Source organism: Patagioenas fasciata, chromosome 5 (genome assembly GCF_037038585.1).
Source record: "Patagioenas fasciata isolate bPatFas1 chromosome 5, bPatFas1.hap1, whole genome shotgun sequence".
Classification (NCBI taxonomy): Eukaryota; Metazoa; Chordata; class Aves; order Columbiformes; family Columbidae; genus Patagioenas; species Patagioenas fasciata.
This window is the reverse complement of record NC_092524.1, coordinates 41,112,202-41,400,559: the sequence shown is the minus strand read 5'-3', so window position 1 is coordinate 41,400,559 and position 288,358 is coordinate 41,112,202. Positions and strand designations below refer to the sequence as shown.

The 288,358-nt window shown below is 36.4% G+C and overlaps 1 protein-coding gene and 1 long non-coding RNA gene across 8 annotated transcripts; one reads left to right on the top strand and one right to left on the bottom strand.

Annotated features, from left to right (window-relative positions):
* Window positions 1-44,917: 44,917 nt before the first annotated feature.
* On the bottom strand, window positions 44,918-66,028 carry LOC139828107 (uncharacterized). Of its 4 annotated transcripts, none has more exons than XR_011739378.1 (3): window positions 60,552-66,028; window positions 58,656-58,788; window positions 44,918-58,116 (listed from the first exon to the last, which is right to left on the bottom strand). It is a non-coding gene; the product is annotated as an uncharacterized lncRNA (long non-coding RNA). The 4 variants fall into 4 exon arrangements; XR_011739379.1 differs by having other exon boundaries at window positions 44,918-56,548; window positions 57,523-58,788; window positions 60,552-66,018; XR_011739380.1 differs by having other exon boundaries at window positions 44,918-57,594; window positions 57,961-58,788; window positions 60,552-66,018.
* A 126-nt stretch (window positions 66,029-66,154) lies between these two features.
* Window positions 66,155-200,559, top strand: PRKD1 (protein kinase D1). Of its 4 annotated transcripts, XM_065839737.2 has the most exons (20): window positions 66,558-66,629; window positions 81,517-81,654; window positions 137,028-137,166; window positions 157,136-157,267; window positions 157,997-158,157; window positions 160,941-160,964; window positions 171,131-171,341; window positions 173,002-173,079; window positions 176,446-176,650; window positions 178,898-179,021; window positions 179,786-179,863; window positions 181,080-181,359; window positions 183,706-183,758; window positions 185,398-185,470; window positions 186,458-186,564; window positions 186,923-187,084; window positions 188,604-188,702; window positions 189,847-190,114; window positions 198,658-198,743; window positions 199,538-200,559. In XM_065839737.2, exons 3-20 carry the CDS (start codon window positions 137,052-137,054, stop codon window positions 199,754-199,756), a joined length of 2,475 nt encoding a protein of 824 aa, XP_065695809.1. In that variant the 5' UTR covers window positions 66,558-66,629; window positions 81,517-81,654; window positions 137,028-137,051; the 3' UTR covers window positions 199,757-200,559. The 4 variants fall into 4 exon arrangements, with proteins under 4 accessions (XP_065695807.1, XP_065695808.1, XP_065695811.1 ...); XM_065839735.2 differs by lacking the exon at window positions 81,517-81,654 and having other exon boundaries at window positions 66,155-66,629; XM_065839736.2 differs by lacking the exons at window positions 81,517-81,654; window positions 160,941-160,964 and having other exon boundaries at window positions 66,155-66,629.
* Window positions 200,560-288,358: the final 87,799 nt, after the last annotated feature.

The following is a 288,358-nucleotide window of genomic DNA, read 5'->3' as shown; positions in this document are numbered from 1 at the left end:
TAAATAACCTTTTTGTTATTTTTCTGCAGTGACACCAAAGACCTCAAAGACAACAAGTATAGCCTTCATCCACTGACACTTCTGCGTTTAAAACCTTTTTTTGGGGGTGAGTCGGGGGAAGAAAAAGCTTCCAAGCGTCAACGTTTTGGTGTCCCCTCCATCATTAGAGACTGCAAGGCTACAATTCAAACCGAAGGGGACTGTGGTTCCAGCTCCCACTAGATGTCACTGCAGGACATCAAGTCAAGCCGGCGCCGCCGCGGGACCCTGGAACTCTGGCAGCCAGACCCGGTACTTGTGGGTTTGTGTTGGCATCCACTGTGACTGTTTGCACATTTGAAAAAAATAATGTAACAATAACTTCAGCTTAAATAATAAGGTTCTTAACAAAGACAGTATCAGGCTGCTTTCTGCTTATCAGTTGAGAAGAATGCGCACTGCCTAGAAGTAACTTGTTTATCTTTCAGAGCATCAGGCCAGGCGCCACAATATTTAATATAACATAGAAATCTACATACCTTTTTATTTAGAAGTAGTAAATTAATGCTGAACATGATATAAGTTCACACAAATTGCTTTTTGAAATATCAGCAGAAGTGTGAGTAACCAGGGTAGAGGAAATATGAGTTTTTTGCTATATGAAGCAGCCTCACTTTTAAAGATTAATTTAATTCAGAATTAATAAATGGGAAACTAAAACTATTGAAAAGTACTTTAATTTGTATGTGATATTCAGCTTCCAAACTGGACATTCAAATGGCACAACTTCTCTCAGTGGTCTGCAAAGACGATCAAAATAGTTTTGTGTTCATATATTGTTCATGAATGTATTTAACCAGCTGTAAAGTTCTTTCAGAAGTTATTCAAATTATTATTTGGGTAGCACTCTGCACTTCTATTACAAATACAACATGTATTCAACAATGTTTCCATAAAACCTGTTAAATTAAGAATTGTTCACGTTCACACAATTATTTCTGTTGCAATCTTTCACCAAGCTATGGTACTTTTGTGAAATGTGTGTATGTGCGGGAAAGGGCTGTACAGAAGGAGTAAACACTCCATATATGTAAAGAAAGGAACCAAACAGAAGCCAGCAGTGTTGCATGAGAGAAAGAGAATAATTGAAGATTTTTTCTGTCTGAATATTTTGTGAATACTTAGACCCTACTAACACATTTACATGCCCAAAACCACAGCTGGAGCAAAAGTAACCAGTAATTCTACAAGGCAGGTGTACCCATGAGAGCAGAAAGGGGATACGTAAAATGTACTAGCAGCGTCAGCAGCAAATATATGTATATGAAGGAAGGATACAGTGGAGTAATTGAAAGAGCAAGCTATTTAGTATTATTATATGTATCCCTGAAAAAGTGTAACTGAGACCTGTATATCTTGGAGGAATCATAGAATCACAGAATCACTGAGGTTGGAAAAGACCCTTGAGATCATTGAGTCCAACTGTTAACCTAACACTACCAAATCCACCACTAAACCATGTCACTAAGCAACCATGTCTAAAAGTCATTTAAACACCTCTAGGGATGGTAACTCAACTGCTTCCCAGGGTAGCCTATTCCAGTGCTTGACAACCCTTTTGGTGAACATTTTTTTTCTCATATCCAACCTGAACCTCCTGTGGCATGACTTGAGGCTGTTTCCTCTTGTCCTACCCCTTATTACTTGGGAGAAGAGATCAACACCCTCCATGCTACAACCTCCTTTCAGGTAGTTGTAGACAGTGATAAAGTCTCCCTTCATCCTCCTTTTCTACAGGCTAAACAGCCTCAGCTCCCTCAGCTGCTCCTCATGAGACTTATGCTCTAGACCTTTCACCAGCTTTGTTGCCCTTCTCTGTACTCTCTCCAGCACCTCACCCCCAGTGAGAGGCCCAAAACTGAACACATTATTTGAGGTGTGGCCTCACCAGTGCCAACTACAGGGGGATGATCCCTTCCCTAGTCTTTCTGGCCACACTATTTTTACTACTGTCATTCTTGGACACCTGGACATACTGCTGGCCCATGTTCAGTCTGCTGCTGACCAATGCCCCCAGGTCCTTTTCAACAAGGCAGCTTTCCAGTCACTCTTCCCCAAGCCTGTAGCATTGCACAGGGTTGTTGTGACCCAAGTGCAGGACCTGGCACTTGGCCTTGTTGAACCTCATGTAATTGGCCTAGACCCACTGCTCCAGTGCATCCAGATCCCTCTGTATGGCCTTCCTACTCTCCAGCAGATCAATACTCCTACCCAACTTGGTGTCATCTGCAAACTTACTGAGGGTGCGAACATAAAAGTCTAGTTGAATTTAGTTCTTTTTATGATGCAAAGAGACACGTGGACAAATTACAGTTTGTAAGTATGTGAGACATAGCTGTATAAGTTCAAAAATAAATTGTAGAGTATAAAAAAACCTGATTCCTACATAATGACTCTTATGTATGCAGAAGACAGAGAGGGATCTTTGAGGTAAATAAGGCCTCTTACAGAGGTTAAATTATGTAGAAATTCAGGTGATAATTTGATAGAAATTAATATTTTTCTGTAAGAAAACCAGGCAAAGACTCAAAAAAATTCTGATTGTTTCTGGCACTGTTCTGCTTTGTCAGTCTTGACAAATCACATATCTCTGTGTACTTCAGTTTTTCACGGCTGAAACATTACCTATGGTTCTTTTGACTAAAAATGTTTAAGATCTGGTATGATGGGTGGATTTCTGTGACAGCACTTTACTGAAATTGTAGGAAGTGGATTTCTTATTGTTATGCAAAATAATTTTAAAATGAATATTGATTCCAATTACTATCGTGTTCGTTGTCATGTGCTTGGGGCTACATCACAGTAATAAGAAACTTTCAGTCAGCGGAGTGCAATTTCTTTAATATTACTTTTTTAGATATTTTAGATATTTATTTTAATGGAAATACATAAAATTAAATAAAATTTAAGTATTATCAGTCAGACTTGTTTTGGAGATAAGTAGCAGATATGGTGATATGCCCATTCACATCATTCACTGGTAATTACACATAAAGGATTGTGAACAACCATTTAGAAGGTAAGATGACACCATGGGTACATGGACAGGCCTATTGGCTACTTGTCATTCAGCTTTCTTTTTTAACAGGTCATTAGACAAAACAGTTGTGAAGGAAACTGATAAAGTGTGCTTCAGTATAAATCACAGAACAATGCCCTTTGAGCTAGCAGTGAGGTGAAGTAATAGCTGTGAGATATGAACTGCCCATTTTCATTTAGTAAAGAAAATAAACCCCATAATTACTAGAGATGACATTGACTCTCAGAGATGGGCCACCAGCTGACAGATTCCAATTAGACTGAAATTACTTATAACCAAAAAGTGGTCCAAAGTAAACTGAAATTCCTGAGTTCCAATATAATGAGAGTAGAGGAAACAGTGATACATTAAAAAGCCCTTACCAATCATTAAAACCAAATCATTTCACAAAACAAGGCGATCCATCTTTCCTGCACAGGTAGCTGAGTTCCAGTATGGCATTCTCTCATGCACTAAGCAGTTTCAGTATAACTATTTCTGCCTCTGAGTGCTTGGCCATACAAGCTCAGTGCGGGAAGTACTAGTGTTGGCGTTCATTCACTATTTTAGCTGTTTCTTAATATCTCAGAATCAAGAGTCAGAGTAATCCTGTAGGTTACATCCAATGAACTGTTCTTCACTTTTGTTATAAATAAGAAAATGAAGACTATGTACACATCTGAGTAGAGAACACATTTGGCAATTTAGGTAATTCCTTTCTGTTTTGTTACTAGTATTTATGTTTACAAATTTCCAGGTGAATGAAACATTGCATGCTGCAGATGAAAGCAGACCCTTCTTGAACCTATGAATGTTGGAAGCCTGGTAAAATAATATGGTTTCTTCTGGCAGTACTGTTGAACAGATCACCCTTCTCTATCAACACTGCAGGCTGGAATATTGAAATTCCCAACAAAACCCAAGAAAAATCTGAAGTATCAGAAACTATGGAGATTTCTTTGCTTGTTCTTTGTTTTTTGTAATTGTGAGTGAGACTCAGTATCCTAAGTTTCCACATGTTGCTTCATTATAGAAGCAGAAAGAAGAAGTTGGAGTGGGTCAGTGGAGTTAAGAGTTGAGAGGCCTTGAAACAGAAGACATAGGTAGAGTCCCTCAGGGAAGCTTTAGGAAGGTGGGGAGAGAAACCGCACCAAGGTGTTGCTTTGCTTATATCCCTATTTTGTACTTCCTAACAGCTGAGCATATATGTAAAGCTTACATTTTTCATTTAATGTGTCATTTACCTTTAAAATGACACCATGAAATATTACAAGAAATAATATTAAATATAATGTCTGCTTTCTAACACTATGCTAGAGAGGCTAGAATTAGAGATACCCTCTGCATTCTGTTGAGTTCCACCCAGCTTGAAAAGCACAAGTGTTCCCAAGGTTAGGTCCAGTTAAAAGGAATGTGAGCAACATTCCCTGGGAGACTTGTCCAATATGTAATTACCATAACAAAAGGTTAAATCAATGAGAAAATGACTGTATTACTATTCTGTATGGGAATGCCAGAATTTTTCCCCTTCTTTAGACAGGGCCTAATTAACAATGTTAGAATTTGTAAGTAATACAAGTTGCTGTGACTTAAAATTTTATTTCTCTCTTCAGATATCAAAACAACGTAATAACAGGGGAGAATTTTGAAGTTATTTGAAGAATTTAAGAGCATACTTACCCCTTTTTAGTAGAAAGGATGAAGGCATCTTTAAAAATTGCCAGAATGGGACAGGGCTCACTTAGAAAAAAAGCTGTTTAATCAAACAAAGGAAAAACTTCCTGCAGCATTGCACTTGTTCTCTAAAAGATACCCTCAAACGACGAGTCAATTTATTAATACTTTTTTCGAGACCTGACTGGTGACACTGTGTCCACACTACAGTATTATCCACCTTTTCTCAAATGTTGGTGACCTGAAGTATGTCAACATTGAGGAGAGGTATGTTTCACTGCTCACAAACAAGATGGAAAGGTATTTTGTATTATAGTTAAAAATGAGCTACACTTAAGCTAATTCAAAAACCATATTGTTCTATTGGCTTAACCATGTCATTGTTTAAGTATGAATCCCCTTTCCTATAAATGCTTGGTTAGCATAAGAATGTTCAAAGTAACTTAGGTAAAATGTTACGAGAAACACCATGGGTGTGTGTTATCATCCATTTTGCACAGTGATTATTTCCTCACACCACTTACCTTTTGCTGACTTTTAAAGGAATCAGAAAACATCCATATCAATGATCTGCAGTCAGCAGTTACTGAATGTCTTTCTTCTGATAATTTTGCTTTCTTGGAAAGCCAACTTTGTGCTCAAATAATACTCATATAATGCTCAAATAACAGTCTATACTCTCTGCTGATTGGGCCTATGTCATTTAAGTGAAAGACCTGCAAAACATGGAATGGTACAAAACAGAGTATCAGAAAGAAATCTTAAAGACAGAGACATTCATGTTCTGTGTCTTTTATTTTTATAGTTTCTCTCTTCAAAGATGCACAATATACTAAAGCATTATTTTATGAACTGTGTATAGTATAGTGATGTGGAATTAGGCTTCTAGAAAGGACTAAAGAAAAGAAGTAAAAGTTGCAGTTAGGATCAGCCTAATATCAAGAAAGGAATAAGACAAGAATATATCTGTCAAGAGGACCCTTGGTCAGAAGCTGAGTGGGAACTGAGGATGAGATGACAGGAGACCAAAGGCACCAGTACAAGAGGCACTCAAATCAGAGCTATTCCTGACCCTGTAAGTGCATGTTGAGCAACTGAAGGGGCTTACTTGTACTCTTAATGGATGGCCCATTACCAGTTAGACTTACAGTCAGTTGCAGTTAAATTGCTCTTAAATTTAACTGCTGAAGACATTAAGTGTAATCATTTTCCCAGTCAGCCTTCTCTAGGTGACCGATTTATTCCTCACTTGGTCCTACGTAAATTTTCTTGAGGTTCTCGGGGTATTTCACATAGACTGTAGCCTTTGCAGATAACTAAATAGTAAGAATTTGCCAAGATTTTCTCACAGTCTATGCAACGCAATCTTTCTACTGACAGGTGGTGGTGGTGCATGTAAGTGATGCAGCCTTAAAGTAAATTGTCTGTATAAAGCTTAAACGGAGATATGAGAAATATTGGTTGTAACAGAGAGCAATTCACCTGTAGTTTGATGTGATCTTTCCTAAGAATAGCTTATGCATCCAAAGTATCGATGCTCCAGTCAGTGAGACACCTGGGCAGTTTAGTTCAGTGGGTACTTGCTGGGTTCACTAGGTACTCTCAACACCTCAGTCTATTATCTTTTAGCTGTAGCAAGACTCTCTCAACACATGAAGAACTTAGAGATCATAGAATAGGGATATTTCCTACTGAATGCAAAGGATTCTCTCATTGTCATTATTCACCTGCAACAGTGCTTGACAAGTGTTATGAAAGGGTGGACCCACCTAGGTGAACAAAGCAAAACTTTTAATATTTTATTTCACAAAACTTTATAAAGTGTTGATATTTTATTTCACAAAACTTTATAAAGTGTTTATTATAGCAGAGCCTGGAGTCCTGTTTGGAAAATGATTTGCCTTTCTGGCCTAGCTGTACTCTCAGTTTATTTTCATTCTCCCACTACTCTTCAAAGGGAAACGCTTTAGGTAGAAGAAATTCCACCTGGGAAAATTAATATCCTTTCTGTTCCTGGATGTTCACGCAAAATTTTCTGAGAAAGGTGTCTCCTAGGGTAAACTTCTGAGCAGTGGCAATCAATAACCATGGGTGGGTGGAGAAAAAAATAATTCTAGGATGTTCATGTTCTTTGTGTCTTGCTTTATGTTGTCTGATAATCCACTAAATTAATGTTATTTATGATATCCTGTGTTGTTATGCCTAAAAACAGTCTTAAAAACAGGATAGGATAGGATAGGATAGGATAGGATAGGATAGGATAGGATAGGATAGGATAGGATAGGATAGGATAACGTAGCGTAGCGTAGCGTAGCGTAGCATAGCATAGCATAGAATAGACTAGACTAGACTAGACTAGACTAGACTAGAATAGAATAGAATAGAAAGGAATAGAAAGGAATAGAAAGGAATAGGTGGGAAGGGACCTACAATGGTCTAGTTCAACTGGAACATAGCATGATGTTGTTGACTTGGATAATTATGTGACTCATATCAAATGAATTGTGAGTTTCTTGAGCTATTCACATACAAAAAACATACTAGTAACATCAAAACCATATTAATACTATGATGTTCACAGCAGATTACCATTTGTAGTACCTTGATTCACACAGGAGAAACGTGAGGAACATGTGCCATAAAAATCATGTAGCATGTATATAGAATTTTCCCATGTTACCCTAAGTGGTAATGTACCATTTTCACTCTTATCCAAAGCAGACTTAATGCTGCATCTACCTTACCTTTCCAGCACATCAGATAAACAAGGTATTTCATTATAGACTGACATCTATGCTAGCTTACTGATTTCAGTGTGAGCATGATCAGGAAAAAACAGATCTCAATTTACTTAAGACTGTCTACTCTCCTGACACACCTAAAATGCTTAAACAGCGTTTTGTAAAGATGTTAAGAAAATATTTGTAGCACTTCACACACATCGACAGATGAAAACAGTTCTTGTTACTTCTACAGCAACAACACAGTGCAGTGTTAATTAAAGCTTCATCTGATTTGTTTTTATGCTCAGTTGCAAAATCCTGCTGACGAGAAAGGGTCATTATAGGTGGGTTTGGTGTCCTGCAAGTTAACTCTTTCTGTCTCCCCTATTTGTTGCATTTGGGTCGTTTTTTCTGCTCTCAAGGAGTAAGAATTTTTACCACATTTCATGCGTGCAGTCCCTGATGAAATTGTTATCCATAAATTTGCACGGCATACACAAAATATCGAGCCATCAGTATTTTATATGACACACATGAGGAGGGTATAACAGTGGAGAAGAACTGTTGTTCATATGTCAGTGACGATAAAATATTAATTTCCCTAAAATCTAAAACACAGTATTGCTGATATGGTATACTGAATCCTTGTGTTATTACATAAATCACAATGAATGGAATCAAGGGAAGGACAAAGTCCAAACAATGACACTTATTCTATCATTATCAGATTAGCCGCAGGGATTTTTCTCTAATGTAAACAGGATTAAACAAGACAAATCAGATCAGGCAGTACATGTGCATATATGCAAGCAACATAAGAAAATCAACACAAGTCATTCCCTGAAACTGAAGACCAAAGTAATTTGATATGTCTAATGTATTACCTGTTTCTTTTTTTTTTTTTTAAATTATTTTTCAAGTGCTCCTCTGAATAGCTATACAGAATAGAATTCCTATATTTTCACGCAGATGACTAGATATTTTTCCCTCCCACTTATTACTTCAGAAACAATACCGCAAGCTAAGTTAATCAGATCACAATAACCATATGATATATTTTTCTACTGTATCTTTAAAAATATTCTAAACATGAAGTTCTTCTTTCCTGCTACTTCAGAGTCTTACTACCACAGAAACAGTGATAATTTCATCAGTAATTAAACAGCACCCAGGCGGCACATCCAGTGCATACAACTACATAAGACTGGATATGTGGCAGACCTGCCCATCCTTTTGACAAGTCATGAGATTTAAGAGAGGAGTTCTCTTCTCAGTTACGATCCAACCCTCCTGCTCTTCTGCTGAGGCTCTGAGATTGAGAGAAATGCCGTTCCTTAGGAAAAGTGGTAGGGACACACAGATCTGAATTTTGGCAGAGGTAATACATCGTCTTGAAAATCTGAACTCAATGAAATCGATCTTGCTTATGCATCTTTTGCATTCCACTTTGCACAGATTTATATAGGTATTTTTAATGGATATTTTTAAAGTTGCTTGTACTTCGTGCTTCTGTCTTAAAGTGCTTATGTGGTTGCTCCCTAAGTTAGTTGGCCCCTGCCACTTATGTGTTGGTGCATTTCAGTGTTTCTGCTTCTGTACAGCTTGCAAACATTTTGAGGAAAGCAATCCTGATGAGAGAAGCTATACAGTAGTAAATGTCAAGTATTTGCAAAGAACAGTTCAATATCTTGGGTCTCCGAGTTTAATTATATTTCAGAATTAGATGCTGGTTTATAAGCACTCTGAAAAAGAGCAGAATATGCCAATCTTAGTGTCTGACAGAATACTACTCTTCCCACTTATTGTGGCAAAATCCATTATCCTTTGGGCCATGTATTTTAAAGTATGTCTGGTTTTTGTTCATTGTGCTGTTTAGAAAGATCTTCAGTCTTCCTGATTTAACATTAAAGGCATATATTAGTCTCTCATTTGATGACTGTCACCTTGATAAACACTCTTCCAGGGTCTCATTTGGAGTCTAGTTAGCAAGGACAAGTGTCAGTCATACGTGGACAACTGACATTGAACAGCTTCAATATTTTCATGTTCAGTAATAAGCACTCTTCAGCACATAAATTCATCACGCATCAGGAAGCACACTTTTTGAAGTGCCTTGCCAATCTGCAGTCCACCTTGTCATTTTGCAACTAAACACCTAAGAACTTACACTGACCTAATGTGAACTTAACAGGTGACAGAGAATTCTTCACACAGACTGAAAAAAGCATCCTTGACAGAAATTAATAGCAAAGTGATATCTCTGGGAGACAGGAGTCCCTAAACATGTCCAGTAGTTCTTTTTTTCACTGCCACACTTCGGGATGCTGATTTTGTGCCACAGAAGAAACTTTGAGCTGAAGTCAACCTCCATACTCTTGCTACAATTTCATTTTCAGTTTTGGTCACTCAGAGTACGAACATTCAAATTCAATCAGATGGTTCCTTGCTCGTGGCATGCCAAATTCTTTTAGCCCTCCAAACCAGAAGAAAGTATCCATCTCATATGAATCATCTATCTAAACTAACCTACCTTTATTTCATGTGAGCAGAAATAAATACCTGATTTTCTCAACTAAGTTTTTTTTTCCCATTCCCCAGCAATATTGCTGCTGATAGGATGTAGCTTTGTTATTCTATAATGTTTTTATTTCTTTCAGAAGATAAAGACATCATACATATATTCTAGTGTGCTATCTTTACAGTGCATAAATTTTCTGTTGGAAGCTAATATAAATGCAAATGCCTATTTCACCTTCCTCTCAAACCTCACAATGCATCATAATATTTAGTTTGGGAGCAGGAGATGTTTTCCTTCATAAATTTCGGATTTCAAAATAAAACCACAGGTAGTGTTTTGATGTGGAAGGTAGTTCCAATTATCATTCCTTATCTCATTAATTGTTTCTTTTAAAGTACAAATATCCCAACAGGATGAAGAGCTAATTAGTTCTTTCTAGACTATGCAGTCCTGTTGGGAATAAAACATCATATTATCAGGACTAAAAATATCAATAGTGAATATGCTGCTTCTATAAGATCTCTTTGTTGGCAACTGCCAAAGTGTGGTATATAACACACAAGCCATTTTTCCCAATACAGAAATAATAGCTGGTCATGGTAAGGGTTATGTTAGTGACTACAACTACTGGTGGTGGCTCTTGTACACACACACACACACACACACACACAAAACTAAAAACCAAAACCACCCACAACAAACCAAACCAAACCAACAAACAAAAAAGAGCAATAAAGCTCTGCTCTAAAGTGTCTCCTTAATTTTAAGGCAATATTTATAATTGTAGAGTGAATTGTAGAAAATATTTGTTAATTTCAAAATATTTAGAAATATCACAGGCTTTCTTTCATAAATTTATCTGAAAATAATTTATACCTAGTGCAGTCTTCATTTTATAATCAGCAAGATTCGTTACTACATAACTAGAAAAAGGTGTACTTTAAATATAACAAGATAATTTCCTTATGTATCTAAACTGCTGTATTAGGAGTAAATCATTATATTAATTGGGAAGCTATCTGGTTATCTAGTATACTTCACTGATTTCTTTACAAATTGGGTAAAAGTTTTCCTAAGTTTCCTAACGACACTTCAAAGAAGACCACCTCAGTGAAAAAACTTTGCTGTCTTTGGGTCTTGGGGAAGTCACAGAAGCAACTCCGTACTGTAGCCTCTAGAACTAGAAGAGATAATGTCACTGAATGATACACGTACATAGGCAAAAACAATGGGTTGATTTTTTTCTAGAACGCTTATGGGGTTTCATATTAGATAAGTAGTTCAGAAAACTTATGAATAGTTTGTGTTAGGCCATACCCTTAGTGTCCCTGAAGCTTTCTATGAAATGACAAGTGGATTCTAGTGGACACTAGTAGTATTCCATGCCCTGTAACATGTGAGAGGAAAAAAGGCCACATACATTTGATCCAAATAACCAGGTTCAGTTACTGCATGAGCAAATCAACATGACATGGCAATGTCATTTAATTTTAAAAAGTCATTGTTTTGATGTTTAATTCAACCTACAATAATCTGATTTCCCTTCAGAGTGTAGAAAACCTGGAGATGACTTGGCTTCATCTGTTTTGGCACTTAAACTGTGTATCAGTTAATGACCTGAACTTTGAACATATGAGGCAGTTTTTATCATATGCTAACAAGCAGTCTCATAGTGTCTCCATGTCAACACTAGCTTCATGTTCTGCTTCCACAACCTTTCCAAGCATTTTAAAATGACGCCCTCTGTTCTTAACCCTTCTCCAGCTGAATATTTTCTCCCACTGAGACCTATAATAAAAACAAGAATGAATAATTAGTGGTTTTCATCATTGTTGACAAAGAGCTTAGAGTTGACAGTCTTAGAGTCGTAGAGGCTTCCAGTAGTAGCGTAAATCCATTCAGTTTCAGAAGCAATACCATTTGTAGGAACTGAAAAGTCACACCAATGCATTATCTCAAAGTCCTCATGTACTAAATTTATCGTGGACTTTGTGGTTCACATTTTTTTCTCATTTACACATTGCATCGTAACTGTAAAGTTCCTGTCTGCCCTTTTGCTCTGCACAGAAGCACAGCTGTGAGGATGTAACTGCATTCCAAGGCTAGTGAGCCTGAGCAGCACCCAAGACACTGAATTTGTGTCTGTCAAATACTGCCACAGCTACAGAACCAGTACTCCTGCAGGAAACAGTGTAAACCCCAAGACCAGACAGGAGCTTAAATGTGCTCCCTCACAAAATCTTGACATTGCTGACCTCTATTTTATAATTGTTGAAGTAGTTAGCATCACGCAGATAAAAAATGAGTAATACAAAGCTTTAGAGAGACACAAATTTCCAGTTTTTTTTTCAGTCCTTGTGCAAGTAGAGTAGGCCTCAGGCCTACCGGACCAGGTCACCTGTGCCACAGAGACATTTTAGAACTATTCTCACTTTTACTCATCTTATTCTTTCTAGTTTGGCTTTTAATTTGTTAACAAATACTTTCCTCTAAAGTTTTTTTCTCTGATACTGCTGATACTATGTATTAACAAGACTCTGCCTCATGGTTTCTAATAGTAGTAGGGCAATGCTATTGTGCAATATGTTTCCTAGTGCTTATTCAGTGCAGGGATGGGAACCCAACAGATGTATCCTCTCACCGTAATACGAGAATGATAATCCAAGAACATGATGAAATATACTTAAAGATATACTAATTCAGATGTTTTTTAAAATGAAAATGGAATTTCCAAACTAAGCATAAGATTCACCGGCTGAAAAGAACATTCATGAATTAATGACGATTTAGCAAAATAAATCAATGACTCTATGATCTGTAGCCACCTCAAAATTTTGTTTGAAGAATAGTGGCATTATATATTTTCTTGGAGTTACATAATTGAATGATGTTAATTTGTATAAATCATTTTTAGAGCCAATTGGGCAAGCATTGATTTTTGGAGAAAAACTGAAAGCAAAAAGGATTTAATTTCTAAGTTACTTTTAGGTGCTTGTGTTCTCTTCTAAGATATTCCATAAAATGGAGCAAATGAAACCTCAGTGGCTCCAACTCAGATTCACCTAGTTAATCTATACCATAAAGAAAAATGGAGGCATGATACGATGTATTAGAGCTTTCATAGAATGCGGAAGAAGCCTAGAGAATCAAAATACATTTTTTCCACATTTCCAGTATTTTGGGTATCAAGCATTTTCATTAAAAATCTCATGAAAGAAGTACTTTCCAGGTGTAAAATTTCATTTAGGTCAAACTGTTCTTTCTTTCTAAAAGTCTGAGAGGAAGATTTTCAATGAAATATTTCCGACAACTTCACTAATTAACTCATTTGTCCTGCTTTTTGATCATTAAGTCCCAGAAAACATCTTGGTCTGAAGTTGTTATATTTTTATGTCAATGACATTTTTAAAGTAGGCTAACTGAATGTATTGTATTTATCATGTTATCTTTTAAAAATGACTCAAACGCTTTTGGAAGAGAATTAGAACCTTTCAGAAATGCCAAGACTTAAACAGGTTGCTGTCTGTATTTGCTTGACCTCACCCACATTAGCATCACCGATTATTTTACTGAAGAAAAGGAACCAGAAAGATCAGACAGCACACTCCTTTCAATAAAAACAGAAATAATACACACACTCCTGAACCCTAGCATCCCTTGTTCTGATTTCTTATTTGATCCTTAAACAAAGAACTTAGTTTAGAAAAAAATCTGTTCTTAATTTTGGAATACTATAAAGTTTCTTAAATTCTATTTTCTGTTCCATTTTTCAGATAAGACTGAAATAAAAACCAAGGTTCCACCAGAACACTTTTTTTCCCAGTCAACATATAACCACCCCTTTTAAGAACCCACTGAAGAGTTTCCATCTGCATTGAGCACTGCACCTGAAGCCTGTGTTAGAGGTTTTACCCTGGCAACGTTTATATGCTGATTACTCTGATAAAACTTGAGAGTCATTTCCCCAGCAGCACCTGGAATAATTGCAGAGTGACTGGCAAATGAATCCTGAAGGTGCTGTTAAGTGTGCCAGTCACTGTGCAGCTAATAATTCTCCAGAATCAACATGAAACGTCAGCATATGACCTTTTGCTTCACTGTAGCCCTGTTTTTGTATCCCTCTTCCCCTGATCTGTTTGTTGCTGCATGTAACAATGACAACAAAAGGAAGCATCATCTACACTAGACTCTTTTCCATTAAAATTAACTATGTTCAATAAAACAAAGAATGTAGAATGTAGAGACTGCTAAATCTAAAGGGCTTTTTATCAAAATAGATTACTACTTGCTGGCTGAGGATGTTGCATTGACATGCACCAGTCATGCTTTATTTTTCTGCTGAACAACAGTTATTAAAAAGTGTAATGTACTTTTAAAAAACAGGTAAAAACTCATTGTATGAAATGGGGATCCTAAGTTATTAAAGAACAAAGTTTACATAATACATACACCATCGTTGCTTTTCTGATTAATTTTTTAAAATAGTGAGTATTACATTGCATCTGGATTTCTTCATCTGAGAAAGACAAATTCTTTCAAAGCTATCTTTACACCTCTTCATGACAATAACTTCCTCTTCAAAGAAAATCAGGCTACTTAGTCAGTTTAAGACGCTTGTAGTTTATGATACTTTCCTTTTAATAATGTCTAACAAGTCCAGGACAATCACATGATATGAAGAAGTCCTAATCAGAGCTGTTTCAGAATTTTTGTTTCTCATCAGAAAATTGTTTCCACTGAAAGCAAATCTTAAGATTTAAAAATATACTCTTCAAAATAGTGTACATGATTTCTTAAATGCATACTTTCTTTGGGAGGTTAAGTAAGAGATTTCCCACAAGGACTTCCATATCCAGACAGGTGCCCTAAATTCTGGGCCTCTGTTTCCTTTGCATTACACATCTTCCTCTCACATTAAATTTTTTGTGCTATTTCTGGAAGGGTTTGCTTTCATTCTGCTGTAGGAAGAAAACAGTTTCACAAGCCTCATAAGTATCTGAAAGGCAAAAGTCTGACTTTCTAATAGGTCCTCATTTAAAACAATATTACAAAAACTGCCAAGAAAATAATGTGGACAATGATTGCCACAGAAAGAAATTATGGCAACTGTTGATCCCTAATCTGTAAATCTTGCTGTATTTTAATGGGAATAAGAGCAGAGGGGTTGGGGATAAGGGTGACACAACCGATATTAGACACAGGGTACACTTGAATGCTGTCCAAGAGAACAGTTTCCACCTACTCTCCTATTTGTCATGGGCCCCTGTGTCTTCAGAATATGTATAACATACAATTCTATTGAAAGTGCAGGATAATCACATAAAATATCAATATAAAATATAATATAATATAATATATAAAATATAAATTATGTAGCATATTTTGTTTTTGTTTGGTTTGGTTTTTTTACTCTGTTTATCCTCTATTAAAATGATGCATAAGAGTGGTGTAGTTACCACAACCATAATTAAATGATCTTCCATTGACTAAGCTGATATCTGCCAACATGCAAAGATGAGAATCAATATTCTAATAAACTGGTAACCCTGGAAAACTCAGTATTCTGCATATTTCCACTACTTTACTTCAAAAACCTCCTGCCTCCTCCATTTTCCAAATGACCACTTCCCAATGCTCTTCTGTTTCCTCTTCACTCACCATAGGGTCCTTTGGAAGAATCCTGCCTCATGCCAGACTTGAAGTGTTCCTGATGCCCAACGTCCCCTCCTGAGAAGCAGCCACAGAAAGATAACAGTCACTGCTTGGCAGTCCCTACTTTCCAGGCAGGGAGAGGTGTTACTAATCATGTACTATAAAGGCACCTCAAGGAAGCACACCACAATCCTGGAGTTAGTTTTGAAAATACATAACTGTAATTGTCTATTTACTCACAGTAATCTGTGCTTTATTGTGATAATGCTCCTAGCTTCCTAAGCCTTGGCTGAGCAGGATTAAGCCCCATACTAAGAAGGAAGAGACATTGGTTTGTGCCAACTGAATTGAATTAATGGTGCTTGTGTTGTATGAGGTTCTATAGAGCTGTTCTTGTATATTTAAGGACAGATAATTTCACAACTTCATACGTTCTTATAGAAACATCTTGGAAGCTGTAACTACTGTTCTTTGTCCTGCTGTTATTGCATTATTTAAAACATCAAGTTTACAAAGTTCATGAAATATGCTGTAGTTTAGGAATTGCTTCTCTAGTGCATGCCTTTTCAACTTTCTGAGATACATCTTTCAGATCAACATTTATTTCCTCTTTGAAAGATTTGTCTCTTTGCAACATCAGAAGGTGTCCCATGTGAAAAATGGTTCTAATATGTATTGTGGCAAAAATCTAAACACCACAGGCAGCAAAAGGAAAGAAGTCTGAACTTCATTGATAGAAAATGGGGAGAGCTTATGGCTGGCCTTTCGACCAACATAAGCAGACTCGGTATAAATTCTACAGCAAGGAACTTCAGAATTTTTAAAATGAGATCCAGCCAGAAAAGAGGAAGATTAACCCAAACCAACAGCAGACAAGTATTCACAGCTTAGTTTATGTGTGAGTGTGGAGGTAAGAAAAGAGAAACTCATATCCTCTACCTAGCCCTCTGAGTCTAAAGCACACTTCCCTGTCTGAAAGCTCATTTGCAGGACATTTGGATGGGACATACAGGCCATATTCAGCACACAGGTTACTGCCTGAAAAACCTTGGAGTACAAAGTGCCGGTGGAAATACAACAGTAAGTTCATATTTCCTCCTTTACTAATATAGTGTATATACTACTAACAACTCTTATATGACTAATTTATCACCCTGCTTATGAATGCTATCAAATCCATAAAGCTTCCCTTTCATAATTAAATGTTTAAATCTAGTACCTAATTAAAGTATACTATTAGAAGAGCTGAGGATAATTAACAAGGTATGCATTTTCTTTCTTGGCTCATTAAGTACAATATTTCTGTATTCATGTAGCTGCCTGGTTTAAGAGGTTGTCACAAATAGGCTGAAGGTATTTATGAGAGCCAGTCATTCATAGAAGTTTTAGAAGCTCCTCCATCTTCCAAGAACAAGCTCCCAATTAACTGCTTCAACATGAAATTGTGAAATTCCCAACATGATAATACCAAGAAGCACAACATTTGGTGAAGATATTTTGATATGAACAGAGCTGATAGCTGTAATACAACAATAATTGCTGGCTCATTTATGGACTATTTAGCTCGTGCAGTGAACCAGATGAGAACAGCTAATGAGCACAGCTTCTTACTATAATTAGTAGAGCAGTAGTGGCTCACAGATGATTTACAGTTTGCAAAAGTCAGTGTATTTAACAAAAAGCTTGTGTTCTCTGTGAAGTTGTGTCCATATGATGACCTGAGGATACCACGTTTTACTTTTCAATAATCCTTAAGACTGATTTACAACAACGTCAGAATTGATGTAAGTCTAACAGAAATACAAGAGTGAAGATTTGTGCATGCTCTCTCTTAGTCTGCACCTTGGACTATCAGAACTTGTTTTGCCCGTTGACATATTTTCTTTCACTTCTGTTTTTGCAGAAAAAAAGTAAAAAACAAATGGTATAATTCTTGCCCTACAGGCAGAGTAAAGACCATTCTCTGTTGTGGTATACTACAGAAATATTATATGAGCTCTGCAGAGGTAGAATTCAAACTGTCACATGGGCTAAAAAAGGGACAGCAAAATAAGGAAGTAAAATGTTTGCAGAATAGAACCTGATCAAAATTCTCATTAATTCAATACCAAATTTATAACCCCCTAAATGAACAAATGGGTATTTCAAAGAAAGGTTTAATTCTCTTTCATTCCTCAGCTTATACTTCTGCCTAGATGGCTTATAGCCAAGACTGCAAACAGAAATGTCAGCCAAATATACCAGTGATATTTACTAAATCTATGCAGAAATATTTATGTTTTTATGTAATGTCCAGCTCAGTGTCGCAGATTCACAGAAATTAACCAGAACTGAGATTGATCTCAAGATTCTAGAATTTTATCTGCACCATTATTTTTGTTACTGGGAGTGATACAATTGTTCTAGAAGAATAACAATATAATATTACTGAACCTGTGAAACTCGGGTCCAGTGAAACCATAGCATAAACCTTTAGTTTAGATCTGCACACTTGAAATCATACTTCTAACAGTAACCAGAAACTTGGGAAATAAAAATAAATTGTTAAAATTGGGAAATGTAAAAATAAAGGTGGGAAATAAAAATAAATTATGAAGGTAACAATTATGAAGCACATACTTTAAAAAAATCATGCATAACAGTTTTCATTAAAGAATAATGTAGCTTCTGCATAAAATATATTTCTGCTTCAAAACATGATCAAGGCATTGAAGTTATTCAACAAATTCAGTTCACATTTACTGGTCAAGTTCAGAGGAAACAGAAGTAACATCACACTTATATTTGAAACATGAGAAAAAGCTTTCAAAACATTTCATTTTCAGAGCGTAATAAACACTACATGATACTTTTATTTTATTGATGGTGGTTTGCCATTTATTTAACTGTTCAATTATTAGATCTCTTACCTGCAATATGGAAAACCTCAGGCCCTCAATATGTTCTGTCTGCTATATTGTACTGTAAAGACATGTTCATCTCATTTGCTCATGCTGACCTATTTGTTCTATCCTGCGGGTACTACTTAATTATCTAATGAGTTAGAGAAAGGTAATTCAAATGAAGGTATTTGACATACTAGGAATGTACCAGGTTTGCTGCCTTGATTAATTATAATCAACAGCTCAAAAAGAGTGATGAAAAGAAACACTGTTAGTGGCCCTAAGTCAAATCTAGCTACTTATAGTACTGTTCTAATAAGTCAGTAAAATTGATTTGAACATTATGAGAGGAAAGCAGAATATACTTCTTCCAGACTTCTGCTTGAATGGGGGAGATTGAACAAGATGATCTCTAGAGGTCCCTTCCAACCTCAATCATCCTGTGATTCTGGTGTTACGTGTGTTTTTTGGTTTTGTTTTTCTTAATTTTGTTGCAAACCAAGAACAAGTATTTATTTCTAAAGGTCTGACACATAATATTGTATTTGCTGGCTGGACAATTAGAAGTCAATTAGCTATATAAGACAATGCACAAAAACCCCTAAGCCATATTAACTAGTGCAGAACCCTAAACAATAACAGAAATTCAATGTATTCAGGTTTTGTTCTTCACACTTCTGACCCAGACTTTTTCTCTATGTCTTTCATGTTTTCGTTGTATTGTATGCTAGTGAATAATTCTGAAGCATGATAAAATGTCATTAAAATACTTCAGCCCCAACTCTTCAGCAAAATCATACATAGGAAGTGCCAATATACACAAGGTTCACTCAGGGCAGGGAGCATTATCAGTGCCCAAGTATGCCACCACAAATCTACTTCAGGTCATTGCACTTGCCCATTTCTAGTTGGAAAGAGTTTTCAGAAAATTTAGCAACTACTTAATGCAGAGAAGTTTAATAGTTTGGCTACTGAAACAGCTAACCATAGGACCACAGAGGTTCTTCCTGCTTTTAAATATTTTTTGATCTTGCACCCATTTCACTTTCTTGCCACTATCCCTTCATCACCATGCTTTCTTCCTCATTTTTGTGTCTTTTAAAATGAGGAACAGCGTACTTGTCTTGGCCTATATAGTTCCCATTCCCATTTGGAAACTTGTGGCTGTATAATGAAAAAGGTTGTCACAGTCAAGCCTCAGAAGTCACACTTCTAGCTGCTGGAAACAACCATTTTAGTCCCAAACACTACTGAAAATTTGGGCTACAGAGCGTGACTAGTCTCTCATGTCTGACCTAGCATACTCAGATACATTGATTATGTGCTTAAAGGTAAACAAGAGAGAACAGTAATTTTGTATGAAAGCTGCACAACGGCAGCTTCCTGTTTACCAGTAAAACACCTAGATCTTTTCTGGGTTTGTTTGGTCAATTTTTCTTTTCCTGTCATGGCTTTAAATTTATCTTCAGGAGTGTCATGAAACTGTCAATTTAGAAAGTGAATACAAGAGTCCTCTTTGCACAGACAAACTTTAAGAACTTTTCTCTCCTGAATTTCTACTACTGAGATTTTTCACGAATTTAGCCACTGGCTGGATTTGAGTACATTTATACATGGTTATAGTCAAGATGGTTAAAGTCAAGTGCCTTTTACTACAGTAACTGTCACCACGAAACTACAAGTATATATAGCAAAACTGTGAAGAGCTAGAATTTCTCAGAAAATTATGTTTAAGAGATGAACAAAACCATCTTCTATAACTGTTGTTTTTTAAATCTTACCCAGAGTCATCAGCAAATTTAGAAAAAAAAAAAAGTTGCATTTCATTGGACAGGTAAAACCTATCACCTTTACATCCTATACTATTATACTATTGTATGTTCATTTTTTCAAGTATACACCTATTAAAAAGAAAAAGGCTTTAAGTTGATGCTGATAAGCTATGCCTTGAATTACTACTACTCTTATATATACAGTAGATGAACCTTTAAACTTAGTTCTACTCGGAGAAGAATCTGAATTACATTCTATAATATCACATTTAAGTAAGAAGTATAACATTTCATTATGTTAGTCCAAATCTATAGCAGTAGAATTACTTCAAAATAAAGTTTGATCTGTTACAATTGAAGTGTTGTTCCCTGAAACTTCCAATTTTTAAAATACAAAGATAAGTATCCCCTTTTGGAATTGCTCTCTGCTTTGCAGGGTTCTTTGATCCAGTTATACTGTCACAGACATCTCTACAAACATTTTGTTACCTATAAGTTCACACTTCTGTAACTGATAAACCACACCACAGTGATGAACTGCATAATGTTCAGGAAATCCCCTAAGCTGAAAGGATTGACAGCCTGGGAAAGTGTAAGCAGGGAATTAGGAATATACATGCTTGCTCTGCTCTTATTTTTACCCAAATATCCATTTATAGCCAGTGCTTTTTTTTCCCCTCCAGTTCAGTGAGCCTCCACCAGCACAGGACAGGTGACTTGGGTCTAAAGACTCCGGCTTTGCTTCTGGAGAAGAAAACTGTTTCAGACTTTTTCTAATGGTTGATATTGATTGATCACAGCTCTTGATGAAGTGACTAAGATCTGCCAGTCTGGCCTGGACTCAGCAGCAAGCTGGCTCTGCCTGGAGCCCCAGTTGCTGTGTGGGTCCAGGCAGAAGCAGCTAAGTAGAACTACATGAAACTTTGTTCTGAACCAGTATGAACAGACTTTCAGTATTGTTTGGAACTGTGTCAATTAGTTCTGTACACAGAATTTGGCATTACAAAAAAAAAAAAAAAAAAAATCTTCCTTTTGTCTCAAAAAGCACGTGGGGGATATAAAATAATCACCTAATACACCTTGGTGTATCTCTCAAATGGGAGGAAGTAAAAGGAAATTTGATTAGTAAGAAGATTCACATTCCACATAGAGTTTTCATTCCTAGTAGGAGGTAATTTTTAAAGGTATACTTTAGAATATTAAAAAGTAGTAGTCTTTCAAATAATTGTAGGATTGTTTTCCAATTCAACACTGAAATGTAACTGCATTGTCAAAAGAGTTCAACTTGCTAACATAAAAAATATCAGCTAATTTTGATACCTCTTCAAAGCGGGAATTCTTTCTGAACATTTAAGTGATGTATGTAATATCTTTGATATTATCAAACCACTAGATATAAAAAAGTAAGGCTATTATTGAATGTAATACTTATCTCTATTTAACTATATAGATGTAGATCACCAGTATGTCTACATTATTTGGAATAATTAAAAAAATATAAATAAAAATATTTATGTAACCTGTAGCTAGAGTTGTACAATAAGAATTTAATTATGAACATTGAACACAAAATTTTAAAGAATTAAACTTTTATAACTTTTATATAGTTGCTGAATATGAAGTGAAAACCAAATGAATTTAACACTTTGCATGTTTGCAATACTATATCTTCTCTTTAAACTACAAATTCATTATAAATAAATTTCTGCAAGGAACCAAGAAGAGATTAAAGCCAATAAAATGTTTTCTTTTCAGATTTTGGAGTCTGCATACAATTCAACTATGATAGGAGCTGTAGTTTTCAGATGTTCTTCAAGCAAAGATTGTCAGCACTGCAACAGGACAGTTTAAAAGATTCTACATACAGATATATCACTATCCACTCTTACAAGTCCAATGTTCATTCATCTAATAGAAGTAGGCAAGGAGAGTCCCTGCTTTCTAAAAAATTTACTTTTTGAGTGGAGGGAGGGTCTCTTGCACACGAGTTCCCAAAAACTCCTTGGTCTTTCTATCACATATCATTAAAAGCATACCTTAGAGTTAGATATGCAGATGTTCTTCTGCCAGCCTAATCTATTTGATCTTTTTTTTTTTTGAAAGAATAAATTTGTAGGATTCAAAAGTCAGGTATAACTTTAAAGAAAATGACACAGGCTAAGAGACAGCATGACGTACTGCTAGTGAAGGACCATGGTTCTCTAGCTATAGGATAGCAAAGCACATACATCTTCTACTAGAGCACTGTTACTGCTTTGCTATAGGTTTAGAATATATTATAATGCTTATAATACATCATTTTGTGAAAGATCATTTTCTGGACCTTAGAAAAAAGGTTAAATATATTATATGACTGTTACATTTCATATCTGCGTGCCATCTTTCTTGGTTCTGTCTGAGAAACAGTCATAATCAAGGAAGATTCTACTACCAATGGTATGTCCCTTTTGAACTTTCTTAGATCACTATTTTATGATTTTGACAATACTGCTGGTAATATCTTGCAATTGTTTCAGAAGAGAAATATAGGGATGAAGAAGATGAGGCTTAGAAAAGAAATCTGTTTTCTAAGATGTGTCAAAATGGGCACTTGTTCAGATGGAGGTGTTTTCCTCCTAGAGATGTGCTTGCTAACACCTGGATTTCAAATCTAGAGACATCCAAACCCTAAAATGAGTGGTTTTGGCATTTCTTACTTGAGTTGGAAACAAAACCTAAGAAAGAAGCTGTCAGAACTCTAAGAAGCAGCTTTCATGCCTGGAATTGCAGAATAATGTGCATCATGATTTTAGAAGTGTTGCACAGTCGGCATCTTGGAGTACACATGAGTACATTCAACTTAAAGTCACATATGCACAACAAAACAAATAATGAAGAATGAGATGCTGAAACTGAACTGTCACTGAGGTAGCAATTCTGTGTGTCTCATTTTTGCTTTAGAGACTCTTTCTTTCTAACCTCAGACACAAACAGAACAAACAATTAGTGCAATAATTGATGATCTGTGCCTTCAAAGCTTGTGGTGACCATGGTCATGCTTTGTAAGTCTAATAATGCAAACACCTCTTCCTTGTGATTAGCATGTTGCCTGTTCACTGATTGTGCTTGGGAGGTACATCTCTATCAGACAAAAGATTGTTAGCTGCTTTTTTTGGTTAGTGAACCTCTAATAAACTGTTCTTTTGTCCCTTGCTGGTCTGAGATTCTGACTGCATTTATTTGTGGAATTGGTGAAATGATTATACTTGTACTTTATTTTTGAGAACCTAACCTGCCTTCTAATGAGGTTGTGATATGTAAAATGAGATTGTGATATGTAAAACAATGCTGCAGCTACTAAAAAAACCCCTCTGATTTTGTATGTCTGGTTTTGCTTTCCTTGAGTTATTCAAACACTGATGTTTTCTGAGGCAGTTTTTAATCACGACTAGTCTAGTGAGCTTTTATTTCTCATTTTTAAAGCCCTAGTTTTTTACAAAACCAGCAAAAATCAAAGATCTGTAATCTTAGGTTGCAGCTTTCATCAGTAATTTCTAGGGTAGGATACAATAAAATTATATCATACAAGAAAAATTAAACTGATAAATAGCATGCTATTTTAGAAGCTTTGCAAGAGGGTATCTTTCATAGTACCTTAAATTCCTTGATTTATAGATTAGGGTTAGATAGGAATTATGTCTGGATAAAATTTTATGATGATATGAAACCATACTACAATTATTATAAATTACAGTTAATAGAAATGTAACAGATTGCATGCAGAGAACTATTCACTAGTGATACCAAGCCTCTTCAGTACATATGCCCTTCTCTAAGCTTGCTTGCCAATGCCTCATATACTTTTATATTTCAGTTAACAGGTAAAATAAACCTTAAATATAGTCTACATTTCCAAAGAAAACGTGGCTGTCCTTATGACCTTATTACAAACTTCTGGAACCTATAAAATAAAATAATGGTGATATCCACATAAACATGTTACACATGAACCAATTTGATCTCCTGAGTGTAAGTAAACTAAAAAAAAAAAAAAAGAAACCAAGAAAAAAAGAAGTGGACTTTTGCATTAATAGGGGAATCTTCCCACTGAACCCAAGTAAATGCTCAAAATTGCTTTATTTATTTGCAGGTATTTAATTTTTCATACTTATTTAGGTTTAGAAAGAGATCAAGAAGCCTAAAAGACAAAAGACTGAGATTCTGTAGCATCCTATTTTCAGTTCCACAAAATTTAATTCTGATAGAAAGTGTCACAGCTCTAAAATATCCTATGTTAATAGTGTTAACACAAGCAATTCAGATATTTAGAGTTCTCTTAGCATTTCTGTCAAAACAGAACATGTAGTGTTAATAAAGCACTCTGCAGCTACTGGGTAGTAAACACTGAGTAAATATATCCACAGTAGGTACAATGACATCAGATCTCTGACTGCTGGAGAGCAAGGCATTCCTACTGAAGGTTCGTTTTCTTCCCTCTGTCTTCTACACCTAAGAACTTTGTAATCCTTTATCTACATGCACACCATAAATTCCAGTTCTTATAACATTTAGTGTCTTCATTCAGCATCACTTTAAAAGATTATTCTAAAAGTATGCCCCTATGTATTTGAAGGAGCTCCTCCTAAAAATCATCAGATTACTGATCTATGAAATGTCAGCTAAACAGATAAGACTTACAGCCATGTGAAGTCAGGTCTGCCAAGAGATCCACCTGCAAAAACACAGATGTGTCATGAATGGGAAACACAGCATCAGAAATTATTTTTTAGAGTTACATGTGCCATGATTTGGATGGTCTTTTTGAGATGGTCTTTCTAGTGACAGGTAAAATCTTCTGCAGTATCATCTCAAAATAAAGGGAGAAGTTGAGGTGAAGTTTGGGAAACAGCAAACTAGATTTCTGTCCATAAGACTAAGTCTGAACTTAACTCCAAATGTTGTTTCTAGAATTTTTCTTTTGTGAACATTTATACAGGAAACAAGAACATTATGCAAGAAAAGATTTTCACTGCAATGCCTGTCATGCTAACCAAGCTTTCCTGAGTGTTTACAGTTGCTTCAGAGCTCAGTGTAGCACTTGAACTTTTAATCCTTTTATTCTTTTCAATGCTATTTGTTTATAGTGAAGGAATCTATTACCAACTTTACAGTATTTTGTGTTTTATTTTGTTGTTTTCACAAAAGTAAATATCTTCCCATATAAATTGATGCAGAAAAATTCCCATTGCTCAATTTACACAGAAAAGCAGATTATTTTTGCTCTTAAGCATTTCCATTTCAAGGCCAGTTGCTCTCATTTTTTATCTGCTTCACAGCCCTATTAAAAGTTAGCCTTTGTGATTCAGAACTGTTCATTAAGTTTAAATAGATTTAATACAGCCAAAAAAGCCCTAAAGATGTTCAGCTATAGATGGCCACTCAAACATTTCTCATATTCTGAAAATGAAAAGACAAGCAATATTTAATCTGTTAAAGATTCAAAAACTCTGTTCAGGATTCAAATGCAAATATGGCATATTATTGCACATAACTATGCATGACCATACTGGGTTAATATTTGCTGTGGTATGGAGGACAACTGGTGAAACAATAGTTTAACAAATGTGTCAGCTTAATGCAATGGGCAGAGGTCCTGTTCTTAACTGTGACTCATAACAGTATCAAATATGAAACACCCAGTCTGTACAGCTACAGAGAATTCGAAGTGTTTATTCATAACAGCATGTACTCGTTATCAATCTTGCAATGTGTTTTGTTTGGTCTCAAAGCTTTTGTTTTGACAGATGCACTTAGGTCTCATAATTTTGAAATCCTAGCTCATATTTTCTGACATGCCAACTATTCTTCCTATTGTGTATGCCTTGCAGAGGAGAAAAAGCAGGTGACACAAAAGGAAAATGAACAGAAGCAAAGATGTGATATTTTGAATTCAAAGAACTTAATATTAAGTGCAAAAGTTTGAACAAAAATTTCCTAATGCTACTTCAAGGCCAAAGTGAGATTCATACTTTTCCATTGAAAAGCTGGAAGTATCCTTGAAACCCATCAAAGCTATAGCCTCTCACACTGATTGAATTTGAACCTACTCTATTAACCTTTGACAAGAGCAAATATTCAATTGAATAGAGGTAGTTTTATTGTGCTTGGTGCATGGTTACAGAAGAGCACTCAAAAAAACCCCCAAACCATTCCCACCAGAAAACTCTAACTGCAGCATAATAACTTTTTGCTACAAAAATTCTAACACCCTAAGGTGTTCTAATTTTTCTCAAATTTAAGAATACAACATACCAGAATTATATTTTTTACAGCTTTGTGGAGATTTTCACTTCAAAAAATATTTTAGATAAAGTAAGCACAAAATAAAAACCTGGAGAGGTTGGTTGCAGAGTGACATGATTTACTAGACCTTGAGTCTTCTTATTCACAGACACACCAGATACTTTCAACATAAATCATAGCATTCCAATTATATAGCAAGACTTTGTACCACTCTTAGTACCCTGTTCTGAAAATCTACTGTAATTATTCTTCTGTAATGCATATGAAATACTAAAAGATGACATAATAGGTAGATGGTGAGCTGTCATCTGTTTTTCCTAATGGCCAAAAGTTACAAAGGCTTGTTTGCACCTCTTTAAATGACTTCCTGAGCCAGCACCCAACATTTAGTGATCCTATCCAGAGTCTAGCTGAGCAACTGGGGCTTTTTTAATGGAGCACTGTCTCTCAGCTGGCTTAAGGGAGAGTCATGGTGTGGCTGGAAAGAAATGTCTCAGACAACCTCAAAAGCTTCTAGATCTTGTCTTATTTGGTAGATTAAGATCTTATGGAATAACTGTAAATAAAAGAAAGAACAGCAAGAGGAAACTGGAATAAGGAAAGAAGACAAACCAGACAGGAATAATAAAGGAACTTGAACATTATTAGTCTTCATTCTGCAGGGAAAAAATATTAATGGGAATATGACTTGTAATTCTCATCCTGTAAGCTAACAAGTATCCTTACAAATGCCAGTCTGAGAAAGGATTTTGTTCTTCACAGACCTCCTATTCAGCCACTACATACACAAAAGTACAAGCAGGGCTATTGCATAAAAATATGTAAAAAATTAATATAAAATATGGTGGTTTTAATTAGAACAAGTTTCTAGGAAAAAAAACCCAAACACTACATTCACAGGGGAAGAAAAGATTTATTTCATCTAAAATTTTATTTCTTCTATTACTATTATTTAGTGAAATCCTTAAAAAAGGTTGATTTCACAGCAATAGATAATCTGGTCCATGTGACACCAGTCTCCTGCCTACAAGCCAAAGAATTTAAACTTAAACTGTAAGGAGAATTACAGTATAAATTATGTCAAGCAAGGGAAAGAAATGTATCTTTTCCTGAAGGACAGTCTTCGTGCTGAACACCGAATCCTGCCAGTGAACTTCCCTTTAAATCTTGCAGAACAGGAATGACTCATTTGCCCACTAGTACCCATTGTTATTTATCAGCTCCGCGTTTCTGCTGCAGAAGATGGAGATGCCCACCTGGCTGGGGCAACGGAGACAGAGGGAAGGTGAGATGGACTTGCAGGGATGGACTTGGCATGTTTGGCAAGGATCTACAGTTTTGTGATTTAAATGTCCTTTTCAAACAGTGGAGAGATACATATATGTATATATGTAAGTTGTTTAACAGGTTCCAGGACATGTTTATTGGCTGAGGTGAAGGAAAGGGAGAAGGGAAGACAAGTGAGGAAAGGGTTCATGATATTGTCTGATTTTTTTTTTTCCTTTCTGCAATAACCATTAGTATGTCTATGTCTCATTAGAGGCTTATCAGTCAGCTGATAAAATGCCTAGGCACTAGAGCCAATGCATAAAGTACATCTCAATACAAGTTACTAAGAAAAAGTTTTCAGTTAGAGTATATTAAATCAGGTTCGCAAGAAGAATCTAGAAAAAACCCAGAAAGTAATTGCGTACTCGTGTTGCTGCAGTACATTGGGTGGTGGCATCTTCAAGATGGCAACAAATTCATTAGAGTTTGGAAACAAAGGCATCAAATTTGAAGTAAAGACTCAGATTGCTAGGTCACACATTTAATATCATTCCATTTCTGCAAATTCTATTTTCTTGTGTGACATGTATTGTAAAGAGAAGCTGCAATGATATTCAATAAAACTAAATACCTTCCCCATTTTTGTAAAACTTTGCCCAATACAAAAGTACATTGAAAACTGACCACTTAACCACTGTGTTATTGAACCACTGTGTGTGCATGGTCTCCCTTGAAGATAAAACACTTGAAAATGGATGGACATCCGTATTTATGTTCTTATCTAGGTAAGATGGCATTGTTGCATTCATTTCATGCTATGGCCAAAGTTGAATTCAGGAACTCTAACAGTCATTTAGAGAGACAATAGGGAATGTCTCAGAAAAAGAGAAAATAACAGAAAATTAAAAATAAAAAGGAGACACTTCACCCTTGCTTCTTAACCTTTTTTCAGTGTTGTTTAAACAAGGTGGGTATGTGTTTCTCTCGAGCGAGTGGAATTCCAAGATGTGACCGGCCTGTCCAGATGCACAGGATAAAAGCATTTTATAAATACATCTGCTGCATCTTTCAGTATAGAAGCAAGTAGTAGTATTAGTATCCAAGTAATCATAATCAGAGCTCAAAGAATACCACATTAATTTGTATGGGGGAAACATAAGACCTCGCAATGCGATTGTTTCAGATAGGGTAGGACAAGAACATTATAATTTTCGAAGGGGACAGCTGAGTTTCCTGTCACCTGGGAGTGAATTCAGGTTTATTCTCAATTCTTTGTGAAATGCTTTCTATTATCAGCAACAAGTCTAGTGAGTAAGGAAGATATCAGACTGAGTTTTTGTTGTTACCTTCTTTCAGTATCTTTATGCCACATGCAAAATCCCTGTGAGAAAACAGTTCCTTTTAAGAATTGAGAGTTTCCTCTATTTTTTTTCCCCTGCCATTATATTTTCAGAATCCTTTCATGTTTGCTTCTGTCCCAATTCAGTCCTCCCCTCTATATTTTATTCAATGAAAAAGTCTTAATATTTCCCGAAACAGTTTCACCTCCTTTCCTTCTGCAGTATGAACACTAAAATAATCACTCCTAAGAGAATAAATATGGTTACTAACAGAATATCATCAGGCTTTAGAACTAAATATCACAATGAGATTAATGACAGATGAGAAATGCTCATACATTGTGGTCATGGCTTCAGCCTGTCTGCAAACACAGTTTGCATTACTTTGTGTTTTGTTTTGAAAAAACCTCAACAGCTTGGGTTTCTTTTTAAGGTTAAGGCTAAAACCTATGAAAACAGAATGTATCGTTGTGTCAATATTGAAGCAAAGCTAAGAAGCACCTATGTCCTAAGGCAGATTTCTGATTTTTCTCAGCTGAAAGCTCAAGACAGAGATGTAGGTATATGGTGGGAATTTTTGCTGTTATTTTGGTTTGTTTGGTTGGTTGGTTTGATGGTTTTGTTTGGTTGGTTTGTTCTTTGTGGTTTCGTTTGGTTTTGTTTTTTTCATAGTCAGTAATAATCCAAAATCCTTGGTTTACCACATTCATGTCAGATACACAACACTCCTGTTTTTCTGAAGCACAGGCATTTTCCATCAGAGGCACGCCTGTGCTCCCTCAAGATACTTAATCTGGAACTTCTAGGGAGAGAGGTGAGGTGTGGGCTTAGTGTCTTGGCGAGGAAGGCAGGTCCTCAGACGTGGCTTGGGCACTGCTGTACTCAAAGTCAGCCATATCACTTGGCCTGCTGTGCTCCCCAAAACTTGCATCAGGCCTCAAGAAAGCTTCTATAGTATGTATAGAGAAAGAATTACACTGCCTTCCATGCCACCTTTACATAGGTAACTTGTTTTTTCTGTACTCTTTGTAGATGTCTCTCCACACCTGCCTTTGTTGCCCTAGTCCTTCCCTTGTTCTGTCATCTGGTCCTACAGTGGTCAGACTGGTAATGCGAAATCCTGCTTTTTACTATAAGGCTAGTCCTAAAACTGTCAGATCTGAAGTCTCTTTGCTATCGGTAAATGGAGTTAGAACAAACACATATAGCAATTTTTGGTAGTGTTTGGTGACACGGGATATACTTGTTCGCACTGCTGTTCAGAAAGTGATTCGTGTGATATGCAGCAGATACCCCATACCCAACCCTGAGTAAACATCGCAAATGTCTAAGTGATTGCCAAGGCCCAGATAGATTTATACCTTTGCAGCCTTTGAGAAGAATTACTAAAGAGGTCCAAGATGACATAGCAGCTACTGGTAAGTGTGCACAGACTTAAGTTAGAAGGCAGTACATTGAGATCAGTGCTCATTTTTCTGCAGAGTTCTGCTGGACTGCAGGAAAAGAGAATTCTAGCGAGTACTGATGAGAAGAAGATGGAAAGAAGAAGCCAACTTGTCTCCTTTAGTAACCCCCTAAAAGTTCTTCTTTGCTGGGGCTGCTGGAGTTTTGTTCTTGTAACATTATACAGGAAATGGGCACTTCGGTATAACACTCCTAAGATTGCTCCAAAGTCATAAGAAGAGGTCCTTTCAGCATAGCTAGCATCTCTTATGTTCTTAGTGCATATTGCAGTGTTAAGAAATGAGCATACTCTATTGCTTATGGCTACAGGGATCACGTGGATAGGATTTCCCCTCAAGAACAATATTTAGTTCATCCCAGAAAGGAGTCTGTGTGCATGTTAATGTAACTGCAGCATGAACAATAGTGGATTAGGACCCTGGCATTAAACAGGGAGTATGCCAATGTGACAGTATAAACATATCTTTTGAATCTGCAACATTCAGCAACATTCCACAATTCTTCTCTTCCATCTTGTCCAAATGAGCTTCTCTTGGCTTGAAGCCATTTCTCCATGATAATGTCAATGGCTTTAGCAATGCTAAACAGGCTGTGCTTGTTATCTTCGCATCTTTTTTTTTGAAGTTTTTCATTGTTACAGCTGCTCAGCCAAACCGTCAACAATTTATTTCCCACAAACTAAATTGAGCCAATAACATCGTAATCCAGTATAAATAGAGAAGCAATTGATTCCAATTAGGCAAAAGTTTCAGTGTTTCCAGGCTTGCAGCCAGTTTGTGGTTTATGAAATTTAACTAAGTTACAGCTTAATCACTTTGCCACTAAAAAACAAATTCTAGCCAAAAAGACCCTGATCATAGGAGCATGATAAGAAGACCTTAGTGATGATTTTTTTATAGCAGCCATACTCAGCCATTGGCAGTACGAAATCGCAAAAATGAGAACTCTACCATTCTCTAGGTCAGGGGCGTCCAACTCATTTTCACTGAGGGCCACATCAGCCTCATCGTTGCCTTCAAAGGGACGAATGTAATTTTAGGACTGTATAAATGTATCATAGACTCATAGAATAATTTTGGTTGAAAGAGACCCTCAGGATCATTGAGTCTAATTATAATCTAACTCTAGCACAAAACCATGTCCCTAAGAACCTCATCTAAACACCTTTTAAATACCTCCAGGGATGGTGACTCCACCACTTCCCTGGGCAGTCTGTTTCAATGCCTGACAACACTTTCCATCAAGAATTTTTTCCTAATATCCAATCTAAACCTCCCCTGACATAACTTGAGGCCATTTCCTCTTGTCCTGTCCCTTGCTACTTGGGAGAAGAGACCAACACTCTCCATGTTACAACCTCCTTTCAGGTAGTTGTAGACAGTGATAAGGTCTCCCCTCATCCTCCTTTTCTCCAGGCTAAACAGCCCCAGTTCCCTCAACTGCTCCTCATCAGACTTGTGCTCCAGACCCTTCACCAGCTTTGTCACCCGCATCTGCATTCTCTCTAGTATTTCAACATCCTTCTTATGATGAGGGGCCCAAAACTGAACACAGGACTCAAGGTGTGGCCTCACTAGTGCCAAGTACAGTGGCACAATCACTTCTCTAGTCCTGCTGGCCACACTATTCCTGACACAATCCAGGATGCTGTTGGCCTTTTTGGTCACCTGGGCACACTGGTGGCTCATGTTCAGCCAGCTGTCAGTCAACACCCCCAGATCCCTCTTTGACAGGCAGCTTTCCAGCCACTCATCCCCGAGCCTGTAGCGCTACCTGGGATTTTTATGACCCAAGTGCAGGACCCAGCACTTGGCCTTGTTGAAATTCATACAATTGGCCTCAGCCCAATGATCTAGCCAGTCCAGATCCCTCTGTACGGCCTTCCTACCCTCCAGTAGATCGACACTCCCACCCAACTGTTGTCTGCAAACTTACTAAGGGTGCACTCAATCCCCTCATCCAGATCATTGATAAAGATATTAAACAGAACTGTCCCAATACTGACCCCTGGGGAACACCACTCGTGACCAGCTGCCAAATGGATTTTACTCCATTCACCACAACTCTTTGGGGCTGGCCCTCCAGCCAGTTCTCTATCCATCATGGAGTACACCCATCCAGGCCATGAGCTGCCAGCTTCTCCATGAGAATGCTGTGGGATATGGTGTCAAAGGCTTTACTGAAGTGTAAGTACACAACTTACACAGTTTTTTTTTTCATCTACTAGTTGGGTCACCTTGTCATAGAAGGAAATGAGGTTGGTCAAACAGCATCTGCCTTTCATAAACCCATGTTGACTGGGCCTGATGATATGGTTCTCTTATAAGTGCTGTGTGTTGTTACTCAAGATCATCTGCTCCACAGTCTTGCTCAGTGCCGAGGTTAGACTGACAGGTCTGTAGTTTCCTATTTATACACTCCTAAAATTACAATTGGCCCTTTGAAGGCAACCACAAGGCTGATGTGGCCCCCGATGAAAACTAGTCGGACACCCCTGTGCTAGGTGAACAGAGAGTTGCATAATATCAACCAGCAGGCATCAAAAGTCACAAAGAGGCCTGTCTTGCTGTTGATTCAGTTATCTCAATGTGGAAAAGAAAGCAGGAAGTCAGACAATGCAAATATGCTATAAGGATTGTCCTGTAGTTAAGGGAATCAATAAATTAGGAACTTATGGTAAGTCATTCAATTCCTGAAAGATTATATTGTTGCTGGAAACCCAAGAAAAAGAGAAAGAATCTTGGTGTGTTGAAATAAACAGGGATACAAATATGTAAATTAAAGTTTAATGTTCATGAAGTTAGAGAAAACTGAATGACTCCTGATGATACTCTTGGAGAAACATACTGTGTACTCTAATGTCTACACTATTACAGAACACCAACAATGCTTTTCAGATTAAAATATGGGCAACACTGTTGGCATAACAGCTGGATAACAATTAGAAAGTATAAGGATTACACTTAAAGAAACTTAATTATGATAACTTTGCTAATACAGAAAAATTCAAGTGCATGTGCTCTTCTTTAATAGCTATTTTCTCACACACTACTCTTGAAAATTATAAGAAGAATTACAAGATAGGCTATGTGAATTTTAAAAGGATTGCTCTAATAGCTAATATATGGTAAAGAATCATGATAAAGATTTGAAAAGTACTTTGGTCCAGTCATCCCATCTCCCTTTTCAGAGACCTGTGAGATCAGCCCTGCAGCTGAGCAGCCCACTCTTATTCTATTATTGTGTACCCACAGAGAACACACACAGTGATTGTAAGGCATTCTGGGGGAAACTTTCATTGTGGATCAATAGTTTTGTGATCACTGGAGAAAATCAGAAGGTTTAGTCTGTCACCTAGTGATCAGAAATGTCCACAGTGCCATGGAAAGTTAGGTGTGGACATATACCTGTATTAAAGCAAGAAAGAGAAAAAGCAAATGACTGAGAGAACTTTACCTAGGAATGCTCAGGAGCCTCAAAATTGGTCCATGTTCCAGAGACCTATATTCAAAGTATTCCTCCAAAGCGGGCAGAACAGAGATTTAAAAATAAGTTGCCTACCCCTGAATGCATCATCACTAACAATATAACATTGTAGTTCATTTTCCTCATTTAAAAAAGAAGTGGTCAAATTTAATCACCTCACACCAGACTGGAACTCAGATCTAGATCCAGTGTGGCTCATAATGTCCCCAAAGTAGCCAAGACAAAGCCCCAGTTGGTTTGCTGGCTCTTTTCAATCTGGTTCAACTATGTAGTGCATAGATTGCTTGTGTGCTGAACTTGATTGATGGCTAAAGGCTGCAATTGCCTATACAAGTCCTTCACTAGTGTAACTGGGAGTCTCATTTTCACAGCCTACAACCTCAAACTAGTTCTAGTGAGTTCTGAAGGTGCTCAGTGCTGGCAAAAATTATTATTAAACTCAGCAGGAGTAATGAGTATAAGCATTAATAAATGTGATATAATACCAAAAATATGAGAGATTGAAAAATAGCAAGAAAATAATTTCTGTCCACAAAATTAAATCATAGCAATCTCAGGAAGAACTATAATACAGGTTAGTGAGCATTTGTAGTACAGGGCTTAGCTGAAGAAGATAATTAAACATTAATTCATTCATATAATTCATCATAAAACTATTTATAAATTTATCAAACAGATTAGCCAAAATGAAAATTCACCTTAGACTCACAAGACTGATGAGGAGTGATGATATATTTCTTTTGTCAAACAGCCTGATAAACAAAGTGACAATTTCTTTCAAGTGAAGAATTCATGTTCAACCAAGGGTCATGGAGTTAACAATGACAGCATCAGCCCTCTCCTCTCAGTATTAAATTCCTCTTCATGCCTTTATCTAGGATGGTTGATCCAGGCTGAAAAGCATCACAACGCTTGGGTAAAAGGACCAAAGTTTTGGCCAGGAGCAGCACAGTCAGCAACTCCTGGATTCAGTGGCCAAGTTAACTCTGAAGGGATGACAAACCTTACTTAGGTGTCTTGAAAGGTACAGAAAGTTCCTTGTTTAACAAGCTTACAATGAGAAATAGAGCAGAGGAACAATGTAGTTTATAAGCAAGCTTAATTCTAATATTATTTGGGACACCAAGGTGCTGGTGTATGTTACAGGAGCTTTCAGTAGCTCTGATTTGCTCTCAGCTGGCCTTGCTGCAGGAAACCCTTTGACACCAAGAAATAATGGTAAACTCAGTTGTAGTCATTCTGCCATGACATTTACCTCCTTTTTGTTGAGTACACAGTAAAATACATTGCGAAGCATTAATGAGTTCTCTCTTGTTTTATCTGTATTGCAGTCTCGCTACATTGAAGTAGCAATGGAAGGCTGTCATGCAACAGAGACTCATTTTAATGTAAATTACCTCCACCTAAATCTACAGATACAATGCGAAAGAACAGGGAAGAAAAGAGACTAAGCTTATAGGCACAGTTGGTAGGAGTTATGGTTGTTTCCAACCCACTCAGAGACCCTGCTGAGAGAAGTGCCGTAAAATTGCCACATTCAGCAAGAAGCTGTACAGACATCTCTTCATCAACTACTGTAATGTATTATCTTTAGCTCAACACTGTGTCTGAGATAAGGCTTGATTAATTGAGGGCTTTCTGATTCTTCCATAAAAGACACCATGAAAGTAAAATGGTACCAGCAAGAAAGCTCATAACTATACTTTAATTTAAAGTTTGTGTCTGTGTAACGGCTCCAACTGTGCATCAGCAATTTTGTAAATGCAGTTTGAGTAAATGTTACAAACCTAAAAAGAGCAGCTGTTAAATCTCTTGACAACATCTGTAACACTTCTTTTAAACACTGGGAAACCTGCTCTCTCTCATGATTAACTTCACTTCTTGTTGTGTAATATTATATAGGATGGATACAGCAACTGCTGGGGACTTTTTTGGTTTGCATTAGTTATTCCCTTTCCACTTTAGTTGAAAAGTTATTTTTACCTTTTGTGTGGCCATAACCTTAGCAGGGGTAGCAGTAGTACACACATTTTACTTTTTCAGATAAGTTAAAACCATGCTTCTTATATACGATTAGCCTTATTTAACATTATACATAATCATAATTACTCTATATTCGAAAAAGATCTGGGGAACCAGTGAATATATAGAAATAACAAACAGGATGATACTAGTGTATTAATATTACTTTTAGTAATGCTTTAGGTAAAATTACTGTTTATTTCCAAACAAAAAATTGTGAACCTTGAAAAACAGAAAATCAGAGTCCTTTTTGGCACAGTAAGTCAACACCAGAGTCAATAGCTTTGTTCTTCATTTATCAAGGTCTACCTCTCAACAGAGAATTACGAGACAATATAATAACTCTACATCAAACTGTCTTTACTTTTATACAAACTGAGTTTTACTGTGTCAGTCTTGTCAACACTGCTGAATACTAATGTGAATAAAGTTAATTGCTGGGTGGATAAAGGTCTGATGCAGTCAAAGTGAAAGAAAGCACCTAACAGAAATCTGTCATTTATGACAAGCTGTAATTTATTTCTGCTTCATGATCTGTACTGACAGGTTTCAAACTTTACTCTAGTCTTTACCATAAATTGCAATTATTATAATTCACAGCGACATTTGACCCAGAGGTTGCAACCTAGTTCACCACATAACAAAGACTTCACATCTCGGGGAATTAATTTGCAAACTCCAGCATATATTTCTTATTGTGAATCAAATCGTTTGCACTCGACACTGAACATGCACAGTAAACTGTGTGACTTGCACTGCTTAAAAAAAATAGCACATTGCTTTAGCTGAAACATGAAGTGTTTATGACAAAATATTTACAGATATTTAAAGACTAAGATTAAATTTCACTATGACACTACAATTATTAGTAAGTTTTACAATATTAGGCCTGGTGACATATTTGTCTGATGAACTTCGCTAAGTAGTTTTATAATCAATTGTTTTAATAAAGGTTGTTGCTGGTACCATCAACAACAGAGCTGAAATTAACTCAGTCCCAAAGTTTTGCTCATCTGTTACTCTGCATAGTCTATAATAAAACTGTTGACGAATATTCAGTTCTTAGAGCCAAGCAAAATTCACAGATTGATTGAGTTTATGGTGGATGTCTCTAGATCCATAAACTTAGTTTTGAAATCTGGATTTATTATGAGCCTTGTAATTTCTTAAGCTTTATAAAGCTTTACAAAGCTTTATTAAGCTACAGGTACAAAAATAGCTTTAAAATTATATCAATTTAGAAAAGATCACAAAGATTTGAGAGTTAATCAGATGATGTAGGTAATAAGAAATGGGCTACCTCTACAACATCAGACTTTTCAAGAGATTTAAAATTCTTCGGTAATTTCATTGCTGTATGTATGTATGTATACATACTAAATTAGGGCTCTAGCAAATTAGAATATTTTCTATTGCTTTTAAAGCCACCAATCTTCCACATTATTTTGAAAAACCTAGTGCAAAAATAAGAATGTATTATACTATAGGTATCTATCAAAAACATAACACTTCACTTAGCTTTTTTTTTGGTGGTAGCGTATTTCCTCTCAGAAGAAAGAACTGGGACATTCATCTGTATGTGTTATGTGCCCTTCACATTTAAAATATAGGAAGTACAGTTAGCAGCTTTCTTGATGTCTGTCTCTCTGGTTCATCCTTTTTGTTGTATTTGACTTCTTATACCTGATTTCTAATACAAGTAGTAGCACCTGTGAAAGTAGGACTGTGATTTATGATTGCTGAGTACACTTTTAATTAACTACAAAGCCTTACTTATCTTGACTGTACCTTTGCCTTTTTAGGTCCATAGTTTGTCATTAAGAAACTATCAATGTTCTTCCCTCCATAAAAGTATCCTTTTTTGCTAAACATAATAATCTGCATTTCTGCAAAACCTCCCATTTCCCATTGACTTCACTGAGATCAGAATTAGTGTTCTCTTCCCACTTGTCCATGCAATTGTATTAACAGTCAACAGACAACATTTAGAGGACCATAAACAGAGAAAATAATAATCTAAAAAAAGGGGCTGTGATAACATTGCTTAGAATAGCAGGGAGATATCTACTTCTCTCAACAGAGCAGATTTTCAGTTGCTTCTAAAAAACCAACCTGCTTTGTTGGAAAACCAGTAGAGCCATCTGTAGCATCACACCAGGGAAATCATACAGGCAGCACCAGGCTGAGATATTACATGGTTTTTGTTAGCAAGGGTTTGGGCTTTGGGCTTTCAGCAGACTCCTGTCAGGGTGGAGCACAGACTTGTAAGCTGGCACCATTACCACCAGAGTGCATGAACTGGTGATGAATGACAAGGAATGGTGTCCGAGAGGAGCAGGGGCACACCATTCTACCAACTATGTGGACTAAATTCAGAGAAGATGTCTAGGGTTAGCAGAGAGATGGAGAAATACCAAACAGTTTACACTCTTTCAGATAGAACTTACTGATATAATAAGATTTATTCAATAAAAACTCTGAAAGAAAGTCTTATGAAGCATTATCTCAGTCTTAAAAATGATTGTTAGCCAGCACCCTTTCTGTCATCCATTCCTTATCTAGCTATTTGTTCCTTACTGATAAAAGAAATCTGAAAAATAAATGTTTTAAATGTTTAAATGCTCTACAAACATTTAAATATATACAGGAAGAGGGTTTGATTTGTTTTCTCTAGTTGTATGGTAAAGAATACTAGCTTTTGACAAAAATATAATGGAAGAACATTGTGGTGAAATTATTTTGCCTTCATGGCCACCTCTATTATGCATTTCTCCATGAATTTTATTTGAAATACTGAAACTGTCTTACAACAAAAGGCATTTAAATGCTCCCCGCCCCCCCCCATATTCTTTTCCTAAACAGTGCTAAAACTATTAAGAAGGAAAAATTGCATATTGAAGATGTTCAAGATTTACGCCATTATTTGTAGACATATGGGGACAAATAAGAGGGAAGAAATACTGTAACAAAGACAGCAGGAGAAAATCATATCTGAAAACTCAGATTCATATATGACCTTTTAAAACTAGATAGTTATTCCAGGGAGGATTCTACACTTCGTTTTCAGCATCTCCATTCTCTGCAGTACTACAATCCATCTGTAAGTTTACCAAATGAACAAAAAGTAGTGATTCGGGTAGCAATGTGAGAACAGTAATATCTAAAAGCATTTTTTCTTTGGTCTTTATGGAATAAAAAGTAATCTACAAATCAGTTCCGATTTCCTGAAAATTTAGAGCTGTAGCAAACCTTCAGAGCAAGACACATTGTATCCTTTTTAACATGTCATTTTGAGTATCCTTTGTCACAAGCAAACATTTAACCATGCGATTAAGCCTATGTTTCCATAGCCTTTACAAAGATAGTAGTAAAACTGTTCCCTATGGCAAACCAAAGCAGTACATCATAAGATTGATGCATTTGACATGCTCTCCCTTCCTGAATTACTTCACTTAAGCATGCATATACTGTCTGATACCCAGGTTATGTATACTTAAGTCCCTGAAGTATTGTTCTTTTTAGCTAAAAGTATCTGGAAGAAATGTTTAAAGTTGCTTTTGGTTTAATTACTACGACCTCCCAAAAACATTTTGGCAGGGACTTGTTATATACCCTACCTATAACAGAGGTCGTTGTAAGAATTACATGTCTGGAATTCATTATCTTATCTCATTATCTTATCCTACTGCCTACTGAGCATGTGTATGAATAAAAAATGATGATAAATTATATGTTCGCTACAGCAATAGTATGTCAAAGTTTGGACGGATGCAGCATGTAACCGATCCTTTCCTTACTGGTTGGCCCTTAAAAACTGTGCTCATGAAACTTGCTTATTGGAATAAGGTACAAACACCATGTTCTTTGTGCCGTTACTAAGAATTAAGTCATATTACCAAGAAATTCTTTTAATCAGAATTGTTAGCAACTTACAAAATTAAGCAAAGCCTTCAGCACTTGTCCATGAGATCAAATCTACTATACATAAACACCTTAGAAATCTGCCAAAAGACATAAATCTGAACAGCAAGACCTTTTTTTTTTTTTTCTAAACATATGCTACTCTCTTAATAAGGACCTGGCTCATTTTCAGGCTTACCTTTTTGTTAAGGCAGAACTGAAAGCAAAAGCCTTGGAAATAGTTAGAAAAGCAGTGTAATCACTAGGATACCATTATCCTGTCTCTCGTAGCTTTTATAGTTGAGTTTCTCAAAGCTACGGACAGCAAATTACTCATTTGATACCTGAGGTGCATAAAGAAGATTGAAATCTGAGCTGTTAATGATCTTTTCACTCTGTTTGGGAGATTCTCTGTAAGAGCTCATGTGTAGCACAGATGCTGGCTGTCTACCTTATTCCTAGGCACCCAACAAAATACAGAGGTGGAAAGTGTCATTTAGCCTAGATGCACTAGTGCTGAAAGAAATCTTATTTCTGTATGAAGGCTGTGCTAAAGAAGGAAATGGAGACCAGATATAACTTGGAGAAAAACATTAGGTTCCTTTTTAATCATTTTTTTGTAGAAAGTGACCCATATTACTAGGTACCTTTAATCAATAATCAAATTAAATGAAACAGAAATTTTGACTAGCAATTAAGTTGATGATTAATAAGAGTATAGACAAACAAATGATTCATTCAAAAGAAGATTATCCAGGTGGTATTTCTATGCCTAATATTTTAAAAATGCTTCAGTTAAAGCCACAAAGCAATGTTTTAATTTTGATTTGTCATTGTTAGATGGAACTTCTTATCACAAAGTTCCTCCAGGAGAAAGGAAAAATATCATCATCACTGACGGCAGAAAGCTGGAGCATACAAAAGATTAACTGACATACTCAAAGTCACACCAGCGTGGGAGATCTGGAAGTTCAATGTGGGTATATAGGCTTCATGCTGCAATCAAAACATAACCATCTGCCTTCCTCCCACTTCTCTCCTTATGCTCTTCTATTAACCAGGTAATGCAGCTGTTCTAGTATGCCATTGCTAGTTCCAAAAAACATCTAGCATGTAATTCTTTTTCTTAGATCCTTCATTGCCTAGGCAATGTGGTGAAATGTGTACATGGAATTAATATGATTTTACTCGTTTTATCATCGTATAGATGGCACATACCAGAAAGAAGTGCAGTCCTCAGCATCTGGTTCTGAATGGCCTCAACAGGAGAAATAGTACTATCTTCATCAGGGAAAAGACTGGTGAGGTTCTACTGGGCATCTCAGCAAAAAATATTTTCTATGGAGTCAGTCCAGAATGCTTATTCTACAGGCATAACTAAAAGGCCAAAGTCTGATTTAAGCTATTACAGATTCTTTTAATCTATTTCTCACTTCTGTTACAAACAACTTTCTCACCAATTTATGACTTTTTGAATACTTCACCAGCACTTTAGGCAATATTTTTTAAATCGCATTTCCATTTTATTAAAAATATTTTTTTTAATTGACCCAAATTAGTTTTGTCTTTTCTTAACTTTTATAAAAGTCTTCAGGTCTTCAGTCAAGGATGAAGAAAGGAGTCATGCAGTGCAGGTAGCAGAGATCTCAGCAAGGGGTTCTTACGGCTCCAGTTTATAAAAATGGTGTGATCGCATATTCCAGCGAATATGTACTTCCTTTGAGTATATACTTCCTTGACAAATAAATAAAATTTCAATTTTTGACTTCCTCTGTTAAAAGACACATTAATGAAAAAATCATTCAAAGACTTAATGCAGAAAATCTGTGAAAAAGAGAGGTGAATTTTCACTAATTGAAATGGTTAAGAGAAAGTCCTGTTACAGTGCCCTGAATTCCTTCTGTAAGAAAACAAGTTTAGCATTGAACACCTCTGTGCTGTGTTGATAGTTACATTAAGTCATCACAACATTAATTTAGTAAGTGCTGTTAGAGAACTATCCAAAACTAAAAGAAAGAAAAGAATAAGTTCATCTATGATAAGAGCGACCTCAATAAATCATACTTTTTTTTTAAAGCCACAGGTAAAGTAACTTGGCAAACCCCGTTGATAGAACTGCAGAGTTAAAAGAAGGCAGAATAAAACCAAAACTGCATTTTCCTACTGTTTTGGGATTTTTTTTTCTTTTTTCTCTCTCTCTTTTTTTTTCTTCTGTTTTTCACTTTTCTAGAACACAAATCCAAAGCTACTGAAGAAAAGAACCCAGGATACTGAAAGGAAAGGAATGGAAAGAAACAATCACTGAATGAGACGAGGTATATACGGTTTAACTTAGCGTACTTCAGTCTAGTTCAGAAGAAACAAAAATTTGCATGCATTAAGTTAATGGAAGCATTTTGGCTTGCTTCTGTTTTGATTTTAATAAATTCAACTGGTAAGACACTTGCATGCTTGTGAACATCCCAGACAACAGATCTCCAGGATGAAAAAGTAAAATCAGAGATTTATAGGACAAAGAGATTACAGAACCTTGAAGCGATATTTGTGGGGAATCAACTGGGTAGATAGCGCTGAGATTTTTTTCTATCAGGTGGCAATAGATGAACATCTGTGGGGAAGCCAATAGCAACAGGAAAGATGCAGAAGTTTGTGTGACATAAAGTAAAAGAGCAATTCTGATGGGGAAATACAGAATGAGCATATGTCTGCTCCACATGGATGTTAAACTTTGGATGACATTTTCCTTAAAAAAGAAAAACATCTTTTAATGTTTCCTCTTTTGCTGTGGACTATCTGCTACACTGTAATAATTTGCGAATCATCTTTCAGGTACCATTTAACCTATCTAAATGCAGAAAGAAGAATCTGGAATACTATCAAAGCATATATTGAATAAAAAGAGCCATTCTGCTTCAGCAGCAACACAAGAGACCTGTTTTTTATTATGTATGTGAAGTGTTTAATTTAAACTGATAATAGTTAACCATGTCTGGCTTAGAGCTCTGCATATCTGGGAAAAAATTCCATAAATGTAAACCCCTCTACCTCCATTCAATTCTTTCTTCTCTAAAGTCAAAGGGAGAGAGAAAAAATAATTTTGGAAACTATGACGATTGCTTATGTGAAATATCTTTTTTCACAGGATGTGCAGAGAAAGAAGTTAAAAAGTTTATAACTCACACTGAAAGACCTAGGAGACTTAGGTTTACCTGTGTTAAGACGTCTAGAAAACAGGAAGACTCTACAACACAATTTGATGTTGAGCTAGAGGCTGTTAGGGGAACACACACAAAGCATTTATGAAAAAAGGTAGCTTAGAAGTCTAGTTTTTTTTCAGCTATTTAGGTGTATTTGGTTAGCTTTGCACAGAGGAATCCCAGCATCGGCATGAAGCTTAAATCCGTATCTCCTATTAAGTGAATATGCCATTATTCAAAAGTATTTTCACATATTTTATTAAGAAATGACACTCATAAAATATATTTATAATTCATGATGCATACGTTTATTTTAATAAGAAAATAACCCTTCCCATATTTCAAGTTTTCAATAAAATCCTGTTTGGGAGAAAAAAGGATTTTTTTCCCCTGCTTTCAAAAGATTCCAGAAATTTCATGGTTTTAGACTTGACATAATATCCCCACACAATATACCTACCATAGTAAATCAATTTTAAATGAAATATTATAGAATCCAGACACTGTGTATGTCTTCCATAACTTAACTAGCATATATATGGTTCAAACAGAAGGCAAAAGTTCAAGATCTTCTTTGCCTAAAGCATGTCTATTTTCCACTGAAAGTAACTTTTGTCCAAGGTTGTCTGGTTTTGGCATACAGGTTTCAAAAGGTTCCTAGCCCAGTCTGAGACACAAGAAATTCAATTTTAAAGCAAGTGAAAATGAATTTAACTGCCTAATCTTTCTTTCTCTAGTAATATGTACCAATAGATGTTAATAAACTAGAAGAAAAGAGAGAAGAATATATAATTTATTGCTTAGCAACAGTTATTGAAAAGGATAACAACTTTAGCCATAAATTACTTGGAATGTAACACTCTGAGAGTGTCCAATAATGGACAATAAAAATGGTGGTGACTAGTACCCCAAGGTAAACAGTGTTCAGTATTATAGTCTTGTAAAAGAACTTGTCCAGGGCTGAGAAGGTTTCTTTTCACAACAATCTCTCAGGAACTCCACTGTACTTCCTTGATGACAACTGGTGACTTTGTTTTCCTTTTAGGCCTCTCTTCATTTGGTTAACAATGGACTTTAAAAAGGTAAATATACACTTCTCTTCCTTTTCACAGTTAGATCTGACAGAAACCTAGCTTATCAAAGGCAAAGTCTACATTAGTCTTTACTGTTAATGTACAGATAAAACACTGTTTATCATATCAAAATGGATTCTATTGGATCATATGCAACCTTGGGACCTTGGGATTTCATATAACATGGCAGCCATAACTCTTTTTTTTTTTTTTTTCGTGTTGCCAAATACTTTTGCATTATTAAACCAAATCAAATGATATTTAAGTCAGACTGTCCCAAATCCAGTGGCAACATAAGGCTAATGGACCTCTTCACCTTTATATGCCTTTATCTGACTTTTAATCCACACAAGTGACCATGCTGGAATGAAATTACTGTGGTTTATGGGAGCAGAACTAAGAGTCACCAAGAGATGAAAACAGACCTAACCTAATTTACCAGTCCCTTAAAAATGTGTCCCATGTGGAAAAGAAAAGAAAAAACCAACAACTTTAACAACAACAACAAAACCACTTGCTTATGTAAGCTGTTATTTTAAAATACTATAACTATTCCTTTCCAAAGAAGAAGATAAATCAGTTTCTGAAAACTTCTTTGTTTCACCCCCTACTCCAGCTGCAAGTTGTACAGATCCGTAAAAATGAATGGTCATGTAGAACACGGCAGAAGAACTAGGCAAATGTACTTCTTACACTCGATTATTAATACTTGATTAGATTTTACTTTGGACTAATCAAAGATCTATGAAAGCTGAGGAGTTGAAAACCTGAGTTAAATTTTAAGACTGCCATTTTTAATGAAATAATAAGTGAAATAATGCAGGTTAAAGTTCACTCCGTGTTGTAGTGGTGTTTGCTTTTTTTTTGTGTGTGTGTTTTTTGTTTTGTTTTGTTTTGGTTTTGTTTTGTTTTGTTTTGTTTTGTTACTGTGTTTGGTTGTTTGGTTGTTTGTTTAACCAGAAAAAGACAAATAATAGAGTAGTAGGATAACTGTTATTGGCTGAACAGTTAATGCAATGCAACTTAAATGCATCATCCTTGTACTTCCAGTAGATGGCAGGTATAGTACTTCATACTTTTAAAAACTCAGCAAAACTCTTTACTAATTTTTTTGAAACAATAAGATGCTATTATCTAGAAAAAATTGTTTATAACACAACAGTATTTCCATATACATGTATCCTTACGGAAGATATATAAAGAAGAAAAGGAATGTTTAATACAAATATATTAAATACTAAAAGCAAATTACAAAGTAATAAAACCAGAAAGAACACATTGAATAATACTCACAGAGAACTGGAATGCTCAGAATAATATTCACAATAAAAGTAAAACCACAACTGGCAATTTTAAAATACAAATTTGAAATAAGAAACTTTGTACTTATTTCTCTTTTTCATAAATCTGCCTCTTATTAAGGTAATGGATCTATTTTTTTTTTTTCCATAAAGGAACTTTCAATTTTCTGCTACATGTCACTGAAAAATTAAGAATCATGAAATGACAGTCAAGCATTTACAAATTCAGAGATTCCAGCAGTTAAGGTTGTCAGATAAACCAAGATCAACATTCACAAGAAAGGACTTTTTCCTTTTTTTTTAACTGTAATACTGAGTAATAAAATACTTCTTGCAGCAGAGGAGTCCCCCCTCTCTCAGAAGACAGGATAGTTAATATTGAGTTAATGTTCAGTTACAGAGGAGGGACAGAAACTTTCATTTTCTTTCCATTGTTCAGTATGTGACCCCATGCCTTGTTCACTGTACATTGCTACTTCATACTATTCTCAAGTCCACTTTATTAATTCCTGCAAGTGTTTTTCTGTGTGCACATCAGTTTCATAATGTCATGAATGCCACTTAATCTTGACCAAGGTTTGGTGAGTTGACTTTCTGATATAATCTCTGTTTTAGAGAGGGGAAAATGGATATGCTTTGAGATTAAGGTTAAATGTATTTGCAAATGTTCATTGAATTGTGTGACTTTTTTAGGGGTGGTGGTGGTGATGCATGTTAAGTGTTATATCATCCCAATTGTGTTAAAATCAATTTTTATTAATTTTCATTTCATTTGTAAGTGCAAGTCAAATGCAAAAAGCTACAACTTCACACTTACTGACAATTTTTGAGATGGATGGTTTAAAGGAAGACTACCATCACACACAAACTGCCATTAAAATCACTATCTAAAACCAATTTTCTGGGCGAGTTTACCCAACGGCATCATGAAACCATATCTCATGTTCTTTGTGTTCCAGTAAAAAACAGAATAGCACCGACTTTCTAGTTGGTTTCCCTCGACATTCGCTGTTTGGTCACACCGCACAGAAAGAAGGGGGTGGAGTCATCCCAGAAGTGTGTTTACTGTTCTTGGTTTCTCTGCTCAAATAGGTTACATGAATATTAATTATTCCACTTATTTCCTGGCTTGCAGCTCATATCCTCCAGCCACCTGTCAATAAATTTCGGATGATTTATCTGTGTCTTTAGTTAACCCTTCTGACATTCATTGGTTTTTTTTTTGTTTTCTTTCCATCCAACCTTCTCCCTGGCTTCTTATGTCCATATGTCTGACTATTTCACTTCTGCCTCCACATTCCAAGTCAGGTCAAATCTTCCTCTATAGTTCCTATCCCTCCTCCAGCTTTCCCTGAAAACAATACACCAGTACTTTGTTTCAGTCTTCCTACCCTATCGGTTTTGGTTTGTTTCAATGGTAATTCATTGCTAAACTTCAATGTTTCACAGATTAGACACCTGGCTCCCTTATTCTCCCTTCATTATTTCTCCTAGACTCAAGTGCTACGAGGCCTGTCACCCCAGTTCTAAGACACCAGCCCGTGATGAGATGCTCTCCTTTTTTTCTGTTTTCTGGAAATCTCAAAACAAAGTATTATGTCTTATAATGAAAAAGAAAAAAACCAAACAACAATAGCAGACAATCGTGAACACATCAATATCTATTATGCTCTTCAGTCCAGTGTCTAATATTGACTCTCTCTCTAAATGGAGAAGTTCATGCAAGGCAGCCTGGCTTTTGTCACGTACTCTAAAGTTTGCCTGCTCAGTCCCACTGTGAAGATGGCAAAAGTCCAATTTTGTCAGTAATAAGAGGCATGAGAGATGCAAGTGATGCTGGAATCAACACTCAACATTGAGAAGCATCTACCGAGCATGTTCAAACTGAATTTTTCTAAAGGCATGTTACCTAAACAGATTTTGGTGGTTTAAGGAAATGGGAAGATTTCCAGATGAATAAAAAAGCTGTCAAATTTCCTTTTCTGTTTACAAATATGTGAACTGTAGAATATTTCAAGGAAAAGAACAAGAAAGCTTTCTACATGCTGATTTATTTCCCTTGGCTTCATTCTTGGAAACCATGCAATTAGTTTTGGCTGAATTAAAACAATAAAGCAAAATAAATTCTCATGCAGGTGCCACACATGGAACATTTCAGCAAAATGGATAAAGTAAAAAAAGTTGCATGCAACAGATAATAGAAAAGTAACCTTAATAAAAAGCAAGAAACTTTAATAACACATGATGATACAAGCCCTGCATTTAATATGTCTTCATACAATGCACATGTGATAGCAACAGACATGTAGAAAAAATCCCATTTCCCATAAATTGCTCAGTGTTTCATCTGCTCTCTGCCTATTTCTCGCTTTGGTCATTGTACTGAGTTTATGGTTTGGATCACGAGAGTTCGTCTGGTTTGAGTAGAAGAGGAATTTCTAGTGAAGCCAATTATGTCTGTAATGCAATCTTATTTATCTATCAAAAAAAGTACCAAAATCTCTCTTTTGTACACAGGAGTAGTAAAATAGGAGATATTATCTTTGCATATGTTGCCATGCCTCAGCAAGCAGAACAAAAAGCTGCTCCAAGTGGTTTTGTTTTGTTTTGTTTTGAGGAGCAGGCTCCTGGCATTTCTTTGGAATTCTGTACCATTGCATTCTTTGTGGTACTTTTTGCTGCTCCCCTCTCACACACATAGATATAACATGCAATACGGTACGTTCATTCATCCACCTTTAGACAGGTTTTCAAAAAAACTTTTAAAAAATCAGGGGTTTTCCTCTAATTATAAACATAATAAAAAATATAGACACTACTTATAGATCAGTCTGAACTGTTGAAGTCTTCAGCCAGTAGCCACTTTTACAAGAAACGTGTCACTAGTTATTTAGGGCTTTTTAAAATTGGAACTTCTATAGCTTAAAAAATTGAGTTTGCAGAAATCATTAAAAATTCTAGCTAATTAGTTTTCGTTTAAATGGCTTACTGCGTATACATGTTTCATACATACATGCTATGACAGATAACAAAATCACACCATATAAATGCGAAAAGGACCTTGTTGGATAATAAAGATACTTAATGCTGATGAAAAACCAGGATTTTTCATCAGCACTGAGTAGCACTATTAAACTCAGACATCTTCCATACTTTTGGTCACTTTTTCATGTGGGAAAAACAGTATTTCCCTGAGAATATAGAAACAAGGTAAGCAATAAAAGAATAAAGGAATTCAGGGAGTAGGCCAAAACAAACAATGTTCACCACTTAACAATACTGCAAGACTTTGTCAGCCCAATTCAGCCCAGAGTCTTGAATCAATTCCCTGTGGACATATTACTGTTAAAAAAAAAGACAAGTAAGAGAGAATGGAGTTTTAACATGGCACTCTGTAGTCAGTTTATTTCACAAGTGTTGAAGGCTAGTTGAGAAAGTGGAAAATTTTTGAAGATCTTGTCACATGCTCCAAATATGTCAAACAGATCTAGAACTAAAGCCCGGAGAATGTGTATTTAGGGATAACATTATACAACAATAACTTCTTTTACACTTCTCTCGCAGCATGGTAACAGTGAATGTATCCTCGACGCTCTTCCTTTGTTTGCCACAATGAGCTGTGGAGTATTCCTAAGGAATTAATTTCCATTGCATGTTCTGATTCTTTTTCACATTATCGCTCAACAGGACCACAACACAGAAAATTGCAGGAGGATTTTCCTATAATGCAAATCTTCAATATGCCACCAGTATATAAGGCAGCAAGTCCCCCAAAAGATACATAGTAATATATGACAAAGCCTAACACAAAAGAGGTGAACAGGGATATCAGAATTCAAACTAATTTCTGGAATATCCTGTGTACTTCAAATTCAATGTAAATATCCTATTATGTGAGATCATCAGTAAATAAAAACTGAAAACAAACACAAAAACCCAGAAATGACCTTGTTTGTGTAGTTTCAATAATTTGCACTAGGAAACTGCCCTGTATTACTAGCAGATCCAAAAGCCAAAACCAAAATACCTTACAAATCATGGCTGTCAGTATTTTGAGTCATTTTGCTGAAAAGCTGCACAAACAGTTCTACTACCTACTACCTTCTCTCATCTGGCACATTCAATTAATTCTTTTGTCACCTGTTCTGTCAGCAGAGGATAATAATAACAACTTTTTTTTTTTTTTTTCTCCAAACAAGTTGTGCTTTAACTGGAATGCTCCAAGCTGCTACACACATGTAGTGGAAACAAGGCTTGGCCTTATCAGTTTTCCTCCTTGCTCAGTGACAAATGCAGCACAGAGTATCACCAGCTCTGGAGGTTCTGCCCAGCCAGAGCTCTAAAGCAGCCCAGGGCTTCTTGTTTACTTGTAGATGTCAAAAGCAAGTTTCCTGTTCTCCAGAGGCTTAGGCCAAAAATCTAATCATGAACACATGCATGGAAGTGGGAGCCATTAGTCTTAGGAAATTAAGTCATTGAACTATGAGGGGAAAAAAGTTTGAAGTAGACATTTACTGGAATTTTCAAAATCATTATTTGAAATACAGCAGCTAGCTCTCTCTGAAATTGAGAGTGTGACAGGATTAATGTGACCATTTTGAAAACACTACCAAAACTTTCAAAAGCATGAATGCTGGCACATTCCCCAAATAATTATAGCTGAATATAGGACTGGAGAACATGTTCATTCAGCATCCCTGTATAGCCAATGGAGAGAGACAAGCAGCTCTAGAGGGTGAATCATTCTTAAACCATGCGAAGGTGCCTATCTCGCATTATTGATTGTCTAAGGAGCTTCAAATAATTCATTTACAGGAGCCTCTGCTAAGTGCTTTAAGAAGCATGGGATTCATCTGGAGCAAATGACAAGAGTTTCTCTAGTTTCATGAGTTCAGAAAGTTCTGGGGCATGATATAAAGCCATTCAGCATTAATGTGGACCAGATATAAGATTTTGGATGACTTTTGAATAGCACTGGAACAGAGAAGGAACAGTGAAGCACAAAAAAAAAAAGGAAGATAAACCAGCATAATGTGCATGGACTTAGATATCTGGGATCTTATTAATCCAATTGTTCCTGAAGTCACTGTCAATCTTCTTCAGAATAGAGATAATTTTAAAAAGAAGAAAAAAAAAAATTTCTTGATATTACAAAGACTAGAATTTTAAATGTGAGCATCCAATGAGAACAAATATTCTCAGTCCTCTTGAAAGGTTTCAATGTTTTTTTCATATGAAAGAAAGATAACAGAATGAAGAAAAGAGTGTGCATTTGAAGTGGTGATGTTACAATCACCAAAGATGATCTTGGCCATGCATTTATTCTTTTGAGAATGGAAAGCCTACTTGCCTTAATCATCACATCACTATGGATCCATTACTGTTGTGGAACATACATTGGCTTAACTGTCTCTTCAGTACTGAGTAAAACTACTCAAACTAGGGAGGTGAGCCTGGTAAGAAGGCCTGAGGCAGAGGGAAAAAAAATAACAGTTTCAATTTTGAATTAATTGCTGGTAAAATAGAGTCAATGAAACTATTTATCTTCTTACATTCGATTCCAAGAAATTGTCTGTAGGCCACAGTACTCTGACATAAACCTGGAATCTGCAGGTTTAGCATGTAAATTAACTTATTAAATTTGTCTTCACCTCATTGTGGCTAGATTAATTCCCAGTTTCTCCAGGACAGTTATATCCAGCTGCCGTGGCTGGCCTTACAGTAAGGCAATTCTTGGAGTGAAGCATGCTAACAAATTCTCCCATGTCTGTTATAAAGTCTCAAGTGTCAGAGACTGTGATGTGACATAGCTGAATTTTTCTAACACAAAGATTTGCAAGCCCATATGTTTAAATGCTGATATTTGTAATCAGGCTTCAGAACTGGGCCAGATAACAATTTGCACCATCTGTTTTAGCTAGGTCATAGTCAGAGAAAATAAAAAAGTCCCTGATCTGTTACCTATGAACTGCATGTAACACAGAGCTCAGTGTGGCAATGACCTGCTCTAAACAGAGGATTGATCAGCCTTCATTAGCTTGTCTTCTTATTCTTGACCACCATTTTCCCCAAGGCAGAACTACACCAGTATTGTAAAATTTTTGATGCAAAACAATCCATGTATCAAATTTTGATAAGGAAAGATGGTGGATCTTCCTTTTATTCTATATCGTTGATGTTTAATTCACTGCAAATTAAGCAGTGAATTTAAAGGAGGACAAATTGCCAGACAAATGCTACCCTGAGTAGGCTGATCTTTGCAATGCATATTAGAATTACAATTGGAATTACAATTAGAATTAGAAAAAAGGTCAATTGCATCCAGAAAGTATGTTTTAGAAGTTTCTTTAAAGTGAAAACCATACAATGTTCACGAATACCAGAAACTCGTTAAAGAAGAATCATGTTACTATAAAAGCTGCCGTTCTCAAATGTAGAATCTTTACAAGGTCTCAAAGCCTCAGTTAAAATGCATTCAGAAGCATGTGCCAAAATATATGAAATTATGTTTTCTTTTGCAGAAAGCCAAGATCATCTAATGATTCTTTTCAAACACTGTTTAAACTACTGTTGATCATGAACAGATATTAAATTTTGTTATCCAAACTTCTTGTTTAAGTGTGATATCTAAGATAAATCCTAGTTGGATTAATTTATTGTAATTTATATTACATGCACATATAACTGGTATTGTTGAATTTTATTGATTTTCTGTGAACATTTTGGTCATTAAAATATGTAGTACAGTGGAAAAAGAACAAAATATGCATGTATATGCAAGAAAATGTGTTTATTTAAAGTTTAAAATATATTTAAGAAATATTTTTGAAATCCCTGTCAAATATTTATGTAGAGCTTTCAAAGTTTCAGTAAAATGAATCAAGACTTCAAAAAGGAGTCACTGAAGGCAAAAAGAAAAAATACTATAGACCCAGCTAAGCCTTATACAATACATTTTCAAAATGTTCATAAACCCCTGTCTTTCTTCTGCAAATAGCAATCTGTGGGATAATGTTCATGAAGATCATCCCTCCTGTGTTATTGTACTCTCCAAAGGAATAAGAGGAGCAGGCTCAGACCTTTGCCATGAAACACTTCAGTTACAACAGCTGAACTTTATCCCAGGCAGTATAAACTTTTGACAAAGCATGCTGGTGGAAATGTTGAACATCTATCTTCATGAATGGAATACAAGATAAATAATCCAAGCGATCTTTATTCAAGAAGCACTTTGTGAGTGTTAACTAGGGAATTCAGAACTTAATCCTGCTCCTTACCATATATTCAACATAAAGATTTTATTTAATCTAGTGTTACAGATGAAAATTTAAATATGCCAGACTCAGAAAATCCAAAATATTGGTTCTCACAGCTGCTGGCATTAAGCCCCTTTGCAGAGATGTAAAATTTTATTAGAACAATGCTGTGAGTATATGCCACTGTGGCTATAATGCACTTAAGTGACAGTTGCTGTGAAAAGAATAAATTTCAATTTCCTGACTTCTACACAGTGTTCACATCCTCTTGAATTAACATAAATATTTGTAATGAATATAATATTTGGCATTCCACACTGAATTGTTTTGGCTTTTGGAAAAACAGATGATGTTTCATCAGAAAGCACATATGTAATCTACCAACTACTGACTTAGTTTAATGAAGTGCTGTATTTTTAATGTACTTCAAATCTTTAATTATATTAATAGCTGATATTTTCAATTCATGGTTTGTATGTTTTGTCTATTGCACAACGTCTAAAAAGGTAACATATTTGAAAATTTAACTGAAACTCTGGGGTGGGGGGGATTGGTTGAAATGGGAAAAAATGTTTTCTGATAATTTGCTCCTCTTTCCCTCCACAGTCCCTACAGAGTTTCCAGTACAGCTTTGTACCAGTATGATTTGTATTTGCTTACTTTGAGATACTGCATTGCTTGCTCATTGAAGACTCACATAGTTTATGAAACTTAACTGAATGTATTTGACTGTTGTGGTGAATACAGAGAAGGAAGCTTATGATGAGGAACAGCTGCAAGGGTCTACAAAGCCTAAAGATCAATCAGTCTAATATTAAAGATGTGAGTCACCAGAGTGCTGATAAATATAATTAACTATTTCCTAGACCACATCACCTGAGATTAGGTCAAAGTAATAGAAACCAGCTGTTCCATGATCCCTTGACTCCAACTGTCATTGCTGCAATTAACACAGATCAGGCAAACAGGACCACCTAGGACTGTAATGAGTCAAGTTTTAGACAATGCCTGCTCTTTGCTACCTCTGTAAGGACTTTCACATCTCAGTGTCTTAAAGAAAGAAGATATAAAGTTACCTAAAACTATTATTACATCAAATTTCTTCAAATAAATCACATTTATTAAGAACTTGTAACTGGATTTTAACTGGATATTTATAAAGCCACTCAGCAATGCTGTGTGCTCAAGTCTGAACTGAAAGAGACAGCTGGAGGTTCACACCAGCACACATGCACCCATGGTCTCCACCGCAGAGGGGAGCGTATTTGTTCTTTCTTGGCAGGATGCAGGTGGGGGGCAAGTGGATATTGAGATAGTTAGATATTGGTAACACCGGAATTCAGTTTCCTGTTCTATCACAGACCAGTGTGGTCCATATATATGAGGAACTGCCTCAGCCACAAAGTACAGTGCGCCGGTATGAAATGAAGCTTTCAATAAATTAGTATTCCTATAGCTGGTTAACTGCAAAGTATAAAGCTTATATGTATACTACTTTAAAGAAAGACTGTATCTTTATTTTCACAAAGCATCGTGACTCACAAATGTGATTCATTCCATGACTCTCAATACAGGAATAATAGGCCTGTTCTGTTTCGCAAAGCTGTTGTAAAAATATACTTCAAAACCAGTGAGGTATTCAGATAGCATGGGGCAAACACTTAAAAAAATTCCAAAATACATTACTACTCTAGTACATGCAAAGTAGCCAGTGTAAGTCCACTGATTTGTGTCCTTAGCAAAGATTTGGCTTCAAAGTAGGTCTGGAAAATATGAAGAAAAAGTATATATTTTTTCTTTCTTTTAGAAATATTAAAAATGAGTCTTTACTGTGACATGTAACCGCAATATGAAAATAATGTGGTTGGAAAGTGAAAAACAATATTTAAAAAAATGGATGGCACATAGGCTGGATTAAATCACAAGATATATTATCTGCCCACATCTCACACTAGCTTGAATCCGTATATGCAGATTGTCCCACTTTTAGTTCTTCTAAAGGCAAATATCCTTTTCCAGTTGTACAATTCAAATAATTCAATGCTTGTGGAATTGAACTGAAATAGGAAGTGGCTTTTCTTCAGAAGTTTTGGAGCAGCTTCCTGAAGCTGTATTGTGTTTTGCTTTCATAATGCATGAAACCTAACCCTAACATCACAAAAGTTATTGAAGACCCTTGTCAGTCATGATCAGTAATACAGGTAAAAGTTAAATCCTTCTTTGTGCTGTATGCTGCAACGCTGGTCATAGTTTGCTCATTGAAACAAATAATCTTAACAACTAAGTAATATTTTCTTGTGCCAATGCAATTGACCCTTATGCACCATAACATCATTTCTTTGCAAGTGCAGCATTCCATCATTACATTTTTGGTACTAGGGATATATATTTACAAATATACACTTGTTGATTCAGGTGAATTATCAGATTTTAAATATTTTTTTATTTAATTTTTAAGTGACTAAGAGGAATTTTTTTGAACAAAAGTTATTCAGAATCAGGTTAAAAATTGAACAGAAATAAATCTGAGATCCTAAGGTGAAATATTTAGCAACCTTTTCTTCACCTCTAAGGTCTTACTATATAGCTGTGCTGAAACTATCAAGGTATAGTGACACTGGCAGGTACCCTGGAGACCAGATATTCTGATTGTCCATAGACAGTCACATACAGAGTTCCAGCTCCTACAACCTACAGAAATGAAACTGCTTGATTCGGGGATACATACTTAGGGAAGGAGTAGAGCAGCCTGTATCAGGAACTAACGCTTTGTCATTGTTCTTTCTGTACAGACATGCTCTGGTACCCCACGGAATCTCACCAAAGGAGACCCTGTCAGCGGAGCCTCCAGATAAAGACTGGAGTTGCTCCAGTAATTGTTGTATGGAGAACAATATAGAGCAATTTCCACTTGAGGTTAAGCATTATAGTCAAAATGGTATTTTTGACTTGGTTCATTCTGAGCAGAGGAATAGATTATGTTTAGGTTTACCTTTAAGGCCAAGTACCTATCAAAAAGAAATGAGCACATGGGGGTCAGCGCAGGCAATGGGATCTCTGTAACTCAGAACATATTTTGTATTCCAGTAATGGCCAGTCTTATTCTGCTTTTCTCTCTTGCCTCCATGCTGCAGAGCTGCAGATAGTCCTGTTACTCATTCACAAATGGTACAGGTATTGGCAAAACATGAAGGAATATAGGGGTGTGAATGCACTGCACAGCCAGAATTGGTCTCTGATGAACACCAGACGTTTGAAGGACATGATGACATTAGGTACATGGCTATGCATGCTGCTTGTCATCAATACATGCTGCAGCTGGTCAATGTCATCTGCAGATTTGATGATACTGGTTGCTATTTCAGCACTATCTCTGTCTGGAAAAGTCAGAGCCATCTTAACATACTTCTCGAAATGTAGGTCTTTCTTCCTTTAGGTGACAACTTAAGGGCACCTCTCAGAATCATAAATTCAGATTAAGTTCTTTACACTGTCTCAGTTTAAGATTGCATGGAAAAATCTCTAGGCTCTATGGGCTCCTTTTCATGCCTTCTTCTCTAAGAGACGTGATCCTCAAAGTATTTTCAAGTCCACAACTGGATCTTTGTGCTCATGAAGAATCCAGTGGAGCTCTTTGCTAGTCTTCCTAACTATGCAGAATCAATTAGAGGACTTGGTTCTGTCGTTGGAATATAGAAATATTTATTTTTTGTATTTAAAAGACAAAATGGGTTATAGGTGGTTAGAAAGATATACACATCCAAAAGAACAATATTCACATTCTTGTCTATTTTTCTCTCCCACTTCTGAAGTTAGCAGAAAACTGTTGATAACAAGTTCTTGAGAAATGAGAAAGAAATCTGCCTTAAACTTCTAGCAGACAGATTTCAGAGACAAACATATTGTCATGTCTTTACAACATAGACCCAGAACATTAGCCTGACACTTTCTTTGTGTAATACAAAATGTACATCTTTTAGAAAATTATCCACTCATGTTTGGAAGATATTCACATATTAATTTCTCCACTTTCTTTGAGAGACTCCAAATGGAAAGATGAAAAAACATGCCATGTTTGAAAAGTGAATTTGAAAATTTTCATATTTGAAAAATCTGGAAAGATGAAAAAACATGCCATATTGAAGTTTGATTTCAACTTCCAGGGTTTTTTATATGTCATCATTTTTTCTAAAAAAACTTTTATTCTTGATAATATTTAGCATGATAAAGATCCAATTATTTCTGTTTATTTTTATATTATCCTGTTTGTCTATCTATATTTCTATCTAATTTTGTATGTTGTATTCTCTAATCTCCCTGAAAGACATTATTCTAATCAAGTTATTTTTAAGACTCTCTTCACATGCTTCATTGTGTCAAGATCCATTAAATTTAAGCATAATCAAACACAGTTAATCTGCTTGAAATGTCTTCCTACTCTATCTTATGATTTCCTTGTTTATATAACCCTGGGTGACAATGCAACAGCACTGTGTAAGGCTTCATATTGAGATGTTTGTCTGCTATGACGAGGAAAAGATGCACTTTTTTCCCCCCTGTGATTAAGCCTAAGTTGTGGTTTGCATGAAAGGGCATTTTCTTTTATTACTTAAAGAAGCATTCAGCAATTAAGCCTTTTTTATGTGCAGTTACCTTTCCTATCATGGAGTAAGGCACAGGAACAGAGGGTTTGTTTCCTATGTGTATTCGTTCTACCACGTTAGCCTAAATAAACATATGATGCAATTGTTGTAAGCGTGAACTTTCATTCAGTTATTTACAAGGCTTTTAGTGTTCACATAATATGTAGTAAGTGGTTACATGGATTACCAGTCTTTTGTTTGTTGCATATGAAAATGATATGAAGTGTCTCTTAATTTGATTTCCAAACAGAAAATCTATGATAAACTAAGATTGCAAGATAGTGATTGTAAATGAAAGGACAATATAGTTCTTAAAACCTATCCTGCCGAATTGTTAAGGTTAAATTTTTAAACCCAAACATTTTCAAGTAAGAAGTTGTGATGCACAGTTGTAGTACTCCTTGCAATCAATTACTTTCCTGTGAGTCTTCAATCTTTCCATTTTTACCTTTCTCTCTCCTGCAGGTTCTTTGGGATCCCCTGCACCATTCCATTCCTTCATCCTCTCTCCTCCTGTGTAGAACACTAGGTTCCCCCATAATGCTATTCTTAGCTCTGGCTTTTCAGTTTCATGCAGTGAAACGAAAGCAGCATCAGTAACCAACTGCAGTAAACATTAAAAGATCAATGACAATTTAGGTAAGAAATCTATTGATTCCCTGTTACTATGGGCAGTCTCTCTTAACTCATTAAATCATTACAAGTAAGGAAACTCACTCAAAAGTATACAGGAGTGGTGTTTATCGATTGCCTTACATCTGTTGTCTCACATCTATTGTCTCAATAATACCACCTAAGTATTACCTGGGCCTGTACGTGGTCTTAGTATTCATGTAGCAATCATTAAAGAATTTATATTGCATAATTATATTTACGCAAATTATATTGTCAACCAAATTTTGTGGACAAAAATATCAAGCCAGATAAAAGTATGGTAAAACTAGTCGTAGTGGGACTAACCAGTCTGACAAGCACAGTGAGCATAACTTTAAATACCAGAGCAGAAAGTCAGCAGTCATTCAGAAATATCTAGCCCCTAGATAAATTCCTTACTCAGTTTTAAAACTGCTTGTAAACCTGTATTCTTTCCATGCTATCAGACATTGCTTAGCTCACAAGTAAGACTCTGCCATCCTTACTTACCCTTGGCCACTCCGAATCTTCTCTACTTTGATGTATCCCATAAGCTTTGGAGACAACTGTTGATGGATAGTTAACAACTTACACCTCTTTCTTTAGGCTGTATCCGCTCACAGAAATAGTATGACACCCATTCCTACAGGTCAAAATCATGCATAAATTACAACATATGTATCTGATTCTGCATGGGTAGTACTCTAATTTCCAGGACATGGATTATGTTTTGAACTGCCAAAGAATTTCAGTGGAAATGACATGGACGCCTGGACAGCAGCCACAAAAATATTAGTGTTAAGTAACAATATAACAGGTTGCTGATGTGTAAAAGAACAAAGTTTGTAAATCAGTTATGCCTGTATGTATTAATAAGTGAACAGCACTTGAAGAACTATAATAAAAAACAAATTTAACTAAAATACAGTGTAACTGATTTTCAGTAGCATACATATTTTACTAACTGAATTACCAATCTAGTTTCAAGAAAATTACCAAAATATTGCAAACATACTAGCTGCTTGTTGAAAGTTATCCCCAGTTAAATCATGTAAATCATGTCATCATTTCTGAAGAGGAAACAGCAGTTATATACTATTACAAAGTCTGACTCTCAGACCTAGAAATTTCAGGTCACTGCAGCCCAGAATTCTGTAGAATTGTACGACAGTGACACCCAGGAGGCTGTTTAGTGAAATGGTGCTATGTAAGTGATAGAAAAGTGTCCTTCACACAGAGTACACTATTCAGAAATCATCTAAGAAGTAGCACTAAGAAATTTCTGAATAAAACTTGTGCTGTTCTTTCACTTGATGTACAATGACTACTCCATTTCCAGTATCCTAAGAATGGGAAGCATGTCTCTCAGGCAGCAGTATCAAACAGCAATGACCAACTGCCTTGTTCCAGAAGTACTGTGTTCCTAAGAACCAGAGAGCTAGCAAGGACAATTTGCGCAAATATGTAAAAGCAATGTCAAGATACTCACGCTTATCTGAATGCATAAGTTATTCTATCATCAAACTATAACAAACATCCTCAAAGCATACTTTGGGATAAATGGAACCTGTCCTATCCCAGAATTTGTCAAGTATAGTGAGGTCAGTTCAGAGCACAGAACAAAAACAAAACAAAACACAACAAACAAACACCAAAAAAACCTCTTCACTCCCAAACCAGCACACTTCTTGCTCAAAGCAAAGAAACAGACCATGCACACATTTGACAGAAGAAAGCTTGATCCTTCCATCTTTCAGATCCTGTTTTATTGTTAATCTACCCTGTATGTCCATGGTCAGTTTGCCCATGGATAGGCTTACATAGGCAGGAAACAGTTTTGCCAGCTTAAATCAGATTTTAACTTCCATTGCCAAGATATCAAAAACTTAAAACATCTGATGTTTTGTGATATAAAAAATACTACATTGAATTCTCTCAGATTTTCAACTTGAGTTTTGAATTTCTAAGTTTAATGTTTTTAAATGTTTTGTCAGAATTATCTAAAATATTAAGCTGAAAGTCATGGAAGTTAATATTCCAAAACTTTCCTTTTAGAAATGCTGAAGCAATTAAAAAATTAGAAACATTTTAAAAAAGAAAAACACACACACACACAAAATACCAAAAACAACAACAAAAACCACACACACACAGCATAAACAAACCAACAAACAAAACAATTTGGGAGATTTACTGACAGTATTTACATCACCCACTTAGATCTTAAAATGTTATCATTTTCTTATGGAAATAAGTAGCTCATCAGAAAACCCTTAACTAGTTGTACAGCTAACACCTGCTTCTTCTCTCCAAATAAATACCCAGGAGACCCTGTAAAACTTTTTCCGGTATTTCAGTTATCAGCTCCATTTAACTCACCAGTTCAGCCTCTTATACAATACTTACCCCAGATCCAGTGACATCTGCATTTCCAAATCTAGTGTCCTTTTACTTTCCACCAGTCTTCACATTTCTTCCCAAATTTCATTCCATTGTATTCACCAGTTTGTTTTCTCCTCTCTTCTTTAGTTATTTTTTTTCAGTGCTCTGTTTTTGAACCAAAGAACTTCTCCAACAGTCCCTTCTTCAGGAGAGAAGTTATGGAGGCATGCAGTCCACTTCAAACATCATTTAAGCATCTGAAAACAGCAGAAAGAAAAAATTGTTTCACTTTTGTAAACCTGTCTTCAATAAAGACTATTTCACTACTTAGCAAGAATGCACATACTGGAGTCTGTATTCAATTGTAGAAACTGGAAAAAGTTCACATATTCTTAACATAAACAGATTCGGCTGAAAGTTCAGTGTTAAAATCTAAGTCTATATAAAGAATATGTAAAACACATTTAGACACAAGAACTACTCCTTGTAAAATCTGAGGTTTCTGCTCAAGTTTGTTAGTTGGAATAGACAATACATTATCTACGTTTTGCAGATCATAATATAAGGAAAATTAGCTTCTGGAAATGTTGATCCACTGTCAACAGAAAATATATGTTGGATAATGCTGTCATCCATAATGCCTTTTTTCAAGCAGGTGGTTAGTGCACTAACATTGTTAGTAACATTGAAAAAAATAAACCTAGTAGGTGGCAAAAGTGGTTATAAAACATCTAGATAATTTTTAAAGTATTGTCTGATAAACCTATAATATCAGGTTATTTAAATATCTCACAGAAGCAATCGCTAAATGATAAATACTTGCCTTTGAAGATTAGTGGACAGGTGTGATACTGGAGGACTTAGAGTAGGAAAAAAAGTATTTAGGACATTACAGATGTGTGAAAGTAGTCCAGAACAACAAAAAAATGTAAACACTGAAAGACAACAGTGAAATCAGTACCAGGCCAGCACTGTTTTGTTGTAAAAGACAAACCATGCCAAACTGTTATAATCAAATTTCCTCCTATTACAGAGAATAAACAATAGGTGTGATATATTTTGACAGATGAGCTTTCTGGCACAGTTGCATAAACCATTCTTTTGAGCAAACAGAACACATCAGGCTGGGAAGAAAATATGAATTTGACACAAACCTAGTTGGGTAATAACACCTGAAGAGTACGGGTGTGACACAATTCCAGAGGAATTGGTGCTTCATCCTATTTTATTTGGCCCTTTACTAATGACCCGAATAATGACTTTTAAACTTGTGGATTATACAAAAAGGATATGAACTGCAAATGTCATGGAAATACTTGTGATTCAAAGTCAAATGATCCCGACAAATTGGTGTAAGAGCCTGGCTAAAGAGGAGGGGTTTCTATACAGATATGTGTAATGAAGGATGCATGCGCAGGAATAATTTACTTCAGATATACAGAAATAGGAAGAAAATAATTATGTAGCAGAGAGAGATCTGGAGCTTATAATGAACCATGCTCTGGATACAAATCAATAGGCCAAAAAGCTGGACTGTTTGAAAAAATGGCATTAGGATGCCTGATCAAAGCAGTAAGCCTAGAGGTATGCATGATTCAGGATTGTGTGAGGCGAAGAAAGCAGAAAAATGTTAGTGGTAGAATGCAAAAATGGATATCAGCCTGATTCAGCAACAGTGTCTTTGCCTACTTTTACATTTTGTCTATTATTGCAGGTTGAGAAGGCAAATTTTCAATGATAAAGAGCTGTTGTTATCTTCAGCAGGGGCTTGGAAAACATCTTCTTCCACAGGCTCCCACTCTGCATGGAACAGCCTATGGAGTCCGGCAGAGATGCACAAATAGAAGTGACCTAAGGAACAAAGGGTTTATGTCAACTCACTTTCTTGCTGGACAAATGCCTTCCTTCTGAGGCAGGGAGAAGGAAAGAAAGATGACTATCTTTACCTCCTTGAATTTGTGTGTGCTGTCACAGACAACAAAAATCTGCCTTTTTTTTGATGCCCTTAAGAATATAACTGATAGACAAAGTACATTTTCTTCCACTCTGACCTCGGGAAACAAAGAAGTTAACCAATGTACTGAGTCCAAAAGCTTGTGTGTGAATAAACTCTCAGTCTGCACTTAAAAACATTAAAAAAGGTTATCCATCACTTTATTTGCTTATGCGTTCTAATGACTAATGATTCTCATGGCTAAAATGTGAGCTTTATTTCCAGTCTCACTTTCTACCCAGCTTCCAGAGGCTGCTGATTCTTACTTCTTTCTCTGCTTTAGTACTATTCTTTTATCCTTGCCAAAATACACTATACTAATAAGGATACTGCCAAGCAACCTATTTTTCAAAATACTGATCCTGGAACTGGATCCACTGTCTGTCTCACAAAACCAGTAGTAATCATCTCATTGTAATCACTTGTGTTCTACTCTTTATGTAAATGTATCAGAACTAAATTTAGGTCAACAACTTTGACGTAAAAACTAACACTATGTCAAAGAAACTGCCTTCTAGAATATTCTCCATTGTTTAGGCACAGCCTGCATTATTCTTTACAGGGTGTTTGATCTTATATTTTTTTAAAATTAAAACATATGGACTATATAACTGCTTGTGTTAGAGAGCAGAAAGATAAATTGAAAGCTGGCTGTTCAAAAGGGACCAGTTATATCACAGATGGAGAAGAGCAGAAAGCAATAAACACTTCACGGAGGGGATGGTTCTTATTCCCAATGAATAGAACAGAATTCTCTTTATACAATGCAGTAAACTGGAAGCAAGAAGAAAGATTTTGGTGGAGAGTCAGGTATACAATACATGAGAACACACACAGACCACTATTCATACTTCATACTGTAGTGATACAGAGTAATCAGAAGTAACATTACAGTAACTATAGCCCGTGGGCAGCTGGGCCAGATTTGCATAATGCGTTGTTACAGTGACATTCCCTAAACTGTGTAGCCATGTGCAGCAAACTTCTTTTTTTTTTTTTTCCTGCAAGTTCATGTGACAGTTCAGGTACTGCTTAATTGATCTGTTCAGGTGCAGTGAAACCTAAACTTCCAGAGGTTTCTCCAACTGTGCATGCACAGATAGGCTCAACCAGGCATGCACACTGTATCAGGTCACAGGGAAGAGAATAGACTGCTATGGACAGTCTTTTTCCCTCCCTGACATCAGCACAATAATTCTCTTATCTGGAAGTATCATGAAATAGATGACATTTCATTCAATACAACAGGCCAGGTTGTACTCAGGATCACATCATATGATTTCACTGAATCCTTTTATAAATAGCACTTGTACATGACTGGCTGACACATGCTGAAGTCATCCTGTCCCCATCTATTCCAATTACAAAGGTGTACTCAACATGGCCATTACACTAGTCAAACGACTTGGTGACATACAATGTTTAAAAAAATATTGTAATCTTTCTTTTTGAAGAAAAACTTGTGCCCATGTTGGCACAGAGGATGTGGATCTGTGGGCGAGTCACAACCTATGAGCTATATCACTAGATTTCACATAGATGAGGAAACCAGGGATATATAATTCTCAGCATCGCTACTGCTACTTCTCCTATTTAGTTATTTTAAGAGTTGCAGAAGAGCTTTAACACTGTGTATAGTAGCTAAGGTTGTATACCGCTGTCATTTTTCCACTCTTTCCCTTGAAAGCAAATGCCATCATGCGGCTCATATTGTGAAATGCTCAATTATGTGAGCCTACAATTAAGTATGGCAAGAGCAGGAGAGAGGGGGACAACTCACCACTTCTATTGCCATCATAGCCACATCAGCTTTTGCCACAGTAGGCTGTGAGGAAGAGGCACTCTGAGAGCAGTTGATGACACTTATTAAAGTTTACTGCATTCAGGGATCACCTGAACAATGAAGCAAGGCTTCAGGATCTTCTAGGATGCTGCACGCAACAGGGGAGAAGTAGGAACTACAGCACTCAGAAAAAAAAAACTACCACTGGCTACCTGATGTGGCTCTGGCCTTGCATTTGCACTTGAACTTATGACAACCATTCAGGGAGTGCACCTGGATCTTACCAGCCCTTCCTGCAACAGATGCACACATGGACCTCACAGTCCTCCTGTACTAATTCCTGTATAGTATAGCTGGCTGGGCCACAGCTTCCTGGGAAGCCTGCAGTAGTTCTAATGCCTCAGCAGGCTTTGACTTTGGAGTATAAACGTACATGCTCCAAAATATTCAGGCACCAAAATGTCTAGTATATGGGGAGCTGTTAAGAAACAGCCCATCACAATGTTAACCAGCATAGCCAGGATACACTACTGACTGAAACTGACTCATTCCTAATGAAATACTGCAGACAACACCAAAATTAAGCAGGATTTTCAATGGTGAAGCCAAAGAACACGGTTGAAGATTATTATTACTCCTCCTGCAATAAGAAAAAAGTCTACTAAGTGGGACTAGTAATCATCTCATTCTAGAGTGCTGACATTTTCAGCAGATTGGGTAGTCTGTAGAAGATGCAGATAAAAATGCAGCAATTCCAAAAGAAAATACATCAAAGAATAAACGGATTTAAAAACTATACAGACAGTAGGGTACCGTGCATGTGCAAATCCCAGGGGAGAAACAAGCTGATAATGGTAAAATGGGTCCTAACAAGACAGCTCAGCAAAATCAAACAATGCTGCTGCTGTGCATTTGGTCAAAAAAGCAGTTTGTAAAGAAACAGACTGTAAATTTGATCAACCACTGTACTTAAAAAACATACATTTAGTACTGCCATCCTTACAGGTGTCATATATATATATAACTTAAGAGTTTCTTTGCTGGTACTCAAAATAATTACAGCTCACATTTCCATTGCTTTCATGGACTTCCAAATGAAGACTCGGGATGGGCCTTTTAGACTAAATGTTGCCTGCCATCCATCCTGTTTGCACAGACTGATGAGGCTTGCACAGACCCTGAGAGCTGGGCTGGGTAAGTCATCCTGGTGTTAGGTGGCTGGGAGCTCCTCCTTAGCACAGACTGTCCCTGCAACTGGAAGCTGTTTTAGAGAAGAGATGGGTGTGAGCCCTCCCTCATTTCTTCCCCCAAACCTACGGGGGCTTCTGGAGAAGGTGGCGCGGTGGTGACCGGAGCAGCTGGGAGAAGTCAGGCAGAAGAGCCGGGGCCAGGCCGGACCTCCCGCTCTCCTGGCACTTCCCTCCGTCCTCGGAGGCAGCTGTCGCCACCCTGCCCGGGAGAGGCCACCGTGCTGGCTGCCGGCGAGGATTTGCCTCCACCTGCGGCCCAGGAGGCCACAAAGGACCAGGCGAAGCGGGATGAAGGCATCTTCGAGGGGCTGCCCCACGGGGCTGACCGAGCAAGAGGAGGCTCTCCCCTCCCCGGCACCGCAGCCCACTGACTCGGCCGGGCAGAGACCAGAGACGGCTGAGGTGAAGCCCCGCCGAAAGGGAACCAGCCGACCCCGCATGGGCTGGTCGGCCCCTACCGCCTGTTGGGACGCGGCCGCCGTTTGGTGGCGGAGCGGCGCGGCCCGACCCCGACTCGGCCCGTCCCAGCCGGGCGGCGGGCCTGTCCCGGTGGAGGGCGCGGCCCGTCCCGCCCCCGCACCGCGCACAGCGCCAACAGCCGGAGCGGCGGCACCACCTCGGCGGCGCTGGGCTGGGTTCCCCCGTCGCCCTGCGCGTCTCTCTCGCCGCCTTTTCCTGTCTGCATCCTCCCCGGTCCTCTGCCCCCTCCCCCTCGTCCCCCTCGCCATTTTCACCTAAGAGGCGCTCGGCGGGACTTCCCTGAAACTTTGCGGGGGAACTCGCCAGGCGCCTCCGGGGCGGCCGCAAACTTTTCGCCGCGGCGCCCGGCTCCCCCATTCCGTCCCTGACCCCTCTGCTCCGGCGGCGGCTCCGGCGGGAAGTTTTCGATGAGCACCACTCCGCTGATCCGGCCGCCCAGCCCGCTGCCGCCGCCGGGGGCTGCTGCCGCGGGCGGCGTCGCCTTCCACCTCCAGATCGGGCTGAGCCGGGAGCCGGTGCTGCTGCTGCAGGACTCCTCGGGGGACTTCAGCCTCGCCCATGTCCGGGAAATGGCTTGCTCCATCGTCGACCAGAAGGTAATAAGAACCCCAACCTCTCGCCGCCCCCCGAATCCACTGCCCGTAGGCGCAGCTGGTGGCTGTGAACTTTCCTCTCCCCGGCCTCCCGGCGGCTCGGTTCCGGGGCTAAGGAGACCGATCGCAACTTTTCTGCGTTTTCGTCTTCTCTGCTGCTGGCCCCGCTTCCCTTACCCCGGCCCCCCGCTCTTCCTCTGTTCCCCCCCTCCCCAGTCGCCGAAGAGGCTTGGTGCGGGATGCTCGCTTGCGAGCTTGACTTTCATTTTGTTGGCAATGGATGCAATTAGCTGTACTAATAGCTGTTATTAAAAACAAACCCCAGCCGGATCTATCTGCCTGCTTTTTAATGCTGCGGAAGAAGAGGGGGAGGCAGAAACCTGTCAGCTGCGATGGCAGCGCGGCGCCCTGGGGCAGTTTATGCGTTGTCCCGGCCTCTGCTGGGAGAGAAAACTTTCCACTAAAAAAAAAAAAAAAAAAAAAAAAAGGCAAACAGCAACAAGAGCAACAAGGAAAAACCAACCCCGAGAGCCCAGGATTCAAAGCGGCGCGCAGCGCTTCGCACTCCTTGCCCGGTGGCGGGCAGCCCGGCACAGCCGTGAGCTGGGGCCGGGGGGGCAGCGCCCTGGCCCGGAACTGCCGGCCCGTGGGACGGCGCCGGGCCGCGGGGGTGGGCGCCGCGCCGGGGGCAGAGGGTTCTGCGGTGCGGGCTGGCGCTGGGTGCCAACCCCGGGAGCTGGCAGGTGGCCGCGGCGCAGGAGGGGACTGAGTCAGCCCTCTCTGGCAGCAGCTGCGGGCGGCGGTGGGTCCCTCGGTGGCAGGGTGGGGAGCGCTGGCCCCGGGAACAAAGGTGGCACCACTGCTGGTCCTCTGAAACGGTGGCATCGCTAGGCACAGGTCACCAGGAATCTGGTAAAATTCGCGCAACATGCTAAAATACACGTCTCTTGCATCTGAACGTCTGCTGTCCTTTTGCGATTTCTGTGTTTACAATCATGTTGTAAACTAAAATAAAGTTCTCCTTTATCAGTTTTGACTGTGTGGAAGACCCACATAAAAGTGTCAGAGTGGTTGCAAAGACCAAGTTAAAAAAAGCCAACCCCTAAATATTTAGGATGGTTATATTGGAACAAATTGGGCTTTTCCCCCCCCTTGTTTTTTCTGGTTTAAAATAATTTCAGGTCGGGATTTTTTAGGCAGGTTTGTGTGGTTTTTTTTTTTTTTTTTTTTTTTTTTTTTTTTTTTTTTAAGTTGACAGCCTTATCTTACATCTGTTTGTACATCACATCAATTCGAACTTCACTGGATAGCAGAATTTTCTTTTTATTTGATTATTTTTTAAGAGGAACTAATGAAATATTTTGAAAAAAGTATGAAATAAAATATGCATCTTCATTTCTAAATTTTCTATTTTTCTTAGTTTAAGGGTTATCTTCTTTCTTAAATTCAGTTCTGAAGAAAGATGTACCCTTCTGTTTAACTTTACCATATTTCCTTTCAAAGCTAGGCCAAAACTTGTTACTTGGTCACATAGGCATCAGAAACAACTTAGTTTTAATATTTCACTGTTCGTAAGTTGTTGTGCTAGCAATAATGGAAACATTAAGATTGTTGCATGCATTGTTTATATTTTTGTGCTTGAGTAGTTTTCTAATTTCATGGGTTTACTATAAACTTGACTCTAATCCTAATTCCCTAGCAATGTACCATTGTCTGAAGAAAATAAAATGCATTGGCTTGTGTTCAAAAGTCAGGCTTGTTTGAGTAAGTACTGACATAAAAATTTTGAACACTTTAATTTTTTGCTGTCTTCTGACTACATAAAAGAGAGAATCATTTAGCTGCTTGTCTACAGGGCACACTTGAATGAAGAACTTTTTTCTAGTCACAGTTTCTCAGAGACCAAATGTCTGTTTTTCCAAGGCTGTTGAGAAGGAAGTGGTGCAAAGAAAGGGAAAACTGGAAGAAAGATAGGCTTTGTGGTGTGTGTGTGTTGTTTTTTTTCTTCTTTCTTTCCAGGTGGTGGCCTATGCCTCCTCCACTCTGCAGCTAAATTTGTATATTACTTAGTCCTCAGAATCTCTGTTTTAAGCTTAAACCTCCAAGTATGTCTGTATACATGACTTCACTAACACACATCGTTTCATTAAACATGAGGGAATGGTTTGTATATACAAAGTTACTCAGCATAGTGACAGGGAGCCTCTTTGAAAATATTAAATGATAATTAGAACTGTTATGAGGTAACTTTTTGTGTGGTGTAGATTAATGATTTTCTCTTTTACTGAAAAGATTTAAAGTATTGCTTACTGTTCATTTTATAAGATGTATCTGGCTGTCGCAATCAAGCAGGAGACTATACTGTAAATAATATTTTATTGAAATCTCACACTATTTGCAAGTTTATTTAGGTCTGTAAAGTAGTGGCCTACCAGCTAACAATTTTGTCCCCAAGTCTCTGTCTCGTCTGGGTTGTTTAAGCAGTGTATAAGGTGAGAAAAATGTGATTTTGTTTTTTTCTTTGGCTGTCATGTTAGACTACTAAAATCAACTCTGTGGTGTGCTGTGAAATACTTAAGCAGTCCTCTTGTACACAATTTATTTTTAGGATTGTGCTGGATTCTCTTCAGTATCAGATTATCTGTTTATAGAGAGGCTCCTCTGTGGTAATGTGGGTATACCTGAGTCAAGATATTTGTGACCCTTATTCTGCACAGATTTATACAACAACTTAATTTAGTGCTGCTCAAAATATATGTTAAATTGAACTAAATTTTCTCAAAGTTTGCAGAGTAGAGCATATATAGGCCAGAGTAGGATGTTAATGTGGAGAGGTTATGTGCGTATGTGTATATATATTTATATATGCATGTGTTTATATATGTGTAAACCCACCATATCTCTACATCTTCATATGGTGCTTTTATGCAAAATAATATATAATATACACATGTATACACATATATAACACTTATTGCTATGTATACTTCAGAAGTTTATATTTAGATATAAACATGTATTTGCATATATTTACACTACTGGACTTTAAACAGCATCTCAAGTGCAAAGGTTAGGTTTTCTAATTTTGGTAGAGAGTATAATTATATTAATAGTCTAACGTATATGGTGTGAAAAACAGAATGAACAAAGCAGGTCTCTTTCTCCAGTGTCCTTGAGAGGCATTTTTTCAGGAATTTCATGGGATCATGGAATGTTGTAAGTGTTGTAAGGGACCTTACAGGTTGTCCTGTTCCAAGGCCAGTGCCATGGGCAAGGACACCTTCCACTGGACCAGGTTGCTCAAAGCTGTGTCCAGCCTGGCCTTGAACACCTCCAGGGATGGGGCATCCACAACTTCTCTTGGCAACCCGTGCCAGTGTCTCACCACCCTCATGGTGAACAAATTTCATCCTGAGATAGTTGTATGGAAATTTTCTTAACAAATCTGAAGATGAAATAGTATGTACCCATTTTGGGCAGAAATCCAAACACATTTAAATTTGTTAAGAACTGCTCTGAAGACAAGAAAATTTGATTCCTTTGACTTTGTGTGTTTTGTTTGTCTTTCTTAGAATCAGTGATGTGAAAACTTTGAGACTTGTTCACGTGGGGTTATTTTTTCTTCAGCTGAAATGGAATTTTAGCATTTAAATGATCATGTGGTTGACAAGAAATGAGAATCAACTGCAAAATGTGTGTCAGTGTTTGATTTCTAGTCTGACTCTGCCACAAGAACAGTGGGAGGATATTGTAAAATACAATCTTTGTTTTATGAAAATAAGTACTTTGAGTTATTGCCCTTTTTGGGTTATCTGCACACAACAGAACCACTTCTCTAGGGTAAAAGTGTAATGTGAAGCACACTAAGTAGGAATGTGGCTTACTTTTTATTGTCTGGAATGATCATGTTATGAAAGACTTTGCCAGCGAAAGGCAAAGGAAGGAATCTTTATGCAAATTTTTATACCAATTCATGCAATTTTAATACAAAGGGGAAAATATTATTTATATTTTCTGTTTGTTGAAGTTCTTTGTCATCATTATACCTTGCATAAAATGTGTTGGGCTACTGTAGTAGCACTGCCAAGTTTTGAAAACTTTGAGTTCTCAAGTAAATAAATGATGCAATATTATTTGACTTGGGAATGTGGATTTTATAGTATAGCCCTTAGGTCAGCCATTAAGGTCAGATCACAGAATCATAGAATAGTTTGTGTTGGAAAGGACAGGCCATCTAGTCCAAGGCCCCGGCAATGAGCAAGGACATCTTCAACTGGATCAGGTTGCTCGGAGTCTCATCCTGGCCTTGAATGGCATCGGCTGTTGGTTTGCCTTTGGCATTTGAAGGCTGAGAAGTTTCAAGGAATAGGAAACACAAACAATGAATACAGAAACAAAATTTGATCTGCATAGGCCATGTGTAGTTTAGACTGATTTATAAAAGTAGTGTTGTATATGGTTCACTGGTTTGGATAATTCTGAAATTTCACAGTGAGGGGGAAAAAAAGTAAGGCAGAAAGTAGGCCATTTCAGGAAGGGGATGGAACCAAGGTAGTTCAAGTGGCATACTGCAGCTGGAATACTGTGCCTGAATTAACATTTTGTAAGGTATTCAGTGTTAAATTAGGAAAAAAAATTGTCACAAGTCAAACCAAGAGCCTTTTAAAAGTATTCTTGTACCTAATCTGTCCCTGAGAATTGAACCAAACGTGTTCAGGAACAAATATGCATCCACTTGTGCTTCTGGTTGTCCTTGGTATGGGAAATCTAACCTAAGTAAATAAAACAGAAAACAATTAAGCTTAGTTTTGTTTTCTCAGGCTGGAATCTCTAAACCTCTGGTCTGAACAAATCAAGGAGCTTTCCTAAAGGTTGACCTGAAAATATGCTTAACCTTTTCTGCAAGGGTTTCAAGCAGCCATGGAAAACTTATGGGGTTTGTTTATATGGATGATGCATTTCTCCCCCTCCTCCCCACCAATCTATAAACTCTCCTAAAATAAACAAGAGCCTGGTGGCAATGAAATCATTTCCTTTGAAGTGGGGTGGGGACTCAAGGTAAATAGTGTACTAGAACGAAACATTTTTAGCCTCGGGATAAACAGGTTTTTACCATGCTGACCAAAACTGATATATCGTCAATCAAATACACGGATGTAGTCATTTCATATATTCATTACATTTTGGCTGTAGTCACAGTCTTCATATGTTCTGGAAAAGTTAGTACAGATATGTTGTTTATCAGTTAGTTACATTCTCACTGGAGTCTTTAACTGATGTACACTTGTAACAAAATGTTACACTTTCTTACCTCAAATGAGTCTTTCTCTGCATGGAATGCTTCCTTCTGCCCCTGCTGTGAAAACACCAAGTTAAATTTCATTTGAGGAATGTGAGGTGCCTTGTCTTTGTGCATGTAAATATATTCCAAAGTGAAAGGACTTTTCTAGCAATCTCAGTCTTATAAACTCAAGTGAGACTTTCAATGTTTACCATTTTATCTTTTATTGACTTAACGTTTATTATTCTCCACCCTGGAAACTGTAACTCAGTGTATGTAACAGTAGTTTGTAGATGACTTAAACTTACTTTTGGAGAATGTGTGAAAAAACACCAGGAAAAACCTAACTTTGATGAAGGGAAGTCAGCGTGAATTTGTTTAAAGAAACTGTAGGGTTTTTAAGAAATGCTAACTTTGTTATCTATCCTGTCAGTGATCCAGATGAGGAAAATTGATCTAATGCCGCAAACTTATCTAGAGCATTTGAGAAATTCCTTGCCAAAGATTAAAGGCTATCAAATGAATTCTCACAGAATAAGAAATAAGATGGAGCTTTGAATACAGGACAGACGTGTAACCAAAGCAGTTGACATTTTGATTTTTAAAGGAATTATGAAAAAAGTCTTGCATTGATCTGGTGTTAGTCCCACTGATGGTTGCCCCAGGAAATATATGATTCCCATAATTATTTAAAAGAAGTAGAAGATAAATAAGCCTATGAGATGCTTCTCTCATTGCCAATGAGATGAAGCTCTATTGCCAGAGAAAGAATAGATTTTATTATTGAAGTTGCAACACTTCCAGAGAGAAGTGCATACGTGGACATAGTGCTCAGTGAATTTGAAATACCTGAAGTCTGACTATCTGTCCAGCACAAGACTTACTGGGCATAAACCACAGGGGTGGTCTGAGAATGCCCAGGAAGTCCTGTGTGTCCTAAAGGGGTGGTGGGTTTACTGCTTTTATGGAGGTGATCTGTGCTGTGGGATACACGTGAAATCCCTGTATGGATTTGTGCAGGCTTTGTCCACAGATATTTTCCCATGACTTCTGGAAATTCCTCGCAAACATCTCAAACTATTTGCTCTTCCTATCTAGTGTGTGCTTGTGTTTGGTGTTTTTTTTTTTTTTTCTTTTTCTTGGTGCGTGTGTTTTTTTGTTTCTAATGTGTTTGGAGAAATCTGGCCATGTGGTTACCAGGTGTGTTATACTGTGGTTATCTACAAGGAAACAAACACACTTGAAGTCTGTGTATTGCTACTTTTGGTTTCTTTTTTTTACTGTATTTTGGAAAAACTTTCGCCAAATGTATGGTTTTATTTATTTATTTCAGTGACTCTGTGCTAGCACTTATTTATAGGACATCTTTGGATTTTTTAATATATGTGAAATTAAAAATTATAAATTATAAAGACAAATTACAGTGAGACTGAGTGTTGTCTATCTCAAATAAGCTGGGATAAATGCATGTATAATTTGAATTTTTTAAAAATTACTTTTGTGCAATGTTGTAGGCCATCACTAACTTCTTGACTTTGCCCTCTGATTGACATCAGAGAGGTTTAGGTTGACATTATGTAGCATGTCTTCAGTTATACAGATGCAATTAAGTATACAAGTTAAATCTCTCGTGCCCAAAGTATTTGTCCAAAGTATAGGTGAATTCATTTTAGCTACCCAGTGCAGATTTCTAAAGGCTCTGCACCTGTTGGGAGATGTTTTGCTTCTGCCTCTGTGTACACAAGTACCTGCCACAGGTTGATCTTGTTTCTAGAAATATTTGATGAATTCTTACCATACAACAGTGTTGCTGTATATGTGTCTCTAGACAGTACTGGCAATTGACTTGTATTTGGCTTTTGCTGCTTGGAGGAGGACTTCTTTTTCAAATTGTCTTCTGGAGCTACTATATGCTGCTTGCATAATGTCAAGTTGTCAATTTTGGGATAGATTTGAAATCTGCTTTAAAGTGCGTTCCAGTAAAATACTTGTTTCACTTTTCAGTTTCAGTGTCAGACTTCAGTGGGTCTTATACAGAGTTGATCATGGAGGTTCCGCTTGAAAGGCTACCTGAATTTTGTTATCGTGTCTCGTTAACTCCAAAAAAATGTGAGTTATATGAGAATAAGAAAAAAATTCCCCATTTAATTGAGATATCTTTTACCCCATCTTTGACAGTGATTTTTCTTTCCCGTATGTGTTACATTTGTTGTACTTTACTGCTTTGTGAGAGGAGACTCTTCACAGAATTGTAGAATCACAGAATGTTAGGGGTTGGAAGGGACCTCAAAAGATCATCTAGTCTAATCCCCCTGCTGGAGCAGGAACACTTAGATGAGGTTACACAGGAAGGTGCCCAGGTGGGTTTTGAATGTCTCCAGAGTAGGAGACTCCACAACCTCCCTGGGCAGCCTGTTCCAGTTTGTACTGTTGCCCCTTGTCCTATCATTGGTTGTTGCTGAGAAGATCCTGACTCCATCCTCCTGACACTCACCCTTTAAATATTTATAAACATTAGTGAGGTCACCCCTCAGTCTCCTCTTCTCCAGGCTAAAGAGACCCAGCTCCCTCAGCCTTTCCTCATAAGGGAGATGCTCCACTCCCTTAATCATCTTCATGACTCTGTGCTGGACTCCCTCCAGCAGTTCCCTGTCCTTCTTGAACTGAGGGGCCCAGATTCTTCATTCAGTGCCCTTCTGTGCTTGGCTGGTGGGGCACTTGTTGGGGTAAGCTTGGATGCCCAGCATGAACTTTTTGGTGCTCTGCCCAGACATCACCTTTGTTTACATTCTCCTAGCTTGTGCTATCCCTGTGAATGTCTAGGATTTTGCTGATCAAACCAGATTTCTTTTACAGACTTTGAACTTTCTTCTTCCTCATACAAGATGTTTAGTCCTGCAAAATTATCTCTTTCTTTTTGGGACTTTTCTTTTAATTATATCTATCCATATAACAGTCTAAGAAGATGGCAGACTTGATGTCACTCAAAAACTGTGTATAAAGTTAAAATTACTTAGATATATCTGTCTTTGAACTTTTAAAGTATAAAGCCTTCAAGTATGTACTTCAAGTCAGCTACTTCATAAAGCAGATTTTTGCTTTCTAAATCCTCTACTAGTTTTATCTGCTGGAACAAAGTTGGAAAGGTAGTGTAGTGTATCACGCTAAAATGCAGAGGTAATACTGTGGGCATGTTATACTGATATATACATAGACATAAAGTTAGACATAAATTTCAGTGTATATCATTGTCTCACTTTCTTTTCCTTCTTCCTTACAATTCTGTTTTCTTCTTCAGCTAAGGAAAAGGAAAGCTTTCGCTTCTCCCACCACACAAAATGTATAATGGTATTGTGGTTGTCTCAGTAATAGTCTACTGTGTGTGTGCCTCTTCTGCAGTCAGAATCAGGTTGGAAATAGTGTGAGGGCGTTAAATCTAGAACATAGTTGATTATTTGGGTCAAATATCAAGTTTTGTTCTTTTTTAAAAAAGTGAAAAAACATTAACGTGCTTCATCTAATTTGGATCTTGGCTGTTTCCTAAGAGAAGAGGCGAGTGTTAGAAGTAGATTTTGTTAGTGTCATGTCAGTTGCAAAGACACAAACAGGGACACAACTGGGACTGGGAGCATCATTCTGGCTAGGAGGCAATTTGCCTAAAAGCTGCTTGTCCTTAAAAACAGTGACTTTCACATTGCCTTATCTTTTTCCTACCACCTGAGAAATCCTTTCACATAAAAATAGAAATTACTAATGTATGTGGACCATAAGGTTAATGTAAACCGTGGGCTCCCTCTTTGCAGCACCATAAATTGTGTAACATATGCCCATATTTATGTATGGATGCTGGGCGAGGGTCTGTATTCAGACTGAAAGCCCTGTAGATCCTTGGGCCACAAAAGGTTGTTTATATGACTCAAACTTTTTAAATTGTGGTTTTGATCCATGGCAAGGGGTGAAGGAAACCCCACTGACAAGGAGTACAATGTGTTATCAACACTATTTTCAATCTAGTTTTAGTAACTTCCACATTTTGGTCGGAGTTTGGTTCCCCTCTACATCAGCTTTTAAAGGGTTACATTACAGGTTTGCTGTCTGTTTACATGACATGACTCCAGGTGTGCTAATGTTGTAAGTGCTGGTCTTATCTGTCTGAGGCTTTAATATTGCCACCCAACATCGACTACATCTAGGAAAGTGGGAAAATTATGCACTGAAATCAGAAAACGCAACCTTTCAGATACTTGCAATATGTGTGAACTTATGAATTTGTTCTGGTGCATTTATTATGCCTACCTCTAAAAAGAAGGAATGTAGCAAAATATGTAGAATATGAGTAGGAGTCTGTCCAGTTCCAAACCCACATAGTTTTCAGTGCATTTTTCCCAGGAGTTGGCTGTTCTACACAAAAAAAAAAAAAAAGGAAAAGTCAAAAAAAAAGAAGTGGAGTGAAAATTGAAACAATCTGGTAAGAGTCTGTGTGTGTGCTTGTGTGGGGGTGAGGGGACTAAATTAGAAGAGAGGATCTCTTCATTCTAGACTGTGTTTTTATCCTAATTTCCCAAGAAAAATTAAACTTTGAATGTTATCCATCGCATATAACAGTGTGTCTGCTGGCCTGTTTGTCACATGAAGCTCGACAAGACATTGTAGCATGAAGTGTTCAGGTAAACAGCTAACAGATTGTTAGGCAGAAAATATAGTAAAGTCAAACAGTTTGGGAAATAAATACTTGTGCTTTACATCTGGAAACTTATCTCTAGTATATTTTCAGTCTGTGTTTATGATCATGCTTTTTGTTTTCATGCCATGTGAACTTGACCCAAAGAATTAGACACAGTTCAAACCTACAAATGCCAGTATCTTGACTTTCAGTTTTTAATCTAGGTTAGATGATCATCCAATATAAACCTCCTCTTTCTTCCTTCCATTTGATTTATTTGGCAACTGTCACAGAACCAAGGAGGTTCTGAGCTGTGTTCTGGTATTGAATTAGTTCTTGATGTGAAATAAGTAACCACTTTAAGAGGAGTTACAAAGGTGATAAAGCTAAACCCTTCTAGCTAGTGACAGAGGCTGAAACAAAGAGCAATGACTGCAAATTATGGTTTCAAAGAGATTCAGATTGGACATGAGGAAAACAAACTTTGCTAGGAGAGTAGTGCAGTACTGGAACAGGTACCCAGAAAGGTGGTGGAAACTTCCTCCTTCATTTTTGGACTCGAGTAAAGAAAACCTTGTATTGGAGATTGTCCTGCTGTGAGATCTCAGACTAGATAACTTCCAGAGGTTCTGATGTTTCTGTGATCCTCAGAGTCTGCAGTTCATCATGGTCAATAATTAGACTAATATTCAAGGTAAAGTAGCAGCAGTCCCCTAATAGACACAGCTGTTGATACAGCCTATGTATGGCTTTAAGCAATCTATATTTTTTTCTTTATGCTTTGTGTTGTATCTGTAGTGTCTTGTTTGCCTCTGGTTTGAATATTTTAATTTTAAAAGTTATGGCTGATAGTTAAATATACCTACTAAAGAGGATGTGGAAAACAGCTGCAAAACACTATTTCCAACAGTGTTTTTGAATCTTTATATGTTTACATTTGTTGCATTAATGCCTAATAGATGTTAAGCAGCCTGTATTATGTTAGAGCCTTAGTATATGCTTTATTGTGTACAGGAAAGAAATCCCTCCCTTCAGTACTTTGCAGTCAAGGTGTACTGAACAGCTGGTTATTACACCATGTCTTAAACCACGTGGAATGATACCTCAGCATTAAAACCAGTAGTTTGTCAGCAGTACCTTTGAAGAAAACCCTATGAGAGGTCCATCTTAGGTTGTGGGCAAAAGCACATAAGTCCCTCATGGAAACCAGTGGTTAGCAAAAATGATTAGTAAAAACCGCCAACCCTTTCAATATGAAATAAAGACCTCAAGTCTTATGGATTAGAAATTAAACAAAAATAGTGTTACATAGGGGAGGGGCTGACTGAGTTAGCTGTCCTTGTGGAATGGGGAAGGGTTGGTCTGTGCAGAGGTGAAAGGAAGGAATGATAAAATGAATACACCCATCTGCTGCAAAGGTTCCTTTAAGCGGAACAGTGTGTAATTTTTTGAGGAAGGAAGACAATACACTACTTGAGAAGTGAACTGATGAGGACATACTTGAATCATCTGTCTTCACAGGGAGGACATGTGCATGTTAGAGATGTTCCGAAGGAAAAAAGATGCGTTATTTAGACCCCATCTTGCTATTAGAACTTAGAGGGAAGGCCAAGGGAACAACAAAACTAAAGTTAGTGCTTGTTGTATTACTTCTGTTTTTTTTTTTCTCCTTTGCTTTTGCTTATTTTTCCCATGCTTCTTCAAAGGCTCTTATCAAATGGTCGCACTATGTAACTTAGGCATCTGAAGGTAATATCCTGGACTGATAGACAGCCATTGAGTAAACCCAGGGCATGTGGTCTAAGCTAAAATTTGGTTGCTGATTTTTCAACATATCTTAATGTGCTGTGCATTCACAGATGGCACAGAGCTTAATGTGCAGTTGTCTGTTTAAATATAAGAATATTAACATTTTTATAACATTCAAGGTACTGTTTCATACTGTGGCCACACAATTTTGTTAGATATCTTGATTTACCCAGAAGTAAGTGCTTTATGTTGTTAAAATATGAAAAATAAATTTGTGACAGTTTTACTGACAGTTTGGCAAGTTTCACTTCTTTGGATGTAACGTAGGTAACAGTATAAGGATGAAGTCCCTTTTGAAGACTAAAGTACGAAACAAGAATTTCTAAACTTTTAAAGCTACTGAAAATCAGACCTGGTGTTCAAACATTGCCTAAGAACAAAAATTTCATATGATCAGTTTAAAAGGTTGGCAAATGTCCACTTCCTTATTTGAGAGGTAAATAATATGTAAAAACTTGCTGGAATGTATTTGGAGATGCCTCGGAAGAAGATCTGAAAGAAAAAAAATACTCCTTCTTGGGTTTCCCTGCAATACTGAGTGTATCTCATCCATTGTTGATGAGTGAAGCTGCATTGTTTACCTTTAGTTTAGGAAGCATATTTATTTTGTTAAGAAATCGATTTTTGAGTAATGTCACCATTTCTTTCGTCTATTTAGCAGTACAAGAGGAAGGGTCTGAAAACAACAGAAACCATCATATAACAAGAGAGGCTGCACAAAGGGCAACTCAAGGTTAATTCCCATCTTTTGAATAGGTGTCGAGAGTTTAGATTGCCGGGGTGACAATCAAACCCTGGCAGATGTATTGTTAACCTCCTCTTCCCCTCCACTTCCCCCTTTAACTCCTCCCTCTCCCCCCTTCCCACTAAGGACAGGCGATTGGGAGGAAAAGAAGGACAGAGAGAAGAGAGTTGGAAAAAATTAAAGATGTTTTACTAATGCTACTAATAAGAATAGAGAAAATAATACAAAATATACAAAACCAATCTTGAAAGTCTCAGCAACTGCAGAGCCAGCACCCAAAGTCCTGGATTGGACTCTGTAGCCAACCAGAGCTGGATTCAGTCTCTCACTAGGCCTCCGTTCGCAGGGACAACCGGCAAGGTCCTCTCCTAATGTCGGCCATAAGCAGAAGGGAAAAGGAAAAAGGGAAAAGGGATGAGATCCTAGTGATCTCCTACTTTTATATGAAGTATTCACGTGAATGGAATGTTATACACAGTTGGTCAGTTTCTTGGTCACCGGTTTCTAGTTGCCCCTCTCGTGAGATGTCCATCTGTGCTTATCAATAAGTTTGCATTCCATTGCTAGGTTTAACAAAACATGTATCTGGTTCTCCAGGAAAATGCAGCTAATATGAAGGCTTTAGCTGACAGGCAAAATTCACTAAGAGAGAAACTTGTTTTTAACAAAACCAGGACAATAGGAGTGCATAAAAAATCTTTCAGTAGTGTGGTGTGATTGTTATTCTTTTCCCAATATGTTTCAATCAAAAGCGTATGTGAATATCACTTGCCATGTTGATATCATGCTCATATGAGGAGAGATAAACAATAGGACAAAAGTTTAAAAAAATACTTGGGACTGAACATCATGATAATTAAAAAAAAACCCCCCACCATTTCTAAAGATTAAAACCTTCCATTTCTTTTAATCCAAGACACGTCATTGTTTGATTCCAAAGTCTGCATTCAAATAATCATGATAGTCAGTTCTGCAACAGTTAGAAAATACGTGAAGCTTTAAATGAGAATCTGTACGTTTATTCTTTCTCTAGATATATAAGGAATTGCTTATGTATGTTAATGTAACATTATGAGAGAACTTTTGCTTTCTCTACATACATTTTTTTGTCTGTATTGAGGAAATAATCCTTTGTATTAGAATTACAAACATGAGCATTAGTATTAACACTTTGAGGTCTGCATCTTCGTATGTATTGAAGGACATTTCTGTACTGGCTTTGCAAACTGTGGCATTAAGGGATATAGATAATACTGAATCTGGGAAAGGTATATTTGATAGTTTCTCTGACTCCTGCTGGCCATGCATGCCACTGAACAAGTCACTTCTGTAACGTATTGATTTCCCTTTCTGAATGGCATATTGATACAGAGGAGGACTAAATATGAATAAAGCAGGATTTTGACTGTGAGTAATCTTAACAGGATTGCTTACTTTGTGTGAAATAACTTAAGAATTTCGTAGGTAGAACTTTATAAAAAAGTGATTTTTGATGAATCTTAGAATTCACAGTACAGGGATGTGTGTAATACAACCAGAAATATTGATGAATATTGATGTAATATATCCTTAGAATGTTTCTAAAATGTTAAGATATGATGATTATTAGTATATAGATACTTCCTAGTTGCAAATAATTAAAAGGATTACAATTAATTATGTTAGTATTAACTACAGTATGCATTGAGGATTGGTTTTAAATTGTATGAGAAATTTGTATGGAATGTAAATGTGCTTCTAGGTATCTTTCTGACCATTGAAGTCTTGTTAGAATTTTGTGAATGAATTCTTGGGTCAAATACTCATTTTGTATGCTTGTTTTACAGCTGGATCTGTATTATATTATAGTTTCTTCTGCTAGAAAGAAGTTCAGTATATTGTTAAATTTTTCTGATTTCTAATTTCTTAGTATTCTTCTTCAGTAGTTTCGTCAGACAGAGATACACTATGGAAGAGACTACTTTTTAATGCATTTTTTTGTAAGATAGAAAGTGTAACTAAAATGCCAATGGAAAGCAAATGTCAACAAAGCATATCTTACCCCTTTGAAGAAAAGATTAATAATTTTTTTCTATATATAGTACCTTGGAAATAACAGTGTAACTGGACATCTTTGAAACTTTTTTTCTTTCCCCTGATTGTGTCAGAATATAGATATACAAGTTCGTGTTTCAGGTGTTTCTCAGCATGAAAATATGTCAATTTGCAGGAAAAATCTAGGTGCTTTCATATAACTTTAAATTTTTTTTTTTTGAAACATTTTAACACATCAGATTTTATTTTTATGTTTATGTAAAAAAAGAGGTGTTTTTTTTCATTCATTTTTTCCTAGTTAAAAAAAAAAATCCTTCAAACTGATTCCAAATTTTAAGGAGATTTTTTTTTTTTTCAGAATCTTCTTCAGCTGGTGATGCCCTGGAAATTTCTGTAGTTTTCTGATTTTAAAGGAGTCAGAATTAGCTCTCATATTATCAGAGTAAAATGCTGCTGAAGTTTTTGTAGTGAAAAATACAGAAACGTCACCATAAGGGTAGGTGACCTCTCTTCTTTTTGAACTTCGCTCAGTGAAACACTGTGTTTTGAAGCATATGACAGGGAATATTTTACTGAAGACTCTGTATCCCGGAGGTTGCTTTGTTCATTGAAACAGGGAGTTTGCTATGTCTCCCCATAAGTAAGCAGGATGGAAGATGAAGTGCAGAAACGACGATTTGTGATGCTATCACATGGCCAGTGAAACAAGAAGTGTAGAAAGCCTTTTTGTTGCAGGTTCACATTTCTTGCGACTTTGACTGATGCGTAAGCAAGGAAGTATATAGTACAGTTGAAGCCTCACTGGAAAATTATTTTTATCAGCCCATTATTATTTGAAGAGGGGCACACACACAGTTATCATGGTCATCAGAAAGATGCTACTGTAAACTCTTGATGTTGTGGTTGACTCAGCTTTTTGGACCCATACGCCTTTAGTTTTCTAATTTACCACTTTCTGATTCAACTGAATTAAATTCTGACCCTGTTTTAAGCAGCATATTGGACTAGAGGAACTCCCAAGGTCTCTTCCAATGTGGACAATTCTGAGCTAAAAGGGATAAAAATTGAAAAAAAAGCTCTTTCCATTATGAAGTAAAATGTACATATTCTGCTTTGCAGTCTTTTGCAGTTTCTTAGGTGGTTATATGGGGGACCACAGCTTGCAGATTCATATTGAAGTCTGTTTTATCTATTTTATATTGTATTTCCATCAAATTGCAAATATTTGCAGTTTCCCTTCTGTGCTCTTTTATGCCATTTAATCTTCCTTTTTCTTTTGGAAGTAAAGAAATAAAGTTGTTAAGTAAGTTATTTGTGTCTTCATGATTGGCTTTCTTATAAAGATAGATCAGGAGGAGAAAAAGTTTAAAAAGATAAATTATAATCTTTTGGGATTTGTGTGTGAAGATAATTCCGTTCCCTCCAGAAGTACTCCAGTGTTCTCAATTGCTTACAATTTTTCTTGGTATTTAAAAATTTGACAGCAAAGGCTTTTCATGTTAATAAGTCAGAGTTTCTGTTTAACTAGATATACTACATATGTGGATATTTACTCTGGGCAAGTCTTTTCTCTGTGTTTAAAAAAAAAAAAAAAAAAAATTGAAACCGAAGACGACAAACAACCTAACACTTGACCTCTAGGAATAATTTGTTCTTAATATTTAGACATTCACAAGGAAATACGTCTGTGGTAAGAAGAAGGTTTGAAAAGTGATATGCTATACTTAAGCCCACAAAAAACCTATTTTAAAAAACAGGAATATATTTTCGAGTACTGTTTTTGACTACTATTGATTTGTACTGTAGTAACTGTCAGATAGAACTGTTCTAGGGTGAGAGAGGGAGAGATTTACAGTGCTGTATGAAATTGCACTTTTAAAATGTAATGGAATAGTTTTGATCGTGCAAAGTCTAACTAGGAGTAATTGGCTTACGTATTGAATAAATAAAATATTTTTACAGAGTTGGTGATACCCTCTCTGGCCTCCCAAGTCTCAATCCGCAAACTAACATACATACATACGTGGCAGGTAAATGAAACACAGGCCAAAACTCAGATGAAATCTATTGATTTTTATAATGTTCTCAGCTGCTAAGAGGAAATTAATAGATTCTAAAGGTACCTGTTTCCATGTAAAATTTTCATCTGTATAATTTGGTTTTGCCAGTCTGCTGTTGAGTACAGGATTAAGATCTTTGTTAAACAGGCCTATGAGAATAAGCTAACAGCATAGTTGCCCTCCAGACATGAGCCTGCATCTATTTCTTTAATGATTCTTTTAGAGGTGAAGTGAGATGTCAGGAAATGGTTTTTAGAGAAGCAAGATCCGTTTTCCTACCATTATTCTTGAACTTTTCAAAATTTATGTGTTCATTCATATTCAGCATGTAACCTCTGATTTCTTTTCTGAAGAAGTGTTAGTTAACCAGTTGTTCTCCATACTTACTTTTCTCAAACTATTTCTCCAGTAACACATCCCTGTAAAACTTCATCCTCTTTTCTTCAAGTCACTTCTCCATTTTGTTTGAGATCTTTTTGAATTCTAATCCTATCACTTAATGTGTTTGCTGTCCATCTCAGTTCCATATTGTGGGAAAATTTCCGAAGAATTTTCTCTGATCCTCATCAAGATAGTCAATGAAATAGTTGTAAAGAACAGAACCAAGACCAGGTTCTCCTTTAGGACCTGCCCTTCTCAGCCTTCTTCAGTATGTCCTTGATTTCTGGCAGTGCTAAGTACTCCATTTGGGTCTAGTTATCCAGTCAGTTTTGTCTCTGTTTTAAGATAATTTCAGACAACTGTTGTCAAATTTTCTTCTAATAATGTCATGTCAAGCAATATTTGAAGATGTGTGAAAATTAAAATACATTTTTATATCTAATGGTCTTTCATTAAGTCCTACTTGGCTGCAGCCATCCATGAGCTTTCAAATGCAGTTGCCAAGGGTATTAAAATTGCTTTGAATTGTTTTATAAAATGCTAGATGAAGTTCTTCAAAGCTGTCCTTTTCTGGAAACATTTACTTTGCATGAATACTCTGATTTTGTTTTCTCTGGCCTGGATTAGTCATCTTTGTTCTGGTGATGTTTTTAATGAAGCTTGATTGAAAAAAACAAACAACAAAAAACCCCCAACCAACCAACACACATTTGTTTTTTGACGTCTTTTTATATTACCAATCTCTCCAGAGAGTAGCAGATAAACTTTCATTTTACGTCTAAGGCTATAGAACTGTAGTGATAGTCTTTCTTACTATTGCTGATGATTTTTACTAATGCAATCTCCTGTGCCCTTTTGGTTTTTTTGGTCTTGCCTGAATTGTTTATAGTGTTGTTTTGTACTCAACCTTTTTAATTATACTAAGTTTCCACTTTCTAAATGTCTTCTTTTTTAAGTTTGAGGTTAATCAAAAACACATGATTTTCCTAGTTCAGTCTTTTAGTACACTTGCTGTTTTTTTTGTTGACTTGTTTACTTTTTAATGGAACTGCAGGTTTGGGTTCCTACTTAGACTTTTCTCAACTCTGAGATTATTGAGGACTACAAGGCCATTGCTGTCATTTTATTCTTATTCCTGTTTTCCCTGAGGAATGTGAACTCTTTTATGGTGCAGTTGCTCTTTGCAAATGTACTTTTCACCTTCTCATTTGCAGTCATTTTCCTTTGTATTGATTGTATTCAGAATTTGAAGAGTCTTTTACTGCTTTTTTCACCTTCTAATAATGTTTACCAATGCATTCTGAGAACTTGAGGAACAGTCTGATGCCTTAGTGACTAGTAAAATATAAAGAGAAAGGAAGAAGGATTTTATTTGTGCAGTTTGTTAAATGTCTTGGAGCATATGGTCACATGGAATATTTATCACCTGTGGGAAATTTGCACCAGGTGTTGGTCCTAGGTGTGTTACCACACATCTGTGAGTGATGCAGAGCAGACTTTTCTACAGATTTGTGTGCATACACAGGGAACATACTGCTTGGGAAGCTTTGAGAGGATACACTTTCTTTCTGGTACAGTAGATACCTTTGTCTGCCTTTCATGTACAGTGCTTCTGTGCACAACTTTAACTTTGGTTCCACAGGAGGGGAAGCTGTGCTGGTTGTACCAGTGATGTGTTTCACTGTGTACTGTGCCTCCAAGAGTGGATGCAAGGTGCGTTTGCACCTGAAAGAAACTCTTCAGTAGGCCAAGCTGCTAGTCCGGATGTATGTCTGTCTCCTTCTGTACTTTTCTCACAAATCCCTGAGAAATTACGGTTCTGTGCTTTGAATTAGTCTGCTAGCTATTTAGAAGACTGATACAGCTCATTTTTAAGAGTCATATGAACTACTTCACCAGTTAATTAAATCCTAATTATACATTAGAACATCCATATCCTCTGGTTTATTCTCCATATTTTATGTAGTAAGCCGTTTTGTGTGAGGTCTACAAGTTGGTGTTACTATGAGTAGCCGTCACTATCCTGTTTCATACAAAGCATGTGCTCATGCCACAAAGGCAGTGAATGGTATCCTGGGTGGCATTAGACAAAGCATTGCAAGCAGGTCAAGGAAGGTCATCCTTTGTCTCTTCTCGGCACTGGTGAGGGCACACCTGGAGCATTGTCTCCAGTTCTGGGCTCCTCAATACAAGAGAGATGTGGCCTGGATAGAGTTCAGTGAAGGACCACAACTATGATTAAGGGACTGGAGCATCTCTCCTAGGAGGAGAGGCTGTGAGAGCTGGGACTGTTCAGCCTGGAGAAGAGGCGGTCAGTACCTGATAGGAGGGTGTAAAGAAGTTAGTCAGGTGCTTTTCAGTGGTGCCTAGTGCCAGAACCAGAGATAATGTGTGCAAGCTCCAACACAGGAGGTTCCATCTGAACGTCAGGAAACACTGTTTTATTGTGAAAGTGACTGAGCACTGGCACTAGTTGCTCAGAGAGGTTGTGGAGTCTTCCTCCTTGGAGATACTTAAAAGCTGTCTGGACATGGTCCTGGGCAGCTAGCTCTAGGTGACCTGGCTTGATTAGCGAGGCTGGAGCAGATGACCTCCAGAGGTCCCTTCCAACCTCAGCCACTCTGTGATTCTGTGAAATAAGGCAATGAACAGGAATTGACTCTGTCAATTGTTAAAGCATAATCACACTCCTGGAAATTTAACCATTTTGCCCGGACTCCTATACTGAGAATTTCTGGGGTGTTTCAGTGAGTGATTTGTGGCAGGTATCCACAAACTTAATAGGCTAATTAGATTTATTGTCATAGGCTCAAAGATGTTTGGACTGGCACTTGCTTGTCTGCTTGTACTGTGATTTATGCAAAGCTTACAACATTTTTCTATATCCTATCAAAGAGTATTTTCCAAAAAATAATTCTGGGCCATGCTACTGGGAGATCATGTGGCTTTTATACCCAACACTGTATATTTAGTCAACTTGTAGGATGGGCTCTATAAATAGTACACTGATACATAGATGGAAAATCTTACGGCTTTTGGTAGAGTTCCTGAGCTTTGTTGTGATATGTGTAATATTTGAAAGCATAATCTGAAAGTAGTTTATACCAATTGGAGGTATAGAAAGAATAGTTTATCAAATGAACAAACCATCTAAAAATAAACTAATATGGTAATATGGTAATATGAATTCTTGTCTCTCAATAACTTTATCTGTTCACCAAAAGAAATGTAGCTGAAAGCAATGTCTTCTACATGTGGATGCACTTCAGTAAACATTTGTAAATTTTTTAATGGTTATATCAGGAAAGTAGATTTTCCTTATTTATGTTTGCAGAAATTATTTTGAACTTTATTAACAGTGTTTCCAAAGGCATACCTTGGGAAATGATTTATTGAAGATCTCATTTAGTGATTTACTGAAGATCTAATATGCAAGGAAGAGTAACAGATAGACACAAACCCCATTAAATGTCACTTAAAAAATATGAACAATCTACTTGTGCATGCTGAGTTACATCAACATTAAGTAGTAGAATAAAAGAATAAAAGTTATATTTCAATCCTAGTTGATGAAGAAAAGAGTCTAAAAAAAGTTAAGTAAAATGTAAAATTCATAATCTTCATCTCATCTGCATGAGTCTCCACTATCTCCACTACTTGGTTTTATGTAATGGATTTGAGTGAAGTTATGGAATGTCTTGAAACAGTGGATTATCTTGTCTGGAGTATGTGGGATCACTTGTAGTTTCTCTGAAGGATGTGTGTATCTTACATAGTTTTTTCTACCAACTCTATAAAGAGGGTTTTTATTTAATAGATGAATGTGATTAGGAATTATCAACAGAAATACGTACATATATACATATATATAAAAAGATTGAAAGGTTATCCTTCCTCCCCAAAATCACGAAGTGTAAATCAGTTTTACGAACCTGTCGATTTCAGGACTACATGAAGGCATTTGAGTGACAAAGTTTAAACCATCAATAATATTCTCTGTAGGAACTATAAAGTAAACAGGAGGGGTTTTGGAACAATGTCTACTCAGGCAGCTTGGCATCTGCATCCTAAAATTGTCAAATGCATGTCTTGGTGATTCAAGGTGGTCTCCGTTTTTCTATCAGACAAGATTCAGAGAAGGGCAACCATGAGTTTTCCTTAACCATTTCTGATGTCTTCAAGATAAATAAGGCTTGTTTGGCTCAGTTTAGCGATAAAGCAGTGGCCACAGGGATGTTGCACATGGGAAGTGATACTGTATTTCAGTTGAAAACTAAGAATTACATTTTTAGTATTTATGAGGTTGCATGTTCGAAGGTTGGAAAATCCTTCCGGTTGAAAGAAACAAGCTGGAATGGTTTTCCGGAATCTTCTGATCTACATTGATTGGCATGTCTAAAAATAGACAGAAAATTGCTGTGCTTTAATAGGACAAATTGATTCATGTTTCAGTATGTTGAACACCTTAGGATATAGCAGTAGAATGTAAATTTAAGACTGTGCGTCAGGTTGTTTGCCCTCATAATAGTAAATATTTTGAACGAAAACCAGATACTCTGAAGTTTTCTTCAATTCCAGCATTTCGTATTTATGATATTAGTATGCATGAATGCCTGTGAAAAAGAGCTGCAGCTGAAGGGGTGTGCTTTTGCTCGTCATACACTAAACCTAATTTGGTCTTTGTCTTGTGAAATGTGAAGGATGTGGAGGGAATTTGAACTAGGGTTCTAATAATTTCTGCACTTTTTTTTTATTCTCCAAGTAATTTGCCTGACCTTCTTGGGATCATAGTGAAGCGGAAGCTGTGTTGTCATGCAAGGAGAACCAGTCAGTTGAGCAAACAGTGAGCAATATAATTGGAATACGTAACTTAGAGGAAAAAGCGGGGAGCCAGATGAGAAAAAAATAGCTGGGGATGTATTTATGTTTTGGGAATATTTATTTTTACAACTGAGAATAAGCACAATTTTTTAAACTATAGAAATACAGGTCTAGTTTAGATGTAGAATTTTGGAGCATATAGGTTTGTCTGCATTGTCTTTATGAAGAAGGGACTGTAGAAGAAAAATTCTGCAACTAAATTTAAGATTCAATTTATTAAATCAGTTCAGGTTAAGAAACCTTTAAAACTCAAGTTGGGGAACCTAAAAAAAAAAAAGAATGGCAGTTGCATTTTTATTTACAACTCTTTGTTAAGGGGATGTAACTCACTCCTATAAATAAGTGTAAATGTTAAGTTTCATGAAAGGTACAAGAAGTAACTATGATCAGAGATAGTATGCTAAAAAATGTACAAGAAAATGCTGCAGTTTATGCTCAGAATGTTGTGTGTTAATCTTGACTGCATTTTTCCATAGAGAACAAATTTGGTCTAAGCTGATTAGAAAATACTGCACTTCTGCCTCGGTTCGAGTTTGAAGATATAGAACTTTCCTGTGGTTTGAAAAAGTCTTAAGAATATCATTATTTTTAGAACAAATCTTTTACTGATTATAAACAAGCTAACTAACTTCCTTAGTGCTCTCTGTCACTGGCACAGGTTTTCTACATTTATGTCAGGATAAGGATAGTCGCCTGCATTCCTTAAAATAAATTAAGCAACAATAAAATAAATACTTGAGACCGGATGGAAGTGGTCATTTAGATCTGATCTCCAAGCCTGGAGAAATAGTTGTCTGTGAACTTTTAATTTGCCACACACTTCCAATGTTAGGCTATTCTGTGTTTGTTTTTCCATCAACTGTGTGCCCTATTTGCACATGCATGCTTCTCGCATAGCTTCCTGAATGTCAGCCAGCACCTGAGGGCACTTCAGATTGTGTATCCACAAAAGGAATCTGTTTCCTGGGGAACCTGATTTTTTTTTTCTTTTTTTTCCTTTTTTTTTTTTTTTTTTACCTTTAGGATTCATTTAAAGGAAGCCATGCAGTTTTTTCAGAGCTGTAGAAATACTTAGACAAATGGGTTTAGGAGACCAAAGTCACATGAGAGTAAATTTTTACTAGTCAATGCATGTGCTAATGTAACTGCAAGAGACAGCTATTGGAAGAAACAAATTTGCAGAGTGCTTGGCTCCATTGCTAATAAAACCTCAGCTCTCCCTAGCATCTGATAATTGACTAGGGTTTTTTGAAGGAAACCTAGGGAACAAGAACACAGTGGAATTTACTGACTGAAATCAGGCATGAAGAAGTGTAGGAAACCCTTTTTTTAAATAAAAAATAAATCAGGTTTTTGTTGTTGTTGTTTTTTTTTTAACCTGAGGATGAGATACTCCATAAAATGTACAAACTGAGATTGACCTTTACAAATATAGAAAACACAGTTGAGGCGGAGCTGTAAAACTGTCAACATCTGCTTCTCTGTGCAGCCTCTGTATCTGGAACCACTTACATGCTGTGTCCTAATTTATGTGCAATAGCAGAGCAGGAAATCATGTTTGTACTGCTCACTGCACAAATATCTTGCAGTAGTGAAGATCTAGTAGATTTAAAGCAATAGGTCCATTCCAGCTGTTCCACTGGCAAAGAAAGCATTTCTTATTTATTTTTTTCTAATGAACAGAAGACAAGTAGACGTGTCTGGAAGAGGAGGGGTATCACGTAACCCAGTACTAAACTAAAGCAAAATTTGAAGTGCACCCAAAGGAGGAGTACATATGTGTTTGAATTTTTGGGTTGTACCTCTGGGTTGAACTAGGACTGAATAGTGAAGGACACTGTTGCCAATATGAAATCATTTTCATTAGTTGCAAAGTTTGAAGTGTATGTGGTGAAAGAGGCAGGAAAAAAGTGGAAAAAGAGAAGGGATAGTGGCATAGTTTATAAAGTTGGATACCATTTTGGGGATTTGTATTCATCTCCCATACCTGCTGCTAAATGACTTTGTAAAGCAAGTCAAGTTACTTTTCACTAATACTGCACCATTACTTTCTGTGTATCCAGTCTGGAACCATGAGACCTGGCTTGTGGAAGTGTGGGAGATTGCAACTGCAAGGACATGAAGTGCTTCATTTTGAATGAACTGAGTGTCTTGTAACAAATACAGACTTATTTCGAGTATAGGGAAAGGGCAAAAAGGACGCAACTATTGTAGCTTTATCTTCTCAATTACTCTTCATCACTATAACTTGCAGTGCTGTGAAAAGCATTTTCTCCCACTGTTCATGCTGTGGCTCCAACCTCATCCCTTTTTTATATTAAATGACACCGAGAATGTGCCACCTTAATTTCTGGGTTTGCATTAAATGTATCAGCCACATGTAAAAGGAAGTAATCTGGAAAACCAACAAACAAACAGAAACGTGTAAGATCAAACTGAGCACAGGCAACTACTTTCTGCTTACTCTTCCTTTGACTAAGTTCCTAATAATTCAAACAGATGTATTCATATTTCTTATTTCACATAACTCTTCTCATAGTAATATTTTTGGAAAGATTAATATACTATAGCAATGAGTATCATACAAAAGTAATTGAGAAAATTTATTCAAACATTGTTAAACAAATTACCAACATCTTAAAATAAGTTGCTGCATACTGTGTGTGAACAGTAAGGAGAAAACAAACCATATAGTCCCAGGCCTGGAGTGATGGATGAGTCAGAAGTGGTACAAATACAAGTGTAGTGACTATCAGTATTGTGGTTCTGCAAAGCAGATAAAATGTTCATAGGCAGCCTTAATTTTGGCACTTCTGAGGTTTAAAATGCCTGGCTTTGCAAACTTAAAAATCTTTTTGGTGTGTTCAGATGCAGAATGTAGTAGTTCAGAAACACAAATGGAATGGAAATTATTTGTAGTGATGTTTTTGTACATTGTCATTAGGCTTGGAAACCTGAAACCCTTCTTATAGTTTTGCCAATTGACTAATAAACTAGACAAATATGTGTAATGTTTCTGTTTTCATCCTGCAACTTGTCATGTCATCACATTCGGTGATGAAATATTGTATGTTTGGAAAATATCTGTAAACACTTCAGATTTAGCAAAATTCCGAGATACAGCTATAATTAAATGTTTTTGCCAAACTGATTTTGGGTAAGTAGTTCAAATGGTCAAAGTTTCTGTTTTCCTGGGTCATTTGTTGAACAGTATAACAGAAGAAAATCCCTGCAAGGACAAAGAATTTGCAAGTAAGTCATATGGTTCTTGTGAATTATAATTTTTAAATGAATCAGATTCATATTCAGAAGTGGTTCTAATTTGTACTCACATGCTCTAATTTAAAAATATATTGTGTGCATTAGGTTTAAGAGCACTAATGTCTTAAATGAATGCATTTTATATATGGGAACACATTATATATGGTAACTAATGCTAATGAGCAGCCTAGTAAATTGAATTCAACTCCATAATCTTGCATCAAAGTCCATTCATTACTCTTACAATCTAATGATTTGGAACTTCATGGTGTAATTAACTTTACTTCTTCTAGGCAACGAAATGTGTTGCCCCTTCTGCAAACATGTGCAGGACTTGGAAATTTATTTTATTTGAACCCCCTGCGGCAAGTACTTTCTGTACAGGGAAGAAAGTTTAAAAAAATCACTTGCCTCATAAAGGGCACAAAATGTGCATACCACTACTGACATGCTTCTACTTAAAACAAAACACCTGCAGTAGAAATTCTATTTAATTTTTCCTCAGTTGCCATCACTTATTTCTGCTTAAGGGATGCAGGTAGGAAAGGGATCAAAATGGCCATAGCATTTGTAGCCCTGGTGGTAAAAAATTGGCTTGATTTCTTTAAGTTTTTTAAATGATACTTGATTTCTCTTCTGGTCTCCCTGCTGTACCAATCTGTGTCTTGGACATAAGGGCTTTGCATCAAAATCTCAGAAGCCAGACCCATTGTTTGTCCAGCCAAGTACTCCTGTTTCCACCAGTAGTATTTAGGAGAAGCTCTTTAAGGAGCCAGCTCAAGCCTGGCCCCTCTTATGAGCTCATTTTGCATGCTGCCCCCCAGCTCCGTATAATTGATTAGGAATTTTAGAGGGCACATACATTCTTATTTTAGTATATGTTTTGAAACTGTGGTCCATTTACTTGTCTAATGCCTTTTTGATCCTGTTAGTGCTTCTGCTTCCACACTTCCCTGCCATAAATTCCATATATGCCATATAAAAAAGAGCTTGCAGATTTTCTCTAAGTTGGTATACTCTGTGTGTGCAGAACCTGAGGCATTTCTTGCTGGATGGCTACTTCCAAGTACAGGGGAAGGGTTGTCTGTAGTTGTCAGCTGGAACATGCAAAGAGCTGTGCATGTGTAAATCACATTCTCTCAACAGTGATAATTTTCTCATACTTCGTAGTCAGCTTGAGTCTTTCATAACGTATTCCAAAAATACCCAAAAGATTTTGGAACTACGGGCCTGAATGAAGGTGAATGGTGAATGCAGCTACATCAATTGTTCTGGTACGTTGTACGTCTGCCTTGCACCCTCTTTGATGAGATCCTTGCAGCTATTCAACAGTCAGATGTAGTTTTCATGTGGGGAAAAAAGCAGTTGTCCTCTGCCTCATGATGGAGACTACCAGTAGGGCAAAATGATGAACATGTGTATCTGAGTATTAGATACCTCGTACTTTAAGTCTGCTTAGGTTGACTGAGTATGAGCTAGCTGAAGCTTTGACAGATAGTGAAGTGTGGCTGCAGCGACCATGAGATGGTGGAGTTCAGGATCTCATGTGGCAGGAACAGAATACCAAGCAGAATTGCAGTCCTGGACTTCAGTAGGACCAACTTTGGCCTTTTCAAACAATTATAGGAGAAATCCCATGAGCAAGGCTACTTGAAGGTAAAGAGACCCAAGACAGTTGGTTAGCCTTGAGGAACCAAGCTCAAGATCAGAGCATCCTGGCACTTAGGAAGTCAAGTAAGGGAACCAGGAGACCTGCTTTGTTAAACAGGGATCTGCTGGGCAAGCTCAAGTGGAAGAGGAGAGTTTACAGATCATGGAAGGAGGGGCTGGCCACTTGGGAAGAATATAAAGCTGTTGTCAGAGGATATAGGGCGGCAACTTAGAAAGCTAAGGCCTCCTTAGAATTACACCTGGTGAGAGGGCTCAAGGACAACAGAAAGAACTTTTTCAAATACATGGCAGATAAAACTAACACTAGAGGCACTTCAGTTCAAGAAGGACAGGAAACTGCTGGGGAGAGTCCAGTGCAGAGCAAAGAAGATTAAGGGAGTGGAGCATCTCCCTTATGAGGAAAGGCTGAGGGAGCTGGGTCTCTTTAGCTTGGAGGAGACTGAGGGGTGACCTAATTAATGTTTATAAATATATAAAGAGTGAGTGTCACGAGGACGGAGCCAGGCTCTTCTCAGTGACAGCCAATGGACAAGGGGCGATGGATTCAAACTGGAACACTGGAGGTTCCACTTAAGTATGAGAAGGAACTTCTTTATAGAACACTACAACAGGCTGCTCAGGGAGGTTGTGGAATCTCCCTCTCTGGAGGCATTCAAAGCCTGCCTGGACGCCTTTCTGTGCAACCTCATCTAAGTGTTCCTGCTCCAGCGGGTGGATTGGACTAAATGATCTTTTGAGGTCCCTTCCAATACCTAACGTTCTGTGATGGTTAAATTATTTCAGTCATGTTTGATGCTGTAACTGATCCTTCAGTGTATTTCAAGTCCATCCTAACTGCAAAGTAAAATGTTTAAGTTATAATGTAAACATAGATCATTTGGTTATCCATCAATCCAAATTCGTCATGACTTGTGTTCTGTGGGCCTGAGTTGAATATTTCAAGGACACTAGATTTTTTGCAGTGTGTGTTGTGTTTTTTTTTTTTTTTTTTTGGAAAGCTTGGAAAACTCAATACTTAGGATGCCTCACATATATAAAACGCTCCTGTATATTTATTGTAATTGTCACTTCTGAACAGAATATGAAAAACCTCCTTACATTTTTGGGTAGCTGGGAGTAATCTGTCATACAGAAAAACAACAGTTTTTAATTCAGTATGTGCAATTACTTTTTCTGAGATTATTTTAATATGTTAAACTCAGTAATGAATTATTTCTTTCACTTTGTGTTTCCTCTGGCAGATTATTAGAAAACAAAACTTTTCTCTAAATGTTGGTGTTTTATTTATGCATCTCTTGAGCCATCCTAATTCAGAAGAAGAGGAAGAAATAGATACATCTGAATAAAAACAATAGCAAACATCCTTGCTTAACTTATGTTTATTACTAAATGTGAAGAATAGAGACTAAATTGCTCAGGAAGAAATGTTGCAGGATACAAAAACAATTTGCACAAACAATTTGTTCAAACTTTGCACAATTTTTCCAACTCAACTGGTGAGCTATTAAGAAGAGAGTGACTTGGACACTTGCAGCTGTTACCTTTCTTTATTTCTGCATCTGTATCTCTACTCTGGAGCAAGGTAGGGATATATCTTCTGAAGGCCAGTGAGAATATTGTCTTCTCACAAGGTGGTAGGATGATGGTTGCTGTGGAGTGCGTCACTCACAATGGTGCTGGGCAGGCTGTCAGAAGGAGGATTTTGATGCATTTCCCTTTGTCCCCACTCCCCAGAAAGACCACCAGTAATCATTGCATCTGTCTTGTCAGACTGAATACTCAGTGACATGTGATTTACAAATATGGATCCACAGCTGAGAAAGACAATCTGGCAGGTTTTTTTGGTTTTCAGCTGTTTAACTAATTGCTATGTATGTGAAGACCATTAAGTGGAAATAGAAAGAGACCATATGAATTTTAATTATCATGAAATACAAACCCCTACACTAACCTTGCTCTAAAAAAAAAAAAAAAGCTTTATCTACAGATAGAAAGTGGTATTTATTTTTTCATTGTGTGGATTACATTCTTTTGTAGTGTATTTAATGTAGAATTAATGTAATATGATGACCTTTGCACTTTTGAATCAATGCTTGCTTGAAAAGTAATTGTTCTTAAGTTTGGCTACATAGCAAAAAGGCATTACAATATGAAGTTATTGTATCCTTTGTTACCTCTTTTGGCCATTGCATGTTACTACATACTACATACTGTTTTATATCAAATCTCTAAAAAAAGTTTTGGTTCCTGACTTTTTTTTAGTAAAAACATGTTTATTCTATGTAATATGTTTTAGGAAGATGTTTAGGAAATTTAGATTTAATTTTAATGAAGAAGGCAATATACACACACTTCATAGAATGTCCTGAGATGGAAGGGACTCACAAGGATCACTGAATCTGACTCGTGTCGCTGCACAGGACAGCCCCAAAATTCACACCATGTGTCTGAGGGCATTGTCCAATCACTTCTTGAACATTGTCAGGCTTGGGGCTGTGACACCTCCCTGAGGACCCTGTTCCAGTGTTCTACCACCCTCTGGGTGAAGAACCTTTTCCCAATGTCCAACCTAAACCTTTCCAGCACATCTTTCTGCCACTACCTCGGGTTCTGTCATTGGTCACCAAAGAGAAGAGTTCGATGCCTGCCCCTTCTCCTCCCCTTGTGAGGAAGCCATAGACCGTGATGAGGTCTCCCCTCAGTCTCCTCCATGCTGAACAAACCAAGTGACTTCAGCTGCTCCTCATATGGCTTCCCGTCCAAACCTGTTACCAACTTTGTGGACCTCCTCTGGACACTCTCCAGCACCTTTATATCCTTTTTATCCTGCGGTGCCCAGAACTGCACACAGTGCTCCAGGTGAGGCTGCACCTGAGCAGAGCCGGACAATCACCTCCCTCTCCCCGCTGGCAATGCTGTGCTGGATGCACCCCAGGACACGGGTGATCCTCTTGGCTGCCAGGGCACACTGTTGGCTCATGTTCAACTTGGCATTGACAAGAACCTCCAGCTCCCTCTCTGTGGAGCTGCTCTCCAGCATCTTGTTCCCCAGTCTGTATGTACAGCCAGGATTGCTGTGTCCCAGGTGGGAAATCTGGCAGTTAATCTTTTTGAACTTCATGCAGTTGGTGATTACCCAGTTCTCCAATTCGTCCAGATCCCTCTGCAGGGCCTCTCTGCTCTTGACAGTGTCAGCAGCTCCTCCCAATTTAGTATCATTGGCAAACTTCCTTAGCATTCCCTCAAGTCCTGCATCCCCAAGGCACTTATGAAGACAGTGCTGACCCTAAGACAGATCCCTATGGAACCCCAATAGTGACTGGTCACCAGCCCGACATAACCACATTTACCAGAATCCTTTGAGCCCAGCCCATCAGCCAATTGCTCACATGCTGTATTGTGTGTTCACCCAGCTGTATGCTGGACATCTTGTCCAGGAGGATACCGTGAGAGAGACAGTATTACAGGCTTTACTTAAATCCAAAAAGATCATGTTGACAGGCTTCCTTTGATCAACTAGGTGGGTAACCTTGTCATAGAGACAAAGTATCACAGTATCACAGTATCACAGTATGTTTGGGATTGGAAGGGACCTCAAAAGATCATCTAGTCCAATCCCCCTGCTGGAGCAGGAACGCCTAGGTGAGGTCGCACAGGAATGTGTCCAGGCGGGCTTTGAATGTCTCCAGGGAAGGAGACTCCACAACCTCCCTGGGCAGCTTGTTCCAGTGCTCTGTTACCCTCACTGAGAAGAAGTTCTTTCTCAAATTTAAGTGGAACCTCTTGTGTTCCAGCTTGATCCCATTGCCCCTTGTCCTATCATTGTTTGCCACTGAGAAGAGCCTGACTCCATCCTCGTGGCACTCACCCTTTATATATTTATAAACATTAATAAGGTCACCCCTCAGTCTCCTCTTCTCCAAACTAAAGAGACCCAGCTCCCTCAGCCTTTCTTCATAAGGGAGGTGCTCCACTCCCTTAATCATTTTTGTTGCCCTACGCTGGACCCTCTCCAGCAGTTCCCTGTCCTTCTTGAACTGAGGGGCCCAGAACTGGACACAATATTCCAGATGGGGTCTCACCAGGGCGGAGTAGAGGGGAAGGAGGACCTCTCTCGATCTACTGACCACCCCCCTTGTAATACACCTAAGGATGCCATTAGCCTTCCTGGCCACAAGGGCACAGTGCTGGCTCATGGTCATCCTGTTGTCCACCAGGACCTTCAGGTCCCTTTCCCCTACACTGCTCTCTAAGCAGTAAGTTTGTTAAGCAGGACCTTCCGCTTGTGAATCCACAGTGACTGGGACCAATGACTGCTTTGTCATTCAGGTTTTTTTCCAGTAGCTTCCAGAACAATCTTCTCCATGATTTTACCACAAACAGAAGTGAGACTGACAGGCCTCTAGTTGCCCCAGGGTCATCCCTGTTGCCCCTGAAGATTTGTACAATGTTTGCCAGCTTCCAATCAACTGGGACCTCTCCAGATTCTCAGGAGTACTAAATCACAGAGATAGGTCTCGCTATGACCTCAGCCAGCTCTTGTAGTAGCCTCTGATGAATCCCATCAGGCCTCATTGATTTGTAGGGATCTAGCTGGAGCAGCAAATCCCACATAAATTCTGGATTGATTGGGAGTTAACTGTTCATGCACCCATGGCTTTCTAGCCTAGACCTCTGGGTGCTCCCAAGCCCATCTTCAGTGTTGAAGACCAAGGCGAAGAAAACATTAAATGTTTCTGCTCTGATAATGTGTTTAAAAGTCTGTTTGAAACCTGTTAAAAAATTTAAAACATAAGTCATTCTCTCCTAAGTCTTTGATCTCTGTGTTTTGACGTATTGCTGTGGATAGAACTGACCTTATGTATGGACTGTGGTGTGAAATGTGGTATGAAAGTGCTGACAGTAATTTACTATTACTTTCAATATTTTGTCTCTGTTGTGAAAGTTTTAGTCTTTGGCACTTTCATGTAAGTGACTGAGTCATTACATCACTGTGCTTTTATTTTTTCATCTTTAAAAAGCATTAGTATATTTCACTATTTCTATGGTGGTGTGCTTTGAGATCAGTGGACAATGCTTACAGAAGTGTTACTGGCAGTAGTAGTATATAACTATTTTAAAACTTTATTTCTATTCAGAATAAAAATAGGTGATTAGTAAAGCATGTAGAAAAAATAGTGCTGTGTGGGCAAAGCTTATTTGTGGGAAATGTGTGTTTTAAAGATGTTTTAAATTGTTAGAGGAATACAATTATACTTATCAGGAAAATAAAATTATTTTGAATTTTAGTTCAGGTCACTTCCCAAATCATAAAATGGGAAGACTGCTGCTTTAAAAATTTCTATACTAGAAAGAAGCAGTGACATTTCTGTCTATATTCTAGAATGTTAGCATGTATATCTGTGTTACTGTGTTTTTGTTAATAGGTTATATACCCGACATGTTGCATTCACACCTCCTTCAGTGACGCACGTTTACTGTTTATGTAGAGTCAACCAGGGCCAATGTCACCGTTTCTGCCAGTTTCATATGGTATATTGCTAAGCAACATGTGTACAAAGGACAGTGTTTACCTTCATTTTTCTCTCTTTCCTGTCCCACTCCAGCCCCCCTCTTCCCTAAAAACTGACATAAGTTGAAAGGTGGGTATTAGCTTGTCAGGCAAAACAGTATTTTTAGTTCATACTCTATGAATGATGGAAGATGCAGTAGGTAGTGAGGATTTTGGATTTTCTTCAGTTTCATTACTTAAATATAGATGACATTCTCAGAAACCTTTTTTTCTTGTAAACGCTATTTTTTTTTTCTTTTGGAATGAATGATTCGTAGTATTTTTTTACACCTCCTGGGCCACATTCACCTCAGAGAATAGTTTGGCAATTCTGTTTCTCTCATATACACATCTATTATACTCTACCTATACAAGCTTTGGGTAAATTGTAGATCTGAGTATCCATTTTAGGTGTTGCTCCTGACCTGTCATCGCACTATCTGTATTCCTGAAGTATGAAAGTATAATGATAGAACATTATACAAATGTATATACACATAGGTAGAGAAAGAGACAGGATTTTCTACAACTGAAGTTCATAGAGTGTGTGATTTTTTGCATTTTTATACAGCAATCCAAACTCTGCTTTAAATTCTGAGGAGAACTAGGAAAAGTATAAGTGACCAAGTTCCTTGGTGTCCTAGTCTCTTAATGAATTTAAACGAAGGAATTACTGTGTCAATACAGTAACTTGTCTGTAAACTTCCATAAGTTTAAATAGATGAAATAAATATACAAGGTAATTTCTGTGTCTGATCCACATGAATCTTCTTAGTTCAATGAAGGTATAGGAACAACAGGTCTATTTTTGGGAGGTACATTAATGAGTGTACCATAACTCAAAGAGAAACTCAATAGTCAACCAAGTTTGTATGGAAAGATAGAAGTAAAAGACACGTTATCTTGCCTTTCAAATACATTTTATCAATTTCACTAGGAAAACTAGGAACCCTTTTATTCTTCAGACAATATACATTGGTTTTTTAGTACTAATTTTACCTATACATTGCAACTTTTCTCTCTATGAAAAGATTTTCCAAGATGTTTCACTGTTTTGTTTTTTTTTTTTTTTCTTCAATATGCTGTGGAGAATTCTCAAATCCAGCTTGTGTTTAGTTAGATTTTTATCTGGTGGTATGTTGTGGATACCTTGTCTTTACTGCTTTTCTAGAAGGAATAGTTTGAGAAATTGATTTCATGAGCCTTCATTATTTGTCTTGGTAGATTTGGACTAGGAGCAGGTGAGTATACTGTTTACTGATAGGTTGTCTTGTAAATATACTGCATTTTAAATCTGAACTGCTTTCTCAGATTTTACCATGAAAATTAAAGGTATTTTACAGGACTCAGATTTTGTATGTGTTTGATATTATTGTTTGCAAATAACATATTGCTAAAGGTGATCAGTAGTAAATTTATTTAATTTTCTTTTTTTTTTACTTGCATTGGCAGAGTGATGGTAGCCTAATTTCTATGTTGTGTTTCCTTTTTTTCTCCATTTTTGAAGAGAAAAAGAATGTCTTTCCCAGAATGTTTGATTACACAAAGGTGAACTCCATTATTTTTCTCATTTGATATTCATTGATTTGCATATTAATGTTTTCAATGGAAACGAAATATGCTAATTTCACAGCTTCTTAGCAGATACCTTAATCATGAGGATATTTGTATGTTTAAAAAGAAATGAGGTAAACTGCAGTGCTGGTTCGTAAAATTATGCTACAGGTCAACCTGAAAATCACGTCTGTTCCAGGGGCCTCATCTCCATAGGGAACAGAACCAGCTGCCACTGAAGTTAAGCCATAAATTAAGAGAATTGTGTTCTGCATTGGTTGTTCCTTCTGCCTTTTACCCTGGTTGTCTAAAGAGTCAAGCAAATGTTCAGTCAGAGTCAGGCTGCAGGTCTTCCAACCCTTTTGTATCTGTTCTTTAGAAATGTGCTTGTACATATATTAAAAATAGGTAGCTTCTTTACCTTCACTTATGACTAGATGGGTAAGGACTTTAGTGTTTTCATCTATTTTAATACAGAGTTAGTGTGGTAAAAGCCAAGAACCACTGTTTTATAATAAAGATACATAGGCAAAACTGAAAAGGAGTTCCTAAGACTTTCAAAACTGTAGCTGTTCTTCTGAGATTAATTTAATCTTTTTCTTAGTGTGAGGTTAATTCCTTCCATGTCTGCAGAGATCATATAGTAATGTCAAGTTGCAACAAACCGAAATACATATAAATGATATTACAACTGACACGTTTTCTATCCTAGTGAAGTAGAAAAGGAAGCAGGTCAGCTGCCGGCTTGGGGGGTTACCCAGGGTGGATACTTAAGCCAGCCAAGCCTCTTCTGTATAGTGATGTGGGGGAAATGAGCTTATGAACGATGCCATTTAGAGCAGCTAAGTTAGGACTTGCCGTAATGACCTGTACAACTGTCTTGGGTTGTTGTTGGTGGTGAGGCTGAGTCATATCAAGTTACTAGAAACTCTTTCAATAAATATTAGATCATGAAGCACTTTAGTTTGTACCGTTCTCAGAGTATTATTTATAGCACTGGTGGGATGTCATGTGTACCCCACTATCACTGTATTTAAACATCATTAATATGTTTTCTCACTTTGTTTTCTTATACTGGATGGTACGTGCTGCATAATTATGTCAGTAAGTTCATGCAGTTTAGAGCTTAGTCATTACATTTCATAGTCAAATTTTGCAATTGTCATCCAAATGTCCTCATTTAAATGAGATACACATCTCATAAGGCTGTCCCAATGAGCAAAATTTAAATAAAATTCATGTCATCTTGTCATTATGAATTCTCTGAAGAGATTTTCTCTTAGACTGTATTTCAGTGTTAACCCAATTCTTCACAATAATTTCAGTAACATTGTTGCTTAACATGAATAAAACATCACATTATACATCTTTTTCTTAAAGAAACCCCAACAACCTTAAAACAACCTGGACTGTGCTGTTATTATTACAATAACAGCAGTGCTTAAAACTAGTTGAATCTTGACTATAGGCTAATGTCTGGAAATTAATATTTTGGTGCCCCTCAAATGACATCTAATTCAAGTTTTGCACAAAGACATTACCAAGACAGACTGATATCATACGATCTCTTGGAGCTAAATCAATATTTAAAAGTCACATTTCCTATATAGTTTCTTAAAAGGAATAATTTAAATTTTCAGTAAGTGAATTTGATGAGGTAAATGTCCTTTTCTGGACTAGATTTCAATTAAGACTAAATAAAATAAATACTTTTTAAAAAACATATGCAGCAGAAATAAGTACAGTTTGTGATATATACTGTTTCAAGCCATTTCTATGAACAGATCTAAGATACTGTTCTCTAATCATATGTTTAGAAGATTGGCTATTTAGTAGATTTTTAGCTTTCCAGATGCTCAAACAATGCACTTTAAGTACAGTATCCATAGATTATCTCCAGAATGCTGTAGATTAGCTATTTTAAGATATGAATTGTGAATAAAAGCTGGAGAAAAAGCAACAGCAGTTGCAAATGTGTTGTCTCAATTAGCTCATTTAAAATGTATTTACAAGTGAAAGAGACAAAGTAGGCGATGTCTGCATGTAACACTGTTACTTCATTAATATTTTATATACATATGTGTGTGTCTATAAATAAAAGCCTCGTGCGAATTCTGTCGAAAGCAAAGATCATCTAAATCAGAGGCCTTTTTTGTTTGTTTATTTCCCCAGGAGGACAGTGCAAGTTGTTATCACCAAGGACTGATTAGGAAATTTTGAACAATAATGAACATAGTTAAATTTTAAGTAGAACTTCTTTCTGTTTAGATTCCCAGAATTCTACAATTTTGGCAGAAAGGTTGCTTCATTGCCAGTTGGAACAGTATTTTTAATTTGCTGTAATTTAGTAATTGTAACTCTTACAAAAATATATTTTATATTGAATAATTTGTGACATGTAATTGTTAGTCATTAAAAATAAGGATTAAATATGTTAATTTTGATTTCAAATAATTGCCTTACAATGCTTTTCTTACTAACAAATAGTACTTGTTGAATCTATGTCTTGTGTTACCTGATTTAGCTAACTTAAAGCAAACCAAGTTTGAAGCTTTATGCTTTTCATCTTCAAATATTTAGGTTGAAGAAATACTTAAGTTTATTTAATGGCTTTTCTGATGAAAGGCATTTCACAGAATCACAGAATGTTAGGGATTGGAAAGGACCTTGAAAGATCATCTAGTCCAATCCCCCTGCTGGAGCAGGAACACCTAGATGAGGTTACACAGGAATGTGTCCAGGCGGGTTTTGAATGTCTCCAGAGAAGGAGACTCCACAATCTCCCTGGGCAGCCTGTTCCAGTGTTATTATTTGCTATTCATTTGCTATTATTTGCTATTAATTTGTTATTATTTGTTATAAGTTGCACAGATACTTTAATGAGAAATCAATGAAGAGTTCTAATAAGTATTATACACAGGTTAGAGCTTACCCAGAAGAGCTTTTTATGGCTTATGTCTCAGTTGTGTTAGTGCAAAGTTGATATAGACCTTACTTTCATTGCAGGAGCTGTCTGTACTGCAGTTGAGTGTATTACAGAATATTTTTTTTTTTTAAAATCAAGAATGACAGGCTATTCAATAATGGTTTAATTTTCTGACTTAGTTTGGTAAAGTGAAAATTGTATCTCATCAAACTTCATATCATACATGGTTAAAAGAGTCTGCAAATATTACATTGTTAGAGCTGTGCTGAATAGAAGTTGAGTTTGAGTGAGTTTCTGCAGAACATGATGGTTCCCTTGTGTTTCAAACTGATGGAGGACAGCTACAGAGCAGACTTGCAGGCCAAAAAGCAGTGTACCTAAGCCCAAAAGAGTAGTCAAGTAACACTGTTAATAAAATTTTAGCCTACTCCAGTGACAACGAAAATATGATAAAATGCTTTATTTGTTAATTTGATTTAACTGGTCACATGCTTTCAAAATCACTACTGGTTGGTTGTTAGCAGTGCTGACAATATTTTGTTGATATTCTTTTATTTTCTTTTGCTGGTGACCATATTTTTATATCATAGAGGGAAAGAGCAACCCAGGTTGGAAGGGACCTCAAGAGATCATCTGGCCTGACCTGTCATGGGAAAGGGAGCCCAGATGGCACCCTGACCAGTGACCTCTCAAAAACCTTCAGTGATGTGGTCTCTACCATGGCCCTGTGGAGGTTGTTCCAGTGATTGACTGGTTTCAGTGCACGAAATTTATTTCTTATATTGAGGTGAAACTTCTGGTGCAACTTGTACCTGTTTCCCATTGTCTTTTACACATGACTCACTGAGAAGAGCGAGCTCCCATGCTACAAAGATCTCTTTGTAGCCATGCTATGAAGTCCTGAAACACCCTTTAAATACTGCAAAGTAATTACACATGAGTATGAAATTGTTAGCACTGTTAACATTTTTGCCTGTATTGGGTTCTTAGGAGAATTGTCACCTAGGTATCTGGAACACTGCAATGTGTATATCTATGTATCTATATTTATATTTTATTATTTTTAATTGAAATCGCAGAACTATAAACCAAAATAAGGGGAGTAATAAATTTTTTGCACTGCTTCCCACTTAGTTGCTGATATTATATAATCCAAACTCCTCTGTTTGTTGAGGACCCCAGTATTTTCATGGTTGCAGTTACTGGAACCGATGATACAGATAATTCACATTTATATAGTTAGCCTGTAAACCAAGTGTCTTAATGACTTGTAGCTGTTACAGGCTTGTGATGGCTAAAACTACACATCCAGCACAGACCATAAATTAAATGCACAGAGGAATTGCAGACAATGAAATATTAGTGGGCCATTGACACTCACCTAAGGAATGAAAAAAAGAGAATCGCTTGTGTTTTTTCCATACCTCACATTTTCCTAATATGAAAACACTTTTTTGCTCTCTGTTGTTTGCTTAGAAGAAAACTGTAACCACTGCTGAGAATATGCCACTGTTTTTGTTGCAGATAACTCACTTAAAATGCACATGGATTGATTAAACTGCTGAAGAGCCTTGAGCGCTGACTTCCAGCTGTGTATATTCTGATTGCAGTTTGCAGCATACGCAGGGAAGTTTAGCTTGTGGAGAACAGGCAGACATTTGGGATTGCACCGCTCGATACTAATTGTATAACAAAAATGGTAATGGAGAAAAATGTTCTTAATGTTCTCAGGTGCAAATGGGCTTTTGAAGAACAAGGTGGTGTTACTGCATCGTTAATAGTACAGATGTTCAATTTTTGTATACTTTCTGTATAAACACTAGCTATTTAACTAATAACACAAAGTAGACACTTTACTGAATCCTGTTTACTGAATCCTGTCATGGATAAATTTTTCCTTGGTTTAGCCTATTGAGGGTAATTTTGTAAGCTCTTATGAGATTTTTGTATCTTATATTCTACTGAAATGACCTTATTTGCACTCTTACTTGTTTACTGAGGGAATGTCAACATGTTAAGTTTCTAAAGGAGGAGTATTAGTTATTTTAAAAATTAATTATTACAATGAAATTAGAAATTACAGAAGGAATCCTATTACAGATTATCATATTTTCCTGCTAAGGTGCAAACTGTGTGGCTGGTATTTATGTTGGACAGATGACTGTCAATAAATGATACCAGATCACATACTTAAGCTTATGGGGGTAAAAAGAAAGTGTTAATAGAACTACTGTGTTAGTTGTTGACGTTACTAAATTTGATCTGCTGCTGACTGAGCTCTTCATCTTGAGTGTAATGAATACTTTGCGTTAAACAACTCTGCATTATTTATTTAAATCTTTCATCTAGAAAACTAGATCACTTTCTGTGCTGGTGGGAGTAAAGTGACTGAGTATAATCCATGAGCTAGATGCTGGTAGAATCAAGGAATTATCAGTCCTTAAATACACAAAGAATTTGGTTCACTGAGTTGGTTTTCAGGATTGGTTCACCATTACTGATTACAAGTATGGACATTTTGTATAAATCTCGATTATAACATGAAATTGGTGTGACTAGTGGGCAGAGAAAACTAAGAATAGTTCTTTATTCTATGATATGTTTCTTTACATTTATAGATGTGGGTTTCTTCCAGTTTAGATTTTTCTGGCTTCTTATTTTTTTATAGTACATACATATTTCAGAATCTACACTGCAAAGAGAAATTCTATGTGAACTGAATAGGCTTTTTTCTTTAAGAAAATCTAGCTATTGGCTAGAGTCACTGTTTTGAAATGTGAAAAATTTCGCACCAACCTTGGGTTTCATTTTTTTCATTCAAATAAGGTTCTCCATGTTATTACTGAATGAATATTGAATTAAAAATCTAAAATCTGGTAACTATTCCATGACCATTTTTACTTACACATGTATTTAACATTGAAGTTAAAATAATTAAAATTAGTGTTTATGATTAATTCAAGAACTGTTTCACCAACCCTCTTGCTAGCAAATAGCTGGCAGTATAGTTCAGCTTTCTTTGTTAGCTCTCAAGGAAATTAACTTGCAAATGAAGTTCCTAATGAGAACAAGACCTCAAACCTCTCCTATCATATTCACAGTGGCTTGAAGTTCTTGTACCTAAAACTGAGTTTGAGGTTAGCAGAACTTCAGTAAAATTGCTTGCAGTTTCCTGATTAGTTGATGAACTTACTGGAGGGGATCAGCACTTAGTACCATTTCTAGTAGCCCTAAAACTGCAGAATCAAAGATGGCTCTGAATTCACTAAAGCTTTGCTATCATACCTTTCAACTTTCGAGCCTGCCAGTGTGTGTGATAGAAGCCATCAAAATGTGTGAAAAATGACCCAAAAGCAGAACTGTTGTTTGCAGTTATCAATACAAACTGTTATTGTGCCATAATTGACAGATGGTTTTTCACTCTAATATCTGTTTTTAAGGATATTTTTACACTCATCTAGACAGAGTTGTGTTGTGGTTTTTTTTCAGGGGTGGGTGTGGGTGTGTGTGTTTTTTTTTTTTCCTTAAGTGAAAACAGAAACCTAGAAATTAGTGGTGCTCAACAAGAAGGAATTGCCCTGTATAAAATCTGTAGCCATATAGCAACAAACTGAAATCTGTTATTTGAGTTGGGGTGTGCTAGGGCCAAAACACGGGCTTTCAAGCCCCTGAAAGTGTGCTGATGAATAGCTGTTGGCTGTTTTGGTGTAAAACACATTTTTCTTTCTGCAAAGCCCCCTAAGATCTGCGGTTTATTCTGCTGCAGAGAGAGGGAATACTTGAGAATTCATAAAGCTGGATGGAGTGAAAACTGATTTCTTTCTCATTTCCTTGAAAAACGTATTTGCCTAGAGCAGTGACAGAGTCTGCTGTTAAAGTGACTTCGCCTAGTTCTTCCTTCCTGCCCAGTCATTCACTTGGAGTGAATTAATGTTCATGGTAATTGTAGCTCTGCCTGAACACTGGCATTAAAATTAATGGGTTCTTAGAAAGTTCTTGTTTTCATACAGGTCATGTCTGGTTTTCCTTAGGTGTGCAACTTCAAGACTAGTGTGTGGACCAATCTCTCTAATTTGATATTTTCTGAGAACATTGAACTGTGTGTTTTTAAACTGTATTACGTTTTTCTTGATTGAAAATAATCAGGTTACCATTCCTTGCTTGAGAACAGCAGTAGCCAGATGTTAGCGATACAGAAACGATCTGCAGTGAATAGGAAGGTGTATGTAAAGATAAGCTCTCCCTCTTATGAAAACTGTTGTGTTTCAGTGGAGAATGTCATTGTTTGGAGAGATGTATAAAAAAGACAGCGTTTGCAATTATGCTGCATTACAAAACATATTGTGATTTTGGTTGTGCTCCTTGGATAGACTAAGAGATAATCTCTGTTCTGACTCATGCCTATACTGTTGCTGCATAGAGGAAAATAAGCAGTACAACAATGTTTCTGCAATACCATAATATTTCCATAGATGCTTTTCTTGTGTTAATTATAATTATAGCAGGGCGCTCCTATGAGAAAAGATTGAGTGGCTAACATGAAGCATCTTCAGTTTAGCTATCAGCAAGGCTTTCTTCTCATGATTAGTTCTGCAGAGTGGAAATGCCAGGAGCTATGTTGGCTGTGGAAGCTGTGGTGGTGCTGCAGATCTTTTGGCGAAATGGCGATGGGTTAAAGAGCCTACTAATAGTATGAGGACCTACCTGCATCTGGAGCCTGGGGATTCCATCTGGCATAGTCTTTCTGCAGAGAACAGAAGAAAATTGATCTCAAGAGAGACTAAGTGAGGTAAAATGATAGGAATCAGGTCAGGGGCAGCAGCTGTTTGAAAGAAATCTGAGAAGTAGAAGCAGAAAGGGAGTTGTGTAAGACAAAAATGAAATGGTAAGAGATGTCAAGCTAGTGTACAAATACATGAAGCGTAGATAAATTAAGAGCTCTGAAAATAGATTATTTTTGTCTGTGAAACAGGCCATATTAGGTGTTGGAGAAAAAAGCAGAAGTAGAGGGAGATAAGAGGCATGAAGGCAAACATTTGGGAATACGAACTTCTCCCCGTTTCCTTCCATACTCCACATTTTGACAACTACCTTTTTTTCCAAATGTGATCTTCTTGGATAATTGCTTGTCTAAAGTTGCTTGTATGTAAATCTGTTCTCAGGCACTGCTGTGTGTCAGTACAACCATTCCTGGTATTAGAAAGTGTAGGAAACTAATTTCTGAATACACTCACCCGTCTGTCCATATTCTACAACTGCAGATTTGCTTACTACCAATCGGTTTAAATGTTGGCATTTATTGGTGCTAACTGCATGACACATGTTTGTAGCATCCACCTTTAAGCACCAGCTTGAAGTTGTTACATGCAACTTCGCCTGAAATTAAATAGAAAACTACAGCCTAAGACGTTCAGTTTTTTGTTTGTATTTTTATATATATATATATACACACACACATATATATATATATTTCTCTTTTTATTTTTATTACCTTTAAGCCATTGAAGAGTTAATACTTGTGGCTGCCACAGGAGGTTGCACTGTCTCCTGCCTATTGCTATAAATATTTTTGTCATGATCTTAATGACAATCTGAAATCATACAAAATTTGCCGGTTTGCGAGAGTATTCTCAGAGCTTCAGCTACAGGATAACAGTGAGTTTGGTATTAAAAGAATGAAGGAGTCCCAGCATAGCTTGTTTATGATCCTAGTACCACTTCCCGCCCTTATGTGCATGGATGCTTTTATACTGTGGGTTGGGGTTTTTTTCTTCCGTTTTATATATCTGATGGGGAACTACTGGAGCCTTTGTACAGGGATTAAAAAAGTGATAAAAACAAACGTCAACTATGTTACTGCTTTATGTAAACTGGAGTTTTAATATGATGAGCAGCAACACGTAGCCTTTAGGCATGAATGTTCAGCTGCTGAGAGCTTCAGTATCGAGTTCTAATGTGGGCATTCGTACCCACTGCCCTTTGCCGTAGTGGTTCCCTGTAACTTATTTACTTTATTAAAGACACCAACTCTAATCTGACAGCATTTGCAATCTGCCAAAGTGTAAAACTGTCACAAGATACATTTACATTTATAGCAGAATCTGCATAGCTGTACAGGAGGTGAAAATAAGTTGATATAAACCTGTGTCAGTGAAGATGGGGTTTTGTGTACAAAATCTGGCAAAATGGTTTATCAAATTTTGGGCTGTCCTTGGTGCCAGATTAGAAATGGAAAATTTTATGAGAAACACATGACAAATTTTTGAGTCATGTTTATTATAGGACAAAGTACAGACAGTAAGCTAGCCACTCATGCCTTGAAAGCTTACAGTAAATTGGTATTAATCACTGCTTAGAATATGTTAACATGTTGCTAATTTGACATTCTCTTTTTTATCTTTTGGAGGCCTGCTTTTTTAAAAAAACAAACAGTGGACCCTGCTTTTCTTTATAGCTTTGGCTTTAAATAAAGCTTTGCTGTCCTGGTATAATTGTTGTAACACTTGAAGAAAAAAAAATGAAGCAAGTGAAAAATCCTAAACAATTTCATGAAATATAAAGATCAGACTTGTGTTTGTGTGTTGTGTTTTGGTTGTGTGATTTTTGTTTCTTTTGTGTATGTGGCTTTTAAAGTTAACTTTCAGGCTTGTTTGTGGGTTTTTTTTTTGTTTGTTTTGTTGGTTTTTGTTTTTTGGATGCTTTCACTAAAGGAGAAACTTGGATGGATTTTGGTTACCTGCAGTAATAAATGAGTTAAATAATTCATAATACATGTACTTCAAAAGTAAAGATTAATAGAATAAACTCTTTGCACTTTATATTCAGGAGTCTTTTGTAAAATTATGTCTTGGGACAAAAAAGTTGTGGGCATCTGAACCAAGTGTAGTGTTGTCCCCCTTTTTGCAATGTAGGATTTAAAGGAAGGACAACCTCCATGGCATACCAAATCACAGGCATTTTATTATATTTTCAGCTGTTTGGTATCTGTTTCATGTGGATCAAAAAAGGTGGAAGAGCCATGCTCCCGGTTTTGGTGTTCTTTCTCTATGCTTGCATTTGGAAAGATGCTACCCTTTAATATTATTTTATATCCTCCTGAAATATTCCAGTGATACTCATAATATGGGATGATATCATGAAGATAACTGGAATTTAAACCACTGGAAACTGAGAAATATAATGTTATATGTCACATGGGCCTGTATTGTCTTTGGAATATAGTGTGGAAACTGCTCAGTAGAACGCTTGGTTGATTGAGGCTCACAGAAGCAGCAGACCTGGGGGATCCCAGTATGGAGGAAGATGTGAGCCTGCCACAATGGTAGAAGCTATGGAGATGGTGTGTTGGGAAACTGTTTTGCAATGCAGCATTTGACGCTACATCAGCAAGGAGCAGGGGAAGGTGGAAGTAGTGGCTTGATGTTGCAGGCCAGAAAATGGAAGATGAGACACAAGGTTCCTCTCATATATGTAAAATTATTGTAAATGTTGTGCAATAAAATGCTTAAGATATTAGGATACCAAGCATGTCTGTGAATCCTTTGTCTGGTGACATTCGCAAGTGTAAAGGGAGTGTAGCACTATGGAGCCGTAACTCCACATGCATTGTGGTGAATTATCCTGGGCGAGGGAATAACGCGTTGGAGTTGCATAGCTTCAGGGAAGCTTCTTAAATGCAAACTTTGTCAAAATTGCTACTAACAAAATCATAATTACTTGCTAAAATTATTGTTTCTGTTAAAAGATGTTTAAGTCACCAGGATTTTTTTGGCAATGTATAGCTGGTTTTGCTGGGTAGGATTACGAGTCTTTGCAGAAGGTTCGATGTCAGGAAACGGAAACTTTGGAAAACTGGAGATAAAGGCATTAACCACTGTGCTGACATAGGATGGATGGTCAAACCCTTAATTTACCCACAGTTAGCTTTACTTAGAAGACTGAAATAAATGTGCTTTATATTGTAATAAAAATTTATGTAAATTTGTTCCAGACTCACTAATTAAGTACCACTTGAAATTAATGATTGTTTTATGCTGAAAGCATATTTATGTTTTTTTTTTTTTCTCTTTGTTATGGCAGAGGATAGTCCAATATGAATATTTATTAAAACTTTTCAAGTTATTTAACATTTTACACACTGCTTCTTTATTAACGTCTTTTAGCAATTTGTTTTTCTCTTATAAGTTTTGGAGCAGATAAGGCAAGGTAAGCAAGATAAGATTTTTTGTTACGATACAAGATAGTTTGAGCAAAAACTTTAAACCATGGACCCCTGAAAAACAATGTGGGTTGTGGTGTATATACATCTATATTTTAATTTTTTTTTTAAGACGTATTATAGATTTTTGGTAAAGTGTGGGATTTTTCTTTCTTTGTTTGTTAGCTTATTTTTTCTTTCAGGAAGCCTCTGATGTCAAACCATGGGCCTTCAAAACAGCTGTGTTTTTTTGATATATGGCTAGAAATGTCATTTATTCACACTTCTGAGTTACCAGAGTTTAACCTCTCAATTTGCAATCCTATTCATTACAAGAGACACATAACGACATCTGCCATGCTCATGGGGATTATAAATGTACGTTCTTCAGGTGTACTCTGTCTTTGCATGAAGACACTCAGAAATTGCTTCTGATTTTTCCTTAAGAGATATCTAAGGAGTGGGGTGACCGATGACAAAACATTCTCCTTTAGTATGTGGCCAGCTTAAATGTAATAAAATTGAAAATTTAGGCAAGGTCTAGATTTGGTAGTATAATATAATTATGTGGACTTTGGGAAGGCTTTTGACACAGCCTAGCACAGGTAATGCTGTCTCTAAACTCAGGATATTAGTATTAATTGGAGCACATTATTCATTAATTTGTGATCAGGTTAACATATTGGACAATTTTTTTGAGTTGCATGATAAGAAGGTGACAATGCTTGTTTTTCTCATTTGAATTTTTCAAATATATAGAAAGAAAAACTTTGATGAATTACAAGCTAACAATATGAATGCTATTTGAATGCTATTTCAATATTAAAGTTTTAAATAAACCTCAGTAAAAATTTAGTTTGGCAGAGTACTGCCTGACTGAACTCTATTTCTCCTCATTCTTGTCTTTTTATACTTCTACATAAAATTTTCATGGGGTTCAAGGGAAGTAAGTGGATGAAGCTGGGAATATATGGTGATTATTGACACTTTCCATTGTTGAGTTTTTTCATTTAAAACGTTGTGTATCTGTTTGGTCACAGATTATAACATAACTACCCAGGAAACTGATGCATTATTTAGCCTCCTATATTGCTGCAGCTGTCTATGAAACCAAATATGGAGAAATATTTTCAGGCAGTATTTTAGTTCTACTGGTCAATCAGATCAATATTGAAACCGTTTTGTGTTTATTACGATGTTCAAAGCTCCTAAATATACTGTTTTCCTGTCAGTTTAGTGGTTCCAACCATGGTTGGAACTAACTGTTGATTGAAACAGTTTGTAGGCACACTTTTTATGTGGAAAAATATTCGTATATCACTTGCATTTGACCTCACTGGGATAGCAGATGTAATTTCTTCTTCACATTACTGCAGATTTCAGGTGCAGTAATGAATTAACATTTTTTGTGAGAGATGGTTTACCAAAGGAGAATAGTAGGCCTGTAATCCTGTACTTCATCCCTCACTCTGCTTACAAATATTAAGCATTGGTATATTTCTATTGTGTGGATGCATGCATATGTAGAACCACACGTTTACCTTTTTTCAGCCACAAGAGAGGGCTCAAGAGAGTGATGGTAAAACTTAGCGCAGATATTCTGCAGGTAACATTTGCTGTTGGCCAAAGTCAAGACTGTGAGCAGTGCACCCACTGGGTATTTAGCTCTATGAGGCAAAAGCATGTAGTCACTGAGCTAAAGTTCTGATTAAATAATTTTTATTTTTCCTAAACTCCTTGTATCTGCTGATATTTAAATCAGTGGTGTTGGCAGGCCCCACTCTGCAGTGGCATGCACTGATTGCGTTAAAGCTGCGTAGATGTTCACTTGTTGAGGTGGGAACCTGGTTCTGAGAGGCAGGAGAAAAGAACACGGAGGACTTTGCAGACGGTGGTTTCCAGTTTGGTCTCTTTTTCGTGCTGACGCCGACGATTTACCAATACTGATGCAAAATGAATATTCCTTAAACTGCACCCGTGATGTGCGGGAGATCACATTCATTTAAAAGATAAATGGGAAATTTGACTTTCTAGGAATTAAAGCTCTGGATTTGGGGTTTCAGTTTCTCACACTGAAATGCAACACTACTTTTCCTTTTACTTGCTTAATGACTCAAGCTCCTGTATGAGGGTATTTCTGGCAACAAGTGATTAGGTATTGTGTCAGTTACATTCAGCAGACAAATATACCATTCAATCAGAAGGCAATCAAAAACTATGTGATGTTACTGCAACTACTTTAGCTTGAGGTGCTTAAAAAACCAAAGTGAACGTAAATTTCCAAAAAGAAACTGAAAAACAGAAAGAAGATTGATACTCTTTATTGTTGCTGCTCAAGTTGTGACAAAATGCTGCTTGCCTTCTGAGCATTGGTATTGCTAAACACTTAGAGTTGCATTCATTGTGGTGTAAATGCAGGATGCATTAGTGCTATTGTAACCTCTTTCTGTAAGTTTGGTTTGACTGCTTTTGAAGACAATGACTAAGATAATGTTAATGCAGAAAGCTGTCTTATAAAAAATGAACTCTAGATAATTCTGCAACAATGTGTGTATTTTTTCAAGTATGAAGTTGAGACTTGATTCTGCAAGTACTTAAGACCAAATGTGGTAATGCATCCCTGTCAAACCTCAGTCCCGGTGAAATTGCTTTTTATTTTTTTACTTTGATTCTTTTAAAAGTTGATAAACTTATGGGACGAGTTGTCAGAGGACTTCGTGAACATGTAAGATATGCAGTTATGAAAATAATTACCTAGAAATAAATTATTTTTAGGAGTATAAATAAATGTAAATGATTAAAGTTACAAATTATTAAATTATAAATAAAATAAACTATTAAAATAACTAAATTGCATAAACAGATTAAATAACTCGCATATAAAGAATGCAGAAAAACTAAGAGAACATTAATCAGAGCATTGTAGCAATTGCCTGTAGGCATGGGAAATTGCAATATGCAGCCCACTGAAAAAGCTGTAAGACTGAAGTACTGTCAAACTAGAAGAGTATAAAATTTAAGGCAGGACATAATGACGATTTGAATGATATTTGAAACACCATGGAAGGTATGGATACCAGTGGCAGCAGTGAAGCTCTATTGGAAGTAAATACTTGGGCCTGGTGAAGGTAGCCTCTCTTGTAGGGGTGGCTGAAGACAGAATGTGCAATGTTAGATGAAAATATTCCCAGAACATGAAGAAAGATTTATATTCAGTTTAATTATAAAATTCAAAACCAAGACAGAAAACATTTAAAACTGTAGTCTTTGACTCCTATGGCAGGAAGAGGTAGTATTTTTTTTTTATATTAACTGATGTGTTTGGAAAAATCATGCCAGCCCTTCTTTATGGCTCCAGTGGAAGTGGTGGCTCTACAACTAAGTACAGTTGAGAACAGTTCTGAACTTCCATTAGTTATGTTCATCTGTGTTACAGTTCTAGTGAAAAATAATTTGGAACCTGTGCAACAGAGAGAAGTATTATCAAAGGGTCTGGTGATACATTTGTCAGCCTATTAGCTTCTGAAGAAAGGTAGTTATGGCTTGTGCAACACTGAGAATTATTTGTATTCCTCCCTCATCACAGCAGCAACAGTACAACTTATTTATTTATTTTTGTATGTATTTATTTTAAGCCTGCCAGTGGGTAGGCCAGTCTGGATTTTAATTCCAGTGTACCTGTGAGACAGCACCTCAGAAATAAATCTTCTGTGTACAAAAAACTCACTTGGACATTAAATGTTAGCAGAAGTAGCTTGTTATAAAAATATTTAAACTAATTTTTGTAAGGTATATAGAGACTAGAACAATGGAGAGCCATTATAGTGATATAGATAGGTGTATTGTATAGGAAAAGGTTACAAGAACTACTTACTTAGGTGAACAGGAAAAAAAATCTGGTGTGATGAAAATAGAGCTTGGTTTCATATTTCTATTAATTATTAAGAACTTCCTGGAGAAAATCTTGAATTATTTGAGTTATTGATCATATGTATTAAAATAAATGCACATTAATAAAAGTTAATGCCTTCAATTATTTTGTTACCACAAGGTAGTATAAAACACTGAAAATTTATCTCTGGGAGATTTCAGCAGATTTCAGTTTTAATATTGACTTGGTTCAAAAGATTTTGCATTGCCTCAGCAGATTATTCATTATGCCTACTTCTAAGAGGATAAAACTGATTAACAGATTAGTAATCATTTAGTATTTTGGTAAGATTAGTGGCAATGTGGACATGTTTCTCCCTTTACATTCAAATAGGATTCTAGGAGTGAAAAGGATCTCCTGTGTTATTGTCAGCTGTTGCAGAGAATCATATAATTTAACTCCTGTCATAAAATTGTCAAACCTGACTTGTAAGAAGATTCGGGTTTTTGCCTCTGGGGCTTTAGTTGGAAAGGCTATTCAAAAGATAAATTACTTCGAAGTTAAGGAAATCTCTTTAAATATACAGCCTGTCTCTCTTCCTAGTCACTTGATATTAACTTCTGTTAGGCTATATCTTGGTTTTCCTTGTTCTTTTCCTTTTCAGCCCCAGTTCCCTCAGCTGCCTCCCATCAGACTTGTGCTCCAGACCCTTCACCAGCTTTGTTGACCTTCTCTGAACTCCCTCCAGCACCTCAGTGTCTTTCCTCTAGTGAGGGGCCCAAAACTGAACACAGGATTCAAGGTGCGGCCTCACCAAAGCTGAGTACAAGAGGACAGTCACTTCCCTAGTCCTTCTCGCCACACTATTCTTCATGCACACCAGGATGCTGTTGGTCTTTTTAGCCACCTGAGCACACTGCTGGCTCATGTTTGGATAGCTGTCAACCCACACCCCCAGGGCCTCTTCTGCCAGGCAGCTTTCCAGCCACTCATCCCTGAGCCTGTAGCTCTGCCTGGGGTTGTTGCGACCGAAGTGCAGGACCCGGCACTTGGCCTTGCTGAACCTCATACAGTTGGCCTCAGCCCAATGATCCAGCTGGACCAGATCCCTTTGTCTGGCCATCCTACCCTCCAGCAGATCAACACTCCTGCCCAACTTGGTGTTGTCTGCAAACTTACTAAGGGTGCACTCGATTTGCTCATCCAGATCGTTGATAAAGATATTATACAGAACTGGCCCAATACTGAGCCCTGGGGAACACCACTCATGACCAACTACCAACTAGATTTTACTTCATTCACCACAACTCTTTGGGCCTGACCATCCAGCCAGTTCTTTACCCAGCGAAGAGTACGCTTGTCCATGACGGTTTCTCCAGAAGAATGTTGTGGGAAACAGTGTCAAAGGCTTTACTGAAGTGTAAGTACACGACTTTCACAGCCTTTCCCTCATCTACTATGTGGGTCACCTCGTCGTAGAAGGAGATCAGGTTGGTCATGCAGGACCTGCCTTTCATAAATCTGTGTTGACTGGGCATGATCACATGGTTTCCCACAGCAGTCTCCTGGAGAAGCTGGCAGGTCATGGCATCAGGGTCTCCTCCAGCCAAAACAAAGCAATTCTGTTCTAGGTTAAACAATTAGAATGAATTAGTAAAAATAATCTATGTAGCAAGATTGCTGGTTTTGTCATTAGGGAAAAAAGCCCTGCAACTTGATATACTTAAACCACTGTGAAGAGATGCATTATATGCTACTATAAAGACATAAGTTCATCTTTTATAGTGAAGAAAAAAATACTTGGTAAAAGATACAGATTTTGAAGTATACTCATTTAATTTCAGTGGTCATTTTGCTATATACATTTTTATTTAGTTACAGATCTCTAGGGAAGGAATTCATGTAAATTGATAATGATACATGGCAAGCTATTTAGCCATTGCGGTTGGCAGGCGTGGGACTCTGTGGTTTAGTGGGTTCTTATATCTTTGTGGAGGCACAGAGTTTGGAGAAAGAAGTGGGGGAAGGGAAGGAGCATTTGTTTCCTGATGATTATGTTTTTATTCAAAATACAGTTGATAAGTTTTTTTTCACTATTTTACTTCTTGATATTTTGAAATTTTCTTAAAGACCCTCTTTCAGAGATGACTGCTGCATTTGAAATACAGGATTGGATGTCTCTTTGAAATGCCATTCCGTTTACAAAGAACACCTACCATTTAAGTAAAATTATAGTGCTCTGAAAGCAAAAAAGTAGTCTTTTGTCACTCCTGTGTATTTATGCATATTTTATTTTAACCAGAAGGATTTTTTTTATCCAGTTTGGCAGAAATAATCATTGGCAGAATTATTTTTTTAGTTTTTTAAATACCAGTGTGAAGAGTTCTCTTTCTGTTCAAGAATTCCTCATAACAGCATAGTTGATTTTTTTTTTTTCTTTCAGCTTTTTCAGAAATACAACTGGTTCCATTCACAATCATACAATTCTATTGTTTTGGTTGTGTGGGCTTTTGGGTGAAATCAAGTGCTTTTATCAAAGTCAGCTGTAGTTTGGGGGAAGGGAGGAGGCGGCTACTATGATGTGGGGAGGTTGGCCTGGACTCTTTGGTTCTCTTGCACACAGTGTGCAGACCAAGCTACAGGTGACTTGTCCTCTCCCAGGCTTTCTTCTTCTGAGACAACCACCGCAGAGCAATCATTTTCCTCCGCTTTTGTGTTGTAAAAACTTCAGAGCAAAAAGCGAGCTGGCCTGTATTTAGGATGAGATTTAACAAAATACAGGCAAGTGTGCAACTTGGAATGATTTTGAGTGATGTTGAGGAACATGAGATGTATTGTCCTTGCACTAAAGAGCATTAAACAATTTATCTTCTTCACTTTACAGGAAAATAAAAATAACTGGTTGCAAAGAAGATTTATAGACTACTTCTTATTTAGTTGTCTTCTAAGTGGTTGAAATTGGAAGCAAAATCTTGCGTATCTATATTTTTTGCTGTATCATGAGAAATAGCCAGTTTCTATGGCTTTTCTGAAACATAACCCTCTCAAAGCAGTGAATTTTTTGTCTTTCTGAAGGAGATTATCTTCACAGACTTCTGTAGACTGTAAGCAGAGGTTCTTGCTACAGTCATGTTTGTGGTTATGGGCTGAGATGATCTGCAGTCTCTAATCAGATAGGACCAAAGAAGGACGAGTGTGTGGGAAGGAGGGAATGGTCAGAAACCAGTACACACAATGTAAACTTGCATGTAATTTGAATGTGCACCTGTCTGTGGATACAAAATCTGCATATGTGCTTGCAAAACTATTTCTGGCCCCAGTAATTTGGTCCGTATTCTAGATTTGACTCTCCATAATAATACAGGCATTTTGGTTTTACTTCATTAAGCTTTCTTTTTGCTGCTTCTTATTTTTTCTTGTTCTCATTTTACTGGATTTCAGTTTTTTTTTTTTTTTGTGAATAGTACAAAACCCCTTTCTCTTCTGCATACATTACACAATTGTGGAAATGGTGTTGCTGGTGAATCGTTTGGTGAGGAAAATATAATTAATTGTACAGAACAGAACTTCTACTTGCATGCATCCTCTTAGCATACAATTATATATTTCATTCTTTCCATTTGACTTTTTTAAAGCTTTCTTATTACATTGTAGGTTTTACTGTGGTACAGGTTGCAAATGATCAACACAACAATAAGAAAGGAATGTGAACCAGGAGAATCGAATTCCTGAAAGTCAATTTTAACTTGCCATGTATAAGAGCAATTACAAGATGATTTTTGAAAGCACGGCCTCAATCATTTTACAACGTTGAGAATTCCAAAAAGTCAACTCAATCTGCATTATACTCAATTGCATGTCCCTGTTTACCTTTTTGGAGCACAGCAATTAATGATCAATAGATGCTTCTAATGGTAGGTTGTGTAAAGTCAGTCAAAGGTGACATAACCCATGAAGCATGCTTTGGGGATTGCTTTAGGCTTCTGAAATGTTATTTGTTGTTGTTGAAGCCATACATGTTGGCTGTTTGGAATCACTGTACTCAGATCAGTGCATATTTGAAAGGTTTATAGCTTTGTTCTCACACAGTTGTGTACTGACCAGTTTTGGAGGCAAGAAGTAATTGAGGTGAAACTACCTGCTGATAATATGTAATTATTTGAGTAAAAGTTTTTGTTGCTGTTGAGAAAAAAGGCATTCAAGAAGCACAAATATTATCTCTAAAGTACTTTCATATACATTGCAAGGGAAAAAAAAACCAAACAAGATTTTCTCTTTGCAGTTACAGAGGATCTGATACAATGAGAGAGATGTGTTTGTCATAATCCTAGTAACATATCCATCCATGATTTCATGATTTAGTGATGCATAGTAAGAACACTGACACTTGCAGAGAGCATATCATGTGAAAATACTTACTTGTTTTTAGGATCGCATTGACACCCTCACTGCTTGAGGAGCGGGTAAATGCCTTTGGAAGTGGGTAGAGCAAAGGATGTTGGGTTGCATGTGGGTAGTGAGCATGCGGCAGGAGATGTTTCTGTATGGAGCACCTTAAACATTCAACATTGGGCATGGGAAGTGCAGGGTAAGTATCACGCATAAAGGCTGTGGAGCAGAAGTACCCAGCCACAGCTGCTTTGCCTCAGTTTGGACTCTGGCGCATTCTCTGAATCCTGCACTGGCCAGGAGTCTGTTCCTCAGGGTGTGCACTGAGAATTCGTGGCTCGCTGCAGCACTCAAGAAAGAAGAATGTGGTCAGAGCTAAATGGATTAACCACCACTATTTTTTGAATGAAAAAGTGGAATGTCTCTTTTTAGTTACATGTCACTTTACTTGCCTCTTTCTTTTGCTGTGTAAGAAAAAATGTGGGAGGGGGGAAAAGAATTTGAAAGTTCAACGAACAAAACTCAAAAGTTTTTTTGTCTTGCTGGAAGACTGTCTTAGCTAAGAGCAGGAAATTTAAACAGCTTAACCAAATTACTGCATTTTAAAATGGTGATGAATGAGGCTGTCCATGTTGTTCCCTTTATTTTCCTTTCATCAGAAGTTAGTTTCCTAGCTTTTTTACTCCATGTTTGTAGGTTCTTGCAGATTACATGACACATGCTTTCTACCCCCTTTGGTTATGAACCTTACTACCCATTTTCCTGCTTCTGATCTATTGCAAAAGACTAAAAAGGCCCACAAAAAACGAGTTCTGTGTATTCCTCTCTAATATCTGAGATCCTGTTCACTCAGCTGCTGGTAATACAGTCTCCTGCTCCCTGCAGACTTCTAGTTGCTAGGAACTTCATGTATTAAATGTCTGGCTCTTCACCCCCTGCTGGCTGGGTGCCAACTGGCTGAGACTTGAAGCAAATGAGATTAGTTTACAAAGACTCGTTTGTTTTTAGAACTTAGAAGGGTTTCTTTACATGTTAGATGAAGGTCTGGAAAGTTTTCATAGTTTAATGTGGCAGCTGCCTTTCCCCTAGCAGGAATTGGATTTTGACTTTACGTGTAGTGCTCTTCAAAATATTGTGGTTTGTGCCAAAGACTTCAGTTTCTCTATAAAAGGCAGGAAGCCATATTTTTTTTTGCTGTAAGCAATATATTTTTAATATGGTATTCTATATTAAATGATCCTGTGAACCAGTAGCTTCAAGGAGCTGGTTTAGTGTTTTGTTCTTGGTGTAAATTTATTTTTTGCAGCATTCATAATGTAACAGTTCTGCCTTTAAGGAAAAATATATCATAATCTTATACCTTTATTTTATGGCCTTGTTTAAGCATTGTTTAGAAAATGACTAAAAAAAAAGTTTTCTTAAAATTCCGTCCTCTGTTGTGGAACACATTTCTGCTACTGAAAATTGTGGCACTGCACGGTGAATAAAAGGTACATTAAAAGATTTTTTTAAAAATTGAGTGATGCTGTTTTTGTCAGAGCCAGCACTTGAAATTAAATATTCAGACATGATTAAGTCCTTATGTATTCACAAAAGCATTTACAAATTTTTAGCACCAGGAGAGCTTCAATCCCATCAAAAACAATAGGGACCTCTGTAAAGCCCAACATCAGAAGGACAGAGTCATGAGAAAAGTTTCAGTCGCTTGTTGACCCTCAGAACTATACTGTCAAATATCGAGCCCTTTGTATGAGAAGAGATGAGATTTAGTGAGTGTGAAATTCTGTACTGGAAAAATTAAACCCTAAAGTATTGGAAGATGAGAGTGGGTAGCTGAAGACAGGCAAACCCAAGCAGGAATTTAGGGTTGGCAGTGTTGATTTCATCTGTTAGAGATATGATTTCTAAGATCCACATCTGAGACATATTAAACTCTTAGGCAACTTTTGTCTTGATGTTCAAAAATATTCTTGAGGCAGATAGGTCTGATTGAAATTAAACTGTCAAATAATCGGTCAATACTAGTTGGATGGGTGTGGACATGTATTCACCCACACTGAGATACGAAACCTTCCCTTGTGAAATGTGGCAACTATATACTGTTGCAGAGGAGCTCTACTCAACAGTTCAGGATAAAAAATGGGGAAGCATTTATCCAGTTGAATTTACAATGCAAATTTTAGATACTCACAAAGAAAAGTCACAGGAATATGACTTACAAAATGGAATGTTAAAGTGTAGGAATGTGCCTTATATAGTTTATTTTTCGTACTCTAAATCACAAGTAATTTTTTCTTGTGTCTTTCAGAAGGCACGAGTTGCAGATACAGTGATAAAAAGACCCAAAAGACCATCTTCCTCTCCAAGTCTGGGTCAGCTCGGTCTGTACCCTTCTTCTCTGTCTAACCTGTTGTGAGAACCTCCAGTGACGGAGATGACACAGCCTCCCCAAAAAGTCATTGCCAGTTTTTGAGCTATCTTTAATTATTATTAAAGTCCCCTTTGAATAAACTCCTTACTGCCTAGACTTTGATCTATCTTCTTTCCCCTAATCATTGCTTGACTCTTAAAATATTTTCCTGTTTTATTTCTTCTATTTTGTGTGGGTGTTTTCATTTTGTTTTGGTTTGGTTTTTTTGGTGCTGTCCTTGAACTGTCTCTGGGCACTGAGAACTAGACAGCAATACGTTAGAGGTCTTATCAATGCCAAAACTGAGTGACAGGATAATGTCAGATACCTGGTGTATTAGATACCTGTTTTGTCACCCTGAGAAGCTGTTAGCTTTCTTGGGTTAGCCTGACTGTTGTTGCTCCTTAAGAGAGTATGACATTATGGTAATTTGTTTTGGTTTTTTGTTTGTTTGTTTTTTGTGGGTTTTTTGTGTTTTTTTTTTTTTTTTTGTTTTGTTTTGTTTTGTTTGTTTTGTTTTTTTTGGTGTTTTTTGTTGGTTTTTTTTTTTGGTATTAAGAAAGGCCATAGGAGTTGTCTGAATTAGTTCATTTTCAAACATAATTTCTCTTTTAGAAACAAAAAGAGAAATTTGACCAGCAAAATAATTGTTGTGTACTCTAATTCCATATAGCCTCAGCTGTCAGAAATTGGAGTTGGCTGTTTCTTTGTCTGCAAGGCAGATGAATCAATAGATAATCAGATTTCACTTTCTCGCGGTGATGCTTATCAAAAATGATCAAATAACATCCCGACCCTCCTTTAGAAATTAAACAGTTTAATCCCCTGCTCCCGTACAGGAGAACATGTCTTTCAGTTCCTTAATTATTCTGTCATTCTTCCCTGAATCCTTTCTCCGATGTCCTAGTTTTCGAATTTTAAAAGCTAGGTATGAATACGGACTTTCCATTGCAGTTGCATCAGTGCCAAAAGCAGAGGTAATAAATCTGTATGCTGCTTTGATGTTCCCCAGTTTATGGCTAAAGCAGTTCACTAAGACTGCCTGTTCATCTAAATACCACGTTAGCTAAATTTCATCATTGCTTTTCAGTCCCTGTTACATCAGAACAGCTTGTATTCCATGTTTTCAGAGAGCTGACATACTATTTTGCAAATCTGACTTTGTGTTGCTGTTATGTTTGTGCAGTCTCTTCATTAAGTTACCAAATTATCTAGTTGTCGTGAGCCAAGGTGGTAGTAAAATAGTAGTACTGTCCTTCATGTTTTTGTTTGTTAAACTGTGTATCTTTTGGTCCATTATTTTGATAAATCTACAGTTAAGCAAATAGTTCTCTTTCCCTTTTTAAGAAGCAGCACGTTAGTTTTCCTCCTCCTGATTTTTCCAGAGCCCAGCCATTGACTTTACAGGTCTTTCGATTTTGCTTTAAAGGTTTTTGGCCTTGCCATTGTAAGTGTGCTGCTTCAGTGAGTCCTCTTCAACATCCATATCAGCTGGTGTTAGAATAAAAAGTATTTCATCATTAATAATTAATACTTCCTTTTCCTAAAAGGGGAGAAGGGGAGCAGGGGATGTTGGGGTGAAGTGATTAATAAATACTTATGAGTGGTAGAATTGTTGCAGTTCTTTTTGTTGCTAAAGTATTAGCAAAACTTTTAATGTGGCTTAAGTATGCTGACAGTAATATTTCCACATATCTTTTGGCTTTCCTTAGTGATTTTCTGTAACTCTTAAGTTTCTATTTATATCTGTTGCCATAAACTTTCTGTTTTGAACATTATATTTCAGTATATAGCAGACATATACTTTAAGACTCCTTTTGCAACCTGTCAATTTCTGGTTTTAGTCCATTTTTTAATAAAAAAAAAAAAACCTTAAGGTATACTCATATGCTTGTCTTTAAATGGTTTTCCTAGTTTTGTGAAAGTGTTCCTAGATTCGCAGGAGACTTAAATACATGTTTAATCTTTACACTTGGGCACGTTGGGAGATTTTTCTTCAGTGTATATGTGTTATTAAAGGATGTACTGAATGCAAACGGAAACACAGCAGCTACAAGCACTTTTGTTAAGAAACAATATTGCTGACAAGATATTTGGGGAGGGGACTCTTAGTTTAGGCTCTTGCTCTCAGGAGGATTTTTTCATTTTTAATTTCTTAACTGTCATTCTGTTGAGTGCCTGTTACAGAGACAGAAACTTTGCTGTGATCTATTTGTGATCCCATACGTGTTTCTGTAGTTTCTGTTTCTTTAGTGGTGGTCTAATGATTAGGACTGTGTTTGAAAACTTGTACAGTCCAGTTTTGAAACTTTCAGGCAGAAAGGCCTAGAAACCCAAATGACCTCTTCCTGAGTGACTCACTGTCTAGAAGCCTATATAGATCTCTATTATTATTATTATTATTATTATTATTATTATTATTATTATTTAAAAGCAGACTTGTTTTGTTATGTTAAAAAAATAAAATAATCCTGTTTTCCTACCCCCAAACTGATGTTTGGCAAGGAAAACCCTCTTGGGTGTCAGGGACAATGAATCTCAAACCTCCCATAGCATGCCTTACTCAGATCTGCAAGGAGATACTAAATTTGCATAAAGCCATCATTTACAGACTTTTTTGTCTGATGTTCTCTACTGACTGTTCTGGACAGTTTTCTCTTAGTATTTTGGCTTTTCTAACTTGTATTTTGAATGGGGAATTAACATATATAACGTGATGTTATGAGTTCTAATTTATAAGTTAGTCATCTGACTCCCTGTACAGACTTGGTTCTGGGTATGTGTGCTCATGCTGAACTGGTGTTCAACATAAGTGCCCTCAGTCTTTTCTGCTGCTATGATCTCCTCCTGATTATATTAATATAACATTAGGGAGCCCAGGAGTCCTGTTATTTGGTGTTGTCTCTTTATCCTTTATTAATAAGGATCCTGGTTATTAATAAATAGAACTAAAATAGAAAACTGACTGAGAAGCAAAGTAGTTATTAGTACTAGAAGTTGAACCAACATCACATTTCTATCAAGTTCAGTAGAAGAAAGCCTTTACAAGGATTTTACAAATTATTTTTACTGTATTTTATGAAATATAGAATTAATACTATAAGCAGATGAAAGAGTAAGTAGTTTTCAAAATATCACTTTATACTTAACTCAAAATGTAAGGGAATTCTGCTTTTTCAGGAGGAAGCCATGTATTTGGGAATGCTTTAATTAAAACAGTAGACTTGATCAGAGCTGTTTTGTTTTCTGTTTCTTCGAAAAAAAGGTTTTAATTTATCTTTAAGCAGTTACATAAACTGATATCTATCTTGAAGGAAATGAAGTGTATTTTGGAAACAGAGTAGAGGTATTAAAAGTGAGAATGATCTCTAGATCTCTTACTTTTATTAGACCTGTCTAGATCTCTTACCTCAGGAACTTTGACTGCGTGTAAGTAGTTTACATGTTGTGCTATCTATAAAAAGATCAAAGGCACTTGTTCTGTGTCTGTCCAGCCTGAATTATGTACTTGACTGGGTCTCCTGAATTGATGTAATGCTTGCTCAGAGATAGCTAAAACACATCTGATGGTAGACTCTCACAGAAATGGGGGAGTTGTTGTTGTTTTCTTTGTTTGTTTGGGTTTTTTTGTTTTTCCATAATGTGTTGAATTGGCTGTTGAATTGGTTTCATCTTTCTTAAAATAGGAGTTTGTTTTTCCAGATGTAGCATATGGCATAGAATTAGTAAGACTGCAGCTTCAGAAACTGACTGCTTGTGAGCAAGGGACTCTTTAGTCACTGTCTTAAATCTTTTTTTTTTAATTAAGGAACTAGAAAAAATACTTTAGTTATTCATCATCTTTTACTGTCTATTCCCTGAAGGGCATGAAAGTTTCTGCTCCAGTTCTCGACCTCCTTGATGAGAACTGCAATCTGTTCATGAAGCATCTACATAAATGGATGCCTGTCAGCAATCTTGACACTGTTGTTGTCACGTTCTTCTCCTAAACATTTCACGGGAAGCTCCATAATTCTGTATTTGGGTGGACAGTGTTGGGCTGCACAGAAAACGTATACAGGAATTGTAGGAGCCTCTCTGCTGAGATTCCCATATTGCCTTAGAAAGAGAAATGTGGCATTAATCTATCAGTGTTAGTAGAACAGTGCTCCCAAACTCTCAGTATGAAATACCCAAGAAGATGCTAACGGTTGGTGCTTTCACTCAGTGCTTCTGCCACTGGAAATTTTCAGGGAAATCATGCAGCCTAAGCAGATGTTGTATATGTGATACTTCTGGCTGCAACGTGATGCAAGGAGCAGTTTCTCTTGTAAGTCTCATTGTTGTGTGTTTATTATTATTACTTTTAAAAATATTTTAATTCAGTTAACTTCTTAATCTATGACTGAGAAGTCAGCTACCACAAATGTGTTTTGATTTGTGTGGCACATGAAATTTTAGAATTTTTATGTGACAAAACTATTTGAGACTTCTCTCAATGTTTGAGTTATTGGACTTTTTCATTACATTTGCTTTATTCTGTGTTTCTTTGCATTTGAAGCTGTAACAGAATATTCACAAAATGCTGAGGAAGAAGTGACAGTAAAACAAACAAGTTTTGGAGAAGATAAATTATATTGAAGAGTTAGAAATTATTTTAAATTAAAGTAGTCCTTACATGGTATTAGTGAAAATCAATTTCCAGGACATAATCAACATATATTTTTGGTAACCCATTACATGCAGTAATTCAGAATTAAGTACTTCCACAGAAGTCTCAATGTAAAATAAATCCAGTCTTCTTAATGGAAATAGAGAAAGTTATATTAGTGTTTTGTGACAGTACTTATTATGCTAAAGATGCTTGTTTGAGAGAGGTGTGTTATTATTAAAGATGTTTCACGTTTAATTGCATTGAGCAATGGTGGGTTGAAACCAGCCAGTGGCTACTTGCCAGGTGCAGTTTGGGAGCAATGAGAGAAGACTCTTCCCTGCTGCTCAGCTTCAGATTTTTCGAAATCACTAACAGTACCGGGAAGCAGGGTCTATGAAGTCACCATGATTTTACTGAAGTTTTCAGTTGCAACCACACAAGTAAAATTAAACAATATTTTTGAGCTGTGTTTCTGATGTGTCAACTTTGCTTTCAGTTTGCTGTTGGGTAAAAGAGTCTAGATTTGAAAAAAATGCCTGGTGGAATTGTTAAGCTGTCTTAATTTTGATTCTCTGCCCGTATCTCTTACTTTTTGCCCTGAACAGGGAGTTTTTAAAGTCTGCATGAAGTAGTGTGAATGATGTAATGTATACTCAGTATTTTTGGCAGTGAGCAATTTGAGTGACAGAAGGCAAGCTGAGTGGCAGGAGGCATAGGCAGTGAGAGAACAAGTTTGTTTAAAGATATGCAAAGGAAGAAATTCCTGCCAGGAATGGCCCCAGGGAACAACCTGTGCTGGAAGAGGCTGACAAAAAAGGTAGCTCAGGTGTCAGACTCTCTACAAAAGAGCCATATTCCTTATGTTTTACCACGGCCGTGTTTCGTCTCTTTCATGAATATTTCTGTGAGGGAGCTCAGCTGTATTTTTCCTCTGGGGTCATCATTGTTCCACATACAGCAGGTGCAGAAAAAGTTGTAGGTGGTGCCAGCCCAAGTCAGGGCGTGCGGGCAAAGTGCTCTGTTCCTGACCTGAGAGAGGTGAAGGAATCTGATTTCTGCGGCAAATCACTGCTGCAAACAGAATTAGCAAAATATTTGTATATGCATATTTATTATCTAAGATATTGTTTACATCATGAACAGTAAGAAGTTTGCTCCTTTCTGACAACCCGCTTGGAAAAGGCTTCTTAGCTTCTATGCTGCAGGTGTCACATTGTGCTTTATAAAACATGTAATTAAACAAGGCTTGTAAAGAAGAATAACTGCAGTAAAGAGGGAATGAGACTGCACATATTAAAGCATTTTAGTTAAGTAGCTTAACTATTGTTAGTAATTTCCCAAATGGTGATGGTTCTCTGAAGTTATGTCTAAAAATATATCTACAAATAAACCAAAATGAGAATATAGGCTCAAGCACTGGTCCAAAATCAAGTAAACAGTTGTTTAATTGTGTGTTTATTGGCACAGTTTGAAACATGCCAAATCACACTCTTTCAGGTGATGCCCAGGCAGTTCGGGTCTTAGCATGTGTGAAGGACTGTTTAAAATAAACAGTGGGAATATTGTCTCCTTGATTGTGGGGAAAGAGGTCAGCTGTATGGCAGTGGGCCTTTTCCCTGCCACTTAGCATCAGAACCAGTGATTCCTAGCTGGTTTAGAGGGTATGATCTTTTAAATTTCTATATTTCGCTTAGTGATTAGATCAGAAGCAAACCTTCTAATACTTTTTTTGGATTGCAAATGCAAGAAGAAAGCAAGGACCTATACCATACTGCTGTTCCCATTCACTGCTTTAACTCTTGGAAACCTGTCTCCTTGCTGCTATCCACAAGGATCACAAGACTTCAAACTCTTTTCTCTGCCTCTGTTATGAGCGTATTTTCTTTGCTCTGGTTTTCTCTCTTCCTAACCTTTCAAGGTTTGTTTCTTTGTCTGCTTCTTGACCTTTCTGATGCAAGATCTTTGTTCATCAATCATTTGCCTTCCTTTCTGTACCTGTGACTAATGGGCTTGACCTAAGCCTGTCTTGGGTAGTGCTGCAATGTGGGCAGTATCAAGATGGTCAGCACTACTCTCTATATTTTCTGACACCTTTCTTTCCTGAACAACTTAAAGCTGATTGCTGGGGGGAAGAGGAGATGGGGTGCAATATAAAAGAAGGAAAGGAAATAGGCATTTATTACCTGTCCTTGCTGTTTAGCTGCCTGGCGGTGTAATCACTGGAAAGGTCTAGAGAGAGTCACCATTTTTGAAATGTCTTAAGCACAGCATGAAACATTCTGGAATGAAGTGGAGAAAGCACTGCTGCTGGAGCAGGCACCAGCTCCCAATCTTACTCAGATGTTACCACATATGTTCTGTGTGGCCATAGTGTCAACTTTTATTTAAACTCCAGGTTTTGTGTTCACATAGTTCAGCTTGTGTCTGTGTGTGGATGTAATGATGGATGTGAAGATGGATATTAACTAATGTTTTTTACAACAAAACCATGAAGTCTTGTGGTATTTTCTTTATATATAAAGGAAAGACTAATATTTCATGATAGCTTTGTGCTTGGTAAATAAGGCCTTTTAAAAATTTCTTGAATTTCTTCAGTGAGTTAATAGTGACTGCCACAATTAAGTGAGAATTTAGGCAGTCCTCTTGGCCAGAAATTCTCTGCTTTTCAGTATCATGAATTGGCTGTGTCGTAACCTCTGTAGAGAAAGGAAATCCTGAATTCTAAAAATAAAATGCATTGTTATTTTAAGAATATAAAAGAAGAATGTTTCTGTTTGTTTAATTGGAGTGTTTCAAAATTTTTGTACATTTATATCTTTATTTTAGAACAGTTCTATCAATGTAAGGCTATTTATTTAGTTATTTGGTTATTTAGATATTTTTAAAGTTAGGGTTAGATCAACAACCTTGTTTAATTTAGGTCAACCTATACTTATGTTTTAGCAAGCTAGGTTAAGTCAACAAACATTCAGAGTGACTCAGCTTCTCCCCATGCTGTGAAGATATTGTTCAGCCCACAGTCCTTATGTGTGCTGGATCATTATCTTTGTGCTGTGAAAGACTTCCAGCTTTTACCAAGGTTCTTGTTGCTGTTAAGGTAATCACTGAAGACTTCTCTAAGGCTTGCAAAAAGTAGGTACTTTTCAGAAGGAAAAAATAGCTATCACTAAGAAAAAAAAAAAAAAAGGTTAAATTTAGTATTAAGAAAAAGGTCCATGAGGACTGAAAAATTAAAAAGGCAACTCTCATTACCTCCTGGAATAAAACAACAGAACCCATCCCTTATAGGAAATGGGCAAAATTACAGTAACATGAAAAGAGAAACATGAAGTGGCCTTTTTTTTTCTTTCGCACTTTTAGCACTGGCAATCTATCTACCTGCTCTGTTGCAAAAACATGACAGTTTTAGTATGTCGAAAGAAGTATTTTTGCAAAACAATCGCAGCAACAGTTTTTTGACTATTGGATTACATTACTAATTACTCTGAAACTAGCATCAATGTTTAGAGTTTGTTTTCCAGCTCTCCTAGATGAAGTTCTTTATGTGGTCAGTTTTTCATTCGAGATATCTGTCCTAGTCTTCTAAATAAACAGTTATTAAATCAAACTTCTGAGAGAATTGTCCCACCTTAGACACTCTCACTTTTTCTCTTAATTAATTTCTGTTAGCATTTATGCTTTACTACAGCAAAGAGGAAGGCTTCATTCAAGTAACTGTATATAGTGAATTAGTATTTATTAATTATTGAAAGCTTCCCAGTTGATTTTGGAAATATGTTAACATTTAGATATGTCAGGTCTTTTAGAGTTCTGTTTTGTTTAAAAATTTGATTGTTACAGTAATCGGACAGATTTTTAAATATCACCTTTTTTTTTCAGCAGTTTGATCCTGGTGTTGACAACAGTCATTAATAAGACAGCACAGTTATGGAAGTACATAGTTCAGCTTGTGTCTGTGTGTGGATGGACATATGCCATTGAAATTATTGACTGATACAATGGATATTGGATTAAACCAGTTACTGAGTACTTATAATTAGAGGTTCTAGTTATTGTAATTTAATATGAGTCTGATTTTTTTTTGTAGTATCACTTGAAACCTTTTAAAATGAAAGCCCAGAATTTACATCATTTGGCTTCTGTACAGTTATTGGTGAAATATTTTAGTAGACTTTCCTTACATGTTTACAGTTGCTAAGGATAATAACTCATTTTTAATGATTGCTTCTCCTTTGGTATCTGCTGAGGAAAGGTTAGTGCCAAACCTCCTTTTGCCCTGTGTTTTATGGATAATCTGCTACCTTAGTACTCACAAAAGCTGGGCAATATCAAATTGGTCCTTGAGATGCTGACCAGTAGTTCTTTTGTCTGAAAAAGTGTTTTTTTTTTTTAAAAAAAAATCTTATGGGTAGTTAACATTTATATGATGTGTTCAGGAAATGAAAGAAGCACACACCTTCAGTCTGATTACAGATGACTTCAAATGCTGGTGGTGTCTCCATGTTTTTTTACCATAAAAGCTGCTACAATGTCATATAAAACGTATTTTATATGAATGTTTAGACAGCAGCTTTGGAATAAGTTATGCTTTTCTCAAAGAATACATTTTTGTTGCAGTAACATTTGATTTAGTAAATTAATGAACAAAACCTGTGAATGTGTAATACAGAGTTTCCTCTGTATGATAATGACAGTTTTATTGAGAACAGTCATGCTAAGGATAACTTTTTTTTTTAACCTAGTATCACTGTCAATAGACATAAGCAAGATTTAACATTGCTTGTGGACAACAAGAGTTGCACTTAATGAGTAAGTAAATTATAAAAAAATGAGTAATACACATTTAGCTGTTTAATTTGTCCCTGTTTATTATACATAGTAAATTTTCTTGCATCATGATCGTGTTATATGAGGTTATCTACTTTATTCTTCTATCCCAACATAGGCAGACTCCTAACAATTGTTTGATTTGTTCTGTTAAAAGAACCTTCCGTAAGAAAGATGCAATTTCTTAGGTAAACAATAAGATTTTTTCAAAAATCCTTGTTGTTGCAAAGCTTTCCTTGTCTCCATTCTGATTCTCTGTATTGTATGAATTCCTGTGCTTTAGATTGGCTAATTCTTGGTGTTCCATGCAAAGGAGAAACAGATTGTTCCATTCCTATTGGCACCAGTCTTTAATGTATTTAAAGACTAATCATTTATGCATGGATCCCATATGAGGACTGCATGTGTCTAGGATGAAGAATCTTCCTTTTTATGGAGAATGTATCTAATATGACTTATCTTCCCGATGGTCTTACACGTCTCTCATAAACTGACCTTAAGCAGTGAAGTTGAAAGTACAAGTTTGGAAAAGAAATAAGGCTCTTTGAAAGGATTCACAGTGCACATTTGGTAGTCTCTTGAATAGTAACTACATTCCTTATCTTTTGTGGGTTTTTTTGATACATTTTCAAGTGATTGAAAAATACTCTCAGCTTTTCCAGAACTTCAGTGCCTGTGGTGAACCACATTTTCAACTTCAGGTATGCTGAACCTTTCATTCTTAGACTTAATACATTTTGTAGGTTTAAGTGTCTTGGAAGCATGCTGTCCTATATTTCTTCTCCTTACACTGGAAAAAATATTTGATAAATAACAACCTCAAGACTGGGGAAAGACTGGGAAATACAGAAATCTGGCTAAATTGCGAATCTGGAGCTCACATTTTGTAAGTGATGTAAATCATGATAGAGAGCTAATCTTCCTCTCTATTTAAAGAAAAAAAAAAAGGCACACTTGAAATATGCAACTGAACTGTGGCAGTTTAACAAGTTATCATGCTGTAAAGGTAATTTATCCTGTTTCAGTTGTAAACTAATGCACATAAGATTAAACCACAATGAAAGCAGTTTAAGAAGATGCATTTTATTTCACACTTGGAGTAGACAACCAATGTGTGTGCGGACAGTTGTGATGTCTTAATGACTACTGATGAATTGTTAAGCATCCAGAAATAGATTATTTTTCTGAAGCAGATGTAAACAATTTTCCACTCTCCTGATTCTTACAAAAATATTGCATTTCCTCATTAAAGAAATTACAGTGACAGTTTTACTCCTGGTAATTCCCCTTCAAGCAGCTGTTAGACTGAAACAAGGGCTTCTGTTAGTGTTGGGAATTTACATCCAATACCATCGTTTTCAGTTAGCTTAGCATTAGGTAGCTTTTAGGTAGTTGGACATATATGCGTTTCCTATTTTGCCCTGTATTTGGCAAAATAAATGCTATTGATAGTGTTGTAGCACCAAGCAATGTGGCTGTTTTTTGTTTACTTTTGTTTGTGCATATCAACATTATTGTTGGCAGGAATAAGCTTAGCTGAGGGAATATTTTTGTCACTGTTGCAACAGTTGGTCCTTACACAATGTTTTACTTGGAGAATCACACCATCTTGGCATGAGAGTAGTTTATCTGAGGAAAACCAACTGAAACCCAGAAGATAACTCATGTATATAATTTACAAAAACATGTTGTGATCGAATTTATTTTTCTCTACAGAATATAATAAATGATATTTCAAAGTCCACATACTTACACATATGCATGTATAATACATGTAATATAGCAAATACTTTTATAGGTAGGATAAATAGAGCTAATTTGAAAAGAGCAAATGGATGGGACTATGAAAAGACAATAAACAATTTCAGTCATAATGAGTTTAGAGGGAAATGCCTTTACTATCTCTGAAATGCGAAAATTCCTTCAGCGTTTGAAAAAGATCAACTGTGCCCATTTTGAAAGATATTTTTAATTTTTCACTGCTTCTGTAAAAGAAAATTCTCACTCTTATGACCTGTCATCAAGCTTGTATACTGTAGCAAGTTAGGAATCTGTTTAATTAGTATTATAAACCCACCAGGATTACTTTCTCATACATATTCTAAATTTGAAATGTTGTGGAGAAGAGGGAGCCAGCCCCTGCCAGCTCAGGTGCTGTGGTGAGGGAAGAAGAGCTTCTCAGGCGTGGAGCACCACGACCCAGGGCTCTGAATGGGTCCAGCAGGCTGTGGGGTTCAGCTCAGCAGTTACTAGGGTGCATAGTGAATGGCTCTGTAAAACACCTGGGTGTCTCCTAGTGCCTGTGCCGTCTGCTTTTCTATTACCTGGATGGTGGTAGCACCTGGATGGATGAAGAGAGTTAATTGCAGTTCAGATAGTCATAGACGTAGTCTCTCAAAAGCTTTGATTCACTTCCACTTAGGCTTCATGTAAAGCAAATTTCTTTAAAACCGAGAGTAACTATTTCACATCTAAGCCATGAATTTAGTTCGTATTTGAGCTAGAAAAATGTTTTTGGCATTAGGTTGAATAATTTATTTTAATGAGATTGGGAAACAACAAAACCTTGAGTATTAAGGTCCTTCAGCATTATTTGGTTTATTCTTAGATTTTTAATCCTTAAGATATAGTCCATCTTAAGTATTATGGTACTTAATTATTTCATCTTCACATTTGGGACCATGGGAGAAATTGTCATCTGGGTTATGTTGTCTTTACGTGAGATTAAGAATATTTCCTGTAAGAAACACTTTTTTTCAGGATTTTTGCACTGTTTCTCAGAAATTCCACCCTTGTGTGAAAATTACTCTTGTTAAGACAGGTAGGAGTTGATTTCAATTATACAGAAACTTCGAGTATCTTCTGCCGCTTCTCCTTTAGTTAAGATGATAAAGGATATTACTTTAGCTTCAAAATATAGCTGTAGATTACAGCAAGACACAAAGACACAAGATTTGTGTTCTTGTGTAATGAAAATTGGTGTTGTCTAAATAATTTTTCCAAAACTCTGCTGTTTTACCTTATTGGTAAACTTTGAAAGTAACTTGAAGTTAATATAGTTCCTTAATATGACATCTCTTTTGGTAACTGAATGAAAATGGAATGTTTCTGATGCGTAGGCACCAATAATGATCCCTGTGTACAGTCAAGAATGGTTCCTGGCTTCCCAGGAAAAGGCACTTTTCTAAGGAGAATATGAAGTGAGCAGAAGGTGCCTGCACAGTGGAATAATCCAAATATGGCCCCGTTTCATTGCTTCACTTCATGACAAAATGTGATTTTTGCCTGGCTAATAACTCCATCAGAAGTGTGGCCTATGTGACTATTTTAAATACGCAAAAATTCAGTATCCATCTTTAGTAAGTTTATTCTGTCTGGTGTTGCTTCTGTAAGTTTTGATTGCAGTACACTTTTACAGAGCTAGGTTTTTCAGTGCTCGTTATTTTACAGAGGGATATGAAAATAGAAAATACCATTATTGTTCCTCTTTAACAGGAATAAAACCATGCATAACGTTTTTAGAAACTTTGAGAGAGCAAGTTTTTGGTCCACAAATAGATGGTAAATCGTCAGTGAGAAATATTTTGGAAATGTGAATGGAACATGGCAAAGTAAGCCATTCTCAGCCTAATGAACATGATAGGTAGACCTTGCTGTTACTGTGACCATGGAACTGAGAATGTGGATATGAAAGGTTAGCTGATTACTAGGAAAGTTTTACAAGTATGTATCTCTTAAGTAATTGTAATGCCTGTTTAGAAGTACATGTGCTGATGCTGGTGCCAACCTTCTCAAAGTTTGACAATAGATTGCCAAATCCTTCAGTTCATAATTGGTAGATGATAGAGGTGCTCAAGGAAATGGCCTTGGAATATTATCTCATATTGTAAAGATAAGTGATCCATCTAGGATTTTTTTGTGTGATGCACAGTGCACATGAACAAAAATTCTGCCTCTTTAAATACATGCACTATAGCAGAATTTTCCAGATATTCTGTGGAAAAGTTTAATGTTTGAATCTGGAAATCGTTTCTGCTCAGTATAAAGTCTGTAGGAATGACTATATACAGCAGCTTTTTTTTTTTTTTTTTTTTTTTTTTCCAGGGAGGTAATGTCTCCAACCAATAATTAGAAGTGGGTTGGTTCTTATGGTATAATCTGGAATAAGAGAGACAAAACTTGCATTTCTTTCAAACCAGGGATCTGACTATTTTGTGTCTCCTTTCAGTGCATACTTTAAAGCTTAAAAAAAGTATAAACTTCCTTGGGATACTTGGATAGGTTCTGAAGCTTCCAGTAATCAGTAATGAATGTATTGTACTTTTTGTTGGGTTCTTTCTATCTGGTATTCTTTTCAAAGTAATTATAACCTTAACACCTGCCAGTTCCTCTCGAGCTATGCTTATCATTATGTTTCTTTCATGTTGATCAAACTCCCAAATAAGACATGGAGTAATTCAATGATGTAAAATTAAATTGAATCTTTTGTATCAGAAAAAGGGTTCCTTCTTGGCTGTATTTTCAAAACAAAATCTTAGTTCCTTAAACTGGAAGTGTGGAAAAAAAAAACCCTCACATTTTTGTGCTACAGAAAAAAAAATGCCTTAGATAGTAATCTCAAGCTTACTCAAGTTCACTTTATAACTTCTGAAATTTTAAAAAATATTTTTTAGTTTAAACAGGATTTAATCTGGTTTCAAAGCTGCAATTTCCTTAGGTCAAAATGAATGATTATGATTAAGTTTGGAGACATTATTTTGTGTGTCTAGTAACTTTGGTCTCAAGAAATAGGTATTTCCTAATGAGCTATCATTTGAACATTACGTCTTAGACAGAAATGAAAAGTATTTCTTCCAACTTCCAGGCACCTTTTTGGCATTCTAGGAGAAATCCTAGAATCATGGAATAATACAGACTGGAAGGGAATCTGCTCCAGGAAGGTCTAATTAGATCACCTTGCTCAGGAACTTGTCTTTGCAAATTTATCAGCAGGAACTAAGGGATGCAGTCACATCTCTTTCCTTTCCTAGTGGATACCACATTGCTCACAGAGGAAGACAAATGAACTTACTTGCTTGGTGGAAAAGCCATTTTCAGAATATAGTGATAAATAATGTCATATATTAAAAAATATGTATCCTGTTTGATACTAGTCTGAGGAATGGTCTAGTCTGCCCTCAGAATTTATTTGTGTTAATTGTATTTTACAGTTATGTATTTTACAGTGTAGTAAATTCTCATGGGTTTGTATTTGCAGTTTCCTGAATGTGGTTTCTATGGAATGTACGACAAAATTCTGCTATTCCGCCATGACCCTACCTCTGAAAACATTCTCCAGTTGGTGAAATCAGCTGCAGATATCCAGGAAGGAGACCTAGTTGAAGTTGTCTTGTCAGGTAACTAAAACCAATGGAAATTACTGTCATGCTTTTGCAACCAAGAACTTCCACAGTATTTTTGATCCAGATAGGATTCAAGAAAAAGGACATTTTGTTTGCATGGACTTTGACCTATGCTGCGTCAAAATCTTACTCAGATGTGTATAGACACGTTATGCCTATTAATGATTTTTTTTTTTAATTGCACTGTATACTTTAGAACAGCCTTATTTTGTCCATATTACTAGTTAAGCATCAGATTATTTTAATAAGCACTTGAAATATGTATATTTCTATCTACATTTTTAGAGGAAAATACCATCCTGTGCAGCAGCACAATCCTTTACAAAGAAGCAGAGTAGACATAGTAGAAACCAAATGTAACAAGTAACAACAAAAAGCAATAAATACTTGAACATTTACTTAATTAACAGAGTAGCTTGAAGATTAGAATTGATCTTCACATATCTTGCATGAAATATCCACAGTTTAATATTTAGTTGGATAGAATATACATTTTTTTCTTTTAGTCGATGCAGTCAGTTCAGAATTACCTGTGCAGGAATTGTCAAGGCCGTTCTTGCTAACAGTGACCTGGCTTCCTTTAAAGTAAGGATTTTTAGATTTAGTATATCTGAAGTGCCATAAAAATGTCCACTGGAAATGGAGTAAGTGCTTTTTCAAAGCCCTACTTAACAATGCCTGCCAGGGCTGCTCTGACTCCTTATGTGACTTATTTTTAAAACTAGGAAAGGAAGGGAGAAGAAAAATTCTAGGTAGGGAAGAAAATAAAATTATACAAATATATATTATTTATGGATGACTGTCCACAAGGAGTGCTTGGATGCTTGTTGTACAGGACTATTGATTGTGTGACAGGTATAAATGATGGTGTGGAAGGTGAAAAGGTGGAACACAAGAAAACAACCATTTAGTGCCTAGGAAACACAAAAGTCAGAGGAGACAAGTTGATAAAATAAGTCCATGAGCACCCAGGGAATGAAAGTTATAGTCTTAAAGTGGCTAGCAGGTGAAGAGATGTAGAAGAGATTAGTATGAGTGAATCATGAGGTGAAAGGCAAAATTTTATAGGCAATGAAATGTCAAATGGATTGAAGGAGCATGTTTGGCCAGCAGAGTGGCTGTGAAGAGTGGATTACTCTAACTAAAGTAGGAAATAAGCACCGATTATGTGACTGGAATGTAGAGGAATTCTGGGGATGCTGTTATGTGTCAACAGGACTTGTCAAAGAAAGGATGAGGTATGTGACTAAGAATTGTGCAAAGTTTACAAGGGTATGCAGTAGAGTGAATGCTGGAATTGTTAAGATATAAAGGTGTGCTATTTGATAAATGAAACTTAGAACATGGCCGAAGGGCTTTATTTTTGCTGCTGGAACATGCGGTTAGAGTATCTGGAAAGACACTTAAAATAGGGAGACACGTATGTCATATAAAAGTAGAAATTTAATCTATAGAAGAGTGCAGGGTTAGTGCAGAGAAAGCCAGAGCCCTAAGGGGTTCTGAAGCATGGAGGTAAGAGTTAAGCCACATAACCTAAGCCAACTGAACTTTTAAATATAGTTTTCTTTGATAGGACCCTATTCCATACTCTTTGATTAAAATGGGAAGATGTACAATAAGGAATAAGGCAAGTAATTCCCTTAAGTCATCACTCATCCTTTTCATATCAGGAAACAAATATTTCCCTTTTGAAAAGATACCAGTAGTATCTATTTCATATTTTCTGCTGAAAATAATCATTCCAGATCAGTAAATCAGATGCAGTGGGAAAAAAAAAAAAAAAAAAAACAACCAACAAACAAACCACAAGGAATTTAGTGCTTTATTTGATGTATTGTTTATATGATTTTGGAATGGAGGCCACATATCTTCCAGTTTGCCAAAATTAGGTAAATAGCTGTTTAAATCTTCAAGACTTGCAAGTGATAAAGGAGAACTATGCTGTTCGAGAGCATTAGGGGGTCATTTTATTTTTTAGGTGAAGCGTCTCTCTACAAAAGTGGTCAAGCATAGACAACTCTGCAAGATTTAGAGGAAGGCTATTAAACCAGCACTGTGTGAAAGTGTGGGTGGTACCTACAATTGCCTGAGGTCCATATATTTTTTTCCTTTCACCCTCCATTGCTGGCTGAAGGCCCAGAATTTTTAATATCACAAGGTACTGTTGTACTGTGTTCTAGCAACCAGATACCAGCTAAAGGTAAATCCCCAAAGTGCGCTTTTATACACTTCCTAGTAATTCTCTTATACAGTTGTTGACAGTATTGAACAGCTGTATCATTTTATCTGGTTTTATTTATGATGAACTCATGAAAGAAATTAACCTTTGTTTATTACCTTCTTGTTATTGATTTATGTCATTTCTGTGACAGACTGGTTCTAGTTTGCAATTCACTGATTGTATCAACTGTATCAAATGTTGTGCAACAGTAGCACTGTGTCTTAGGTTAAAAAAAGGAAAAGAAAATAGGGATCCATATCATTTAGAAGGTCATTGTAATGGAGGCAATTCGTAGATTAATACAATTGTTGTGTTTCGAATAAATTTATAATGCAAAATGCACATGTAAGATTATGATGTATTGTGAATTAAGTATAATTTTTTTGCATACTCTTTCATAGTTTTACAGGAAATAGGGTGTGATCATACCTGCGTAGTCATAGCATTTCTGAGGCTTTAATTCTTGATTTTGTTAACTTGTTTTCACTGAAAGTGATCAGTAGCTCTAAAGCCTGAGAATAGTCCTTGTTTCAGGTTTATCATACTATTAGCAGTAGTTAGCAACAGTTTCTTTCTGTTTCTTGTTTCGTTTGGGCCTTGTGTCCTGTTCCCCAACCAGCCCCTGCTCTAGTATATCTACTTCTGGAAAATTTAAGGGAGAAGTATTACTATATCTTTGACCAATCACCGGTCCAGTGCTGAAAGGTATTTCATGTGTTATTTTGAGAGTGCTTAATTTATATAATCTTAAGTACAGCCATCACTCATGCCCTCACTAAAATGAAGTGGCTTTTTTTACGTACAAGTCAGGGTTGAGGAATCTTAAGGCTCTTCCAACAAGGTATACTGGTTTCTCAATTCCATATGGCCAAAAGACTTTGATTTTGTTTCCATGTCTTTATTGAACAATTGAAGTAAGAATTTTTCTCCTCTCTGCCAAAAGATTTGAAAGTCTTCCTTTGGCCTTTCATTCCTTAGCAATGAAAAATTGTTAGCTAGTTCTTATGCAGATAAATGTGTATTTATAGTATTAGCAAAGCTGACAAAGTATTCTTTTTAAAAGCACTTATTTTTAAACTAGCTTCAGAGGCAATAGATTTAAAACAGTACAAAGTACTTAAAAAATATGCCCTAAGTAGTGATATTACTATCAAATAATCAAGTATAAACAATTTTCATCCAATATGTTTGATGATGCACACCAGAAATGTACTCTGAGCTTGTGCAAAAGATAGCAAATTACCTGGTTTTAGATTATGATTTAGATCAGATTTCTTAGATTAAGTCTCTTTTGGACTAGGGAGCCCAGAGCTGGACACAGTGCACAGTACTCAAGAGTGGCTGATAAAGGATAGGAGAAATTATTGCAATAGTACATGCAATCAGAAAGTTTCTTTTCTCTTACTTTGTGGCCTTTAGGTTCTCAATAAAAGCATAATGCATTTTGTAATGCTATTCTGTAAAACTAAATAGGTGTTCATTTTCAGAATCACTGTCTTTTCTGGCGTATAAGACTCTTATATAACAGAAAAAAAATGCCAAAGAAAATTGTAGAAGTTTTATGATTTTGTTATTTCAAGTAATGAATACGTTAAATATTATCAAAATTTTAGCTTTGAAGGCCAACAGTTCTATTGTTTATTACTTTTACTAAAGTACTGGGAAAGAAAATGTGAGATATCACAATTCCTCTTAAGTGCCTTTCTGCCAGTACAGTTGCACATATGAGGTTTTAAGGTGATGTAGTTAGTTGATGAAAGCTGCTTCTTAGGCTGTTGGGATTTTTTTAATGAAACACTGAAACAGGCTTTAAAAAAAAACAAAAACAAAAACAAAACAAATAAACAAATAAACAAAAAACAAACAGAACAAACAAACAAAAAAGGCAAACAGTTGTTACTCACCTAGCTATGTAAAGAGATCTTGTTAGGTAAGCTTGACAATGGCATGAGGTTTGCCAGAGGAAGAGGAGTGCAGACCACTCAGTCAGCACTTTTTGGGATCCTGAGGAGTTTAAGAGCAGAAACCCAGAAAAGAGGTGTGTCAGTCGTTTGCACCTTTTCAGTTGTGCTGTTATACCAGATTCCCCAGCGTGATTTCCTGAAGCTGGAATCTCAACTTTTGTCAACTTGTGTCTGCTTTCAGTGTTCTTCCTGTGCTACTGGAGGAGTTTGCTATGAAGAGTAATTGCTAAGGCATGTTTTCTATATTGACATGCTGTAATACCAGCTCCTAACACCACACAGTAAGAGTATGTAAAAGATCAGCCACGCAGTGCTTGTTCTAATATTATAGAATTGGGAATGTTTTCCTTCCCTCAGCCGCATATTAACTTAAACATTGCAGAAATTGCTGGATTTAGTTAGACTCATCTGCTAACAGTTCAGTGTTTTTCACTAGACAACACTGTGCTTGGTAGACTGACTTTCTAAATCAAATGACAGCAAATGAAACTTGCAATGTCATGGCCTGATACATGAAAGCCTTCAGTCCATGTCTCGAATTACACAAGAATTTAAATACATTTCCTCCAGAAACACTCAAGAGCATCAGTGTCATCCCACAGATGAGCCTTTGCTAAATGTAGCAATTCATTTCTGCAATGGTAAAATTCCTGTGTCATGGAGGGGAGAAAGGTATTCCCAGTTCTGCAATACTGGAAAAGAGAGAGAGCTATATTAACAACCTGAAATGTTCAGGGAAGTATTCAAATTAATGCAGGCAGTTTTAACTGAAATATATTCAGACATAGTTTCAAATTATTATAGATTTTTTGCAATAGTGTATCACGAATTAGCTGAAGATGGGTTATGAAAACAGAAACATTGTGCTGTAAAATACACATATCTATGAAGAAGAGAGAAGCATGTGCCATGGGTTTACTTTCTTTTGATCCTATTTAGGATCATAGAAGGTCCTGCGTTGGAAGGGACCCACAACGATCATTGAATCTAACTCCTGTCCCTGCATATGACAGCCCCACAGTTCACACCATATGTTTGAGGGTGCTGTCTAGTCTCTTCTGATCAGTCTAGTCTCTTCTTGTCTCCTTTTTAATTAAAAAAAAACCACCAAAAACAAAAACAAACAAAAAAAAACAGTCTACCCGAATACGGGGCCATAAGAATTTTTTTCATTATACTTAATAATTTGGATATGCCTTGAAAATTTATTTTTGAAGGGAGGAAAAACCTCTTTGAAAACATAAGAGATTGGCCTTGAGCGTAACAGTGGATGATATTGAGCACTTAAGCAGTGGTTAGGACAAAAGGAATGCAATATATATTCAGGCGCTTATGTTGAACTGGTTGAAGTGTTTTATTTCTAGAGTACATTACAAGTATCTAAACAGAATATGCATTCTAAAGTTCTGTAAATTCAAGATATATTATGGCAATTATTTTTGAATGGCATGTCTGAAAGGAGCAGTAGAACATAGCGTTACTGCCAGAACTTTGCTGCTGAAAACTCTGCGCTGTGGCTAAACATCCCCCGAGGCACTGATATCTGATGTCAAAAGCTATACTCATCCAGCACATTCATTTTTTATTGCACATGTCAATACTGGTCAGGGTAGAGAAAGCTGAACTGTCAGTCCTAGTACTGTCCGGTTATATAATCAGTTCATATCCTAATACTATGTGTTTTCCTGCTTTCATTGTTGTTTACTTAATTACAAGGTCTTTTGTAAAGGCTGAAAAGCCTGTGGTTTGGTTTTTAGTTTTTGTGGGTTTTTTTTGTTTGTTTGTTTCTTTGTTGTTTTTTTTTTTTTTTAGTTGTACTTAATGTTCTTAACAGTTTAAGGAATAATGAATATGATCATCTTCTGGTTTAGACCTTACATTACAGGTTCTTGAAAGATACAAAAACTTATCTAGAAGAATTTATAGTTGAGAGGAGTTGCTCATTGTAGCTGAAGCACTTCAGTCCATTTTGGGAAGGAAAATTGTACCCGCGGATGTCATACAATATAACTGAAGGAGTTTGTGGTAAAAATAGAGGTTTCTGGTGAAACACAAGAAATTTAATCAGCTCAGAATGCAACACTTAAGGTGCTTTTATATTCATAATGAACATTAGTACTTATATTTTGCACTGCTACATTATGTGTTTGGATTTTAATGGAGTGTAATAATTGCATAACTCGTGGAACAAATGTCTGTATGGTGGCTGACTGGTCCAGAGGAGATAAGCACTGGCCATGGCAGTCAGCCAGATTCATTGTTGTTCAGTGTCAATATAGATTCTGGCAGTTTAGAAGTGAAAGGTCAGGCATTATTATGAGAGTGGAAGCAAAAGGGCAAGTTGAGTTACAGACTCAGTCAACTGCACATTAAAAGAGGGAAAGGTAACTTTTGTTCTGAATGTTAGTAGCCCTCGTAAATACAGTTTTAATTTTACATCCTATAGTGTTTTCTTCCTTTTATGTATTTTTAAAATATTGTCTGTTTTAACATTTTGTTTTTGTTGACATTCTGATAGTGTTTGTACAGGAGTTATGGGGACACTTCATAAATGTATTAAAATCACAGATTTGTATGTTGAACTCAGGTGGTTTATTAGGCTGCATACCAGGGTATTCATTGAACAGTATCACTAATATTGACAGAATCACCATTCTGTCAGTAATGTATTACTTGCCATGCTGCTGTTTTCTTAGCTGTGCATTTTCTATTTCATTTCTTCTCCAAAATGTTAGAGAAGTGCACCTGGTCTCCTGATGCTCAGAAGAGGAAAGTCCGTTACTAGTGCTGTGGGAGTCTCTAGTAATGTGTTCATTGAATCCAACATTTCCTTAATTAAATTGCATTTCAAACTAAAAAAGAATCCAAATCTTTGCAGAAAGGATTTTATCAAGTTGTATTTGTAGGAAGGTTTCTTTTTGATTTAGAATACTCTCAAAAATTAGTAGGCAGCCCAAAAGTTGCAGTCAAAGTTATCATCAAAGGCAGCTGCAAATGAGTAGTCAGTCATTCATAAACAGTAGTGGAAGGAAGAGAAAGGAAAAATTGCATCTCTGTAGGTCTCCCTTTAAAATGCAGTCTTACTGTTTGCTGAAGAGCAGGAAGTCAATTTATGTAAGGTGAGCTTAAGCTGAGAAGTGTTTTTCAGTCTTGATGTGATTAAGTAGCATTTACTACAAGCTTCAACCTGACCAATGAATATGCTTGAATGAAATATGCTTGCTCTCTTACACTGCCTTCTTTAAGCTTTACTCCTGGTTTTTGAAGCTGTTTGTTATAATTGGACTAGCCTTTAAAAAGGATTTATTTCAACTGCTGTTTGTTAAGGCAGAAAAAGCCATATTAATGATCGAGATGTACAGTCCTTCATACTCTTTATTTCTGGAGAAGTTAAATAGTTAATAAGTTTTTACATTAAGTTATTACATGAAATCTGGATTGTAGATGAATTAACCTGTTTCTAAAATGAAGATTGCATTAAGTTTTTATTGCAAGCTGTCTACAGATGCAACCACAACCATCATCTGTGTATTTGTGAACTTTTTCAGATGAAGGATATTTGCCGTTTTTCTCTTAAATGAAAGCACAGACTCTGTAGAACAAGCTGATAAATAAGAGTTGCTGTGGTTGTGTACATCTATACGCTGACTCTTTTTGAGTGCTGTTTTTCAAGGCCTTCAAGGAAACAGTTACTTCAGACACCTTCAGATTTACTTTCTTACCAGCATACTTTATGTCCTGTGTTATACCTTGTTCATGAAAGTTAAATAAAAACTGCTGTGTGAATTTGCCAAGCCTTTTCATGTTATATAGAAGGAAAAAAAAAAATTATAGTTTTAATATGAGTTCTCTTATAAAAATTCTATCTGTTTTACTGAGGCAAAATTACATTTGGATGTAAGATATCTTTGCCAGCCACTGGAAGGCAGAGCATGAAATGTTAGCATCTTGTGTAAATTAGTGAAATGTACTTCATCTGCTTGCTGTGAGCAGTTGTGCTCAACATGGCAGGATTCCTGAAGCAAGAGTCAAATAGCAGCTATTTTACATTCCCTTGCTGAGCTGATGAGGGTGGGAATTGATCCACTGCTTTTGTTAAGAAGCTGTTTCTGTTTTAATGTCACATAGACGGTACGCCATCTGATCACTAGATGCTGACATTTTATTTGGATTCAGTACAGTTTATACTCTCTTGTATATGATAAAATATGTTGAACTGGATAAAAGCTATGGATAACTATGCAGTTATAGTAAATGCTATATATCAACTGGATTGTAATGTTAGTCCAATTGCAAGCTCCTTGAGATAAACATTATGATGTTATATCTTTGAACATCATTTTATGTTACGTATACAGTTGGTCAAAGTTTGCTTTGTTGCAATTGAAAAGCATTGTTCTTGTGGTGTCTTCACTGCTATGTTAACACACTCTTGTGTCTTTGAGACATACAACTATCTTTTCTCTGTCCTGTCTGAAATGATATATTTTAAAATTATTCTTCTTCTATATTCTTTTAATTGTCTCTAGCTGTCATCTTTTTTCATAGTTCTGTAGAGTTAAGACTCACTACAGATTAAATTAAAGTAGCTTGATTTTGTATCCCTCACTGTTCATTAGCCAACATCATTCTTGGATCATGAATTTCAGATAGATGACTGAGTTCGAAGTGCTTAGGACTAAAAGAGTCTCTCCTTCTATGTTTTTATTTTTCCTCATTGTCTTCAGCTCATCAGTGTTATAATTGCTACCCTCTGATACAGACTTCAAGATTTTTATTTTTTTCTTCATCAGCAGAATCTTTCTGAATTCCCCCTCCCATATTGCCTTTCCATTTTTTTCTTTCTGCTGCAGGAGAGAGTGGGTAAAAACAGGATGAAAAAAACAGATATCCTATCAACATCACTTCCTTATATTCTTTGGCAGCATCATCAACAGTATGCACTGAGTAAAATGAATGTTAGTAGAGAAGCAGTTAATGTGTCATCTTTGCTTCTAGTGCTCTTTCAGAAATACAGACCATGCTAGTTATTCTTCCTTGGGTCTTTCTATTTGTTTTTAGTATTTAATTATTTCAGCAGCAGAAAATCTGAAATAATTGCAAAAGTTTTTGAATGTGGATTGCAAGACAGGAAGTTCTCCATAGGAACATTTACATTTTAAGAAAGCTTTTTGAACTTATAATTTCTCATTCATGTCAAGATTTTAGATGTAATTTTAAAGCTTGTTATTTGGTAATCATAAGCAATGTCATTTTGTATTTATTAAAACAAAATTAAACTAAATGTTAAAAAAAATACTACTGATAGAGAAGTTGAATCCTTGAGAGAAAATACACAAATCCTCTCAGAACAGGACCTTTTTAGGGGAGGTCACTGTTCCTCTGCAAGCTAATAGATCTCACAGGCTACATTGTTTCACCTTTATTTGTCCAATTTTTGGAGATGGGACATTTTTATTTTGTGTGCTGTTTAATAATGATATCAAGTTTTTTCTTCAGTTGAGATAGCCTACTTGGTTTTCCAGAAGTCATACGAACAATTTATTTTTCAATGGCTTATAAAGAAACTACGCTTTCATGAAAGAATGAGATAGATGCTCAAACAGATAAATAACTATTTATGACTTAGAAAACAAAGAGTAGAAATACATGCTGTTTTCACAGTGGAAGTGGGTCACTAGCAGAGGTTCTTAGGTCTGTGCTGTTAAATACATTCATAAATGATCTAGAAAGCATGACTAGTGAAGTGTCAGTGTCACCCCAGACAAAATTCAGTATAGATCAATAAGAAGTGTCAGGAGAATGTATTGATTTGTCTGTTGTAAGAGGCTCTGAGAAGTTCAAGAGAAGTTCCAGAAAAGCAAATAGAAGTCTTGGAATTCTTAGGAAAGTAATAGAGACAAACCAGAAAATGCTTATAATGTCACTACCTTTGTATCATCTGTCCTTGTCACCTCCTCTGTCTTTTTTGAGTATGTGAGTAAGAAAACTTCAATTAAGTTTCCCTTCTCCTTTTCTCAGGTCTTGATATTCTTTCATTTTTTTCTGCTACTAACACAGACTCAAATAGTAAAACTGCCAAAATGCAAAGATTTCTGTTTTCCTCACCAGACTCCATCCTCTCCCACCAAATAACTACATCTCACACTTCATTTTCACTAGCTACAACATATAACAGGGAACAAGCCTTACTTAGGCTAAGCAGAACACTCTTTGTTTTGTCATATACATTTCTATTTGCTAAATTTGTTAGACAGTTTATCGACTGGTACATGATTGTCCAAACACTTGTATTGGAGTATTTGTTAATCGATAGGAGTCTTGAATGGAGAATTTAGCTGTAAATTATTTGGAGAGGTGCGTAGTGAAAAGATAAAAGGTAAGCCACTTGGAATAACTTGCCTATCAGAAGAGGTGTGTTTTTAACCTGTCAATGCTGTATTCTACACTGCTTGGATATATGTCAGGAGAAAGATCTATTGTTTGGAAATTCATTCTAATCTTTCAGTCTCTCTGAATTCATGATCTCAATAACTCATTGCTCCAGTAGATTTAAAACTAAATATGGCTTATGTAAAAAAAAAAAAAAAAAAAAAAAGTCGTTCAATGTCACTATTAAGTTCATCAGATTTACTTTTGTTGGCTGACTGCTGGCTTTGGTATTTTGAAGGAGCTAATAGCAACGCACAGTCTCATGGTTATTTCCAATAAATGGCGTTTGCACCTCTTTGTGGTAAGATACAAATCTCCTTTTAGGAACTGATTGAGGTTTGTAGCTAAAGCAGGTCTGAGCAGAAACAAGCAAACCACTTTCCCTTGGGGAATATAACAACTCAAAACGGAAACTGAGGAAGAGACTCAGGAACTGCCACAGGTTGCAACTGCTGTTTGGTAGCATGATTCAAACCTGGAGACACTGTTATTCCAACTGAAATCTGGCTCATGCTGACTCTTGAAGAGGCCAAGAATGTTTTTGTTAACCTAGTTAAGGTGTGACTTATTGCCAAAAATAAGTTTGGAGATCTTGCCTGCTTCTTAGGACATAAAAACTCCTATCAGTTAAGTTTGTTGGTGCAGAAGGTTATTCTGTTTATTTCCTGGTTTGTGGTTTGTTGGTTTGGTTTTTTTTTTGGCTTCCTCTTCTTGACTCCAGTAAACTCTTACTCATTTCCTCTCCAAATGAAACAATTACAGTCTTTAATCTCTCCTTATATGGAAGTCTCTTCCAGGCCTTCAGTGGTTTTTCTTATCCAACAGGTTTTGCCTCTTACCATCTTTCTTTTTGAGTTGGTCTCACAGAAACTGAGCACAATGTCAAGTGGGGAATATTAGTGTCACCATTTTCCAATGTTAATTTCAGTCCCTTTTATTTTTGTGTATGGGTGAAATCCTGAGTAAACTTACTAAGTCAGTAGGACACTTTTGTTATCTTCAGTGGGTCACCAATATATTCTCTAAACATTTTGCTTCTCTTTGACTTTCAGATCTACCTGGCGAGGCACTGGAAATGTTTCCATGTTGAGTCATTCTTGAATTGTTGTAATGCATTTTAAAAAATCAACCACAATTCAGAGCACATACAAGACAACCAAGTGATCATGCCCAGTCAGCATGAGTTTATGAAAGGCAGGTCCTGCTTGAACAACCTGATCTCCTCTTATGACTAGGTGACCTGGCTGATGTTGTGTACTTAGACTTCAGTAAAGCCTTTGACACTGTTTCCCATAACATTCTCCTGCAGAAACTGTCATGGACAAGCGTACTCTTCGCTGGGTAAAGAACTGACTGGATGGTCGGCCCCAGAATGTTGTGCTGAATGAAGTATAATCCAGTTGGCAGCTGGTCACTAGCGGTGTTCTCCAGGGCTCAGTATTGGGCCAGTTCTCTTTAATATCTTTATCAATGATCTGGATGAGGGACTGAGTACAACCTAAGTAAATTTGTAGATGACACCAAATTGGGTGGGAGTGTTAATCTGCTGGAGGGTAGGAAGGCCGTACAGAGGGATCTGGACCAGCTGGATCATTGGGCTGAGGCCAACTGTATGAGGTTCAACAAGGCCAAGTGCCGGGTCCTGCACTTCGGTCACAACAACCCCAGGCAGAGCTACAGGCTCAGGGATGAGTGGCTGGAAAGCTGCCTGGCAGAAAAGGCCCTGGGGGTGTGGGTTGACAGCTGACTGAACATGAGCCAGCAGTGTGCCCAGGTGGCTAAAAAGGCTAACAGCATCGTGGTGTGCATGAAGAATAGCGTGGCCAACAGGACTAGGGAAGTGATTGTCCCACTGTACTCAGCTTTGGTGAGGCCGCACCTTGAATCCTGTGTTCAGTGTTGGGCCCCTCACTAGAGGAAAGACACTGAGGTGCTGGAGGGAGTTCAGAGAAGGTTAACAAAGCTGGTGAAGGGTCTGGAGCACAAGTCTGATGGGAGGCAGCTGAGGGAACTGGGGCTGTTCAGCCTGGAGAAAAAGAGGCTGAGGAGAGACCTTATTGCTGTCTACAACTACCTGAAAGGAGGTTGCAGCATGGAGGGTGTTGGTCTCTTCTCCCAAGTAGTAAGTGATAGGATGGGAGGAAATGACCTCAAGTTGCGCCAAGAGAGGTTTATGTTGGCTATTAGAAAAAATGTCTTCATGGAAAGGGTTGTCAGACATTGGAACAGGCTGCCCAGGGAAGTGGTGGAATCCCCATTCCTGGAGGTGTTTAAAAGACATATATATGAGGTTCTTAGGAACATGGTTTAATACCAGAGTTTGGTTAATGTTTGGACTTGATGATCTTGAGGGTCTCTTCCAGCCAATCAATGAACTAATGTGTTGCTGATTTTTCCACTTGGGTGAAAAATGGGTAAATTAAAAAGACATAATTCTGTGTCAGGATTTCAAAAGAATATAAAGCCTACTGTACTGTACAGTTTGCAGGTTTGAAACTGTGGGATCATTCTCAAATGAATTGAAGTCCATTAGAGCTGAACTTCGGAATGTACACGTGAATCAAGCTTATTGACCCATAAAAGTTAATTTTTTATTAAAACTGTCTGTAAAAGCCTGAGCTAGCACTGGACAAATGATTGCAAAGGGTTTATTATCTCCTATGATTTATTGTTTGCATTACCTCACCCATGATGTGAGATTTAAACAATAATCTGTAGTGAATCTAAATACTGGATTTTATTTCAAAGGAGATCAGAGCATTTACCTTACTGGATGCCTTCCACATTGGCTCATTTGCTCCCTTCCCAGCCTTACATTCGGTAGCTCCAGGGAAGACTGGGCACAACCTCATGTTTGTTCCTGCTATCCTACTGCTTGCAGCTCCCAGTCTTGTGTGTCACCAACCCAAATGCATGAATGTACCCTGGCCTCCATCTCCCTGAACTCTTGGATCTTCCCCCACTTCAGCATCTTACCTCTAAGCAGGATATTCACCTTAGTTTTACAGTCCCCCTTCTTCCTCCTGAAATGACTGCATCTTTTTGGGGACCTTCTCTTCTTTCTAGATCCACAAGTTCACAGTGTTTCCAAACTAAATAGTCCACATACAGAAGCACAACTTTGTGATCAGCCATGTTGCTGATGTTTCAGTTTCCTGCCTGTGTCACTGAAGGACTGAGGACACACCACTGCTGCTTAGTCTGGATGTTTTAAAAAATTTCAACTAGCCAGTTCCAGTTGCAGTTAGCAAGTAGCAGGCTTCTTCGAGAGTTCAAAATTCAAGTCTGAAAATTCATCTCCCCCTCCGTCCCTGCCTCCTACAGCCGATTACCTACCAACTGTTAGCATTAGCTCTTTTTCACTTAAATAATTTGGATAAAACAATAACAGATAAGGAAAACAAAATGATACTTGTCGGATTAGAAGGATTTTCCTGCATGCAAAATTTAGAGTACTGAAGTACTCACATACATATCCAGAAAACTCATTAGATCCCCATTTTCCAAGTTTCCCCATTTTTGAGCAGAACAAATAAAGAAACAGAGTGATTACAAATCTGTACATGTCTAGATGTTAGGAAGTTATAATTTCCATTATATATCAGGATCTTGATAATCTTAGTTTAATTTCGTATCAGATTTCAAGATGAAGATCAGACATCAACTCTGGCTTGTATGAACTGCTCTAGCTCTGCTGACTTTGATAGAATTCTGAAAACTTAAATTGTCTTTGTTAGGGTGCAATATCAAAAAAGAATAAAATGCTTTCTCTTAGCCCAGTGAAATAGTATATACAGTCATTAACTGTTATGGTTTAAGTGGAATGGTGTTATAATTGTATGCTATATTTATTTTTTAAGTGGTGAATGCCAGCAGTTCTTGTAGGGAAGGACTCAGTTACAAGTGCCTGTGAGAAGTCCATGGCATACGTTACTCTTAAAGGCATTCCAAATGGGAGAGTGTAGCAGAAGAATGTCTGCTTTTCACAACGGCATGCTGTTGCTAATCATGTGGTTGATGGTTTCTTACACGATGAGAGACATGGATGCTCGATGACAGCTCCCATTACGTGAAGCTCTGTTGCTTATGATAGCAGGACCTCACCTCTACTAATAGTTCAAAGCCCTTTTGAACTCAAAATGATCAGTCAATAATTTGCCTCTTTCTGAATGCAGGATCTTGCTTCTTTGAGTTGTAATGGCTTCTTGTTCACATTTCCAGCTGTGCTGATTGATAGATCTGCTTCTGAGCCCAGAACAAGGAGTACTCGTCATTAACAGCCAAGTCATCAGCAGACTTGATGAAATAGTCTTGTCATAACTGTTGTAGTTTCAATGTCTCTGTTTTGCTGATAGTAGGAATGCTTAAATAGATGATGACAAGTTAGCCTGAGAGCTAACAGTGTAACAGTATCATATTAAGAACGTAACATTGCAAACTTTTCTGTAGAGTAGTAAGTTTTTCAGGGCATGGTTGTAGGCATACTTGGAACCCCTTCTTTTTCACTGCACAATTTTACATACAGCCATAAAACTGCCTTTGCAGCATCAGTGCTCTGTCAAAGCATAAGGATAGCCTGACATTACAGAAGCTTTTTTGCTAATAAGAAAGGTCTCAGTTTCATTTGAAAAAAATATATGTCTTTCTCTTCATCAAGAGGGTTTTTTTCAGTGAATAACAGGAGTATTCTGAAAGTTAAAACTTTGATTGTTAGTTGCTATATGAAACCCTTTTTGGAGGCATAATCTTAAAAAGTTATGAATTACAAGATGATCCAAGAAGTTTAAAAAAAGAACCTAATTCATATATGACTGCTTCTAGAATTGCATGTTTAGAAAATTTAAGCCATTTTAGGTTTAGCCATAGAAAGTTAACTATGCCATACAGGTGGCACAACAAGAAACATGAATTACCCATGTTTATAAAGAGTAAAGATCTGTGTAACTTGCTCATTAACATAGTTTTTTCCAGATCAGGTTCTAATGGGACACTAGTTAGAGTGAATAGTGCTCTGAAATAACATCATTTCATGACACAAGCAAACAAAATGGTGGTCTGCAGAGCCCAATGAGAGCGTGTAAATCTGAAACATAGAAAAACACTATTTACCTTAAAAATTAAAGCCCAAGACACTTCCATGCCTTTCAACAGAGTGGAACGTTGCCAAAATAGTTTCAAAAGAAGGAGAAAGAATGATGTTTTTTATTGTTATTGCTATGTTCTGCAGTACTTACCAAATTTAAAGCTTTCTCAAAATAAAATAAATTTTTTTCTCCCTGCCTTTTTATTTTTTAATTTATGATGTCAGTATAAAATAATATGGCTTTTTAAATATATCATTATATAAAATGATGTAAATTCCAGTTTTGGAGCAAGGGATTTTGAAATGTAGAATAAGAACAGTAATGTTCATTGCTTATTTTTACCATTGGTATCCTTTTCTGATCATGCTGGAAGCATCATAGAACTTGCCTCAGTTACCTTTTCAACTAACAGAATGGTGCTCCTCATCTAGCAGCTTATTGTTAAGTTCAGTTTTGTGCTGACCTTCTCGATGGGTAGTACCTAAGAGTATCTTTAAACTGTGGAGTAAATCCTCTCTTAGTGATTTGTTGGGATGCTCGTCTACACTCCCCAAAACCCCATACAAAGGTAGGCTCAAACAGTCCTTCACTGTTCCCTGAAACTGTTTCCTGCCTTGCATCCTTTGTCTTTGGTTTCTGGAGCTTCCAGGACCCTTCAGTTCAGCTCCTGCTCCCTTATTGACACAGAAATACAGTTCAAATGTTCTCACACTTGATGGTAAGTGAACAGTTTTGCCTGTCAGTTCACCCCTGCTGAGCTTCAACTCCAGTATATACTCAGTGATGTAGGAGATGCAGGGGGGTGAGGTCACCATGAAAACAACAGCCTAACCTGGTGCAGAGCTATTTAAACCCAGACGTAATTCAGCACAAACAGTAATCCCGGTGTTAATTTGGTAATCACTTAAACACTTAGACAAAATTTAAGCTTCCACTGAAAGGCAATTTCTTTAAAAACTGATAATCTCTGTTTTGCAACATGTATTGTACAAGAAATTGTAATCACATTTAAAAAGAAGGACATTTAAATGAAAAAAACTACATATGCAATACTGCACGTGCATTTGTAGTAACTGATACAGCAACTGCGAGTTCAGGATTTTAGGAGTTCTTTTTACATTTGATTTCTGTCTCCCTAAAATTGCGTTAATGTTATTGCTAAGCGTGATGGTTTTTCAATATCACATATATTTGTAATGTGACCTAAACAAAAGATATAATAAAGTAATTTCTGAATTACTTTTTTTTTGCCTTGGGAGTAGAAACATCTTTTATTAGAAGAACATGAACCATGATAACACATTAATTAATTTTCAGGGAGATTGGAAGGTTCCGTTTACAGATTTAATGGAAAGGATATCAATTATTTCTTTACCATTTGTGAAAGGGGGATAGGGGGTAGAGACCAGTACAACAAAAATGGACTGGAGAGAATGGCACTCATCAACAAAACACTTTCCATCCACTTAAAAGCTTCAAATGGAACTGAATTCAGGACTCAGGAAGAGAGCCAAATGGTTGGATCCCTAAGGCAAGGGAGGTGGGAGGTTTTAATTTCAGATTTGCTTCTACAGTGATATTGATATTTATTTTCTCAAAAGCTAGTATTTTAATGTAAAGATAAAATATTTTTAATCTTATTCAATATAGAATTTAAATACATATGTAATTTCAGGTAGGTATTCAAGGAAATAGGCATAAACTTACATACGTACTTAAATACTTTTCTAGATTGAGACTTACAGTAGTTTTATTTTACACATTTCTCTTGTTTTAATAGCGCTTTGATTATTACTTGTATGCTTTCAGAAACAACCTCAGGAAAGTTTGTTTTTATAAACAAAAAGTGTGCATCTCCAAAATTCACATGTATGTTGTCGAAATTCATGGCTCTCATGTTTGAAGGTCCTATAGTAGGGTCTTCCTTGTCTGTTTCCCTGGGGAGAAATGCGTACTCACTGAGTATCTTGTTTTATTAAGCTTTTTGGTTTTCTATTTTTATGTGCAAATTCAAACTAAAGAGGCAATAGCAAAGAAGTGTACATTGCAGTTCTGTTGGAAGCTGATAGGACATGATGTTCCAGTTTGGATGCTTATCCTTGAGAAGGCTCCCAGATATATAGCTTCTCCATGATCATTTTGTTATGTGAAGAAGTGGAGATGTTAATTGCAATATTCTTCGTAAAGCTGTAGGTAGATATGCTATGCAAACTCCAGAATCAGAAGTCCTGAACAGAAAGGCTGAGACTCTGAATTTAGACTGAAACTCTGAAGGAAACAAGTAGAACGATTTGAAGGTTTAGTGATGTGTTTACAGTGGTCTGCATTGCTGAGGAGGTATGTTGTAGTGTACTGCGTGGCTGGAGTTTGCAAAATGGTGAAGACCATGTCTTCACGTGTATATCACAGTTTCGGAGAGGAATGGAGGGTGTGAATTACCAAGGCCCAAAATGACTCCTTGGTAGTAGACGACAGAAAATATTTCTGTCAGTGCTTCCATATGAGACAAGAGTGGAGAATCCAACCTGTAGGCTGACCAGCACAGATGTTCGCATGTATTTTCTACTCAGAGAGGTTACAGCATGACTGTGAACTCCTGAAAGTGTTGTGTTTGCTCCTCCTTCTCCAGTACAACTTTTCTTTAGGTTCAGTGTCATTTGTGTCTATAATTCGATCTCATCCAGCTGCTGGGCTGTCTTAGCTCAATGGGTATCCATATGTGGTAGGACCATAGAGGTGTCTGTTACCTGACTCTGGCACCTTTTCCTCCTGGTGGCTTTATGCTGATATAGAAGCCCAGCTAGATGAATCCTTCTTGAACTCCACAAACCGATGATGTACTGGGGAGGTGGTGTATTAGTTCCTACAATATATCTTCAATACGAAATTAAATAGGGAAGTTAATTGCCTGTATTTTGTTCTCTTTGTACAAGTGAATAAAAATTACATATTTTTATGTTTTAAATAACATCAAAATATATTTTAAAGTTTGATTGCTTGACCCGTCCCACATAGTCTTTGATTCAGTCAGGATTGCAGAAAAGGGTCTGGCTATATGCGCTGAAAAGGTGGTTGACTTTCAAGTAGACAAAGTAAAATCACAATAAGTCAGTAATGTCTTGATGAGTTGTGTTTTCTAGTATACCAAGGAGACCGTTGCCATTACAGAGTGAGCATTGCCTTAACATTGAACTTGACCACTGTAGTGTGGAAAAAAAATAGAAAGATAACATACTTGAACAAGTATCCTTATGTGTTTGGAAGCCATTGAGACTGAAAATTGCCTGACCTAATGTAGTTAAATAAATATAAAACTATTTTATTTCAGATTCAGGATGTTCTAACATATTCAACTGTTTTATGAAGTCCTAATTTTATTAATTAAATCAGCTTTTTAACATGGCTTATTATGAAAACTAGAAACAGAATAATCGTGAAAAAAAAATGAAATCCTGAATTAAAGAAACTGTTAGGTGATTTGGATAATAATAATAATAATAATAATAATAATGATAATAAAGTTTTATATCTGTGAAGTCATTGGATCCTACTTTTGTGATGGTATTCCAAATACCCCTATTAAAAGTTACCTAGACTAGACATTGGTTTGGGTTAGAAACATGTTTTTCGGTGGACATTTTTAGAAAGGTTTTGCCTAAAAGAAGCATTTTTGTGCACAGAACGAAATGAATCCAGGGCAGAGGTCTTTATTAGTACTCCACTCTAATTAGTTAAAAACCTTTTCTTGATTGGTATGCAGATTTCTGGTCCTTTTTTCATTAATTAACAAGGAACAAGCCAGAGGCTAAGGGTATTTGGATCTTTAGGAATTTATTTGAACTGAACCATTTAAACAATGGTGGGTTTTTTTGTTTGTTTGTTTGGTTGGTTTGTTTTTATTTTTTTTCTCTCAAATGCAAATTAGGAATGTATTTCTATTCAGAGACAAAACATTTCTATGAAGTGGCTACATAGCTTGTCCATTCATCTTCCTTTGTTTTATTGCAAAAATATTCTCAGATAAGTTACTTTGGTGAGTTTGTAAAAGCAGCTTTATTCTTTTATGGGAGTCATTGTAGTGTGATGGTAAATCATTAATTATTTTATCTTCAGAATATAGTACAATGAACAATATAAAATTCAAAGTTCATCATCACAGTGACCAAAAGGAGGTTTGCTTTGTTCTGTGAAGTACCATGTAAAGGAGCATATTAATTATGGTAATAATTTTATTAATTTTGGGAATGATATCCTTGTTACAGCTTCTGCTACATTTGAAGACTTTCAAATCCGGCCCCATGCTCTTTTTGTTCATTCGTACCGAGCACCAGCCTTCTGTGACCATTGTGGAGAAATGCTGTGGGGACTAGTGCGTCAGGGGCTCAAATGTGAAGGTAAGCTGCAGTGAGATGGGATTTTTCAGTCTCAGGAAGAGACCTCTCCATTCCACTTATGCATGTTGTCTCTGATGCTGCTTTTAAATTGGTTATACATCAGAAAAGAATTACAGTAGGTAGAGACAGTAAGAATTATCGAAATGATGAACTAATTAAAGAACAAATCCTTTTTACTGCTCTGAGGTCTCCTAGATACTCTGAAATGCAAAAAAAAATGGTCTATATGTATCTTTAAGAAAAGGTTTTCTGTCTTACATTTCCCTTTGTGAGCCTGAGTCTCTATCTCATTCTATATCACATTAATTCAGATCATTTAAATTAAATTACTGTTAATCCATATGAGTTTGTAATAGCTATCTTTCCTTATTTTGACACAACTATTTGACTCCTAGCAGACCGTATCCAATGGAATATAACATTGCAGTGAAAGACTTCCTTACCTCCCAGATGGTGATCACAGAAATTTCCTGCACTTTGAAACCACAGATTTTTTGAAAAATCAAAAAAGAAACACTGGTTATAGATACAACTTTTTGGAGCTTCTAACATTATCTCTCTAAAAATTGGTAGAATATAGGAGCTAAGCCAGTAAAGTAGAGGAAAGAAAGTTAAATCAAAAATATGGCTTGTGTTTTTGAATTCTTGTTGTTTTTGAACAAAACAAAAAGTTCTTTGCTTTTTCTGGTAATAAACCGTAATCAGATGGTTTTAAATTTATCTTTTCAGGATGTGGTCTAAATTACCATAAGAGATGTGCATTTAAAATCCCTAACAACTGCAGTGGCGTACGGAAAAGGCGCCTGTCGAACGTTTCCCTAACAGGACTCAGCTCTGTTCGGACAGTATCTGCAGAACCCTCGTCCAGCATGTCGGATGAACCCCTTCTGGTATGGGATCCCCTAGCTATAGAGGCCATGGCTGTTGCTGCTAAGAAATAATGACATTTAGTACTACAGGATCTGTTTTTGCCTGTTAGAGACCACAGAGGAGGGTGGTATGTAAATGACAAAGCATTGTTGAGAGAAAAGGCATCTGGACTTGAAAGGGAGGTCACCAGCTTAAGGTATGTAGGTTTAAGGTATGTGGCACTTCTGATACTACCAGGACTTTACTCCCTTTGTCAAGAATTTGGTTATTTTGAAGGTGTAAAACTACCACCCATGCTCATGTGAGCAGTTGCATCTTGTAAGATGTCTCTCTGGAACTAGAACTTGCATTTCTTCTATATCAGGCCATTATATCCATTGGTTTATGACATTGAAAAGATTTACCAGGAAAAAACATTTTAACCCAAACACCATGGTGTCAAACTCAGTATCTGCCACAGTCAAGGCTACAGTTAATTAGTTGGAACCTGGGTATTTAGAATATTTCTAAGTGTTGAAAAGAAAGTAGGAGAAGTGTCCATTATTTCCTTAAACAGATCTTTGTGGTGAATGTATGTCTATATCAGTATATATGTTTGTAGATGTGTATGTAGATGTACAGTATACACACAGGCACACATAAAAATATAGTATACTTGCATATGCACTAATATAGGAGTTTTCCATCATGAAAACAACTCTTCTGAGAACAAGATGCAATGACTGGATTAAATTAGAGTAATATGTATTTTTGTGTCTTTGACATATTTATTCCTTTAAACGCTTATGGTCATCATATACTTGAATAGTTAAGAAATTACACTGTGTGTAAATGAATCCACTCCTAAGTGAAAGTTTTGAAAACCTTAAGGTTTAAAAGAGAGGAAAGAATTTATAAGTACACACAACAATTATCATGTTTCCCTCTCAATTAGAATATTGAACTTATTAAACTTGACATACTAAAAGGACACTATTGCAAATGATGTAGGTCTGGCATTATATGCAGTACCATCTATGAACCATAATTATGTACTTATGCTACTGATTATCATTAGTCTAAAGCTACTTGGAAATTAAGGTTAACATTATGAATCTGTATTTTTAATTGAAAAGCTGCATAAATGAGTAAGGTACTTAAGTTCTGCAAAAACTGCAGCAACAAATCCTTATAGATTCACAATTCTCAGTAGGCGTTTCAGAAATGCTGTCTTATTTAGACCAAGACAAAAAATTTTGAGGAAGGCTGGCCCTTATTCTGAATTGCTTCTGGAATTTTGGTTTAAAAAATTGGATGAGTGAGCATCCTGGTGTACTCTCTATAAATATTCACTTCACCGTACAGTTACAAGGTAGCAAAAAATTGCAAATTGAAAACATTTTTAATATGACTGTGTTGTTTACTGATGCATTCTTACGTGAAATACCTGGTTTCCAAATCTGCATATTTTAAAACTTTTGAAAACATTAGAATTGCCAGTGAAGAAATACCGTAAGTTTCATATATACTGAAGGTTATACTTTTCTAAGAACATGTAACCATCAGTGTACCTGTGCTGATGAATGAGAATGCCACACATGCACACACACATGTGCACGCATAAAGGAAATGTATTTACAATAAGTATAGGGAGGGACATTAGCCTCAAGAAATGAAATAGCTTTCCAATTTCACTTTATTTCAGGAAATCAAGGTATCATTTACCAGATTTTCAGAAGTGCTCTCACACATGGCTTCTAAATGTCTTCTATTTTGTTTTGGGTTTTTTTGCATTCAATGTGTTTCAATTTTTTTCATTTTCTTTAAGTGTGCATAAGCTTTGTCAGTTCTCCTGTGTCAGATCTGTCCTTTGGACTTCATTCTTCTGCAGTACTTGTCAGATAAGTTTTATGGCAGGTGTATGGCAGTTTGGTACCAACCAAAGCATGCACTTTGGAATGCGTTTCGTATTTCTGTAGTCTGTGTGAATATACTAAGAAAAATCATTCTCATTCACAAAATCATATCGTTCTTTATTAGTATTGATGTGACACTTGAATCACTGGTAGCAAAATATAACCTTGGTTAGGGACCACTGAATTCAATCAGATATCTGTGTATTCTTTAAATAGGACTAAAATAAATGTTGTTTTTAACCCCATTTATTATGTAGAGTCAGAGCAATTTGGAGAGAGGGATTTCCTGGGGATCTGTCGTAGGTGGAATTATTAACTAAGTTATGGTTTCAGAACCTTTTTGTTAATGTTGCTCACAGTGTTAAATCTAACTTGTAAGTCTAACTTCTGGAAAAATGCCACTACCTTAGTGAAGATGTCATGCCCTCACAAAATTGTGCAGTTGAAAAGTCTTCGAGACAGATTCATGCAGAATCTTGCAAGGGGTACTTTAATTATCCTCTCATAGGGAGCCACTGCACACAGACACAGTTTCAGTTTGGGTATAAATGTTTTAATTAGCCAATGTGAGCTGGAAAATTGACTGGGGACTGTATTTGTATACAGCTTTAAAAGTCTACTTCCAAAGAATAAAATCTGGCCAATATCCTTTTTTGATGCTTAACTTCTTAGTATAAAACTCATCAACAGAAATGCTAAAACATGTAGAACTAGGAGGATGCTATGTAACCCAGATTTTTACTTCTCATATCTCAAATGCAATTCTTTCGCATTCTGCTTTATAACAGAGAATGACAGTAAATAATCACACATTCATGCTTGCTTCTAAAGTAACATTATTTTCTGTCTTTTTCTCCCCTTTATTTCTTTGTTCTGTTTTTTTAATTCTTTCCAACTTCCTGTCTCAGTCTCCTGTCAGCCCTGGCTATGAGGTATGTACTGAATTTACTCTACTCCCTATCATACTATCATGAAAATCCTTAAATGATCAGTCTCAATGTGAAGAAATGCAGAAATTTAATCAGATTAGTACATTATAATCTTCAGAACTGAAGACCATTTGTTTTTCTTTTAGAAAGGGTATAACCAGTGTTAAAGTCCAAAGCTCAGACTCCAAAGTGAATGTCAGAATTCTTATACTAAACAGTAAAATTAGCTAACATTAAAATATTTCAATACAAAAATGGCTTTTTCATTTCTTGGAATTGATAGAGGTCATTGGTTGGACTGAAGCCCCTTTTTACTGGTAGTAACACACGGGAAGAAAATTTTAACTTTATTTTCAGAATATTGGGTATTTGCTGGAATAATGTAGAAAATAAACATTTTATTTTAAGCTGAACAAACGTCCTTTAAATGCTCACCAGCAATACACTTCTAATACCATAATGCAGAGTAGTAGCCTTTTTTTCAGAATAGAGTTGCATTAAAAAACAAATAAACAAAAATTAGTCGAGTATTATGTATTTCTTTGGAAATAAAGATGAACAGTGTACAACTAAGTTACAGCTATATACATATAAAGTCTAAATGGGAAAACAAATTTTTTTAATGAGTACTTCATGTCAAAGGTTGTCCTCTTTGGCTTTCAATATGGATTTTCTAAATAACTCTGGTTTTTGTTTAAAATTACAAAAGTTTGTGAAACTGTTGTATGTTCACATTTTTCCCTTGCAGCATGTATTTGAGATGCAGCCAGAGAGGAGCAGGCTTTGGAAATGTTTTCATATTTAGAAATACTACATAGTCAATCTGAGGAACATTTTGTTATGCTGAAATGAAGATTGTCATGGCCAAATATCCATCTCTTTGAAAGAAATAACTGTTTCTTCCTGAAACACATATATACTTACTGTAGTGTGCCTAAGTATCATAGTGTGCCCCAGAATCATAACTCCACAGAACACACACAAAACAATACGAACAGGCATATTACAAAAACCCTGTTCCTTACATCTAAGATAATTTTAATCTAAGTATGTGCTATCTGAAAAATAATGAATCCATCAATCTGAATGGTGATGGATTACCCTAAATTAACGGTAATTAAAATTAGTAATGAAAAAAAAATAAAGGCATCATCTGGAGGAAGAACAAGATTGTGTTTCTTTAGTAAAAAGCAAATATGGTAACCATCTATGTTTTTACTTCAAAATACGTTTGCACAACAGGATATAATTTTATTTCTATTTATGTATCTGTTTCTATTATTTTGGTAATTTTTATTCATTCTTCTGGAAGCAATGGATGTTATGTGTTAAGGTAATTTTATAGACACATTGGAAGTGATTTCTTGGAAAAAGCCTAGCTAATTTTTACATTTAAAATAGGAATGCTGTGTCTTACGGGGCACAGCTAAGTGTAATATTACAGAGTTATTTACATATTATCTTTGCTTTTTGATGCAGAATCAGGATTTGTTTTTTACTAAATAATTTGAAATTTAAATAATTTTCCTTAAGAAGACTATCTACTTATCACTGACAGAATACAAAGCACCAGGTGTTGCCTGCCTCAGTAGATTTGTTTTAAGCAGAGCTGGCTTGAGGCTTCTCAGCTATATATAGAAGAGTGATTTTGCAAAACTAGGACATTAGATTCTCTGGGAGGGAATTGTCTTGAGTTGTAGGTGGCCATTTTCCCTTTCTTCCCTTGTACCCAGCTCTTACTACAGCTGCTCTTTTCTCTTCCCCATTGAAATCAGGAGTCCTCCTTTCCAGTGGCTCAAAAATTTCCAGTGTATGAAGCCTTTCTTTTCCACACTCAGACAGAAGACGCATCTTCTTTTCCCAGTTCAGTCCCTGGGGAGCCTCATATGCCTCCCCAGCTCACTGGACTGGAAAAGAGGAGCCCTTGAGGGAGGGGTTAAAGAAGAGCTGCTTTGTGCCTTAAGCCAGTTGTAATTAGTAGGAGTACTTTTCTAATGGCTAGAGTTGGTTAGATGAAAGATCCTCAGAAGCAAAATTAATATTTCCTCTTGAAGAAAGGCACTCAAGTTAACTCTGAATTAAGATCACTCTATTCTTGTCACCCGAAGTTATCTTTCCATGCTCCACTGAATGTGCACTGCACATTCCTCTCTGTCTTATGGGAACTTACATTCAGTGTGCTTGTTTGTTTAATGAAATACCCTGTGCTATTTTGAGGAGTGCTCCTGAAAATCTTTTGAGGTCCAAAATCTAGATGTTATTTAAAAATAATAAAAGTGTAAGATATTGACGGTGAACTAAACCCATCCTAAGTACTGTTAATATTAATTTAGTGCCAGATTCACCAGGTGAATGTAGAGTCCTACACTGAACAGAACTGAGAATCAAGAACTCAAGTGAGTCCAGCACAGAAAGTTAAATGTTTAAACAGGAATTTAATTTATTTCCACAATATTTTAGGTGTCATTTTTTAGTATTCTTGCTTTTGTACAAGTAATTTAAAAGAGTAAAATATATTCAAGGTAAAAAACAACTCAACAAAAACTATTTAAAATGAGGTTCACATTTTTTCTTAAAGCATTGCCTGTCTGTGACATTCCAAGTCCAACTGAACCCTGAATTAGAACACTGTAGGATAAAGAAAGTAAATTTGAAATGTCTTACCTTACACATTACTGGGCCATAAAATAATAATAGTTCCTGTATTAGCTGTCGTGCACTAAATAATGTAGTACTGAGGTTCTTGTAACTAACTCAAACTACATTAGAGCTTTTCTGATCTAATTTGTCACAATATGATTGTTTCAGAAGTTCATTACAGCTAGATGAGACCTAAAATATGATTGAGCCAATTATTTTAATTTAAAATATGCATATTTGGGAAAGCAATAAGTATTGGATCAGTTGTGCACCTAATATTTTCCAAATATCTAGGAAGATAGGTAGAAGAGAAAATGGTAAAAAGCTTAAGATACACATGTTCTGAAATTTCATATATGCCATGTCTGCTGATGTTTGTGAATGCAACTTGTTTGTGAGAACTTGGAGAGGTTTAGTGAGTATTTGATTCTGCAGCTTGGAAGAGAAAAGAAGTTCAGGTTGTTCTTGTCCTCAGGTAATCGCTACTTGTTCTTAAATTCCCTATTGTGTTTTTAGGAAAGACATACAATAGCAGTAGTTGTCAGCTTATGATCCTTCAATATAAGCCACCATGGCTTAAACTGAGGAGTTGTAGACTCTTTGTGACTGTCCCAGTAGGAATTCTTTAGGAGTGTATGGTATGTCTTAGCAAACGTACACTCAGAGCTAAGTTTTTGGAATTTCTAAGTACTTGACACAAGGGTTTGTATGTATTGAAAATATAAAAAAGTGGCAAACCCTGCCACACTCATTTTTTTCCTATAGCATCTCTGAAACATCATTCATGTTTGTGCTGGGTCTTGTGAAATGGCAGAAGATCCCAAAGTGCAGTTTGTATTTTGAAGAATATGGAGGCAACATTTTATCTCCAGTTACCTGGCCCAAATATCTTCACTGGTGCTTTCCCTTCTAGTATATAAGCTTGTTTTTCTTATTGATAATGATTTACTGCCCCCAAACTTCCTCCCTTTTGACAAACCTCACCAGGCTGATATGTCTAAACCTCCTCTGTCCAATGTCAAAACTTTTTCCAAAACAGTGGCTGTGGTTAAGACCAGAGGTCTGCTGTTTATCCCTGATTCTATGACGGTGTAGAGACAATGTCAAAGTAATATTAATATATGTCATGGTGTGAACCATAATTGTACAAAGACTCTCTGAATGGTTTTGTCTTGAATTACAACTTGGCTATACCACCTTTGTGTCATGTTATGTGCCCTTTTTCTTTTTTCTTTCTTATTAGTTCTATGCACAAGTTCTAGGCACAACTGAACTGCTGAGTCCAGCTTATGATACGGGCATTCTAGTAGTGCAAGAAACTTATCTGAAAATAATTTATTACTTTAAATTATTATACTTCAAATTATGAAGCACATAACAGAAGGTCAAAGTAAACTTCATATTATTGAAGAAACTTATGTCTGTAAGATGCAGAAAAAAGACTTTGAGCTATATAAGCCCTACTATGTGTGCTGTCATGAGCAAATCCTTTGTCAGCACACGGCTTTTGTTTTGGAAAATCCCTGACTCTGAGAAGTTATTGTAGTTATACAAGGACTGCTGAAACCCAGTAATCTTCCCTTGTTACTTTACAAAATAAGACAGGTTACAGACAGTATTCAAACCACTGTTTGCTGGTATTGATGTCTGAGTGGAGGAACAGGGTACCTAATAATTTCCATCTGTGGATAGTTTAATATTAACAGCTTGTACTGAAATAAGTTCTTCAATGTGTTTACACATGTAAGACTCAAGTGTTTTTCAGACCATAGCTATCTAACTGTGGTACTTGTAGGATTAAATTGTACACTTGACTTAAAGAGTGCAAGAAGCCTCGAAAGACAACACAGTTGATTGCATTCTAACTGTGGTATTTCAGTATATTTAACTGAAGATTTGTTTCCTTGAATTCACTTAATTACAGTCACATAGTTTAATTTGTCAAAGAAAGTCAACATTTCCATTGCATTAAAAACATGGCAGTTCCTGTGGTTACATAGATGTCTAGCACCTCTTTTGACAGTAGCTTCCTGTGAAGAAATTGTACATGAACTTTTTATTAAGGCTTTATCCTCTGACTTCAATATAGGAGGAAAATGCTAAAAATGAAACTTCATGCGGACAGTTACAGCTGGTTTGTTTGTTGGTTTTTGTTTTGGTTTGGTTTGTGTGTTTGTGTTTGTTGTTTTGTTTTGTTTGTTTTTTTTTTTTTTTAAATATACATCACTTTCTCAGTTGTCCAAGTATATAAATTTAAAAAAAAACCCTAGCTCATGGTAGTTTGCTTCTTTTGTTAAGGCAAACATTTCAAAAATGTAGGAATACCTGTGTTGTTTTTGATTTAATATCTCAGTTATAAGTACAGGAATAATGTCACAATACTTTTTAGAAACTGAGCCTACAAAAGGTTAGCACTTCTTTGTGAACAGTTTTGAAAAATGATATATTTAGGAGAATATAGGATGTGTAGCCTGTTCTCTTCTGATTGAAGTTCACTGACTTGAATTTGTTTCCACAAGCGTGATTTAAAATAAGATGATTAAATGTCAAAATTTAAGTATTTCTTTTCGGACTCTTCTAAAACTTGAAACTTCAGCAAAGTTTTGTCAGAAGCCCTTGGACATTTTTAGTGGGACTGTTGAAACTCTTTAAAAGTCAAGCAAACAGCAGTCTGTTTAATGTTTTAGGCCAGCCTGTGCAGCCAGGTTGTAGAGTTGTTCCTTCTATTTGTTCCCAAGAGGACAACTCTGCATGCAGGCAGTCAGCTTTACTGCTTCCCATTAGGCCTTTCAGCGTCTCCCTAAGGTTTCTTTGATTTCTGTGCCTGGGAGGGATATAAGTAGTGCTAGAAGACAGTCAAACAGGTGATAACAGCTGAATCAATTGGCACGGAATCAGTATTTATTTCAGTTTCTTAATTGTATTTTGCAATAGATTTGAACAAGGTAAAAACACAGACAGAGGGATCTCCTGCTGAGGGATTTTACCTTTGGGGTAACAGTTACATGCAGAATGTCTCCCTACAGTGACAGGGTTCTGCACAATCACTTTGTGCTTCTGGCTACTGCAGACAACCTTCTTGTGTCCTTGAATACCTTTTAACAAAGCTCAGCAGATAAACCTTAGGTAGCTTCGGTCTACCAATTCAAAAAATTTGAAGAAATTGAACAAGAAGGAGGGCAACGCATCAGCTAGTAAGAGTCAGACAGAATGCCCCATGCTGGGGAAAAGCTTGGCACCTCTCCTTTCTTGGAATAATTTTTTTTTTTTTCAAAATAAAAGAGTAAGAAAACACTGGATTCTATTAGATAGTCTCATAGTTTAAGGCATAATTTAATTGAAGTCTCTGGATGTGATCAGTGTCACTGGCTTGTGTGGCCATTCATTCAGTTAAATATCTGCACGTGATTCTTCATGTTTGTCACTTTGAAATTAATATTTTGAGCTGTTAAAGTATAATTTACCTTGCTGAGATGATTGTTCTAAAGGACTGGTTAGTGTTTGGATCAGTGCAGGTTGTTAGTTTCCATGGTGTAATCCAGTTAAGCAATGATTTCCTGGGAAGTTTCCAGATTTGCTGAGTCAGTAGTCTGGCTGACTACCAGGAAAAACTAATTTATCTTTCTAACAAACCAGGCAGACTGGCTGAAGGAGAAGGTGCTTTGTGGAAGAGATTTTTGCATTTGCAGTGAAAACAGGATAGTTCCTGGTTTCCTTTCAGGGGTTTTAAGTTGTGGTATCTGTCTGATGCTGGGAGTGCTGGAAGTTTAACTCGAGGGATATAGACAGGAGTTTTGGAAGATATTGAGAGGGGAAGCTCGTCAATGACAGTATGGAGAAAGCATTTCTCCTCCCAATCAGTCATGGGTCTTCTGTCACCAGCTTCCTTTCCCTTCCTACCTCTGAGCAGAAGCAGAGGGTCCCATTGCCTCCAGTTGGAAGAGGGACGGAGTGCAAGTCCATCATATCAGGCCTGAGCATGCAGGAGAGAGGCTGGATCCATGGCTGCTGATGTCTTTTCTAGTATGGGAGAAAGTGAAAATCAGCTTTACCTCTTACTTGACCTGAAGATACTGCAAATAAGTAATTGCCAGTGTGCTATATGGTGTGCTACACTGCTATTGCATAGCAGCCCAGTGCTTGCAGACTGGCAAAGAAAAGGTGACATACTTTTTCTGTAAATATGGCTGTGAATGGAAGAGCTGACAGATATTGCCTACAAAGAATTTGTTAGAGTAAGTTTAGGTCTATTTATTTCGTGTCACTTGTTTTGAGGTGAAGGTGATGAAGTTGTTGTGTTTGTTTATCTTTGAGCTTGTTGTGCATTCTCAGTACATTATTTTTAACAGAAATATAAGCAGCAGTGCAAATATTAAAATCACATTAGAAAATTAGGGTGGGGACTGGTCTTGACAATTGACATCCTGCACTAGGTCTTCTAATGTTTTACCTTTTGTTTAGTATCCATTTCTGCTTGAATCTGTAGAGAACACTTCTAAATTACTAGCAAAAATGTAATTGATCACCTATTTTCTAACATTACGCGGCAGCCATGTGAAGTGAGATTTGAAATAAATCCTTCAAAAATTATAACTGTGTTGGCCGATAGAAGTTTCAAGAAACAAGTTTAATGAAGAGCAATGAAAAAGCTTTATCAAAGGTAGCTTGATATTTGATCAAAGCTGATGATATGGTGAATGACTGTTGCAGAATTATCCTTCAAAAAAGACTGAGTCAATATAGAGCACACAGAACTCACTTTTTGTCCGCCCTAAAATTTTCTCAGAACCATTCAGAAGCATATACTAGCACATTAAAACTGAAAAACGTGCCATCAAACTGAAAGAGCAAAAACTATAGCAAGTAATTTGTCTGAAATCCATAGTGTACCACACCTGAGATTTGATCAGACATCATCTAGGCAGCACATATCAGTGATCAGAGCCAAAGCTGTAGGGGAGCTTGTCTCTCTCTTTTAGTCATATAAGTGCTTAAGATTAGTCTCAGTACATTTCAGCAATACCACTGAGATTTCTGAAACCTGCAAAGCATTTGGTGAGGAAAATGGGGCTGACCCAGCTTTCTAAAATCCTTTGAATATGAAGTTAACTGGATGTAATTTGGACTTTTAAAAAGCTTTTAGCAGTATTCAGTTGCAAAAATATTTTTTGATTTGGCAATAATTTGGAAAATTAAGTCAAAGAATGACAATACAAAGTAGATTTAGTTTAGGTGATAGTAGATAGGGTTCTAAGTGATATCATAATGTTAGGAGATGTTTGGATCACTTGTACTTCAGGCAAGAGTAAGATTGTCAAGAAGTAGGTCTAGTGTTGAGAACAGTAAACTGAAATATTAATTTGTTGCAGTGACAACTGCAAAAGCAAACTGTAGTATTCTTTACCGTTAGAAGTTCTTACTCCTTTTCAATTAAAGTACATTTTACGAGAATAGTGTCACAACATGAAAAATCTACCAAATGTCCATATTCAAGGCAAAGACAGCAAAGCTTTGTGACTAATACCTTGAAGGTAGTGATTTGAATTAAGGCAAACCATTAAAGAATTACTTTATTCAAAAAGAAAATACTTACATTAAAAAGTAGTATGTCACATGTATAAGTGTTCTTATTATGAGCACTGAAGAGCAAATTCAGAGCCAGGTATCTGACCATAGCACCGGGTTGAGGATGTCTAACTTGCAAGGCTGAAGACTGAAGTAGCATCAATCTGGGCCGAAACTGTCCCTATTCGACACACAATAGTGAAAGGGCCACCTAAGTATTTCTGGCTCCTCTTGTGAGCTTTGTCCTGTCCACAGGTACTGAGGGCTGTCATTTGCAGGTAGTTTGCACAAGCTGAGCAATGCAGTTTGTGCTGTATATGTAGACTCGTTCTTCCTTCCTGCTGGGCTTCCACCCTTCCTTCCAAAGTCCTGTTTATGTTGATTTCACAAGACTTAATGCAATCTGCCTTGGAAATTTTAGGTAAACAATGTTGCTAAATAACACATATTAAATAAATTTTATCCTAAAGTGAGTCTGGTTCGGTTTTTAGGTTTGGCTGGGTGTTGTTTGTTTTCCACTATGATTTACGATGAAGAAGAGACAGATGCCTTCTTATACAGTTTGTTTATGGTCACCACATGCACCTGGCTCATACGATGTATTTTGCATATTTCTTCTTGATTTGACAGAACTGCATTTATATACAGTGGATGAGCATCTGATGTTGGCACTGATGCAGGGTAGCTCTAATGTTCAGCAAATCTACTACATAAGTGTCCTTGGAAAGACAGATAGTACTGCAGTATAACCAAAAGAAAAAAGAATGATCTTCACAATAAGAAACCTACCTGATCTTTGGAAGGAGGGAACTTTTTTTTCTTCATATGGCAATACACTATGAAGGCAAAGTCTGCACCTCCTTAGGTTTTTCTGCCACCAAAATGACTTTCAAATTCCTCTTTACTCCAAGATTCTCAGACAGAAGCATACAGAAATGAAGTTTTATATTTTTGTGACCATGAAATAATAATCAGCCTTCTTAGCTGTAGAATTTCCTATAACATTATTAGTTTGAAACAAAACAGTTTTTCCAGGTAGGCCAATCTGAAGTTTCAGCTACTACAACTTTTTGAACTGTGCAAGCACACTGGGGGATGACTCATTTTCTAGTCTTCAGTTATCAGATTACTTGCAGATGATGGCAAGAAAATGCTGAGTCTTAAATCATCAAGATGCATCTTGTCACTTTTTTCTCCTTTCATTGTTAATTGTGGGTGTAGCTTGATTGTTTCTCAAGGGCAATTCTTAGGATAAAGCAGTTTTCTGGGTCAGTTATTTTCTGGGGCAATTAGCATATTTACATCTAAATGAATTTAGAGGAGAAACTAAGGTAGCTCACTTGTTTGAGGAATTCTTTTGATTCCATACTTTAGACTGTGTGTCTCACTTCATACATATTTATATATATACTATATATATAAATGCCTATTGTGATCTATTGTGCATAATCTGAATGTGGTAAGGTTAGTGATAGCAAAAATTATAAATCAAAGGGATGAAAAATACTAATCTGTTGTCTATCAAAAACCTGTATGCACATTGAATAAGGTAATAATTTTATTAATGTTCATACAAAAATACAGCCTTTCAATGTTACCTTTTACATAAAACATAAAATAAGAGAGGTTTGTGTTTTTATTAAACATAAAATGCTTTTCTGAGAAATCTTTAATGAATATTTAAATTTTGATAAAAATATGGGGTTTTTTAAATAAAAACCTTTTTCAACCCCAATGTGAAATGTATGATATTAGTGTTGGCAAATATATTGATACCATTCCACTTTTTCAAAAGCAGTCTGAGAGAGGGTATGTTGCATGTTCTGTTAGTGGTTAAAAGCATTTATGTTACTTTTTATGATGTATGAGTTACTGTTCTTCAGGCAGGTGTATGTGAATATGATATTAGTTTAAAAATGAATGCATCATGATTATTTCAAATGTTCTTTTTCTGTATTTCATAGCAAAAGATGCCATCAGAATCATTCAGTGGGCGAGAGAAGAGATCAAATTCACAGTCCTACATTGGACGACCTATTCAACTGGACAAGATCTTACTCTCCAAGGTTAAAGTGCCTCACACTTTTGTCATCCACTCTTACACACGGCCAACAGTTTGCCAGTACTGTAAGAAGCTTCTCAAAGGGATTTTTAGACAGGGTTTGCAGTGTAAAGGTAAGTAGTCACCCTTTAGGAATATAAAAGCTAAGTGTAATAAAGTTAGCAAATTAACGTTTGAGTAGTATGAGTTGAGGTATGTACTTGCTCGTGCTTTCCTCACTGAACTGTGTAGGTGTGGGCACATGTACAATTACACTGGATTCAGCTGGAGTCAATTACAGTAATTGCTATTCTGCAGGAGCTGGTTGCATAGCTGTTCATTCTTACCATGCAGTATAGCTGCAGTAGCTTGCATATTTTTCATTCAGGTGTAAATTTACTTGTATTTGGCACTAGGTGAGTGTGTGCTCACAGGCAGGTACAGCAGCATAGTTAACACAAGTACTATATTCTTATCTTCATTGTTTTCAATCTACAGTCTTATGCTTGAATTGAAGCCTGAGTCCAGGCAGTTCAGAGCTTTGGGAGAGCTGTAATGGAAATAAAATAAGATGACCTTATATGAGAACATAAAACCACATTTTTTCAATGTGACTAATGTGCTCTCAAGGCTCCTGGTGTTGTACCTTAGTAGGTGCCAAAGTGAATCAAGCCCCCTGGATTGTAGCCTAGATCACTGGCTCACCTCAGCCAACTAGAGTGCCTGTGAATATGAAGCATTGTGCATGCCGTGGTGTTAGATCATGTTAGTTAACAGATCCTTAAAATCACCTTCCCTCTATTAAAATAAACAATAACTCTCACAGAATTAATCTGTAGATTTTGTGTTGCTGCCTTAAACTAACACCCGCAAAAATATGAAGTTGCATTCATTTAGCTTAAGATGTGATGCTGATATGATTTAACTAAAGCAAAATCTTTATGAAGGCATCACCTGTTTCAGTTCATTATGAATCCCAGTGACATAAGCAAATATGAACCTGATTTTTTACAAAAATATTTACCTACAGTTTGGCACTGCTGTACCTCAGTTGGTTTTTCGATCAATCTGAAGTTAAATAATTACAAGGTTATGGACAACCTTGGTATATTTCTTCCTGCCTGACTCTTTGCTTTTCCAGGTGTGATAATAAATTACAACTGTTAGTTTAAGTAAAATGTGTTCTTAAGCCAAAAGAAAACAGTTAAGATGACCTCTGCCAAAGTGCTACTTGCACATATGAAAAAGTAAAGGTAGAGAGAAATAAAAATACCTGAAAAATAAGCAGGGTTGTGAAAGTTGCGTAGAAGTTGCCTTGAGATGTAGAGAACAAGTATTTGCTCACAGTTGTTGGCTAGGGTTCTGCTGTTTCAATTTTCAGTTCTCAGCATTGGATATGTAGTTGATTTCTTAAGCTGCAGTGGATATACTGCAGCCCTGTCTGCTGCCTTCACTGGAAGAGCAGCTCTGGCTTTGAAGCCAAGCGCTCTGATCTCCCAGTCACTTCCCTACAAGAGCTAGCAGACACTTTGGCTGCAGCCGGTGCCTCCACGGAGCTACCCTCAGTGCTGCTTTGCTTTCCCCTCAGGGAAGAACACTTTTAGCATCTTCATCCTCTCTCTGTCACTGGCAGGTGGTGTGCAGCCAGGCTAAGGAGTGCTCTCTGGACTCATTAATATTGTGTTAGTGAAACAGTATGGCTTGACGTTTATAGGCTGAATATCAGGAAAAAAATATAACTGTGTCACAGAAAAAGAAAAAATAGTTTTACCGTATCCTTTTTTTCCTTGTCAGACTGTAGGTTCAACTGTCACAAACGCTGTGCTCCTAAAGTGCCAAATAACTGCCTGGGGGAAGTTGCCATTAATGGAGGTAAGTTGCCTTAACAATTGTTTCTGTCCTTGTTTAAACCATCAGTTAGATAAAGGAGAAATGTAAAACTGTGACATTTACAAAGACACATTTTTTCATTGCTTGGGAGTGGCCTTTCCTCTGCAATATTTCTTTGTTACATTGAAGTGTGGGAGGAACTCTAGGAGTGGTTCACATGCCATCAGCTCAGAGCATGTGTCCTCCAAATAGGTATCACTGACGAACAGGCAGAGGTGCTGTCAGCAGCAAAACTGCTGGACGGCCTGTTGAATGCAGAATGCCAAAATAAAGCAAAAAGCCACACACCTGAGAAGTTGGCATTCACCTTGTCAGATACGAGCACCAAATTGCTTTTTAATCTGGGGGGCTGGGAGGGAGGGAAGCGTTTGTTTTAGGATAATCTTCCCCAAAGGGAAAAGTATACCTGGAAGAACTGCTTACCATTGGTGTAGAACTAATTGTATCAGTCGCCAGAACTAAAGGCTTGAATATCTGCTGATTTTCCCATACATGTGCTGTCGGTTTTGTGTCAAGTGTAGGAATGTATGGGTAGGCTTGACAGACGGTACTGGAGAAAAAAAAAAGGGTGGTTGTGGATGAGCTGTTGATTGCCTTGAAAATGTCACTTCTCTATGTGATAAAGGAATGAGAAGTGTGGTGAAGTGTTCAGTTTGTAATGCACATTGCCATGTTAAGTTGTCAGCCTAAACTACTTCTGGGGTTAATGAAGTATTGCCTTATTAGACATCCTTTTTCAAACTTTAAATCAGTGTTCAACTTTATTGAAAAGATACCAAGTTTCCAAAATTAGGAATGTTTAATATTTTTCATAGTATTTCTCATAGGAGTGTGACTGTATTACTCCAAAGTTTTTCTGTTTAATGGCAATTAGTGTAGGCAAAAATATTTCAGATACCGAGTGTCCAACTTGAAACATGATGGGTTTCATGACTTTCTGGAAGGTTGATGTTGGACTCCTACTGCATGTCCAAACTGATACACCTCGAACTGGGCTCTTGGAGTCCCTATTACTATTATTTTTCCTTCTTTCTTTGCTTCCTTTCTGCCTGCCTCCCTCCCTTCCTCCCTTCTTTACACCAGTTAACCTCACTTCACCATTAAATATCCCATAAGTATTTCTTCAGGACTGCAAGTAACAATGCTTATGGAAGTTTAGGGCTTGATTTTCAAATCCAAGAGCTAAACATACACCATGAAATATCAATTCCATTGATAGCAGTAAAGAGTTTTCCCTGAGATTTTGCAGTCAGAGGAAGTAACTAAATCTGCTTATAAATGATAACATTTTTCCTGCACAGGTGCAGTTTTAGAGAGGAGTGCAAAACAGGATTGATCAAAAGCGCTAAGAGCAGACAGGAAGGCAAGCCCTGTTTTTGAACAGCTGGAGTAATTGAACAAAATTTACATTTATTTCTGAATTACTCCTTGAAGTTCGCTCTTTCCATCTGCGACAACTGTACTTCGTCCTTCCAACTCCTCCTCTGTACCCCTTCCCCACCTTTGCCACACAAGCAACAGGCTGCTTCTGTTGACTTGCCACCTGCACATGAATCTGGTGCCAGGCTGATGGGCAGTGATGGTTTCTCTGAGGAAGAGCTGAGAAGAAAAGCTAGTGCAAAGCCATTGGTGTGAGAACATGTACTCCAAGCTTACTCCAAGTGTACTCCTTGAAACTCTCCACCATAAAATTTATAGAATTTGGCTTTTCCCTACCAAATAATATCCAGAGTATGATATCTATAGCATCACAGTAGAACTCTTAGTTGTGTCTCCTGAATGACTGGTATAGGGTCCTTAGGATTATTGAAGGCAATTTTGTCCTTGTATCTCATTTCTGTTTTTACAGTAATTTAGTTCACATTACTTTCACATTTAAAATATACAGTATCTGTCACTCTGTCCATCTGCTGTGTGATACATCTTCCCCAAAATAGTAAGTGAAGGAAGAGCTGAAGCAATAAAAATCCAAGTATGGTCTCATTAATAAACACACTATATACGAAATGTGGGAGGTTATTTTTAATTGATTGTGGATTTATTAAAAATAGAGATTTTAAAAGTGTTGTAGGATAGTAAAGAGAGAGCCTTGCACTGTCAGTGCCAGTCATGACTGGATGACTGTTTCTGCTGGAGATGAAGTATAATGTGTCTCTTAATCACACAAATACAAAATAAACCTTTCAGCTGTGCACTTTCAATTTGAGTGAAATGCCATCAATTCAAAACATTTTGCTGTCAGCCAGTTCAGTTTTCTTTTGGGACATTATCAACATTGTGGAGGAAGGTTCTTGACAGCCACAGTTAGGCAAGAGTTTCTTGGTTAGAATATCTGGTGTGTTCCATGTGATTTTAACCTTCAATTTTCTGAAACACTGCAAACATCCCAGAAAAACTAATTCTGTCTTTACACTCTGACAGGACTGATGATTCTGACATATTAGATCACAGCCTGTATAACAGCAGGTTGAGTTTCAACAAAATGCCTTTTTTGGTGTAGTGGTTGTTGTTTTGGGGTTTTGTTTATTTCTTTTTGGAATGCAAATCAGGTAAATAAGTTTAAAGTTTTCTCTTCCTTTCTGTCTTCCAGATAAATCCATTCAAAACCAGGAATACAATAAAAAGTTATTTCTTACTTGGATCTTACTTAGACATATCTAATCTTGAAACTGGAAATTTTAACATAATGCAGATATAAGCAGGAAGATATTATTAATACTATATCAGAGTCATATCTGTTAAATCCTAAATATTTTTATTTTTTCTTCGCTGACATTGGACATTTTGATACTTATTGATATTTCTTTTCTAAAGTTGGGATGTCTTATTTCAATAGTATGGATTATTGTGCCACATTGTGTAGCCTTCACAGAGAACACTGGTGCAAAGGAAATGTCTTTTTACCTCAAAAATGTTCACATTATAAGTAAGTGTCTTGGGAGTTATTTCAATAGCTCATTGTCATGTCATCATCATATTACAGAATTCCTAGTTTTGAAATTACTGCTCCTCTAGCATCAGTTTGCAGCTGTAGCCTGCCAACAGCCATCAAGTCAATACGCAACATTCAAACTATAGAGAAAATCTGCCAGAAGATCTCAGAAATAAAGCTCGTGAATATAGACTGGTTTATAGAAGTCCATGGATAAGAAATTCCAGTTTTCTGTAGTGATTTTCTAAATGGCTGGTTAAAAACAACACTGCGTCAGTACACATAGCATACTGAGTAGAACCAGGCAATAGAATTCCAAAGAGAACCTGAGTTTTCCTGAAGCTCAAAATGTGTCAGATTGTTGTAATTGGAGTATTTTATGCTTTTAGATAATAATTTCAGAAATGATATTTCAGATCTCCTTAGTCCTGGAGCTGAGTCTGACGTGGTCATGGAAGAAGGGAGTGATGACAATGACAGTGAAAGAAACAGTGGGTTTATAGATGACATGGAAGAATCTATAGCTCATGATTCTGAGATGTCAATGACAGGATGCCATAGTGACAATGGGGAAATGCAGGATGCTGATCCAGATCATGATGAGTCTAACAGGATGATCAGGTGAGCTGGAAGCATACCTTCTGTCTTCTTTTATATTTATTTGTGAGTATCATGTCTAGGACTCAAGTGGAATCTACATGGACTGTATTCTCACTCCGTGAGAATGTGGAGAGCTAGAGATATATACGGTGACTCTGAAATTGCAATGAGATTGCTTCACTGAATATATACATTAAGGAGTTTAAGCTAAACTTAAAAATTATTGTCAAGTTGAAGTAGCAACTGAAAACTAATGTGCAAGTAATTGTTGCATGTCTTCTTGGTTTGGAAAATGATGTTGTGAAACTTCATGTGTACATAAGCAATAGAGAACAAATTTTTAAATTTATTTTCCCGAGCATTTTTTCCCTGACTAAAAGTGCAAAACCTGGTCATTTAAATAAATAAATAAATGTTAAAGAAGAAAACTGTGGTATAATCAGCTCTAGAGGAATTGTTTGCATTTTCAGATACTTCTGGAAAGAAGAAAAGTTTAGCAAAGTTTAAGTAGCTGTTTCAAGCAAGTTCCAAAATAGATCAGTGGCTTGAAATGACTAATTGGGAAGGAAAATAGGAACTGAGTTGTGCAACTTACCTTAGCAATGTCTGAAGAAAAGAAAAGAAAGCATTATTCACTTATTGGAACTGTACAGACTAGAAGGGAAAAAGTACGGATTTTTCATTGTCAGGGGACCTAAATTGAATTAAGGTCCTTTCAGCTGTAATTTACTTGATGTAATGGATCTGTACCTTGAAGAATTATGGAATTGTTTTCTTTCACAGGTCGCAGTTTGACCTGCGTTTCCTCTTTTATTTTGCTTACTAGGAATCTGTTTTGGTAATATTTCAAAACACAAATACCCAAATATAACTAATAAAACCATCAATAACCAAGGTACATATTTTACTTAGTTGAGGAGCACCCCTGTATTTCCAGTAATAGCTTTGTTATGTATGCAATAATAAATTTGTAAGGGTAGTCCCCATGTCCATTAATTATTTTTAAGTGATCTATTAAAAGCAAATAAAAAGGTAATTATTGTGTCAGTACAGACAAGAACAGTTATATAGGGACTGGAGATCATTTGATCATTTTTAGGCAAAATAGAGATGTTAACTCTATGTTACAGCCTTAATGAAGCTTTAAGAGAGCACACATTTTGCATTTTGATTGGAAATTACAAGTTCCTAAAATGTTTTATTTCCGGCATGCAATACAGTGAAGCAGAACCATCTGCAGATATCCACAGTCAGAAAAACTGTGGAAACTTAAGATATTATTCTTTTTCTGGGTGGTTTCTGCCCTTTTTTGTTGGTGTTGTTGCACCAACAGCTTTGCCAGCAGGGCAGAACTCATGAGCTCTCTGTGCTGTGTTTGCAGGTACAATGCAGCATCTCTGTTTAAAAGTTCTGCCAGAAATAAAAAGCATTTACATTTATGATTGAGCAGATTAGGAGTCCATGTTTCATTATGCATAATCTGCTTTAGGAATGGTTAGCTGCAACAACAAGGAAGTTGGGAAGATGAACTTGCCTGCTTATTAAACCTCTTCAACTGGATAGTCCAGATTTTATCTGATTGTGCTGTCAGGCATACTGTTGAGTTCCTGTGCCTTCCCGATATACTGTGTGTCAGCATGCATATACCACAGTGTAAGGCAATGGGATGTCGCCTTAGCTGTTTGAGGCTAAAATGTATTAGCTTAAACCTCTTTTTCTGAGAGGTTCCAACAGATGCCCTACCAGGGTATGTGCTGCAGCTCAGCTGACACGTTTTCTCCTCTGTAAACCATCAGAACTTCACTGTGTGTTTGAACCCAAGAAAGATCACAGGACAGTAATCTGATGGACAGTGTTTACTTAGGTTATGGGAGATTCAAGATCAAATACTGGTCTGAATCATGCATAGCACAGGCTTGAGCTGTGGCTCCCACACCCTAGCTGAGGCTATAATAATCTTCCTGTCTTCTTAGCTCATCTGTAGGAATATTTTTGGGAGAGTGTGTGTGTGTGTGTATGTGTGTGTATGTAAATGTTCAGAAGATCTCTGACATTCTTCTTGTGTAGCATTACAATTTTTTTCCTTCATAGTCTCAAGGCACTTGGAATGACAAAACAAAATAGTGTCCAGTCTGTGTCTCATAGTGCGGATAGTGCTGTGGATATTATGTATACATATATATATATATTCTGATTTAAAAGGGGTTTTTTTTTCTTTCTGTCCAAAGTTATCTTCTTTTTAAAAGCCTTTACTGATTTATTCTTAAGCCCTTCAACCAGCAACAATATTCCACTAATGAGAGTGGTACAATCTGTGAAGCACACAAAAAGGAGAAGCAGCACAGTAATGAAGGAGGGTTGGATGGTTCACTATACAAGCAAGGACACACTGGTAAGGAATGTTAAGGAAGATCTGTCTTACTGTACATACTATATGATAGTCCAGAATCAAATCCTAACAATACTTTGATAATTTACAGTCAGTCATGTAAGGCATTTTTCACAGGATTTGTGATTCCTAAAGTCCTGATGCTTGTCGTAACTGAGGGCTGGCACTGCTTGTAAGAAACAGGACACAGTTAAAACACACAGAAAAATATCGGAATGTCAGTTGCAGTGTCTTAGGCAGCCAAATGTGAAGACATTCTGAAGGAAGTAAGGAATAATGTTAACACCTTATGGGCAGTCTCCTAGATATCTTACTGCTAGGTGAATTGAGACTTTTGTAAAATAGATGTAGAGAAGAGTTATTTTCATTCTGACCTGCTAAAACAGGAATAAAAACTTCAGCATGTGGCCTTCTAAAGTGAGCTGGGGTGTTATAACTGATACAAAAAGAAAGTTTATTCTTTTAGCAGCATACCTCTTGCAAATTGTGCTGAATGTAATGCAGACAGCAGAGTGACATTTTACATTTTTAAAATTTGATCAGTTTGAGCAGAGTTAGGTTATTAGTGAAACAGCAAAGTGGCCCTGTAAATCCTAAACTGAAATATGAAGTCCTCATAAAAGCTTGTAATAGTAAATTAATCTTCATTGTTCACAATTTATTTCTTCAAACTTAACCGAAATATTTTAGATACTTTTGAGAAATGAACATTTCATTAATACCTGTGGAAAATGCTAGAAATATTTTTCCCTTGTTTTTCTTTGCAGAGGAAACGACACTACTGGAGACTGGACAGCAAATGTGTTACACTTTTTCAAAATGATACTGGAAGCAAATATTACAAAGTAAGGAATATTTTTCAATCTCTTTTTTTTTTTTTTCCTAGCAGTAGAATATAATGACTAAATTGCTGAATTAATAGATACTTATTTAAAGTACACTAGTAATATAACTTTTATCTCTGCTTTCGTTATTTAAGCTGCATATGTGTGTTTTGCCTTTCACAAGCAAGTCTCAGATCAGAAAGGTGTCAGCTAACAAGGACATGTAAAATGCATGTTGTGGAAATGGAAGGGTTTTGTACAGGGGCAGTTTAGTACCAGCAACAAAATCTGCCAAGAAACTAATCTGAAATTTGATTATTCATAATAGAAATTCTTTCCAAACAATTAGGTATAGTATAAATATATATAGATATATATATAATTTTAATTCTGTCCTTTGGACATTATGTTGTGATTTTGATTGTGAAAGATTGTTTTAATGCTCATATCCTTTTACCTGAGGCAGTTCAATTCCTTAGGCATTACTGCAGTAAGTTTGAATAATGGAAAGTGGCTTTTTCATATGGCTTCTTCTCAGGGAAACATGTCAATGAAACGTGACCTAAGTGTTATTCAGGATGCAATGATCAAGTTTACACTGATGTGAAAGGTGGATTTGGAATCTTAATATTGAATAGATTTATTCTGCAAATAACTTACTGAAAATAAATTTTGTTAAGTAAGGAGTCAACAGTGTTTAATTTTCTAGTGTAGTTCTGTTGATATATAGAATCACAGAATCATTTTGGTTTGGAAAGACCTTTAAGATCATTGAGTGCAACTGTTAACCTAGCACTGTAAAGTCCACCACTAAACCATGTCCCTAAGAACCTCGTCTATGTGTGTTTTAAACACCTCCAGGGATGGTGACTCAACCACTTCCCTGGGCAGCCTGTTCCAATGCCTGACAACTCTTTCTGTGAAGAAATTTCCAGTTTTCCAATCTAATATCCAGTCTAACCATATGTATGGTCCTGCTTTTTTTCTGATGGTACCTCATTGCTCTCTTTGATAAGTTTAATTAAATAATGAAATTTCTACTTCGTATTGGAAAGAAACAGTATTTTACCATCAACAGTTCTCTGTGCCATGGAGTTTCAGGTTACAAGAGCCTTTTTGTTTGTACAAGAAACACATGGTTAAAAGCTAATATCATAAATTAGTTAAATAAAGTTCATGCTTTAGTTTTATATGTTGATAATCTTTACAGAGAAAGTAAAACATTTTTTCATTTTAGGAAATCCCATTGTCTGAAATTTTGTCTCTGGAACCTGCAAAAACTTTCACTTTACTGCCTCAAGGAGCCAATCCACATTGTTTTGAAATAAGCACAGCAAATATAGTTTATTATGTTGGAGAAAACATAGAAAACCCCTCAAGTGTTCCACTGAATAACAGTGTTATCACCAGTGGTATTGGCGTTGATGTGGCACGAATGTGGGAGATAGCAATACAGCATGCCCTGATGCCTGTCATACCTAAAGGGACGTCAACTGGGTCAGGATCCAGCCTGCACAGTAAGTTTATTCATTTCCTCTGTTTCAGATAAGTAGAGTCATATCACAAATTACATTGCTCAATCTTCTGCACATGTTGCAAGTAAGTATTGCACAGCTAGTGAAGACTATTCTGTCACAGCTTATCACTTCTCTGCATGTTATTTTAAACACCACAGTTTCTCATCCATGTGTTTCCAGTTTATACTAGGACATCTGTATTAATATATGAGTTGCAGATTTGTTAGTGAGCAAAGAGTTTTTATATCAGTAAGGCATGTCATCCACATTTGTGTTGCTGCCATGAGTAACAACCTCCATGTGCAGAGGAGGCATGAAATTTTCTGAGCTCCAGGTGGAAGTTGATAGATTTTTCCCATCCTGACTAGAGCTTATGTTTCTAGCCGTCGGCAGAAGCAGCTCTTCACTCTTTAGGTCACTACAGCAGGCATGATTTGCTCCCTTTCATCAGCTTTGGCTATACAACTGCCACAAACATTGTCCCATGCTGAGATGAAATGAGCTTAACTGTGAAGAACAGCTGTTCTAAGCACAAGGCATGGATGTTACCCAGGACTTAAAGGACTGAATATGTTATATCTTTGCCTCCAGTTTACATACCTTTGGGTAATTCTCTAGCGAAGATGACAGTTTATGTAAACCAAACATGAAACTCCTTTAAATGTAGCTCAGGTACTGAAAACAAAGTAGCACAGGGCAAACAATTTCCCACTACTAGGCATGTGCAGCTGTCATTGCTCTGGCACTTCTACTCAGCCTAGCCAGCGTAAAGTAAATTTGGATATCTATGCACAATTTGGATTAGACCTTTTGTTGCAATGTATACCCAATTTAGCACTTGACATCTGGATGCTATTAATGCAATGCAAAATGCTAATGAGACCACAAGCCCTTCAGAAACCAAGTAATACAACAGGCTGTGGCATTACATCTCCAGGCACAACAGCTAACATATAAAATGAGATCAGCTCTGTCTTTTCCTTTCTCGATTGCGTTCCCGCATAAAATAGTGTCAAATTCTGGATGCCATTTCAATCAGGCTAGTTGCCTAGTGGCCCTGGTTTGAGCCCAGCATAGCTAAGCAAATCACCTAAAATGCTAGACTGGGAATGACAGCTGTATTCCCTCTCTCTTGGGAAGTTTGAAAATTTTCTTTACAAGTTGGTAGATATCTTTGGGGTTTTTTTTTTATATAAAAATTAAGGTCATCTGAGACCTTTAGAACAAATTCCTATGGGAAGTGAGAATGATAGCAACCTTCCGTCTTGTGCTCAAAGTGTAAGACACCTATTTTTGTCCATGCTTTTCTTCATGTAGACACAAAGCAGCACATACATTTGAAAATAAATTGGCAATTATAAAAGCCATTATGTAACTGAAACATTCCATTTCAAAACCAATCTATTTCTAAGGAAAGGACAAGGGAATAGCCATATGGAGCAGAAGTTCCTCATGCCACTTACTGCAGCTGGGAGAGGTACTGATGGACAGTAGCGAGTGTCTTCGGTGTGTAATACAGGCTTTATAGTAGAGGACACTGGTTTTGATGAGGCTGAAATCATACTAATAAAATGAAGTCAGTGTGAACAGGATTCTAGGCAGATGTAGGAGACAGAAGCAGCAATGCTCCAAAGAATCATGCTTTCCTCCCCAGAATGATGTCTTTGTATAATACGGTTAGCAATAAGCATATTTTGCAATAGAATCATAGAATAGTTTGGGTTGGAAGGGACCTTTAAACGTCTTCTAGTCCAGGCCCCTCTGCAATGAGCTCTGAATTTGTAGAGGTTGGATCTGATGTTTGTTGCATTGAAGCACAAGTGGAAGTTTTTATTTCCATTATGTTTTAATAATGTCTCTTAAGCCAGTTGAAATGTGTATTACTTTAAACAGTATGCAGACCAATTTGAGTGCATATTGGCCTTCACCTGAAAAGCAATACATTGTAGGTGAGAGTGTAAATAAAAATTATTATTAAATCCACTAAGTAAAACCAGTTTACCCTTGTTGCAATTACGTTACTTGCATGAGATATAAAACCCAAAAAATAGAATGGAAAAAGTAATAATAAGCTTCTAAATGGAAATTATGAGATTCCACTGTTAAAAAATTAATAATGAAATGCATAATTCTGTTCTTTTATATACACTACAAATCTGTTATTAATGTCACATATTTGCTGGCTGGTATAGTTTTATATTGGCTGCTAAATGAACAAGCTGACCTAATTGGTCCCATTTCTAGAGCTGTCAATAGATATTGATGTAATGTAAATGTCATTTCCTATTACTACATGTTTGAACTAAAAGCACAGCAATCTAAAGTATATTTTACTCTCTTCCCCAGGGGATATATCCATCAGTATTTCTGTGTCAAACTGCCAAGTTCAAGAAAATGTGGTGAGTGTTCTCTGGATGCTGGTGCTAGACATGCTATGATTAAGCTTGAAAAGTCATTGATCTGTTTTGCAAAGAGGAATGTTAAAGGAGTTTTCATCAGCCATTTTTTATTTACTTTGTAGAAATTAACAAACAATTAGCTTTGTTAATTTCTGAAAAAAATCTTCATGGCACCTTTTCTTGAGGTACAAGAGTTACATGTGGGTAATTTCACTAAACACAGAATGTAACGCTAGATGCTTGCAAGATGTTAATTACCAAAAGGAAAAGCGAGCTGTAGAAGTTATTAGTTCATGGAATTTGTCAACTGAACTTTGTAAAGATAATCACTAGCCTTGATAAATATGCTGTTTCTTGTCATCACTGAGAGATCAGATATTCTCTGTTGTATGAAGATGAAACTCTACCCGAAGGAAGAGTTACATATGCACTTACACATATGTAAAGAATTCTGGGTTGCTTTTATGCTAGGACTGTTAGGCACAGGATAGACAGTCATGGTAAACAGTCAAGGTAAGCACTCATACCACTTGGTTTTCTGTTCCATGGACAGAGGAATTAAACAGGACTGTCTGCAGCTGAGTCCAGCTTTGGGGCAGCTCTGGCATTTGCCAGAAAAAGATTACCTGCTAAGAAAGGATGTGTCCCTTCCTTTCCAACGAAAAAGCAAGGCAGCCTTTATTATCAGTTACTTGGTGTTCTTTTTGCTCTTCCATGTGTAATACATGTTACTGGTCAAATATCAGGAAAATGAAACCAAGCTTCAAACTTTGAGGTTTGTTTGAGTCTCCCAAATGAATCTGCTGACAGCTTGTGCTTTAGCCTGTGTTTAAGCCCTAGGAAACGGTGAGATGTGAGCCTTCTCCTCTGGAATGGATGGAACATTTTACCTGTCTCAGAGGACAAACGCAAACAGCCAAAGCCCAGAACTGCTGATACTCACAAAGCTTCTTATGAACTAAGAAATCGCTTGCATTTTTATGGCTGATGTGAGCTGACATTGCAACTTTTTCAAGGAAATTTGAAATTCATCGTTTGTCTCTTTACATAAAAAACAACAGAACTGGTATCCTGGGACCTCAGGGTAGAACGTTGCTACCCTGTTTCCCTAAAAATAAGACAGAGTCTTATATTAATTTTTGCTCTAAATATTATTACTTTTTTTTTTTTTACATGCATAGCTACCTGGACACTATTTAAATTGACTTTTTTTATGAATTGTAACTAGGGCCTATTTTTGGAGTAGGGCTTATATTTCAAGCATCCTCAAAAATCCTGAAAAATCATGCAAGGGCTTATTTTCAGGGTAGGTCTTATTTTTGGGGAAACAGTATAGCAAGATCCTCTTTATTTCCATATATACTTTTGTCTTCAAATTTCACAAAGATAAAGTGTAACATTATGCACTGGGAACTACTTAGGTAGAAGCTGGCAGTGGCAGAAACCTATTACAGATGTGGCAATTTTTACAGCAGTTAACGTGACTTTTAAGAAAACTCGCAGAGCTGTGTCTTGCAGACAGTGTATTTTGAAATGTATTATAGTAAATGTTTGCTATTTCCAATTAGAAAAAGCAAATTGAATACAAATTTTGTTTCCGTATCTCAGGGCTTAATATTTGTTATGTTTGTATAAACAGGATATTAGCACTGTATACCAAATCTTCCCAGATGAGGTGTTGGGATCAGGACAGTTTGGAATTGTTTATGGAGGTAAGACTTTGGTGTGCTGTACAGTTATGCTTAAGATAGAAAATTTCTTGAATGGTGAAACTATTTGGATTCTGAAATATTTTGTTACAGAAATTAGCTGCCTATTGTTGTATATAAGCAGCACTCATAAAACAATGAATCTGGCTTTTGTTGACAAAGCCTTTTTGTAACTTGAAATTTTCTACCCAGTACACTGTATATTAATAGTTTTGTGTTCTGTATAAGCTCTGGTAAAGAAAACCCTGAAGTGCAGAAAACTGTTCTTTTTGACAACTATAATCGAAGAAAAAAAAAAATATGATTTCTTCTTCCTACTGTTTTTCTTAACATGGTTTTGTGAGCTTTTTTTCTGTGTTTTTTTCAGTAATTTGTTTGAATTGGTTTTGGATTTTGTGGGTTTTTGTTTGTTTGTTTGTTTTCATTTTCTATCCTTTTTTTCCTCTCTTTTTCCTCCTTTTTTCAGTGGTTTAGGTACAGCTGTTGTTTGGACAGTGTGAAGTGAGCACTAACAAAAAATTTCTCACTGAAGAATCTCTATGGGTCTCTGATAAACCTGGAACGTGCACTCACATGTCCAAAGGCAATCACCTATTCCATTATTTACTAGTCTGGAACTACTGTTGGAGGACTAAGGCTACAATCTGCCAGTTGCAGAGGAGGCAGCTTAAACATATGAACAAGCATATATATATTGATGAGAAAGTTAACTTTGCATCTGTATTGTTGAAATGTAGAGCTGACTTTCTCATATGCATGTTTCTTACATATTTAAACAGCTTTGTCAGGTGATAATGAGAAAAGTTGTCTTGTCAAAGGCTAGAAATAAGGGAAATACAGAAAACTTTGAATGACTTACATGACTTAATTTGCTGCAAACCTGCTCTGAGAATTACTTGATTGTGGTCATTTGTACAAGCCAATGCAAGTGGAACATTTTTCAGAATTAATCATGTTGATTGATAGAGACCTTTTGTTTTATTAATGCAGGAAAACATCGCAAAACAGGAAGAGATGTTGCTATTAAAATAATTGACAAACTAAGGTTTCCAACTAAACAGGAAAGTCAACTTCGTAACGAAGTTGCAATTTTACAGGTATTTTTCTATTCTTTTCTGCTGCATTAACTCCATTTATACACTTTCATGAATACCAGCTAATACGATAGTTGTTTTAATTGATAATCACTATTATTTTTGCTGCTTAATCTGCTTAAACAGCCAAGACCAAATGTATTGGCAATGTCACATTAGGAATTACAATTTCTGCAGTTTAAAGCACCAAGCGCAATAAGGAAAATGTATGCTTGTTAACTTAGTTTGAGGTTCATCCATTCTCCTGTCTCTAGAAAGTCCTGAAATGTTATCTGGTTTATGGGGTTCTGAAGACTGGCTATGTAACGATAAAACCTATGGGTTATGTTGTGAAATCCTGTGCTATATTTATCCTTAATAGAATCTTCATCATCCTGGGGTTGTAAATCTGGAGTGTATGTTTGAGACGCCAGAAAGAGTGTTTGTTGTTATGGAAAAACTCCATGGAGACATGCTGGAGATGATCTTATCAAGTGAAAAGGGCAGATTGCCAGAGAGAATAACAAAGTTTTTAATTACTCAGGTAAGAAATTAAACCTAGAAAGAGATTTGAGGTCAATTGTTATCACTATTATGCTTTGCCTTTGGCATAATTTACCTGTCTGATTTATGAAAGCCCAGATTGTAATATCAGGGTTGGTAAGATGGTTTTGTGTACATTATCTGATAGGTAGTAAACTGTTAAGAGGACCTAGAACTAGACACCTGTACAACTGTCTGTCTGCTGGATGGAAGGGCCATCAAGCTAGTGTTTCTCGTATGCTTGGGGAATTAAGCACAAGAAAGAGATGCAAAACACTAACAGCAAACTGTTGAAGACCCACACAAGGAAATTTGAGCCTCTTGAACTGCCCATACTCAGCAATTGTAGTTGGTACTATGCACTTTTCTGTGCATTTTTTTTCCTATGTGTTTTTCTGTGTTGAGATTTGACCTCAGCACTGCCTCTGATTAAATGAGTTTGGTTTCCTGTATGGCTTCTCTTAATAACGTGATCTGGGTTATCTGGGTTTGTTGGGTTGTTTTTTGGTTTTGGGGTCATTTTGGGATTTTTTGTGTGTGTGGTATTTTCTTTGTTTGTTTGTGTTATTTTTTTTCTTAGAGTTTTTTTCTGTTTTGTTGGTTGGTTGTTGGTTTTCGTGGTTGTTGTTGTTTTTCTGTTGTCATGTTACCATATTGCTTCTTCGTTCATAATACTGGTTTAAATTTAGATACACATTTGAGTAGTGAGCGACTTCAGAGTCAGAGTAGCCTACGTTTGAGCAGTTAGGAAACATAAAGGAGCAGGAGCGACAGTGTTACCGTGGAAGTTTATTATTGGAGGTAGAATGTAAGAGGTTCCCTTGTTTTCAAGCTTTCATTAGTGGAACTGCCACCAGCTTCAGAATTTGGTTGCTTGCCTTGCCAGGTTCACACAGCATCCTCGCCATTCCCTCCTCTAATATAGTGGGAAATTCTGCCAGCCCCTGACCAGACATAAGGAAAGGAGTTAAAGCCACAGGAATAGGACAAAAATTTCTGTTGCGGTCTGTTGCCATGTTCTTCTATGTAGAGTGGAATAAAAATACACATCAAGGTTCCTTATGCTTTTTTTCCTCAAGAAAATGTTTAAAATTGATCACATAATATATCTGTGAAATGTTTTGAGTGCATTTATATCTGGAAGGTTATCTTGCAAATGTTCCTTCATCCAAAGATTTCACAAAAAAAAAAAAAAAAAAAGGAAGAAAAAAAAAAGAAATAAGCAAGTACTTAGAACCCAGTTTTGAAAAATATGTTTAGAATATGAAGTCTTTGGAGAGGGAAAGATCATATTCCATACAGAGAAACATCAAGAAAACTTGAGGCACAGCAAATGGTATCTGACATATTTGCTCCCCTGCCCACTGTAGACATTGTTGTAAAAGGTACATGTTTGTTGGACTGTTTCTTTCTGGACTGGTCCTTGATTCTCTGATTACAGATATTGTCCAACAATATAAAGCAAAACAAACCCTTGCCACGTTTAAAACTGAATTTCTTTCTGAATTGCTTCTTCACAGATCCTGGTTGCTTTAAGACATCTTCATTTCAAAAATATTGTTCATTGTGACCTCAAACCAGAAAACGTGTTATTGGCATCAGCTGATCCTTTCCCACAGGCAAGTAGAAAAAGCCCTTTCTTAAGATAAATTGTTCGACTGAATAGATGTTAGGAATTATTATTTTATGAACAAACAAAAAAGTGACTAGTCCCCTTTCTGCATTTCTTCCAGGAACTACACAGAATTTTTAAGTAAAAAATTCATTACTTGTTCAAAAAAGTTTGCAAAGGAGACATGTTTGAAAATCCTTGCCTTTTGCCATTTGTCTAAAATATTTGACTGGGTTTTCAAATGTGACATCACTACTTATGCAATTGTTTCTAATTTGTTCACCATTACATGGTTGAATTGCTTATCTGGTTGATTTGGTCTAGATAAGTGACAGTTTGCAAGCAGTCCCTAGAAAGACAGGGTTTTTTTGAAAGTTAGACTAGAGTTCATGTAGAAAAACACCTTCTTTAATTTTATGATTTTAAATGTCAGGTAGATTGCAGAATATTTAAATATACTTTCTAGCTCATTGCTGTACTTCTCATTAAAGGATATCTGTATTGGCTGCTTTTACCTTTGATCTGCATAATTCATGTTTATGATCCCCTCCAACTGCCCATATTCGAAGGAGCACTATTGATAATTTGTAAATAATATCAGTGTCAGTAATTGGAAAGGAAGGTTCTATACTGCAGCATTAAACTTCTAAGTGTTTAAATCTGTCTGTCTGAAGAAATCAGACAAGGAAGTTCACAGAGAGGCAGGGTGTAACTAGGTCCACTATAAAATTAAAGTGGAAGTTCAAGAAATAAATTTTGTCAACTTGCTTCATTTAGGACAAAACCATAGGTAAACCAGTTTTCCCGTTTGCTGCGGGTTTATGCTATGAATGAATTAATATTACTTTCTGTTACTGCCTTCACCAGGAGGACGAGCTGTTAGGCTAGTCCAAAATGGCAATTCATTCATTCTAAGCTGTCGTATGTTACTTCTTTTACCATGGTTTATTTGTGGAGTGAAGGAATAGAAGAGAGGCAGTGGACTGCTAATCTAGTCCAATATCTCTGTGGAATAAAGGTTTTCCTCTCAAAGAGGAGTTTAAAATATCCTTGAAGGAACAGTAAAGATGCATCTTGCAACTGAACCACTATGAAGCTTCCTCAACTATGCATTTGATGATGAAAATAACATCTGTCTTCTTTTTAAACAGGTAAAACTTTGTGATTTTGGCTTTGCCCGAATCATTGGAGAGAAATCGTTTCGGCGCTCAGTGGTAGGAACACCAGCATACCTTGCTCCAGAAGTGCTGAGAAACAAAGGCTACAACAGATCTCTGGATATGTGGTCTGTGGGTGTTATCATTTATGTGAGCCTCAGCGGTACCTTTCCATTCAATGAAGATGAAGACATACATGACCAAATCCAGAATGCTGCTTTCATGTATCCGCCTAATCCATGGAAAGAAATTTCTCCTGAAGGTAATGTCTGTTTGTGGCTGTTTTAATATAAATACTAAAAAAGAGTAACTTTATTTTGCTTTTCTATTTTTTTCACCCTGTACCTACTGGTGAAAAAAGAAAAATACTCTAAATTTTGAGGTACCATAATGTAATGTCTCATGTATAGACTGCATGTGGCATATCCCTAATATGGGAGGTGTTGAAGGAGGCAGATAGCCACCTACAGGTTGGGTTGCTACAGAATCTGGTGGGGAACCTCAGCTACTGGAACTGGTGGTGCTTGTATTTACTTCTGTACCTCTTCTTTCAGATCTAGTGCCACTTTAGTCTTTTTCTTATTCTACTTGTACCAGTACTTCAGTTTCCATTCAGTAGGATGCTGTACCCTGATAGTCTTTCTGTAGGAACAATTTCAAGCAGATGAGGTTTCAAGAACAGTGTGAGAAAGTGTCATGGAAGAGGCTTCCTGCAAGGGGTGTGGAGGGAAGGCTCGGAGATTAGCAACGAGACTTTTGAAACTATAATTCTGTTCAGTGACAGAGAAGATTTTTGATAGTGAAAGAACAATGTGAATAATTCACTATGAACATCTTTAAGGAAGGTAAATGAGTTCTGTCAAAAATGTCTCTAAACACAACTAAGTAGGGCATTTAACAAAATTCTAAGTTTTGGTTTCACCAACATTTTCTTGTACATAACATACATTTTCAAGCAGGTTGATTTTCTTTTGGATTTTTTCAATCATTATCTGTATGTCTTTAACTTTTTGTGAGATTGTTTCAAAAGTTTTAAAGCAAAGGAAACGTTATAAGCATCAAATTCTTATACTTTTTTTTTTTCCTGAATTTTAATATGTACCAAATTGAGTTAAAATATTAGCATTTACAATTTCCATTATTTACAGTACATTTTTTCTGGGTTTCAGGTGGCTTGTTTAACTTACATATTAATGATAGCTTAAGAGAAGTGTGCCTGCTGCTTGCTATAATATGTATTATAGCTGTGTGAGAATCTCAGCTGAAAAATGCTTTGAAAGCATTTTCTTTTGTTTTATCTCTGTGGCAGATGAAGTTGATGAGATCTGTCGGGGGGGCGGGCGGGAAAGGCAGCTATAAATCTGTACAATTACACACTGCAGTCCTCCTGAACCTACACACACTTCTGATATGTAAGCTGACAGAATCTGTTGGCAGCAATGCTTTATCTGGCACTAGAGATAAGCAAACAGCAATCAACACAGAAGAGGCTGCAAGAAATTGTCTCCCACAAGTTCCTGCTGTGGTAGACAGAAGATCGATTTCTACATTCAGAGGTGAAGATTCAGTAGAGCACCTACAGAAAATTCACCTGGGGTGTTGTTTCTCATAGAATCACAGCCTTCATTAAGAATTGATGGATATCAGGCTGCAGGCATGCAGAAGGGTGGGAAGGAACACACTTCAACAAATTACTAAGTTAAAATCTGCTTATACATTGTGATTTTATTATATATTTTGGTTTCCTTGCTGACGAGACTCTCTGTTGTGCTAAACGAAAACCTGAAAAAAGTCTGAACAGATCCACTATGTTTAATGCAGAGAGTTGGAGTCTAGATCTCTGTCCAAGTATTACTTGATAATGCTGACTTTTAGAGCTCAAAATTGAACTCAAAGTCCAGGTGTGCTCGGGGAAATAAAGGAGTGGTTTTCGCATGTCAACTACTTTGGTCCACGTTCCCGCACAGGTCACCAGAGGGCAGGTGCATGGGCCCTGTATGTCTGCTGGCCCAGCCAGTTTCTATTACCTGTGACCATGTGGCACAGTTAAAATGCAAATCTGTACCCGGAGTCCTAACATATCTAATTTGGATTACAATGCTCAACCGTGCCATCATATTTGATGCTATAAATCACTGAAGCATTTGGGGGGGAAAGATTTTATGAAGTTACTTACTCAACACTGCAAATAAAAACTCTTTGAAAAGGTACATGTATTTAAATGGGAACAATCACTGGGGCTCATGAATTTCTCTGCACTAAGTGCTATAAATGTATAGAATTCAGACAGAGAATTAGTTTCAATGCCAACAGGGTACCTTTGTGTACTCGGAAATCTTCCTTTAGGCTGCCATGGGCTCTTTCAGATTAAGCTAATGCACTGAGTATTTGCCTGCCGTATTTTTTCTGTTATTCTTTTTGCCAATTATTCTTAATCATAGAATATTTTTAGAAGAAGTCTTTACATACATTACAATGATTACTTTTAAACTTTTTTTTTTAATTCATATAAAAAGGTCCATAACAGATTTCTTTAAAAGGCATTGTAGATTTCTTGTTTTAACTATTTCCTGGAATTTGTATCATAGCACTAATTCTCCCAAGAGAATGTTAATTATCATCAACTATTTCTCCCACTCAAGGAAATGAGTTATATTGCAGTGTGGAATGTGATGCTACTGCAGAATCCAGCAAGGTCTTTGTAGATAAATATTGATCAACCTATAGTTTTCAAGCTGGTATGATTGAAAATACTGTTTGCCTTGAAGGATCTACACAGTTATTTTCTTGCAAGAATCATTATCCTTTTTTTTAAAATTTGAAAATAATTATTTAAGATATATTTTTACTTGTAAGACAGAAAAATGTTGACGATCCAGCAGTTCGTCTAATTTGTTTATTGACATTTTAAAACTTGTGCAAATATTAAAGAGAATTTTAACACACAGTAAAGAACCACAGTCTTCACAGGAGCTTTCAGCCAAGATTTTGCTGCACTGCTATAGCATTAAGAAATTCAGAACAATATTGATTAGACAAGTATCATTGTAGCAGGTATAATAAATACAAAATAAATGTTATCTTTAATGCAGGTAAGAAAGATCTTTTTCAAGTGTTATGCTGTGTGAATTTGAAAAAATAGGAGCCATTTGTCCAAAGGTTACCATAAGTAAAGCTAATGTAAATATTATTTTTCTCCATTATTTCCTGCATTCTTCTCATATTTCCAGAAGACAGGACTGAGTCCAAGAGCTCTTTAACAATGGACTCCATGAATTGTACATTATAACTAGATTTTTAAAGTGGTAACTTTATCTAAAGACTGTGTTACATGCCTCAGTAAGAGCCAGCAGAAACTGAGAATTCGGTGAACTTAGTAGAGCTTGGTTACTGTCTAAAAGAATTAATATTAACTCTGATTTATGCATGCCAATAAAAATGCTCATGTTCTTCTACCATATAAAATGCAATATGCATGACTTTTTAATTCTTTTTTTACTGCTGAAATATGTCAGTACTAGTTTCTGTGAATGCTCATAATATGATAATCGTAGAAACACTGTTGTAAAACAGCTAGAAGTAGTAAATCAGCTTGAGCTAAAAAAAATAATTCAAACCTTTTGCTGTCTATATCAACAATCCTGCTTCATGCCCAAAGCAAGTGATGGCAGATAAGACAAACACCGTAAAACAGTAGATGCGCAGGGGGAAGGAGGTTATTTCACAACTGTACCAGGTTAGGATCACAGACATATGCAGCTGATAGACCTGAGCTACCTGCTTCTTTAACCACAGCAACTAGTTTGCTTGAAATTCTGTGTATGTACTTTTAGTGGAACCATAAATGCTTCTAAAGCTATGGGATTTTTACCTTGTTATGCAATTTTTAGTTTAGATTAATGGAAGTGATCATCAACCAAGTGTACTACCATTGTCTGTGAAACAAACAGTTTTTTAAAGGGCGTATAATTTGTTGCAGAATGGCTAATGAAAGCAGTGTTAGGAATCTTTGCATGCCTTATTGCAAAAATTGACACTCAGGAAAGGAGAACAGTGCTCAAACCTTTTGTTTCTTGCTTATGATTATTACTCTGTCTCAGAGATCCAAATTGGATGTAAAACCTCTTGTAACTGTAATTATTTCAGCACTCTTTTCAGACTATTACTCATGTAGAAAGTTTAAGAATAGCTGAACTTAGTTATCACCATGTTTACTTCTGTTTTTGTCACAACTAGAGTGGAATTGAAAGCTCAGATATTTTACTTTTTAACAAAATCACATATGCTTTTGCATTTAACTGATAGTGCACAAATTTGAGTTAAGGATGCTGTGTTTGTCATCATTTTGATTTTAGTGCTCAGTAGATGCTTTTTCTGATATTGCCAAGCAGCAGTGTTTTAATTTGGGAACTGGAATGCAGAGGGTAACAAAACTTTAAAAGAAAAAAAAAAATCATACCTAAACACTGTGTCTGGAAAAGCTACAACAGTGGTAAAGCAGCCTCAATGTTTGCATTCTGTGCTCCTTATTCAGTTATTATTCTTAAGGTAAAATTCAATTGGCTTTTAAAATAATAAACTACACTAATAATGAAGCAGTAGATTTGTAAAAGCACATGACCCATAACAGTTTAAACTGCATGATTATATAAAAAAATAGGCCTAAAGTCTGGCAGGCTTAGAGCGAGCAAAAACATAAGGGAAGAAATTGTATTTTGAGGAGAAGTGTGTCATGAATGTAATAGTGCGGTCTGAGTTAGTTTATTTTCTTGAGAATTGCTTTTTATGTGCATTTTCTAGCAATTTTTAGAATAAAAACCTACAGTCACAAACCAAGAAAGAAGGCAGAATCAATTTGAGGGTAACATTTTTGAGTGTCTAATGCCTTTTAGTCACTAACAACAGTTCTATCTTTGCTAGTCAGGAGTGTGGTCCAGTCATTGACTATGACTTTTTTTCTCTTTATAATGTGTCTGAATTAATCTCATCAGCTCTTCCTGCTGAAAAATTTTAGCTTTTATGTGTAATGCTTTGTCTGTCCTCTTCCCCCATTAAAACTTAACCTATAAAAACTAAGACCTTTGAATTTTTGTAGCCTCCAGAAATGCATTTTTTTCCAACTGATTATCCATTCAGAACATTTCTGTGAGCATCTTTTCCCAAAGCTTAGCCCTCATGCACAAAATCTCTTCTCTAACTTCACCAAACTCAATTAAGGTTTTTCAGAGATTGTGTATGTGCATATATACACACAGACACACAATCTCACAGTTATATATATGTGCACGCACACAATGTCACAGATTCCTCCATAGGAAATTCTTACTTCCAGCTCCACTGTGCAGGTGCATTTTCACACCTTTTCCTGATAGCTGATCTCTTTTTAAAGAATACTCTCCAAAAACTGGGTTTGTGTTTGTGTGTCAAAACGGAATTGTAAATTACTGTAGAGAAGTAGTTTCTGTGCTAATCATGTATAAAACCAGGTTTGTCACAGCCATTCAACATTGCGTTGCCCAATCTGCTATTTCTGTTCTGTCTTCAATGACTGTCAGGCCAGCTTGTATTTCCAGGTTCACCCAATTGTTACGTGACAATTTGACCTTAATTAAGACTTCTTTGTGGAATTTTGCTAAGAATTAAGACAGAGGAATCTGCTTGCAGAATTCTCTCCTATTTTATAGCTTTAAGTTTCACATCTGTGACACGTGAAGATAATTTCAACAGCATTATTGTTTGTTTCCAGTTTTGACCTTCCAGTCCACCAACTTAGCGTAATCTCAAAAGACTTACTTTGATTTAGCTACAGGTTACTCCCTGAAAGATTTTGTCCTTCTTCCTGGTAGTATGTTTTGCCCAGTGTGTCTCCACTGTGGTGGCTCTTCTTTTGAACTGCATGGTCTTAAAATGTGCTATGTCAAGCTTTGAATTATTTGTAGTGTGTTTCATTCTGTTGTATTTGTAATTTTTTTTTCCTCAGCTACCAACACAGTTATTACTACTAGCCTGATACTATCTATGTGATGTGCACACTGTTGATTAGGTGCTTCACGTTACTTCATATTATTAAGTAATTTGGGAGGAAACAAGGCATTTTCTTCCATGCTTTAAGTTTGATCATGATGTGCCTGTTAACACTGCTTGTAAGTCAGAAATAAATACCACAGCTGCCTTCAAGCCAGTATTTATATAGACTTGTTTCAGCATAATGTGAATAGAAACTTTGTTTCACACATTAATGAGAAAGTCACATGAATGAGCCTTAAGTACCAGGAGGTCAAATGCATGTTACAGCTCAATGATGATTTCTACCTCAGTAAATTTTAAACTAGCTGTTTAAACTAAGGTCTTGGCTCTGCTTACATGTTTGCTAGGATAGATTAGTATTAGAAAACCTCTCCTGTAGAGGTGCAACTTGTAAATGTCAAGGATTTCTTGAGTCCATCTCCCTGAAAATGGTAAGCTCTGCCAGCTGAAGATTATTTTTTGCCAAAAGAACTGCATGTATGCTACGGCATTTGTCAACAAAGCTGTATTGACCAGCAGTAGGGAAGGGGTTTATGTGTATGAAAAAAATATACCACTAATCAACAGAGCTATACTCAGAAGAATCCATGGCCTAAAAAGTCTTAAGTTTTAGGTTAATGGCAGCAGCTTAAATTTTTACAAGTGATGGCTGTAAGGGTACCTAATATTATGGGTATTCTTGAAAAAAATCTGGACCAATTATAAATTTATTGTTAATTTGGCACTGCATTTCCTGATATTCTTAAGGTGATTTTTTTTATATAACTTACATGAAAAGTTTGTATGTTAGGACTAAATAAATGATAGGTTCATAATAGGGTTTTCAGATATTTCATAAACTTCTGTGTTAATGTGTAGGTTACATCCTAACTGAGTTAGAGTGGTCATCCTGGTAAAAGATAGAAAGTTATTTTGCTGTTGAAACTCACGTTTGATCTCATTCTCACTTACATTTGAAAACTGTGAGTATTAAAGCAAAGAGAATTTTATCAGATAGTTTGGGCCTTAAGTCCTCATAATAGTCATGATTGTGTTTGTACTTTTTTATTGCTAAGAGGTGAGTGACATTCAAAACTTTCCTAGTGAAAAGAACACTAGATAAAGAACTAAAAACAAATACCAAAACTTGTTAAAGAGACAGCAATATTCCGGCTGTGAAACAAGCAGGCTATCTGTGCAAACTGATCTCAAGAACAAATGATTGCTCAATGCTGACAGTCCTAACCATCTTTTGACGTTGTCTTTTCACTTTCGTCTTCGTGTGTCTTCTCTTGTGTTTGTTTCTAGACCGATGTCTTTCTGATCTGTTCAACCAACTGCACTTGTAATTTCCCCCAAGAATACAAAGAAAAATGTTATTACATGTAGTATGTTATTACATGTAGCATGTCATTGTCCAGAAGGAAAAAAAAAGGGGGGGGGGGGGAGCGGGGAGCAAACAGTTTTTCATCTTGTGGTAGCTTGGGAGTGCTGAATAACTATGTATGATTTCATAATTTCTAAGGTTCACGGTCATACCTGCTTCCAGTGGGTTGGGTGGAAGCTACATAATAGAGACATTATTGATAGTCCATGGCAAATTGAGCCTGGAGAGAGGAAGCCTCTGTTAAAAAAGAAAAGGTTGTCCACGTTGCTGCACAAAATATAACCTCAGAGACATACCAGTTTAAACAATTCTGTCTTAACTTGTGCTCTTAAAACAGACAAGATGATTTTTCAGCTCCTTCAATATGTAGCTGGCAACGATGTCCATCTGACATGTTTCAGACCTAATTCCCCTCAGTGATGCCATGTTTCTGTGTTACTTTCAAAACTATCTTTTCGTGTCACCGAGATATAAACAAAGAAATAAAGACTTAAACCAGCATACTTTGCGCAAGCCAAGGGATACTGTAATAAAATGGGAAAGTGGCAGTGACATAATTCCTTGTGGTCTGTCAGTTTTTCTATAACAAGAAGCTTCCCTCAGAACACATACTGGACATTCAGCATCACCTAGAACTGAATTTAACCTTTCATGGTACCCTCTTTTTTGCTTTTTTCTTTGTTTGTTTTCAATGGCTTTATCAGAAGATTTCAAAGGTCAGCAATCTCATCCCAGACATTTTTCCAAATAGGTCATTTAGTACAGTTCCGTGCACTCGTCATTGACTCATGGTGTCTTCAGGCACCACAGCACACATACTATAACTTCAGTGAATCATCGACTTCTTCAAAAACACAGAAATTAAGAAATGTGTAAAGAAGCCCTTTTGTCTTTCTTGAACACCAGACTGCTGACTATCAGGTAGAAGCAATGCTCCGTTCAAAATTGTAATATTGCAAGGCTTAGTGACTTGCAAAACCTGATTTTTCCACACAGTGTCTGGGAAGGTGCTGCTGTCAGTCACCTGAAAGTGATATTGAGAGTCTCAGAGTAATATACACATATACATGTATGTGTTTACTGTGATACCTGAGGAATACTGTAGTCCTCACTTTTACCTGAATTTTTTTTTTACCTAAGTAGGAACTGAGTGAGAATTGTCTTCAGACTTTGCTGCATGCTTGAAAATGAACATACAGAGGTAGACAATGTACACGCTAGCAGGCAACTGTAATCCCATTAGGAAGGGTTGCATAGGTACCTTCAGGGACATCAACATTGACTGCAGATTGTAAAAAGCTGGAGGGATACCTGTCATCTTTTTACAACTACGATGTCTGTCTATCTTGTTTGTATGTCCTAGTTGAAGCAAATATATTTAAACTGATGTTTTCAATATTATTTTGTTGCAGCTATTGATCTCATAAATAATTTGTTACAAGTGAAAATGAGAAAGCGCTACAGTGTGGACAAAACGTTAAGCCACCCATGGTTACAGGTATTTCTATGAATTCCATGGTTTTTTTTCCTGCATATTTACACTCTAAGTAAACAAAAGGTTTAATTTTTAAGCACAAACCTGAAGATGTTTTCAGATCCTGAGAAGCTCATACTCCACCAATTTGTGTATATATTCTAATTAATTTTTGCATAAGTAGATTCCAGTTATGACCTCTCTCATGTTTTCAAACTACACTACAAAAGTATTTTGTCTTGTTTGTCCCCTGCAAACATGATATATATTTATAAAATCTTTTATAGTCATGATATTTAAATGTCTACATCTCTTCGAGCACAGCAGCAATTGCATAAGTTTAGAAAAGCGGATTTTTTTCTAGCCCCAGCTGAATTAATATCCTGCACCATTATACTGAGATGGAGCGACTGTCTTAGCTACCTGACATGGATCACTAGGATGTACATGTATGATGTAAAGATGTTTCTTCTTCCTTATTGATCTTGTGACTAGTGAGAGGAATTATTTCACCACCCATGCCTGATTTAGATGTCACAGAAATCTATAGACTACTGATACATTCTGCAAAACAAGCTGTAACATGTCCATACTATGCTTTTGATAGAGTTAAATAAAATAAATTTATCAAATAATCTTCTATAAATGAAACCTATCTCTGTAGGTAGATTTCATATTTCTTAATTATAAGATTTTTCTATTCTGGGGCAATAGGGATGCGTGACCTTTAGATTAATGAGTTAACAGCACTTTGCATATTATTGGTAATAGAAGAGAATGTAATTTATTTTAAAAATGATACTGTTATTTTATTTCAGGACTATCAAACCTGGTTAGATTTAAGGGAACTTGAATGTAAAATGGGAGAACGTTACATCACCCATGAAAGTGATGACTCCCGATGGGAACAGTATTCAGGAGAACACGGATTACCGTATCCAGCACACCTTATCAGTCCAAGTGCTAACCGTAATGAAAACACCAAGCTAGAAGAAACAGAAATGAAAGCCCTCAGTGAGCGTGTCAGCATCCTTTAAGTTGCATCCCCTATGATCTGTCAAAACACTGTGGAATTAATAAATACATGCAGTCAGGTTTAACATTTGCCTTGCAGAACTGCCATTATTTTCTGTCAGATGGGAACAAAGCTGTTATGCTGTTACACTGTTGATGTATCTGAGTTGCCAAGACAAATCAACAGAAGCGTTTCTGTGTGACCAACTGTGTTGTATTTATAAAAGTTCCCAGAAACACTAAACTTGTTATTGTGAATGATTCATCTTGTATTTAATGTATTAAAACCTGTCTCCACGGTGCCTTTTCAAACTAGTGTTTTTCTTGAGCCTCGTTTTGGTAAGAGAGAACTTTCTCATGAAGATCTGGGAGTTTTTGTGCATCGTTAGTATTGTAATTGTAAGCAAACTCTTGAAGAGTAGATTATAACTGCTGTTCTGTGAACAACTTCTACCGTTTGGATAAAAACTTTATTTAGTGATGAAAAAATAGGAAAACAAAAAACAAAACAAAACAAAACAAAAAAAAACACAAACAAAAAAAACCCCACCACCCAAATTGCATAGCATTGTACAGTTTCAAATCAGATGATAACCTGTCTCTATGTGTTTGCATGTTTGTGTATATAGATACACACATACATACACACAATATAACTTACTCTTCAGCCTGAATGCCTTAGTAGTGTAAACTGCAGCATATGTTGGTTTTATTTCCCCTTTTCTTAAAATATTATCTAATATTAATATTCTCTAATATGTACATTCAGAAGCTAAATAACTTGTTGACTTTGTGTATGTTTTCAATAAAAGTCTTGTTAAAATGCCTTCATTTGATTAATCTTTTGTTTAAAATATCCCTGGAATGCCATCAGAAGTAGGTGGAGTAAATGAGTTCATCATTCAGAAGCCCATGTGGAGGTAGGTGGGAAATTGCTGCCGGCCAGCCTGTGTACCTGTAAAACATATTTTGTAAGAACCTACTTGGACTAGATTTTATATCATAAGTTCAGTCAGTTTTGAAGCATACTAGCGGAGTGGAGAAGCTGAGGACACGTTCATGGGAATGTAGCTTTTAAGATAAATGTGCTGCTTCTGCTTTTCCACTGAGTTTCATTGAACTGACAAAGTAATGTGGATCTCTCCTGCTCTTCTTCCCCTGAAAACTTCAAAAGATATTAATTTTCATTTCTAACAATTAGTGTTCCAACAGTAATGCATTTAGCTTTAACTGAGAGAGATTCAGACTGCACTGTAAAGCAGGTGCCAGAGTAACTCAGTGACAAGCTGAAAATTATTCTATGCCACAGGCTACCTCTGAAAAATAAAACCAGTTGATACTGGTATTGAAGACTGAGGTTAAAATGGAAAAGATACAATACATGGGATAAAAGGCAGATCTATGCAATTATAAAAGCTAATTACCACATATGATAAACCTCTCAAATATGGCCCTTATGTTACAATCGTGAGCTTTTCAGTAGATAAATCCATTCTTTCCTTGAAGAAGAGATTTGTCCAGAGGAAGTTTTTTGCCAGGTACATAGCATGATCAAAGCCAGCAGAATTTTTCTTTGGTATTTTGCACCTCTACTGAAGAGATAGTGTGTACTGTAGATGTAAAATGAAGAAAAGGCACCTTTATTCGAACAACAACAGAAAATATTTTCTAGAAAATTAAGAAGTATTGCAGAAAATTACATATAAGTCCTTTTCCACTTCAGCTAGGCCCTGAAGGTAGCCTCCCTGATAGCACTGGCCTTGAAACATGTTCTGAAGCAGTTCTAGTTGGGCAGAGTTCGAATGTGTTGACTGTTCTGCCATGCTGTGAAGTCTGTTTTCAGTCAGGATGTTCCTACAAGGCTAAATTTGGATAATAATTGCCATTGTTTCTTTTTCATCCAGCCTTAATCTTGAATCAGCTGTAAAACAGAAAAATAGACTCAGGATGAGTCTATCCCAGGATGAGATTTCTGTCAATAAAACTGTATATGTATGTATATATTTAAAAGGAAGACTACTTAAAGGTCCAGTGGTGGACTCACAGATGTATAAACTTTATACTGTTTTTTAACAGCTCCAGGAGTCAAGACAAAATAACTAACTTTTCTTAAAGGAAATGGAGGGAAATTATCAGAATCATCTGGACTTTGTTCAGATGCTGATATCATGACTGTTCATAAGGAGCCATGATTTCACAAAAGTGCCTTAATTTTGTTGTGTCATTCCTCTATGTTAGCCAGTAACAGAGATTTTTAGAGCACTGCTTTCATATTCATCAACTTAGGTGAGTCAGGATTTTATTGGTGGCTTGGTTTTATTTACTATTAGTGTACCTTGAGCAAGGGTAATTTTCAACAACATAGTTAAATTTTCAAAAATATCAAATAGCATACTGCTACAGTGTTCTCAAGCATAGACACGAGGCAGGAGATTAAAAGCGAAAGTAAACTACTTTGCAGCTTGCAATGGCATCTCCAAGAATCTGGCTGACGAAACTAAAACAGTGCAACTTTTAATGAAGGAAGGACATTTAGTACTTAGACTAAAGTCCATCCCCTTCTGACTTCTGCCATAACAATGCTTAGCATGCACAAGGGTTTGCTAAGCATAGACCTATGTTAATAGGCATGTAATCTAATGGAGCACTTTTGATAAACTATTTGCCAACAGGACAGAGAAAAAATAAATAACTTAGTATTCTGAGAAACTTTCTGAGTAGCTATTAAACATGATTTCAAAGGAACTCTTGTTTTATTATTAGAGGCATATTATGCTTTCTCTTCCCCATGCCTGTTTGGTCATCTTTTTTGGTGTTTTCTTGGTTTGGTTTGGCTTGGTTTGGTTGTTTTTGTTTTGGTTTGGTTTTTTTCCGCACTGAAGCTTGCTCCATTGCTTTAAGAAACTTGTAGAAATATTTATTTCTTTTCAAAAAGAGCCTGCCATTAGCCAATGTAATAAATGAAAACTTTCCCTGCTGCCATTCAAAAATATTGCGCTGTGAAATATGAACTGCTTGCAGTTCAGCCAAACAGATGAATTCACTGATTCCTAACTCAAAGCCTAAATGGAAACTTGCTCTTCCAGATACATCAGCATCAAAGTACACTGAAGCACATCTGGGATTTTGTGGTCATTCATGATTTTCCTTTGCTCATTTTACTCAGGAAAAAGGAATGGTGGGCCCTCTGTAGTAGTGTTTCCATAGCCTTTATATTTTCCATTAGGCCAAGAGTTCCTGCGCATGCATCATGGAAGGAAGACCAATGATGGTTATGCTGCACATATATATCAACCTGAGGATCTATTGATGGTGTATCATATGCATATCAAATGTGTATACACATATCATACATCTGTAGATACATTTGTTGTGTCAAAGCTTAGCTGTGAAGTGCAGAGAAGTAGCCAACAGGTACCTGGAAGCTAGAACTTCTGATTTATGTTAAGTTGCCATTTTTACTTCTAACACCTTCTTTATTGATTCAGATAGACTTTCTTTATCCCTATGTCTTGCCCAGGCAGTTTAACTAACTCAGCAAATCAGGTGAGCAAAATGCATGCACCTGTGCATCTCGGTTGTCACACAATTGCTCAGATACATGTGACCATCCATCCACACCTTCACATTGCAGGATGGAAAGGACTTCCTGTCAGTGGGCCTTGTCTCCCCTTGTCTCAGCTACTTCATCAGACCTTGTTCTCATCTTAGCAGGATCTCTTCAAAACTAGTTGGATATTCTGTCTTTCCCTTTTCTTCCTTCTCCTTCCTCTTTCCCCTCTATACTTCTCTACTGAAAACCCTTCTTAGACTCTGGCTTCTCCATTGGTTAGAAAGTTCTGGATTCTGACCTCATGTCAAAACAACAACCACCTGTTTTTTGTGTCAACAACAGTCTTGTTTTTAGTTTGAGAGGTTAGGCATACCAAGTTATTTTCCATTATTGGATAAATCAACACCTCTTCTGCACATCTGAATTTATCCTGAACAATGAAGTCACACAAGTGACACAGAAAATATTAATGAGCTGAAAAAAACCCAAACTCTTACTGGACTAATCAGACCAGATACTCAGCATCCTGTGAAATTAGAGAGAAAGGAAAAATAAAGGAAAGCTTCTAGGGAAATTTTAAAGAATTAATCACTGGACAGGCTAACTTCCATGTACTACTTCAGTCTGTAAGACACAGGGAGAAGGGTCAGAGTTGAGCAGTTATGGATTATGGTACAGTATTATTCCAATAGATCTACCAAAATATTGACATCCTGAAAATTCTGCTTCATGCAGACAAAGCAGAGCCATGTCACTGTAGCTGTTTAGCACCCCAAACTTTGCTCAACTTAGCATTTTCACAGAGACACTGATTTTTTTAATATTTTTTTCCCCCAGAAAAGAGGTTATCATTTATTCTAGCAACAAAGGAAGCCAACCACATACTGAGCTGGCCACTTTTTACCTCATGACCAGACCTATCACATCTGAAACGAGTGTCTCATGGTCTTATATTCCTGGCATGTGACAGATGGGAAAGAGCTCAACTGAATCAAGTGTAAATCAGAGGAAATGTATTGAAATGTCTTGGTAAATCAGTTACTTTTCAGTGGTGACATATTTGACACCTAAATAGGTAACACCTTCCTTTTTATTTGGCTTGTTTTTAGCAACTGAAGCAATTGAATGCTGAAATCAGAGTCTACTGGACAAGCTAATATTTGTGCTTTTTACTGATTTTTGCTTTGCTTAGGCAAAGACCTTGGAGCACATACTGTAAGGAGTGTAAATGATTTTGGTGCCTTACTGAGCACATCTACAAACTTGAACATAAGCTATTCACAAACAATTAGAAAAGTCTACTCAAGTTTCAGACTGAAAAGTTATTATTTTGAAAGGTCCCTGGAAATGAAGTAGTGCATCCAAGCACTTCAGTCCTACACCCAAGAGCATCTAGCTCTGCTGTGAGCCTGGAGGGCCCAAGGCCTCACACTGCCGAAGTCTACCAGGCAGAGCGCCAACCAGGAGAGCCACAAGGAAAGCAGGCACGATGAAAACGTGCCTTTAAGGCAAATATCAAAATCTGCAAGCACTTGTGTGCTGCCAAAGTTTGACAAAAAATTGGCAGATTCTGTTGAAGAATTTTTATTCAGACAAGCTATTTTCCAATGAATTTGTGATATTTTTGCCAACTATAATATAAATAGTTTCCAGTATAACTTCAAAAATGAATAGTGAGTTCTTGGTCATGACCTCTTTTACTTTTAATGGGGACTGATTTTTCAGAAAGTCTTAATAACTACCTTTTAAAAAGCAAGAAGTTCGTTTTGGTTCCACTGTTGACTTAGGCATACAAAAGCATGAGTTAGTTTTGAGCAGTTAGGTCACTAAATTTAATAAGTGGAAAGTGTACTGACACATTCTCAAGAAAATATAAAAGTTGACCTGGGGGACCTGGCTCACATTTACCAAGTAAACAGCTGCAGCAGTTGAAGATGTTATTGTCTCAGCCCCCAGCTGTTTGTTACTGGCCTTATAACAGAGTAAAAATAGAACTTTTCAGCTTTTCTAGTTGACACTCAAAAGCATCTGAGCACAATTTTTATCGTAATGTTTAAGTTAATTTGCCTGATTGTGAGTTAGAGCTGCATTGCTCCATTCTGCCAGCTCTTCCACAGGGAGACATCTGGAAAAGGGGCAGGAGGGAGAGTGCAGGTATTAAACTACTGTAGCCAGATTTGCCAGAAATCACATGCCAGGGTCCTTAATTGCATTTCTCGAAAATGAATTAGGAGCTTGCAAGACTGAATCTCTGATTATTTCTAGGTGTTTTAGACTTCCAGATTTCTTCTGAAATAGAATTTAAAGTTCTCAGTAAGTAATGAAGGACTGCTGAGATTTCTAACCCTGCCACTCTTGCTTGTGGCATTGTATCTTGACCTGTGCTCACTAGAGATTATCGCTGCAGGTGTTATAAATAGAAATCTTAATAAAAACAATAATTAAGGTGATGTTAAATACACATGTTCATGTAAAATGTATATATCCACAGGCATTATTCTGTCAAAAGGAAGTATGTTCAAAAGCCTGTACAACCAAGAATATGCATGACAGAAAGAGAAAAGTTAGAGTAGGTATTTGGCTCACAGATCCACACTGGAAACCTCTAACAGGCAAAATGAGACCTGCTAGCAGAAAAATAATGACTGCAGTCTTTCATAGGCAAATAAGGAGCTTTTATTAAGAAGCACTTTTTATGTTCCTGGGCTGAACTCAACTTTACTTTAATCCTAATGGGAAGTTTTGTACATCAAAGTTCCATCCAGAAAATGGGCCAATTCAAGATTAACTACCTTGAGTCTGATAAAGGCTGTTTTTGTATTCATTGTGGCCTGAAAACAGCCTCCCTCGCTTAAAAAATGCGTATGTATGTATATGCGTATATGTTAATGGAAAGTGGGAAGAGTTCCTGTTAAACAAAGCATCATCAGATAGTACTATGCATTTAAAATTGAAGTACACCTTGTCATTCTCAGAAATCAGTAGAACATCAAGGGAAAATTTCATGGACTGTTGGTTTTCAAGGTTACAACATTTCAGAAAATTCAAAGAGAAAGGTGTAGGATTGGGATGATTAATCCATACTTAGAAATTGCAAGGTGCACAAAACAAAACTTCTAGATATCCAGAATTATGTTTCCCTTTTTGCAGCTTTTCTGTTGAGATGCCTAATACTTTTACCTTTTCTAAAAATTTATGAATATTAGCTGCCTGTCTGTGAGAGGGTCAGCAAATACCACTGTTCATGCTTCACAGCTGCTCAAAACAAGCTAATATTAAAAAACAAAAAGCCAAAACCAAACAAACGAACAAAATCCCCCAAAAAACAATGGACAACCCAAACATTCTCAAAAACAATCTCCAAAAAAAGAGTACCTTCACAGCCAGACATTATCCTGACTTACGTCTTAGTTTTCTTATGGAATTAATGACGCTTGGAATACAACATTCAAAAATATGCAGGAATGTACAATATTCTCACTGACCCCCTCATTAAGTTTCTATATTTAACTCCATTTGTACATGGCAAACTGACAAAGAAAGTAAATGAATGACTTGGGAACATAAAGCAGTAATCTGGAACGCAAAGCAAAGAAAAGGCAGGTGTACTAGGTGATGTTTTCTCACCCTTCCAGGTCAGCTTGGATCCATTCAAAGAATATGCATCTTTAGATGAGATGTCCTGTGGGAGGCAAAGGCCTCTGTGTGTGTGAAGTGGGAATTACAATCCATTTACAAAGAAATCTTTATGCCAGACATTTAAAGGACTTATAAATACACAGACTTTCTGCAACTACAACCACAGCTGTCTCAGAGATCGTGGTGTTCACATGCTAGCTGCTGAGTAAAGGCACGGCTCTTGAAATCCTCATAAGAGGCACTAGCTATCCATGGCGAATCCAACTATAGGGCTTAAATTCCTGCTCATACAGAAATAGGTACACAAGCATGACTAGATACAGACAATAATATCACTTTTAACCAAATTCACATAAGTAGCACAACTTCACTGTTCAAAGCCTTGGCCTCCCTTTTCAAATCACTTTGCCAAGTAGCTGTGATAATTTTATTATGTGGACAATCCTGCATTAGCCTGAAATCACCAAAGCTATTTCTTTTAAGTCAAGCGGATAGCTATTCCTGTCCTGGATAGAACTCAAACCGGTGATCAGAGACAAAAATACCAGGGTAATGCCAGTTTTCTGAGCTATCGAGTAACCAGACCTTGTGTTGTCTGATTTGCATGGCAACTGTGAAGTAAGAGGCTGCGTGATTTTACTCCTTTCCTAAAATATTTTCATACTTTTTTTTTTTTTTAAGATACGTATTACCTCTTATCTCCAACTCCGTGCAGACTTTAGCATTAAGCTGTAATGTTAAATAAGGAATCATCCTTCAAGAAAACTGAAAATGCTTAAATTCAATAGGAAATGTCATCTTTTCCTGTTGCAGTCCTTTCAGGCTTACTGCTAAGTAGTTCTCATACAATTTGTAGTCTCCAGACACAGTAAAAGCTTTGTGGATTTGTGGACCTTGCCACCTACTGGCCATCTTCGATATATGCATAAATGAGTTCATTAACTGGGATGCTCAAGGCCTGAGGCTTGTTGCAAATTGATCAGTGATCGTACTGGTTTTGCAAAGCTGTAGTCTTATACAAAGTATGTAATATGCCAGTTTCCTATGACATTCTTCACGTGAAAACACAATAATTCATTATAAGATAGGTACTAAGTCATCTCCTGTCTAATGTTAGAATGTTTCAGAGTTTCCACCACTGTTGCTAATTACTCTGAGTTTTGGAACAATAAGGTTCCCCTGTGCCTTCAGTTCCCACAATAAAGCAAGAACTTACTTTTAAATGTAGAAGCAGATGCCCATCAGCCAGGAATCAACACTGTACTACTGGCAGCTTCTAGGCAGTGGAGTTCACAGTGCAGTGCTGCCAAGTTACTTACAGACAACCCCTTCCAGATAAATTTTAAAATAATGCTGCATAAAAAGAGTGCTGAATGCCCCACTTTCAGTCTAAAAGCATTAGTCAAGAAGACATAGAACTAAAATATATTCATTGAAACTATTAACCCTTTAACTGATAATCAACATATGGGGCAAAGAGTTTATGTGAAGTAAAAAGGTTAGCTTGCATAAAAAAAGTTAAATGATTTGAATATAAATAAGATGCCGAAAGTTCTTTGGTAGAGTTGGTCAAAGAAAAAATGTACTCACGGGAGTAAAAAATAATCTGGTTTACTTACATCCTCAGAAGCCAAATGCAGTATTCTTTTTCTCTCCATTTAAGTGATTTTTCTCTCAATACAGGCTGCATAGTGGAAAAAATAGTTAAAACCACAGCTCAACTGTAATGAGAGACACTTGGGGATAAAAAAAGAAAGGTAAGATACAAAACAACCTAAAAATTGATATGAACTCATTATTGCTCTTAAACTTTTTTCTCCTGCTTACTTCTTGGTATTCCCCCTGTTTGGTCCCACCACTATTTTGCTTTCAAACTGTTCAGTATTTGGCGTCTAACATATATTGAAAACTATGTCAGTTTGCTTTGATATTCACCATTTTGACTGTCACCTCCTCCTAATTCTGTGTTTTTAAAGTCTACCTTCAGCTAAGTTTTTTCCACAAACAACTAGATACCCAACACCACTGAGCATCATAGTGTGTAGTTCACATCTGTTCACCATTAGAGTTCCACAAGTAAATACTCTGCCATTTACATAATGTGACCTTTGCCAGTAGATGTGCTGTTCAATCCTTCATTCCCTTCCAAATTGTTGTGTTGTAGTCCACCTACTATTTATGGAAACATTTTCCCTATTTTCCTTGCTACCGTTTCAGCTTATCTGCACATCAGGCATCATATGTTAATAGAAATGGTCTCTTCCCCTGCAATGTCTTCCTCTGTGATTCTTTTGCGAGATGTCCCAAAACTGGTGATGGTTGGGCTCCTTTATGTATTTATTGAATAAGACCTACTTCCAACAAAGCCTTTCTGCTAGAGGATCTTCACATTTGTAAGGGCAAAACAGCTGCAGTTCTGAAGTGGCAGTTTGTTAATGGATTACCTTTGCATGTCTTTGTCTTTACTGGGAAGACTGAGAAGATGCTACAGAGCAACAGGATGAGTGTCAAAAAATATAGGCAAACAGGTGACAAATGAAAATACAAAACTACTTTCCTCCAGTCAAAGAGGTTCACTTCAGAAAAGACAGAGGTGTTGGCTGATTAAACTTTGGAGTACGATAACATTGTTCAAGTGCAAAGTAGATTAACTTTGGTGCTGGTTTCCAAGTATAACAATGTGAAGAACAACAAATATTGCATCAAAATGTAATCTACAGCAGCAAAATCCTTACACTGAATGCATGTTATTCCTGATTGTAAGTGAAGTTTATCCATACATTCAAGAGACTATGTATGTTTCTGAAAAGGTAGTTGCCCTATTATCCTACAGAAATTTGTATATCAAATCTAAGCACAGTTAAAGCCAAATTCAGCATTACTAAGAAGTCTACCTATTTACAGGAGTAGTATTACAAGTTAGATTAACTACTGGATGGTTCTGAACAAGCACATTGCAAATTTTATTTTATTGATCTTTACAGAAATCTTGTGAAGGACAAACTACCATTAATCCTGCTACAAGTTCTTTCTTTGGATAAAGAGCACTGAGATGTGTATCAACCAAGCAGCTTTTTTCACAGCAACAACAAAGTCTATGGCAGAACCAGAGCAGAAACAGAATCAGAGCTCCAGAAAATGAATTTACAATATCTTTGCCACAATAAAAAGGTGCTTATCCTGTTGTATCAGTGAAAGAAATTATTTGATTAGCTCAGGAAAACATTCTTCCTCAGTGTAATGTCAGGTAATTAGATCCATCACTTGAATATTTCACTTGTTCCACTATGATGTCTTAGTATTTTCAAATCCAACAGCACTTTTTTCTCCTGAAAAGTGGAGCATTGCAGGGCTCTGAACATGGCATTCAGACATTAGTAGTCCCGTTCAAAATTTGAAGATGTCTCTTCTTAGGCGAACTATCAGTCTCTTCCGGTGTACAGTTCCTTTGTTCGTTTGTCAAACATTCTTGAACCCACTGTGAACTGCACTATTGCTTTCCCCAAAATGGAGTCATTTAGGATCTGCACTGCTATGTAGACCTATTACCTTCTATGAGTATCATCTACCTTTACTCAGTTTTATATAGTTTGGTACTTCTGAAAGAAATAAAAGATACGAACTTGAGTGGGAAAAAATGTGATCTTCTCAAAAAACACTGGGTCTACATCTTTCAAGTTACGTTCCAAAATGCACATTGTTTTATAAGAGCTTGTTTCCTATTTGAATAAACCTTATGAAACAATAAAAACAAAATTAGCAGACAAAGCAATCTAATTTGCTTACCTCTTTTCAGTGTTTTAGTATTAAAATAGAAAGTATAAGTATTTAACAAGTTTGTGAAGCCAAAGATTAGTCTAGCAAATTGCTACCAGGAGATGGCACCATTAACAAAATAATTTGAGTGCCACATACACGTTTATTTCAACCATTTGTATGTCTGAAGGCTTTGACAATTCCAGGTGTTGTCTGAACCCGACCCTGCAAATAATTTGTCCAGACAATCCTCACCTGTGAGTGATCCAAGGCATGGTGAAAGGGTCCTGCATCCTGCATGACTGGTGACTTATTTGCTTGGGTTGGCAGATCAGGACTTGTGCTGACCAAATACAGGAAGAGACTAATAGTTACTGGCCAGTATTTTCCTTTCTGATAAGCATATATAGGGGGCGGGATATAGGGATACATGTCTGTCCATATATGTCTAAACATTGTTTTATTAGTGTTTTGTTTTGTTTTGTTTTGTTTTGTTTTGTTTTGTTTTGTTTTGTTGGGGGGGGGGGTGTTTTTGTTTCTGTTTTTGCTTTTAGTCTGCCATATATAGTCTGCAATTAAGTTTCATGAAAGACTGAATGCAAATTCTCAGAGACGTGCTGATGTGAAGTGGCCTGGCTCCAATTAGAGTCGCAAGAGCCAAATGCAGGTATTCAAACACTCCTTCCAGGAGACTGAAGGTATGGCATTGTTTGTCATTCTTCCAGCACCTCCAAAGAATAGCATTAAATGATTTTGTATTTACAAACCTGTAGGGAATCCAACTTAAAACGACAAAAATTTAAAGACTCTGAGACGTTACCCTCCCCTGCTCAGAGAACAACCCTGTGGTCAAATCATCCTGTGGAAGGTGAACGAAAGATTTTGGTTGATTACAATAATGTCAGAATTTCACCTGTTGACTGCAGACAAACTGAAGCTTTGCATTCACACAGCTTGCAGGATTGGATCCCTTGTGTGACAGGAAGCAAAATATTTGCCATGTGTTTCATTTCAGTTTCAAGCACTTTAGGTTTTGAATCCTCTTGGTTAAGTAATTGATGTTTGAATGCCCTGTCCCCTGCTTGGTATTTTAAAATAAACCTTGCTGTATCACAGATTATGAATCAAAACAGCTGTTGTAGCTGAAAGTGTACTTAAATGGCAAGATGGGTCTTTGTGAATCATAGTAACTAGTCACATATATGTTGTCTCAGCACCCAGGGAGCTAAATTTCATGTGTTTTGGTTTAAAGGATTCATTATATAGATCTGGTGTTTGCAGCTTTTTTTTTTTTTTTTTTGGTCCTGTCTCCATCATCACTTCCTGCCAAAAAAACAATTGAAGAAAAAAAAAGCCCTTGTTACCAGTATCTGTTGTCAAACTTGCATTTTTCATATGCCACAGCATATGAGATTATGAATAAATCTCTTGCAAATGAAATGGGAAACAATAGAAAATAGGGTTTTACAAACATTGCAGGAAGCTCTTTGCAAGACAGTCAGACTCTGGCACAGAAGCCCCTTTAGGCATGGTTAAAACATCTTCTAGATTAAGATTTCTTATTTATTCCTTCAGTTCGTGGTGAGGTTTTAGACAGCTAAATTAAGGAAAGAAAAATTGAGCTCAAATTTTACCTTTCTAGTGAGGTAAGGACAGGAGTTGTACATGTGTGTTATTATAAACAAGCCAGAATATGAAAAAAACCCCAGGGGATATCAAATTAGGCAGCACTAAAAACTGTGATGAAATTGCTGTTGTAAGATAGAAAGTATAAAATTTTCTTGAAACATGCTAGTGCCCATGTAGGCACAAAGCCTTCATTCCTCTACTCAAACAGAAAACAGAAGTTATGGATGCCTTTGCTCAAAACATGCAAAACCAGTCAGAAGGCAAAATATATGGGCACTGTGATTGAAAACAAACACAAGGGACTGAGAACAAACTAGTGTAGAGATCATCAGGAGACCAGGAAGCAAGATTTCAATATGGTGTTATTTTATTCGTCATAGAAATAGACTAAATAAAGTAAAAGTAGTGTAATGCTGTCAAAAATGAAAGAACTGAGGATAAATCAACAATTGGAAAAACACATGGAATTATGAACAAGGATGTTCTTACCTTTTTGTTATCTACAGTGGAAAGGGAAATAAAAAAGTGCGTGATCTTTGTAACAAACCAGAACTCAGAATACATTTCTTATCCTAACAACAGCAGCACAACCTAGCTGCTTGGGGCTGCCAATAATTTTTATAGTATTAATTGGTCTTTCTACTGTACAATGATTTCTGTAACAGGTCTCCTCATCTTCCCTAACTTCCAACCTGTAATTTACTAAAGCTTGTGCTTTGAGCTTTAGTAAGCCCTCTATGCTACATCCTGCAAGAAGCTCTCCTAAACTATGCCCTCTAAAAAGCTATATTTAGTGCAAAATATACTGTACTGCACACAGACATGGTGAAAGATACAATAGAGACCAGGCTCTCTGAGCATGCAACGGTTTTACCTACATTTCTGTCTGCAGTTCAAAAACCAGAGAATTAAGACTTAAAGACATCTGAGAATCTATTTTTTTCTCTTCAATTCTTCTTGCCTATGACTTTTCGTAGAATTATTCTTCAGTTATTACCTCCATTTAAATGAATGAGGGCAGGTGACACATAACCGTGAGGTAAAAGCAGGATCAGTTTTAGCTCTGCACCCCTACTGGCCAGTCATCTGATTATCATGATGGAATCCAACCACTGAATGCCTGAATATTTGGAGTCTCTGGAGCCAATGGGAAGCCTGAGCACTGCCCTTTAGGTTTCTAGCTTCTTGGCTTGCCTTTAGGTTCCCTCATGAGAGCTGAACCTTGCCGTTCAACTTCCTATCTCAGGAGTAAATCCGAACTCCCATTGTCAAACTTCTAGAATCTTCCTGAAAAGTGAGGTCTCTGGCTTATAATTTGAGCCTTTAAGAGCCAAATCAATGATATGATCAAACTTCCCAGTAGCACAAGTTTTGTCCTCACTTTTTAAAATAAGACCTGGTTTTTACATAATAAAACAGAGAGATTACAAATCACTGGGGAAAGAACACACATCCTAAATGCAATGCTTTCTCTGTATCTCTCCCTATTTGTGGAATTCTTGAAAGTTCATTTTTCTTCAGGAATACAGGGAAAAAAGATGCCTTCCTTCAGCAGGATGCTTCATCAGTCGCAAAACTTCTCATTTTAGCTTCTACAATTATCTGCAGGTAAAATTTGCTGCCAAGATGACTCTCCACTGCTTAGAGCATTTATAGCTTACAGTTACAGGTCTTGTGACAGCAGTCCCTAGAAATAAAAGCTGAAGTGTGAAAGTAGGAAAACATTGGTTAGACTTGAAATCAAGGTGGATTTTTCAATCTCATGTAAATTACTACAATGTTACCACTGCAAAAGATACGTGATAGATTCACACATTGAGTGTGTTTTTCCAAGTAAAATATGGGCTGAATACAACACTCCCCCAAAGGAGCAAATATTTATAACTAGACTAATCAAACTAAATATTTTGTAGCACACTAAAAAAGCTGGAAGCAACTAGGACAAACCTCCTGTGAAGAGACTCCAAGGAAAGCACTGTGTCAGCCTGGGTTAAGACAGAACAGAAAGGAGGTAGTATGCAGGAGGCACAAAGACAAGAGTGGTAGATTCTCTCTGATGTGGTTGCCACAAATCTGGAAATGAACAGTACTAAGGGACCAGGATGAGACTTACAGAGGCAACTGATTTTTTTAATCCAGGAGAAATTATGTGTATAGCCACTCTAAATTCTTACACAGGATAGACTGTAGAATCTCATCCTAGTTATCTTCACTATCAAGACCTAGAACTTTGGATTAGAAATTGCAGAAAAAACTCAAATCTTTAATTAAATACATCAAATATTAAAGGGTCTGTTGCATTACTTAGCAAATTTTACTTAGTGATTGAGAGGTCTCAGTATTTAAAACATACACCTTATTTCTAGTAAAAGATGCCTAACTTCAGTTTCCAGCCAGGAAATCTTGCTAAAGAATGAGCTGCTGTCAGAAAACTTGTACCCTTGGAGACTGTGTAGAGTACAGGGTCAGGTCAGCAGTCACAGAAGTTATTCCTAGTAAGCCAGTCAGGGAGTGGGAAGCTGTTTTATATAAGACCTACAGAAAACTTGTTTCCACAAACTTCAGGTATTAAGTTCCTTTTGATGTACTTCTTCTGTCCTTATGTTTCTGTTTCAGAATTGATTAGAGGAGGAAATGAAAAAGTGAAACATTCCACATGGTGGAATAAAACTTAAACTTGCTGATTTTGATCCTCACTTCCTACAAAGAAATGCAGCTTTACCTCCAGACATCCCCCAACCTGACAACACTTGCATCCAAAAGCTTAAATGTTGTAAAAAAAAACCAAAACTAAAACAAAAAAATCCCCAACACACACACACAAAAACAAAACAAAAAAACCCAGACACACAAACAACAAAAAACCCCACAAGCAACAATGAAAGGAAAGGAAAGGAAAGGAAAGGAAAGGAAAGGAAAGGAAAGGAAAGGAAAGGAAAGGAAAGGAAAGGAAAGGAAAGGAAAGGAAAGGAAAGGAAAGGAAAGGAAAGGAAAGGAAAGGAAAGGAAAGGAAAGGAAAGGAAGAAAGAAAAAAAAGAAGAAAAGAAAAGAAAAGAAAAGAGAAAAGAAAAGAAAAGAAAAGAAAAGAAAAGAAAAGAAAAGAAAAGAAAAGAAAAGAAAAGAAAAGAAAAGAAAAGAAAAGAAAAGAAAAGAAACAACAACAACAAACAACCAACAAACCCAACAAACAAACAAACAAACCCCAAACCACCATGTTTATTGTTAAACATTGGACTATTTTTCAACTAGTTCTTGGTCTTTGTAGTCCTGTCCAAAATCTGATTTAGTGACCAATGTAACAGCCAGGAAAAGTTCACCAACAGTAGATCTAGTCGGAGCTAAAACCTATTGAGGTACTTCAGTGATCCCAGGCTTAATGGAGACACACTGAGGCATATTCCACTGCACTCCAGACATTTACCAAAACACCTAGTAAGCCAGTCCCTCTCTACTGACTTTTAGCAAGTTGTTGCACGTATCTTTACTGCTCCTTTTATATGTTTTCATGTAAATTTTAATGTGGATTGCAAGACTTTAGGTCCATCTGTCTGTATAATGTTACCAAGAACTATGGCTTTAAATATAGCCATCTGAAAGCAACAGAACTAGGGCAACATTGGAAGGCTTTCCTCTCTGCTTCCTGTCCAGCTCACTGAGAGAAGCTGATGAGTGTACTAAAAAGCAATAGATCATTGATGACTAGGCTTCAGAATCACAGGTCAGATATCAGCAGGATTAATTCAGCTCTTGAGCTTTCCATAGTATCTAATGGAAGCAAGCACAGAACATCAGGATGAAACCTTGAAAGATAAGCACCTGCCAGTACTAAGTTAAAATATCTCCTAAAAGTTCAGCCGTGAGTAAGAAGTGTGTTGGTGGTCTGGGTCAAAATTTCCCTTCCACGTTTCACAGTCTTAATAATGACCCTTTCTAGTAGTAGCAGACTCTGTTTGAATGTAGCTCTTGGAAGCTGTAAATAAGACTGATCAAATATTTTTCATCCAAACAGTTATGTATGCAGAATTATGTTTTTAATTATCAAGTGTACCTTCTAGAAAAAAAAAATACAGAGGTTAACACACTTAGCTGTAAAAAAATCAGTTTGCTTTTATGCAAAAAGGAAGTTGAGACCTAAAAACCTACAATTTCTGACAAGTGGTACTGCACTCTGGTTTTAGGTTGGCATAGATTTTGTAAGATTGTCTTGATCATAGCAGTCAAATAAGTTTATTCAAAGTGACAAGATTAAAAAAGATATACTCTGTCATAGTGTCGAGGGTTTAGATTGCGGGGTGACAATAAAACCCTGGCAGATGTATAGTTTACCTCCTCTCCCCACCCTTTCCCCTGTTTCCCTCTCCATCTCCCCCGTTCCCACTAAGGACAGGGAGGAAAAGAAGGACAGAAAGGAGAGAGTTGGAAAAATTAAAAATGTTTTACCAATGCTACTAATAAGAATAGAGAAAATAATACAAAATATACAAAACCAATCTTGAAAGTCTCAGCAACTACAGAGCCGGCACCCAAAGTCCTGGATTGGACTCTGCAGCCAACTGGAGCTGGATTCAGGCTGTCATTAGGCCTCAGTTCACAGGGACGACCAGCAAGGTCCTCTCCTAATGTCGACCATAAGCTAAAGGGAAAAGAGAAGGAAAGGGACAAGATCCTTGTGATCTCCCACTTTTATATAAAGTATTCATGTGAATGGGATGTTATACACAGTTGGTCAGTTTCTTGGTCACCTGTTTCTCGTTGCCCCTCTCGCGAGATGCCCATCCATGCTTGTCAATAACTTCGCATTTCATTGCTATGTTTACCAAAACGTGTCTGGTTCTCCAGGAAAATGCAGCTAATATGAAGGCTTTAGCTGACAGGCAAATTCACTTGTTTTTTAACGAAACCAGAACACATATCTATTTGAAATAGAGATGACAGGATAGACAGACCTTTCTAGCCAGTGCCTTAGAGGGACACTGAAATCTCTACTTTTCCCAATGTTCACTTGTAGGATAAAATTAGAGGTGAGGAAAATAAAAACCTTTGAAGTTATCAAGTTCAAGTTACTAGAATGGTTGGCCTCTCATAGACAGTTCAGATAAAATAAGATCTGAACAGCTTCCAGTGATGTTATACATTCTTGTTTCTACAAGGTTCCACTGTTCTGATTTTCTTTTTTTTCCCAAACTACCAAGACAAGCATAGAAAACAAAGTCAATCCACTGCGAAAAATGTTCTTCTAAAACTGGATTGAGATCACTAGAGTAGTGAAATAAATTACAATTGAATTACTGTTTACTAATGATTTTACTACATTATACTGTGCATGTAATTTCTATCCATTAATTAAAAAAAAACCTAAAACATTATAAAACATTAAAAACATTACAAAAAATTGGTGAATTTTCCATCTTTTCCCCTACCTTTTGTCCATACCCAATATTCTTTGCTTCTTCAGGCTTTTTAACCACAGTTGGAGCCCTGAAAATTCCTTCTAAACCACAGGACAACATGTGCATCAGCTCCATGCTAGTTAATTGAGAAAACGGATATCTAGAATTTAGTCATCTAACGGTATCTGTGATGTATCTGTGACGTGCCTCCATAACGGAGGGTCCTGGGACGGGAAGGCAAGGCAAGGCAATCGCCTTTGCAACTCAAATGCCTAAATGTCCACGTTTTCATCTCAAACAATATGTTATTATTTATTGTTGATAGTATAATGACCTTCTGGGTTACCAGTTAAGGTAATATTCTGGTCATGGCAGCATTCATGGCAGCTGGTCAACAGAAAAAAAAGGATGTTCATTTCTGGGAGACCTGGGAAGCCATTAATTAAAGGTCCATTATAGGTTTCCTCTGCACCTTTCATGTTTGAAACACATTTCATGCAGCCATACTATGCAAGAGGCTATAATCTGGTTCTTACATACTATTTTATGATATTCCCTTTACTCTAGAGGTTTTCTAGAAGCTGAAGAAATTAATGAAATATATAACAAGCAACAAACTTTCTCAGTCTTCTGTTGGTGTAATTTGTTTTTACCACTTTATCCTAAGAACTAACAGTGAAGTAAGCTAATAAAAGTCATTACGGACAGAATTTTGGTAACTACAATCATTAGCATATTTGAAGTCTGTCCTGTGTATTAGCACCACTAATGCTAGGTTGATGGGTAGCAAAGAGCACCTGTCAAAACAAAAGAGCTTCATGCCTCACAAGTTTGAGCCCCAGGTAAGAAACTCAGTCTTGTGGATAGGCTGAAAAGAAGACGTTGCAACCTGAAACGAAAAAGACTTGTAAGAGAGAAAATGAGATCTCTTTGGGTGCCAATAGGCTCCTGTTTGCCACGATTAAATCCTCTTTGTTTTGTTACATACATCAGTGCAAAAACAAACAGTCAGATCAAGATAAAGAGCTTGCAACACAGCTTTCTTTCTTTTTGCCTCCACATCACAATTGCCACCTTTTTCCTTGGACAAGCTTAAAAGAACTGGTGTTGCTCGGATAAAATTGATGAGACCTCTGAGCAGGTGTACAAGGCAGCTTTTTGCTTTAAAAAAGTGTGAAGCACTTATGTCAATGACCTGATCAAATGATAAGCATGCTGGCTTCCTTTGCTCTCTAATTAATTTTCTCACTTGAAGAGGTTATCTAGAATTGCATGGTGCCTAGGCTGAGTCTTAAAGTCTTAACACCAATGGAATGCAATGAAATAATGCTTTTCCTGGGGAAAAAAAATAATAATAATAATAATAATAAAAAAAAAATGTTATAGTACATAAGCCTCACCGGAATTAAGAGTGATGTATCCCTCCAGTTTGGACCAAACGCTTATTTCAGCAACTGTTTTCAATGTTATTGTTAGTACAACATAGAGTTTCTTTGTCTAAACAAAACAAAGATACTGGCAGCATGGTGGCTACATAGAGCTGGCAGCAACTGGGGTCAGAGCGATGTTTTAATCATCTTTTTCAGTCAGGAACTTCATTCAGAGACATTACCATCTACTGTATGGTAAAGTAACTACAAATGACTACATGATGTCTTCATAAACACTGATTTCTCCCTGTAGAAGCAGTATAGGCCAATGAGGGAGTGACCAGATCAAGTAATGACACAGTCTACATCTAAATAATAAACAGCCCTTTGCATTTTATTTTTATTGGAGTGGCAAGAGTTAGCAGTGCTACTCTTCAATATGCTTCTTATAATGCTGAAGTGCAAAGGTGAATGGTAAAAATGAATACTTCTTTAGCGGAGGTTGATTGTCAAAGAATAGAGAGTTAACAAGCAATTTGTGCTCAGGGCAATTATCTCTGTGTTTCGTAAAGTTAAGGGAGTTTGCAAAGCTTCCTCCTCCCTACCCTGTATATGTTCTACAAATGATATGGATGTACTACCTCTAGTTAGTAAAAAAATATACAGGACAAACATCACTGCTGAATTAGTATAGAACTAATTGCAGTAACAGTTTGTGTTATTGAAGTTAAACTGATACTCAGCTTAGATATCCTCGATGAGGTGAGATAAGGGTTCACTCAGGTGCGGATACACAATACAGTTAGAAAAAAAGAGAAGCTAAGCTAGTCTGATAATTACACTTTCTTGTTGATGACTTCCTTTCAATGAAAGAATAGGATTCCACAAATGAAGTATGCCTTACTGTGTTTATTTACACACACACACAGACACCGCCCCCCAACACCTGGGTGTAAACACTTCTTGCTTTTTGACTTCAGAGTCTTTGCTGTAAGCGCTGCTCGCTCACTGCCCTCGGCCTGTGGTGGATGTTGCTACTGTTTGCTAAAAACCTTAAGGAGTGCAGATGGATCTGGCTTAGTTCTTAATACACAGTCCTTAACTGGTAGTTTTAGAAACCTCAATAACCGTGGTGAAAACTTTTTGTCACATTAAAAAAAAAAAAAAAAAGGAATAAGAATGGATGGAAAGCGGGCATTAAAAATTTGAGAATGAATTGGAAGAAAATCCTCAGCAGACTCAGCTGAATAAACTTGCTGTCTTGCATCACCATAAACATTCAACGGCATTTAGATTTTAAAAATCAAGTAATTCTCATGCCCTGACTACTGCAGAACAATCTTAAACTTCTAAAACCACCTATAGATATAAAGAGATATAAAGTAAAATAATGTAGAGAACAAGATCGTGGTGATCTTCCTTATGCTCTGTAGTGTTAGTATAATTTTGCTGGATCACATAGGACTACTTTTGAAATCAGAATTTCACTGTTGGTAAAAGCACTGCAGTCATGCTGATTCCATTCAGATGTGGCTCTTTTTCTTCCTTGGTATGTTTTGCAGCATAGCAAGGGTCTCAATATCGAACAGTTTGCGGCATCAAGTGTTTGAAATTTCAGTTCCAGATTTCAGTTCTCACAAAATTTTGGGCTGACTCAGTCTTAGACAGTTCAGGTTTTACCCATGTAGTGACTTGGATAGCAGACAACCACATACAAGCAGGTCATCCGACTGAATCGTTGCTATGTTGAGATGTCAAGATAAGAGTACTGAAGTGAAGGAAATGCAGCATAATTGCCTTTTGTTTTTTAGTTACTACAATATTTTTATTTTTTTACTTCCAGAGAAAGAATAGTTGTTATGAATTTTTAAATTTGAAATACTAATCTCACACATACAGCTTTTATTCTGTTGCTACCGTATTCACTCACACTCAGAATTCACACACAATTTCTTTCTAAAAGCAAAAAATAAGAAACATTCAGATAATCCATTCTTACAACATGCACTTATGACATAATTCTGTGCTGCCACAGACATTTCTGAGACACACTAGGTAAAAAAGACAAAATACTTCAGTGGTCATAAACCACTTATAACTTTTGCAGTTAGGGAAACTGGCTTCAACATGGCAGACAACACCAAACAACTCCAATGAAGATCTGATACACTATTTTGTTCCCACAGGATGACACAGTGTCTTGTGTATCCATTTTTTCTGCATGATCCTGTATGGCCAAGGAAGCTATGTGGTTCATTTTATAATTCCTGTTTGTTTCAATGTACCTACTGAAGGGATAATCCATTTATAGAAGTGAGCACTTTTTATTTTCCCCATAATGTTATTTGTATTAATATGTTCTAGAGAAAAGCTTATATAAAACACAGTGTGAGAAAGAAAAATACTGAAAGATGGTTTAAAATTATAAGAATGTCAATCATTTTAAAGTAGAAAAAAGAAATACACTTCAATATTTGTATTTATAACAAGAAAAAGTTTTGTTTGTTTATTTGTTTGTGTTTTTTTTCTTTTTGGAGAAGAAAGATGCACAAAAGGGCACTGTATTAGCTAAATATTGTACCTTGCAACATCAGTCATTTCCTACTCAATAATACTGAAAGCGTCTAATTTATAAGTTTTTCCATTTCCCTGTTATGCTGGTTTGTAAGTTCTGACATTGCTACTGGTATGTTAATGAGAAGCCAGTGTTCCATTAAGAGTAAACCATATGCTCTACCGCATACTGTGAAAGAGAAAGCATATAATGTGACTGTTGCCTTAGTAACACATTAATTCATTTTGTCAGTGTTGGCACAGATCATTTCATTTATAAGAAAACAAGTATAATAGTTTACCACATCTATAATATTTACAGTGTTTCTGTTACAAAACAGTGACAAAAAGAGTTTAAAAAATAGAGTTGGGATAGTATTATTAAAATATGGAATTTGTGTTAAAAATGTTCCCATACAGATTAAAAATAAGATTCATGTAAAATTTCTTTTCACATGAATACACTAAATTGTTTGCTTTTTTGCATAAAAATATAGTACACAAGTATATTAGCAGTTTTTAATGAATGCTAAACAAAATATTTCTTACAACAGTTTTGATAAGTTATAACCATTGCAACCTAATCATGTGTTAGTGTGCTACTTGTAACAAAGCTCACCATTTCTCTTCTCATCTGTTCTTCCAGATGTTTGTTAGCATTTTGACACCATTAAAATACTAGAATTGAAGTATTGTATTCTCTTAAATGATCATATCTTACATTTTTTTCATTGAAGAAGCTGGTGTATATATATCTGTAAAAGTGTACTATATACCTTAGACAGAACTGATACTTAATATGAATTGAGATACTGCAAAGATTTGATAAAGAAGTGGAGAATGAGGAAAGGTAATTCCTGTTATAGACTGCACCTGCAGAATAGTCTCAGCCCTTCTTGTTCTTAGGACATCGTATACCTGTAAATACATGTTTTTAAAAACAAACATTTTACATCTGTAATGCATACTGATCACTTTATACTAAAATAAACATTACATTTTTGATATTATTGTCATGAAAAAAAAAAATTCTGGTACAACTACTTTCTTTTGCACATATTCCAAACAATCACTTAATAAGTCATCAGCAGTCTTTACAGCTCTTTAGTTATTTGGACTAATGCACATACCCTGTAAAGGTTCAATAAAATTCAGTTTCTTATCACAATATGGATAGTAGGCCACTTTACTCTCCCAAAAACAAGGAGAAATATTTCTAGAACCATACAGAGACCATACTTAATAAATGGGTAACACTGTGGGGTTTTTTTAAAGAGGATTTATGGAACTTTATGATGGAACATAGGAATAAATTCCATTAAATCTTATTAAGTCCTGTGAACTACTGTAAAGAAAAAATAAAAGAAAAAACTATGGTAAGGTAGTTCATAGTAAGTTGCATCTGGGATATAGTCACAGGACAGAATGGGTCACAAAAAACAGTACTGCAACATTTTATCTAATTTTTGTAGCTACTTATGTTTTAAATTTTATTTCATTTTATTTATTGAAGAATAAAACAAATCTGTAAAGTCTGAAAAAAACCCTTCCTCCAACTGTAGGCATTTAGCCATTAAAATGTATTTGGCACCTATTAAATCAAATTCCTATTCTAGACTTAAATGTTAGTATTTTTAGCTTAATATTGCACAATTCAAAGAATAATGAATACAGTTACTCATATTGGATAGTTCTCAAGTACTGTAGGTAGTACATTTAATAATCTCTTGTTATAGTTAATAAAGCATCTATAAATAGGAATAGCTAATAGAATACCTAAAATCTCGTTACATGCACTACTACAAGCACAGTTCTGCGTTATTGGTAGCTTGTAAAATGTATAGATTTCTTCTAACATCCAACATTCAGTTAACTCAAATGCAAAGACATTTTCTCTGAGGAAATTAAAGTTTATGTTTCCTTAGCTTCTAAAATGAAATTCCATGCTGGAAGCTGGATGTCATACTGATATAAGATCACATGGGAACACTGAACATTTGGTATTTTTAAAGACCATATTTAATAAGTAAAATCAAGAACTAGAAAAGCTTGTTGAACCTGAGGATTACAGAACTTTTATGGTAGCTACATAGCTACATTTCATCCAAAACCTGTGTAGAATCCTCAAATATTCTTTCACATCATATTCAATCACATCATCCAGTATAAGTGATAGGAGGATATGATCCATAATTTCTTCATGAATATACAGAGAGGATGAAATAAGAAAAATTACATGAGAGGTGATTTACACAATAAAAAAGGAGTTCTTTACCTACTGTAGAGTGCAATCTCAATTACTTTCTGATGTCATCAGGATTCTGATCTTCTGAAAAACTTTGGGTCCAAGAGCTCTGTGTTGATTTCTGAGAGACTGCAGAAGTTAATAAACAGAAAGAAATTAATTCATTGTTGAATTTATCCTGTTTTTCTTTTAATCTAAGTATTTAAACTATTTTTCATTATCAAACAAAATGCTTCTCCTTAGGTATCTGTGTATATTTTGCAACTGTTATGGAGAAGATATGATTTGAAACAAATTATAGAATGCTAAACAACTAATATAAGCCTTTTGTGGAAAAGTCATTATGTTCAGATAGAGGCAGATGATAGCCTAAATCAACATGAATGAAAATTTACTAGCTCCACCATGTCAAAGTTTTGAATATTGTCTACTGTTTCATACGAAGTCATAGTTACGGGATTTTGTCACTGTTGCTACTGTGATCCTCTTTGTACAAGCCAAAGCTACTAATTTGAAACACATAAATGTTTCTGACAAAGACTATTTTTCAGAAGTGGCTACTGAAGTTTAGAGCATGAGCTTAGGTACCTGTATTAACATATCATTGAGGAAGTCTTTCTTCAGAAATATGCTTTTTTGAGCACGCACTTTTAACAAGCAAAGAAATCTCAGTAAGTTATATCAAACCAAGTGGAGAGAGATTCTCATCTGAACCCAGATCTGGGATAAACTTTGCCCTGATCTCTTCAAGACCATGGACATAGATATGTCCTGCATGTTTCCTGGACATCCCATATTTCTCCCTAGTCCTTTAAGGGGCAGTTAAGGATAATTTTAGTGTGCTATTGCTCAGAAGACAGCATGCAACACCTGGCTGGGTAAGCAGATGGAGCAATGCCTTCCGCTGAGCTGCTGATGCTAAAATTATCCAGTGCATCTCCATTAAAAAATAATGCACTTGCCCTGGTTGGACACTTCTGAAAATCTGTGTCAGAGAATTTTGATTTTACATTACTCAGTCAGTAGCAAGCAGAACTTTGAGCAAGTGTGGAGTATGGTGCAAATTCAGATTGATGCCATAAGGTTTATATACAGGTACTTGTTTAACTGAATGCACCAAGGTGTTCTTCTCTCCACTTCACAATGACAGGCTGACTTTCAAATGTGTTCACTGCTGAGCAATACATCCACTTAGTCAAGACTGCATGTTCCTTGCTAATCTTTTTTAAACCATTCTGGATCTGACACCAGATTATACACTTACTCTATGTGTGTATAAAAGACCTGGGCTAATGTTTCGTCACTCCTGACAGGTGAGGATGAACAAAGAATCAACCTTTGTATCAGAATCTCCAGGGAAACATTAGAAACCTCAGTCTTTAGTAATTGGCCTGAGTACTGACAGATACCAATTGATAGCTGATATTCAGACAAATGATTTTAAATTCTTGAAAACTAAGATACAAGTTATTACACTACTCAACAATTATCCTCTTCGTTGTTGGGTATGTATCAAGGTACATTCACAGTAGCAAAACTTCAGTGACTTTCTCCAGCGCTAGCCTTACTACAACGTGCCACTTCACTTATGAAGCACAGTACAAACAAATATTGTGGTGTTTTCCTGTATTGACAATATTCCTGCATATTTGGGCCCCATCAGGAGAACCAATGATAGAGGCTACTATAAGACGAGACTATGTCCCTTAAAGGGAACCCATTTGTTTTCAGTCTGTCTTTACCACTGCTTGTGTCCAGACCTCATTTACAAGATGAACATACCTTAGGAAAAACATTTAGTAAAGAAAAGGGAAATTGTTAAAAAAGGATAAAGAATCTTAATTGCAACATATAATGTTAGAATGAAAGCTATCGTCCTCTAGTCAGTGGCAAAATGTTTAGCCTGTGACAAGTCTTGCAATATGTCCATGATAGCATGTAAACACAGTACAGCTAGTTGTATCTGGCACACAAGCATGCTAACTTGCTTCTGACAGCCAGCTAACCAGAAGCTTATTTAGATTTAGGGGGTGGTGGTGATGAGTCTTTGGCAGTTGTGGAAATAGTAGCCTAACAACTTGTAATACATATAATTACTCTCCATATCCACTGGTCAGCATATCTTCTGATATGTAAATTAGATGGAGCAAGCAGATGTATAACCTAGGAAGCATTCCAGATTCATCTTGATAAAAGTATGGTATTCATACTGGGCAGGGTTCCTTTGTCTACAACAATGCCACCAGAAATACCAAAAATACATTGAATGTAAAAATAAAACTATTGACCATTTCCAGGAGCTACAGTCTATGTGAAACATTTTCATTTCACCTGCCATATCTAACAGGCAGGATTATTTATCACCACCAGCATCACTCTGAAGTAGCTATGTGGTGAAAACATAGGAAAATATAGAAGCTGCAAACATGAAGAAATTGATACAACTTGTGAATTTAACTAAGAAGTGAGAAACTAGGGAAAGATGAAGATAACAGTGGTAAAACTCATGGCTACACAAGATACTTTTATGGGCATACAAAAGACGGAGATCTCTCTACCTGCCTCACTGCCTGCTTGTCTGTTACAATTGTCTCCCCACAAACACTGAACCAACCTATTCCAACATCCCAGGAACCTGACACCAGATAACATTGAAACTCCTAAAGCAAATAAACCTTATTTCTCAGTCCAAGGAACAGTCAAGGGGCACTTAAAGCAACATTTTTATTTTTTTTTCCCGATCAATACTAAGGCTTATTGAACTCTTCCAGTGATTTAGCAAACTTCTAAACTACTGAAAGTTAACATAAACCATCTATGTTACCACTAGTACTTATAGTGGTATAAGGACAGTATTATCTATCTTTTTTTTTTTTTTTTTTTTGAAGTGCTTTTGCTGGAACCAATGATTCCTTTTTGTTCTCTTTCATTACAGTGCTTAGGTTTGGTTATTTAGGAAACCTCATGATTTGGCATATTGTCACACACGGCACAAATCAAACTTCTCTGAAGTTTAAATTGTTGACACAGCTAGGATGTCTTTATTGAGACATGATTTTCACTGTTTAATCATGCATTTGAGATAATGTAGCAAATGTAATCAATATTCAATGTGAATGTTGGTTGATATTCATTAATGATTTAGACGAGGGAATTGAGTGTACTATCGGCAAGTTTGCTGATGACACTAAGCTGGGAGGAGTGGCTGACACGCCAGAAGGCTGTGCTGCCATCCAGCGGGACCTGGACAGGCTGGAGAGTTGGGCGGGGGATAACCTGATGAAATTTAACAAGGGAAAGTGTAGAGTCCTGCATCTGGGCAGGAACAATCCCAAGTTCCAGTATAGGTTGGGGAATGACCTATTAGAGAGCAGTGTAGGGGAAAGGGACCTGGGGGTCCTGTTGGACAACAGGATGACCATGAGCCAGCACTGTGCCCTTGTGGCCAGGAAGGCTAATGGCATCCTTGGGTGTATTACAAGGGGGGTGGTCAGTAGATCGAGAGAGGTCCTCCTTCCCCTCTACTCCGCCCTGGTGAGACCCCATCTGGAATATTGTGTCCAGTTCTGGGCCCCTCAGTTCAAGAAGGACAGGGAACTGCTGGAGAGGGTCCAGCGTAGGGCAACAAAGATGATTAAGGGAGTGGAGCATCTCCCTTATGAAGAAAAGCTGAGGGAGCTGGGGCTCTTTAGTTTGGAGAAGAGGAGACTGAGGGGTGACCTTATTAATGTTTATAAATATATAAAGGGTGAGTGCCACGAGGATGGAGTCAGGCTCTTCTCAGTGGCAAACAATGATAGGACAAGGGGCAATGGGATCAAGCTGGAACACAAGAGGTTCCACTTAAATTTGAGAAAGAACTTCTTCTCAGTGAGGGTAACAGAGCACTGGAACAGGCTACCCAGGGAGGTTGTGGAGTCTCCTTCCCTGGAGACATTCAAAGCCCGCCTGGACACATTCCTGTGCAACCTCACCTAGGCGTTCCTGCTCCAGCAGGGGGATTGGACTAGATGATCTTTTGAGGTCCCTTCCAATCTCAAACATACTGTGATACTGTGATACTGTGATACTGTGATATTATCACAGCATTTTAAAAGATGGGTATTTCTCTGTTAGCTCACAGAAAAACCATACTTTTTGCTCTTGGCCAGATTCCTCAAATAGAATTGAAATGCAAGGTGGGAATTTTTCTTTCTTTGTGTATTTATTTTATCAAAGTAACTTATGTTACCACAGTGAGTTTAAGGCAATCAGAAATTTGAGATTATCTTCCAGTACAGAAATTTTTGATCAAAGCAACTGCTACAAAATAATTTCCTGGACTCATTGCTGGAACGTTCCTGGATGCACTCAGGCTGTCTTATTTTAGTGTAAATTTAAAGCCTTTTAGATTTCCCAGAGGAAAATATTATAAGAGGATATTGTAACCTGTTTTATTCCTTTCCTTTCCTTTCCTTTCCTTTCCTTTCCTTTCCTTTCCTTTCCTTTCCTTTCCTTTCCTTTCCTTTCCTTTCCTTTCCTTTCCTTTCCTTTCCTTTCCTTTCCTTTCCTTTCCTTTCCTTTCCTTTCCTTTCCTTTCCTTTCCTTTCCTTTCCTTTCCTTTCCTTTCCTTCCCTTCCCTTCCCTTCCCTTCCCTTCCCTTCCCTTCCCTTCCCTTCCCTTCCCTTCCCTTCCCTTCCCTTCCCTTCCCTTCCCTTCCCTTCCCTTCCCTTCCCTTCCCTTCCCTTCCCTTCCCTTCCCTTCCCTTCCCTTCCCTTCCCTTCCCTTCCCTTCCCTTCCCTTTTGTGTTAGGGCATGCAGTGTTTGGTTAGAATGCTTTTAATTGGAGAATTAAACATGTACATTTATTGGCCTGATATGTTCTACTGAATGTCCCACTGACTTGTGGGAACTGACACAGTAAATTACATATTTTTGTTACTTGGTCATCAGGTTCATTTAAGTGGATAAAGACACATTTTTCTACCCTTACCTTTCCAAGTTCTAAGATTCGTTCTTTTCTTAACTACTGATGGTTCTGAGTCATTGACTTCACTCTGTGCATTTTCAGACTTCAAACTGGGAAAGCTTATCTTGACCTCTCTCAGAAATTTTTCTACAACAAACTTGAACAAGATGTCAACTCACCCCTATTTTTTAAATTTTTCTTTACATAAATTGAAGTTATCTATCATGTATATCTGTATATTGCCATTATTTCCCTTAAAGTCTCAGGCTTGAGAAACAAAACAAAAATTAAAGACATAGGCATAGGTGTTTGATCTCTGAAGTTGTTGTTTGCCTTTTTTCTGTTATGATTTCAACATTAGTTGGCTGAACTACAGTACTGGGTATTGAAAAACGTAATGTCAAAGGGAAAATTGCTTGCATTTTTGGAGATAGTCACCAGAGGGCATTTATGGACTAACTCAAAACGTATTTCTGCATTCACTGTGGGAACACTGAGAAGTATTCTGAATTACGCTAAATTGATAGGAAAACTAAATTAGTACTTTTAAAAAATGTAAAATTTTGACTTAAAATCAGATTTTATTTACAAAGAGGGAAGAAAGAAAGATGACCAGTATAACTTTTTACTTCTCTAGAATTAATTAACTGTATTATATATGTCAGGTACCATGAGTTTTCACACTACCTTGGAAAAAAATACAACGAAGAAAATAAAAAAAGGAAGGGAGAAAACACCGTTTTCTTTCTTCCAGCATTTCACAAATACATTTCTAATAAATAGTTGGAGAAAGAAGCTATTTCTTTTTAAGACTTCTACAACTGAATAAAAGCAGGGTGTGGGTTTTTTGTTTGTTTGTTTGTTTGTTTGTTTGTTTGTTTGTTTTTTAAAGATCATTTCATCTTTTGTGCTAGAAGACATGCTAATTGATATTATTAAATTCCTGCTTTTCAATGAGTATAATAATAAATATTCTAATAAAATAATAAAGACATAGAAGAAATGGTTAGTTATCAGGTAGTAAAAGCTGATGTGATATTGTAAATGTAGGGTTAGTTCCAGAATATACATTTACTTAAATACTTATAAAATCAAAATCAAAGAGTTTTGATTATCAGCTTCTGTGAATATCCAAAATTCTGTATTTCATGCATAGTTATATTTGAGATTGAAATAACATCTTTCAAAATGCCTTCTTTGTCAAGAAGAACGTATTTTTGCCCAGTTCTCCCCAAAACAGAGATCTTGTCAGCATGAACTGCATAAAATACAACAGAAATTCTGAAAAGCCATGTGCTAGACATGAAATCTTATAAAGCAAATCCTAGCTTTGATAGCAATAACCAAATACTTTGATAGCTTGATCATAAACTAGACAGTTATAAGTTTTAGTAGAGGAGTTAAATGGAAAGAAAATGCAGGGTAAATAACATTAACAAAATGATGTTAAAAGACCTAAGGATCAATTAAAGTACAAATGTTCTCCATGGGTGGATATCTGCCCTCTCCTGAATCCAAAGTTAGCAGGACTCAGTGGATATAATTTTAGAAAACATGGATTTCAATGTTTTTAATGGTGTTCTAGCTTGATCATCCAACTTCTGTTCCACAGAGACCACAGGTATTGGGAATAATAAATTTAAGGAGGAAACCTTGTTGAAAGAATAACCTTATATTTAGTAACAAACAAATCATGGTGTTTTTGTGGTGACATGGGTATATTCCATGCTCTTTCTTTTCCACATCTTATGTTCCTTTGTAAAAGGTTATATTTTGTTTATTGCAAAGCAGAATTTTCATATGTATTTGTAAGCCAAGGCATTCAGATTGTAGTTCAATGGACATTCAAAATGTTTCCATATCTTCCATTTGTTTCACACTTCCGTGGTACAATCACACTATAGTATTCCTGTGCCATCACATGCTGTGTTTAGTCACCTCTTTCATCCTCTGTGAGTGAATACACATATTCCTCCAAATATTCTATACTGGTTAAAATGATTTTAATTTACATAGTATTAATCAGGTGTTTCCAGTCCAAAAGAAACCACAGTAAATATATTTATTGTGTAACAGAACTGCAAAATTAGCTAAGTCATATACATGAAATCTCCTAGTTACAGCACCGGTCTTCACCTGTATGGCTCTGAGAAGTTTAGAGTTAAAATAATTTAATGTCTTGAAGTTCAGGAGCACTGCATGAAATATCTTTCAGAATAAGGGTTTACCACTGACAATACCTTGTTCTTCTGTTTAACACTGCAGGTTCAGGTGTTTTCAGCTGTAATTTCAGTAACAAAAGGAGAGGGGAATGGCTACCTTGGATGTTTCCTCCAAGATAACTACGGACTGGATCATCTACAGTGTTGTATTTAAACAAGAACCATTAATTATGCTGCAAAATGACACCTCTTGTATTACATAAAACAACCTAATCTGCTGACTGTTACAACTGCATGAATTCTGAAGGGACTTCTTGATAACCATACATTTCATTGATTGATGATTTACTTGAACTATACTTAATGTATTCTTATTCAAAATATCTTTGCAGAGGACAGGGCTTTAATACCCTAGCTGTATTCAATATATAAATAAGCTAAATTTAAAAAGCAGGATAGAGGTAGCCTTTTCTTTCTTTGGCCACATCATCTTCCAGAGCTGCAAATTATGTGGTAGTCTCTTATCTCGTTCTCTGAATGCTGTGTGATACCTCATGGGAATGTGCATTATACATACTAACTGTTTCAGAGTAACTAGTTTTGGAGTATCATAGATTTATACACATATAGGTAGGTATATGTATGTTCATATACATATGTCTATATGTGCAAGCACTGCCTCTCTTTTCATATATGCAGACAATTGTCAATTGACATTTTTTTGTTCTACACTGTGTAAATTTAACAGGCCAAAGATTTACAGACTTAAGAAATATCTAGAAAAATATTTGTTTCAGAACTTTTATAACATGTATGGTTCTTTATAAATGATCCAAAATTGATGAAATTATCATAACCCTAGAATACTTGTGCCACTAGTTCCTCTAAAGGACCTTGAATACATGTAGTCTTCAGGTATATCACCTCATAAATAAAATTCAGGTATCACCAATGTCAGAAAAGAAACCTGGTGAAAAATTTAATTCCCTGTGACATAAAACTCTGTGATGTAAATAAGCTTTTTTTTTTTTTCCACTTCAATATTCTCCCTACATGTCTGTTTATATCCATTATGTCTTCCTTCCTTCCTTCCTTCCTTCCTTCCTTCCTTCCTTCCTCCCTTCCTCCCTTCCTCCCTTCCTTCCTTCCTCCCTTCCTTCCTCCCTTCCTTCCTCCCTTCCTTCCTCCCTTCCTTCCTCCCTCCCTTCCTTCCTCCCTTCCTCCCTTCCTCCCTCCCTCCCTCCCTCCCTCCCTCCCTCCCTTCCTTCCTTCCTCCCTTCCTCCCTCCGTCCCTCCCTTCCTCCCTCCCTTCCTCCCTCCCTTCCTCCCTTCCTCCCTTCCTCCCTCCCTCTCTCCCTTCCTCCCTTCCTCCCTTCCTCCCTTCCTCCCTCCCTTCCTCCCTGCCTCCCTTCCTTCCCTCCTCCCTTCCTTCCTCCCTTCCTCCCTCCCTTTCTCCCTTCCTCCCTCCCTTCCTCCCTTCCTTCCTCCCTTCCTTCCTCCCTCCCTCTCTCCCTCCCTCCATCTCTCCTTCCCTCCTTCCTTCTCATCACTGTCAGTGATGAGAAGCTGTGGAAAGAACAGAACAACACAAAAGGAATTGCTCAAAGAGGGGCAGGCTGTGTGGTTCAGAAAGAAAAGTCTAGAGTTCAGCTTGGAAGAGATATGTGAATAGGATCAGAAAGAAGGGATTGAGATTACAGAATTTAGCACTCTGGAACAGTGAAAGAGGTCAAATGAGAATGAAACAGGAAAAAGAGAATGTAGAGGAAGAAAAACAAAGGACCAAGGGCTTCTAGGACTCTACAAAACAATTAGCACTATTGGGAAATGAGTGCAAGCTTTCTTCAAACCATTGCATTTCTAGAAAGCAATCATTACCCTAATTTTCAGGTAGAAATGTAGCAGGTTATATAAACCATCTGAACTTATCTTAACTAGTCATTAACTTAACTGGAGAGATGTGCTAACAGGAAAATGAGTAAAAGAGATGTAAGATTGGTAAAATAGAGAAAAGAAGGAGCTAAACTGAAACCAAATGCTTAAACTAACAGATTACCAGTTTTCCCTGGGACTGGTGTGGGATCTGACGCTACTTAGCATTTTCATTAATAACACTGATAAAAAAAAAAAAAAAAAAAAGGTTTTGAAATTTGCCAACAACACAAATCAGGGAGTCATAATCAAAATGTTCCACAGAAGACATCTGGATACTAAGGAGTGAAATTAGGGAAATGTGATGAAGCATATATGAGAAATCATTATCTGTAAAAAATTAAAGGAAGAGAAGGACTTGTTAGATTTAACTGGTCCATATTCTTTTCCAAGGTGTAGAGGTAAAAAAGCAAATGTAATCCTCTGCTTTACTAATTTTGGATTAATCAAGATATTTCCAGAAGAGGCATGTACCTGCTAATGCCATTACACAAGAAACTGGTAGGATTATTTTACTACTGTGTGTAGTTCTGATCACCCATAGTCACTGAAGATAAACTCATACTGAAATAAGTGAAAAGAACTACTGGGATGATTGGGGTGGATCTTATAGGAACGGATTAATAGAGATGGCTTTGATTTGTGTAGATATATGAAGAGGTTCAGACAGATGTCCAAGCCGATTCAGGAGCATGTCTGAACATCAAGAACACTCCACCTGCAGTGCAGGCAAGCTGTTTAGCTGGTTTTGAGGGCTTAATAAGTGTACATATATACAATGCTTGTCTGTGTGGCGGTGGTGCATTGGACTTGGTGATCTTGAAGGTCTTTTCCAGGAAAGACAGCAGTAACAGAGTATAAACATTGGCACTAATGGAAACGGTGCCTGTGTAGACCTGTAGGTTAACATCGCTTGTTCTTTTTTTGTTTATTAGATGTGAAACTGCATGGAATTACACAGTATGACTAAAACACTTTCAAAGATGCAAAATAACTTTTCCTCTCATCTAAACTCTTTGCTTGGAGGAAACCATAAACTGTAAGTCACAGTATTTGTTTCTAGTAAGACGTGCACTAATTCCCATGATTATGCCATTCCATCACCACCACTAGAGATTTATGGTGGAAGAAAAGGAATTCCACTGTAAGAAGTGCTAAATTCAGATTTTTATTTGTATTATTCAAATATTTATTTTTATATATATATATATTTTTTTTTTTTTTAAACAATAGTGAAAAAATATGAACAGAAAGAATTTTTGGATGCTATAATTTATGACTTCATAGCTGACAGATTGGCTGACAAAGATTGGTGATGCTATGGATAATAGATCTGCTTCCATCTGTGGGGAGAGAAACACTTTGAATGGCAGATTTGGAACCTCTCTGCTAGACAAAGGTACTGACAGTATGTTAGAAATATCTGAGGCTGAAGTAGGGAGATGAGCAAGTGAAAACCTTGAGAGGAGCTATTGTCCTGCTGGTGAGGAAACTAACAACATTTTTCCTTTTTTCTCTGAAGTATAAAAACTGTGTATGAAAAAGAAATATAAATTGGATCTAAAGAAATGTGTGTAGGCTGATTCATTTTACAGGGCTTCTCACTCAGTGGGTCAAAATGAGACTAATATATTCATGAATTAAACTCACAAACTTTTCCACTGAAGTGCTAAAAAACTGTGATTAATTGCATGAGTTAAAAGGTATTACTGGACAATTAGACCACTGTTTATGAGTACAGGAGGTCTGAAGACTGACATCAAGAATCCTTGGTTTTGCTCTGAATTCTTTTGTAGCAAGTTGCAGTAATGGTGCTGAACACATACCAGCCATTCTGGTATCATTACTACAGAGCTAATCCTCTCATGTAAATGGACACTTGAAGACAGCAACTTCTTACACAGGCACCCGGGGTTGCTAGAATTTCTCTGCAAACACCGTGAGTGTGGTGTTCAACTCACATAACATCTGCTCTGTAAACAGTTGTCCAGGCGAGCCTTGTTCTCTCATCTGTATACCTCTTTATAGCCGTGAAGAAAAGAAGAAACCACTAAGGGCCATTTTGTCCTGTCCTGAGGTGAAAGGGATCAGTCCCTCTATGAAGGCATCTGCTGTCCAGGTGACGACAGAGAGAACCTAAATAATTATGTTAAACCAGATGTTTAATTTTTATGTGACTAAGTTGGCTGAGAGGGATCCCAGGGCTCTTTCAAGAAAATTGATAATTCATGGTGAGACAATGTAAGAAATTATTACTCCTAGTTATCTGCTCTGTTTCTCTGCTAGATATTGACACCTCATCAAGGTGTTTGGTCAGCAAAATGGGGCTTTGTGTTTCACATCCTAATACCTATACTTAAATAGTCATCAATGAATTAATGCAGCCCATTGTAGTTTGGAAAGCATAAATTGGAGAATAGGCATACATATTAATAGTAACACACCTTGACTTATCTGAGCATTGGTTTCCCAGTACATAAAGAATGGTTAAAAATATTTCTCTGATAAGAACGACTCTGATGTGCAAAAACATCCTAGCTCCCACAGTCCATATAGTTCATTAAGTGGTTTTAAAAATTCACAAGTGAAAATACGGGTATGAAAAGACATATTTCTCAAGTTTCTGTAAATAACGTCATCATGAATAATGAAATTTCACTACTTTGAATATGTCATTATCTTTTTTTAAATCAATTGCAATTTAGAAAATAGATTTTTTTGATGTTGAAAACAAATAAGTAATGCATTCCTCCTGAATATTTCTCCCATTGCTACTGTATTAGAAGCACTATTGGATGTTCGAAGCATTTGTGCTATAAAATAACATTGCTTCAACTTTCAAGGCTGCAATAATAGTAATTAATACTTTCTATCACTACTTGATATTCATTGCAAGTACCAGTAACATTAGTGACATTGTTAAAAGTTCCTAATCTGAATGCTGCTGAGATAGACAAGATGCATGATTTTGGATCAGAACACATAATCATTTAAACCTGGATTTACTTGCCACCATTTTTCCTGGCTTCTCCATGAAATGGTGCTTTGTAGAGATTATTTTGGGACCCAAAATGTTAACTATTCATTGGAATGTGCTGTACAAACATAGAAACATGATGAATGGTATTTTAAGTATAAGCATTTTAAACATATCTGTTCTGTGTTTAAATGTCAGAACAAAGCATATTACAGGAAAAAACACCTACAAATGCAAAAATGCAATAAACCCACAAAATATGGGTTAAAAATTTCCATATTTGATCTGGGTAGCAAATTATAGAGAGAGCAAAAACCCCCTACGCATAGCCATAGCTGCCAATTCTGGATCTTCCAAAAAGCAAGGGCAGGATACCAAGTACATGATTTTGCCTTGTGCCAAGCAAGCATCTATGAAAATGTCACCTTTATGCAAGTGAAACACAAAACGAGTAGAATTTGCCCTTAAATGTGAGGGGGAAAATGTTCTGAAAATAAACAAAATGCTTTTTACTGCTAATTAAAACATGAATCAATAAATATTTTCAAAGTTAAATAATACTGTTCCTCTCAAGCTGAGCACCAATCTGCTGGGTTCCAGCCAGGAGAGAATCTTTTCTAGCACAGTTACAAACAACTGATGAGTGGGGTGGAAAACAGAAACATGAATACAACTTTCACAGTAATTCAAACAAAACTGCATGAATTTTAATGTATCAGTTAAAGGTTCTTTCCACCTCTTTGTATGCTGGTCAGTGTGTTACTGGTGAGATAATGACCTACAAGGAGCATCCAGATTACTGGAATTAAGATGTCAGTTTCAAAATAAACACCAGTTGGTTCAACAAAGCCTGGAGCTAGGATTATGTCAGGACTAGGGAGACATTTAAAACCCAATTGAGGTAGAGTTACTGTTTCTGAGCAGAAAATCTGCTATAGCATCATATTTTACTGTAGATTTTACAAACTGCCGTTGCTCATTGCCTGAAACAGATTGCTAAAATCAGGCTAGGAAGATGCTCAAGGTACAGTCCTTGCTTTGGGCGCAGAATCTGAGCAGATCCTTGTTTCTTGTCCTCTTGGACTCAATATCTTTTGTTTTCCTGCAAATATTTTTTCACAAGTGAGTGTGTGATTAGAGAAATGGATCCCCAGTTGCTATCACCTACTCTTGTTGCTTTGTATATTGATTATGGGATAACATCCCCAGCAGAGAAGGTGTAGCAGGGACAATAAGGGTCACTTGAATTACAGAAAAGTAGCTACCAAGATTTCAGAGTTGAATCTATGATTCTTACTGACCACTCAAGAATTGTTTTGTTATTTACATAAGGATTTATCTTAACATGAGAGTGCTGAAAATTCTGTGAAGAAGTTTACATGGAACATTCTTAGACAGATAGATATACAGCAAGTTTCTCTGCTCTCTGTCTTGCAACTATTCTGAGTACAACAAACAAATTAGAAACCTACAATTCCCCTGCCTCTAACTAAATTTTTAAAAGAATGGAAAAGGTGTCTATATCTGAATTGTGGGAGACTTTAAGGAAGACTACATTCCACAATAAACTCCATTTGGATCTGTATCTCTCATCTACCATTTAAAAAAAAACCCAAACATTTTATGAGATCCTTTAAACAGCACTGTAACATTATGAAGGCAATTTTTTTTTTCTAGGGTACGACTGCTAAGGTCCTAATCAAATACATATATGTCACCTGTGAAAGAGTGATATAATCTCCCTAGAAAATGACAATGGCCCAGCTGAATCCCTGAGGAAGCAGTTTTGATTTAAATGGAGATTCTGTGATTTGCAGGTCCTGTTTTTTCATGTGCAGACCTTCATTGTAGATCTAAAGTTCTAGGTCTTATATACAAGTACACACTTGACTCCCTTGTGCCTCTACATCCCAAAAGGTGGTTGTATACCACCTATTCTGGACCAGTTTATTGCATTACCTGTCCATTAGGGCTTATACTAAACAACCTGAAGTAGTGGACACAATGCACTAAATTTCCGTATAAAATATTTAAGTGACCAGTATGACTGCATTGTAGCTCAAAGAGTCTTCAGAGTCACTGCTGACAGTATTTAGAGTATCTGGATTTTATAACAGCCCTGGTGCATATTTTAGAACTGCCTGCAGTACTGGAAATTTTAAAGTTATTTGATCAGTGGCAAAATTAACAGTGAAGCTATTTCTAAGTCTTATTGCCAAGTATGGGATAAAGGTTTCAGTCCTGTTAAGCAATCCTGGACAGATTTCTGATCAGTACAGGAATAAGAATGCTCTGACCGCTGACTGGTTCTGGCCAAGGATTTACCCAGCCATGGCTACATCCAATCTCTGCTTTTGAGAAGACTGTTCTGAACTCTTACTCAGCTTCTCATCCTTCCACTCAGTCACTCTGTCTTGACTCTCTCAGTTTTACTTGCCTATAGTTCTGCTACTCCTTTGTGGGTAGTGTGAGAGTATATATATATGTATATCACAGATATTTTTAAGCACTTGAATGGTGGGTTTTACAGCACTTGGATGGTGAGTGCTGAAAAATTCTGTGCAGCATGGGAAGTCAGGTGGTATGGAAGTATCAGGAACGGTGAGTGGTAACAACAGTAGTGTCACTAGTGGTAGGGTGATGGCACAGCACAGGCTGGGGGGCCCTGAGCTGATTCATGACTCTGAGTATGTTCCCGGAGTCAGCACAACCTCTGCTTTGGTGTGGTTAACAGCACAGCATAGGTGACAGTCATACAGGAGCACTCTGGGAGTTATAATAGATGGGAGAACATGTGTCCTGCCAAAATATTTGAAAGTCCTCTTTATTGCTTCACTCCATTGTGATATGAATGTGATTAAGGAATGTTGAGATCTAGCTACTCTGTTGGTTAGTGAACTAAAAGATGATGCTTGCTTTCACACTGTAATAATTTACATTCCTTTTGTGGTGAATTGTGGCAGGATGCAAAAGAGTTTGCATTATATAAGTATAAAATAAAGAACAGTAGAATTTATAGAAAATGAGTTTGCTAAATCCTGCATTAATGAAAACTTCAAAGAGCTGCTGTAGCTGCTACATGGCAGTAGAGTTAGGCTGAAGATGACATCTGTAGAAATACAGACATATTACTAGAAAGAACACTAGTCTGCTTCCTGCTGGACCACTTCAAACTTATTTACTGGTAGGCTTTACCATCTTTTGTGCTTAAGCATAGGACACAGGCATAGAGAAAAATAAGCCTACTGGTCACTCTCCCTTTTTCTGTGTTGTTATATACACCAAATGCATGCATGAATATGGACTAGAACACAATGAGTTACACCACTTCCTATGTAATGCACAGGGAATACTTTACAATTCCCATATGGCTGTTTCTTACTTTGTATTTGTACTTTACCGTTCACCCTTTCTTTTGCACATTACTTCATTTCACTCTTTTAAAATAGAGACAAACAGAGAATGAAGTGTGATCTGATGGATAAAATAAAACCTGGAAATGGGAGACTAATTTTTGTGCTTTATAGAATATTCATGTGCAACTTTAAAGAAGTCACATCAGAGAAACAGTCCTTTCTGGACTCAAAGGAGTATGTTGTGAACATAAGTAAAAGGAAGATTTCAAAATATTTACTCTCCTATAGTGTGTCATATATATTCTCCATAAAGAGACAGATATGCCCTGAAGGTTATAAAAAGAAACTATACATATGAAATCCAAGTCTTACAATGCTAAAACTAATACAGCTGGAGCAATGTTAATTCAGCTCCTTTATGCATGTATCATGATGCTGTTTCTTTGCTTGAGTCTATCTATTTTTGTACAGTTTCTGCTTTTTTTTTTAAATGAATGATTAGTTATTCAATATTTGACTAGTTATTCAAAGTGTGATCTGTCTTTTTTTTAGTATTCACCACGGTGTTACATGTCTTCTTCAGTATTTTGATATGCTTACTACAGCATCCGAATGCTGCAAAAAGTTAATGGATTTATCTTCACAAAGTTCTGTGAAGATAGATGGTGCTATTATTCCTGCTCTGTAGGTGAGAACCTGGTGTATGGAGAAATTTCTGGTTTAGGTGAAAAAGGTGCAGCTACTCTGAAAGAAATACAATAGGATCATCTAGTGAAGGACTGTACCATGATGCATCTATACCAAAGTATTAATTGCAGTATTTTAGAAAATACAATATCTTTAGTTATAATATTTTGGTTTGCTAGCTGTGAAAACAAACAAGTTTAGAACAGTTTCTAATAAAAAAAAAAAAAGGACTTTCATGTCTAGAAGAAGACTTTTAGAACTATGGAGTTTCTGGTATCAGAAGTCAACACAGTAATGACTTTTCATGTGGACCAACCCTTATCGATGTATGAAATTAATAACTTCAGAGCTACTTTTTAACTGCAGAAATGTGAGACTCACTGGGATGCTGTTTCCAACCCTAATTCTAGAGCATAATGATCAGACTACTCTGCCTTTATGTCTCATTTCTTTCTCCTTGTTTTTTACTGGTCACCTTCCAAGTCCCACTTCTCCCTTCGGGCTTCCCTCTGCAATTATCCAGTATCTTCATACTGAATCTTTTCCCCTCTGTAAATATGTTACCCAAGCTTCTGTTACCTTCCTTTGCTTCTTGGCTACATATATACATATATATATATGCACACATATATATACACATATATTCTGTGCAATTGCTTCCTCATGGTATACCCGCCTACATTCACCTTGCCTTGGATCCAAAAGGGGACAATACTCAGAGATGGGCTGCACAGAGACAAGACCTCTGATTGAACATGATTCCAGATTTTTTTACAGTTTTATAATTGTGTTAATCTTAGGCAAATTTCAACATGTACATCAAATGTTCATTATCTGTTACTCTTGAGAGGACCGTGAGGTGCTCTGCACTAGAGCAGCTGAACAAATTAACTGGGGTAATTTTTTGAACATGAACCACACTGGGGAGGGATTTTTTTCTTCTTTCTACTAATCTTAGAAACAGTAGCTTTATTTTACATGTTTTTTTCAAATATACACATGCATGTATGAACACAAATAATTAATTAGCTTGAAGCAAACACCAAAATGTCAAATTTCAGGTAGAAATTTGGATAGAGTTCAGGTAGGGTTATTATATTTTGGCAAAGCTGGAACATGCTGAAAAAGTAGTTCTCATGATGAAAAGAACTGAATAACTTCAGTTCTGGGGTACTACCTGGGGCAACGAATCGTGAAATTTAAGCCACTGCATGGAATCACCCAGGAGTAAAAGCCTTAGGCAGTTCCCAGATCTCTTTTTTTGTGCTTGAGTAGAGCTTCCCCTTGTAGAAAATAATAGTGGACCAGTAGGCTAAAAATTCCGATATTATTATCAAGGCATGGATTGTTTATAACATTGAAAACTTTACTGTCTTGCATCACATGTTATCAATTTATCCATATCTCATCTTCCACGCCAGCATCTTCTGATAAGAAACCTTTTTCTTGTGTAGTTATAAACATATTTTAATTCAAATTTTGTGCACGTTAACTTACTTTGCTATAGATTTTTTAAAAAATATTTTAATTGCAGTTTTTGATCTTCATTACTGTTCTTCAATGACAATTACACATTTTATTTAAAATATTTATCTGTCAAGGCAAACATATTCCTGTCTATTGACTTGATAGACATCTTTTATTGTTGTTAAAGTTTAAACCTTTCAGGGATGAAGAAATATTTAAGAGACTTAACTGATTTAAGTGTTCACCAAGAAATGTTCACGTTGCATTTTTCTAAGACAAATTAGTAGGCTACTGGGCACCCCGAAACTGTCTGCCTAAGGAAAAAAAAAAAAAACAAACAAAAAGTTAAAATAATACTAAATGAAAACTTTTTTTTATAGTTGATTTTCCATTCAGTTGATGCCAGCTGGAAAAAAAGTTTTCAGAGAAAGCTAGCCATTAATTTTTTATTTAAAATTAATTTTGAAATTTACCTCTCTTGAGATCCTTCTGACAAACTCCTAATCTCTTTGAACTGTTGGTTTGAAAAGCGCACCAATAAATCAGCCTGTCATCAATTTCGTCTCTCACCACGGTGACTCAAAGAGTTGCATCAGCTAGATCATTTAAAGAAACCACAACTTTTTAAAAGAACATCTGCTGCTGTAATTTATAATGTATAACATAATGTCACATCCAAATTTGACAGAGTTTGGTAATGTCTTCCAATAATAGGTTGTGAGAGGTTCTGTCCTGGGATGCTGCAAACAAAGCGGCAATAAATTATTAAGAGATATAACCATCAATCTAGCAAGAAAAAGAAAAATAATCAATCTCTGTTTTGAATACTGACAAATATAATGCCATGCACACTATTTTTTAAACTGCCTGTTTCAATTTTAAGTATGTACTGGTTTCTCAGGACATAATTTCCTGAGATTAGTGAATATGAATGAAAGTGCTAAGTGCTGACAATTTGAATTCTCACTTCCTTTAACACTCAAGTGCTAAATATTGCCCAAAGTTTTGCTAAAATGTTAAGCATCTATATTTTTTTTCCACTAGTAAATTACCATTGATTTGAAGATCTGACAGCTACAGCCATAGTATAGTAGGAAGAACAGTTAGTGTATAGGAGAGGTACTCTCCAAATCGTGATGAGAAAAAAACATCCAATTTTCATGAGGAAGGAAACCACTCTATTTCTGAGAGAGAGCAAGAGAATAAGTCAATGTGAACTCAGTCTGGGCAGAAGCATCAGAAGAGTGGAAGTACCATGGGTAGTGAGTAGTAGTCTGTACTGATAGAGTGCATTCTTGTATATTTTTGGAAAAAGAAAAAAGCTCAGAAATGAAAGATTTTCTGGGAAAAATTCTCACTAAAAGTCTGTCATTAAGCCAGCTACTTTTGTGACTAAAATTCATTGTATGGTTTCATGTCTACATGCTCAGTGTACAGGTGTTATAAGAAGAGGTAATTTGAGATGGGAAGGCTATAGGAGATCTGCGGAGATAAAGTGGTTTGGATAAATACTCAAGTCACATTTAGAGATCTGGTATTAGTACCATCTGGTAATGAAAATATTGGTTGCTATCATGCAATTGCATTGGAACATGGGTACTTTTTTGCTAGATTCCCATGAGCAGTCTGGTATGGAAAGTCGCTTTCAATGCACATGAACAATAATAAGGAGGAGGAAAGATGCTGGTGGAAAGCAGGTTCACATTTTTTTAATGGAAAAGTTATCCACTCAGCAACAAAGGTGGTGAAGTTCCCAGTTTGAAAGTACTTTACAATCAGAGGCCTCATCAAGAGAGTCATTTTCAAAAAAGCACCACACTCCCTCATTGCAAATGAATAAAAAGCTGAGAAAACAAGCAGAGAATAAAGGTACTCTCAGCCTGGGGTTGGCTCCGTAGTGTGGCCTAAATCAATCCCCATCCTTTTTTATGCAGAGTGCACTTACATGCTGATGTGATGGCATAGTTTTGTATAAGAGGTCCCAGGTTTGGTAACTCAAAAGTGGCTTATACAGTTCTTAAAATACTTTAAAGGAGAAGGCATGTTGTCTATAATAAACACAACTGTATACTGCAATTATAAACTAGCATTTCTTCCCATTAGAAACAGAATATTATTTCTATTTTTAGGTTGTATTAATTTTAAAGAAATTGTACTATCTTATAAAATCTCTGGATCATTACTTCTTTTTATCTTTATAGTATTAATGTAAAAATAAATCATGACTTACCAATGTGACCTATTCCACAGGTTGTACAACATTCATTTGTCAGGACTTTATACCCTTAGTACACACTGTCAATAATCCAGTACTATGATTACATTCCATTCAAATTATAAAAAAATATTTTGTGTGAAACTAGAAAGTTTTGGTTCCCTTCATTCAATTCCTCTTGCTTGAGTCTTTTAGGCCTTCCAGCACTTCACCAAAACACTTTTTTTAAATGACAGTTTAGTGTCTCTCAAATTTAAATGTCTCCAAAATTATGCTTGAACAAAAATACAAAATATTGCGAAGACTGTAACAAAATTTAAAAAGTGTCATCACAACTATATGAATATATTTTACTTTGCATTTCTGCAACTCATTTAAAAAAAAAAAGTTATCTTTTAAAAATACAAAATAGGTGGCCAATGCCCTAACTAACCACGAAGCAGGTAGTACATTGGTAGATATCCTGAATTATCAGTTTGCATTTCCTGTTTCTTCATATAATGCTATCTGACAGGTAAGAATATAAGAATAAGGAGTGGGATGTGAAACTGAGTTTATTGCAACACATCAATATCCTGAATTTTCCTTCTAAACATGATGTGGAATATTGACTTATCAATTAAGAGATAGGAACTCTGATAAAATCTTTTAAAGTATCCTAAATACCCATCTTTTAAAATATCCGTCTTTTAAATGTGACAGCACAGTACCATAACATGACACTCCTACATCATGATTTTGATGATGTATAGATCAGATGATGACAAACATCAACTGCACTGCATGTTTTCCTCATGATGTTCATAAACCTCAGTTTAGGAATGCAGATATTCAAGAACTGGCAGAGACTGTGTAAACTAGCAGAGATTAATGTACCATGAAAAAGAACAAACTTTGTTTTTCTGCTCATGTACTTCTGCTACTAGAAATAAAAGATGCATGTATTTTTTAGATGCATGTAGTTTTCTTTCTGTCTGGAGCTTACAGAAGAATTACTCCTACTTACACCAGAAAACATTAATATTCTAGGAATGAATTCTGGTACATCAGTTTTGTGGCTACTATTCACGATATTAGGTACTGCTATCATTATATTCAGCGCTACCAAGAAAAACAAACCAATAACAAACAAACAGAAAAGCTCCATTACCATAAAATCTACCATTTATTTACCATTTATCTTCATGCTATTGGTAAAGACCAAACAACCAAAACAAAATGTCATTTTTTGGAATTCTTTCTTTTCAGGAACTTCATATTCACATGTCATTATGAGCATAGTAAATTTAAATCTGTGAATCTAACTTTCTATTCTAGTGAAACATTGTAATTTTAACAAAGAGTGAGGAACAGACAGTGAAGATCTGTTGCTTGAGTGTCATGATCTGTCACTCCTTGCTTGCCTCTCATGACCCATCCTGAAGATCACAGCTCCTTTCTGTACTTGTTGGACAAGTGTTTGGGTGATTCAAGCTGTCAGGTACTCGGACTGTAGAGCAGTAATTTTTCAGATTCCAAGAAGTGCTCAGCCCTCACTCAGGCTTTCAAACAGAGGACTATTTTTGCTTACCTGTAAAAATTTTCTGTTCCAAAAGAGATTCTTCTTTCAGTTACACTTGTTAAAATCCATCTATCTCAACTGACTCTAATTTAAAACAATGTAAAAAGTAGAATTGGATTATTTACATACTTTTCAATCTGTGTTGTAATACAGGATATTTATGGTGGTAAAAATAATGTCATACTTGTACTAATAAATCAGTATTTTTTTTTTCAAAATTGTAATTCTAAAAAAACCCAGTATGCATGGACATAAAATAATATTTATTTCAAATTTTCTCATATAAAGTACAGCCAAAATCCCATAATCCTTTTCTATCTATCCATCTGTAATAAAGCCTTTCTAGAAGACTGTTCTATTAAAAAAAATCAAATATTTCTGAGATAATACTATGTTAGTGTCTAGCATGGGTGGTACTGGAGGATATATAAATGCATTGATGTCATATGACTGGAATTTCACCTTTGTCTGAAATGTCAGATACAGGTTATTGATGGGGTAATACTTATGGATCAGTGGCTCAATATTATGTTGCAATTCTTGAACAACTGAATTTTGGAAGAAAAAATCCAAGTTGAAATTGTGAAGATAAATGAGATACGATTCCTTTATAAAAACAAGGAGTGTATGTCCATCTTTGGAATGTACCTATTCCCGGTCAATCTCTCATATGACCTCCTTGCGTAATACTTTCCTTGCGATACACCTGTCAAGACTCTTTCAAATCTTGACATAGATGCCATGAAAGACTGAGATTTACAGTTCATGCTCTTATTCTTGAGTGACTCTCAAATCATCCCTTTCTGTTTCATCTCATTATACCTTCAGAGGACAAAATGTTTCTGACACATTATATTGCAATGGCTAAAGTATATAACCAGAAGACAGAGAATATAGGTTCTAGGATCTCCCAAACCTATATTTAAACCTGCATCTGGTGACAAAGCAGTATCAGGTGGGACTTAACTTATTCCTTATCCCTTTGAGTTAGGACACTGATCAGCAAAGAGTACAGAAAGAAAGTTAACTAGGGGACGCATTAATTCACAGACCTGTGATGAAGATTTTCTACCAGGATAGTCTGGATCTGGGGAACTCAGTCCTCATTTCAAAAGGATGAATATTTTCTCAGGCACAGACATGGTTCTTTTCCACCATCATTATGCTGATTTGTATGAATATTGTCCTAGCATCCTACTGTGTAAGATTTTTGAGGGAGGACTGGTAAACATTGCTTTGGGACATTCCCCAAATTTATTCTGTTACCTATATAAAAGAAGTTGAATTTCACATTTCTGGGTAAGAAAGCACAATGGTTTTCCCCTACTCATCAGTTTGCATTGATTGCTATGAGTTTATATGAGTTCAAGCCTGTTTTCATGGAAAAGCATCCTTCTTGTAAATTTTAATATGAAATCTTAGATTCTTGTCTACCATCTCCAAAGCACAGTTCTCTTTTAAGAGTGCTTTAATAAATGAGTGGGGTAACATTTACAAAGAACCATTTGTGCATTCAGCAGCAGTCCTCACACTGTCTGTTAAATGGAATTGGCCTTCACTTCTGCTTCTGAGTGTGATGAATGGCATCATTCAATAATATATGTTTGTCAAGTTGCAATCTTGTACAGTGTTAAACACAGTGTTAAGGAAGGTTCTGTCTGCATATAAAATATATTCTCTAATAAAAACAAAAATTAAGACCGAAAATGGCAGGGAAAAACTTTTATGCAGCTATGTGTGCTATCAAAATTGCTGAGAGGGCTTTAATCATTGGAAATGTTGTTTCACATTGGGTTTACTGTGCACAAACCTGTGAGAAGAATTCTACCTTGGGATTTAAATTGAAAGAATTACCCTTACTCATGCAAAATCATTAATTACTTATGAAAATGAGCATATTAACAAATGAGAGGGAAGGGAAATATTATGTATTTACATGCGCTAAATAATAAAAATTCCGGACACATATGCACAAATGCCTGCTTCACGATAAGGAACCTGTTCTCTTCACAATTTCAGAAAGGATGTGGGATTGTAATTCCTAGCCTAGCAGCAATTTTTGCAGAGCTTTTTTTCTTTCCAAAGAAAAAAACCTGACAAGCGACACAATTTTCAGTGATTCCATGATGAATCTATTTTCTTGAAAAATATTTTAAAAAGATAGTGGTCTTCCTTAATGAGTAATGATAAACCATCAGTACTAATCATAACTGTTTAAGGCACATTCATGGTAAACCGCATAAAATTAAAAAAACAATTAATGGCATATTGAGTGGATGAAACTTTATTTGTGCTTTCTCAGGGACATTTTCTATTAATGTTGCTTTCTGCAAGTAATAGAAGTTTTAACCTTGGTGAGGCAGATAAGCCATTGATCTGTCAGCAGACTTTTTCCTACCTCCCACAGTATTGAGCTTCAAAAGTTTGTTTGGAAATGAAACCAAATTCTATGTTTCCTCTACAGATGGTTGACCTCTTTCAGTTAGTGGCTGCATTACTCATTTAAACAATTATACAGGTCAGAATGGTGTAATCTAAATTATTTAGTCTCTGGGTGTTTTTCAGACACCACTGACAGTCCGAGAGGATCCAGCTGCTCATTGTACCTGGATTTGAACTCCGCAAGATAACCGAGTTTTAGTGAAGAGTTTTAGTCACTGTATATTTCTTCATCTGCAAAAACACATGCTACAAACAAATTACTCCTAATGGACCCATGACCTTGCAGGTATCAAAACATGCAAATAGTAAGACTAATTATTCCTAGAAGAAATGTTCAAAATAGTTTTTACTTTATTTGAATAAAAATAACTGGATGCTCCTTCATCATGCAAATCTTAAAAATACCTTTTTTGTTTGTCCCCCACAGGGAGCAATTCAAGTCTACCAAACAGACTAGCAAAATATTATGATAACCTTTTCTATCCTAATTTGTACTGGAGGCTGTGTGTGTGCTAGGATCAACATTAATTACTGTATAACATTTCAGCTGTGTAGTTCATAGAAATGTCAGGGAGTTAGCTAAAGGGGATGTGGGGTCCTGATATCAGTGGGGGGTAAGTGGCCTCAGCCATTGTGCACCATGTGGATGATGGGAATTTACAAAAATAGAATCCATAACTGAGGTGTTAAAGCTAACTAACCCCAATAAAAAGTTCTGTTTCTCCAAGAAAACTATCACATAGGTAAAGTGTTCACCAGCAATTACTTGCATTTTCTAATAAAATTTAAGTTAATAAAGTCTGGAATCCAACAGTTAGCAAAACAGACTGTAATAACGATTCTACATAATAAGGGATCTACTTTGTTAAAGTTAATATATCAGTTTGAATTAATGCATTTTAAATTCAGATTCCTTTTGCAGCTTGAATCCAAACTAATTACAGGTTTTAAATTGTCACTAGTAGGAGCTCAGCCAAGGCATATTTCCTCTCTTCTTTAGCTGCACCCTGAGAATTCATGAATCAATTTTTTTCTGGGTCATGACTTTGCCCCGCCAGGAGCAGAGAAAACCCTTCAGTGTGAAGAAAATTTAATGGCAGAGATCCCAGTACAGGCAGAATTTGCACGCAAATGGCTAGGAAGTAAATGGCAGGAGAACTTTCCAATGCATGAGAAAGAAACCTTAAAATCATTTGTAGTAATCCAAACAGCAGTGAATTAAGCAAATAGTTTTAAGCACAGCAGTATCCATGTCTGTCTTGGCAATTTAGGATTGTTGAATGATTTAGGAGAGGGCTGCTTTTGCAAGCCTTTTTTTTAAACAGTAGAGGTCACCTTAGTACAAGTCTCTTCTGAAAAAACAGCCCTCAACAACAATAAAAAACCCTTTTCTACCCAGATAATGATGCACTTCAAAACTACTCACAACTTCCAATATTTTATATAATTTTTTAAAAATCCTAAATATATTGTCCGTTTAATTTCATTATATTTAGCTGCGGGGATTATTCAGTATTAAAAGAGGATCCTTTTCAAAGTACTTTTACAGTTGTAATCAGTGATCTACACATATAGTTCATTCAAATATCTGAAAATTGGTTTGTGTTTTAAGCTTTACAATTACATAAAGATCTGTCAAACCTACACACATTTTTTTCTTGCATATGTACCATGGGGAAAAATGTGACAAAGTAATTTGTTTCTTGGGAGGAGATTTTCAGACATAAATTGCACCTATCAAAATTCACTCATCTTCATTTAAAAAAAAAAAAAGGCATTCAGAATCCTGACAAATCAACAGAAGATTTGGTAAATTAGCATAAAATATATCCAGTTTAATACAAATTGACAAAGCTTTTTCTACAGTATTTGTTTTCATAACATGGCTACCTTTTATCAGCATCATACCTAACATCACCTTGGTAACTGCTTTGTGAAAAAGCTCTACCAGACACTGGGAAAGAAAGAAGATAATTATTTGATAAATACTTAGAAGATTCTATACACAGTGAAGGAATTTTGGTAATAATTTAAGACCCATTACAAGAAATGGTTTGCAAAAAATCTGGCCATTCAAAGTGTTCATATGTTTCAAAAATAATTATGAGAAATGGCACACAATAGCTTGCCTAACATGCAAATACGTTCTTGAAAATTAAAATAGTATTTTGTTTACACTACAAGTGTAACTGCTTCGGCAATTTTTTCCTCCAGATGAAGTTATTTAAAGAATACACATTAAAAATCTTGGTGAACATCTCAAGATTATTATCTTTATATGTTATCGCTTCAGAAATAAAATGCCTGGGACATTCTTAAATGCTATTCTACTTCTAAATCACGCTATTAGATTTCCTGGTTGAGTGATTTGCGAAGAAAACATTACCTACATATTTTTTTCTGATTACTGAACAGTGTTAGACACAAAAGTCTACTTGAAACTAGTTTACAGTTTAAAACCAGGTCTGATAACAGGTGAATGCTGAAAAATATGCAAACAAAATGGCAGACATGAATGACTTCATTTAAGGCATAATTGCTTCTCATCAACCCAAGAAATCATGCAGAAACAGTCCCTGCTTCAGCCAGCCGGGAAGAGACTGGAGAAATCACTCAGGCATGGATTCTAAATGGAAGGTCCACTCCTGGGTCTCAGCCAGGGAACTACTCCACACACAGATCCAAGCCTCGGGACAATAGTCCTTAGAATCACAGTTCATCATAACAGATAATTATACAGCAAGTAAAACAATAAGGTATTTTGGCCTTTCAATAGATAGACTAATTGTGGACTATGGAGTACTGCCTGGGAGGCACAAAACACACCCCTCCATGAGTCATTTTATTGTGGTGAAGAGTGGCATGAATTTTGTGGAAAGGGATTTTAGGAACTGGTGAGTTCCATATGTTGTTTTTTGCTGTATGTCTCGGGCACATAGCCAGAGTTTCCACGCACACAGCTAGAAGCTTTTCTAAAAAAATTTCTTCCCCCTTGCCTGTTTAAATGTTTTAAGGAACATTTATATTTTTCTTTCCCCAGCAAAGCCAGTAACCACAATTATTTTCCTCTTTTAAACATAATAACATTTCAACTTGGAAAAGGTGGAAAGAACTATATTGGTCTTTTCAAAAGAAAAATATGTTAAGATTATATATTTTATATATGGTTTTCATACCAATGAATTCATAGCGCTGGGTTAAAATATTCTCTGGAATTATTGTATACCATTTGTTTTCTGGATTGTGTGTAGAGACAAAAAATGAGGAAGAAAATACATGTAGTTCAAGACAGAGCAGCTTTTGAATAATTTTAAACATGTCATTCTGTTTTATACTCAGCCAGTTCTTTTTCTTCTACTTAAAAAGATGACAAGCAAGCAAACTCTTTTCTAGCAAATACAAGTGTTAGCTCTTGGATGCCATGCAAAGAGTGCAAATGCATAAGAAGGCTGACCTCCTGCACTAGGAAACAAGTACTCTATCTCTGCAATTTGTGCAGCCCCACTGCCAGCCAATTAACTCGAAGTTGAGTTTTGACTCAAACTCATGACCCTTCAATCCCCACAGTCATGTGTTACATCTGGTATCATTGAATTAGTCCTTCCATTTTGGCTTTTTTTTTTTTTTTAACCGTCCACTTTCTTTTTTGCCAATTTTTTTTTTTTTTCCATCCACTAATGATGATTCAAGAAGCTCTGTACACTATCTGCACATTTGTTTGTTTTTGAGTAGAGCTCCCTTGGAAAAAATCTGGCATACATTTTTCTTTTCTAAGAATACCATTCAATTCTGCATTTCACGATACCCTTTTTTCCTGTTCTGTACTATAATGGTGACCATTACATCATGTACCCTGAGGGCTGTGCTTAAAAAGAAAAAGGATGGTGAAATTAGCAAAAATAAAAGGAAGTCCCTGACTTGAATTCACAAACCGTGCTTGTTTTTGTTAAACAGAACAAAATCTGCAGTGACGGTAGCAAGTTCAATAACGTGTAGTGCATGCGTTTTTCTCTCGGCTACAAAGCACCTTCCTTAAGAAATGCTTTTAAAATATTCAATGTAAACTACTGAAGATACCATATTAAGTAGTACTCCCCAAGCTGTGAGTACATTTCTTGATTTACTTTTAGTGTTTTTCAATAGAGTACAATTTATGATCTGGAACCTTTTTTGCTCCCAATTATTTGTAAAATTCTGTTTTAAAAATTCTAATGAAGTGAAAAAAGACAGTTGATTTATTTCAGTTTTTCAGATGTCAGACCTGGAGAATTAGGCAGAGTTGAAAATACATTATGTTAGACATTTTTATTCAGTACTGCTTTTCTAAGATTCCTACTTACGCTATCAGAGTGCAGCGAATGGTAGCTGTGGTCGGTAAAGATAGATAATTCCAATGTTGAATGTGTAATCAGCCTTTCAAGGCTTAAAACATTATTTTTTTCTCATCCTGTCTACACTGGATTTTCTCACTCAGCTATTATATGTTCACTGCTTCATCCTTATGTCAGTACACCTTCATGTAAGTCTTCTACTTGCCTTTCGAAACTAGTTGAATGTATCATTCCTCCTATATGCATGTGTGTGTATGCGTATCCAAAATAAAATGAAAAATGAATATTCTGATGCCAACAGAGAAGTCTACATTAGTGTGGTAAAAGCTGTCATATTTCAAATGCTTTTCTGTATTTATAAAATAGTTTTATGACTACTGTATGCAAGTATGATGAAGTCGTTGTATCATACACAGTAAGTTTTTAACCATCAGTGAAAAATAAATGATACGTTGCTATTGAATGATGTGATATTTAAATATAAAAGCAGTCGAGTGCCCTATCAGTTTCCTCTTAATATTTTGCTGGTACGAATGTTTTTCTGACTTTTAACTCACACATTTGCTAAAATGAGCTCTGCTAGATATCAGTTTGAACACAGGCACAATGTGTCTCAGTCAGATTCATAAAACAGATAGCTGAACTAGAGTTTGACTTTTGACATCAACAATCTGACTTCAATATTTCTCCACAAAAAGAGACTTCTGACTCTCGTCGCTGTTTCAGTGTGATGGATAGCTTTTCAGCGGCTGACAGCAGTGAATGTAATAAATGTAATCATCCACACTGGAGGCTGAATAATTCTATTTTTTACGTTTTCTGTCTTGTGCATTACAAATGACAAAGTAACACCTGCAGTATTACAGCCACTCCTTTCCTACTTCAACTGAAATATAAAAATATTATTATAAGTTGTCTATGTATTAGTACTTCAGTGCTAAATAAGTTTTTAATTACCTACATTTATTTTTTTCTCTAAGAAACACTAGCAGAAACAGAGCTTAATTTGAGCTCTGTTTGACTTCTCTGATCATCTGGGTTTTCATTGTCACTGCTTCATAATAATTTAATGTCATATATAATGACATAAAACCAGGGAAAACCAAAGAAGCTGCCAATCTGAACTGATCTAAGCCTAGAAAAGCTTGATTTGTTTGTGCCAACAACATTCAGCATGGTCTGTAACTGGGCTAGTGTTCCCTTGCTATTTCATTTTCAAACAGTCATTCAGTGTACAGTGTAGCTGCTTAATCAGAGTGTTTTATCTACCACAATTAACAAAATGAGTGAATGTATATATTGGCAATACATAAAAAGGTATTAAAATTATGTTTACCGTCTAGTTAGCTAAACATTTTACCATCTTGTTTTTTCACTCTCTTCATGTATAAGCAACCATTATTATGTTTGTAACTAAAAGTGTATAGCAGGACCACATGCCTAATTCAGAATTAGTTCTAAACTTTCATTAAATAGCTTTACAGAGAAATATCTTTTGTTAATGTAAAACTTATTTGGAAGCATATAAAGCTGCAGTTTGCATTTTCCTCAGTCTCTGAAAGCAGTGACTTATCTTACTTTACATCTAATTAAAAGTTTATGGAGATGCAATGGATTTTTGTGCAAATTAGAATTAATTAGAGTTATTAAGAAGCCATGAAAAGAAGGATTTGAGAAATAGTGAGAAATATTATTTAAATCCTAATGGAATTCAGTGAAACTCACAGGTCTATTACAGGCCCCTGATTTGCCAGGATCACTGCAGGGAATCTAACATTAATAAGCACACTGGTAATTAAATCATTTGTTACTTTGTCTGTAATGTTGTAATGTTTCACTGATACTCTGTCAGAGCTCTTTGTGCAGATCGGAGCTAATCAAAGGTAATCAATTTTCAGCATTTGAGAAATCTGTAAATGATTATACATTCATCAGATCATTTAGTGGAGTGCAAGGAAAGTGCAATGCAATTAATCTTCCTGCATGAGGAGGAATTACCACCACAGAATTCAACAGTTATAATTAATTTCATTGTCTTGCTGTGAATTTTGATTGCTTTTCTTTGGACTGTATAGTACAAATGATGATTCATTGCAAAGTATTTGCAAAGCAAACACACCAGTGTGCTATGCAAATTAAAGTAGCTGTATAACAGATAGGTTTCAAACTTCCTATTTACTCAGGGTTGTTGAGTACTAATTTGGCAAATAATTGCTTGTTAACTTTATACACTCTTCCTCTGAATATTGAGATTGGTAACCAATATAAATAGAAAGCACATGCTGTTTGATATCTCATGGCAAGTATTCAAAATACTAGTTAGCACTTAAACTTGCTCTAAACTAGAAAAAAACATAATTTGCAACATATTTTTTAAAAAATCATTCTACTTTCTTCAATATTTCAGTTGTTTCCTTTTTTCAAAGTGAACTGTACTGAAAGACATACACACACACGAAGAATTTTAGTGGCTTTACCATAAACAGCCATATAAACTTAAACCAAGCAAAACTTTAATTTACCATTATTCCTTTAATATTCATTTTCCTACATTCCCATTACTAAATACTAATCTTTTTCAGGATATTACCAAATTATAGTAGGACATATAGACACATTTAGAAAATTAGTCTATGCCCCAAATACCAAACCGTCAAAACCAAATGTTGTGTTCAAGGTTCCCATATCAAATCAGAGCCTACTTGAAGTGACTGGAGTGCTGAGTAGACACATATGCTGCTGTAGATTCAGTTGCAGGGCTGAAATCTAATTTTAGACTTTGGTACAAAACTAGATGCTACAATTAATAAGCACGGTTTGCTCATTGTTAGTAAAGTACTAACAGAGGAGAAATATTCAGATTTGAGAAATGCCAAAATTTCATTGTAAAATTGCCAATTAATTTCAAAAGGTGCTGAATTGAGTTCTGTAGAGGGAAATATGGGAGTATGCATTTAGGTAGAAGTGGTAAGAATGTGTAGTTGCAGGTTATATATTTAATATGTCAGTTGATTATTAAGTCATCTCAATTTTATTTCAAAAGATGTAATATGTAACAAATATTGGAAATTATCAGTGGATGTCTAGTTAATCATTACTGGCAGCATTATACATTAGATCCTGCTTAATTTATAATCAGGCTGAAGTTTTCATTAAAAGGTAAACCACTACAATCCTGCATTATTTTCTTCTGTACAAATGAGGTCTGGTAACAGTAATCATGTATATGATTATGGATGTATGTATATGCTTGCATATACGATTATGTAGCATATATATACATATTCTTTAAATTCTTTAAAATTATTTTCTTGCTAAATGCTGTCTTTATGACAGCATCACAAGTAATACATGATATATATAAAAAGAAATGTCAAAGACAGCATGAGGATGGAATGCCTGTCTCCCTTCAATATTGAATAGCAAAATTTAAACCTGGTACAGCTAATTAATGTAAGATACTAACAGAGGACAGAATGAGAGATGTAATGTTCAGATTTGAGAAGTGCCAAAGTGTGGATCTGGAAATACTGATTGAGTAAGTGTTTCTGAGAGTCCTGGAAAATTCTTAGAATGAAAGTACACAGAAGTTCAAGACTTTTGAACTTGTTTCTTCTCTGTTTCAGTCTACCTGGTTACGACTAAGTCAATAGGCTACGCATGACTTAGTGTTTACAGTCCATAGCTGAAATTACAGACATATAAATTAGATACGAAGCAAACACCATTTAAAGAATTTAAAGCTGAACAGAAAAAGATTCTAAGTATTTACAATCTGCTCTGCTAGCTCTCCAGGGCTTGTAAAGGTTTTCTGCACATTGTACCTTTACTTGTAGCAATGAAAACCAAAACAAAGATGAATCTTAACATTTAGAGTACAACTGTGCGTTACATGCACCTGACAAGTCCATGCTGCTACTGGTTTGAGAAATATTTATTTTTTAAATGTCATCAATAGTTTTGCCATCTAAAAAACAGTGAAGTGCACAATGCATAATAGTTGGAAAACTGTTCTAGATGGATATTTAGTTTATAGTGGATCTAAACATTTTGGTGAAAACTCCCAAGACTGCAAAATTGTACTGGAAATCTTAGAAAAATAGCTTTTTTAATAAAATTGGGTGCAGTTACAGTGAAAGTCATTTCTGGCATTTGAATTGATTCGGACCATTCTCACAAGAGCATTCAACATGGACAGGAAGGTGCAGGAAGAAACCACTGAGAAGAAAATATTTATGTGCTTCTCAATAAGAATTTTCATTTGTATTTGAACAAGGGGTGGGAAGATAAGATGAAAGGCAAGTGGAGTCTGTGGAGTCTGTTTATTCTTAGAGTGACAAAATCTTTGACATTTTACTAGGGATGAATCAAGGGCAATCAGCATGACGCTATCCAATCCGGATCGGAGCTCTGAGAACCATGGATTACTTTATGCCACATTTGTTCCAGGATCTTCCTTTACGGGAATGCCAGAAAGAGGTGACAGAGGTAAAAGAGAAAGAGGTAAAATAAGGAAAAACTAATATAAAATGTAGAGTCTCCCAAACCTACACATGCATATTCTACATTCCTGTATGTAGGCACAGATGCTTTCACCCCACCCTCATCTTCTTATAAGAGAGAAACTGCTTCTTCATTAACATTCTTCATTTTCTCTGGCTGTATGGAAGAATTCAAATTGTTATGGTCCATGCAGAGTGAAGAGTTTGAGACTGGTCAATTTAGCATTACTTGAAGGACATTCCCAAAATACACACTGCCCTCACACTGGCCCTATTGAGTTCGCTTTTCTTTGCCGTCATAACCCCTGTAACATCATGGAAACCTGCAGTCCTACCCTCATTCTATGCTCCAAGCAGTTTAGCTTTTCTGAATTGCATTATGTTCACTTTTTGTAAGTAAAGTATCCCATATCTAAGTTCATTTTTCAAATTATTTTGCTTTTTCTTTTACTTCTTTCAGTGAACTTTTATTGTCTAACGTCTAAATTTCTGCCAAGTTTGTGAACTGCACTTGTCAGAGTATTGCCCACAACTTTGAGTTGCTTTGTTGAAGCTGTAGAAATAAAATGAATAGTATAAAAGCTTGATGGCATCTGTGGATAGGAAACTCATTAAAAGCCTCAGCCTTCTGTTTTATTTCTAACCACATTGCCCTGTGGGATTTCAAGGTCTTGCAGGATGAAACCAGCAGGACTCATTACTTCTAAAACAATGTTTAGAGTTCTATTGGTGGTGGAATGTTCTGCCAGTCAGGTAAAAAACCTAGGCCTTTATCTTTCCTGGGACAATACCAGGCAGCTCAGAAACTGCTTGGAAAAGTCATGCCTTTGAATGCAACTGCAGGTGTTGCTCCTCAAAGACTGTTGGTACCCTCCTATGCACCCTTCAAAGGAATAATAGAAAATTCACTTTGGGATTCAAATGAAGTAAGTCTAAGAAAAATTGAAATAATAGGAACAAACTTTTAAGACTTCCTACGTTTTTCCCACGAACCTACGGACCATGACTAATACCCTGAGGGCAAAAAACCATCCTTTTTCGCTCTTACACAGGCATAGAATTCATGGTGTCAGATAAATAAGCTTCATGACCTCACCTTGTTTAAGGCTACCATTCAATTACTACCAAAGGCTAGTCACCACAGTGAGAGAAAGAAAGGGAAATTCTGATTGCTCACATCAATTAGAAATAGTTCAAAATTTATATCATAAAAGAATAGTGTAAAATAATATGAACTTTCTTTGCAAGATATAAACTAAAAACATGTAACAAAACTTGGTTAGTATTGGTTTGAGTGAACTCATGGCTCATTTTTTCCTGTGCAATTAGATACAATTATGAGAATATTCTTAAATATATGATAGACACAGTAAGGAAATTGCAAGTGTGGAAGTGATTCAGCCTAGTTAAGCAGTATTCCTTTTACAGATTTGTTAAATAACTTATCCATAATGTCTGAAATCTTCAACCATTTTGCAAAAATGTCTAAGGTGATAATAGCTAATAAATTCTGTACACTGTCTATTTATTAATTAAAAATTACAAATCTTGACTGCATATTAAAATACTATTTAAAAATAAAAAGCTGAAGTTATATAAACCAACATGAATTATCTAAAATGTGAAGAATGACGCATGAAAAACTGAATTTACAGATGAGATTTTATGAACTTTCAAACCTTAGCGAACATGTTTTAAAGAAAAATTGTTTGAGCCACAAATTTTCTTCATAGATGATCAGGTCACACAGTGAGCACATTCTTGTAATTCACAAAACAGCAAGATAGGAGGACAGTCATAACGGCAGAAGAGAGCTGAGCAGCAGAATATCCTGTTTCTGTCGAAGAATTACATTCCTTTCAACAATAACAGTAATGACAAACAGATAGAATACCAATATAGAAACTGTAGACATTTTATCTTTTTGAATAGCAATAGACTTATCACCACACCATTTAATGGATAAGTTGCAGTATTTAAACATGTTAGATCTAAGGAATCACACAATACACAGAGTGTTTCAGAATATGAAATGTTGGTAGGGCTCTGTTGCTGAAAATATACATCTCTGTTGGTCCAGTCTTATTTGGAATGGATGCTAGTTCATACCTGGCTGCAAATTTTCTGTGGTCAACTGCAGATTCGATAGGACTTGCTTTTACACAATGAATTTGTCTTATCTGTAATCATCACTCACTTGGACAACTTGAGAGGCATTAAAGGTGTGTGCAGATGAACGAGTTACCCTCTGAACTTCTGTTTCTCATACTCTGAAAGAATTTCCTGCAACACACTTTTACACTGCATTGTACCACTCAGAAAGAATGCAAATATGAAGTAGATGACAAGAACAAGGTTCATAACACCTTAACCATAAGGTTTTTTGTCTTTCCATAGCTAAGGTTTCCTGCTGTCCCCTTCTAAAAATCATTTACGCTTACTCTGTTGTGATTTGTTAGTTGCAAAGTGAAAAAGAAACTTGTTTTTCCTGCTTATAATGTTCCCCAAGGTGATCAACAAGACTTGTTTTTTTGTGCCTCTACCATTTTGCAATACAGTCTTTGTCAACTGACAAATCAAATACTATCTGTATGTATAAACAGACACATTTTTAAAATGCTGATGCAGTTTCTTCTATGCCTTCCTCCCTCCCTTCCTCCCTCCCTTCCTCCCTCCCTTCCTTCCTTCCTTCCTTCCTTCCTTCCTTCCTTCCTTCCTTCCTTCCTTCCTTCCTTCCTTCCTTCCTCCCTCCCTCCCTCCCTCCCTCCCTCCCTCCCTCCCTTTCTTCTTCTTCTTCTTCTTCATTGTACCACAAATAATATTTTATCTACCTAATCTTCACCTCTACAACTGTGCAATTATAAACAAGTTCCTCCTGTCCCGAGCTACCCCTTCCCAGCTAGTCAAGTTGAAACCACAGTTCTGTTAGAGATGACAAAGAACAAAAAGAGAGCATGCTGGAGAATATTAAATCATGCTGCTTAGAAAATGAATGCACACAATTAAACAATTTGGGTCATAAGTGCTCATGACTATCTTGTTTATGTTAAGATACCACACAGTACTTTATGGGAATATTTTCCATCATCTCCAGCTAGCTACAAAAAATTTATTCTATCCTGATGATGATAGTCTTGATTATCTCCTGTACAGACTACTGCCATGCAATGTGCCCATGCTCAAAATAAATAAATTTTATTAATATGTTAAACTTCAGTACGTCTCACTCCACACCCTGAGATGGTCAGATCTGTCCTCTGGCCCTGCACTGGTTTCTTTGAAGGTGATGCAGTCATCCACATCAACTCCATTCTCTTATTTGTTGCCTAAGTTACTACTTCTTTCTCCATGTTGGAGTCACACATTTGCTGGGTTTTTACTGACACAGACGGGAGTGACTCAACTCCTATAACAGAGCTAAAAACTCATGTTTGGCACCTCACAGTTAATGCTGTACATCAATTTGAACATTAGTGAGGCTTAAAACTTCTAGAGTGCATCAAAGGTTAGAAAGCCTTTATTTTTATTCAGGTCTAAAGCTAAACATGCCTATGGCAGTTGGAGTTGGTATACTGTAGCAATAACATTTTTTAATTCCTTGTTTACTCCAGAAGCAGGGGGAGGTACGGCCTAGGGGAAAATAGTAACAAAACTCAAATCTGTGCTAAATTAGTTTTCACTTTCAGTAGAAACTATATATGTCTGACCAGGAATTTGGGCATTTTAGAATGTCCTGGAAAGAAGTATGAGACTTTTTCAGTCATTTTTTTGAAAACAGAACTGAACTTTGAGTGTTTTATCTTCTTGCCACATTTATTAATCATTAAAGTTTCTGACATGTTTTCTTATTATTGTTTAATACTAGCATCAGTGCTAAACCATAATATAGGTGTATACATCTGTTGTTTACTCTGAGATGACTAACTACCATATATAAAAATTAATATTAAAAATAAATGGGAACATACCAATGCAATAATGATTTTTAAAAGACTCTGCCATTGAAATATATTGATATATCTAAATAAGAAAAGGGATCACAGGTCCATATCCTGCCATTGACACACAGAGAAATAAACAAAACTAAATTGGAGAACAAACCTGCATAACATATGGCTCAGGGACTTCATGCAGCCTGCAGAACAGCTTCCCGAGCATGCCAGCTATGTAAGAGCATTGTGTACTGTTATAAAAAGCAGGGTGTACCTCTTGGATCGGCTTTCAACTAACCTCTCAGCTGAAATCAGCTGATGAAATGTTTATCTCCTGGTCAGATACACAGGTGAGTGGGAGGACATTATTTATAGTAAGGAGGGAAAAGCAAGAGACACTGGACAGTCATGGTAAGAAGGTAAACTCAACGGTAGCAAGGAATGGTCATGCCTGTAACATAGAAGTAAGAATGGACCTGGTATTAACAGAATAGGTTCTAGTGGCTTACGTATTTATATGGGTCATCCTGATTTAATAATTACATCATTACAGTCATTCTTGCCTACATCATTCAACATCTGTATTGACCCTAGTGAACTCCTGACGTGAATGAATGCTTCTGTCTACACGCTACAATTTTAGACCAGTTAGGAAAAAATACATGATACAATGTAAGTATTGCTTACACAAGCTTAATGTAAGATTTCAGGGCACACAAAATTCCTTGCACCACAATTCACTAATGATTTTTCCTGTCATCTTTGGTTCTATTATTATATATTACAGTTTACTGAATTATTCATTGTTATAGTTGTGGTACTTTTTACAAAATTAAAACTCTCTGGAATCACGCAAGGACTTCAAAAAGCAGATGAACTGTAAGGGGAAACATGCTTTCCCCAAATGGCTATCTCAGGGTCATAAGAGAAAAGATTACCATCTCAAAAGCAGTTACCTTGACATAATAGATTACTGCTTACAAAATGAATAAGCAGTATTTTATTTTCCTCTCATACTTCTCTTGCTCTTTCTGCCACTTTTAGTCATGGTGAGCAGTTAAATATCATGTTCCACAGGAACTGAACATTAAAACCTGGATATATTATACTTCTGAAGGTACCTTCTTGGACACACTCCTGAAAGTGTTCTCTGATGGAAGTCTCAGACAGCAGCTTTCCCACAGAGAAGTTTCTCTCCCTGTGGCCATGAATGCTACATATTCAGGAAGAAAAATCAGCCAGGTGAGGGGACAAAAGAGAGGGACAAAGAAATGCATCTTACATATCCCTAGTGTAAGCAGATGAGGTATGTTTTCTTTCTTCCATTTCAGCATCTCTGTCTTCTATAAACATTTGTAACCATGTTGACTGCTTTGAGTGTTGTGAATAAGTGCTTGTATTTATGCTTGACCATAATAAGTTAATTGTGGATTAAGTTATTCTACACACACAATGATTGCAAAAGCTTAGCTGAGAGGCTGGACTATATCAATTTCTCAGCTCTTCTTTTCAACGGCACAGGCCAGGTGAAGAGATAGCCACATTGAGGCCAGGAGGGACAGAACTTATCCTGAAAAAATGAGCTCCCTGGTCTGCAGTAAGATACCAGGAAACAGTATTGAATAATAAGTCTTTAACATCACAGAAACACATCACAGAGTGAAGATACAAGTATGCTCATTAATAAAATGGAAGTAAGTTGCTTCTGGGTTTGTTTGTTTGTTTGCTTAAGGGGTCTCTCACTTAGGAAAATAATCAGAATAATACAAAAATGTTTTTGATTGATCCTGGGGCTGGTTATCATGCCAAAAAATTGAGTGATCCTTCAGGGAGAGATAGGTAGAACATAGAATTGCTGAAATGAATCAGGAGATTGTAACTATAACTACATGTTATACATTCCACATATGGCAGAAAAATAGTGAATAAAAATCCAAATAAGCTATTTCCATCCTTAAGCATTTAAAGAAAGAGTCTAGAGTGACTGAACCTGGTCTTTCTCTGCCTATGTGACTTTGCAGAAGTATTTCCTGCTTGCTTTCTCGTACTTGGCTGTTCCCTTGATAGTGTTTTATAACTGACTGTAATCTTGACTGATAATGAAAACACTGGATTAATATGAACACTTTTTAATCCCTAACTTTTCTCTTATTTTGTGTTGCAATCTCTTTTTGAAGTTCTTTTCTTCTTTTCATAAAGTATTTTGTGAGAACAAAAATTTCAACATTATGGATATGTAAATATATCCTAAAAGCTTCCTGTACAATATACAGCACTGATATTCTAGCTGCATTTTAAATTGTTTGGAAAATTCTCTACAGTTACCTTGTAATACTTCATACCTTATGTGTTATTAGCCTAACACTGTTCTCGCATTTGAACTAAGACAAGTAGATACTTTCAGATCCTAGACTGGTGAAAATCACTTCAGCGATGTGAGCTGAGTGCTTCCTATAAGCACCTTCTCCAAGCAAAATTTGTGCTAATATATCTCTAAGAAAGTAAAAACTATATATCTGGTTCAGAAGACAGGCCTATAACATTCAAATTTGCATAGGAGATGTTTGCCTTTCTATCTTATTTGCATATATCTCATAAATATTCCTGGAAAAATATTACTTACATATAAAGGGTTCAGCCTCCAAAAAGGACATGTTTTCTCCAATATAACAGGATGTATTTGTTTATTTCTGCACAGTGCTTATGCCACTGCAGTTAAATTTGCAGCCCACATTTTGAGGATATACCACTCAGTTTGAAGTTATGATGATGATTTTCCTATCCATGTTTTTCCTCTTCAAGCAAGATGAAAAATGTTCCAGAAAAGCATAGGAAATTTATTTTAAGATCTTCAAAGAAAAATTAATATGTTGTGACGATATTTCATCTTAATCTGGCATCGCCCAGGCTTGTCTCTTTCAAGTAAGGGAGGACATCTGGGAATGAGTGAAAGCCACAATAAAATAAAATCTCTTTACTGAAACTGAAATATGATGGTTGTTTCTTGACAGTTATATATTCAATGAATAGGAATAAGTGATATGATAAAGGTGCATGATTTATTGTTATACGCAATTATAAGAGCAGCAAAATACTGAAATTTTACAGGGTACTGAAGTGATATTTTAGAAATAAAAATATGAAATAGAACATAGCTATACTTATGGATATTCATAGCATAAAAGCAAAAATATGCCTCCAAGTAGCTAGAGAGAATTTCAGTGAATAGGGATCCCACAGTGAATTCTTTTCTGTGGTGTGCTTCTGTTTTTCATATCTAATATCTGGGATAAATGAAGAAAAGAAGTGATAGTGGTTTGATATTTGAGTTTCATATTCCCTGTCACCCAATGTAGGACATGAGTCTGACCTCATTTCCACTGGTTTTACATCTATGCAATGCACTTAGTATGACTATATATGTATAAAATCTCACGTGAAATAGAATCATAGAATCATTTCAGTTGGAAGAGAGCCTACATTTACAATTCTGGATACCGAAATCCAGAAAAGGTAAATTTAAACTGTAAGGGAGCAAAGAGAGGATAGTAGGATGAACAGTTGATTGGTGAGCTGATCTTGTCTAAAAAGTGTTGAAAGACCATACTGGCTTGTCTAATCTAACATGTTGAAAGTTAAAGGGAGGATAGCTGCTACCAATAAATTCTTCAGGCAAGTATCAGGAGAAAGGATGAAATATTTAAGCCATGTTGGTAAAAGAGTATTCAGATATAAACTAGCCATGAATAAATTCAGATTAGAAATGAATATAAGATTTCTAACCCTTTCTGAATTGAGTTTCTGGACATCCCAGGATGTCACAACTGAATAAAATGAAAAATAGGAATCAATAGTTCGAAATATCATATTAAATGTTTCTGGTGTGAATTTCATGCATCAATCTTTTCTACGATGATCAAAGTGTTATTTAACATGGCTCTTAATCCCATATCCAGATCTATGGATGTCAATTTGAAACACCCCTCCACAACTTTTACAGATCAGTGTCTTACTTTATTCCGTTTTTTTTTTTTTAGATTCTCTCCAACTTCTTCCAAAATCACAGAATCAGCTTCCAGTTTTCCTTAAATGTCAACTGCTAGAATGTAACGCTTTTTTGGCAATCATACAGACATGATCCATTGTCTGTATAAAATACTAACTACTAGAATTAGCATCAGATAAAATACTTTGCTATTTAATATTGCAGAAGTGACAACCCAATCAATAAAAACAATTGAGTTACATTTCAAGTTGCATTTACTTATATATGGTATCAATCATCTCTGCCTGTTGTCTAAGAAATAGTTATTGGAAAGGCATATTCTGAGAATATTTTCCCCTCTTTAGCTGTCCTCTTTGCAAAAGTTGCAAATTCTTCAGAAAAAGATTTTGCAGGAGTGGCAATCAGACTTTCATGCTGCAAAAAGAAAAGTGGTGGAAAGAAGGAAACCCTCAGCTTTACTGACACCATCTAAAAACTATGTTAAGAAAGAGACCAGATAAAGAACTGTTGTTGGCAGTGAGCTACCATGGCCGCTCTCTTGGGTTCCAAAGAGCAGAGAAGTGAGGAGAATCCCCAATGGAGGTCATGGAACATGTGGCTGCAAAATTGTGCTGAATACAGTTTCTCAGTGTGGTTGACGAGATGCTTTGCAAAGTATTTGGTCTTGACATGCCTTCGTATTGACTGTTGACCTTTCTTTGACAGAGGAAAATGAAACCACACAGATGTTAATGGAGTCATTTTCTTGTCATACTGCCCTGTTTTAGTGAATCTCTGAGACAGCTGATATCATTCCTACTTCATTTTGATCTGTGCTAGTTTTAAAAGTATATTATTCATTATTGTTATGCATGATTTTTTCATTCAACATTTAATAGAAAATTCCTTCCTTTAATATTGATGATATTATCTTGAAAGTATCTCCAGAACAGTTCATATTAAAACTCAAGCTGTATCTATGGCATTTGCATTATTATCTTTATCTCTACATCGCTAATGGTATGCTATGCCACTAGAACACCATCAACAACTTCTCTCTCCATATCAAACATCAAGCAGAAGTCAAGAACATGGTCACTGGAGCACAGGGTTTTTTCATTCCAGTCAGATGGAGAAAAAATACATTTTCACTCTAATCAAAGGAACATCATGAATTTTTCAGAAATAGAATCAAACCCCAAATACTTGTCAGGAAACACATGATTAGACTATTTTGTTTTGAAATAATTTCCTTTGTTGTAACTATTTGTTCAAACTGCTTTTTGTATTAGTTTAATTTTACTATTAACAGATTGTCTTACAGAAACTATTTTATGTTCATGTCTTTCAGATTGGCTAAATGCCTCAGAAGCTTGTATGTCCATCTGAAAAGATCTCAGTGATCCACTGTGGGTATATGCTCATATACAGGACTCTGCTGTATCTCAGGGGTGAGGATTGGGATGTTATATGAAAAAAAAATTAAATCTGTTATTAACGAAGTAAATTCAAATGGAATGTTTCTGATTATTTCAACTTGAAATGAGAATGCATAAGAACCATATAGTAGAAAATTTCAAAGTGAAACCTACAGAAAACTTTTGTATTGCAGCTTTTTATTCTGATACTAAATTATTTACATTTCCATTACTATAGGAATTCAATAATGTGCTCTACAATCCACACATCTGCCAGTGTAGGATTTGGGGTGTATATTTCTAAGTGTTTATCCAGACTTTTTATAGCTATTTCTGGGCGGGCCTCTTCATTTTTTGATGTTTTCTCACAGACTTCTTGCAGAATTTTAATAATTCTTCACTATCTGTGCTAGTGCATTATTACGCTTAGATATATGCCAGGCTTCAACCTAGCTCTTCTTTTCCTCTGTATATTCTACACACAGATCTATCTGCCTCAGTGACCTACTAACTTTGCAAATTCTCCCAAAAACCTCATGAGTCTCCTGGATACTCATCAAAGTTAATTCTTCGCTTCATTCAATTTCCACTGCTGTCTCTGTCAGAGAGCAGACACATGAGCAGGAGTATCAGCTTCACATTAGGAATTAAACAAGATTCTACCACTTTCCTGTGTGATACTTGTGAATGATGCTACATGTCTCAGCATTTGGAATATTTTCTTTAACAATCTACATTGCTTGTTATTTTATTGAATAGCTGTTAATTAAACAGTCCTTTGACTTCCATGTAAGTGTATTTTCCTCTTCAGTGGCTTCTGTCCTCGAATAACCATAAACAGTTACTAACTCTTTGATTTTTCTTCTAGTTCAAGTGGTGAATTCTTTCATGCCAAAAAGGCAATCGATACTATGGAAGGCAACGAAAATCAAAAAGAGGGTTGTTCCCTACTGAAAAAGACAAGTTATTTTAAATTGTAAGGAAAACATAATTATAGATAATTACAACAGACTATATTTTCTACATACATGCATTAATTAAATCACCTATTAGATAATTATATTTTTATGGGGTTTTTTTACTTTCTATTTGACATTACATATGATAAATCAAATATACAACAAATGAAAAATGACAGCATCTATCAAAGTTGTCCTCAGAAACATTTAATTATTGATAAACATAACAAGAAAAATCCCAAAGTACTGAGAGAGAAAAGTAGTATTCTTTATCTCCAGTCATCTGTGAATCTAACTCAACATACACGGGAGTTTTACTGCCAAATATATTCTACTATTTGCTACTAAAAACTTCTGGCCAACACACACCAGTTCATATAGTTCCCATACCAGTCTAGGTCAGCTCTTAATTATTGTACAACACATGTATGAAAAGGTAAAAAATAGAGAAGAAAACAATTGTTTTTGTTTATAATGTATGGGATAGTTATTATTTATTTAAAATATGTAAGAGCCATAAAAACAATGCTTAGAGCATATTAAATGCCAGACTAAATTAACAAACCTACACGGAACACAGTATTGCATCTTTTACAGAATTTCATGCTGTGTGCCCAGGGATGGACAAAAGATCGATGTCTCTTACCCTCCTCTCTCAATTTCTACTAAATCTACTGGTATGTCTTGCTTAAGCCAAAATATTCAAAACTATCAGAGCTTTCTTGAGATAAAGCTGTTCCTTACATATGAATGTCCCACCACAGATGCTCATTTTTAGTTCTCTCCTTTGATTTGCTTGTGATCAGCCTGCTGGTTTAAAACAATGGTTCTTACTTTTGTAGGCAACATGGGAAAGAAAAATAATTAACTCTATATAGCTAGCAACACTTTCTTCTCAAAACAACACTTCTTAAAACAAAAGAGAATAACCAACCTGGTCTTCTTCTCTTCCTTCATGATCCACCACAACTTCCCTAATATTACAGCTTGTTTTGACTGAATCTGCAAAATAATCAGTGTCACTCACAATAGTATCTTTCAGGCTCCAGTTGGGTTTGGATTAAATCCCTAATTTCTCTCTTCAGAAAGTAACAGTAATGATTTCTCCTATTTGACGAATGACAATTTAGCACTGACACCATGGGAGATGCTGTACTCTTGTTGTCCTGTTTCTGCCAAAAATTTTAACCTGATAAATGCAGTAGAATAAGGGGCTTCTTTTTTATGTCAATGTACCTAACAGCTATTTATTTTGATCATGGAATTGATCCTTTAAAGCCTCCAGCTTCTTTGCAAACAGCAATCTGGTTTAATTAAAATGTTTACAGAGAAATTCATTGTAATAATAACTGGAAGTCCTGCTAAATCCTATATTTTGAATTTTTTGGTCATGACATTCATTCTGGTTCCTAGGTCTAGATCCCAAGGTGCTTTGCAGGTACATGTAGTGTGGCTTAGTGAAACTGAGGACAGATACATCTATCAGCTGGAGGTGGAAATTGAGAGGAAAATTTTGCAACCACATTGCAAATATGCTGGATCTGGTATTTCTCCTAGGAAATTGTTTCCTGCCTGCATAATACTGAGTCCCAGAATTTGGATCCAGACCCCAGTCTGTATTGTGGTATAAATTTTGACACTCAAAAATGGTATTCAACAAGTTACACATACCTGCTGGGGCGACAGGGGTAACAACATATAGTAAGGATTTGCCATCCTGTGTCAGCTTATATTGGCAACTCTCTCATTTGTTGTAACACCTTCAATTTAGCTGGATTGGATTGTGGCTACTATGTTTTCTCCATTGCAGAGCAATGGATAAAAGGAGCAGTGGCCTCCACGTAATGGTGCCTCTGGCAGAAGTCTGGTGTTGGGGCACATGGTCACTTTCTTTTGCCCAGAAGCAGTGAGGCAAAAGGACAGCAGCAAAGGCGACCTGCCTGCACTAGTGACCTGGAAATCAAGAAAAAAGCATTACAGTAAACAGTAACTTTGCCTAGTTGTGGGTAAACCCTGGTAGTCACTGCTGGGAATAGCAGCCCTGGTTTCTACTGCTCCATAACTCCTTTCAGCCCTAATAACATCTCAGCATTTTAAACTCAGTATCACCCCTGTCACTTTGTATTTCGAAACAACACTTTCACGTTTCAACCCCAGCATAGACCAATATCTCAATATCGTTCTAAGTTTATTTTACACAGTTATTACTACTTCAGCATCAATCCAGTCCCAGAATACCATTATCCAATATCGTCACAATTTGTTTCTCCAGATTCCTTCCATAAGGACTGGGGGGGTGGGGTGGTCGAGTGGCGGGGGGAGGGTGTGGAAATCTCTCACTAGCGGGCATAATTAATTTTGTGTTTGTTTTTAAAATAATCAGCTAATTAGTGGTGTGACATAGTTCATTTGCGACTTTAAAAATATTTATGATCCTTTATGATTTGATTCTATGCTTTGGAGGAAAATAACTTTACAGTGTTTAGAGAGTAGAACATTGCCAATTTTCTTAAAAAGAAAAAGATTTGGACTGCTGGACTAAACCTGTCCAAATAGCTGCCAATCCATGATCCAGATCAGTTTTATGTGCAGGAAGAGTCAGAGAACAGAGTTATCCCAGGAACATATTCTTCTAGATATGCTTGGTAAGTTTGAAAACCATCATAGTGTCTCTTTCGGGAATTGTCTATCTTCTTGCACCACTGCAGCAGTAAGTGGAGTAGAAATGAAATTTGGGTGTTGAAAATGAAACTCTTCAGATAAAGGCATGAAGCTGCAGGTGTTTTATTAATTACTTCCAATATTAGATAAGACTCATCACCAAAATAATCTATGTCTCCTATATACCAAAACAATAGCGACATTAAAAAAAAAATATATACTACCCCCACAATTTCCCTCTACAACCACATAGTAAATGCTTAATCCAACACGTATGGCAACATAAAGCAGCTCTTACATATATAGCCATGAAGCTGCTCCTCCTCAATGAGATGAATACATTTTCAAAGAAAATTAAAAAAACAGAACAAAACAAACAAAAAAATCCTACTGTCGTTACAATACCTGCAGAGTGATACCACTAACAGACCTGGCTGTTTGTTTCTAAGCAAGAACAGCTGTGCAACAGACTGTCTGAACAGTCCCTATTACAGAATGCAACATGGATCACTGACACAAAGGAAGCACTACACCAGCTGGCTTTCTGTCTTAGAGCATTTCTATTCCTAGCTGATTTACCTGTTCTCAGTCCTGTCACCTTAGCACTTCTACTACCCAATTAAAAATCGATGTTGTTGGATTCTTTCTGCTGTAAATTAGATATGCTATTTTTTCAGATTAAACTGGCTACTCTTTTTTTTTAAACTTTGCAATACATGACTTATTTTTAAACTTATAAAAGCAGCTTGATTATTTATTTGTGGTATATTTTGTTCTCTTGTAGAGTTTAGATCAGAAAAATTATTTTCTAATGTATTCATATGCAGTGATCTACATTTCCTAATCATAATCATGTCAGCAAAAGTGGAGCGGTTCTTAGGATAACATTTTAGTCTAGAAAATGATTTCCCTTTAAAATGGATTCAATGGACATGATGATATAAAAAGAAGATGCAAAATTACACACAACAGTTTGCATAATCAAAACAGATATATTTTGTATTCAGGCAAGATTTCTTTTTGCTACATTAAGTGGAAGAAAATAGACCTTTCAGAATTCTGCAAGTGTGCTATGGTTGTAAATGCAGCAGCAGTGGAATTCCAGTAGGATTATGAAGAATATGTACAGAACTTAAAAACAGGATTCAACCAAGACACAGAAGGACAACATGAAAGGATGAAAGGTTTTGGGTTTGTAGTGGTTGGTTGGTTGGTTGGTTGGTTGGTTGGTTGGTTGGTTGGTTTTTACTTCCTTCCTTTGTAACTGAAGTTAAATTTATGAAAGCTTGAAATACAGAGGTGTATCCTTTTGTGTAGAAAATTTTCTGGTCCTCTTTTAAGTAAATGTGAGTTCAGATGAGACGTAATGAGCATAGAGCTTCATTCAGTAAATAATACCCAAGGTGTATGCATACCTAAATTGAGAACAAAACTTGCACATGTTATGGAAAAATGTTTGAAGTGCTCTGCAGGTGTCTCCTAGAGACACTGTTGCTCAGGAGCAGGCAGACTTCAAATTAGCATTTCCCTTCCCTGACGAACAATAATCTTGATTCAACACATTGAAATAACATATTACATATTTGCCACAGAAAATACTGTTTGTTTTCAATGATGATGTGAGGATAAGGTTGTGACAATTATGTGAAGGTTATTGAATGAAAAACTAACGCCTTAATATTTAATTATTTAAATTTAATTGATATCAAAAGTTAGCTGTAATTTTGTTTTCTGTCCCATTATATTTTACAAGATTTCAGTTATGTTTCTTGTTGTGTCCTATGAACAAATCAGAACCTTTGCAAAGTGACTGTGAAAAGCAAGAAAGAGAATAGCTAGTAGGCTACATGTCAAGCAACCCAATTGTTATACAGAGGATTCAGGTTCAAGCTCCAGATCTATTAGTCTTCCAGTGCCTGGCCAGCTTAGACAGATTTTTAGTTTCTCTAAAGAAGAAGGGGTATTGGGTTTTCATTGAAAATGATTAATAACAGAGGAGTAAAAGATGGCAGGGAGAGGAGAAAAAGGATTCTCAAAACTTTACAACCACAGATCTTGTGTCTCTGGACTCCTGAGAAGCAAGAGTTCCTGACTAGCACACACATTTTCTGTATTCTTTTCAGTGTTACAATCAAAACCTCATTTTTCTTGGATGACATGACACTGACTTTCATTCCTTAGCAGAAATAACTGGGACAATGGGGGAAATTTTGACTGTATAGGAACCTTTCTTCTTGAGCGTCTCTTTTGTATAGGTGGAAATTATTTCTCCCAGTGCACTTACAAGTAAATTTTTGAGCATTGATTTAATAATGAGAAGTAGCACACTGTCTAGAATTAAGTGTTTAATATATATCTATCATCTATGCATAAATGCCTTCACTCATGAGTCATAGCAAGAGCCAACATTAGAAGATAATCACAAAGACTCCTGACCACGGCATGAAAACAGCTGTACCCTTTATTCTGTTGTTCAGACGCCAGGGAGATCAAGTATTTGAAATGCATACAGGTTTGATTTATGAAGCCACCAACAAAAACCAACTTATTTCTGTTATTCACAAATCACTAAAAGATATGACCTTACTTTTATTGCTTCCAAATACCAGTGATTAAGAATTTACTCGTTATCTGACCTCAATTGCAATGATTACTGTCTGCTTCACAGTGTTTACTGCATTTAAATTCATAGTGCCTTTGCAAGATAAAAATGTGCAATTGTTCATACAAATGAAGAGCTAGTAGGTTTTAAGATGAATGACAAAATTCTAAAAATTATTTGGATGTTTGAATCCTACAGAGTTCAAGGAGTTGAAATTTATCTTTCAAGGGTGTGTGTGTAAATGCAGGAGTGATGGGCAGGATTCATCTCACTTAACTTTAAACTGTCTAAGCAATTTGTCAGCTCTCCCTCTACAGAAATGCAGGGCTACAAATCTCTAGAGAACAATTCAATCCTTCCCCATGCAGGATCTAAGCCAGATAAATGAATTATTCTTTGGAGTAATTTTATTCTCAACTGATTACAGAAAGAGTTTAAATGCCTGGCTGCACATTGAACAAAGTCAAAAGAAAGTGAAACAAATCCTACCTGGCGGATACCAGGAAATTTCAGGGCACTAGAATGTCCACTCCAAATTAACAGGTGGGATCTTCAGCCACTGTAACATGCTTCTACTGTCCCACAATCCAAAAAGTCATACTGGTAGGGAGACTACTGAGCTGTGGAAATGGGGTGTACTTCTCCTCCCACTAGAAGTGAAAAAAGGAGGAATTGTCATGATAAGCCTCAGATGACTTAGAAGCTTTATGGTTGTCTAGGTCTTCACTTATGATTTCTGAAAGCCAGATGTCTAGGCACTTTGAGACCTGAAGCTCCTAAAGCTAGGCTGCCCAAGCTGTGTTGGAGTAGCCTACGTTCCTCCTCATTTGCAGTGGGTGTGAATTTCTTAGTTATGAAAATTTCAAGTAATTGAAACCCTTTAATTCTCATGTAATTTAAAAATCCTTTCCTTGGAGGTTTTTACCCCCGGACAACCATTAGGAGACATACGTAAAATGATTACTTTTTGTTTCAGTCTTGTTTTAATGACTGGGTGTTTGCAAAATTAAAAAGATATCATTATAATAGATAATGACTTGTAATTGCGTGTAGTCTCAACAGAGACTTTTATTGGGAAAAATACATCTTACTCTTACGTTACTAGATCTTGCCTCCAGCATACTATCATGACAGGATAGGAAAATCAAACACATAGTGGAACCATTCTGCAAATAAATAGAGGACTCTAATTTCCAGGCCACACATACCTGACAGTCTGGTACTCTCAGTACTAAATTAAGTCTAAAGAAATTTGAAAAAATGAAGAACATAATGCTATCTACTCCTTACTAAAGGGCTGTGTAGATTAATAAAATGGATGAGTTTTCCTTTTAACAGCAACAACAAAAGAGAAATCTATATTTCATTACAGTTACAGACTATGGTATAACTGATTGATTGTTGCAGAGCTAATAAAAAGATGACTACTTGCAACCGATAGCATATCCTATTTCCATCTAATTTGATGGTTTTCTACTGGGCTTATGGGAAGCTGTAATCACAAAACATTCAGCTATTTCAAAGCCTGGGTGCAATTCTACTGTTTTCTGACTATTTAGCCTTACTTCTTAGAAAACCAACCTCTTCCTATTTGTTATTAAGATACTCATTAAAGTGTACACTAACACTTTGTTACTTAAAATTCACTCTCTCTAACCAAACATATGAGAATAAACACTATATTTTTGTGCCAGAGATAATTATAATTTTTAATTCTTGTTATTAGTGCTTAATGACTCTAGGCAACGCACTATTAATAAACAAAAAACACACAGTATCTGCCTTAAAGGACTTCCAAATACCAGCTAAAGGTAGAAAATAAAAGAAAATTAGGACAATTGTTGCACAATGGCAGAATTATCACAGACCCCTTTCTTCTTTTTTAACCTATTTTTAACACAGAACCTGGGACCAGGTTATGTAAATCCATGGTAGAGTTTTTGGTTTTAAAAACCAGTGTGTTAAACTAACAATTATTTGGAAATGTAGAGGGCCTAAAGTTTCTGATGGCTAAATGTAGCCAGATATTTCCCACTTAGTTACACAAATACAATAGATATCAGCAGACCCTAATGTCTGCCTATATAGCTGTTGTCAGATGGCAGTGAGGTGGTAACAACAAAGCCAAATCAATGCTATTTTAATTATTTCTTCTATGCCAATTAAAAGATGGCTTTGAAACATAATGCATAAATATTTCTAAATTTTTGTTTTCTTCTAGTCCTTCAAACAGGCAGGAAAACTTTCCATCAGGGCTTAGGAAGCATTAGATCTAGACAGAGTCTCAAAATGCCAAAGCTAAGCACAATTGTGTTCCTGAAGTTGTCTCATATGGGTTGTATGCTTTTTTACTTTCTCAGTTTAACACTGGCAGTTATCTTCATTACTTCACAGCCACTAAGATCTAGCATAGATTTTATTTTCATTTACATCTTCATATATATACACAGATAATAGAATATATATGTTTATATAAGCTATTATGCTTCAGTAGCCAACAACTACCAGGTTCAGAAAATTGAGATAGTTTGAATGAAGTCTTGCAAACTTTTCCTTCAAAACCAGTCACACATTAGAACTACTGTACCAAACATCAGTGCCTTTTATTAAAGTTAGACCCATTAAAAGGTGATGTACAGAATGCACAGAAAATATATGGCAATTTTGAAATTGCAAACAGAAACAACACCTGTGTAAGTGAATTAGTTTTTTTTTCTTTGACATTAGTGAAGCTGTTGTTATTTTGCTGTGTTTAAATTCTCACATCTTAAACCAGAAGAGGAGGGCAACCAGGTGGAAGGGCTGGAAGGCATGTCGTGTGAGGAGTGGCTGAGGACTTTGGGTTTGTCTAGTTTGGAGAGAAGGAGGCTGAGGGGTGACCTCATTGCTCTCTACAGTTTCCTAAGGAGGGGACATGGAGAGGGAAGTGTTGAGCTCTTCTCCCTGGGATCCAGTGACACAACATGTGGGAATGGTTCAAAGCTGTGCCAGGGAAGGTTCAGACAGGACATTAGGACTCATTTCATTATAGGGTGGTCAAACACTGGAATAGGCTTCCTAGAGAGGTGGTTGATGCCTCAAGCCTGTCAGTGTTTAAGAGACATTTGGTCAATGCCCTTAATAATATGCTTTAACTTTCAGTGCTGAAATGGTCAAGCAGTTGGACCAGATGATCATTGTCCATCCCTTCCAACTGAACTATTTTGTTCAGTTCCTAAGACCAATTCTATTCCTAAGACTAAATCAGGAGATTTTATAATAGCAACCTCCATAGGTTGCTTAAATAAATAATAGAAAACATCATGATGTTTCTGCAATTTTTTTAAATTTACCTCTGTCTTTCTTTACAATCTATCATGTAAGAGCAGAGAGACTGCCAACAGTTTAACTTTGCTGCTTTCTATAACTGACTTCTGAAAACTAGTCTCTGGTGGCTGACTCGAACACAAAAATTTCTAGATGAAAAACCTGGGAGAATGTATTGTTTCCAGATCATTGCAAATTGCATACTTTCCTTTTACAGGAATCATATGCCTACTTCAGTTTTAAAAATATTCCTTTTTTTTTTTTTTTTCTGTGAATATGCAGAACTTGGACACTGAAACAAATGCAGCTTCCTTTCCAATTGTTGGCCTTGCTATTTGAAAGGTGAAACATACTTAAACTCAGCTTAAATTACAGGTAATCAAAACCAACAAAACCCAAATCATTCATATGTTTCCCTCTTTAAAAAACTTTGTGTTCCTGCCTCAGCACAGGAAACTGAATTATATTTACCTAACTGGATTTGCTCAATGCAGCTCTGACTTAATGGTTTCTCTATAGAATTTATTCATTTCCAAAGGAGTCACAGCAAGAGACACAAATGGGTAGTTTTAAAATTTCTTCATAAGTAATAAAGAGAAATGGTAGTAGAGGACATCAAAATAGTATTTCAGGGACATCAAGTACTGAGGTTTTGTGGAAATCTAGTGGAAAACTGTTACGGTTCAAAGATGCAAAAAAACCTATAACTTTATTTGAACTTAGGTAGTACATGTAGCGTTTTGGAGGTACCAGGCTGGGTACCAAAGCTGTAAAATGCTTTTCTGTAAACAGAACACAGTGTTGATATGGATGACTCATACTATTACCAGAATTCCATTATGCAAAATTAGACTTATTTCACGTGAAATATTCTATTGAATATTTCAGTTAACAAAATATGAAATAAGACATTTCTTGTGTAAGTTTTCCTGTGGTCTTTAATATGGAAACAGCAGCTTGTCATTATTAAAAAAAAAAAAAAAAAAAAAAAGAAAAAGAAGACAAAGTGCTACTGTAACTTTAGAACATACAATTTCATTCTCAAAATGGTAACTAGAAGTCCTCCATTATTCATTCATAAATCCTATATCAGCATGTCAGTTACAAGGGACAGTTTATGTTGTTGCTATGCGGTTAACTCAATGTAGCAATTAATTAGGAGTATGTCTGGTGTTCTGAAGTGAGGATGACTAGACTATGGTGGACCAGTCTCAAGCCAGCTGTTCAGCCATACTTAGCTACTGAGACCTTACTGTCTTGAGCAGAGGTCATGCTAGACAGGATAACCAACTTCTGGATCAAAGATGACTTGTACCTTGTAGGTGGTGGCAGGGAAGTGTAGGAAAATTTCTGCCAGCATAAATGCACATGGACACATAATTTGACAACTAGTATTTATCTTGTAATGTTTACAGAGTCATATCTACACCAATGAAACAGGAAGTGTTTCTCTATTTCCACATCTACGTACATGATCCAGCAAAGTCTGACCACTGTGTCAGGACAAGATACTGAAATTAACTGCACCTCTCTCCAACCAGCTTTGCACAACTACTCTCTTGCATGAATGATTTTTTTCTGTACCCATTCTGAGACTGCAGCGGAATCTGCAGTCATCGGCTTCTTCAAGAAACAGAATTAAATGGCTGGATGAAGTAAGGTTTTATAAGAACAAGTGCTATGAAATTGAACATATGTGACAACTTTCAAGTATCAAAACAGGTAAGTAAAAAGAAAAGAAATGGAAAAAACTCACTTATAGAATTAATTGAAAACCCTATGATGTTTTTGATGAAAGCCAGAAAGCAGGAAGAGTGAAAGATGAGGGTGTGGCAGGAAGGGAAGCGTATCAAACTCATGCCTGGAGAAATTGGGAGGAAACAAGTACAGTAAGTCTTACAAAAAGGAAGAAGTTGAGTAACTGGAGAGAACCCCTGAAACAGCAAACCATGCTGGTAAGAGTAGAACAGTGAAAGAATTTGTGGGTGCTGCAAAGAACCAAACTTGCTCTGGAGCAATTAAACATCTGACACTAATAATTTATATACAAGCCCACAAAGCTGACTGGAAGAATACTGTGAGCTAGAGCACAGACTCTTGGAGTAGGTTTAAGGATACAGTAGTCCTTTTTTATTTCTGTTAATGACTTTCCATGGTGGGTTTTCATGCCCTTTCGGGGCTTCAGTTTCCCCATTTGTAATATAGGAATAAGGATCCTTGCCTTCTTTCAAGCACTTTGAATAAAACATACTAAAGGCAAGATACTATCAATATTATTGTTGCTGTACTGGGTTCTGCTCTAGAATTTGTAAGAGCATGTCATGTCTACCACCTTTACTATCAGTGGAATTATAGCAGCATAGGTCCTGGAGAGTTTTTTGATAATGACTGCAAATCAGTTAAGTTTCATTTTAAAATGGGGAATTTTGGCAATAATGAAAGGAGAAACTACAGTTTCATTATATGACTGGATCTATGTAATGACTTGCCAATAACATTCTCTTCAGCCACATACTCTTGTCACTGTCCTTACACTGGCTTGCACGCTTGCCTAACCACTCAGTGAGGCAATTAAATTTGCTAACCCAGCAGAAGACTAATCTGGGATGGGAAGGCTGGGGGAGGAAGTAGGGGGAATGGGACCATCCTGTTCAGTGGTAACAAGCTGTTAGATTGGCTCAACTGCTTCATATAACCACACCACAATTTTTATGCTTGGCAAAGTATTTAGATTGTTGTTCATCAAAGCAATTAGAAGTGTGTCTAAATTGAAGCATAAGAGCAATCTCACCCATATTCAGTAGAACATTTACCTTTACACCTAGGTTTATATGCCCTCCCATTTATATGATTGTTTTGGTAACTGTCTGGCATTCTTCACATGCTTGAAATTAAGTACATCTTAAAGAGCAGTGCTGAATTAGAATTAACAGAGTTTGGAAACTCATTCTGTGGTGCTATACATGGAGCTACTCAGATTCTTTGCTCATTTGTACTCAATGCTAGCTTCGAGTTCCTCGAAAGTCAGTTGTAAAAACTTACCCTTGTCATTCATAACATAGCATGCCATTTGCATGGTGTTTGTGAAGTGCAGCATCTAAAGGGTATGAGGCATACCCCTTTTGACTAATATGGATTTGGCAGTTTTATATGAAAACTTATTTTGATATCCATAAAGTTACAAGAGCTTTATTCTATTTCTACATGTTAAAAAGCCATAACAATGAAAATTAAATGAATATAAAACTTTGCAGAAAAATCATTCGATTTTGTAAGTGAAGCAGCTTTTAGTATAAAAAGCCTAGATCTTCAAAATGATTGAGTAAGATTTTCCCTGTTTATTTTGCAGATGGGTTTTCAGAGGTAGAAAAATGTAATTATAGGAAAAGCAGTAAAATGTGAGCTGGTTGAGGCAGAAAGTGCAGCACTTAGAATAAGACAATTGCCTAAATTCCCTGATTGACAGATGGATGTCACATTAGATGAAAATGATAACAGATTTAGTGGACTGAAGAATAACTTCCTCTTGACAGTGCCCTGACCCTTAACCTACAACCTGACTCCTGTTAGCTTCGCTAACACAGGGTAATTGTCACAGGTGCAGGATAAAAGAAACCCCTACAGCAGCTACCAGTGGTCAGAGGCTTATTTCTTTTGATGACCAGAAATGCACTGTTGAGATACAGTCAAGAAGTCTTGACCTCCGTTGACCTTTCAGGGCATTAAAATTTACCCCTGGGAAAAGGAGACTATATAAAAGGAAAATAGTCTGTTCTGACTAATGCAAAGCAATATTTTAACTATGTAATAATTAAGTTGACAAACAAAGCAGAGTGATGGCAAAGTGATTTATTTTCATCAGCAGAAAAGCATGTTTCTCACACAATTGCAACACAGTTTCAACAAAGACCAGTACTGTACACTTAATAGAGTTCATGGGTTTTATAATTACAAATAAATTCTTTACCATGTCATACTCTGGATATGCGTACTATTCCAAAATGATTCTGTTGTATTTATATGCTAATAGTATCCTTTCAATAAAAGCCAGTTCTTTGAATTGTATTTAAATTTTAGGAAGGTAGAGGATTGTAACAGTATTTATAAATGACGCGGTGACAACTGTGAGACTTCACAAAAGTTTATACCTCCTTCTGTTAGAAAATAGAGTACATTTTATTCTTTTTTTCTTCAGCAACATGAATGGGGAATTCAGAAAACACAGAGCAGCACAATGAACTATGCAAATATATTCTATAATAGAAGAAAGAATATTATAGAAGAAAATAAAATGACTCTGTCCCCCTTTAGAGTAAAGTCAATGCAGTAACTTGCCCATGTTGTTTTCTTTATGCATAGAAGAAAGAATATTACATAGGGGGGGAAAAAAAAAAAGAGAAATGACTGCACATCTCATTAAAGTGAAGTCAATGCAGCAAGGAAAGCTGCCTGTGTTTTCAAAATGTTTCATCTTAGAAAATGAAACGGAACAAAACAAAACAAACCACAACCAACCTCTTAAACACCTGAGAACAATGAATTGGTGTATTCAATTATTGTGTTTATCGGTGCTTAATACCGGGACTATCCAAATATTTATTCACTAAATATGAAGGAACAAAAACAATGTTCTAAATACAATAGACTTACTGGGATCAAGTTTCTGTTCGGAACAGTAGAGTTTTAAAAGACCCCGATGCAAGAGGCACAAATTACTCTAAAATTCGTTGAAGGTTCTTATTAAGGTCATAGGTCTTGCCCTGTGGTTATTATTCATTCACAAAATGCTCTGATAAGTAATATGACACTAAATTAGTATACACAAGCTCTGGGATAACTGCGTAAAGAAAACAAAAAGATTAAGTTACCCCAAAAGGAGTACTAGATAGGTAGACAACTTCAGTCCATTGCAAAAGGAGTAGTAGAATCCATCTGTTTTTATTCTGACACAGGTTATTAAATGATAAGAAATATAAGGAATATTCCGATGTAACTTATTGTCATAAACACTTGCAACAATAAAGCCATCCTTCAGATTACCATCTTTTCAAATGTGATGAGATCATCAGGTAACAGTGTAAGATATAAAGGCTTAGCATGCTGTGTTGTTAGCACATTAAAAAAAAGAAATTGCTGGGATAATTAACAACTACCTATTTGTCTGTAGACTGCATTCATTATGCCTGCCCAAATTGGAGGTCTCCAAAATCTGTGCAGTAAAATTTAGTCTTTGTTCAGGAAGTTCGCCTTGGATTTGGGTAAAATTCTGGTTTGCTGTGTCTATTGTAATTGTGACAGGCAGTTGACATGCCTCATAGTCTAAATGTAGGGGCAAGCAGGGGGTGGTACAATGATGAAAAAAACTGCCATTCATTCTTGTGCAAAGGAAAGGTGTTTCTTAGCATATTCCAACCTATGTTCAGTCTAGAGTTGGGTCTCTGAGGTTGAAGGTCAAATCTGTGAGGTCAAAGCTATTTCTTGTCAATCTTCGTTCACTAATGACACATGAATTGGAAATTAGAACAAAGTAAGTAAAACGAATAGCCAGAAGGTGAGTGTCTGTTTTATTACTCAGAAGAGCTGGGAAATCTGGCCAATTGTTGCCCTATGTGGCTTGAATGACAGTTGTTAAGTTGAAAAAGGGACAGTGTGATGGGAATGCCACTTTAAATCTCAATTACCTCCTCCACTCCAATCAGCTTGGTAGAGCTTTAATGAAGTGCAATTCTCTGTCCTTTTCCTCATACTTCTATCTCCAGAATAAGCCTCACATTCAAGTTTGACAGCAGTACAATCAGTTTTCCATTCATCGCTGGCCCTGTTTTAACCCTGCTGAAAAAGGGCCTAATGTACGTGGCAGTGATGGCAATTAGGCAGAAAAGTAATATTAGAAACAGACAAAAGCCTTGAGTCTTTTAGCATTACAGGTGGTTTTTTTGGTTGTGTGTGTGGTGGTTTTTTTTGTTGTTGTGGGTTTTTTCGTGGTGTTTTTTTTTTTTTTTAATAGCCTTTTCTAGACATAAAGGAATAGGCAGTGTTGTTAAGTTTCCTTCTTCAGTCTTCTCTTAAATTGAAAGTCCAACGATTTCAAGATTCAATTAATTAGAGACATTGAGAGCCAAAGAACAAGGTAAAAGCTATGTTCCTTCTAACTGAAGACACACTTAGTAATTGACTTCTTATTAAAATGGATATCTTCTGGGTGTATGTTTGATAAGGTTGATAAAAGTAATAATTTCCTCATTAGGACAGTGGATGAATATACTCTGAGTGCTCGTGTGAGAGAAAAAAAGGGAACAAATACAAAAATATCACTCTCTTAAAATGTAGGAATGTAAAATATTAAAACAGAGAAGCCTGGGACTGAAACTCTGGGGTAGGATAGAGAGGAAATTATCATATGTGTGTCTATGCACACACAAACACAAAAAAAAACAAAGGGAAAGGAGTTTACTGGGTGCTTCACTTTCTCATTTCATCTTAATAGGCAAAATATAGAAAGCCTTTGAGTTCCACAACACAGGCTGCCACTGGCTTGTTAACATGACATTTTGTCTGGAGAAACAAGGTAGAAGAAGCAGGTTGCAAGAGGCTTCTCGTTTAATAGGCAGTTTACACCTAGTGTTTCTCTGCTTAATAGTTTTCTATTTATGTCATGTGAGAATTGTGTGCATACTGACGTATGCAATCTGAAACATACGTACTCTGGATTAGAGTGCCTCGGCTTTAATTTGTCCAGTTTTGTTGTGTCTTTTTTATTTTTTTCCTCCCCCCCCCCCCCCTTTTTTTTTTTTGTTGGTTTATGTAAGTTTCTGTAACAGTTCTTTTTATGCCAATTTTTTAAAATGTCAGCAAGGTTGGGGTGGGTTTTTTGTTTTGTTTTGCTTGATAGATTCCACAGGAACATGTGGCCCTGGTGCAAGGATCTTGTTTAAGAAAATGGGCATTTGGAGGTAAAAAAAACCCCACGCAGCAATTAGGCGGCTCTTGCCGCTCATTGGGGATGTGACACAAGTGGGTGATAGTGGCTTTCACCTCTCGCACTCCCTTCTCTCCTGCCTGATTCCCAGAACAATCCCTGTCAGAAACACTCTTTGAAAAAGGCTGCATTAGACAATGGCTCTTCACCCTTATTTTACGCTTTAAGTAGTGGAGCAGAATGCTGTAAGGGGCTGAAAACAAGGCGTAATCTGAGAAAGACGCGCAGGCATTGTTATAACTGTGAAAACCAGAAGAACCCCTTTCAGAGCCATGACTGAAAGTGCTATGAAGACCTTTAGTCCTTTGCACTCTCCCAATCACCAATTAGACAAACATTAACATCAATTAAGCTGTTATACGGCACAGGTTCCATATAATTACCTTAATGGGTTGACGCTTTCTTTAGCAGCAATTTCTTAAACAAACTTCATCTTTTGTGCAACAGGCTAAGAAAATTTTCAGCAGGGAGCATTTCCTTTTGTCAAGTTTTCTAAAGAGACAGCTGAATTGTTCTATTTAACAACAAACACCTTCACTAAGGACCCTCGTCTTGTCCTCGTTCCCACCACATTTGACTACTAGGCTCAAAGCTTATTAACCATCAGAGACAATAAAACTGACTAGCCAGGGGAGCACAGACACATGCAGGGAGGGCAATACACAAAGAGCCTGTGAGCCTGGCACTGGTTTGCAAGCAGACCCTAGGAGAAAGCACCAATTGAATTAGTTGCCTATTTAGTATCCAAAGAGCAAGATCTGTCCTTACCAAAAGCACAAAGAAAACGAAATAGAAAAACAGGATCTTGCTCATAAAACAAGACAAATCTGCCTAATTTATTTTGTACCAGTAAGTGCTAATTAAATGCAAGCTACTCAGATTCTTCCTGTTCCTGCATCACCTAATTCTCTTAGAATCATGACAATGCTGGTCTGATTTTTCCCCCTGTTTAACAAACATTCATTTGAAATGTACTCAAATACAGCTACAAAATGCAACCCTTATATCACTTTTATTTTTTATTTTTTATTATATCCTGGTGTTTTTAATTCGCTGTGAAAATACTTGGGGAGGGTGAAAATGGGGGTGGGGAGGCAGAGGGATGAAAAAGAACTTGGCAGAAACAAGTCCTTAAACTATCCTCTGTGATGAAGAACAAACGACTTGAGGTGCCTATGGTGACCTATAATTGTTTTCTGAGAGCCAATGTGTGTAATCAAATTTTATTGCAATTCATTGAAAGTCAAAGAACTAACCTATTTGAATAAAAAAAAAATAATAATGAAGTACAAAGGGAAACTCTGCAATAGAAAAGAAAGCTGTTAGCTACACATGACAGCTTATAAAATGTTTTTTAATTTTTTGCTGCTCATTCTACTCAGGAGATAGTGTCTGGTCATAGCAACATGATGGTCAGTAGCCAATTATTTTTACATATTTAAGGTCAGGATTTCGGTGTTATATACAAATGTTTGGTCCATTTAATCACCAATCACCACATTGGGTCAAAGGCTCAAGGCCACGACATTAAAAGGCAGCTATGAGCTTTCGGATACTCTTTAATCTCAGACCAGGGTCAGCAATGGCCAAAGTCACAGAGGAATAGCCATTGGAAAGGATTACATATATACATAGAAATATAGTCATATAGTTAAAGTTATGCTTTTACAGGGATACAGTTAAAGTTATGCTTGATCGGTTTGGGGTAGTATATTAAATAAAATACAGGATGAGCACCAGAGGTCCTTTCTATACATAAATTACACTAGTTGTGTAATGTTCATAAAAACATAACTTTGATATGCTAATTTTTATCAGTTTCTCCAGAAAACTGACAAAGAAATAAACAGGAGATATATATGCATAGACATGAACTGCTGCTATGATCCAATGACACTACAAACAAAATCCGCACATACATTTCTGCACTTTTTCAACTAGATCTGAACTAGTAAATTGAAGCTCACAAAATTAAAAGTTTATGCATTCAGTACCAGGACAACACTGTCTCAACATAAAGTACATTTACTGGAGTGTCTCCACTGATTTTGTATCTTTTACTCTAAAGCAAAACTTCCTCATGGTGTTTCCTCTGCTTTGTCCTGTAATTAATTTCTTCCTGTATGTGGAGAGTCACATTAATTGACTTAATAGACAAAAAATGCATCTAACTGTCCTTTAAGATGTAATCGTGAGTATTTGTGAACTTCTCCCATCCCTTTTTGGGCAAAAATATTGCATATATTGTGATCAGAACAGGGACAATGAAGGGACAGAGCACACATGCCTTCTGCATTAGATAGTCCTTTATTGTTAATCAGAAGATAAATATCTGTAGGTACCACAGAATTGGTATTTGGACTATTTTACTGCATTGAGGGAGAACTTCAGAGCCAATTTGGAGATAGCAGGGGTCACAGTATGTTAACTAAGATCAGCCCTGTGAGATTATTATATTTTTGCCTTGCGAGTTTATATAAATGCTGAAAAACAAGACTTTTCATTGATATTTCAAATGATGATTATTGTATGACGTAGTATGACTTTGTATTATCTGAATTCTTACATATTATTACATAACTCACATTTATCACATCTGCTAATTTCAACATGATCCAAAATACTAGCTATATAAGATTTTCATGAAGGAAAAGTTGTTTGGCAACAGAAGTTATAAACAGAGGTAAATCATGCCTGTTACTAATGCCAGGGAGTTGCAGATCAACCTATAATGTAGATCAGAAAAGCACAGGATGAAGATTGATTTAATGTGATACTTTGAGTCGTGAGCTGCAGGGGTTGAGGAACTGATCCACATTCGCTTTCACTGTCACCTGCACAAATACAGTGGCAAAGTTCAGAAGACAGTTGTGCTGGTAGATGTCAGGATTCTGAGCTCTCAATTCAGTTCCTTACCAGAAAGCAAGAACCTTTGTCAGCAGCAAAAAATGCCCAATGGGATGTCCTGATTTTCTTTTAAATCACAGTGGAAGTTCTCATTATTCCCAATCTCTTCTTCTGCAATTTTGAACACAGAATGTGCCAGTACACAAATTTGAAAGCAAGTACAATTAATCTCACACAGACTTGTATATAAACAGATTGACTGAATGTGTGTGTAAAGAATAGCACCTGCACATCACTTAGATATTATTCACTCTGTGATATTTCTGCCATGTACAGGAGAGGAAGCAGGAGTTAGAACTATTAATACTACAATAAACTTTAAACATTGAGTTTATTCCCATATCCTAGATTATTTTCTATCACACAAATGCACTGCTTCATCTTGGTACTGATACAAGTAGGTACCTTACCTACAGCACAATTGTGAATTTGGGCTGCTACGGTCAGTAATAATTTAGGCACTATTATGTTCTTTACTCGTTAATTTTTACTTCAGCTATAAGTAAAGTTTGAAAGGTAAATGCACCCAAATACAAATGAGCATCCACGTTTCCTCCACCTGTGTTCTCTTAGCAATATACCAGCTGACACTGGTGGTATTTCCCAGAATGTCCAACCATTTATAAGCATGGATCCTACTAGGGAATGACACATTGCTTCTGTTGACTCTGGGTGCCAAGTGGCTTCTTTTCTCAGCTGATTATGAAAGAAAATCCTAGGATGAACAGAGTTCAGTATTAATACACATTCTAGAAAAAATAGTTCAGCTACCCATACTACATATCTGAACGAAATTCTTTAGAAACTTCTTAATTATTTATTGAATTATTTCCCAATATAGTCCTATTCTGCCTAAAATAGAATTGTACCTCAAATAAAAGGCTGATAGGGCTTGAGGGTTATTGAATTATGTTAACAAACTCCAACCTTGTGTAAATTACTAGGAAATCTCATAGAAAATGAATATGAAGGGAAAATCTTAATATATTAAATGTATGTTTGAAAACTCAAAACATTCACATGAAGAGAGAGGTTGTGGAGTTTCCATCCTTGGAGATATTCAAAAGTCATCAGGACATGGTCCTGAGCAATGAGGTCTAGGTGAGCCTGCTTCAGCAGGAGGATAGGACAAGACGACCTCCAGAGGTCTCTTCCAACACACACCATTCTGTGAAACAAGAGAAAGACAAATGAATGCTCCTCCTAACATTTTACCTGAACTACAGATCATATTTCTACTGCCTTCTTCACTCCTTCATTCTGCTCCCTTTATTAACCTATGATTGCTCTCTCATAAACACTTCTCTCAAAACACTTCGACTTTAAGTGAGGTAAAAATCTGTAGCTACTAATTGTGGTAAAAAAAAAAAAAAGAAAAGGAAAAAAAGAAAAAAAAAGATATTTAAACATACATAGTGCTTAGAACATTCTCATTGTCAATGGTAGTGTTAACAGAGTATTTTCAATCCTTTACTGGAGATTAATGAAATAAACGGATAAAGCAGTTTACATTTATATTGTCAGATAACAGATTAAAATTATGTGAAGGAAAATAAGTTATTGGGCCATCTTTAAGAAAGGTTGTTGTACTTTTTTTCTTAGTACAATGTCAGGAAAGGATCTTAAAATAGAGTAACTTTCTATAGTAGGAAGAAAAACAAGTAACTGAAATCTGTTTTTCTAGTAATGTAGCATCCCATTATGGGTCCAGACCAATAACTGTACTTGTGTTTTGGATCACTGGAGTTGGACAGCTTGTTTTGTTGTGGTAATAACATTTACAAAGCTTTAGGTCCTAGTAATTTTTCTTCCCTCCAATTTCTTGTGCCATCTATTCAATGTTACATACATCCATGTGTGATGGTTGACATACAATATGAGGTTTTTAGAGCCTTTAGCTACTGATCCTGTTTTTACTGTTGAAGCTGTGTGATTCTTGCATGATTCTGCAAAATATGGAGGTTTCAGTGTGTATATTTTCCATAAAATAGATCATATGGTCATAGAATCATAGAATAGTTTGGGTTGGAAGGGATCTTTGAAGATTATCTAGTCCAGCTCTCCTGAAATGAGGCAGGGACATCTTCAACTAGGTCAGGTTGCTCAGAGCCCCATCTAAACTGACACTGAGTGTTCCCAGGGATGAGGCATTTACCACCTCTCTAGGCAACCTGTTCCTGAGTTTCACCACCTTCAGAATGCTTACATCAGTTTCAGACTTTCCCTCTGAAAGTATTTACAATATGATATATGTAATAAATGGCCTTCTGATAGTAGTTAGACAGACAGTGGCAATTCTTGTTGCTAGTCATATTTCTTTATTATGCAAAACCAAAAATACCTAAATGAAGAAAAACTGTTTTTAATGTTTCAAATGTTCTTACTAAGAGTTTAGGTCAAAACTTCTTACAATGTTCCCTCAGTGGAAATGTTGAAGAATACTCAATTTTTCTTCCTGTACTGCTATGCAAGCAGAAGAAATTGTGCAACATCAGTGTATTGCACTTACTCAAACAGCATCTCTTAATATTAGGACCTGAAATATTACCATGATAATTATTTTTCTAATGAATGCATTTCATCTAAAATAACAGAGACATCATAAAGACATTATCGGCCTATAATGAAATCAATGACTCTTCAAACATAGTCTCTTTGAACAGTACTTTTGCTTATGTCAGGTTCCATGCTATTTTGTTTTTAAATTCAATTAACACTAGTTAATTACAGGACTTTTGAAGGCTCCTAAAGCTTTTGTGAGACATATGTATGTATAACATATAAAGAAATGCAGTTTCCAAATATTGGTATGAACTATTTATTGTTTTCTCTTTTAGAACACGAGTTGTTTAGGAACAATGAAACAGGTAAGGAGAAACAAAACCTGAACATATTTGTTCAATACTGTGCATATGCATATGTGATATCAAAAGGCATGTAAGTGTAAAAGAATTCACTGAAGATATTAGAAATATATACACCAAGCCTGGTGGGGTACTTTTTGAATACAGTTATAATCTTGTTGAATAATTGATATCAAATAGCATTTTCCATGCCTATGCATCTCTTACATTGGTATGATCTTTTTAACTTCTTACTTCAACATTTTCTGAGACAAATACTGTGTATCTGGATGTTGCCTGGTATAAGACTACCTCTAG

Bases quoted from the DNA above. Each gene is read 5' to 3' on its own strand.
- PRKD1 (XM_065839735.2), top strand. From the start codon at position 66,441: ATGAGCACCACTCCGCTGATCCGGCCGCCCAGCCCGCTGCCGCCGCCG. The intron at 183,759-185,397 runs GTGAGTGTTCTC...TTGTATAAACAG, and splicing joins GCCAAGTTCAAGAAAATGTG to GATATTAGCACTGTATACCA. The intron at 186,565-186,922 runs GTATTTTTCTAT...TATCCTTAATAG, and splicing joins ACGAAGTTGCAATTTTACAG to AATCTTCATCATCCTGGGGT.